At 42.9% G+C, this 288358-nt stretch overlaps 3 protein-coding genes and 1 pseudogene across 3 annotated transcripts in view; all 4 read left to right on the top strand.

Moving 5' to 3' along the window:
• LOC124778661 (uncharacterized transporter slc-17.2-like) overlaps positions 1–31156 on the top strand; it is a 45515-nt gene extending 14359 nt beyond the window's left edge. The window contains exon 3 of the mRNA XM_047253659.1: positions 31034–31156. Coding sequence (XP_047109615.1) covers positions 31034–31156 — 123 coding nt within the window. The remainder of the gene's footprint in view (positions 1–31033) is intronic.
• LOC124710740 (sialin-like) lies at positions 14829–81542 on the top strand. Its single transcript, XM_047240950.1, has 7 exons — positions 14829–14896; positions 35000–35214; positions 46682–46834; positions 56545–56677; positions 65272–65513; positions 76367–76487; positions 80952–81542. Exons 2-7 carry the CDS (start codon positions 35002–35004, stop codon positions 81047–81049), a joined length of 960 nt encoding a protein of 319 aa, XP_047096906.1. The 5' UTR covers positions 14829–14896; positions 35000–35001; the 3' UTR covers positions 81050–81542.
• Positions 81543–130700: 49158 nt separating this feature from the next.
• On the top strand, positions 130701–287834 carry LOC124801285 (sialin-like). Its single transcript, XM_047263061.1, has 10 exons — positions 130701–130784; positions 198053–198288; positions 203680–203913; positions 219410–219494; positions 244381–244595; positions 251205–251357; positions 261105–261237; positions 271155–271396; positions 282231–282351; positions 286816–287834. The coding sequence occupies exons 1-10, from the start codon at positions 130757–130759 to the stop codon at positions 286911–286913; spliced, it is 1545 nt and encodes a 514-aa protein (XP_047119017.1). The 5' UTR covers positions 130701–130756; the 3' UTR covers positions 286914–287834.
• On the top strand, positions 246980–247097 carry LOC124717341 (annotated as a pseudogene).
• Positions 287835–288358: the final 524 nt, after the last annotated feature.

The following is a 288358-nucleotide window of genomic DNA, read 5'->3' as shown; positions in this document are numbered from 1 at the left end:
TCCATTTCCCTTTTTAAATTTTCTAACCTACCTGCCCGATTAAGGGATCTGACATTCCACGCTCTGATCCGTAGAACGCCAGTTTTCTTTCTCCTGATAACGACGTCCTCTTGAGTAGTCCCCGCCCGGAGATCCGAATGGGGGACTATTTTACCTCCGGAATATTTTACCCAAGAGGACGCCATTATCATTTAATCATACAGTAAAGCTGCATTTCTTCGGGAAAAAATTACGGCTGTAGTTTCCCCTTGCTTTCAGCCGTTCGCAGTACCAGCACAGCAAGGCCGTTTTGGTTAATGTTACAAGGCCAGATCAGTCAATCATCCAGACTGTTGCCCCTGCAACTACTGAAAAGGCTGCTGCCCCTCTTCAGGAACCACATGTTTGTCTGGCCTCTCAACAGATACCCCTCCGTTGTGGTTGCACCTACGGTACGGCCATCTGTTTCGCTGAGGCACGCAAGCCTCCCCACCAACGGCAAGGTCCATGGTTCATGGGGGGGTTCTTTTAGTACTCACGTGAATAACTTCACACTTTTCTTTATTCAGGGTCAATTGCCACTTTTCGCTCCATACAGATATCTACATCATTTTGCAAGTCTTTTTGATCATCTGATGACCTTACAAGACGGTAAATGACAGCATCATCTGTAAACAATCTAAGAGGGCTACTCAGATTGTCTCCTATGTCGTTAATATATATCAGGAACAATAGAGGGCCTATACCATCTCCTTGGGGAACACCGGATTTTACTTCTGTTTAACTCGATGACTTTCCGTCTATTACGACGAATCTGTGACCTTTCTGACAAGAAATCACGAATTCAGTCGCACAACTGAGGCGATACTCCGTAGGCACGCAGTTTGGTTAGAAGACGCTTGTGAGGAACGGTGTCGAAAGCCTTCTAGATATCTAAAAATATGGAATCAATTTGACATCCCCTTTCGATAGGACTTATTACTTCATGAGTGTAAAGAGCTAGTTGTGTTTCACAAGGATTTTCTGAATCGCTGCTGACTATATGTCAATATCGTTTTCTTCGAGGTGCTTCATAATGTTCGAATACAGTATATGTTCTAAAACCCTACTGCAAATCGACGTTAGTGATATAGGCCTGTAATTCAGCGGATTACTCCTATTTCCCTTTTTGGGTATTGGTGTGACTTGAGCAATTTTCCAGTCTTTAGGTACGGATCTTTCTGCGATCGAATAGTTGTATATAATTGCTAAATATGGAGCTATTTTATCAGCGCACTCTGAGAGGAACCTGACTGGTATACAATCTGGACCGGAGGCCTTGTCTTTATTAAGTGATTTAAGCTGCTTTGTTACACAGAGGATATCTACTTCTATGTTTCTCATCTTGGCAGTTGTTCTTGACTGGAATTCAGGAATATTTACTTATTGAACCGTAACTGGTCATTTTAAAATATTAAAGTAATCAAGGAAGGCAATAATAAGTCTCTCTTACAACCGGTGATTGCGGATATTCTCCGACGTCATTTTTTGCGATGTTTTATCCAAATTAGTCTATGCTAACACCTCCTAAAATTATTATTGTTCTTCTTGGAACATGTCGATATATACACTAGCGGAAAAAAATCTTAACACCGAGAAACAATTAATGTAGGGTAATAAAATTTCCGGGAAGACATCTGTCTAGGTAACATACGTACTGAAGTGATTAACGTTACAAGGCGACGGCTTGATTAAGAGCGAAAAAAGCCATTGCAAATTTGAAATGCTGGTACATTAATAACCCGTGTAACCGACAGAATGTTGAATACAAGCATGCAAACGTTCATGCATTGTGTCGTATAGGTGCCGGATGCCAGTTTGTGGGATGGAGTTCCATGGCTGTTGCACTTGTGCAATGAATACAGGGATGGTTAACGCTGTTTGTGGATGATGCTGGAGTTGTAGCCCGATGACGTCACACAGGTGCTCAATTGGAGACAGATCTGTTGATCGAGCAGGCCAATGCAATACGTCGATAGTCCGCAGAGCGTGATGCGTTACAACAGCGGTGTGTGGACGAGCTTTATCCTGTTGGAAAACATCCCCTGGTTTGCTGTTTATGACTAGCAGCACAACATGTCGAGTCACCAGACTGATGCAAAAATCTGCAGTCGAGGTGCGTGGAAGAACAACGAGAGTGCTCCTACTGCCATACGAAATCGCATCCCAGATCATAACTTCAGCTGTAGGTGCAGTGTGTCTAAGCTGCAAACAAACGTATTGCAGGCACTCGCTTCCCCTCCTTCTAATCAGCACATGGCCATCACTGGCGCGGAGGCAGAACCGGCTTTGATCAGAAAACCAACGGACCTCCACTCTGCCCTCCAACTATCTCTCGCTTGACACCGCTCAAGTCGCAAACGAAAGTGGTTTGAGATCAGTTGAATGCACGTTACAGGGTGTCTGGCTCTGAGCTGTCGTTGAGGTAAGCGATTTGTAACAGTTCGTTGTGTCACTATGGTGCCAACTGCTGTTTTAATGGCTGCTGCGGATGCAGTGCGATGCGTCACAGCCATGCAACGAACAAGATGGGCTTCCCTTTCGGTAGTGCCACGTCGCCGTCCGGAGCCCGGTTTTCTTGCGACCGTACCTTCCCGTGACCACCGCTGCCAATCACTTACAGTGGCTACATTCCTGCCAAGTTTTTCTGCAGTATCCCAGAAGGAACATCCAGCTTCTTGTAGATTTATTACACGGCCTTGTTCTAATACAGTGAGCTGTTGATAATGATGTCTTGTCGTCTTAAAGGCATTATTGACTAACATCAACTCACCGCGTGCAACCTCAAAGATAACTAAGGCTCACGACTGCTACAGCGCTAATTAAAACAATCTTGATTGCGCCACGCTTACGCGACTGGCACGAAATTTGACTTCGTCTTTCAGGCATGGAAGCAGGACTACCATCTTTCGTTTATCACACACAACTCCTTCTTGGTGTTGGGAATTTTTTTCGCCATTGTGCATAAATATATTCGATGATCACCTGACGCCGTCCGGCTACTTATTTTCTTAGAAAATAAAAGATTGGAAAAGGATTTCTTACACATTTAGTTCTTCTAAAAGCTTCTACACAATTTTCATAGTTGCCAAAAATTTCGTACAATTCTATAGTGCTCTGTTAGTTTTACACGACGAATCTTGAAGTCAGGTGTCATTGGAACTGCCAGCAATCACCCTAGCAAATCCAAAAGTTATGGACTCAATTGATTTTAGAGGGACGTTTGAAAAATCCGTGCAAAGTCCGAGAGATGGCACCACCGGAGCGTACCGAGGTCATGTTTAGTTAGTAGCCTCTTTGGAATGAACGCACACCAAGTTTCAGCCATATTGGTCTATTTCTTTGTGTTTGGCATTCGTGTGAATCAAGAAAGTTGAGTGATTGTCAAGAACTGCGCGAAGAAAAATTTCATGTGGGGATTAAACATTACTTTGTGAAAGGCAAAACTCCTCAGTAGACTAAAGAGAAGCTTGATAAACGTTACAGTGACTCTGCACCTTTGATTAGAACAGTTTGTAAGTGGTTTCAAAATTTTCGGAGTGCCCATATGGGCACTAGTGATGCTGAACGTTCCGGACGCCATGTGGAGGTTACGACTCCAGAAATCATCGATAAAATCCATGATATGGTGATGGATGACAGAAGAGTTAAAGTGCGTGAGATTGCTAGTGCTCTGGGGATCTCGAATGAACGGGTACATAATATTTTGCATAAACATTTGGACATGAGAAAGCTATCCGCAAGATGGGTTCCACGATTGCTCACGCTTGAACAAAAACGGAATCGTGTGAAGTGTTGTAGGGATGGTTTGCAGCTGTTCAAGAAGAATCTGCAGGACTTTAAGTGTCGTTTCGTCATTGTGGATGAAACATGGATATTTTACTATACTCCTGAGACCAAACAACATCTAAACTATGGGTTACCAAGGGAGAATCTGCACAAAAAAAGGCGAAGACCAGTCCTTCGGCCAGAATGGTTATGGCGAATGTCTTTTGGGATTCGCAAGGGATAATCCTCATCGACTAACTGGAAAAGGGTAAAACTATTACAGGTGCATATTATTTATCGTTATTGGTCCGTTTGTAAACCGAGCTGCAAGAAAAAAGCAGGCGATTGAAACGCAAAAAAAGTCCTTTTCGATCACAATGCACCAGCACACACCTCAGCAGTTGTGGTCGCAAAATTACTGGAAATAGGATTCCAACTCGTTTCACATCCCCCCTATTCTCCAAACTTGGCTCTCTCGGATTACTATTTGTTCCCCAATTTGAAGAAATGGCTGGCAGGACAAAGATTTTATTCAAACGAGGAGGCAGTTGCAGCAACTAATACCTATTTTGCAGACTTGGACAATTCCTGTTATTCGGAAGGGATCAACAAATTAGAACAGCATTGGACGAAGTGTAAAAGGAGACTATGTCCAAAAATAAAAAAGGTTTACCCCAAACACGTAAGTAGTTTTTATTTTTGCTCAGACTTTTCAAACGCCCCTCGTATATGTCACCATATTACCGGTTACAGTACCCCTCCAGGGATGCTATGCGTATATTACTCACTCCCTATTTTTTCCCAGTTAATCTGTCAAATGTGTATTAAGTTTTGTTGTAATTGCTTCAGCTATTTTTGAAACCCCATACCCTTCTGCATTCCTAACGGCTGTTGGGGTATCGTACCCCCAAAGCATTTCTTTTCAGATATGTGTACTAAGTAGAAACTGCTTCTGGGGTTCGAGACCTCATATGTTGGATCAAATTCGCTTTTTTCCTGTAAAGATATCACATTATTATTTCTTTCGGTATCTTGAACAGTTTTGTCGGACGCTCTGCGTAGATGTCATGTAATTTGAGCACAATGTTAATTTAACTGTAAAATCAAGTCAGCTGTAGTAATATTCGTTACATCTGTAACGTAGAACTTGCAAATCAGCATACTAATACTGTCAATACACACACATCAAAAAAAAAGTTTTGCAACACCTGCATTTCTGCCCTTTTTATTGCTCATGAAAACCACGCATTGCTTGTTGTACCACCATACAGCGAGACCTTCAGAGGTGGTGGTCCAGATTGCTGTACCCACCGGTACCTCTAATTCCCAGTAGCACGTCCTCTTGAATTGATTCATGCCTGTATTCGTCGTGGCATAATATCCACAAGTTCGTCAAGGCACTACTGGTCCAGATTGTCCCACTCCTCAACGGCGATTCGACGTAGATGCCTCAGTGTGATTGGTGGGTCAAGTCGTCCATATACAGCCCTTTTCAATCTATCCCAGGCATGTTCGATAGGGTTCATATCTGAAGAACATGCTGGCCACTCTAGTCGAGCGTTGTCGTTATCTTGCAGGAAGTCATTCACAAGTTGTGCACTATGGGGGAGCGAATTGTTGTCCATGAAGACGAACGCCACGCCAATGTACTGCCGACATGGTTGCACTGTCGGTCTGAGGATGGCATTTACGTATCGTACAGCCGTTACCGTGCCTTCCATGACCATCAGCGCCGTACGTCGGCTCCACATAATGCCACTCCAAAACAGCTGGGAACCTTCAGCTTGCTGCACTCGCTGGACAGTGTGTCTAAGGCGTTCAGCCTGACCGGGTTGCCTCCAAACACGATTGTCTGGTTGAAGGCATATGCGACACTTATCGGTGAAGAGAACTTGATGCCAATCCTGAGCGGACCATTCGGCATGTTCTTGGGCCCATCTGTACCGCACTGGATGGTGTCGTGGTTGCAAAGATGTGCCTCGCCATGGACGTCGGGAGTGAAGTTGCGCATCATGCTGCCTATTGCGCACAGTTTGAGTCGTAACACGAGGTCCTGTGGCTGCACGAAATGCATTGCTGTCAGGGTTCCTCCGAGCAATAATCCGTAGGTAGCGGTCATCCATTGCAGTGGTAGCCCTTGGGCGGCCTGAGCGAGCCATATCGTCGACAGTTCCCGTATCTCCTCCATGTCCGAACAACATCACTTTGGTTCACTCCGAGATGCCTGGACACTGCCCTTGTTGAGAGCCCTTCCTGGCACAAAGTAACAATGCGGACGCGATCGAACCGCGGTATTTACCGTCTAGGCATGGTTGAACTACAGACATCACGAGCCGTGTAGCTCCTTCCTGGTGGAATGGCTGGAGCTGATCGGCTGACGGACCACCTCTGACTAATAGGCGTTGCTCATGCATGTTTGTTTACATCTTTGGGCGGGTTTAGTGTCATCTCTGAACAGTCAAAGAGACTGTGTCTGTGTTACAATATCCACAGTCACCGTCTATCTTCAGGAGTTCTCGGAACCGGGGTGATGCAAAACTTTTTTTGATGTGTGTATATAGTTTGTGTTTTTCTCATTTGGACAAACCTCGTAGCTTGTCCTTCTACCGTAATTACACTCTAAGGCGAAATAACGACTCACCACGTAGAAATTATCCGAATATGAGATGTGATAACGCATTGGTCCACCTCTGGCCCTTATGCAAGCAGTTATTCGGCTTGGTATTGACTGATAGATTTGTTGGACGCCCTCCTCAGAGATAACGTGCCAAATTCTGTCTGACAGCGCGTTAGATCGGCAAAATCGAGCTGGTTGGAGGGCCCTGTCCATAGTGTTCCAAACATTCTCAATTGGGGAGACGTTCTGCGACCTTGCTGACCAATTTAGGGTTTGGTATGCATGAAGGCAAGCAGTAGAAACTATTGCAGTGTGCGGGCGAGCATTATCTTGCTGAATCGTGAGCTCAGGGTGTCTTGCCATGAAGGGCAACAAAAAGAGGTGTATAACATCGTCGACGCATACCGCTGTGCTGTAAGGGAGCCACGGATGACAAGCAAAGGGGACCTGCTATTAAATGAAATGACGCCCCAGACTGTCGCTTCTGGTTGTCGGGGCCATATGATGGGCGACAGTCAGCTTGGTACCTCACTGCTGACCTGTGAGTCTCTGGACACGTCTCTGGCCTGGAATAGCATTGACTGGAGCAGAATAGTCTTCAGTGATGACCCTGCTTCGAACTTATCTCCAGTGACCATCAAAGACGTGTCTGGAGATGTTCCAGACAGTGGTTGGAGACGAACCTGGCTGTGTCCCGCCATACAGCCCGACAACCAGTAATGATGGTGTAGGGTTCAATTTTCTCTTCATAGCAGGACCTCTTCTATATCATCTGCGGAACACTTACAGTATAGTGGTATGATGACGATATTCCACACCGCGTTTCGTTGCTCATCATAAGCCATCCAGGGCTAACATTTCAGCAAGATATTGCCCGCCCGCACACGGCGAGAATTCCTAGTGCTTGTCTTCATCTTCGCCAAACCCTACCTTGGCCAGCATGGTTGCCGGTTCTCTCCCCAATGGAAAACGTTTCGAGCTTTATGCGCAGGGCCCTCCACCCAGCTCGGGATTTTGACGATCTAACGCGCAAATTGGACAGAATTTGGCACGACATCCTTCAAGACATCCAGCTAGACTATCGACCATGCCAATCTCTATAGCTGCTTGCATAAGGGCCAGAGGTCGACCAACGTGTTATCGACTTGTTGAATTTGTGAGGCTCTCTCTCTTTCATTAATCATCCAGTTTTTTTTCTAACTGTAATCATTTGTTTGTCTGTACATGTACATCACATCTACAGGTTTCCGTCCCATTCCGATAATTTCTTCGTGGTGCGTCCTTTATCTGTCGTAGATGTATTCTTTATATTGATTATATGTCAAAGTATATGATGGGGTGGGAACATTCATATAAACTGTCCACTAAGTACAATTCATAAGTCGTTAAAGAATATACTTTCGTGTATCTCTATAAAACGTAATAGATCATTGACAGTTATAGAAATTATTTCAGCACTTGTCCAGAACGACTAAATAACTAAAGCAGAAGTAACAATTTCAAGAGACTTGAAAATTTAAAAGTCGCCACCCATATTTGGTACGAGCAGAAGATTCACTGTAAAAGCCCCCCGATGACACACACAGGAAATCCCACTGGATCGGTTGTTTGTTTAGCACAGCTATTAGCGCCTGCTGCACCAGTATGCGGGGCTAACCTCGACTGACTTGAAAAGACCGGCAGCCACTTAAATGAATGCAAATGGCACCTCATCCTAAACGTGTCTCTCTGGCTGATGCAACTGTGTGTAATTACAATTCTCAAGGCTATGTGAACAATTCACTAGTTGTGTGCTGAGAGAGAGCTTTAGAAGTACCTTATTTTTACAATATAGCTAGAAAAATAATTGCAACACTATGCAGGAAATTTCTTTCCTGCACGATTAAGTGCGAATAAAAAAAAAAACCAAATGCGGAATTGTTGCCTGATAAAATTTCCGAACGAAAGACTTTCAAATAGTTTTTAATTTACAAAAATATACCATTGCGTTCTTGGCGAAATGTCAAATGTAATAGTCGTAGACTAGAACTGATGAGTTACAGCTAGAATCACTCACATCTGAAGAATATCTGAGAGTAACAGTTTACGTGATTATGAGGAGAAGCCATCGTATGGGCTCAGTTGTAGGTACACTGCCAGGCTGCCTTTGAGATTGTCTGCTTAAGGTATTACACACAGAGCATTTATACGATCTATGCTGGAACACTCTCATGCATGGTATTCATATCAGGTCGTAAAGGGGAAATGGCTCTGAGCACTATGGAACTTAACATCTGTGGTCATCAGTCCCCTAGAACTTAGAACTACTTAAACGTAACTAACCGAAGGACATCACACACATCCATGCCCGAGGCAGGATTCGAACCTTCGACCGTAGCAGTCGCGCGGTTCCGGACTGCGCGTCTAGAACCGCTGGACCACCGCGGCCGGATGTAAAGGGGAAATCGAGCTTATACAGATAATATCTGCAGTAATAGCAACTGCCTTCTGTGCCTCTTGGGAGATTACAATCAAAATGCTTAAAATCGCAGATGGCAAAAATTTGAAGAAAACTTAAATCCTGTTTAGAAACTTCCAAAAATTGGTTTTAAGGGCTGAGCTGGTAAATTTACTGCAACATCCTATGTGCCTGAAAACATGACGATTTTATTCAGGACTCTAATACATCATATTATTTTCCACTCTTTTGGCTACAAAGCGCTATTTTTCAACATAATCTCCGTTCAACGCGACGGCCACACGCCACGTTACTGGGAAGATATTATGCCTGCATAGTGCAACTCTGGTCGACGTCGAAGGCAACGTTTTGCTGCATGAATAGCCTCGCCGTCATCCACGCTCTGCTTCCCATGGGGTGCATCCTTCATTGGGCCACACAGATGGAAGCTGGAAGGTGCGAGATCCGGGCTAAAGAGTAGATAGGGAAGAACAGTCCAATGAAATTTTATGAGTTTCTCTCGAGTGCGTAGACTTGCGTGAGGTCTTATGTTGTCATGGAGAAGGAGAAGTTCGTTTGCACATTTGTGGCGACTGTAACGATACAAGTGTCATTACCACCGTGGATAAACTGTTTTATTTCAATAATACATTTTCTTTTTCGAAACTTGTTATTACAAGTATTAACTGTGCGTAGATGGATAAAAATATATATAAGGCAGTGAGGGACTAGAGCAAGCACGATATGGTTATGCCATCTAGTGGAAACGGTGATAAACTGAGCTCACCTGCCATTGCACAGAGCTGCAACCAGACAGAGAAACGAGCAATCGTAAATCGTAGAGATATTTTTGAACGTTACTGTTTAAATAACGACTTGTGTATTGTTATATGTATTTTGCAAAACTGCTTTTAGCATTATAATTGTCATGGGCTTATGTAACTACAACTACTTTAGTTTTAAGGCTTAATTAATAGGGACTTACCTACAGAAGGGTAGACGCCTTCTCCAATCCCATCTTGATCGGTTCACCGCTTGGTGCAACCAGTGGTTGCTCAAGGTCAATCCTTCCAAAACCCAGGCGATCATTGTAGGCAAAACCACCCCTTCCTTCCGCCTCCTTGATTTCTATCTCACCGTCTATGGCCGTCCCATCGCCCTCACTCCCACCCTTAAGTACCTTGGCGTCACCCTCGACCGTCGCCTCTCCTGGACTCCCCATCTCCAGACAATCCAAGCCAAGGCGCGTTCCCGCCTCCATCTCCTCAAGCTCCTTTCCGGCCGTACGTGGGGTCTGGACCCCTCCACCATCCTCCACACCTATAAATCCCTCATCCGCCCTATCCTTTGTTATGCCCATCCAGCATGGATCTCCGCTCCCCCTACCTTTTATAAATCCCTCCAAATCCTTGAACACCATGCTCTCCGCCTCGCCTATCGCATCCGTCTCCCCTCCCCCACGCGGATCCTGTATGATCTCATCCCCTTCCCCCACCTCCTCCTTTTCCTTGAAAGGATACGGATCCTGTACACCTCCCGTAAACTCGACCCTCCTCACCCGCTCGTCTCCCCGCTCCTCTCCCACCCCCGCCCGCTTCCGCGCCTTTATTCCCGTGTCCCACCCGGTCTCCATCTCTCCACCCTCCTTACCCTCTCCCAAGGTGGCTTCCGCCAGCTCCCTCTCCCTGATGATGTCCTCGTCCCCTCCGTCTACCCCTCCTATCAACTTTGACCCTGCCCCGCCCCCCTCTCCCGGTGTCCTTTCCTTTCGGCGCCCTCCCTCCCTTCTTTTCCCTTCCCTTCTCTTTCCTTTTCCCCTGTTCCCTCCCTCCACCCCTCTTCCCCCGGGCTTCCTTTCCCCCTTCCTCCCTCCCCCCTTTCTCCCCTGCCCGTGGCATCTCTGCTCTCCCATCTCGCTCTCCCACTCTCCTTCCTCCTCCTCCTCCTCCTCCTCCTGTATTGGCAGGTCCCCGGACTCGCACACGCTCAGTGGACATTCGCGCGCCGGAGATCACCGCCGTCAGTGTATCGTGTGTGCCGTCATGTTTAGTGTTCAGTGTTTCACCGTCACACTCCATCGTTCACCAGTGCCATCGTCTTCTTCGGTGTTTATGCATCGTGTCAACAGTTCGTCGTGTGGATTGTCATCGAGTGTGAACGGCTTCTTGTGTTTTTATGTTCATGTGTCTACTGTTTTTTCCTGTCGTTTTTCTACGTGATGTCTCTTCTCTGTTTATCTCATTGTACTCTCTTCGGCTGAAGAGCGGCGTATTGTGCTGCTGCCAGCCTACCTGATTGTTCAGGTGTCAAAATAACAATAAAGTAAAAAAAAAAAAAAAAAAAAACAGAAGGGTAGGTTGCCTTCGACGTCGACCAGAGCTGCACTATGCAGGCATTACCGTCTTTTTTTACTGGCTAGAACACTCTCTAAGGCCGGTATTACACTATTTCCGGTCAGGACTCTGTGCAGGCCAGTCCATTACAGGGATGTTATTGTGTAACCACTCCGCCACATGCCATGCATTATGAACAGGTGCTCGATTGTGTTGAAAGAAGCAATCGCCATCCCAAAATTGTTCTTCAACAGTGGGAAGCAAGAAGGTGCTTAAAACGTCAACGTAGGCCTGCACTGTGATAGTGCCACCCAAAACGACAACGGGTGCAAGCCCGCTCCAAGAAAAACACGACCACACCAGAACACCACCGCCTCCGAATTTTATTGTTGGCACTACAGACGCTGGCAGATGACGTTCTCCGGGCATTCGCCATACGCACACCCTGCCATCGGACTGCCACATTGTGTACCTTGATTCGTCACTCCACACAACGTTTTCCACTGTTCAATCGTCCTTTTTTTACGCTCCTTACCCCAAGCGAGGCGTCTTTTGGCATTTTCAGGCGAGATATGTGGCTTATGAAAAGCTGGTCGACCATGAAATCTAAGTTTTCTCACCTCCCGCCTAACTGTCACAGTACTTGCACTGGATACCGATGCAGTTTGGAATTCCTGAGTGATGGTGTGGATAGATATCTGCCTGTTACACATTGCGACCCTCTTCAACTGTCGGCGGTCTCTGTCAGTCAACAGACGAGGTCGGCCTGTACGCTACTGTGCTGTACGTGTCCCTTCACGTTTCCACTTCACTATCACATCGGAAACAGTGGACCTAGGAAATCTCGCGTACAGACGTATGATACAAGAGACACCCAATCACCTGACACGTTCGAGGTCCGTGATTTCAGCGTAGCGCCCCATTCTGTTCTCTCACGATGTCTAATGACTACTGAGGTCGCTGAGTACCTGGCAGTAGGCGGCAGCATAATGCACCTAATATGTAAAACGTATGTTTTTGGGGGTGCTCGTATACTTTTGAACACGTTTGGTGTATATCAGTAGTCTGACACCATATTAAATGTGTTTTGGGTAATGTTGGAAGGTGGTTCTGAATTTGATCTATGGTATGGCTCCGAATTTCCTGGCGGAAGCCCACAGGCTCGTTACGCAAAAGGGAGATCCTTCAATTTCGTCCTTACTTACCACTGATACTAAAGCGAGCCTGATTATACCGTATTACCTTATCAACTCGTCAGTCATGAGCGTTATTGTCGTGATAACTGGTGGGGGGAGGGGAATCTATTTATATTATTACGTTAGCACTCTGGGCCAAATCGGAGCTATTTACTTTCATTAAGCGTGCATTTTCTTTGACAAACTGTTGGTATCATACCAATACTCTCTGAAGGTGAAGGCAGTTGGAATAACCTTAAATGACAGTTAACTACGTCCAGATATATGTATGTTTCTTACAAATCTTGATACCAGATTGAACATAACTACACAAAACGTAGGTAATCTTATACTATTTTAGTCCCTTATGTACACGCAAACAAGACGTCGATTTCATTAGATGGGAATGAGTATGCGCATGTGTGGTTTGATTTAGCGACGAAGCCCACTTTAATTTGGAAGGGTTCGTACATATGCAAAATTGCCGCTTTTAGGGAACTGAGAATCGCACTTCGCGATCGAGAAGTCTCTTCACCCTCAACGGGTGACTGTGGTGTGCAGTGTCCAGTCATGGAATAATTGGTGCGATATTACTTGATTTCACGGTGTTGAAAGGTTTTGGAAGATTATTTCATCCCCATTATCCATAGTGACCCTGATTTCGACAAGATGTGGTTCGTGCAAGACGTAAATTGACCCCATCGAAGCAGGAGAGTGTTTGATGTCCTGGAGGAGCACTTTGGGGACCGCATCCTGGCTCTGGGGTACCCAGAGGCCATTGGCATGGGCCTCGAATGGTCAACATATTCTCCAGATCTGAACACATGCGACTCCTTTTTGTGGGGCTATATTAAACACAAAGTGTACAGCAATAACCCCAAGACCATTGCTGAGCTGAAAACAGCCATTCAGGTCATCGTCAGCATCGATGCTCCGACACTTCAGAGGGTCATGCAAAATTTCGCTATTCGTCTGCACCACATCATCGCCAATGATGGCAAGCATATCGAACATGTCATATCCTAAATCCGAATAGCTGTAGTGACGTTTACATGTTGAATAAAGTGTGTGCACGCCATAGTTTGTAACAAATTGTTTTTTTTTCATATAGTTCAATACTTTTCACCTTGTACAATGACTATTGGTACTCATGGGCCTGAGATCTTTTAGATATAGTGGTTAATGTCGAAGTTGAAATGACCGATGACCACGTGGCGTCCGACACCATAGTAAGAAAAATTATAAGACTCACTCAACACTGAGTTTAGAACAAATGGAATTAACACTCTGATCGCCTAATTACATGTGAGGATCTCGGGGTGGAAATTTGCAAATTTAATCACCGATTTCATAGTGCGATCGTGTTACTTAGTACGCCCTGCGCGCTAGCATAACTTCATGACTGTAAATCCCATGTGAAGTGACTAAACTTCAAACGCAAAAATCTAATCCTGGCTTACTATCAAACTCCACGTTCCGGCAGAACGAGTGTACTCACCGTCTAGTAGGGTCCGGGTGTCGAAAATTCACATATCTCTGTGGACGGTGTGTCCAGAGTTAGTTCTTTGTGGAGGGGGAGCAATTGACCAATCCTAGGCACCTGTAAAAAAAGCTTGGCTGCTAAGCTAATCAGAGAGGCTGCAAAAGTGTGGGCGGTCGTCGTTCCTAGGTTGTTTCTGAACAGAGAAAAGATGTAGAAGATTCTAGAAAGTTCTGCGCTGGATACTAATGCTCCAGTCAAGGGATTCGATTTTGTAAATGGCGAGAAGACTCGTTTGTGCCATTGGGACTTGTTCTCCTCAGGCAGGCGTAAAGACAACCAACAAACTCTTCCACAGCTCCCAGAGAAAGAAAGCGAGGGACTGCCTCTAACCTGAAGCTATGTCGCCATGTTCTCATCTCAGTCAGGTGACTATAGTGGGACTTGGCATATGGAAATGAATGACACTGCTGCTCTCAATAACTAAATATAAAATAAACCCAAATGTCAACCTGGGAAGGATAAAATTATGAATGGGGTACGAAAATAACGAACACCTGTCAATGTGACGTAGAGTAAAAGTAAGTTAAATCATTTTCTTTTAGACTACTCCACTGAAGAATTTCTTCAGAAAAATTCTCAAAACTAATTTTTAGGTTACTTTGTAATTACCATTAGCGTTGCAATACAACAATATTCCCTAACATTCAGTCATTTCATTGTATTTATAATTAAATAAAATGTACATCTTTGACTTCTTCAGGCATCCCAGAGACTCCTGTTCTTGAAATCCAAAGAGTACAACAGCTGTAACGCATTGTAGATGTACTATGGAGCACGTAGTAGCACAGTCGTGAATTTAACTCGTACAAATATTAAAACGTATTTGTTTTTCTCGAGACTCTTCCTGTACCGAAATTTTACTTTCAGAAAAACTCGAATATTTATGTAACCTGTTGACACCAACTTGTCGTCATTTCTAGGGCGGCATAGTACCGGCTATTCAAACGCTGACTTCCAGATGGGCGCCTGACCACGAAAGGAGCAAGTTCTCTGTCATTTTCCTGGGTGAGTTCACAACGTTCAAAGCTCCATTTTTCCCCCCAAGATCGTTTGTTTTATGAAAACACTTATGTAACTTTAACTTCGTTAGACTACCCCACAAGTGCTGTACTGAAACTATAACTTATTTGTAGTTGGGTAATGACAATGGAGACGCAAGTTTAATTATAGTTTCCAGTTTTGTTTAGTCTGTTATTATGTTCGGAGTATTCCAGAAGCTAATGAGGAAGTGTACACGTGATAGTGACACGAAGGGAAAGTAGATCTCAGATGTACTCTGCTTCCCATTTTGAGATATCGTCATCCTGAAGGACAGCATTTTTACAGTAATGGCGATCACAGTCTTCTTTTTCCTTAGCGCTGTCGCCGATTTGACAAGTTTCTAAAACTAAAGTCCAGTCACAGTCATCATGAATTTTCTGATAGGGAGAAAACTTTTATTTTCACTGTAGTCGCATTTGACCCTTTCCCAGCAGACTGCATTTTAGAGGTGTAACTGAGAGCACGAAGCACATTAGTCACTCAGAGATTGCTCTTCCACAACACTTACAGTGTAGCAAATCAGAGTAATGGATGTGTCAAGCAATTTGTTTTAACAAGCTTTATGTTGAAACGCCTAACATACGAACGAAAAATTCGAACCTAAAAACGCTGCATCTACATTTACACAGTTAATTGTTTGGCAAAGGGTAAAAGAACTATTTTCCACACATGGCTGGGATGGTACATGAACCAGTAATACACGATGAAGGAACAAACAGTTAGTCTTCGTTGCAGGAATGTATTTATTATCTATTTGCCAATGATGCGTTTCGTCTGATTCACGCAGCTTCAAATTGGCATACACAAAAAATTAGATTTTGACACAAGTGACATGACTGCATTTTGAAACACAGGAGTAACTAGCAAGCAACTGCAACATGACTTACTGAGTATTTGGTGGTGGTAGGTACATCTTGATACCGAGCACATTATTTGCTGGGACGTTCTGTGATCTCGGTATCTTATGTACCTAAAACCATTTAATATTGCAGTTGCTTGCTATTAACTCCAATAAAGCAAAATGGAGTCAAAACACTTATAACGGAAGTCTGAAGATATCTGAAGCAGGCGAAACGTGTCACTGGTAAATAAATAGTAAATACGTCCCTGCAACCAAGACTGGCTGTTTCTTCATAAATAAAACTACTATCAGAATATTTATGTACCATTCCACTCTCGCATGGCACATGGAAAAAATGAATGTTTAAATCTTTCTGTGCGAACCGTTGTTTCTCTTATTTTACACTCTAAGAAAAAAAAGGACGAACCACAAAGAATTATCCGTTAGACGTGGTGTACATGTATTTGTATAGACAAACAAATTATTACAATTTCAGAAAAAAATGGATGATTTAGTCAAGAGAAAGAGCTTCATAAATTGAACAAGTCAACAAAGCGTTGGTCCATCTTTGGCCCTTATGCAGTAATTTATCGCCTTGGTATTGGTTGATGGAGTTTTTAAGTTATTAGATGTCATCCTGAGGGATATCATACCAAATTCTGTCCGACTGGCGCGTTAGTTAATCAAAATCCCGAGATGGTTGGAGTGCCCTGCCCATAATGCTGTAAACGTTCTCAACTGGGGAAAGATCTCACGAACTTGCTGACCAAGGTAGGGTTTGGCAAACACGAGGACAAGCAGTAGAAAGACTCGTTGCGTGCGGGGTGGCATTATCTTGGTGAAATGGAACCCCAGGATGGCTTGCCGTGAATGGCAATAACATGGAGCGTAGAATATCGTCCAATTACCGCTGTACTGTAAGAGTTACGCGGATGAAATCCAAACGGGTCCTGCTATGAAAAGAAATGACACCCCAGACCATCACTCTTGGTTACAGGGCCAAATGCAGGCGACATTCGGGTTGGTATCCGACCGATGTCCAGAGCTTCCCCAAACGTATTCTTTCTTTCGCTTACGCCATAGTCCCTCAGCGATCGCAGGGTCGGCGTGGTTACAGCGGATTTGGCAGTGTTAGTGTTAGGGATGGCCGGATGCCCTTCCTGCCGCCACCCCGTACCCCCAACTGTCTGCGTCTAGTGTAAATCGTGAAATAGTGCGGACGTGTTTCAAATGTCTGCGACGCGTGTAACTGAGGCGGAACGTGTGATGAGTCTCGCTCTGAACTGAACCTGGATGACAAACGAAGACGTATCTGGCGTTGCCCCGGACAGCGATGGGATGTCAACCCGACAGTCGCCCTCCAACCAGCTCGGGAATTTGTTGATCTAACGCGCCAATTGGACAGAATTTGTCACGATATCCCTCAAAACGACATCGAAGAACTCTATCAGTCAATTCCAAGCTGAATAATTGATTGCGTAAGGGCCGCGGTGGACCAACGCGTTATTGACTTCCTCTTTTTTGTCTTAAAGTGTATTATGAAGCCTCACGGAGTGGCCGCGTAGTTTGAGGCGCCATGTCACAGACTGCGCGGCCTCTCCCGCCGGAGGTTCGAGTCCTCCCTCGGGCATGGGTGTGTGTGTTGTTCTTAGCATAAGTTAGCTTAAGTAGTGGCTAAGTTTAGTTGAAGCAGTGTGTAAGTCTAGGGACCGATGACCTCAGCAGTTTGGTCCCTTAGGAATTCACACACATTTGAACATTTGTATTATGAAGCCAATTTCTTCCTATGTAGGTGGGAGTCAACAAAATATTTTCGCATTGGCAGGAGACAGATGGTGATTCAAATTTTGTGAAACGATCTCACCGCATTTGAAAGCGCCTTTGTTTTAATTATTGCCACCACAACTCACATATCATAACTGTGGCTATTTACCCCCTGTTTCACTATAATACAAAACGAGATGCCCTTCTTTGAACTTTCTCGATGTTCACGGTCAATCCTATCTATTGAGGATTCCATATAACGCAGCAGTGCCGCATAAGAGGACCGGCAAGCGAAGTTTGGGCAGTCTCTAATAGATTTGTCGCATCTCCTTAGTCTTCTGCTAATAAAACGTAGTCTTTGGTTCGTTTTCCCATAGGAAATACGGGTATTACGAGATGGTTGCAATTTAAGTTGTTTGTTATTATAATCCTTATACTTAGCTGAATCTAATAAATTTAAATTTGTGTTATTTATCGCGTAAACGAAATTTAAAAGAACTTTTTTCAGTTCTTATGCGGAAGATGTCACACTTCCTGTTGTTTAGGGCCAACTGACACTTATCGCATCATGCAGATATCAATTCGTTTTGATCTTCCGATGAATTGACTAGACGGTGTACGACAGCGTCATCAACGATCTAAGACGGTTGCTCAGATTGTCCCTAAATCGTTTACATAGTGGTAGAGGGCCTATAAAACTTCCTCGTACAAGTCCAGACATCACTTATTTTTCGCTAGATGACTTCCGTCAACTACTATAAACTGTGGCCTTTCTTACAAGACATCACGAACCCAGCCGCACAACTGATACGATACTCCATAGGCACGCAGTGTGGTCGGAAGGCGCTTGTAAATAACGCTATCAAAAGCGTACTGGAAATTTAGAAATATGGAATCAACATGAGACTACCTGTCGATAGCCGTCATTTCTTCGTGTGAAGTAATAGACTTAAGAACAGTTGAATAACACGTGTAAGGACTTAACCGAGTAGTAGTCATCAGAGTTAATCAGCGCGCTTCCTCCTTATTTAGAATTGAGTAGGACAGGAAGAGACTTCTGAAAAAAGTACGATAAAAATGTGTATTTCACAAACACGGAAAATAAGAATAGTGAAAGACTGTCCTCCATTGACAGGAGCAGACCGTCATGGTAAGCAAGGCCTCTCATCGCAGGAAAGAGTTCAGACTCATAAAGTTACTAGATCTGATAGCATCATTACACTTCCAAAGAAACAGCAGTGTTAAAACTTCGACATGTCTAGGGATGGAGTCCAGCTCAGTTCCATGTGAGGCGAACCCTGGAATGGTTTCTTCAAGATATTTATTGTCCGTTCTTTTCCTACTCACATGTTCACCTGAGCTAAATAAGGATCGCGCTGATTAACTCAAATGACGTCTTCTCGGGAAAGTTCCTTTACACGATGATAGAGTGGTTCTCCGAATATGCTGAAGTCAGTTACTTTCTCATCGTCTGAAAACGAGTCGGTGCTCCCTCATTAAAGGTGTCCAGGGGATGTTGAATACTAACATGGCCATCTTCTTTCACCAACTCTAATATTTCCTTGCTTTCGGTTCTGCTTCGAGGGCTTGATGAAAAACACGACAATGCCGCTCTTTGAAGCCAATGCTGTTTCACAGTTATTTATTAATCCGCTGTTTATCCAAAACTCCAGAAAAAATTACTATTATTATGACCAAAGCTCTCTCTCCACCATCGCTACTATTTTATATGACAGTTTTAAACATGCCTGTTACTCAGCAACCGTATACTGGGTATAACATCAGTCTGATGTTGTTCCCAGTTGGGCACACGTGGCAAACGCTAGAACGTTGTATTTCACTTTTGACTTGAGAATAGCTGCTCTAAATTCTGACCATTTCTTTTTAGCAACGTAATTCTACGATTTATCAAAATTTCGGTGATTAAGACACCCCTAGTAGACGTCGAAACCTAGATCAATGTACCTACCAGTTATGTCACTCCTGGAAATTGAAATAAGAACACCGTGAATTCATTGTCCCAGGAAGGGGAAACTTTATTGACACATTCCTGGGGTCAGATACATCACATGATCACACTGACAGAACCACAGGCACATAGACACAGGCAACAGAGCATGCACAATGTCGGCACTAGTACAGTGTATATCCACCTTTCGCAGCAATGCAGGCTGCTATTCTCCCATGGATACGATCGTAGAGATGCTGGATGTAGTTCTGTGGAACGGCTTGCCATGCCATTTCCACCTGGCGCCTCAGTTGGACCAGCGTTCGTGCTGGACGTGCAGACCGCGTGAGACGACGCTTCATCCAGTCCCAAACATGCTCAATGGGGGACAGATCCGGAGATCTTGCTGGCCAGGGTAGTTGACTTACACCTTCTAGAGCACGTTGGGTGGCACGGGATACATGCGGACGTGCATTGTCCTGTTGGAACAGCAAGTTCCCTTGCCGGTCTAGGAATGGTAGAACGATGGGTTCGATGACGGTTTGGATGTACCGTGCACTATTCAGTGTCCCCTCGACGATCACCAGTGGTGTACGGCCAGTGTAGGAGATCGCTCCCCACACCATGATGCCGGGTGTTGGCCCTGTGTGCCTCGGTCGTATGCAGTCCTCATTGTGGCGCTCACCTGCACGGCGCCAAACACGCATACGACCATCATTGGCACCAAGGCAGAAGCGACTCTCATCGCTGAAGACGACACGTCTCCATTCGTCCCTCCATTCACGCCTGTCGCGACACCACTGGAGGCGGGCTGCACGATGTTGGGGCGTGAGCGGAAGACGGCCTAACGGTGTGCGGGACCGTAGCCCAGCTTCATGGAGACGGTTGCGAATGGTCCTCGCCGATACCCCAGGAGCAACAGTGTCCCTAATTTGCTGGGAAGTGGCGGTGCGGTGCCCTACGGCACTGCGTAGGATCCTACGGTCTTGGCGTGCATCCGTGCGTCGCTGCGGTCAGGTCCCAGGTCGACGGGCACGTGCACCTTCCGCCGACCACTGGCGACAACATCGATGTACTGTGGAGACCTCACGCCCCACGTGTTGAGCAATTCGGCGGTACGTCCACCCGGCCTCCCGCATGCCCACTATACGCCCTCGCTCAAAGTCCGTCAACTGCACATACGGTTCACGTCCACGCTGTCGCGGCATGCTACCAGTGTTAAAGACTGCGATGGAGCTCCGTATGCCACGGCAAACTGGCTGACACTGACGGCGGCGGTGCACAAATGCTGCGCAGCTAGCGCCATTCGACGGCCAACACCGCGGTTCCTGGTGTGTCCGCTGTGCCGTGCGTGTGATCATTGCTTGTACAGCCCTCTCGCAGTGTCCGGAGCAAGTATGGTGGGTCTGACACACCGGTGTCAATGTGTTCTTTTTTCCGTTTCCAGGAGTGTATTTTATATGAAATAAATACATCACGTTATATTTAGTTCTGCTTATTATTATCTGTCTAACATCTTGTTCATTTTAGAATCTATTGTGTTTCGGAGCAGAAGCTCCATGTTTAGTGTTCCACAGTTTTCATTTGTGGAATTGTAGAGTTGTATTGTGCGCTGATAAGTAACCCATATTTGAAAGAGGTCACACTTCTAAGCAGTTGAGAATTCGGTGCAAAAGCGTAACGCAACAATGATAACAGTTTTAAGTATCTTTCTGATTCGTGACAAGCCTGATTAATAGTTAGTTCACAATGGGATCCCTTCACAGGGCTATTTTGCACATTGATTATACATAAACTGGTGAACAAAGACAGCAGTCACATTGCTTATATGTTTTTGAGGGATATCTCACGCCGTTTAGGAAGTTTACAGATTGATCATGGTGTCGTTATCATACACTGAAACGCCAGAGCTACTGGTATAGGCATGCGTATTCAAATACAGAAATATGAAACACTCAGAATACAGCGCTGCTGACGGTATCGCCTATATAAGACAACTAGTGTCTGGCGCAGTTGTTACATCATTTACTGCTGCTACAATGGCAGGTTATCAAGATGTGAGTGAAACTGAACGTGGAGTTATAGTCCACACACGAGCGATGCCACACAGTATCTCCGAGGTAGCGATGAAGTGGGGATTTTCCCGTACGACCGTTTCACGAGTGTACTGTGAATATCAGGAATCCGGTAAAACATCAAATCTCCGACATCGCTGCAGCCGGAAAAAGATCCTGCAAGAATGGGACCAACGGCGACTAAAGAGAATCGTTCAGCGTGACACTAGCGCAACCCTTCCGTAAGTTGCGCCAGATTTCAATGCTGGGCCATCAACAAGTGTCCACATGCGAACCATTCAATGAATCACCATCGATATGGGATTTCCGAACCGAAGGCCCACTCGTGTACCCTTGATGAGTGCACTACACGAAGATTTACGCCTCTCCTGGGTCCGTCAACACCGACATTGAACTGTTGATCGCTGGAAACATGTTGCCTGGTCGGACGAGTCTCGTTTCAAATTGTATCGAGCGGAAGGACGTATATTGGTATGGAGACAACGTATGAGTCCATGGACCCTGCATGTCAACAGGGGACTGTTCAAGCTGGTGGGGGGGTCTGTAATGGTGTGGTGCGTGTGCAGCTTGATTGATATGGTACACCTAATACGTCTAGATACGACTCTGACAACGTCTAGATACGACTCTGACAGGTGACACATACGTAAGCATACTCTCTGATCACCGGAACCCATTCATGTCAATTTTGCATTCCGACGGACCAGGGCTATTTCATCAGGACAATGCGACACAGAACACTTCCAGAATTGCTATAGAGTGGCTCTAGGAATACCCTTCTGAGTTTAAACACTTGCGCTGGCCACCAAACTCCCCAGACATGAGCTTTATTAAGCAAATCTAGGATGCCTTGCAACGTGCTGTTCAGAAGAGATCTCCACCCCCCTCGTACTCTTACGGATTTATGTACAGCCCTGTAGGATTCATCGTGTCAGTTCTCTCCAGCACTACTTCAGACCCCCGTCGGAGGTTCGAATGCTCCCTCGGGCATGGGTGTGTGTGTCGTCCTTAGCGTAAATTAGATTAAGTAGTGTGTAAGCTTAGGGACCGATGAGCTCAGCTGTTTGGTCCCATAATACGGCAAATTTCCAGATTACTACTTCAGACATTAGTCGAGTCCATGGCACGTCGTGTTGCGGCACTTCGGCGTGTTTGCGGGGGCCCTACACGATATTAGGCAGATGTACCAGTTTCTCTGGCTCTTCAGTGTATCACAGATGCAGAATTTATTACGAAACAGCTAGAAGTAACGAGTGTAATGTTGACGAAACGTTAGTCTACATGACGTTTCTTCGTTTGTAATTTCGTACAGATCTGCGTAGATTACGCTCAGAGATAAATGAAAAAATTCGAGTGGTTAACAAACATAACCAATTCGGATACTCTTTCTTCGCCAGACACAGCAGATCTCTCAAAGTAAAATTTGTTGAATGTTGAGAATACAATGTGTATGGAATCCAAGGAAACGTTAGCTAAGAGCAATTGACGAATTTGTTGTAACTTTTCTGTTCATTTTTCACTGTCTCTATTTACTATCCAAAGCCGCCTATCGAAAGCCGCAATGTGGTGTTAGGCATTTAAATTTGTGTACCGCTCAGATGGCACTTCCTTCGTCTGAGGTCGCATTATTTCTAATACCATAATAATTGCATTGTGGAATCTCTTAATCCATATTAGAAGTCTCGTGCGTCCTTTCTCCATGCAACAGTTTCAAAAATACGTTTCCTTGAAAATTTTGTCCTATGTTATTTTAGATACTTGCAGTAAAATTCAGTGGGCCACATATCGAACAGCCACACGGAAAGTGGGCCGATTTCCATATTCGGCTTTAGCTCACACGCTTTCATGGATATTCCGGTTCGTCTGGAATACAGAGAAATCTGCGTCTTCATCATGCATATTCACTTAACTACTCCGAACTCATTTCCTTAACGACACAGAATCTTCAAATGTATGTGGTAAACCCCTTGACACCTACGTCGGGCATCTTCAGAAATGTTTTTTCTCGCGCACGTGCATCAGCCAACGGTCTCATAAGAAGCATTTCTGACACATGGCATTCAAATAACGTCTGTTACCAGAACATCATAGTAACATGCTTTTCCGTCTAACATGAAAGGATATTCAACTTCCTGGAAGATTAAAACTGTGTGCAACACCAAGACTCTTGCTCGGGATCTTTGCCTTTATGGGACAAGATCACAATCGACTTCAGTTACCCAAGAACGAACCAGGACCGGACCTCACAGTTTTACTTCCACCCTACCTCATCTCCTACGTTCCAAACTCCGCAGTTTTGCTGCGCAATTTGCATGACTAGCACCCACGGAAGAAAGGATTTTGTGGAGATGCAACATAGCCACAGCCTAGAGGAGGGGGGGGGGGGGGGGTTGGAGGATGTTCCAGAATGAAGTTATCACTCTGCAGCGGAGTTTGCGCTTCCTGGTAAATTAAATTGTATGCACCGGAGCGAGATTCGAATGCGGGACCTTTGCCTTTCGCGAGTAAGTGCTCTACTGACTGAGCTACACAAGCGCAACATAAGGATCCGACCTCACAGATTTGCCTCCGCCGCTACCTCATCTCCTGCTTTCCTTTCTTCCAGGAGTGCTAATCCTGTTAAGTTTCGTAGAACTTTTGTGCAGTTTGGATGATAGGAGACGAGGTATTGGCGGAAGTAAAGCTATAAGGAAGGGTCGTGATTCGTGCTTGGGTAGCTCAGTTGGTAGAGCACTTGCCCGCAAAAGGTAAAAGTCCAGAACTCCAGTCTCGGTCCGGCACGCAGCTTTAATCTCCCAGGAAGCTTCGTATCAGCTCACACTCGGCTGCAGAGATAATACTGATGAAAGTTTCCAAAAAATCGACAGCTGCAGCAAAGCAGATCCAAATAGAGAAAAACAAAATGGAAATAATTACAATTTATGTTACACAAATCCAACCAATTTAGTGTTTCCGACAATATGCACAAAAGCTTCAAAGATCCCCGCAAGGTTCAAGTGATCTTATTTCATACGCATATGTTTTTCCTTAAATGTCTTCCAGGCTGCGAAAAAGTTGTTTAATTGGTTCAGAAATACAATAACAGAATGCAGAAATCCAAAGACGAGTACTAGAAATCAAAACCGATAACATTAGTGCATACCTCAAGACGGGGTTGATACGAGTGTGGTAGAAGCTTCTGTTTACCATGTGTCCTCCAGATGCTTCTTCGTCCATCGGACAGCAGGATTCGCCAGCTGTAAATGACATGGAAATTATTTCTGACACCTCCACATGGCCTGGCAGGAACTATAATTTTGGTTGTGGTGCTTTTCCTACGAGCGATTTCCCTATATCGCCAGTGGCGAACGACGCTATGATTCCTTTGAGAAGAACACTTTCCTTATCATGAAATTTTCTCGGGTGATTAGCCGATTGGTGGCTTCGATGAGTTCCATACTCATCATCTTCAGGCGAACGTGATGGGCTGATCACCCGAGAAGATTTCATCATTGAAATACGCAAAGAAAGCCTGCAATCACATACACTTTCCCTATCCGTACCCAGTCCCCTCTTTCTTTAAAAAGTGGTCATCAACAGGAAATTAAATCCCAAATTTCCGCCCCGCGCTTTTTTTTCGGTTGTCAGTAAAAATAATCGCGCCACCGAGATCCTAGAAGATTGTTTCGATTAAATTAGATAGAAATTTCGATGTGAACAGGAGGCTCGTAATATTTTAGATGAGTATAATTTATACACTGAAGAGCCAAGGAAACTGGTACACCTGCCTAATATCGTGTAGGCTCCCCACGAACACGCAGGAGTGTCGCAACACGACGTGGTATGGACTCGACTAATGTCTGAAGTAGTGCTGGACGGAACTGACACCATGAATCCTACAGGACTATCCATAAATCCGTAAGAGTACGAGAGGGTGGAGATCTCTTCTGAACAGCACGTTGCAAGGCATCCCAGATGTACTCAATAATTTTCATATCTGGGGAGTATGGTGACCAGCGGAAGTGTTTAAACTCAGAATAGTGTCTCTGGAGTCACTCTGTAGCAATTTCGGACGTGTGGGGTTTCGCATTGTCCTGCTGGAATTGTCCAAGTCCGCCGGAATGCACACTGAACATGAATAGATGCAGGAGATCAGAAAGGATGCTTACGAACGTGTCACCCGTCGGAGTCGTATTTAGACGTATCAGGGATCCCATATCACTCCATCACCATTACAGAGCCTCCGCCACCTTGAAAAGTCCCCTGCTGACATGCGGGGTCCATTAACGCATAAGTTGTCTCCACACCCGTACACTTCCATCCGCTCGATACATTATGAAACGAGACTCGTCCGACCAGGCAATATGTTTCCAGTCATCAATAGTCCAATGTCGGTCTTGACGGGCTCAGGCGAAGTATTTAGGTTTGTGTCGCGCAGTCGTCAAAGGTACACGAGTGGGTCTTCGGCTCCGAAAGCCAATCTCGATGATGTTTTGTTGAATGGTTCGCACGCTGACACTTGTTGACGGTCGAGCATTGAAATCTGCAGCAATTTGCGGCAACGATTCTCTTTAGCCGTCGTTGGTCCCGTTCTTGCAGGCTCTTCTTCCTGCCGCAGCGATATCGGAGATTTATTTGACGTATTACAGGATTCCTGATATACACGGTACACTTGTGAAATGGTCGTACGGGATAATCCCCACTTCATCGCTACCTCGGAGATGCTGTATCCCATCGCTCGTGCGCCGACTGTAACACCAAGTTCAAACTCATTTAAATCTTGTTAACCTGCCACTGTAACAGCGGTAACCGGTGCGTCATACACTTGTTGTCTTATATAGGCGTAGCCGACCCCAGCGCCGAATTCTGCCTGTTTCCATACCTCTGTATTTGAATATGCATGCCTATACTTGTTTCTTCGGCTTTTCAGTGTAGCATCGTAAAATAGTTGTACCCGGGTAGCACCCTTTCTCAGTACGCTATAATGTTCTCTTTTGCCAGGGACATCAAATTGAAGTGACGAAATCCTTGTACACACTATGTCTGTTGCTACTCTGTAACCAAGATATAAGTGTTTGGTATATTTACACCTTAAGTTGATTGTGCAACGTGTATCTGAGGAGGAAATGACGTTCGAGACCTAAATGGGTTTCGTAAGCCCCTGAAAACACTTCGGGTGTATTTTGGACCACAAAATTGGTCATTAACCTGGCACACATATCAGATGTCTATCTCGCTCAGCTGCCTGACACAACAGCAGTCGCTGAAAGACGTGGCGCAATAAAAAAAAATGGTTCAAATGGCTCTGAGCACTATGGGACTCAACTTCTGAGGTCATTAGTCCCCTAGAACTTAGAACTACTTAAACCTAACTAACCTAAGGACATCACACACATCCATGCCCGAGGCAGGATTCGAACCTGCGACCGTAGCAGTCGCGCGGTTCCGGACTGAGCGCCTAGAACCGCTAGACCACCGTGGCCGAAGTGGCGCAATCGTTACGACACTTGTCTAGCAGTCGGAAGCAGACGCAATCCGTACATCTCGATTGAGTGGTCTGTTTTTTTTGCTAAAACGCTTAGAGTCAGCATCAAGACGAGTCCGCCGAGAAGACTGTAGCCCATTTGTGCCTCCTTCCTTTTTAGATTCTGACCTGATATCTTTGATCTAACACGTAACACTAAATAAAAAATGTCGTGTGACCAGGGCCTCCCGTCGGGTAGACCGTTGGCCTTGTGCAAGTCTTTCGATTCGACGCCACTTCGGCGATTTGCTCGTCGATGGGGATGAAATGATGATGATTAGGACAACACAACACCCAGCCCATGAGCGGAGAAAATCTCCGACCCAGCCGGGAATCGAACCCGGGCCCTTAGGTTTGACATTATGTCACGCTGACCACTTTTTTTTAAAACTCATTTTGTTCGTTTTCGTTCGTTATATCTGCTCGGGGCGGACGTCGAAAGACACCCGTTTCAGTTCGTTGTTGACCTATTAACTCAGTTTTTTTTATTACAGGGGCCAACCAGCCCTCTGACCGAACACGCTGAGCTACCGTGCCGGCACCGCTCAGCTACCGGGGACGGACACGTAACGCTTACCTGTCCGTTTAGATATGTAACGGAAGAAAAATTTTTTTTAATAGGTTAAGAATTATTAGGCGTCGTAATAGTCATGCGAAATATGTCATTAGCAAAACATTTATCTCGGTTGTGTCCTGGTGTATCGATGGGGCCGATTTAAAATCGATCTGTTACATCTTTTGTATACAATAAACCCCTTGGCCATAATGAAATCTGTCTACTGACATTAATAATAATTTCATAATTAAATATAAGAACTTAATGTAAAACAAACAGCAAAATCTTGTTTAATTGGAATAATGTACACTGAAGCGCCAAAGAAACTGGTATAAGCATCCGTATTCAAATACAGGGATATATAAATAGGCAGAATACGGCGCTGTGGTCGGCAACCCCTGCATAAGACAACAGCTATCTGGCGCAATTGTTAGATCGGATACTGCTGTTACAGTGGCAGGTTGCCAGGATTTAAGTGAGTTCGAGCATGGGGTTACAGTCGGCGCACGAGCGATGGCACTCCCATCTCCGAGGTAGCGATGAAGTGGGGATTTTCCCGTACGGACATTTCACGAGGGTACCGTGAATATCAGGAATCCAGTAAAACATCAAATCTTCGACATCGCTGTGGCCGGAAAAAGATCCTGCAAGAATGGGACCAACGACGACTGAAGAGAATCGTTCAGCGAGACAGAAGTGCAGCTCTTCCGCAAATTGCTCCAGATTTCAGTGCTGGGCTGTCAACAAGTGTCAGCGTGCGAACCATTCAACGAACATCATCGATATGGGATTTCCAAGCCAAAGGCCCATTCGTGTACCCTTGATAACTGCACTACATGAAGATTTACGCCTCGCCTGGGTCCGTCAACACCAACATTGGACTGTTGATCGCTAGAAACTTGTTACCTGGTCGGACGAGTCACGTCTCAAATTGTATCGAGCGGATGGACGTGTACTGGTAGACAACGTATGAGTCCGTGGACCCTGCATGTCATCAGGGGACTGTTCAAGCTGGTGGAGGCTCTGTAATGGTGTGGGGCGTGTCCAGCTTGAGTGATATGGAGCACCTGATACGTCTAGTTACGACTCCGACAACGTCTAGATACGACTCTGACAGGTGACATGTACGTAAGGATCCTCTCTGATCACCTGCATCAGTTCATGTCCATTGTGCATTCCGACGGACTTGGACAATTCGAACAGGACAATGCGGCACCCCACAGGTCCAAAATTGCTACAGAGGGGTTGCAGGAACACTCTTGTCAACTTAAAGACTTCCGCTGGTCACCAAACACCCCAGATATGAACATTATTGGGCATATATGAGATGTCTTGCAACGTGCTGTTCAAAAGAGACCTCCACCGCCTCATACTCTTACGAATTTTTTGGACAGCTCTGCAGGATTCACGGTGTCAATTCCCTCGAGCGCCACTCCAGACATTAGTCGAGTCCATGCCACGACGTATTCTGCCACTTCTGCGTGCTTACAGGGGTCCTACATGATATTATGCAGGTACACCAGTTTCTTTGGCTCTCCAGTGCCTTTACTACAATAATGTATTTAAGTTATAAACGATTCCGAACATTCCAGCACAAGCTGCATATATGCCACCTATACAGGAAACTAGCAATCTACTTCACAAGTTTCTTCGCCATTATGGTTGTTGTGGTAATAATATTACGGTATCAGAGCAAAACTGTTCCTATTAGCGGATTACTCTACAGCGCACTGCAACCAGAGTGTGCACAATATATGTAAAACACCTGAGAACAGGACGACATGCTCGAATTCGATCATGCTTTAAATAAAATAACTTCTTTCAGCAAATTTGGCCTGTTGACATCACCGTTATTCAACCTGTACATCATTACCAGAATGAGATTTTCACTCTGCAGCGGAGTGTGCGCTGATATGAAACTTCCTGGCAGATTAAAACTGTGTGCCGGACCGAGACTCGAACTCGGGACCTTTGCCTTTCACGGGCTAGTGCTCTACCAACCGAGCTCGAGTCTCGGTCCGGCACACAGTTTTAATCTACCAGGAAGTTTCATATCAGCGCACACTCCGCTGCAGAGTGAAAGTCTCATTCTGAAAACAGCCCCCAGGCTGTGGCTAAGCTATGACTCTGCAATATCCTTTCTTTGAGGAGTGCTAGATCTGCAAGGTTCGCAGGAGAGCTTCCGTAAAGTTTGGAAGGTAGGAGACGAGGTACTGGCAGAAGTAAAGCTGTGGGGACGGGGCATGAGTCATGCTTGGGTAGCTCAGATGGTAGAGCACTTGCCAGCGAAAGGCAAAGGTCCCGTGTACATCAATACAGTCGAGAAATCACCCGAGCACTACGGAGAAGACATTCTTAGGTACTAATGCAACAACATACTTCGCTCCCTATTCTCTGAAGGATTCCTGGTAAAAGTAAGCCATAAAACTCTTGCCACTTCTCTGTGAGATTGCGCAACCCGGTCACATATTACTATGTTACAAATGTTCTGCTATGCGAACTGCCTAATAAAATATCGTTATCTTCGGGATCATTGTTCCTTACCTACGAAGTGCAATTTTAAGCTTGCTTAAATTAGAACCGGCGCCACCCCATACCTACAGCTCAATACTGTTTGCAGTTTATCAATTTTAAATCCTAGCTTTCAACCAATGGAATACAGAGAAACATGAGGTCACAAGCGCACGACGAATTTTAGATACACTGGCTGACAAAAAGAAGTGAACTATTCCGAAGGGGAAGAGGAAACGAAATGAAATTTTAGTGGTTTAGGGTATGTTGTGTCATTTCAGTGACTATAAAATCGAATCAGATTTACAAAGGACTTGGCAGCGAGAGCCCACTTGTCAGTACGACATTGCATCCGCTGTTGGCATGGATCCATGCACTGATTCGGTTAGGAACGGCGTTATAAAGCCACTGTATCTTTCCTGAGGCCAGTCGGATCTGATGCCACAAGTGTTCTATCGGGGACAGACTTAGGACTTTTGCACACCACCGGAAAACCTCAACACATCGCATACTGTCCATAGAGAGACGCACCCCACGTGTGGACGAGCATTGGCCTGTTGACATTTGTCCTTGGTATAATACATAATGTAAACAGTAAGAAAGAAGTTTGATGAAAATACTCTATGCAAATGATTGAATCTCTTCTTAAATGTTTAGTTACGTAAGAACTAGTCTTCCTCTCAGACGCTAGTCAGTCGTTTCCTGATGAAGGCCTAATAAGCTGGAAGTAGTCTGAAAGAAACAATAATCAGTAGAACAAAAACATTGTACTTGTTATTCAACCTTAAATATGGAATTTTTCTACCAAGAAGTACTGGAAGAATCCATAAATAAGAAACAATTAAATTTATGAACTTTAAAAATCACTTTAGCTGTTGTTTAAAATGAAATACTCCATTGTAGCAGAGACATCGCCAGTGTAGTGCAGCCAAAATGAATGAGAAAGAAGGTCACACAATAAAAATTCAACTCTTCATCTGTTTCCTGTCGGTGCTCGAGGAAAAACGTGGCTCGCTGAAAGAATAAGTTACGTCTGGGTAGTACCATCCAGACACGAACACCGCCTGGTTAAAATACATTTATCTGCTGACTTACTGCTTTCACTTCATGTACAGTAACTGTTAATCTTTCCAGGTTGTCTTCAAACTCGGAACTTCTTTATAAATGGTCACAACGGTTCCACAAATCAAAAATTATACCTTCTCTTCAAAACAAGTTTATCCAAGTAAAACAATAACACAACGCGAAATTACACTCTCTATTTTCATCATGCAGAAGCATTTGAATTGGCTTCCAAGAATAAAAATCATAAAATCAGAATTGAAATACTTGGCAGTATACGGCAAAAATTACGTCTCACTCCTACCAGCAACGACTTCCAACTACTAACCAAGAGGATCAAAGATAGTTTATACATTTAAGAAAATATTTTGTATGAAAAATGGCTATCTTATTAACAATCTTTCGTTAAGTTATTCGGAAAGTTCATTATTAACAATGTTTAGTGTTGATAATTTCAAACATAAATAACGTTATATAAACAAATTTCGAAATAAATTCAATATATGAAAAACACTTAAGTTACTTGAAAAATTATAAAAGTCATATTACTCACGTTACTTAAAATATACGAAATGTGACATAATAACAATTTTGAATATGTTTGTATTGTATAGTATACAATGTAAGACATGACAAAAAGACGACACACCACGAAGAAATTATCCGAATTGGACGGAAATCGTTAGATGTGATGCACATGTGCAGAGAAAGAAATAATTATAATTTCAGGAAAACTGTATGATTTATTCAAGAGAAAAAAAGTTTCTCAAACTGAGCGAGTGAATAACGCGTTGATCCATCTCTGGCTCTTATACAACAGTTATTCAGCTTTCACTGATTGCATGAGTTGGTGGAAAAATCTGTACAATTGGCACGTTAGATCATCAAAATCTGGAGCTTGTTGGAAAGCCACGCCCATAATGCTCCACACGTTCTCAACTGGGGACAGATCCATCGGCCTTGCTCGCCAAGATAGGCTCTGGTAAAGACGAAGATAATCAGCAGAAACTCTCACCGTGTGCAGGGGTAATTATCTTGCTGAAATGTAAGCCCAAGATGGCTTGCCATGACGGACAACAAGGCGGGCGTAAGATATCGTCGAGGTACCCTGTGCTGTAAGGGCGTAGGATCACATCTAAAGTGGTCCTGCTACAAAAATAAATGGTGGGCGACAGTCACAGTAGTATCACACCGCTGTCCCGGGCGGCTCCAGAGAAGTCTTCGGTGTGTACTGTCATTGACTGGAGTAGAATTGTCTTCGGCCACTGAAGACCTGCCCGAAGACGCTCCGGACAGTGGTTGGATGTCAACATGACTGCCATCCACCATTCGGCTCAACAACCAGGAGTGGTGACCTGGACTGCAATGTCTATTCACAGCAGGACCCCTTCCGTTGTCATCCGCGACATCCTTACAGCACGGCTGTACCTCGACGATTTTCTACGCCCCGTTTTGTTGCCCTTCATTGCAAGCCATCCTGGGCCTACATTTCACTTGCCAAACCTTGCCTTCGTAAGCAACGTCGCCAAACGTCTCCCCAGTTGAGGATGTTATGAACATTATGCGCACGGCCTTCCAACCAACTCGATATTTTGACGATCTAACGCGCCAGTTGGACATAATTTGGCACGACATTCTTCAGGCCATCCAACAACTTTATCACTGCTTACCAACCCGAATGACCGGTTGTATAAGGGGCCAGAGGTGGGCCAACACGTTACTGACTTGCTCAATTTGTAAAGCTCTTTCTCTTGATTAAATCATCCAATTTTTCTGATATTGTAATCATTTGTTTGTCTGTAGATTTACATCACGTGTATTGATTTCCGCCCCCATTAGGATAATTCCTTCGTGGTGCATCGATTTTTTTCTTGTTCTTTTAGTATATTTATAAAGTGTATCGGGTAATCCTTTCTTAACTGTATCGACAAGTACTCTAAGTGGCGAAATATGATCTATTGTTCAGTTCCATTACACATAATAAATCTTTAAGTTCGGTTAATAATTGTATGAAATAGAGCAAGTCAGATGTTTGTTATTAGATAGGCAACCTACAACTGGACCATTAGCTCCTGTGCCCGTTTTAGCACTTGGTAATACACACTGAAGAGCCAAAGAAACTGGTACACCTGCCTAATATTGTGTAGGACCCCGCGAGCACGTACAAGTCCCGCAACACGACGTCGCATGAACTCGACTAATGTCTGAAGTAGTACTGGAGGGAACTGACACCATGAATCCTGCAGTGCTGTCCATAAATCAGTAAGAGTACCAGGCGGTCGAGAACTCTTTTGAACAGCACATTGCAAGACATCCCTGATATGCTCAATAACGTTCATATCTGGGGAGTTTGGCGGCTAGCGGAAGTGTTTAAACTCAGAAGAGTGTTCCTGGAGCCACTCTGTAGCAATTCTGGACGTGTGGGGTGTCGCATAGTCCTACTGGAATTCATCAAGTCCGCAGTGGACACGAATCGATGCAGGTGATCAGACAGGATGCTTGCGCGTGTTTGACCAGGCAGAGTCGTATCTAGACGTCTCATGGGGTCCCCTATTACTACAACTGCACACGCCCCACAGTTACAGATCCTCCACCAGTTTGAACTGAGTCCTGCTGACATGCATTCATGAGGATTCACGAGGTTGTCTCCATACCCTTACACGTTCATCCGCTTGATACAATTTGAAACGAGACTCTTCCGACCAGACAACATGTTTCCTGTCATCGACAGTCCAATGTCAGTGTTGATGGGCCCAGGTGAGGCATAAAGATTTGTGTCTTGCAGCCATCAAGAGTACGCGAGTTGACCTTCGGCTCCAAAACCTCATATCCATGATGTTTCGCTGAATGGTTCGCATGCTGACACTTGTTGACGGCCTAGCATTGAAATCTGGAGCAACTTGGGAAAGGGCTGCACTTCTGTCATGTTGAACAACTCTCTTCAGTTGTTGATCCCGTTCCTGCAGGGTCTTTTTCCGGCCGCAGCAATGTCGGAGATATGATGTTTTGCCGGAGTCGGAGTCGTATCAAGACGTATCAGGGATCCCATATCACTTAAGCTGTACACGCCCCACGCCATTACAGAGCCTCCACCTGCTGACATGCAGGGTCCATGGACTCATAAGTTGTCTCCACACCCGTACACTGCCATCCGATCGACACAATATGAAACGAGACTCGTTCGACCAGGCAACATGTTTCCAGTCGTCAACAGTCCAACGTCGGTCTTGACGGGCCCAGGCGAGGAATAAAGCTTTGTGTCGTGCAGTCATCAAAGGTACACAGGTGCGTCTTCGGCTCCGAAAGCCAATATCGATGATGTTTCGTTGAATGGTTCGTACGCTGACACTTGCTGACGGCCCTGCATTGGAATCTGCAGCAATTTGCGGGAACGATCCTCTTTAGTCGTCGTTGGTCCCGATCTTGCAGGATCTTTTTCCGGACGCAGCGATGTCAGAGATTTGACTTTTACAAGGTTCCTGATATTCAAGGTACCCTCGTGAAATGTACGTACGGTAAAATCTCCACTTCATCGCTTCCTCTGAGATACTGTGTCCTATCGCTCGTGCGCCGACTATAACACCACGTTCTAACTCACTTCAACCTTGAAAACCTGCCACTGTAGCAGCAGTAGCTAACAATTGTGCCAGACAGTTGTTGTGTTATATAGGCGTTGCCGACCGCAGCGCCGTGTTCTGCTTGTTTACATGCCTCTGTATTTGAATACGCTTGTCTATACCAGTAGCCTGTACTGTTACGTGTGGTCACCCTGTCAGAGTACCTCTTATTGGTTGCGTTCCCCGGCAGGGATGTACGTCGGCATCATCGCGTCCATGGCGCTGACGGGCGCCATGTGCGAGATGGCCGGCGGCTGGCCACTCGCCTTCTACTCCTTCGGCGCCGTCGGCCTGCTCTGGTGCGTCCCCTGGTTCCTGCTGGTCGCCGACTCGCCGGCCAAGCATCCAAGCATCGACCCTGCCGAGCGCTGCTACATAGAGGCCTACGTCCTGCCCATCAACAAGGTAACGCCGGCTGCAGCGACATTAATCGCAAAAGCTCGCTAGCTGCACACAGGATGGGTCACACATTTCTCTTCGCTTATTACATTACTGGCCATTAAAATTGCTACACCACGAAGATGACGTGCTACATACGCGAAATTTAACCGACAGGAAGAAGAGGCTGTGATATGCAAATGATTAGCTTTTCAGAGCATTCACACAACGTGTGGCGACACCTACAACGTGCTGACATGAGCAAAGTTTCCAACCGATTTCGCAAACACAAGCAGCAGTTGACCGGCGTTGCCTGGTGAAACGTTGTTGTCATGCCTAGTGTAAGGAGTACCATCACTTTTCCGACTTTGATCGAGGTCGGATTGTAGCCTATCGCGATTGCGGTTTGCCGTATCACGACATTGCTGCTCGCGTTGGACGAGATCCAATGACTGTTCACAGAATATGGAATCGGTGGGTTCAGGAGGGTAATACGGAACGCCGTGCTGGATCCCAACGGCCTCGTATCAGTAGCAGTCGAGATGACAGACATCTTATCCGCATGGCTGTAACGGATCGTGCAGCCACGTCTCGATCCCTGAGTCAACAGATGCGGACGTTTGCAAGACAACAACCATCTGCACGAACAGTTCGACGACGTTTGCAGCAGCATGGACTATCAGCTCGGAGACCGTGGTTGCGGTTACCCTTGAAGCTGCATCACAGACAGGAGCACCTCAACGACAAACCTGGGTGCACGAATGGAAAAATGTCTTTTTTTTTCTTTTTTTTTTTTTGATGAATCCAGGTTCTGTTTACAGCATCATGATGGTCGTATCCATGTTTGGCGACATCGCGGTGAACACACATTGGAAGCGTGTATGCATCATCGCCATAGTGGCGTATCACCCGGCGTGATGATTTGGGGTGTCATTGGTTACACGTCTCGGTCACCTCTTGTTCGCACTGACGGCACTTTGAACAGTGGACTTTTCATTTCAAATGTGTTACGACCCGTGGCTCTACCCTTCATTCGATCCCTGCGAAACTCTACATTTCAGCAGGATAATGCACCACCACATGTTGCAGGTCCTGTACGGGCCTTTCTGGATACAGAAAATGTTCGACTGCTGCCCTGGCCGGCACATTCTCCAGATCTCTCACCAACTGAAAAGTCTGGTGAATGGTGACTGAGCAACTGGCTCATCACAATACGCCAGTCACTACTCTTGATGAACTGTGGTATCGTGTTGAAGCTGCATAGGCAGCTGTACCTGCACACGCCATCCAAGATCTGTTTGACTCAATGCCCAGGCGTATCAAGGCCGTTATTATGGCCAGAGGTGGTTGTTCCGGGTACTGATTTCTCAGGATTTATGCACCCAAATTGCGTGAAAATGTGATCACATGTCAGTTCTAGTATAATATATTTGTCCAATGAATACCCGTTTATCATCTGCATTTTTTCTTGGTGTACCAATTTTAATTGCCAGTAGTGTAGTTAATGCTACCGGATGGTTACAACTGAAGTGCAGGTACTCACAGATGTCCAGTGTGGGCAGTAATTATCATTTGGCAGCGAAACATGCTAGATATACAAACGCGTTCACGCGGATCCGGTTTACACTGGAAAAAAAATAGTTCCAGTTTTGGCCACCAGGTGCCATGTTCCTAATGGATTAGGAACATGGCATGGGCAGAAAAGGTCAAATACATCTACATCTACATACGTATACCGCAAGCCACCATACGGTGCGCGGCGGAAGGTACCTTGTACCACTACTAGAGACTCCTTTTCCTTTTCCACTCGCAAACAGAGCGAGTGGAAAAACGAATATGTGTACGACTCTGCGCTACTATTACCTGATTTTCGTGACCCTTGGGCGAACTGTAAGTTCGCAGCAGTTTGATGGTACTGCAGCTAGCTTCAAATGCCGGTTCTTTAAATTTTCTCAATCGCCTTCCTAAAAAATGACGTCGCCTTACTTCCAGCGGTTCGTATTTGCGTTCCCGAAGCGTCTCCGTAATACTCGCGTGTCAATCAAACCTATTGGTAACAAATCAAGCAGTCCGCTGTGGAGTTTCTGCCGCACTTCTCGCCCACATTACATTTATATTTTACGTCTACTTGCTATCAGTCGGACACAAACACCAGAAGCAGGAAGGAAGGGAGAGAGTGCCGTGCATTAAGTTTTGCAGTAGACGGTTCCAGTGCGTGGAAACGCGGGTGGTAGATGTGACTGTACCATGCTGGAGTTCCGAATAGACAGCCGGGAATCACATACAACGTTGTTAATTAATATTTACTATTTTAACACCGCTATGCTTCTCCGGCCATATCGTAAACACTAATTGTACTGATAGGAGGTTAATAATAATTTCACAAATTCAAAAATAGGAGAAAAAATGGAAATGAGAATAACATATTAACTTAGTTGTACCGGCGAACGACGATGGACCCATCAGAAGTGTGCATGAATAAGCAGGCGCCAAACCATTATTGTAGCTCACTACGAGTACTTTACGAAGTACGGGCGAGTGATAAAAGCATAATGTTGATTTTGTTATTAACCACAGCTTACACAACTTGATCAAAATGAGCACTTGAGACGTCGAAAAGATACTGCACCTCTAAAACGACATGATCTACAGTTGCCTTCAGATCAGGTAGAGATCGAACACGTTCGTTTAGATATTCCCCAAGCCAAAAGTCACATACATTCATATCAGGAAACCCTGCAGGCTATGCACGTGGAAAAACCTCTAGAGGTTAAACGTTCTGGAACTTTGAATTAAGAAGATCTTGCATGAAAACTGTGGTTTCCACACGGTTTCAAGAAGGTGTCGATAACGTGCAGACCTATATCGATACTGGACTGGAAAGACATTGGTCCCAGCAATTCTCTGACCGTATGAAAATCTCTACAGTAAGTCCGTAGACTAGCGCTCACACATACAAAGGAAAGCGCAGAGAATTGCAGTTTATATACGTAGAGAGACAAGATTTAATAAAATCTGTCTTTTTTTGCTTACTGAAACATGACTCCAATTTATATTCGCATGCTGTAGTGTTCGTCTACAATGCCTTCGATGTATCATGAATGCGATGTATGTTCGAATGGCAAAAGGATATTTTCATGAGATATAATTACAGTTTTCAGATTTTTTCTTTACTTGTACTGTAAGAACCTTGCTTTCTGCCGAAGCCGACCGGAGTGGCCGAGCGGTTCTAAGCGCTACAGTCTGGAACCACGCGACCGCTACGGTCGCAGGTTCGAATCCTGCCTCGGGCATGGATGTGTGTGATGTCCTTTGGTTAGTTACGTTTAAGTAGTTCTAAGTTCTAGGGGACTGATGACCTCAGCAGTTAAGTCACATAGTGCTCAGAGCCATTTTTTTTTCCTGCCGAATTTCGTGAGTTTAGACCAACGAAAAGTATCCTATAGACTCCGATGAAGAGGTCGCAAGTATCAAAATCAGTAACATAAATGGCCGAATCTTCAGATCGCATTGACCTAGAAGCTTAAATGATTTACCCTGCCAAGGGATAATAAACCTCAGTAGCTGACATAAATTTGAATTTGATACAGCAGCCTGTTCAAGAGAAAAACGTGTATTAACAGACGGACAGACAAACAGAGGGAAGGATAAAAATGCTAAAAATATTTTTTCGCGTTGTTGTTGTTGTTGTTGTTGTTGTTGTGGTCTTCAGTCCTGAGACTGGTTTGATGCAGCTCTCCATGCTACTCTATCCTGTGCAAGCTTCTTCATCTCCCAATACTAACAGCAACCTACATCCTTCTGAATCTGCTTAGTGTATTCATCTCTTGGTCTCCCTCTACGATTTTTACCCTCCACGCTGCCCTCCAGTGCTAAATATGTGATCCCTTGATGCCTCAAAACATGTCCTTCCAACCGGTCCCTTCTTCTTGTCAAGTTGTGCCACAAACTCCTCTTCTCCCCAATTCTATTCACTACCTCCTTATTAGTTATGTGACCGACCCATCTAATCTTCAGCATTCTTTTGTAGCACCACATTTCGAAAGCTTCGATTCTCTTCTTGTCCAAACTACTTATCGTCCATGTTTCACTTCCATACATGGCTACACTCCATACAAATACTTTCAGAAACGACTTCCTGACACTTAAATCTATACTCGGTGTTAACAAATATCTCTTCTTCAGAAATGCTTTCCTTGCTATTGCCAGTCTACATTTTATATCCTCTCTACTGCGACCATTATCAGTTATTTTGTTCCCCAAATAGCAAAACTCCTTTACTACCTTAAGTGTCTCATTTCCTAATCTAATTCCCTTAGCATCGCCCGACTTAATTCGACTACATTCCATTATCCTCCTTTTGCTTTTATTGATGTTCATCTTATATCCTCCTTTCAAGACACTGTCCATTCCTTTCAACTGCTCTTCAAGTCCTTTGCTATCTCTGACAGAATTACAATGTCATCGGCGATCCTCAAAGTTTTTATTTCTTCTCCATGGATTTTAATACCTACTCCGAACTTTTCTTTCGTTTCCTTTACTGCTTGCTCAATATACAGACTGAATAGCAACGGGGAGAGGCTACAGCCCTGTCTCACTCCCTTCCCAACCACTGCTTCCCTTTCATGTCCCTCGACTCTTATAACTGCCATCTGGTTTCTGTACAAATTGTAAATAGCTTTACGCTCCCTGTATTTTACCCCTGCCACCTTTAGAATTTGAAAGAGAGTATTCCAGTCAACATTATCTAAAGCTTTCTCTAAGTCTACAAATGCTAGAAACGTAGGTTTACCTTTCCTTAATCTTTCTTCTAAGATAAGTCGTAAGGTCAGTATTGCCTCACGTGTTCCAAAATTTCTACGGAATCCAAACTGATCTTCCCCGAGGTTGGCTTCAACCAGTTTTTCCATTCGTCTGTAAAGAATTCGTGTTAGTATTTTGCAGCTGTGACTTATCAAACTGATAGTTCGGTATTTTTCACATCTGTCAACACCTGCTTTCTTTGGGATTGCAATTATTACATTCTTCTTGAAGTATTAGGGTATTTCGCCTGTCTCATACGTCTTGCTCACCAGATGGTAGAGTTTTGTCAGGACTGTCTCTCCCAAGGCCGTCAGTAGTTCTAATGGAATGTTGTCTACTCCCAGGGCCTTGTTTCGACTCAGGTCTTTTAGTGCTCTGTCAAACTCTTCACGCAGTATCACATCTCCCATTTCATCTTCATCTACATCCTCTTCCATTTCCATAATATTGTCCTCAAGTACATAGCCCTTGTATAGACCCTCTATATATTCCTTCCACCTTTCTGCTTTCCTTTCTTTGCTTAGAACTGGGTTTCCATCTGAGCTCTTGATATTCATACAAGTGGTTCTCTTTTCTCCAAAGGTCTCTTTAATTTTCCTGTAGGCAGTATCTATCTTACCCCTAGTGAGATAAGCCTCTACATCCTTACATTTGTTCTCTAGCCATCCCTGCTTAGATATTTTGACTTCCTGTATATCTCATTTTGAGACGTTTGTATTCCTTTTTTCCTGATTCATTTACTGATTTTTATATTTTCTCCTTTCATCAATTAAATTCAATATTTCTTCTGTTACCCAAGGATTTCTACTAGCCCTTGTCTTTTTACCTACTTGATCTTCTGTTGCCTTCACTACTTCATCCCTCAGAGCTACCCATTCTTGTTCTACTGTATTTCTTTCCCCTATTCCTGTCAATCGTTCCCTTACGCTCTCCCTGAAACTCTGTACAACCTCTGGTTCTTTCAGTTTATCCAGGTCCCATCTCCTTAAATTCCCACATTTTTACAGTTTCTTCAGTTTTAATCTACAGTCCATAACCAATAGATTGTGGTCAGAGTCCAAATCGGCCCCTGGAAATGTCTTACAGTTTTAAACCTGGTTCCTAAATCTCTGTCTTCCCATTATATATTCTATCTGATACCTTCTAGTATCTCCAGGATTCTTCCATGTATGCAACCTTCTTTTATGATTCTAGAAAAAACTTTTTCGTGTTATACATTTACAAATCAACTATTTTCGGACTTTCTTCCTTTAGTTTTAGTGTCAAACCTTGCTTCTTGCCAAATTTCATGATTCTAGATCAGCGGGAAGTAACCTACAGGTTCTGACAACTGAGTTTTCGAGTATCAAAATACACTGAAGCGCCAAAGAAACTGGTAGGGGCATGCGTATTCAAATACAGATATATGTAAACAGGCAGAGTACGGTGCTGCGGTCGGCAACGCCTATATTAGACAAGTGTCTGGCGCAGCTGTTACATCAGCTATTGCTGCTATAATGGCAAGTTATCAAGGATAAGGGAGTTAGCACATAGTGTTATAGTCACCGCACAAGCGGTAGGACACAGAGGTAGCAATGAAGTGGGGATTTTCCCGTACGGCTATTTCACGAATGTATCGTGAATATCAGGAATCCGGTAAAACATCAAATCTCCGACATCGCTGCGGCCGGAAAAAGATCCTACAAGAACGGGGCCAACGACGAATGAAGATAATCGATCAATGCGACAGAAGTGCAACCCTTCCCCAGATTATTGCAGATTTCATTGCTGGGCTACCAACAAGAGTCACCGTGCGAACCATTCAACGAAATATCATCGATATGTACGATATTGCAGGTCCTGTACGAGTATGGAGACAGCGTCATAAATCCATGGGCCCTGCATGTCAGCAGGTGACTGTTCAAGCTGGTAGAGGCTCTGTAATGGTGTGGGGCGAGTGCAGTTGCAATGATACGGGTACCCCGATACGTCTAGATACGTCTCTGACAGGTGACACGTACGTAAGCATCCTGTCTTATCACCTGGATCCATTCATGTCCATTGTCCATTCCGACGGACTTGGACAATTCCAGCAGAACAATGCAACACTCTACACGTCCAAAATTGCTACACAGTGGCTCCAGGAACACCCATCTGAGTATAACATTTCCGCTGCCCACCAAACTCCCTAGACATGAACACTGTTGAGCATATCTGGGATGGCTTGCAACGTGCTGTTCAGAAGAGACCTCCAGCTCCTCCTACTCTTACGGATTTATGGACAGTTCTGCGGGATTCATGGTGCCATTTCCGTCCAACACTACTTCAGACAGTTTTCGAGTCCATACCGGTCTTGTTGTGGCACTTCTGCGTGGTCCCGGGTACCCTACACGATACTAGGCAGGTATATCAGCTTCTTTGGCTCTCCAGTGTATGTGACATAAATGGCCGTATCTGTTGATTGAATTGACTTAGAAGCTTTTTGCGCTACCAAACGACCATTGATCTCAATATGTGACATGGGTCTGAGCACTATGGGACTTAACACCTGAGGTCATTAGTCCCCTAGAACTTAGAACTACTTAAACCTAACTAACCTAAGGACATCACATACATCCAAGCCCGAGGCAGGATTCGAACCTGCGACCGTAGCGGTCGCGCGGTTCTAGACTGAAGCACCTAGAACCGCTCGGCCACACAGGCCGGCAATATGTGACATGAATTTGAAACTTGTTACCTCTACCCATCCCTGAGAAGAAGAGTTCTTAACCGTCGGACAGACAGGCAGAGATAAACGCGGACGGACAAGAAAGCAATCCTACGAAGGTTCCGTATCTCAACCTGTAAAAACGTTCCGTTATTACAGGTTGAGATACGGAACCCTAAAAATGACGTCCGAGCTGAATGGACCACTGGAAAGAGGCAGATGGGGAAGCAGTACGGTGGTAAAATAACGTAGACTGTTGAATGCAGCGTGTTAAAAGATCTGTGATGATGTCAAGAGCCTATGGCCTGGACCAATTAGGGGTTGGGTCGCGAACTCTTCTAGGATGAGATCGGATTCAGTCTGCATAGTGATTCTGGACGTACCCGCTTATGACGAAAGCTTGGAAGTGAAGCTTTGAGGGCGGTTTGTGAGTCGTGCTTGGGTAGCTCTGTCGATATAGCACTTGCCCGCGAAAGGTGTAGGTCCCCGCATCACTGACGCCGTAGCTCAGCGTGTTCGGTCAGAGGGTTAGCTGCCATCTGTAATAAAAAAAACTGAGTGAATAGATCAACGATGAACTTTAACGGGTGTCAAAAAACAACGAACGAAATGAAATAAAGGAAAAGAAAAAAGGGACTGCGTTCCGGTCTCGCACATAGCTTTAATCTGCCAGGACTGCGTCATATCCTCTGCATTAAACTGTTTGGGAAAGCGCATATTTACAGTAACTGTGATTCCGTGAATGATGACTGATTTTTGCTCGGTCAGTGCCAGTATTGCGCTAAAATGAATTTAAAGTGTCCGTCTGATGATCAGGCTGATGAAACCAATAGCAAAAGTATTATTCAGTCAGTAGCTTCAGGAAGTTTGCTACAGCATTCTTCAAACATTTGCAAGCTGAGAGATACCGGCATCCAGCACTTCGATATACAGGGTGAGCACAAAGTCTTGCCCTGATTACAAAAATTTATAACAGCATAACCGTTTGACAAAATACGTTACATTTGATGCCGTTACTTAGGTTAGTGTTAGTAGTTGTTGTGACCAATAGATGGCGCTAGTGCTCCACAACACGGTCTGTTAGGTCACGTTAGTTGCTGGCGAAATGGCGTCGAAGCAGGAGAAAGCGCGATGTGTGCTTTGGTTTCACGAACCGAAATCGCCTATCAGTGTTCAGCGTAAATTTCGGGCTTCTTATGGACGCAGTCCTCCTGACGTTAAATCAGTAAAGCGATGGTATGCAAAGTTTAGCGAAACAGGCAGCGTTGAAGATCGTCCTTAAAGTGGCAGCCTCGTGTGACTCATGCAGCTGTTGATCGAGTTCGGCAATCCTTTCAACGGAGTCCGTCTAAATCAACTCGTCAAGCATCACGTGAACTTCAAATACCACAAGCAGTGTGGTGAAGATTCTCCATGAAAGGCTTAGATTGCATGCTTACAAAGTGCAAATCGTGCTGTCCTTTGCAACCGAATGATTTGCTGACACGTGCTGAATTGGCAACTGAGCTTCTCAATAGGATTGATGGCGCTAACGATTACTTAAATCGCATATGCTTTACCGATGAATCCACCTTTCATGTCAGTGGAATGGTAAATAGGCATAATGTTCGTATATGGGGTTCAGATTCTCCACATGCTACTGTACAGTTACAGCGAGACAGCGAAAAAGTGAATGTTTGGTGCGGCCTCATGCATAACAAATTTTTGGACCGGTTTTCTTCGCGGAAAAATCCGTTACCGCTAGCATTGCCCCACAGTTAGAAGAATATCAACCATGGATAATTTTCCAGCAAGATGGACCCCCCCCCCCCCCCCCCCACACACACACACACACACACACACACACACACACACACACACACACACACACACTGGGCTTTGATAGTGCATGATTTGATGGATGAAACATTTAAACATTTCCGGATCGGTGGATTGGAAGGAACGCACCAACACCCTGGCCACCCCGCTCTCCAGACATTACGCCCCTTGACTTTTTTTTCTGGGGCTATGTCAAGGGCAGAGTCTTCGTCACACCAGTTGCTGACGTCGACGAACTGGTGGCTAGGATACAAGCTGCTGTGGGTACTGTGACAAAACACATATTACGAAACACAAGGCGGGAACTTAAATACCGCCTCGACATTCTCCGAGCTACCAAGGGAGCACACGTTGAGGTTTACTAACGTAAGTGGTCTTAAAAATGTTCAAATGTGTGTGAAATCTTATGGGACTTAACTGCTAAGGTCATCAGTCCCTAAGCTTACACACTACTTAACCTAAATTATCCTAAGGGCAAACACATACACCCATGCCCGAGGGAGGACTCTAACCTCCGCCGGTATCAGCCGCACAGTCCATGACTGCAGCGCCTAAGACCGCTCGGCTAATCCCGCGCGGCCGTAAGTGGTCTTAAAAAAACTAGTAACACTAACCTATGTAACGGCATCAAATGTAAATTATTATGTCAAACCGTTATTCTGTAATAATTTTTATAATCATGGCAAGACTTTGTGCTCACCCTGGACAAACACTGATGGTCAGGCACTAACAGAGAGAGTATGAAGCACTATAAAACACTGAGCACAATGGACTTCTTCTCAAAGCATGAGCTACCGTTACTCCTCGAGAAAACTGATTGCCGTTTCTATCTCTTCTTATTGTGACGTCTTCTGTCGCTTCAGCTACAGCCGCGACGAATCTGTTATAATCCTTCTACACGATCGACTTTATCGTCTCAGTTAACTAGTCGAGACAAGTTCATCTCTTGCAGCGCCCCTGGCTTTGTCTTCCCGTACTGATTGTGAGTCTTGTCTGTTCCGAGTGGCCATTTCCGTTTTACGTCAGCGCCAAAATTGCGGGTGGTTGTGAGAGCTGTCTGTTGTGCAGTTTGACTTGTGATTGGTGAAAGCGAGGTTGTGAGAGACTGTCGTGCGCACGAAAAAATCGAAATACAGTAACCAGAAGTAGGAACAAGCAATGACAATAGAGTTTATTGATCACCAGCACAGAATTCATAGCGGAAGTTCTTGTCAACGGTCGTGTGGAAAATTCTCTACACTCCTGAGAACTGAAGGAATAGGAATAGTGTCATCCAAACATTTCAGAACATATGCATGTATTCGCTCGAGAAAACATGTACTTGCAAACACGTCAGACAGTACGTAGAAAGCAGTAAATAATGGCTTTTTGCTTTATCCTTTGTATGTTGCTTTCTTGTTGTGCGCCAAATAACAACCGAAAATTATTTTTCTTGTCCAGCACTCTGACTTCTTCCCCATTCAGATAATTTTCATTAAAACAGTGCTATCTGTTTACATTCTTATTTTTGCATTTTCTCTGTAAAACGTAAATACTTTCTGCTTTCAGATATTTCGTCTCTCTTGTAGGAGGACGTTGGTAGGAAAAAATGCCAGGACATCCTGTAACTTTTCAATGTGCTACGAGAACAAAACAAAAAACATAATAAAGATTAAGAAGACACGGAAGCACAAAATTAGTTGCTATAATGGGAGTAACTCGACCAGAATAGGTTATAATTTCAGACGTTAGCTGATGCTCCCACATGGGGTCTCTCTGCGCATGCGCAGCGTGCATCATACTCGGAAATTTAGAACTCCATACTCGGCACAATCCATAGATCATTGACGCTATATACGTACTCGACTCTTGGTAGGTTGCCGATGTACACTCGCGTCGTGGTTGGTTGCTGATTTACTCGCAGGCACGCAAGGCGCACGCACTTTGAGTAGTCGATTTTGACCAGAAATGTGTGAAACGGGTGGTTCTTTAGAACCGGTTCTATCTCCTGGACTTGTGTGCAGATGCACAGGATGTTACGTCCTCGTTCATCTTCGATTTCACACTGCAGTGCTTTTATACTACAATTTGCATGCCTGTATTTTATATGCAACTCTCCGCCCTTAGGAAAGCGACGAGCATGCTCCGCAGCTGTTTCTCATGTTCACGGAAGAGACATTCTCCACCGTGCGTGTCGTTACGTTGCAGAAGCGACTGCCCGTGCCGTGGAAGAGCGTGCTGACGACCCCGGCGCTGTGGGCCCTCATCGCCATCATGGTGACCTTCGACTGGACCTTCTATATCTACATCTCCTCACTGCCCCTCTACCTCGCCAGCGTCCTCCACTTCGATATGCAAAGTGTGAGTACAGTGACTCTTAGAAGCATTCTGACACTTACTTATATCTATTCTGGATTAATCATGCTGCAAACAAACCCATACCTTCAAGAAAATTTCACATAACGATATTTCTTTATTTTTATTTGTGTACTTAATTTTTATTTGTTCTTCCTTTGACAGTTCAACACAACAGTAGAAGGGGGTGTCAAAAATAACCGGAAATTTTTTTTTTTTTTTTTTGCATTTTAATGCGCCCGCGCTTGAGATTGGTGTTGGCAGTACCGAAAAGGTCTGACCTTGGCTGACGTAATACCACACGCGTCAGTCGGCTGGTGCTACACAGTTGGATGGAAGCAGGGAAAGCGTACGTGCGTGTTTACTGTACACAATATGGATCTCAAGTTGCAGCAGCGCGCGTCTATTAGATAGCCAAAAGGTCGCCGACAGCGCATTGTAGGCCTTGTTAGCGAGCAAGCTGCCAAAAGAAATGTAAACGCTCTGCAAATGTCCGTGGGACAGGAAAACTGGCGCCCAGACATGCAGACTCTGTTTCAAAACATGTTTTGTCATTGCTAGTTTATGGCTGTTCTTTGCAAACTTTGAAATGGACGCAACAGGGGAGAGAACAAGCTGTTTATGGAGGGCTGTGCTTCCACCCTGTGTTGTGTTAGCAAAAGACACGGCAAACATGTGGGAAAGAGGCCATAAAGCTGAATTTTTTTCCGTTTTCTGCCAATTAACTTTAAGTCTCTGATTGGTCAAATCGGTTTGCAGTGCAAAGACCATTCACTGAGCTTAGAATGCCGAGCTCCAGCTCGTAATTGGCTTATGTGAAATTGGGGGAAGTCAAAAAAAAAGAGATGTTCTTTCGGAACCGAGCTGAGAAGGCAACACACAGAAAGGGAGATCGACTCTTGTACAAGTCTCTTGTACTGGCACTTCGCTAGTAAAGAACTGCAGGTTTCTACCTAAACGGTGAGACTTGTGTCTTGTACTGGGGCGCGACTTAGAGCCTGTGCCAGTCACCTTCTGAACCGTCAGAGGTACTGCATATATCATCACGGTCACAACGAGTGACGCTTGGGTGTACTTATTTGTGCTTAGTCCGACACGCACAGTCGTGGCACGGAGTCAAATTGGTTTGGCAGACCAGCAAACGGGACCACCTGCACACTGGAATCCGTCGGGGTTTCAGAGGCTCTTAGGGAAGTACCTGCATTCTGAATTAACCGAACGCAAGACCGCGTACTTGCATTTTTCGGGAACACGCATTTAATAACAGGTTGCCGCCGTCCGTGACTTCAGTCGGCGAACGCATCGTAGTGTGGCGCCTTGAGCAGTAGTATGGTAAAGTATTCGCTGCTACGAAGTAGGGCTATAATATCTATTTCTCAGCACCCTGTCCTTTCGAACCATATTTTTCCTTTTTTTGTATGGTAGAATATAGATGGTCGGTGGTGGCGTAATTTGATGCCATAACCTGGATTCACGTGTATGAAGTGAGATAAGGCGAGTAGTGTTCTGGTTAGTGTCGTGTGTCGATCCCCAGCAGATCACTTTCGCCACCATAGATCCCATTTTAGTAAGGCTTTTGTTGAATAAATATTTTTTGTATGAAGTTTCTTTAATAATTTTGTTGTCTTGTCTTGTTTAAAAGCAATAAATCGATTGTGAATTAGACTACAACTTCTCCCTGAGTTCTGATTAACAATTTCTTCGCATTTTTATGGCAGTCTAGATCAGAAACATAAGGAGTAGCTTTTGCATTTGGTGTCCACTGCGTGAATTTTTACTTCATAAACAGCAATCGTCTTTCACGTTAATGGGTGGCATTATACTGCATGGCTTCCAATTTAGCATTAAGTTCTTTATTAAGCTCGATGTGTCTTTGTTGATAGTTTTATGCATACGGTTGATTAGCAAGGTCCGACATTTATGTCTGGCGCTGATGAGACCAAACCCTCCTCTTGAGGTTGGTGGAGTAAAGAACCACCAGCCTATGAAAGGAATGGCAGTGAGGATGAAAAAGCAGTGTAGCCCGCGACACGACAGTACCCATACTTTAGTTATCCACTATTTGAGAATGAGAGGACTTAGAGACTTACAAGAAGTTTTACACATAATTTCAAACACCTAAGAAATTTTTCTCGCTGTCGACCGCCACAAAATGCAGAAAGCAAAAAATGTTCGTGGCTTACTACATTTTCGCTGTTCATGTAGTAAAACTGCCACATGAAGCACGCCATTTAAATTATAATTTCTTTACTACAAACTGTATTCGTGACCCATTTTGCAGACACTATTCGCATATACCACTGAATGTACCAGAAACATTACATCATTGTACGACACTTATTATGGGAGATACGACTTCATAAAAACCGAATGCAAGACGTTTAAATTTATTACTTCTTTACTACTAACTTTATTCAGAACACATTTCGCAGACAGTAGGCGCGGATACGAGGGACACGGGGGATGGCTAGAGAGAGAGGGAGAGGAGGAGGTGGATAGAGAGAGCGAAGGCAGACCGGAGGGTCACCCATCCAAGTACTAGCCCAGTCTGATAGCGTTTAAGTTCGGTGATCTGACGGGAACCGGTGTTACCACTGCGGCAAGGCTGTTGGGCCATATATACAGGTAATAATAATAATTTCGTGTGGCTCAATAGCCTGGTACAAGTCTTTCTATTGGACGCCTCTTCAGCGACTTGCGAGTCCCTAACCCGAACCAGTTATCCAACTGGGGAAAGGGGACCTACAGTTTAACGTGGAATTAGAAACGCGTGTTGTTTCTGGTGACTTCCACATCGTCGAGTGGCCAACGGTAGCTTAAAACGAAGACTGACAGATCTTAAAGGTTTCAACCAGTGAGTTTGCTTCAAAATATGTGACAAAAATGGTCATAGCTTTTGATTTCATTGAATTACAAATTTAAATTTTTTACACCGCTTATAGAAAGTAGACTTCAGTATTTCACATAAATTTTAACTTAACATCTCTACCTGATTCCGAGAAAAAAGTGTCTTAACAGAGAGACAAATGGACAAAAAACGGTAAAAAAATATTTTATAAGTTACATAATTACAAATTAACGATTTTCGGATTTTGTATTGTGAAACCCTGCTTCTTTTCAAATTCCATGATTTTAGGCAAACGAGAAGTACATTATAGGTTTTGGTGAGCGATTTTGCCAGTATCAAAATGATTGTGACGTCTTAGAAGCTTAAGGAACCGAAAGACCTTATGTGATGCACATTTCAGCTTGGTACCTCTCTCTATCTGTTCCTGAGAAACTGATAGACAGACAGACAGAAGGAATAGAAAGTGATCCTATAAAAGTATAAGGGTTCCGTTTTTATCAGTTGAGGTCTGGAACGCTAAAAACACAAGTTATGTAACGCTTACTAAAGACACAGTGTCTCCCGTTTCATTCAGCAGTACTAAAAGATTTAGTATAATGACAGTCAATCATTTCTAGATATACTTGATAGTTCTGTAATGAATAAAGTCTGTAGCCCAGTTTCCAAGAGGGGAGCGAGCAGGATATAGAATCGACAGAGGTCGTGTCAAAGCACACACCTCAACCTCTTTAGGGAAACCCATTAAACGAGATGGCTAAACAAAAGCTCTGTGACCTACTTCTTTGCCCCTGACCGGACTCTCTTCTTCGCACACAGAATGAGATGCGACAGTTGTGGGGCAACAAGATTCGGCGTTACAACGTTTGTTGAGACCACAGTAAATGAGTGTCTGCGACTTAATGTGAAGACCGTCCAGAAAAGCTAAATCCTCTTGACTAAAGTTGCTTGGAAACACAATCAACAGTGTTCTCTTTTAGTAACCACCAGTAATCCCAAACCCGATCATTCATAGGATCAAACTCCCAAGTATAAGAAAGCTTTAAACGTCTGATTATTTTACAACTTAATTTATGTGTTAAACATGCGTTGGCGCTAAGATCGGAATGCAATATCTTCATGGTTGAAGACGCAAAACTTTAATTATGTTAACCAGGCTCCTTGGCTGTGCATTATATCTACACTAATATTATAAATCCGAAAGTAACTGTCTATTAGGTTTTCAGGACTAAACCGCTGAACCGATTTTGATGAAATCTAGTATGATGATAGCTCGAACACTGAGGAACAACATAGGCTACTGTAGAAAGCGTGAAGCACAACATATTTATTGATTTGAAGAATACAACGCGCAATATGGAATAATAAACTGAAGAGCCAAAGAAACTGGTACACTTGCCTAACATCATGTAGTGCCCCTGCGAGCAAGTAGAAGTGCCGCAACACGATGTGGCATTGACTCGATTAATGTCTGAAGTAGTGCTGGAGAGAACTGACACCATGAATCCTGCAGGGTTGTCCATAAATCCGTAAGAGTACTAGGGGGTGGAGATCTCTTCTGAACAACACGTTGCCAGGCATCCCAGATATGCTCAGTAATATTCATGTCTGGGGACTTTGTGGCTAGCGCAGGTGTTTAAACTCAGACGAATGTTTCTGGAGTCACTCTGTAGCAATTCTGGACATTTGGGGTGACGGATTGTACTGCTGGAATTGCCCAGCTCCAACGGAATGCACAACGAACATGAATGGATGCAGGTGATCAGACAGGATGCTTACGTACGTGTCACCTGTCAGAGTTGTATGTAGACATATCAGGGGTCCCATATCACTTCAACTGCACGCATTCCACACTATTACAGAGCCTCCACCAGCTTGAACAGTCCCCAGCTGACATGCAGGGTCCATGGATTCATGAGGTTGTCTCCCCTGCCCATCCACTCGATGCAATTTGAAACGAGACTCGTCCGACCAGGCAACATGTTTCCAGTCAACAACAGTCCATTGTCGGTGTTGACGGGCCCAAGCAAGGCGTAAAGCTTTGTGTCGTACAGTTATCAAGGGTACACGAGTGGACCTTCGACTACGAAAGCCCATATCGATGATGTTTCGTTGAATGGTTCGCACGCTGACATTTGTTGATGGCCTAGCAATGAAATCTGGAGCAATTTGCGGAAGCGTTGCACTTCTGTCACGTTGAACGATTCTCTTCAGTCATCGTTGGTCCCGTTCCTGCAGGATATTTTTCCGGGCGCAGTGATATTTGGTGTTTTACCGGTACGCTCGTAAAATGGACGTACGGGAAAATCCCTATTTCATCGCTACCGCGGAGATATTGTGTCCCATCGCTCGTGCGCCGACTGTAACACAACCTTCAGACTCACTTAAAGCTTGATAACCTGCCATTGTTGCAGCAGTAGCTAACAACTGCACCAGATACTTGTCTCGTATAGGCGTTATCGACCGCAGCGCCGTATTCTGCCCGTTTACACATCTCTGTATTTGAATAGGCATGCCTGTACTAGTTTTTTTGTAACTTCAGTGTATTATAAATGTGAAATTAACACGGTCCGTTACGTTTTGGTGACTAAACCGGTGAACCGATATCCTTGAAATTTGGCATGGGACAGCTTGAGTCTTAAGGATGAATATAGACTACTTCACAAAGTGTGTAGTACAAGATACTTATTGATTTGAGGAATATTTTCTCTTTCACTTCTGAACTTTGTCATATTTGAAAAAATGTTTTTATTGTTTGATATGTTCCACGTAATACGATTCAACGTAATCAATACCATGCTTATTCAATTGTCAACGTGTTTAATCCACAGGAATACCAGTATCATTAATTGCTAAAGTAACTCACTGTGTTTCGTTTTCACGACTCTACCGCTGCACCGATTCGGATGGTATTTGATATGGAGATAGCTTGAACCCTAAAAAAGATCATGGGCTACTTTAGAAAGTTGTACCTTTTTGAGGATTATTAAAATTTTTAAACCTCAAATACGTGAGCGGTACGCAGACGACGTTGGCGCTGTGTCTATAGATTATTACGTGAAAGTGCAAATACAGTGCTATTGTGGGCGCAGTTTATGATACTGAGTTGTTACACCATTTGGCATAACTGGAGAGTTTTTGTGGAGATACAGAAAGAAAATCCGACTGTAGGTCCGAGAACCATATTTAAGATTATTGCAATAAGCGTCGCAAATCTGAATTAGAAGAGATACAACGTTTTAAGAGAGTTCAGCTGTGAAAGTTACTCGAATCCAACTAACCTCGGAGTAACCTCACGTCCGCCGGAAGTTCGATGCAGAACGTCAGGCGACCTAAGAGCTACAGACACACAAATACACTCACCCTAGCCCGTCGAATTTTAGACGCCGAGCTTCACACGTCTCTTACAGCTGCCGAGACGCTTGAAGACCCACAACGACGGCGACATTTAAAGGCTGTACGACAAACAGGGAGACGTGGCATCTTTACACGTGCAACGTGAGACGGTTTTTATGAGGCTGAATTTCATTGCGATCTATTGATTGATTATGTTATTTATAAATTATTCATGTTGCGGTATGGATCAAAAATGTAGGCGCTACTATGCATTGAAATGGAAGGAAGAAGCGTTTGGCATATTTTTCTCTGGTGGAAAAACCTCACAGCCAGTCCTTGGTGAGCCGGACGGACCTCTAAGGACTCTGCTTCTCTACAAAAGTAATGAATCGAGGCGTTTTTTATTTACAGGGTGTATCAAAAACAATCACCCGATTTGGCACATTTATATTTCTGAAACTACTAAACAAATACAATGAATTTTGTTTTTTGATGAACGGGAAACTAAAAAAGTTTTTTTTAATACCTTTTCATAGGTGTTCATTATCCCCCCCTTGAGCTGCAGGGCATATGTCAATGCGGCATTCAAATTGTTCCCACACGGCAGCGAGCATGTCTTGAGTTACAACTTCCACAGCTGCTGTTATTGTTGTTGGTAACGGAGGCACATAAACAAAGTCTTTTATAAATCCCCACAAAAATTGATCACATACAGTCAGGTCCGCTGACCCTGGAGGTCAGCAATGTAAGGCTGAATATTTTGCTCCAGGGCTACCAATCCATCGTTCACTAATCCTTTGATTTGAAAATTCCCGCACTTCCAGATGCCATTGTGGCGGTGCCCCATTCTGTTGGTAAATGAAGTCATTCGAATCTGTCTCCAACTGTGGGGAAAGAAAGTTCTCAAGCATATCGAGATGTGTGCTTCCTGAGACAGTGTTCTCGGCAAAGGAAAATGCACCATACACCTCTTCCCGTGAAACTGCACAAAACACATTATATGTTGGAGAGTATCTCTCATTTTGTACAACTTCATGTGTTTGTTCCATACCCCATATTCTCCCAGTATGATGGTTCACCTTTCCATTTAAATGGAATGTTGCCTCATCGCTAAACACTAAGCATGGAAGGAAAGTGTTATCCTCCATCTTGCCAAGAACAAAATTATGGAACTCTACACGTTGTTGTTTCTCACCTTCGCCAAGAGCTTGCAGTAGCTGAATGTTGTATGGTTTCATATGTAGACATCGACGCAACACACGCCAGACGGACATGGGGGCATGTTGAGCTGTCGAGCTGCACGACGAACGGATTTCTACGGACACCTTGTGAAACTATAGCGGACACGTTCGATGTCTGTGTCAGACACTCGAGGACGGTCTACGCAAACGACCTGTTTCTCGGAATTGTTCATGCTATCGTCTAATAATCTGTGCTGTAGGAGGACCCACACCATACCTATTACGAAAGTCACGCTGAACGGTTATTATTGACCCGCGTTGTTCAAAACGTAGAAAACAAAACGCTTTCTGTTGTCCCGACATTATTTTTACTAGAAATGAAATGGGCGCACACTGCTGCTACCTAGCGGGATCCACGTAAAACTCGAGAGTTTGCTCTTTCCAACAGTACGTTTTCACGCACTTATATCGGATAACCTAGCAGTTTTTTTTTTTTAATCAGATGATTCTTTTTGATACACCTTGTATAATTAGAAAATATAATGCATGCTTTCAGATTCGACATGCAGCAAAATAACAAAAGCATATTTATTATGTGGCTGCACACCCGCACTGCATGCATTTTTTTTATTCATACTTCTCTACACCACTGTATACACATTTACAAATTGCTAGCTTGCCTACTCAGCATAGCACTCGTCATAACAGAACCACTGATAGGCTAGCGCAGTTGCGGGAATAGCTAGTTATTTTAATAAATACAGCGACCAGGCACTTTGTAATGATAAGACGCGTTTCGGACTTTCATCCACCTTCAATTAGAATGATACATATTTGAGTCTTTAGTCAGGACGTAGTTGCATCATCGACAGCAGATTAGATGCTACAGCTGGCCAGTGAAAAATAACAGTTTTCCTAGCTACTACATTTCGCGAGTTGCGTATTTATGAGATATTGCTTTTTAGCTATGCTTTCTTTCTACTCTGCTTGTAGTTGTTCCGATTATCGTCTTTATGGGGGCGTGGGGTTGTGCAAAATAGATCCATAAAGCACGAACAGCGAAAATGTAGTAAGCTACACATTTTTTTCGTTTCGTTATTTGGGGGGGGGGGGGATTTCAGCGAGAAAAAGTTTCTAAAAGTCTCAAAATTGTGTGTAAAATTTTTTGGTAGTCGCTAAGTGGTCGTATTCTCAAACACTGTATGAAAACAGTGTGGATAATTCGCGCGCCGTGACATAGACGATCTCAAGAAATAATATTATACACAGTTTCTAACTTCAATACTTACTGTGTTAAACGTATAAACGAATTAATGAAGATCGCGCCTTACATTCAAGACGAGTAAACTTATATTTAACTTAAGGCTTGCAGGAGTAACAAAAATTTTTGTTGTATAACTTTTATGAGTAAGATACGACAGCATTACAAATTTTTAAATTCAATAAATAATTATGTAAAATACTGAAAATCAAATATTTTTGCTTCTGGAAGCCGATTCGCCATAGTGAGTCCGGTATGTGACTACATGTGTAATGGGCCGTATGGTGTTAACCCGAAACTCTTGCTAAAGTAAATTCCACCGCTGCCGAACTCAAAAGGCATCTTGCGGCATTTCTAGATCGCAGATCCCGCCACCTCACATCAGTTACAAGCCTTCTCCATTTCATTTCAATATTTTCCTGGGGAAATTTAATTCCGACGATTAACATCGATTAGGGACTTTACGAGTAGCGGAAATTGGAAATTTGTGGTAAGGTGTTATGGGACCAAATTGCTGAGGTCATTGGTCCCTAAGCCTACACACTACTTAATCTAACTTAAACTAACTTACACTATGGACAACACACACACCCATTCCCGAGGGAGGACTCGAACTTCCAGGGGGGGAGGGGGGGTTGGGGGGGGGGGGGGGGGGGAAGGCCGCTCGGACCGTGACAGGGCGCCCTAGAGCGCGCGGCTACGAGTAACGGCTGCTCCCTATACGTAGTGAGCAGACAGTAAGACGGATATCACTGTTCACTCAATATTCAGTCGCAATGCACCCATCGTTCGCCTCAAATGTCTATAGGGGTCTACTCAAGCCTGATAAACAAAAGGAATTATCGTAGTCGCGTATCAACATGGCGAGTTTTTACGGACTGCCCTCAACAAAAACGAACACAGTTGCCAGCGAACATTAATCAGTTTGAAGAGTATAAACATCCACCGAAAACTTCTAATACCAGTTCTGTTCAATTGTTTTCATTTGGTGGGACAACTTGTGGCTCTCGATGTCATTTTATAGCTTACTATGTTTGTAATCTGAGAAGCGCTCACTCACGTATCTGTCTATGTATGTGTCTATTCGTTGCAGAACGGCTTCCTGTCGGCCGCGCCCCATGTTATAAGTGCGGGCGGCAGTCTGTTCTTCGGATGGCTCACCGATTTTGTGTTCCGGAAGGGCTACATATCCAAACTTCACGGATTTCGCATTATAAACGGAATGGGTAAGTTCAAGCCGATCGTTCATTGTTTTAGAAACCAAATATATCACAAGACAAACATAGTTTCGTATGTTGCATTTAAACTCTGCTAAGTTGCGCGTGGCAAAACAAAATTGCTCGTATACGAATGAACTGTTTGGCAGCGATATATACTGATAAAATTCTCTCGAGCTTCCAGCTGCGTCAAGTGGTTTGCGCACTCTGATGCCATCGTATTTTTTGTACGATGGAGAGAATATTTGAACCAGACGGACGGCTAATAGGTCCCCTTAGCGACGGCTAAGGGGAGCCCATTAGCTCCATTTGCAGCCAACCTGTTTACGGAACACTTTGACGACATCGTCCTGGACATGGCCCCTGCAGAGTCTAGTTGCTCTTAACGTTTCATCGACGACACGTTCATTATTTGGTGCCGTGGACTTGGAAAGATGGGAGAATTTTTGGATCACATCAAGGATATCCGTGGCAACATTAAATTCACCATGGGGGTAGAGACAGATGTACCTTGCTGTTCCTTGACGTCCTCATCCGCCATGAAACAAACCGATATCTCAACCACAGCGTTTGCCGTAAACCCACCCACAACAGACCGATAGCTGTACGCTATCAGCTATCACCATCCGTCACTGAATCGTTCTGTTCTGAGGACCTTGGTGCATCAAACGGAGGCCGTCTCAGAAGCTGAAAACCTGCCGAAGGTACCGAACTACTTGCGGAAAGTATTAAAGCAAAACAGCCACAACTATTGCCAGATTTCTCAAGCCATCTTTCCGAACACACCTGAGCAGGAGGACCCCGAGAAGGACTTGAAGAAGCTTCCATTTTTGCCACTCTGTAGCTCAGTAACAGGAAAAATATCTGGCTCCTAAAGAGGCATAAGTTCGATTCGGTCATCAGGGTTCCAGCAAAAATTCGACAAGTCATGAGGCCTGTGAAAGACGACGTAGACCTCGGAACGCCAGGTGCATATAAAATACCGTGTGGGTGTGGACAGTTTTATGTTAGACTGTGTGTACTACTGAACAGCGCTGTGTAGAACACGAGAGATGCTTTCGTCTTCGTCACCCTTACAAGAGTAGGCCGAAGTTGAAGAAATTAGTCGTGGAAAATCAGTACACAAAGAAGTTAGATACAGCAGTACTAAGATACAGCAATAACCATTAGCTCAGTAGGCAGTACAGTTGAAGAGGAGATCTCTGAAACGGCAATTACAGAAGTTAGAAAGAAAAACGTAGGTACAAAGAAGATAACAACGAAGAAACCATGGATAGCAGAAGAAATTCTTCAGTTGATCGATGAAAGAAGGAAGTACAAAAATGTTCAGGGAAATTCAGGGATTCAGAAATAGAAGTCGTTGAGGAATGAAATAAATAGGAAGTGCAGGGAAGCTAAGACGAAATGGCTGCATGAAAAATATAAAGAAATCGAAAAAGACATGATTTTCGGAAGGACAGACTCAGCATACAGGAAAGTCAAAACAACCTTCGGTGACATTAAAAGCAAGGGTGGTAACATTAAGAGTGCAACGGGAATTCCACTGCTAAATGCAGAGGAGAGTGTGAATAGGTGGAAAGAGTACACTGAAGGCCTCTGCAAGGGGGAAGATTTGTCGGATGTTATAGAAGAAAAAACAGGAGTCGATTTGGAAGAGACTGGTGATCCAGTATTAGAACCAGAATTTAAGAGAGCTTTGCAGGACTTAAGATCAAATGGCAGAAGGGATGGCTAACATTCCATCAGAATTCTAAAATCATTGGGGAAAGTGGCAACAAATGATTATTGGTTCAAATGGCTCTGAGCACTCTGGGACTTAAAATCTGTGGTCATCAGTCCCCTAGAACTTAGAACTACTTAAACCTAACTAACCTAAGGGCATCACACACATCCATGTCCGAGGCAGTATTCGAACCTGCGACCGCAGCGGTCACGCAGTTCCAGACTGAAGCGCCTAGAACTGCACGGCCACACCAGCCGGCAAATGATTATTCACATTGGTGTGTAGAACGTATGTGTCTGGCGACATAACATCTGACTTTCGAAAAAATATCATTCATACAATTCCGAATACTGCAAGTGATGACAAGTGCGACAATTATCGCACAATGAACTCAACAGCTCATGCATCCACGTTGCTGACAACGATAATATAAAGAAGAATAGAAAAGAGAATTTAGGATGTGTTAGATAAAGATCAGATTGGCTTTAGGAAAGGTAAAGGAACCAGCGAGGCAATTCTGACGTTGCGGTTGATAATGGAAGCATAACTAAAGAAGAATCAGGACACGTTCATAGAATTTGCCGACCTGGAAATGGCGTTCGACAAGTAAAATGGTGCAAAGTGTTCGAAATTCTGAGAAAAATAGGGGTAAACTATAGGGAGAGAGGGGTAATAAGAGTCAAGAGGGAATAAAAACGAAGTGCACGGATTAAAAGGGGTGTAAGACAGGGATGTAGTCTTTCGCCCCTACTGTTCAATGTGTACATAGAAGAAGCAATGATAGAAATAAAAACTGAGGAGTAGAATTAAAATTCAAGGTGAAAGGATATTACGAGGGCAGTTCAATAAGTAATGCAACACATTTTTTTTCTGAAACAGGGGTTGTTTTATTCAGCATTGAAATACACCAGGTTATTCCCCAATCTTTTAGCTACACAACACTATTTTTCAACGTAATCTCCATTCAATGCTACGGCCTTACGCCACCTTGAAATGAGGGCCTGTATGCCTGCACGGTACCATTCCACTGGTCGATGTCGGAGCCAACGTCGTACTGCATCAATAACTTCTTCATCATCCGCGTAGTGCCTCCCACGGATTGCGTCCTTCATTGGGCCAAACATATGGAAATCCGACGGTGCGAGATCGGGGCTGTAGGGTGCATGAGGAAGAACAGTCCACTGAAGTTTTGTGAGCTCCTCTCGGGTGCAAAGACTTGTGTGAGGTCTTGTGTTGTCATGAAGAAGGAGAAGTTCGTTCAGATTTTTGTGCCTACGAACACGCTGAAGTCGTTTCTTCAATTTCTGAAGAGTAGCACAATACACTTCAGAGTTGATCGTTTGACCATGGGAAAGGACATCGAATAGAATAACCCCTTCAGCGTCCCAGAAGACTGTAACCATGACTTTACCGGCTGAGGGTATGGATTTAAACTTTTTCTTGGTAGGGGAGTGGGTGTAGCGCCACTCCATTGATTGCCGTTTTGTTACAGGTTCGAAGTGATGAACCCATGTTTCATCGCCTGTAACAATCTTTGACAAGAAATTGTCACCCTCAGCCACATGACGAGCAAGCAATTCCGCACAGATGGTTCTCCTTTGCTCTTTATGGTGTTCGGTTAGACAACGAGGGACCCAGCGGGAACAAACCTTTGAATATCCCAACTGGTGAACAATTGTGACAGCACTACCAACAGAGATGTCAAGTTGAGCACTGAGTTGTTTGATGGTGATCCGCCATTGCAGGAGTCACAGCTGTGCACGGCTGGCCCGCACGCGGGAGATCAGACAGTCTTCCTTGACCTTGCGGCGATGATGACACACGCTTTGCCCGACGACTCACCGTGCTTTTGTCCACTGCCAGATCACCGTAGACATTCTGCAAGCGCCTATGAATAACTGAGATGCCCTGGTTTTCCGTGTTGACAGAAAGTCACTTTTGTCTCAAATCCTACCTCAACTATTCCTTGCACTCGTTGAAGGTGATAAATATTCTTAACATTTTGCTTTTATTGGAAAAAGTAGCGCAAATTGTGACTTGTTATTCTATTACTTTGTATGAGTTTCACTCGGCTGAAACTTTTTTGTACTAGTTCAAATGCACCATTATCCGCTTAAAAGGATTGAGTTTTCTTAACTTGCGTCACAAAGGAAACTGGACTATTACTCACTCATTCCAAAATACATTTTTAAATGTCGACTGTAGCGTGTCATTCAGTGGGGCTCCATAACTAAAAGTACGAAACATGTAATTCCGCAGGGTTGTGGAAGAGAGACATTTTTCTTATAAAACCTTCTTCTCTGTCAAGAACAGCGTTCCCGAAACAGTGTTGTGCACAGCGTTGGTGTTCCACGGAAAGTGAGCAAGTGCTCCGCGAAAAGCTTTATCGACTTTTTTTAAAAAATTTTGTTATGATTTCTTTGTTGTTAGTTATGATTTAAAATAGACGTAATCACTGAATAAACAAGTTTTTATCATTTTTTAAGTTAAGTTTCTTTAACCTTCACAACAAGCAAGGGATTCTGTCAAAGTACCAGGATTCTTAAAGTGTTTCCTCAGAGGAAAAGTTTGGGAATCGCTGCTCTAGAGTTTTAACGAATTCATTCGTCACTCCTAGAAATATCGATGTCACATCTACGATTAAAAATCGTTTACTGCGTATACCCTGTACGTTATATTTCTTATGTTTTTTCTGTTTCACATTTCTGTGGTCCATCTTTAATGCTACTGCAGGTCTAGGTGGCAACCAAAGCTACAGGTAAATAGTCCTTTAACACCTGCATGCATATAACTAATCATATCTCTGAAAGAGCACAAATATCATTATTTGATGAAAGAGAAGTCCTAACCGTAAAGTAATAATATGTTTCTTTTGGAGACTATCTTCCGCAGTAATGTTAATGAAAATTATTATTTTGCTTTACCAATCCTAAGTTTACCTCAAATTAAGAAAATATTTTAACAGACGGTTTTCGCTTTGTTGATAAAAAGTCAACAGAAGTGATTCTATAAACATTTTGAATAAATAATCCTTTTTGGTATTTCGGTTACAATTAAAAATAGCTTTATCTCAGAATACGCTGTTTTCTACTAGATAGTACATCGTTTGTTACTGTTTTCGACATGTCCTGATTTTTTAAACTCTGAACCGAATGAGATAGCATTTAAATACGCTGATGGTTGCTGTGAAATCAGATTTAATGCCTATCATTTAGTATAATTGTTCTACAATTCATATAGTAGGATTGCTGGTTGCAGTAGACCTCACAACAACTTTCTACATCACCGCATATTTAGACTGCCATGCACTTTCACATCTTTTTCCTCTTCAGCAGTACGCAATAAATCTTTTTGTGTCTTATTTTTCCCCTCAGTTGGAGATATGTGCATCGGGGATTATGTCCATGTTTCTACCTGAAGTCTTATAGGGGCAGCACTCGATGATGCACTCTGGCGAACACAGTACTCAGTTAGCTCTACTCTCTAGCAGTCGCTTTGCAACGCTGATCCTAGATTCGGTGCAGCATATGTTCTTCCTTCCCATTGACCTTTTAATACATAATGAAGAAGGTAAAAAACATATTTCTATACACCTTCCCTGTGTGCCGCATGACTGGACAGAGAACTGCCCTCTGGTCTTGGCGGACTATGCAACCCATATCCGTCTGCAGAACGAAACTTTCACTCTGCAACGGACTGTGCGCTGATACGAAACTTCCTGGCAGATTAACACTGTGTGCCTTCGCAGAATCTCTCCTGCAGACTTTGCAGAACTAGCACTCCTGGAAGAAAGGGTATAGCTCTCCTGCCGAGCTTGCAGAACTAGCACTCCTGGAAGAAAGGATATCCTTTCTCCCAGGAGTGCTAGTTCTGCAAGGTCTGCAGGAGAGCTTCTGTGAAGTTTGGAAGGTTGGAGACGAGGTACTTCCGGAATTAAAGCTGTGAGGAGGTGTCATGTGTCATGCTTGGGTAGCTCAGACGGTAGAGCACTTGCCCACGAAAAGCTAAGGTCCCGAGTTCGAGTCTCAGTCCAGTACACAGTTTTAATCTGCGAGGAAGTTTCATTTCCTTCTGATATTCAAGGGCACTTTGAACTTCAGAAACTACATCACTGAAAGGCAAACACTCATTTCATTACTATTGTTAAAAACAGTATTAACAAGCTTCTGTGAACCCTCCTCATTACTACCACGACCTATTCTCTTCGCCACCTTGATTGTTTGCTAAGATCACCTACCCCGTGGCACACTTGCCCTGCGTTTCAGTTTACAAAACATTTAAGAACCATCTATTACCTAGAAATTGAACTACAAGTATGATTTGATAAGTCTTGTTTTGTGAAGAACTCATCTTACTTCTCGACATCGTCTGTTTTGAGGAATATTCACTAGGTTCAGCGATCCTCCAGCTTTTTCGTCCCGTCGGAAAAATAGATTCTGTCAAACTGTGCGAAGTTCTCGATGACTGCAACTATCACTTCTTCTTTTTATGAAAATTTCTTCCCAGCAAGCCAAAGTTTCAAATCAGGCAACAGGAAGAAGTTACTTGGGGCTAAGTCTGTTGCGTAGGATGGATGACGAACCAATTCAAAGCCCAGTTCATGCACTTTCGCCATTGTAATCTTAAACAAAGAGTATTTCATCTCAGATTCAAGAGGAGCAAAAACCTAGCTGACAAACAAAAACTGAACGAAGCGAAAATGACCTGCAGAGCACTGATGACTGGTGCAGGCTCTGGCAGTTGACCTTGTAAGTAAATAATTGTAACATATTGCGCACACATAGGAAAAGAACTTCACTACTGTACAGCTACACTACTGATGACAGCGTCTACCGTAAAATATCTAGGCGTAATTATCCAGAGCGATCTTAAATGGAATGACCAGATAGAACACATAGTTGGAAAAGCAGTCACAAGACTCAGATCAATCGGAAGAATCTTATGGAAATGTAAGTCAGCCACGAAAGAAGTGGCTTATAAGGCGCTTGTTCGCCCGATCTTTGAGTATCGTTCATCTATCTGGATCCCTATCAGGTAGGACCGATAGATACAACGAAGAGCTGCGCGTTTCGTCACGGTATCGTTTAGCTGGCGAGAGAGCGTTACGGAGATGCTAAACAAACTCCACTGGCAGACGTTACAAGAGAGGCGTTGTGCATCACAGAGAGCTTTACTATTGGAATTTCAGGTCAGCACTTTTCAGGAGGACTCAGACAACATACATACATCTCGCTTCTTGACCACAAGGACAAAATTCGAGAAATTAGACCCAATACAGAGGCTTACCGACAATCATTTTCCCCACGCAGTATTCGCGAGTGGAACAGGGTTGGAGGGATCAGATAGTGGTACCGAAAGTACCCACCGCCACACACCATTAGGTGGCTTGCGGAGTATGATGTAGATGTAGATGTCATCGCTGATGTGTGGGATGGTGCATTATCCTTTGAAAGAGCACCTGTTTGCGTGCCAGCTGTTGTCTTTTATCAGCCAATGTTAAGTTTCAAACGATCCAACAATGAAACATAATAGGATCCACTTATGGTTCTCCCTTCTTCCAGATAGTCTATGAAGATTATTCCTTGAGACTCCCAAAAAACAGTGGCCATCACCTTACCAGCTGACAAGATGGTCTTTCCTTCTTTGGTGCACTTTGACCATTCTATGTCCATTGTTCTGACCCTGGTGAATAACGATGTATCCAGATTTCCTCAACAGTCACAAATCGGTGCAAAAAGCTTTGCGGATTGCGATCCATAACTCTACCCTATTATATTTCATTGTTGGATCGTTTGAAACTTGCATTGGCTGAAAAAATACAACAGCTGGCACGCAAAAAACTGTTCCTTCAAAAGATAATGCACTACTCCACACATCATTGTGTTGAAATGTTGTACCTGATGCGTTCTTGGTCGACTGTTGGCAATCGCGCCGCCTACCTTGCACACAGATTCTGCAGAACCAGTTCTGTGTGGGCGATATTAAGCGTTCGCTCACTTGAGGTGCCTACAGCCTCAGCAATCTTATGTATTTGTATTTATTGATCTTGCATTGCCATATAATGGATTTTGTATGTGGTTCAGCTTGCGGTGACCACGTTTAAATTCGTTAATCCAAAAGTTAATGGTCTTCAATGATGGTGCAGAGTCCGCGTGATCTTCATCCAATTATGTTTTGATTTGCTCAACCTTTCAATAGGAAATGCTTAATAACATCCCGAAACTCCGTATTCTCCATTTCCAAACGCAGTCGACGCACTGACCAATGTAGACGGCTGTCAAGAATGAACTGTACGGTATACATTGTTGAAGTTCGTTACATGACCCTCAGAATAGTCAAGTTTACCAACCGCGAAGGTACAACAAAATTGGTCCATTCTTTCATAGAAATTTACCAGACTTACCAAATCACACTTATAGTGACGCGCGATATTTGCGAGCTGAGCGCTTCATACGATTTTAAATGCTGTCGCAACTTCATGTGGCTGGCCGCTGTGACCGAGCGTTTCAATGCGCTTCAGTCCGGAACCGCACTGCTGCTACAGTCGCAGGTTCGAATCCTGCCTCGGGCATGGATGTATGTGATGTCTTTAGGTTAGTTAGGTTTAAGTAGTTCTAAGTCTAGGGGACCGATGACCTCAGATTTTAAGTCCCATAGTGCTTAGAGCCATTTGAACCATTTTGAACGGACTTTATGTGACTAGAGCTCGTCATTTGATGCGATTAAGTAGTCGAGACAAAGGTTAATTTCTCTGTCATCGATGTAGACATTTCATCATCTTCTGACTGATGAGAAACGGATCATACTGTTGTTAAGTGGCCCAAAGCAATCATCACTAAATACTGCAGGCGACGATAAGACTGAAATCGGCTTTTTGCAGGTACTCTGGTGCCAACAGCGACGCTGATCGTGGTCTCGCAGGTGGGCTGCAACGCGCCTGTGATCGTGGCTGTGCTGGCGATCAACGGCTTCCTCATGTCCACCAACTGCTCGGGGCCCTACATGAACATGCATGTCATTGCACCCAACTACTCCGGGACGGTTGTCGGCATTGTCAACACATTCGCCAACCTGACGGGGATCGTCGTCCCGTATATTGTCGGCGCCTTCACCAGCGCCAATGTACGTCATCATTTCTCTAGTTATGTAACTAACATGTAGTCTAAGTAAACACACACGCACATACACAGGTACAGGCTGACAATTATTGAACTATACAAAAAAAACTAAATTATTTACAAACTACGACGTGCACACACTTTATTCGACATGTAAATATCGCTAGAGATATTCGGATTTAGGTTATGACATATTCGATATGTCTGCCATCATTGGTTATGATGTGGCACAGGGAAATAGTGAAATACTGCATGACCCGCTGACGTGTCGGAACATCGATGCTGTCGATGACCTGATTAGGTGTTTTCAGATCAGCAGTGGTTTTAGGGTTATTGCTGTACACCTTGTCTTTAATACATCCCTACAGAAAGGAGTCGCATGTGTTCAGATGCGAAGAATGTGGCGACCAATCGAGGCCCGTGCCAGTTGCTTCTGGATACCATAGAGCCAGAATGAGGTTCCCAAAGTGCTCTTCTAGGACACCGAACGCTCTCCTGCTTTGATGGGGTCGAGCTCCGTCTTGCAAGAAACCACATCTTGTCGAAATCAGGGTAACTTTGGATAATGGGGATGAAATCATCTTCCAAAACCTTCACATACTGTTCAGTAGTCACTGTGCCATCAAGAAATATCGCACCGATTGTTCCGTGACTGGACATTGCACACCACACAGTCACCTGTTGAGGGTGAAGAGACTTCTTGATCGCGAAATGAGAATTCTGTCTCTCAAATGCGCCAATTTTGTTTATTTATGAATCTATCCAAAACGAAAGTGGTTTCGTCGCCAAACCAAACCATACTAATTCCCATCACGCCCCACGACCAACCGTGCAGTTTAAACGTTCTAATACAAACCGTTCCGAAATTATGACGATTTTATTTCATATAGTTCAATAACTGTCACCCAGTACATACGCACGCATGCATACGGAACACGTGCAGGCAAAGATATCTTTTTTTCAGGCGATTACCACTTGAGCTCGTTAACTGGCTCCTTAAATCGATGTAACGAACAGTTAAAAAGAAAGAAAGTAAACTCTTTGTTATTTCAAAAATAAACGCCACAACTGTTAATACATTTATCCCACTGTGATACAAGACGGTCAATCATGACAGAAAAATGTTTGCGGTTGCCTGCGGAACCATGATCGTACCCATGTGTGCACGTCTTCGCACGAAACAAATCGACAGCAACGAATATCTATCTTCAGGGCACCAAAAACGTGGAAATCGCATGGAGAGAGATCGTGACTGTGTGGAGGGCTTCCCAGCGAAACTTCTGCGGCGTCGTCGAAACAACCTTGGCAAGAGAGCATTACCCAGCAACAAAATGCCGTCCGTCAACATTTCTGGGCGTTTGGACTCGACAGCGCGCTTCAGTTTTTGCAAGGTGGCCATGTACCGCTGGGCACATCAACAGACAGCATCATTCTGTTGTAGGATAATTCCCGAACACATGGTGTCGTGGATGTTTCGACTTCGCTGTGGAAGTTTCTGTGGGAAGGCCTTACACATCCTCCATACAGTCCCGATCTTTCCCATGCGATTTCCATATTTTTGGAGCCCTGAAGAAAGACATTTGTGGCCGTCAATTTACTTTGGACGAAGGGCACCACGCCTGTGTAACAATCATGGTGTGGCAGGCTACGACAGACATTTTTACATGAAGCCATTTATCACCTTTTCTCACAATGGGATAAATGTACAGGGTGACAATTAATGAACTATATGAAATAAAATCGTCATAACTTCTGAACGGTTTGCGTTAGGACGTTCAAGCTGCACGGTTGGCCGCGGGGCGTGATGGGAATTAGTATGCGCTGTAAGGTTTGGTTAAGTGACGAAGACCTCTTTCTTTTGGATGGGTTCGTCAATAAGAAAACTAGCGCCTTTGGGGGACTGAGAATCAACATTTCGCGATCGAGAAGTCTTTACACTCTCAACAGGTGACTGTGTGGAGTGCAATGTCCAGTCACAGAACGATTGGTGCTATATTCTTTGATGGCACGGTGACTACCGAACGGTGCAGGAAGATGATTCCATCCCCATTACCCAAATTGACCCTAGTTTCGACAAGATGTGGTTCATGCAAGACGGAACTCAACCCCATCGAAGCAGGAGAGTGTTTGATGTCCTGGAGTAGCACTTTGGGGACCGCGTTCTGGCTCTAGGGTACCCAGAGGCCACTGGTATGGTCCTGGATTGGCCACCACTTTCTCCAGATCTGCGCACATACGACTCCTTTTGTGGGGCTGTATTAAAGACAAGGTGTACAACAATAACCCCAAATCCATTGCTGAGCTGAAATCAGCCATTCAGGACGTAAACGACAGCATCGATGTTCCGACACTTCAGCGGGTCATGCAGAACTCCACTACTCTTCTGCACCACATCAATGCTAATGATGGCAGGCATATCTAACATGTTATAATCTAAATCTGAATGTCGGCAGTGACTTTTACATGTTGAATAAGGTGTGTACACACCTTAGTTTGTAACTAATTTACATTTTTTTTCATGTACTTAAGTAATTGTCATCCTGTATTAGCAGTTACGGCGATTACTTCTGAAATAATGAACAGTTTACTTACATTTTTTTCTACCTGTCTCGTTTTCATTTGCCGCCCCTTATAATTCTGCTACCTGCCTTATAGTATACAGTATTTCTTGACAGCCCGCCAGTTGGCCGTGCGGCCTAACGCACGCCTTTCCGGGCGGGAAAGAGCGCGTGGTCCCCGGCACAAATCCGCCCGGCAGATTTGTGTCGAGATCCGGTGCACCGGCCAGTCTGGATGGTTTTTAGGCGGTTTTCCATCTGCCTCGGCGAATGCGGGCTGTTTCCCCTTATTCCACCTCAGTTACACTATGTCGGCGATTGCTGCGCAAACAAGTTCTCCACGTACGCGTACACCACCATTACTCTACCATGCAAACATAGGGGTTACGCTCATCTGATGTGAGACATTCCTTGGGGGATCTTGCGGGGGCCGAACCGCACAACCGCACAATAACTCTGGGTTCGGTGTGTGGCGGGAAAGGAGTGAAGTGGAACTCCGGTAGTCGTCGTGGGGTTGTGGACCACTGCGGCTGCGGCGGGAATGGAGCCTCTCCATCGTTTCTGGGTCCCTGGTTAACATACAATACAATACAAATGCTTGACAGCTGGAGGATGTCCGTACAAGCGCAGATACCAAACTCAAAGTAGCTCAGAAGAAAATTTACTCCAATCCATTAGGGAAGAAGAATTTATCTTTAGGGATACATTTAGATGCTGTAACCTAGAATGCATCTTCAATTTCAAGCTAATCCTAATGGTTAAGTAATACATGAGGGGTGTTAAATAAGTAATGCAACACTATTTTTTCTCAGCTACTTTCGGCTGAAAAAATGCGGAATTTGTTGTGGGACATCGTTCAGTATTCCCGCTGCAGCCCCCACGGTTTCATGAAGTTCCGATAGGTGACAGCGCTATACATAGCCTTCAAAACGGCGTCTGTAACGGAGGTGCGTTCCAAGCAGAGAGCTGTCATTGAGTTTCTTTTGGTGGAAATTCAGAGCACCGTAGATATTCATTGGCGCTTGCAGAATGTCTACGGAGACTTGGAAGTGAACAGGAGTACAGTGAGTCATTGGGCGAGGCTTCTGTCATCATCGCAACAAGGTAGCGCAGCTCCCGTCTGCCACACAGCTGTGACTCTTGCAATGTCGGAACGTGCGGACACCCTCATTCGAGGTGATCGACGAATCTCAGTCGAACACCTCGTAGCACAACTGTACATCTCTGTTGGCAGTGCTGACACACCCGTCCGCCAGTTGGGGTGCTCAAGTGTGTGCTAGCCGAGTTCCTCTTGCCTAAGAGAAGACCATGCAGACCAACAAAGGACCATTTGCGCGGGGTTGATTGAGCGTTATGGTGGAGGTTATTGATGCAGCAAAACATTGGCTCCGACATCGACTGGTAGAGTGGTACCATGCGGGCACACAAACCCACACAAGAAGGTGTATTGAATAGACATTATGTTGAAAAAATAGGGTTTTGTAACCAGAAGAGTGGAGAATAATATGGTATTTTGGAACCATGAATAATACCAACCTGCTATCAGGAAGAAGTGTGTTACTTTACTTACTGAACGCCCTTCGTACTTTGAAAACAATTTTCTGCATAAGCCTGATAAATCTTCAGCTCTCAAAAAAATAAAAAACGAAGAAAGAAAGCAATACATGACTATGATGTTACGAGTAAATAGAGCAGTTAACCCCATGTGAAGAACGAAATGAAGTAATCTTTTAAAAAAACTATTGGACCAATAAAAGTCGCAGTTCAATAGGGAGATTTTGCTAAACGGAGACAAACTGCAGGAAACTATCCCTGAGACGATAAGGAGCAAAAATGTTCATATGCACGTCTAGCCGGAAATTTGTTCCACTTTAAGGTGTAGACAAAACATCTTCGAAAGTGATCCCAGTATGAACACCAGGCAGGTGACCCACTGCATGGTGTGAGCCAGACGACCACGTGGAACGTTTTCCAAGACAACTGACACCATTCGTATCACTTGCAGCTCTTATTATCTAAGCAGTTGCCTCTAGGAGGATGGTTTTGTCACTGGTTCGTCCCACAGGCCACCTTGGTAGTGGGGTTCCTGTCACCCATGCTATTAACAGACGAGGCTACGAGAGACAGTTTCGGCTAACCTTCAAAGCTCCCACATGTAGGCTACGGAGAATCCCCGTGGTGTGGAGGTAGCGAACTACGAGGGTTATTCCAAAAGTAAGGTCCGATTGATTGCCAAATTGAAACCACAGTGAACATCAGAAATGTTTTACTTGTAACAATTAGCTACACCTTTCAGCTACTTCTCTACGTAGTCGCCGTTCTGACTTAGACTTTTGTCATAGCGTTGTACCAACTTTTCAATAGCCTCATCATAGAAGGCAGCCGCCAGTGCTTTCCGCCAATTCTCCACGCTGGCCTACACCTCGTTGTCTGTGTCAAAATGTTGTCTTCAAAGACAGCGGTTCATGTGACCAGAGATGAAACTCAGGGGGAGACAATTGCGGACTGTATTGTGGGTAATCTAACATTTCCATTTGAAAACGATGCAGGAGCATCTTCATTGCCCCTGCAGAATGCGGCTGAGAATTGTCGTGAAGACGAAACAGCACGACAGTTATGTAATGTTGGCTGCATAGCTTCAGGCGAAATTTCTCACCAGGCCCTCGTACTTGGCGGCAGACACTATTTTCTAGACATCTTTACGCACTCACTGCGAGCTCAGAAATGAGAAGAGCGACGTGATGCTAACTGGGGTTATACTAGAGACACTACCCAACACATCTGTGCAAAGCTTTATCGGATTTTCATAGTCGTTTCCATTTCGCGACCGATCGGACCTTACTTTTGGAATAACCCTCGTATCAGTATCATCTCATTCTCAGTATTTGAAGGGGACTGTCGGCAACCTACTTCTAGAGCAAGTCATCCTTCCACAACGCCTAACAGGCAAGGCATATCTGCGCTTCCTGTGGGTAGCCTTGCATGCCCTGCTGGAAGACCTGCCTTTAGTAATACGAACGGTAATGTGTCTATTGCCTGCCCGGTTAGCCGAGAGGTCTAACGCATGGCTTTCCGGAGTGGGAAGGAGCGCCTGATCCCCGGCACGAATCCGCCCGGCAGACTTGGGTCGAGCTCCGGTGAGCCGGCCAGTCTGTGGATGGTTTTTAGGCGGTTTTCCATCTGCCTTGGCGAATGCGAACTGGTTCCCCTTATTCCGCCTCAACTACACTATGTCCACGATTTCTGCGCAAACAAGTTCTCCACGTACACGTACACCACTATTGGTTCAAATAGTTCAAAATGGCTCTGAGCACTATGCGACTTAATTTCTGAGGTCATCAGTCGCCTAGAACTTGGGACTAATTAAACATGACCAACCCAAGGACATCACACACATCCATGCCCGAGGCAGGATTCGAACCTGCGACCGTAGCGGTCGCTCGGCTCCAGACTGCAGCGCCTAGAACCGAATGGCCACTCCGCCTGGCACACCACTATTACTCTACCACAGAAACATAGGTGTTACACTCGTCTGCGGTGGGGACAGAGCCTCTAAGTCGTTTCTAGGTCCCCGGTTACCATACAACAACATAGAATGTGTCTTTGGATGATGGTGCTCCAACTCACTGCCCAGGTCACTAATAATCCCATACCACATAAGATATTCTTTCTGTCAAATTTTACGTTAATTCTGTATTCACATTTTTAGTGTTGATCCAGTTTATTAATCGCACTTATAGTAAATTCACATCATTTTGTAAAATCTCCATATTTTCAGACCAGTGAGTCTACTTCTTTTCCACCAAGTTTCCAAATACTGTAACTTTCAGCGGCCACAGTTCGTGCATGGTAACAAACTGCAATAACCGCACTGATACGCCACATGAATATTAAACATTGATACAACGTTCATTTTAAGTGGCAAGTACAAAATTTAAATATAATCTACAATATTTCTCTGGTAGAATAACGCATTTGCAGCCATCTTGCTACACCATCAAGTGAGGGCATGGGACGCTGTTGTTGATGATCTGATCTACGGTTGGGACATTGGGGTAAGAGTTCCTGTGGTGCTGTCGGGGAGGAATCTGATTAGTAAACCTTCTCTCCTTTGTTACCAACTTTCCGGAGATCCATATATTTTCTGAAAGCTTATGTCAAAAATAGAAAAACTGTGAAATCATAGGGGCAGGGAGACAAACGTTTAGGAGCTGCAGGAACCACAAACTGTCAGTAAAGTGTTGCAAACATGGAGTCAAAAGCCGTTAAAATGCTCGTTTCACGTGTTTATATGAACTAATAATGTGGTAAGAAGTTGGAGATCTCAACATAAAAGAAGAAACAACTCGCGGAAAAGAAACGATGTACGTTGGGCTGTTGAAAATGTGATTTATTATTTGCTGACTCCAAACAAAATCTATTACAAGAGACAGTCAATGAGCAATTCATCAAATAAACATTGACGCGGGCAGAAAGACAAATCACAACGCGCAAGTTTTACAAAAACGATGGCCCTGCACTTGGCACACCCATCATTTGTCAATGAATGGAGGCAGTAATCCTTTGGCACAATCGCCATTCCAGGTTCGTCTTCCAAGTATCCGCTCTTATAAGAAGCGTACTTAATCAAGTTGTTGAAACGAGGGGCGCCGAAGCTGAACTGATGTAGAGAAAAAGACTGCAGGGCCAGAAAACCATCGCGATGCCAAATGTGTTCCTATGTCTCGATAATGATTGGGTCCTTTATGTAACGAACAAGGGATTTGTAGTGTCTGAAAAAATGAATTTGCTGGATCTTTCCCGTATATGCTTCAGGTACGAGTTCTTCGTATGACTTTGCCGTCAGTTACTTCGGAAGCAGACAATGCATGAGCTTTGTTAGAGCATGATGAATGCGCTAAACACAGAATTTTCTTCCTGTCATCGGGCATGTTTGGCCCAAGGTAGGCGCACTCGGCCATAATGCGTCACGTTAAGGCCGTTTCAGGTCTGCTTACGACATGTTCGCTGTTTTTCCAGCACACGATCTTATATTCGGAGGATCTGCCGGCTTTGACTGCGTGAATTTTCCCGCTGGCTCGGATACAAGCACACATGTCAGCAACAGTATCTAGTCTTCCGTTGGAATCACAGGCATAATCACTAAACTGTGTTGTGTTGCAGAGACTGACTCAACAACAGTGGAAACAGTTGTTGTTCCTCTGGTTCGCAGCATTCGATGACCATGTAACTCTTTGTCAAATCTGCTCTGGTCAGCACTGAAAACTCGTGTCGGTGGAAAGTTTTCTGTAACGATGAGGTTGCGAATCTTAGCAACAAAATCATCGCACGCTTGCGATAAATTTACCTCCTTATCCTGCCGACTGTGTGCGTTATTGCTTTGTCAACAAGGTTATTCCGGTTCTTGAAACGATATACCTAGAAATCAGAAGCTTTAAAATCGACTGTACTTTGTGAATCCATCGCTATCTTAAGTTGCGGGGCCCATAGTCGCAATGTCCGGTCGTGAATAATTGCTCCTTCTCTTTCCTCCTCTTTGAATTTCTGTAGGACAGCCTGGCAGATTTTTTGGATCTATAGAGTATTCATCTTTTCAACTAAACAGACACTGTTTTTGCCTTGTTTCACAAATTTTATTATTAATGTTACTGCACTACCTAGGTTTCGGGTTATAAGGCCATTTTCAAGTACATTACCGATTCCCAAAGATGATAATGCACAGATAAGCATGATGGTAAGGCAAAGATAGCGTCTCAGCTTCTCAATGTATCGATTCACGGTTTAATGTAAAATTACTTCAATGACCATTTTTCAATAATTACCTATGGAATTACACAGTTCAACAATTACTCTAACGTGATGGGACTAAAGTTATGCATGAGCGAAAAACTTTTTATCTAGTGATGAACTGAAACTCAAAGTTTTACTTCTATCCTGGAGATTTTATATCATCTAAAAGAGGTGAATAATTGAATTGGGTTTACTCGTTTAATAATAGGTGTGGGGATGTACGCATCTGTCTTTCAATTTGTAAAATTTCTAATTGGTTCAATTTAGCCCCCTTTTCCTTTGTCCCTAAGACTTGCACATCTATTATGTACTTGTATTTGTGGGAATTTTTCAGGCAATGATCCGCAAACGCTGAATGAGGCTTCTTCATTCTCCAGCTTCTATGGTGTTCTTTAAGCCTGGTGCAGACTGACTTCCCCGTCTGCCCAATGTAACAACACTTACGCTCATGGCATGTGATTTTATAAACCCAACTTTCTGTGATGGCTGGTTGTTTGTCTTTTGCATTGAACAAGCAACCTCATATTGTCTGAAGGACATAGAAAAACAGTTGATTCAACTAAAATTATTCATTTTTTTCTCCAAATTGTACAGAATGTTAATGTTTTTAATTTTCTTGAACTGACTCATTACTGACGCACGCGACAGACGTTTTGTCCGAGGTTCGCCTGTCGTAGTATCTGTAGCCCACTACACTAAGCTGCGCTGCTTGTAAGCAGTCCAGTCCTCTGCTGTCATTTCTGCTGGACCATCATGCTTTTGCCTTTTTGGCGAGGGTATATACTCGGATGCCGATGAACTCGAAGCAGAGGGAGGCAACTGTTACGACGAGGATTGCTATTCATTACCGACCATCATCTCCAAAGGCCATTTCCTCGTCCCATTTTTTTCCATCGCCTCCAGCAAGTCCTAATGTCCCGATCTCTTCCACAATCTCCATACCATTTTCCAGGAGAATAGTTTGTTTTATCATTTCCGATTCCTGGATGTTCAGAGACCAATTGCTTGTTCCGAATCGTGAGATAAGACAGCCACAACGACTTTCAAATCCATCTGAATATAAGAAGAAGTCATACAGTACGTTAGTACTTGACAGCAACATACGGGAACATACATGAACATACAAGCAATAGAGGCGCCATGATGGGAATACGTCAATCTATACACGCTTTATTAATACTTTGTGGGTCCTATAGCTCCTAAACGCTTGTCCCTTTGGCCCTAAGATCTCACAGTTTTTCTACTTCTAATATAAGCTTTCAGAAAATATATGGGTTTTCGGCTACTCGGTATCAAAGGAGGAAAGGTTTACTTGTGAGAAGTCTATGTATCAGCATTAGTTTCATCCTTTTATTCTCATAGTCACCAATAACAACGCAAACAGAACACTCCAGCATACAAGCAGTCGTCGCAATAATCCACACAGAGCAGGCACACACTTGAGCCACTACACCTGCATCTATATCCATACTCTGCAAACCACCACGAATTGCGTGGAAGGGGGTACGTCCCATTGTACAATTTATTAGGGTTTCTCCCCGTTCCATTCTCGTATGGAGCGCGGAAAGAATGATTGTTTGAATGCCTCTCTGCATGCTGTAATTATTCTAATCTCATATTCACAATCGCTATATGGGCGATACCTAGGGGGTTGTAGCGTATTCCTAGAGACACCATTTAAAAGCAGTTCCTGAAACTTTGTTAGCAGGCTTTCTCTGGGTGGTTTATGTCTGTCTTCAAGAGTCTTCCAGTTCAATTCCTTCAACATTTCTGTGACACTCTCCAAAGGATTAAACAAACCTGTGAGCATTCGTGCTACCCTTCTCTGTATACGTTCAGTATCACCTGTTACTTCTATTTGGTACGGATCCCACGCACTTGAGTAGTATTCTAGATGGGTCGCACTAGTGATTTGTAAGCAAACTCCTTTGTAGACTGATTGCACACACTCAGTATTCTACCAATAAACCGAAGTCTACCACGTTGCTTTACGCATTCCATTTCATATCTCTACAAAGTGTTACACCCAGGTATTTGTACGAGTTGGCCAGTTCCAGCTGTGACTCTTTGGTATTGTAGGCGCAGGATATTACTTTTTTCTCATTTTGTGAAGTGCACAGTTTTACGTTTTTGTACATTTAAAGCAAGTTGCCACCCTGAGGAATAGTCTCAGCCATAACATTTCAGTACATCGTGTAGAAGACTTCAAATTTTATAAACCATTCGAGTTTAAATCAATGAACAAGTAGTAAAATTCTGCTGACACTGAAGCTCATCCCAGTCTCGGAAATGCCACAGAAAATCAGATCGCCTATAACTCTTACCAGACCCTTGTTGTGGAACGCCCACAATGCACCATTAGAAAACACCTGGTATTTTAGTTACTAGATAGTGTGTGTGTGCGCGCGATATATATATATATATATATATATATATATATATATATATATATATATATATATATATATATATTATGTAGAGTGCTGATAGAGTATTGTTGTGCCCTCAGCAAACACGGGCAGGCTGGAACAACGTGTTCTACGTGACTGTGGCACTGTCAGTGGTGGCATACCTGGTGTATGCTATCTTCACATCAGCGGAGGCTCAACCTTGGAACGATCCTCCCTCAGGTGAGTCTGTTTGCGTTTGTTCCTGTCGCATTTAACTGCACTACAAACAAAAATGAGTATACGTCAATCCAAGGCATCAGCTTATGTCGTTGGAGGCGTTTTACCTTTAACTTTGTTTTCTTGGTACCAAATTGTTCATGCCTTATCGTGACTTAGTCTTTGATCTGAATAGTCAGAAGACATACAGTGTTAAATATCTTATTGCTCTGGAGAGTGGTTTTGGATAGTGTGGCTTACAACTCAGTCCCATCAGAGTACAGTCCTAATTAATACTGGACTTCCTTTGGAATCACTCTTTGAACAGTAAAGAACCAGATATATCAGTACATAGTTTAGCAGTGGCGGAGTACTGATAAAATTCACTCAAGGTTTCAGATGCGTCAAGTGGTGTAAAGATCATGAGCTTTCGACCAAGCTCTCCTTGGCCATTATCAAGTATTGACTACCGTCTGTGACGTCACTGGATCCCAGTTCATCCCATATAAGGAACTGTAACTTTTTGGTCACACCACCACCACACTTGCTTCAACCTTCCAGTAGACAGGTCCCAACCTGCATTTCACTACAAACCGTCATCTTTATTGAATGTGTTTTCAGAAATTTTCATCTCGACTGCTTCGTTTATGATGCTATTTCAGAAACTATTTGTTGTTTTAATAAGAGATATTTCATCAAATGCAGTTCGATATTCCAGAGTATGTTCTGATACTGCTAATTTCTCGGGATACTGTAGGCGTAAACGCCACTCATGTGTTATGTGGCTCTGATCAATACTGTGTATAATCTAACATAAAACTGTCCATACTGCCACAGGATTCTCTATGTTCCTAATATCATGAGGCCTACATCATCTTTCACAGCGCTAGTGAGTTGTCGAAATTTTGCTGAAGGCCTGAATCGATTTTCTGCCTTCTTAGTGAGCCACAGAACGCCAAAAACTTAATCTGCTTCAGGTTCTCCTTGTTGGGTCTTCTGCTTACAAGTCTTCAGTGGAATGATTCGCGAAATATGAACATGAGAGGTGTTTCTACCACTGGTATTCTGAGAAATTAGCATTAGCAGAACATGGTAAGGAAACCGAATTGCGTTCGATGAAACATGTGTTATTAAAAGGACAAGTCGTTTCTGGGACACTATCAAAATGCTGAGAACACTCTGCATTTAAACACAGCTTGGGACTTGACCATCGTAAGGTTAAGTGAGTGCATGGTTGCATGAAGAAACATTACTCATATGGCACTGGACTGTGCCACAGTGAAGTCACAGGAGGTAGTGCTCCTATAGAAGGATGGCAGCAGCAACCACACGTTAGTCACCAATTGACGATGGCCAAAGAGAACTCGGTCAAAAGCTTGTGGATTTTAAACCACTTGATGCAGCTGGGAGCCAGAGAGAATGTTATCAGTAAACACACAGTTTTGAAAAGATTGCCTTTTGTATAAAATAAGATAGCTGTATCCGTCCAGTGAAGTGGTTTCACACAGGCCGTCATGACCATTGCTTCTTGAGCTTTTGACTGGTTCACTCACCACCAACTAAGCCTTTTGTCCTTGATTCTTGAACTTTTGAATGGTTCACTTGCCACCAGCTAAGTATTGTTCCCCAGGTAGACACATTCATCATTTGTCATATCAGGAAAGAAATATAAATCACAGCTGAACCTGCTAAAGTTGTAAAATAATCAAACATTTTTTGTATGATGTATAGCAGAGTGAATATTCTACAAGTTTTATTTATTTGTACTCAGAGATTCAGAATCATTGAATATATTGCACAAATTCTAATGTAGCCAATTTGACAACTGCAGTTTATTGACAGTGCATACTTAGACAGAAATAGTACATTTGTAATAGTGCATATTCCTCCCTACCTCCAGCATCACACCACTGTATGCTGGCTAAATTTCTATTAACATAATGAGGAGAATAATGAGAGTCTGCTATTACAAATGTTGATTTAGTTTTGATGTATTTTGTGTGCAACACAGTGTCCATGTGTTGCCAGTCTGATCCAAAATATTGTTTAAATTTTTCTCTTTCATAATCGATGTCTTGTCATTAGTGTACTACAAAGTAATGTATAAATACTTATTGCAAATGACCTGTATTGAAAAAGTATTTCAATAGATTTAAATTGTAATTTAATTGTGGCGTTTTGTTTATGTATAGTTGTTACCAGCCAAACCCGATTTTGGTATGAACTAGTTTCAAACTCGTTCATCCTGTTACCAATAGGATAAAACAGTTTAGCTTAGGTCAAATCGGTTTATCCTAGTTTGTATCCAAAGTAAATTGAATAAATTGTCAATATGATTCATTAAATTAATTTATTAACTAATCAGTAATTTCATGTATATCACTAGATCAACTTATATACATCTATCTACAGAAATCACCTTATCTGCAATTTGCTTATTTATTTATTTTTGCAAGGTTTACTTTGGTGGCACTTAGAACTGCAGAGTACTTCGTTTTTCTTACAATTGCATTTGTTTGTTGTACAGTTTTTCATGCAACTGCATTTCACGAAGCCTTGCCCTGATTCGATAGTGGTTGCAGTCATTAAAGGTATTTCAATATCCTGGTTAATATCTACCACATCTAAAAACTTCTGAATGCAGGCCTCTAAATCACTTCTAAAAAATAAAAAGGAAGTAAAACAAATATTTTTAATATTTTATTGCAAACAATTATGGAAAATTTTAATAAAACTATGCCTGCAATAATGTTTTTGAAGTACGCCATGTTTGGTGCCAACTTTGTAGAGGCTCTCACCAGTTTTTGAAGTATTACTCCAATTATATTTTGAAGGTCACCTCTGCTTTTTCTGCATCTGGAATAGTTATGATTATGTTGCCTCCAATGTCTGTTGGTGGATGGGATTTGCCAGAGGAAGCTTTCATTCTTTTACCTTGTTTTTTTAAATTTTCTGTTGCAATTTTTCTAGCATTTTGAATGTTGTTTGTGTCAATTTTTACAATGTTATCATCATCACTATCTTTGTACTGCTCAGTATTGCTGTCATCTTTGATTGCCTTCATTATGTCATCTTCATCCTGAATATCATTTACGATTTCTTGAGGCAATGAGGAAGTGGAAAGTCCCACTCTAGGTTCGATTGTGAATAATGCTTTGTAAGGTGATTGTTTTATGCCACAGTGGTAAGCTCCATTTTTCATGAAATGGACATACCTTTATCCTTCCGACCACTTCGCCGAATTGTTGTCCTTTAACCAAGAACTTATATTTGCAGTCTCGCTTGGCATGTTCAACAGAACCCTGGCTTTGGCTGTGCCTTGGTTTTCCATGCACAGTTTTCAGTTCTGGCCAAAGCTTTGCAAGTTCACTTATAACATTATTGACAAATTCTCTGCCATTATCAGATTCAAGAATGCATGGTGCCCCTACAGTTACGAATATGTCGTTCAAATGATAAGCCACTTCTTTATCCTCTTTGATGTTAACACACAAAGGAGAACAAATTTTGTGAGATGGTCTTGGTAAACTAGAATGAATTTTAAAGTTCCATCTGGTTCTGTCTGGAAATCAATCAAATCGACTTGGCATCTGCTATTCATTTCTGAATGGAGAATTGGCTTTGAAACTAGCCTAGATATAAAGTTCATCAGTTGGAACGAAGTATTTTATATTCCCTTCACACCGTGCAACGAGTTTCTTCACATCGCCAATTTTCAAAACAGCAAATTGTTTCAGTATTCTTTTTTGTAATGATGTTCTTTTTTCCAACTTTTCCGCGTCTTCTACTTGTTTAACCAAATCCGCATATTCGTCTACTGATAACACTTTATAATGAGAAGACTTTTTGTTTTCACTCTGCAAAATTTCCTCCATAAGCTTTTCTCTGTACAGCTTTTGATTGGCTTGTCTACTACACGAAGGCTCATCCATAACGAAACACCTCATAATAATTACACTAGGATTACAATAAAATCTTTTAAACGCAACCAGCAACTTAACATGTGCACTCGTCGACGCAAAATACCATTCAAAACAAAGAACAGTATTAGCGAAGAGTGGTTGAGAGGCCTGAGAGGCGAGCCAGAGATGATTCAGTGATTCCCCGTTCATACAGGCAGCGACATGCTTTCCGACTAGGCAACATTAGTTCAGACTAGGACGTACCAGTTTATCCTAAAGCATGTAGGATAAACCAATTCGACCTAGGCTAACAGGATGAACGAGTTTGACCTAGGCAAAACTAGTTCATCCTAAAATCGAGTTTGGCCAGTAGCATAGTCACTTCATTGTCCAGCCTTCCTCTGATACGATTTGATACTTTTGGATGTTGCACTGTTTGTAGTAGTATAACTTGTGTGATAGTTTCCCGTGCATTTCGTTTTTGAAATTCAAAGTTGTCATCTGATAATTATTGTGTAAGAACAGTACAATTTAGAATACACAATAGATATCGTAGCATCCATTAACTACATTTTTCTTGTTTCAGAGAAAACAGCTGAAGTGAAACGCCAGGATGGTATTGATAATGTAACATTCAACAGCGAGGATGTGCGCCATGGAGGACTGCGATCTTTTGACACATAGCTTTTGTAATTTGTGCACCAACATTCCTGATTCATTTGATTACATCATGTGACAGACACAAAAAAGGAAACTCTGTAATGCAAATTGCTCACCTACATCGCACTACAGAGTCCTTCATTCATCAATTGAGGGGCTAGAATTCTAAAGGAACATGTCATCAATGTTTACAGACTTTAACAACTTTTAATGCATTGTAAATGTATTCTAAACTTAGTTCTTGTTGTGATAATTTGTGTTGAGGCAGTTGATGTATGCTAGACCCGAGTACCCATGGGCATCACCAACACTAAATGGCTGGAGGGAATGTCTCGTTAGATAGCGTATAGATCACAAGGGGGTCTAAGCAGGAGGAGAAATAATATGTATAGACCATATTAGGCTATATGCTATATTTAGATCAGTTTAAAACACTGTTGTTAAATTCCTATAAACTAGGCGTTCTACTACATTGTAGTTGAAAAACTGAGTAAACTGGAATACCTTTGTAATAAATATTTACTTAGCGTCATTCCTTTGATTTTATGGAATAACATTTTTCTGGATACATAAGCAGGAGACCCAGGTTCAAGTCCCAACCATGGCACAAATTTTAGTTCATTGCTTCAACTTCTATCCTTATAGAAGAATCATTCTCTGGCTTTTTTTTTTTTTAAAAAAAAGTCAACAATGAATAAATAGCAATTCCTCCTGACTATGACTTTGTCATTATACAACACTGGACTGTAAGTGATTGTTGTGTGGCATCTGACTGTTAGCCAGCTACCACCTGGCCACCCCTCATACATACTTACAGCACAACCAAACAGATTCATGTTTATCTAACCTGCTGCCTCATCACTTGTAGTCACGCCACCACAATTCATTGAAACTAGGAATATTGTCTTTTTAGTGAATAATACAAATGGATCTGATCTAGTAGAATGTTAGTAAATCCTGTAAACCATTAATTCTTACTGCACATGAGCTTTTAATATGTGTGATTAATTAAGCTTGGAAATATTCATTTAATGTTATCTTTTGTCAAATAAGTACAAAAAATTGGAACTGCTTTTAAAAAAATGTTGGAAGGGACACATCTCCTCTGTCCCCCCATGGCAGTGATGCCCATGTAAAGTACCTGTTATTTTATTGATGACAGAGCTCTGACACATTGCTTAGGCTTGTCTTAAGCAATCGGTTAGTGGAATAATTTTTTTTAATCCCATTGGAGATGACTATAAAAACTCCAGGTATATACAAGAGACAATTACTATCAGTCTCTGATGATTGCTTTTGTCTGTATTGTTGTGGAATCTTTGGATGATATATTTCAGCTATGCTTGATCAGTCTCTATTTCATAGCTGGAATTGTCTATTTATACTGTGCCATTAAAACCTGATTTTTCATGCTTATCTTGTGACAGGTGTAGCTAAGATGCATATTTTCATCCTCAAAAATTGCACCTTATTATTAATTTAAAAAATAGATTTTTTCTAACATGGCATATAGTGGAAAATTTTTTTCATGTTGTTACAGGTATTTCTTCTGACAAGTTCTCAATAATTTCTTGTTAACTCACTCCTGTAACTGATATTATTTAATACTACATGCGCCATTTATCAAGTATTATTAACCAAATAGCCACTCTTCCTGTTAGTCTGATAGGTACGTATCAATGATCTCCTTCAGAGTACTGAAAGAGGCAAACAATAAGATATTATTCTTTATTTATCTGATCAGTACAGGTGCCTATATTATCATTGTCCATAGTAGCTATGTTGTGTAGGTTATGTTGACTAATGTATGACTTAGACGCTGCTATGGTATATTAAACAGGCTTGATTCTGTTGTTACACAGTCATCCTTGGCAGAATCTAGGAAAACTGATACAGCTATTTATAACACAAATTCAACACACAGTTCCATTAGAGGTAGTAAAGATAAATCTCTTTAGAGCTGACAATAAGATAATCAGCCCACTGCAACATCCATAAAACTATAAGCAGCTATATTTTTGAACCACTGAGTAATCTTTCCTACCACATCTGATGTAATTCCACTAGCTCAGTGATATGTGAACACGTGTTTGAAATAAAATAAACTGCAGTGAGTAGCTGAACTGCAGTGATTCAATGTTCAACAATCTGTAGAATCTAAAATAGTTTTTGATCACAAAGTTCTTCATTTCGCTCAATCACCTAATTTGATCATTAAGACCTTCATCAGATTCATGAAAGAAGGAAATGGTGTGTATATGTTTCAGCAACATCATTATGATAAGTTACAACATGGCAAATAGTAGCGTTGGTTCACATGACCCAAAAATCATGTGATAAATAACAAACTTTAGTACAAGTAGCAAAGAAAATTATTTGCCACGATTGGCATTGTCAGGAGATACAAAAGTTCACTGTGTGTCGCTGACTGCAGGTACAGTTTACAATGTAGTAGGGGATCAGTACCATTTCTACCTCATTGGGGCTCATGTTCTCCTTATGAGAAAGGCCAAAGGTCAGTGTCCTCCAAGGTCAATGTCCTCCCATACTGAGGCAGCTGTGTGATTTATCTCTGCTCTCCCTCGTCTCCACCCCTCACCTCTATGCCGGCCTATTGTACATCCCTTGTGCTCTGTATACCACAATGAGAGTGTCATGAGGACCAACCAGTGGATGGACTCCTCCTCACTCGTGTTCTGTCTCTAATCCTATTAATCCTATCTGAACACCTGAGATGTCTTTTGCATAAATTCATTTCTGGAATTTGTAGCAGAGTATTGTGCCGAGTGGTATTTCTGCAAGCACTCCACCACCTTTCTTCTATCACCACTTACAGTTTTACGATTATCTGTCATTTTGCTGATTTTCCAAAAGAACCATTTTAAGATCGTAAATATGAGACTTTAAACGTGTAACAATTACCACAATGCATTATTTAAACAAATTAGAGAAGAATTGTGTATTTAAACAACTGACAGGCTACTGCAGTTTTGGAAAACACTATACGTTGGTTAGATGTATACTAGTCTTCTGCTTATATGTGTTAAAAACAGATGCTCACATACTATCAGGTTGTCTAAGAGCAGTCTGACACCGTGATACTACTGTGAACTTGTAAATAATCGTGGGAACTTTTGTACACATGTATCAAACACTGCAGGCCACAAATACAAACTTGCAAAATTGCACCAGAGCTACCAAAAGAATAGGATTGGAGGAGGAGGTGTGTACTTTATTTAAAACGAACAAAAAAATACATACAAGGTCTGTGCTTCCATCTGAATTACCACAAGAGCCCCCGCCAGTTTGACAGCTGGCAGCCATTGCACGCTGCCCCCCTCCACCTTGATCGGAGATGTAGTGTAAACAGTCGACTACATGGCAGATAACGCAGTGCGCCTCTGTAAAATACGTGATAAAAAGTGTTTGTGTTGGTGCAAAAAAGAAGAAAGGCAAAGAAAAGACAAGGAGAGGAGAACGCCTGCTGCAGCATCCAAACTGCTGTCGAGATTGTAATACTGTAGAAACTGAAGATCCATGTAATTTGCCAGCTGAAGATGGGTGCAAACCCGAAATGCATATTGGCATAAATAAAACGCATTAAAAAGGGCTGGTTGCTGTATGTTTACAGTGAAATATCAGTAGTGTAAACTGACTTACACACAGGCCAGAGATGCACCTCAGCTGCCACCACCATGTCTGGCCCCCAACTATACCTGAGCCGGTTAAACATGTCACATGACAGCTCGCGTGTGGTTGGCTACACTGCGATCGCAAGGTTGCAATAGCTGCCACCGCACACTCCCACGACTCCAAAGTACGTTTTGTAAATGTAAGCTACAATCAACGTTTATGCGTAAGTGCAACAAACTACGTTTTTCTAACAATGGAGAGAACGACGACAGAGACAAAGCATTTGATAGTATATGAAACCGGAAAATAAAAACACCTGAAGTTAGTGACAATATCTATGAAAAGTCATTCCAAATTGTAATAGCTGCATGTAAAACGTTGTATAATAATGTAAATCTAAGCATGCCAAATAACACGCTATTCACACAGCCTAGCCGATTGCAGAGAGCAAATATTAATTCTGTATACATTTACACTCACCAATTGATGATGCCAATGGCGCAGTTCCATCCAATTCTCCTTCACTATCATCGGAATCGGCGCCAAAAGCGTTGTCTTCATCCTCATCATCATCATTAAGAGAAATCAGTAATTGTTCGTTATCATTTATAATGAGATCTGTAGTCTGTGCTTCTCTTATCAGTTTAGCAGCATGGTCTACTTTTTTCCCCAAGAGGTAGCGCCTACAGTAGCAAGACATTCATATAGCAGTCTTTCCACTTCTGTTATAGTAAAAGTCTTCTTGTTACTTCTCATGTACGCCTTGACTTCACTCCAAACCAATTCAATTGGATTAAAATGGCAGTGATAAGACGGTAGCCTAATTACCAAGTGACCCTGTTCGCTTGCAAGTTCGTCTACAACATATTTAGGCGTCACAGGCTTATTTTCTTTTACGAGCGAGTATAACAGCAGCTTTGACATGCTCATGTCCGCAGCAATGTCTCTCGCCTGCAACCATTGCACCATGGTTTCCTTACGGTCACTAAAGTGCGCGTCATTTATGACGGCGGCCGAGTTTAGTTTCGTTCTGCGCATCTGACGTCACAAAACACAGTGAGCCAATGAACAGAGAACGACGTTACCAGAGCTCGACTGCAGTGCAGTGTATCTCCTTTCCTACAATTTTGTGTAAGAATATGGTACGAGTTGCAATGACATGATCCTTTTCTAGTAACAGTTTTCGTCCATCTAACTTTTTAAAACGGAAACCCATACTTTTTAATACCATCTTAAGTGACGCTTCCCCCCCACCCCCCTGAGGAAAGTTCACTTTCTTTTAAAGAAATTAGCAACTTTGCAGTTGTGGGGTATTCTTTCCTTTTATAGTATCCGTGTATGTGCCGACGAATTGTATCGGATTGGAAAGAATCAATATCTGTAACAGGACGAGGCTGCTTTTTTTTTTCTTTCCCGGATTACTTAAAAACACTCTCTTTCTCCCACAGGCGCTGTAATCCACACTGTTAACTTCACTATCTTGTAAGTCTTGAAGTAGCATCCCTTTCCTTATAACTGTTCTTTCACTGAGTCCTAGAGTTTTTGAGGTATGCTATAGCTTTATCGGCAGGAATCGATGCATGCCCAAGAACAGAAACAAATTTTTTTTTTTGCTCATAAAACTCATGCGTCCTCCATAGCAATTCCAAAGCCTGACTATTTAATGGCACTCCACGGCGCAATGGATTGTCACTTGGTGAACATCGTTTTGATGACATTGTTTAACAAACAAAAACTGTAGTCGAGGAGGTAACACAACACAACAGCAGGTGTTCGCGCACTAGCAGACAATGTTTACACGGAAGCCGGCAACATGGTAGCGTCGACACTGGAACCGGCTTTTATTGGGTGCTGTTATTGGTTCAGAAGACGCGGCGGCTCCTGTTCTTCACTCGTTTGTTAGTTATACTACCAACTCTACGGCGCTTGGGGAGTGACATGTTTCAGTGGCCCTGCGACATGCCGCTATTGTAAGAAATCACGCCATCCACTAAGCTGCCCGGCCATATAAGGCCTGAGGCCAGCTGCAGCAGTGGAGCAGCTGATACATCCGTCCTACCAGTGCTGACCATCACCAGTCTAATTGCGAAACTTAATCTAGTGAATCCACCATACTCTCGGCACTGTGCTTAATCTCGCTGATCAAAAGTATCTGGACACCACTACTGTAGTGATCAGAGACACAGGCTCTCGCTTGTAAGAGTCATCAGGTGCATTTTCTCAGGTGTTTTGGCAGATATCTGCAATCTGTAGTGGCAGTCATCAAAAGGAAATACTGCTCAGCATGTCTTTAATGTGTTGGGAAGTGTTGGTTTGTCTCCCACTATGAACAAAATATTTTTCTGTTGTTATTGGATAGGGTGATCACAAACTAGTCTGGCTCAATATCCATTTAATCAGTGAGTATTAACAGGGACATTAAAACCGGAAGAATATCTAATACTCCAGCCCTGCAAAGCACAGCACACCATTTAGGTATCCATAACAGCTTCCCATTTCGATCATCATTATACATCATCTCGCTACAATCTTTAAATGTGCTTGGTTATGTAGTTACTCAGATGTTTATGGCTGTCAACGTGCTGTCTGTATTTTTGAGGTATCAAGCACTATCTGCCAAGTACAGAATGGGTACAATGTTGGATGATGACCAAATGGTGATGCAACAATTAAAAAGAAAATAGAAGTGCTGATGAGAATAAGCAAAGAGGCACTACAATAAACTCTCAAAGGTATTGCCAAACTCTGAACAACCTCAGAAGAGCAATACAAAACAAGCGCACGGGAAAGTTGGCCTCAAAGATCTTGCTGATTCACGACAACGCCCGGGTCCACATGGCAAATGCCACTCGTGAAGTTCTCGAATCTTTTAAGTGGGAGTTGTTTCCTCATCCGCCGCACAGTCCCGACCTGGCACCGAGCGACTTCCACGTATTCCCAGCAATGAATAAGTGGTTGGCTATGCAGCGTTTTGATGACGACGCACAGCTTCAAGAAGAGGTAACCACGTGGTTGAAGGCGCAGGCGGCCGAATTTTACGACGAAGGAATTTCCAAGCTCGTCCATCGCTACGGTAAGTGCCTTAATTTAAATGGCAACTATGTAGAAAAGTAGTATTTAAGTGTGGCTTTCATCTGTATATAATAAAAAAAATTGCAATACTTTATTTATTTTTAATTCCAAAACGTAATGTATTTTGTGGATAGCCCTCGTATTAGGTTAAATGAATTTTCATATTTGAGTCTATAATTGCTTTATTTGATAACTGAAATTTCAGTACTTAAAGGTTGAGTCACGTGTTTCATTGGCATTATTTGTCAAGATTAAGAACCCACTTTCCCTCGACCAACCGTAGATAGTTTTTAGAAGTATTGTTTTAGCTGCTGCAGAGTCTTGTGTTGCTGTTTCTGTTACTACTTCATTTTGCAGGTGAGGTTCATAATACGTGATTGCTTCGTTTCCTTTGCGCAATGTAGGTTGTGTCAGTTTCTCTATTTTACCAGGGCTACATGTCAGTGCAGAAATTTTCGTGTGTTTCAGATTACATTCTTATAGAGGTCGACATTACAGTTTTTTTATACAGTTGCGTTTTTTCAAACAGTTCACACTGACCAAGTCTACTGAGCAAGGAATTATTAGTTTGCTTATTTATTTGCTTGTAAATGAGCTCGGTTTTCACACGCAGAATTCTTATCAGTTTTTTGTAGGTAATGTGGCTTTGAGCTCAGTAGCGCATTTAGGTTGTCAGTTCACGTTCCCAGATTTGTACGGCCATCCTGATTTAGGTTTTCCGTGATTTCCCTAAATCGCTTCAGACAAATGCTGGCATGGTTCCTTTGAAAGGGCATGGCCGACTTCCTTCCCCGTCCTCCCTAATTCTATGAGACCGATGACCTCGCTGTTTGGTCTCTTCCCTCAAACAATCCAATCCAAATCCAGATTTGTATTTAAGATAACAACAAACACAAGTAAAAACTACTCACTGACAACCGTAACACCATCTCCTTCGTACTTCACTTTTGGCAGTACACATGATCACAGGTAAAGCTGTCAAGGCATTCGCCAAACACAGACACAGGAAGTGTGTTAAGTGTAGTCATAACATTAATAAAGCTATTTTGAAGTTTCTTCTCTTCATTATTCACTGGGAGGCTTTCAAAATAGCAATGACAGAGCAGGTAGGTAGCAAGCAACTTTTTTTTTATTTGATAGGACCTGATCCAGCACATTTTCTTGTTAACGCTGAGGTGGTAGGAATTGCCTCTGTACCTCATTTTTGCAATGTAGCGTTTAAAAAGTCTGCATTCACTTGACCTTGATTGACATTGTTACCTGGCTCCTACTTTTCTTTCAGTAGGTCTAGATTGTGCTCCGTCCTAAAAGCAAATATACACAAGTGTCTGAGGAATAAAACACGGTAAAACCTGAGCTAACCCACTATGTCTAACGTTAGTGGCAAAGTAATGCTAACCCTCAAACAAGTACATTATAGGTTTCTCTATGCGACAAGGTAAGACAAAGCAATGACTGTAGCCATCTTATAGGCGTTCACTGACTCACATTACATTAAATTTAAATGCTGCTAACATTAAAGAATTTCGCAAAATTTAGTAGATGCTATGTATAAAACTTTATGAGATAAGTACAGTGTAATGCTAAGACACAATTGCGGTATTTTCAAAGTGTGAGGAATTCCTGGTGCCTAATCAGGATATTCATCTCTGTCATCAAAGAATAGAGCTCTGTTGTCATTATCACTCTCTGCAAAGAACCATCTCTTTACTCGATTGCAAGATTTCGGCGTTACTGCCATATTGTCATTGTGGAATGGCACTGTTTTCATTCAAAGACAAGAAGATAAACATGGTAAGGTGAAACATTGTATGCAGCCGACAATGCTTTCTAGCAGTTCAAATGGAACTTATTGTTGCCAGCTTGTCCTGTAGCTGAAACCACGACAGATAGCGCAATGACATTAATTCTCACTAAACTAAGGTGTAGCACTTCCTTCCACTAAACCATTCGATTATTTTCACGTAAAGACACAAATTATATATTATTTTCACATTAATTTTGATCACATATTAAAAAGAACAATGAATTTTATACACTAATCAGTAGGTTTATTTTGAGCCAGATTCATAAGTTCTTTGTGTGCAGCATAGTCGCGTAGGAGTTACACCAGTATTAATTCAGCCACTGCTGTTTGCTCCTGGCGTTCCAAATTAGCCATTATTTTGTCTAGCTGCATTGCATTTCTGTACGTGTCATAATGTCTTCAGGTTGAACGACAGTTTCGTTAGCTAACCTTCACCTTATCTTCATCGTCTGCAGGCGCAAAACGGCGGTAATATCGTCGTCAGTAAACGTACCGTATCCTATGTCTTTCTCGTTTCACAGTCTTTTACGTCAGCGAAACCTATGCCGGAATCATTGTAAGCACGTTATACATCAAATTCAACAGCAATGTTTTTTAGCAATTCTCCTAACCTAAGGACATCACACACATCCATGCTCGAGGCAGGATTCGAACCTGCGACCGCAATGGTCGCGCGGTTCCAGGCTGTAGCGCCTAGAACCGCTCGGCCACCACGTCCGGCACTTACAAGTTCGTGGCGCCCTCCATAGGTAATGCTGCAATTCACCCTTAGCCTTGATGACAGCTTCCACTCTTGCAGGCATACGTTCACTCAGGTTCTGGAAGGTTTCTTCGGGAATAGGAGCCCATTCTTCATGGAGTGCTGCACTAAGAAGAGGTATCGGTGTCGGTTCCAAACCATCCCAAAGGTGTGCTATAGTCAAGACTCTGTTCAGTCCAGTCCATTACAGGTATGTTATTGTCGTGTAACCACTCCACCACAGGCCGTGTATCATGAAGAGGTGCTCAATCATTTTGAAAGATGCAATCGCCATCCCGGAATTGCTCTTCAACAGTAGGAAGCAAGAAGGTGCTTAAAACATCAATGTAGGCCTGTGCTGTGATAATGCCAAGAAAAACAGCAAAGGGTGGAACTCCCCTCCATGAAAAACACGACAACACCATAACACACTACCTCCGAATTTTACTGTTGGTACTACACATGCTGGCAGATGACATTCACCGGGCATTCTCCATACCTAGAGTCTGCCATCGGATCGCCACATTGTGTACCGTGATTCGTCACTCCACACAACATTTTTCAACTGTTCAATTGTCCAATGTATATGCTCCTTACACCAAGCGAGGCGTGATGTGTTGTTCATGAGAAGCCGCTCGACCATGAAATCCAAGTTTTCAGACCTACCACCTAACTGTCATAGCACTTGCAGTGGATCCTGACGCAGTTTGGAATTTCTGTGTGACGGTCTGGATAGATGTCTGTCTATTACACATTACGGTGTCTGCCTATTACACCTTACGACCCTCTTCAACTGTCGGTGGTCTCCGTCAGTCAACAGATGAGGTCGGCCTGTACAATTTTGTGCTGTACGTGTCCCTTTACGTTTCCACCTCACTATCACATCGAAAACAGTGGACCTAGGGATGTTTAGGAGTGTGGAAATCGCGTATACAGACATATGACACAAGTGACACCCTATCACCTGACCACGTTCGACGTCGGTGAGTTCCACGGAGCGCCCCATTCTGTTCTCTCACGATGTCCAATGACTACTGAGGTCGCTGATGTGGAGTACCTGGCAGTAGGTGGCAGCACAATGCACCTAATACGAAAAACGTATGCTTTTGGGGGTGTCCGGATACTTTCGATCACATAGTGTATTTTGACAGTTTATTAGTTTGATCCACGCTTTCTTTCGTTGTTATTACGAATTTGTATACTGTATTTGTACATGGCTGTTGTTTTCTTGCTTTCTTATATTGAGAACAATTACGTAATTTTCGTATGATCTGAGAGTTGGTTCTATACTGACAGGTTTATAGCTTGATCAAGAGATGCTGTACATTTACATTTGTTTGTGGTGGATACTGTGGTTGGAGAATGGAGGTAATGCTCGTAAAAGAAGATAGACGGTGCTATAGACTTACACTGTACCAAAGCCTAATACATACAGTCACGACACTCTCTGGTGCGAAGTTGTTATCGTTTGATAGATGGAACGATACTCGTGCTCCAAGCTGTGAGAAAGCAGTCACACGATTCGGAAGGATAATGTTGCCCGCCCGGTTAGCCGTGCGGTCTAAGGCACTGCTTTTCGGGCAGAAGGCGTGCCGGTCCCCGACACGAATCCGCCACCACAATTACTCTACACTCGTCTGATGTGAGACGTTCCTGGGGATGTTCACGGGGTGCCAAACCACTGAATAACCCTGAGTTCGATGTGGGGCGGCGGAGGGGTGAGTGGACTGTTGTAGCCTGTTGTGGGGTTGTGTACCACTGCGAGCTACGACGTGGACGAAGCCTCTCCATCGTTTCTAGATCTCCAGTTCCATACAGTGCAATACAAGGATAATGTTTGCTTTTAATTATTTTTCTCTTAACTGACGGAATAGTAGTTATATTTTTGAGTTTCCTGCGTTTGTAAGTTTCCAAGACACATGAATTATCGTGAAATACGTGCAAAAACAGTCGAATCACACTGATCATTGATGTAAGCTAAAACTCATTCATGAGAAATACTTTCGAATATGTCTATATTTGCCGCTTATGCTGCTCAAAGTAAGAGAATATAAACGCATTTCATACATTTATTTCTGTTGTCTGTTGTTATTATCATAGGCACTTTAGTTGACAATTTATTTTGTAGAGTCCAATGATTCTCCCTGTCTTTCACTTTACTCGACTTTCTAACGGATATTTTTGAAAATGTAATTACTTTTGCTTCAAAATTTGGAATGTGCTGAAGATTCTCACGGTTTCTGGCTCATATTTCGTAACAATTATGGAATTGGCTTCTCCTCTGTTAGGAAACAGTTTTACTGCTTTTGACTATTTATTATCACATCTGTGTGGTTTCCCTTAAGCTATAGTTGTGGTGGATTATTTGGAACATTAAATGGTGTAGGTGTTACATTCAATATATACTGTGTGATCAAAAGTATTCGTACATGTGGCTGAAAAAGACTCACAAGTTCGTGTTCGTGGCGCCCTCCACCGGTAATGCTGCTATTCAGTATGGTGTTGGCCCACCTTTAGCCTTGATGACAGCTTCCACTCTTGCAGGCATACACTCAGTCAGGTGCTGGAATGTTTCTTGGGGAATGGCAGCTCATTCTTCATGGCGTGCTGCACTGAGGAGAGGTATCGATGTCGGTTGGTGAAGCCTGACAGGAACTCGGAATTCCAAAACATCTCATCGGTGTTATATAGGATTCGGGTCAGGACTCTGTGTAGGCCAGTCTATTACAGTGATGTTATTATCGTGCAAACACTCTGCCACAGGCCGTGCATCATGAACAGGTGTTCGATCGTGCTGAAAGATGCAATCGCCACCCCCGAATTGCTCTACAACAATGGGAAGCAATGAAACGTCCCCTTAGAAAAATTATACATGACTGTGTTTAAACTGACACACAATATATATTTTTTTTTCTTTTTTTTTTAGCGCAACGCAATCTGACTTTCAGTAATCCCTACAAGAGAATGGCCCTGACTAAATTAATCTATACGTTTCACAAATCACTTACCTCACAAAAATCTTCGTTACTCGAACTACTGCAATACAGCGAGCGCCACTACTGCCAGCTAAATAAAAGATTCAAACTACAGAAGGCACTAACTACTGATAGGCATAGTTAGCAAATGAAAGATTTTAATAGAGAACAAACAATGTATTTACCTTAATAGTCATGATATATATAGCAGTTCATGCCATCCAGTCTTACAAATTTCAAAACTCCGCCATTTCTCTCCCCACATCCACCACTGCTGGCGGCTCACCTCCAACTGCGCAACGCTATGCGCTGTTCACATCCAGCTGCCGCTGCCCAACACTACAATGGCAGACAACAATGCAAACTAGCCACAGACTGCACACAGCACAGCCAGTGATTTTCATACAGAGCGCTACGTGGCGTTACCAATAAGAAAACCTAAACAGCCAATTTACGTAGCCCCCATGCTTCCCACAAAAAAATTTTACAATTTTCTTTTGGGCACTGGCCAATACATATTTGTTAAAATTTTTTTCACAATTACAATAACAAAGAAATCAAATGTATACACTTAATGATACAATGTTGGTCAAAAGCTAAAATCTTCTCACAGTCCATAAAGGCAGTCCTGATCGTTCATCACAGTAAAATTGCAGTGTTTTTCTCAAAGTCTGCGCAGTAAAAGAAAATGCACACGGAAGTAGTGGATTTCCATGCCGTCTTGAAGAAGTAGTGTTGTCTTTCCAACAGAAAGACAGTGCTACTCTTGACATGCAGACAAGTAATGGGCCACAACAGAGCAAACCCACAGCAGAGTCAGTCGAAGTTTTGAAGAATATTGGTAGGTAGGTCATCACAGAGCAGACCCACTGTAGTCCTGGTAGAGATTACGGTATTGGTGGGCCACCAGAGGTGCAGACCCACTGCAGTCCTTGTAGAAATATTGGTATTGGTGGGTCATCATAGATGCAGACCCACTGTAGTCCTTGTAGAGATGGCCAGCAGCCATCTGTTGTGACTGTGCAGGTGCACAATCACCATTGAAGAGTCTTGCGGATAATATAGCAAGTCCATGAACCACCACTTGTGCACTCACAAAATTTTTTTTGAAATGTCCTTAGAACCACCAATGCTGTTATCCAGTCCCTTGCAGAATTATTAACACACATTCAAACACTATCAGTCCCTACATCTCACATATTGTCCATATACTATGACCAACAGAAACGTGTGCAGTGAAATGTAACTTACAAGTTAATAATATGATGAACTGGTATCAATTACAATTTTATAACATAAGAATACAATAATAACGGTACAAAATACATCATTAAAAACATAATAATACAGATAACATTTGTAGTAATAGGGGCTTTACAAAAGAATAGAAATAAACATATAAATCAGTGTTACAGGAATTATGACATAAGTAAATACATAAAAGATCAGAATAATTATTGAAACATCAACTTCACACATGAGCATTAAAACAGAACAGAATTAATAATGTCTAACATCTTTACAAAGTAAATAACATATTATTAATGCAAATTATATCTGAGGATAACAGTATTCCTCATCATAGTTCATGTAGCTGAGTATTAGAAAAATTCTACAACATAAGTCTTATCAGATAAACATATAAAGACAGGAAGAACATAAATACCCAAGGGTACACAAACACATAGTGGGATAACACAAGGAAAGGACAGGGTTTGTTTTACTGCAGTATTTTGCAAACAAAACTTTCTTTACTTCTCGGAGATCTCCCTTCGTTCTTCATTATTTCCAAAAACTCCTATCTATACCTGCTTTCTGTACTTTTCTCGTATAGCCTCTCAGTGCATTTCTTCAAATTCATCGCAACTCATTCTCTTATAGGCTACCCCCTCTTAAGCTAACTTAAATCTACTGAGCTCAGATGCTAAACTAAGGGACGAGGCAATGCAGCAGCACAAAACAATTAACACAAACAGCAATGACAAAAAAATGGAAAATTGCAAAGCAAGCTACAGTAAATCTAAATTACCAACCAATGCAACGTTACAACTAATGTGAGCCAATGTGCAGCAACAAGAAAAATAAATCAGTAATAAAACTAGCTTAACAGAGTAATACAAAGTGAAATTTAGCAGCACTATGCCTGGCAAACAGCCGCAGCAAATGCAATAACTTATATCTAAACATGAGAAAGCTCAAGCAAAAAAAATATTACAGTAAAAATGGCCATGTTTAATACCTATGTCACAACTTAACACTAGAGTGATGCATCATTGTAACTTGCTCTAGCAGACAAGTTACCAAGTCACTGACAAAAATTATGTATGCAATTCCTGTGAAGTGGAAATGTCTTTTTGTGCTCCCTCATTTTTTTTGGAGTACATCCATCATAAAGTTATTTTTTACTTGATCTGTAGGCATAAAATATTTATATTAGTACATCTATAAAATTTTATTTTAACCAATGCTGCAGTGCAGCTAGGAACTAGATCTTAAACAAAATAGGCAAAGCAAGGTGTGAAACGTCTTTCACTAGCCATATGGCATTTCATAATGCAGTAAACAATCTTTCAACTAGCAAGACAATAGACATGAAATGTTTCTCATCTTTTCATTTCAGGGCCGGCCGAAGTGGCCGTGCGGTTAAAGGCGCTGCAGTCTGGAACCACAAGACCGCTATGGTCGCAGGTTCGAATTCTGCCTCGGGCATGGATGTTTGTGATGTCCTTAGGTTAGTTAGGTTTAACTAGTTCTAAGTTCTAGGGGACTAAAGACCTCAGCAGTTGAGTCCCATAGTGCTCAGAGCCATTTGAACCATTTCATTTCAGTAAATATCACAAATTAAGAACTCTACAGTGTAATCATGTTTTCAAGTTTGAGGGTGTCGTATTTACGATGTTTTCTACAAAGGAATGTCAATAGCAAGGATAATGGCCTCTTTTTATTTCTTTTTTCTCCACCTGTGCCTCTGAAAGGCACACACTAATGGCTTCTTTCCAGGCGTCTGTTGCGCAGCTGGGTGCCCACGACGCATTACATGAAGGTGGTCACTTAACTTTCTTACCGAAATATTTACAACAGCAGTTTCCGCTACAGTGACAGTCTCATATAAAAATATTTCACAGGTCAAGAATTTGCGTTACAAATCTGTAGAAACAAAATCCTATTGATACAACAGAGTCCAAAAAATTTTCGTCGGCATTGTAATACATTCACACATTTACATACATTTCATAACTCTTAAAGTACGATTCTTGGTTTCCAACAACCTTTTTCACAAACCAGAGTCCCTAACCACTACTCATTATTCCTTACCTTATTTGTCGACACTTCTTCAATATTTCATCATAACAGATACGTAGCATACTCAAATAACTCATATAGCATCAGCTTATTGATCATAAACATACCGCAACAGCATAATACACATAGTCATCGTAATAATAAAATCATAACACCTGTCAACTCTCAAAATCGTCGTAGCTTGCTCCAATAATTTCAAAATTAATCACTCAAATACGTGTACTGTAGCACTAAACTGTGCATCATGTTGTAAGATAATCTCTGTGGAAGTCTCGTAGTTATCGTCCTCCGAAAGCTAAGTTCTGCAGAAGTCAATGTACTTACCTCATGATAAACAAAAGTGAAATGCTTTGCGTATAGATATCTTAGTTATTATGCTTATTGTTGTGATGAAGCAAGTACTGTGCTGTAACATATTGTTGTGCTACGAAAAAGGCTGTCTCCTTGTAGCTATACCACAAAAGTTACTACTAAAACATGTTTTACTTTCCAGAATAATACATAAAACTGTGCAGACATAAAACAGAAACACCGCAAAAGCAACATTGTAAATTGTCACTCACTAGTAGCGTCGTGATAAAATCGTGTAGCTGTCACATAAACTAACCTCTGTGTCATCTGGTATCTCTCAGAAAGTACTTTAAATCCAGAATGTATTTTCAAGTAAACCAAAATATTGCATTAAAATCTCATTGGCAGTACCAGTATATGTCCTAAGTATGTAAGCCTGATAGTCGTTACGTAATCGTGCAACTAACAAGCAAGAATGTACAAATACAATAACACCTTGTCGTCTGTTCACCATAACAATGCATTCGTAATTTCTGTTTAAATATGTTCTCTTGGTTCTTGACTGGATATTTAACTTCAAACATTGTTGCATGTTAACAGTTTCTTAAGTCTGACAAAGCATACTAGAAATGTGAAGTGAAAAATTTTATGGCAAAGACTAAGTTAAAAAGCAGATTATCTTTCAATAAACGGTTTTACATGTGAAATGTGGTGCAATCCTTTACTCTTCCTAGTACGCAGAGTTTCAACTTCAACGCAATTATCATGTGGTATACGTCGGATTCTGTAAGGTCCATTGTAAACTAGAAAGAATTTGTGACGCAAGTGTTTCTTCTTATGTGACAATGAATGAGCTTTAATGACAACTTTCTGATCAATGTATAATTTCTTTGCATTTGCTTTACCGTGTAGTTTCCTCCTTTTGTCTGCTGCAGATTTTATATTTTTAATAGCCAAATCAATTACTTCCTTGTGTTGAAGTTTACATGTATTCGGGAAAGGTACGAGCTCTCTGATTCTGTTCGGTGGTTCTTCATTCTTCAGTACAAGAGTAGGTGGTAAACCAGTGGAGTCATGAGGCATTTCATTAAGCACATTTTGAAATAAGTGTAAATATCTGTCCCAATGCTGATGCTTTCTGTGACAATAAAGTCTGCAAAGCTTATTGATTTCTTTCATAATCCGTTCAGACGGGTTACAATGTGGTGAGTACAATGAAATAAAAACAGGTTTGATTTTATGATTCCGAAGCACGCGTGACCAAACAGCAGATCTGAATTGCGGTCCGTTATCTGAAATGACTTTACTAACGTGTCCAACTACACGTAAGAAATTTTTAACAAAGGCGTTGGATACAGACCGTCCAGTGGCTTTACGTAACGGTGTGAAAGAAACAAATTTTGAAGTAAGTTCAACAGCAACAGTACGAAAATCCATTAGATGTTCTGACAAGCGGTCCCAAGAGATCAACAGCAGCAAATTCTTTTAATTTAGAAGGAATAATAGGAAACAACGGAGCACGATGTGAGATAGTAGATGGTTTCGCCTTTTGACAAAGTTTACAAATAGACAAGACTCTTCGAATTCTCTTTTCTATATTGTTAAAATAACAAGTCGTTCGAAGAATATGATAACATGTTCGTGGACCAAAATGTGCGTAGCTGAAATGAATGTACCAAATGAGCTTATTAACAAAATCGTCTGGAATGCAAAGTACCCATAGCTTGTCATCAACAGTGCAGCGTTTGAAGAGTATGTTGTTTCTAACCAGATAATAATGCCGAATCTGAGTGTGCAGCTTTTCATGCCATTTACTTTTGATGTCTTTCCAAATCGGATCTTTATCTTGTTCATGAGCAATGTTCTTTAAAGATGTGGTGATGAAGTTTTCAAAGGCAACTTTCTGAATGTAAAGAATACTGAAATTTTTCTCGAGGTTGCCTTCTGTGTTACTTTTCTCAAGCCCAGCCGGTGCGCGTGACAGTGCGTCCGCAACAATGTTCTCCTTGCCGGGAACGTAGACTATTGTGAAGTGGAATTCTTGCAGAAACAATGCACAGCGTTTTAACCTGCCATGATTTAATTTTGAAGACATAAGAAATTGTAATGCACGATGATCACTGTATACTTTTACGTGCTTACCAGAAAGAAAGAAACGGAATTTGTTAAATGCCCAAACGATAGCTAAAGCTTCTAATTCAGTAACGGAATAATTTTTTTCAGATTTTGTTAGCACTCGGCTAGCAAAAGCAATGGTTTTCTGAACAGTAGTGTCATTTTCTATGGCTTCTTGAAATAAGTGGGCACCAAGACCGACTTTAGAAGAATCCGTGCTAAGGCAAAAATCTCGTGAGAAATCTGGATGAGCTAGTATTGGCGCGTTAAGTAGCGATTCTTTCAAAGAATTGAATTCCAACTGTGCTTGTTCGTCCCAGTTCCAAATAGCATTTTTTCCAGTGAGAGAACAAAGTTTTGGTGTAACTAGAATTTGCATATTCAGAAAACGACGGTAAAAATTTACGAGACCTAGAAAACTGCGGACTTGTCTTTTTGTGGATGGAACTGGAATGGCTCTGATTGCTTCTAACTTTTCAGGATCCGGCTGAATGCCTCCAGAAGAAATAATATGTCCCAAAAACCTCACCTTTGACCTACCGAATTCAGACTTTTCCAAGTTAACTGTAATTCCAGATTCTGCAAAAATTCGTAACAAACTGTTGAGGATGCGATTATGTTGTTCCCATGAGGCTTCTGCTATTAGAATATCATCCACATATAAGGTGATGTGACGGTGGAAGAACTCAGGTAATACGGAATTTAGCCCGCAGATGAATGCTGCCGAAGAAATGTTCAAACCAAAAGGAAGTTTCCGAAATTGATAACAAACGCCGAAACAAAGAAAAGCTATGTATTTTCTACGTTCTGTATGAAGTTCGATCTGATAAAAGCTGGATCTGAGATCAATAGAAGACAACACTTTTACACCATTAAAATTTTGAAGAAGTTCTTCCATCGTCTGCGGCCTGTCTGTTTCAGGAATGATGATAGTATTGATTTGTCTCGAATCTAAGACAAACCTGATCGATCCATTTTTCTTCTCAACAACATGTAATGGACTGTTGTATGAGCTTACTGCAGGCTCAATAATGCCCTCATTAAGCATAGATTGTATTAATGTTCTAATACGGTCCCTATAATGCGCCGGAATTACGTATGGTCTAACACAAAATTTAGTATGCTCACGAACACGAAATTGGTATTGAAATCCCTTGATTGTTCCTGTTTTGTGAGTAAAAACTGTGGAATGTGCTTGTAAAATCTCAAAAAGGTCTTGCCTATCAGCGTCGTTACAATTCTCAATTGTTTGAATTTTATTCTGAATTAACTCATTAGTATCAAATATGTCGTCGATATCATCCCTGTCAGTACTTGCAGAGTGATTGTTAGTGTCTAGTTCCATAGAAAATTCCGAACTGTTGTCTAACAGAAGGTAAAGCCGATTAATTTCCTCGTCATGGTTTGAGAGCCAATCTTCAAATTTCAAAGCTATTGACTTACCTTCTTTCTCTAAACTTATTTCAGCATCGTGAAAGTTTAAGATTGCTTTGTATTCATTCAAAAAGTCTACTCCCAATATAATTTCCGTCAACAATAATGGAACAATAAGAAAGTTCATAGAGAAGCTGTGGCTTTGACAAAAGAATTCTAAGTTGGTTTGTTGGCGTACATCTACACTTTTTCCAACGATTGCACCTTGTAATTTAATCTTACTTAACGAAAGTGTGGGGCAATCGTTCGATTTGTTACATTTGCTAAAGGCTGTTTCACTAATTACTGAAATGGGACTGCCAGAGTCAAGTACTGCAGTAAATTTTACGTCATTTACTGTAATGTGAATCACAGGATATGCAATATTTTTATGTTTTACGTCGTGTTCCTGGAGTAAGATATCCCTAATGTCTTCCATTTTTACGTAATTACTAGCTACGGCAGCTGCGTCGTCAGTTTCATACATACGTTTTGTGGCTGCCAGCGGTATGAGTCATTGCCTATTGTCTCTTTGTTGGCGCACGTCGTTATTGGGATTTGGAGACCTAACTTCTACAAATTCTCCTTGTCGAGAGTGCCCTGCTCTGTTTGAATCTCGCCAGTTCTGATGCAATTCAGGCCTGTCGTTACGATTATATCGTCTGTCGTCATGTCGGTAGATTCCATAGTTTCTTTCTTGCCGGTCACGTGGTGGGGAATTTCTTCCTGAATCGTTACTGCGCGCTGAACTGTTGCGTCTGAAGTTATTCTGTCTCCCTTGATAATAATTGTTTTTTTTTCCATATTGTCTGTTTCTATGATTATCTCTGTCATTTTCATTACTACGGAAATGCGATCTTTCTCTGTAACTATTATTACTCTGCCAACGGTTGTCATATGGGTGGTGTCTGTTTTGGTGACGATTTGTGTTGTGAGAATAGCCTTGTCGTGTCCAGTTGTTATTTCTTTCATCGCGGAATTGCGACGGATGTGACCTGTAATTGTTGTGTTCCTGTTTTCGCGTTCCGCGATTGTCAGTCTCAATTTCTAATTCTTGTAACAGTCCCTGAAAAGCTTCAATGTTGTCTTTGCAACGCCCCGCCAAAATAATATTTCTTAAATGTTCAGGCAATTTCATTAAGCAAATGCGGATGAGTTCTGAAGGGCTGTATGGGTTTGAAAGATATTGATTCTTATGCAACATGTCTTCAAAATATTTCACAAGACTGGAAAATTCAGATTGTTCAAAGTGTTTCATCATCATTATGCTATGTTTTACTCGGTCTTGTGTAGCTTGAGACCAATACGCTGAGAGGAAGGCATGGTAAAATTCTCCTTCACTGTGACAATCGTGAATGACCGATCGCATTCTTACAGCTGGTTCATTCTCTAAATAGCCACACATAAATTCTAATCTGTGCTCTAATGACCAGTTGGGAGGAAAACAATGAGAGAATTGATGGAGCCACGCTTGTGGATGGATGTCGTTGCCAGAATTCTTAAATGTTTTAAATTTACGTGTAGTAATGAACAGCTTATAGTCAAAATCATCATGTCGGCGAGTCGCATATCGGTCATTGTTACGCCGTTTCGGCGGTTCCATTTCAAAATTCGGTGCACCTTGCCAATTTCTTTCATAATTTCCGAAATGTCCTGTGTTATTATTTTGTGGTTGTTCCGTATTTCTATGGCCCTCTTCCCATACTGGAGCGCGAGTGTCCTCTGAAATATGAAATTTTTGTATTACTTGTGCCAACTGATCTTGTACTTTCCGGATTTCTCTTTTGTGTTGAGTATTAATTTGATTCTCATTTTGTTTGAATTTCTTAATTTGTTCATACTCTTCTGTGTCAGTGATGGCTACAGGTCTTGTGTCATTCAGATCATCATCTACCTTTGTAGATAAGTTAGTGAACTGATCCGAAAGTTCGGCTACTTTCTCCGATAGTGTACTTATTTCCTCAGTGTGTTTTTCTGAACCAAGTTTCAGAGTGTCTACTGTGTCCTTTAAGTTTTCCTGAGTTTTTGCAAGTTGCGTAACCGAATCGGTAGATGCAACTGAATCAATTTTAGCTTGTAAGGTGTCGTGATTTTCATGAACAATGGTTTGCAGTTCTTTTATGGCTGCTTCGTGATTCTGTAATGCATTTTCACGCCGCGAAAAAATAGGTTGAAAATGCTCACAAATTTGTGTTTTTACGTCATTACAGACTTTTTGACATTTCGATTCAATGTTATGTAACTCAGTAGTTAAATCTTCACGTGTTTGTTCAAGTGTGGTGTCTAACTTTTGAAGCTTTTGCTGTGTTTGTCTCTGATTTTGTTCCATTGTGTCTAACTGTTGCTGTGTTTGTCTCTGGTATTGTTCCATTGTGTCTAACTTTCGAAGATTTTGTTCCATTGTGTGTAACTTTTGAAGATTTTGTCCCATTTGTTTCTGATTTTGTTCGAGCGTTGTGTCTAACTTTTGTAGCCTTTGTCCCATTTGTTGCATTAACTGTAATAACAATGCATTAGTGTCTGGAATCTGTTCCTCTACGCTTTTCGGCAGTGCATTTGCACCGGCAACATTCACATTTTGACAAGCAGAAAATGTGTCTTGACTTATATGAGAAAACGGTGAGGACGCAAAACCTGAATCTACATTATTTGCAAAATTGTGTCCTGTCATTTCCGATTCCTGAGGCGAGCTGTTGCCGAGCGATCGATCGATAATGCTTCCCTGTTCACTAATTATTTCACTGCGTACACCACTGTTTGCCGCCCGCTCCATTTCCCTATGCACAATTACCAAATTACTATGTTGAACATTAGTTAATTCATTACACGGCGCTAACACACTGCTTTCGTCTTCACTGTCATTTCTCAGTTTACTTTGGAGCCTAGTATTACGTTTTTCTTTCTCTGCCTCGTGATGACTGGGTGTTGTGTGATGTCTTTAGGTTAGTTAGGTTTAAGTAGTTCTAAGTTCTAGGGGGCTGATGACCATAGATGTTAAGTCCCATAGTGCTCAGAACCAACCATATTACGTTTTTCACACGCCATTATTGACACAATATTTCACACGACAACACAGAAAACTACAATTTGAAAAGAAAAATAAGAAAACACATTAACATAGCATTGAAAAAATATCTGGTTAATTGCAAGCGCAGCTGCGAAATACTTGGTGCAAATCTACATACATGCCACAACTGTTTTACTGTACAACTGCAACTACAAAGGAGATTCTCTCTACAATTACGCGCTAGCAATAAACAAAATCTACACTAATTACACAAACTACAAGAAAAAATCAGAAGATTCCAGTGAGGTATCCTCGGCTAAGGGTCGACATATGAAACGTCCCCTTAGAACGATTATAGATGACTGTGCTTAAACTGACACACAATTTTTTTTTTTTTTTTTTTTTTTTTTTAGCGCAACACAATCTGACTTTCAGTAATCCCTACAAGAGAATGGCCCTGACTAAATTAATCTATACGTTTCACAAATCACTTACCTCACAAAAATCTTCGTTACTCGAACTACTGCAATACAGCGAGCACCACTACTGCCAGCTAAATAAAAGATTCAAACTACAGAAGGCACTAACTACTGATAGGCATAGTTAGCAAATGAAAGATTTTAATAGAGAACAAACAATGTATTTACCTTAATAGTCATGATATATATAGCAGTTCATGCCATCCAGTCTTACAAATTTCAAAACTCCGCCATTTCTCTCCCCACATCCACCACTGCTGGCGGCTCACCTCCAACGCGCTACCTAAACAGCCTACTTACAGCAAGAAGGTGCTTAAAACATCAGTTTAGGCCTGTGCTGTGATAGTGCCACGCAAAACAACAAGGGATGCAAGCCCCCTCCATGAAAAACACGACCACACCATAAAACCACCGCCTCCGAATTTTACTGTTGATACTACACAAGCTGGCAGATGACCTTCACCGGGCATTCGCCACACCCACACCCTGCCATCGGATCGCCACGTTGTGTACCGTGATTAGTCACTCAACACAACGTTTTTCCACTGTTCAACAGTCCAATGTCTACGCTCATTACACCAAGCGCGGCGTCGTTGGTATTTATCGGTGTGATGTGTCTTTCTTGAACAGCCGCTCGGCCATGAAATCCAAGTTTTCTCACCACCCGTCTAACTGTAATTGTACTTGCAGTGGAATCTTATGCAGTTTGGAATTCCTGTGTGATGGTCTGGATGTTACACATTATGACGCTCTTCAACTGTCGGCGGTCTCTGTCAGTCAACAGACGCGGTCGGCCTGTACGCTTTTGTGTTGTACGTGCCCCTTCACGTTTCCACATCACTATCACATCAGAAACAGTGGACCTAGGGATGTTTAGGAAAGTGGAAATCTCGCGTACAGACGTATGACATAAGTGACACCCAATCACTTGACCACGTTCGAAGTCCGTGAGTTCCGCGGAGCGCCCAATTCTGCTCTCTCATGATGTGTAATGACTGCTGGTGTCGCTGTTATGGAGTACCTGGCAGTAGGTGGCAGAACAATGCACCTAATATGAAAAATCTATGTTTTTGGGGGTGCCCGGATAGTTTTGATCACGTAATGTAGGTCTCCTACGTTTCACATTCACTGATTGGCTGAAAGTGTGGCGAACAAAACTCTGCGTTTTTGGATAGATATAGGACAGGGCTTGCCAATGTGTGGTCCGCGGACCAATAATGTCCGCCGGCTCTTTCTAGGGGGTCCGCGGCCACCTTGAACCAAATCGTGTAAAATAATGAGTAAAATTATTGAATAAAAATGTGAAAATCAAATTCATCACTATTTTTTTTTTTTTTTTTTTTTCGTGTGAGAAACATGTGTACTTTTACTTCAGGTCGTATTCCGAAGCAGCTTTTTTCAGTTCCTAAGTGAGAAAGCATACACAGTTTAGGGCCGGAGAATGCCGCTTCTCTGATCGACTGTTTCGCAACAATACAGGGGTAGTTTGTGCGCCGGCTCACGGCGCCAGATGCGCTGAAACCTTTTACACATGAGCGGAGCCAGCTTTGTCGACCAATCACAGCGCTCGCTGGCACGTATGCGGCCCCAGGTATCATTAAATGTTAAACTTGCTCTGTCAGTGCACTACCTATTTGATAAGTCGATTTTTGACCAGTTTATTACTTCTAACAGGGATCGGTGGCTGAAGTCAGGATCATTCTAGAAAGGTGCAGTTTCTCCATCGCCTTCACAATAAGGGAAGTTTCCAGTTGAAATGAATGAGGAGGGAGGACGACCAAAGGAAGAACAATCACAAGAAGCTCCACAGCCGGATTTATTACGTGAAAACGCTGCAAGTACTCCATTGGTTGCAATATCCTGTGGAAGTGGAATAACCAAGAAGCGCAAGTACAACAAAAGCAATTTAGAAATGGGCTTTATGGAGACAAAGGAGGGTAAAGCTCAATGTGTAATTTTTGCGCGAGTCCTTCCGAACAGTTCAGTGGTTCCAGTTAAATTGGGCCGTCATTTTGAAGGTACTCACCCGGATTTCCAGGCTAAAGACATCGATTTTTTCAAAAGGCAGAGTGCTGAACTAGCTGCTTCTCAGCGTTGCATGAAAATTCATGCAAAAACAATTAATGAAAATTTATTAAAAGCTTCTTTCTTGGTTAGTTAGCGAGTGGCAAAAACAGGCAAAGCTCATACCACTGCAGAAAATCTCATAAAGCCGTGTGTTAATGATATTGTTTCTTGCATTCTAGACGAAAAGGCAGTAAAGCTTGTATCTTCGGTGCCATTATCAAACAATAGTGTCAAGAGACACATTGTTGACATGTCAAATGATGTGAAAGACACTCTTGTTTCTCGCATCCAACACAATTAATTTTCTCTGCAGATAGATGAATCCACTGATGTTGCAGGATTAGCGATTTTATTGGCTTTTGTCCGTTATGAATATTCTGGATGTTTTGAGGAGGACCTCTTATTGTGCAGACCACTACCTGCCAACACAACAGATGCTGAAATATTCCGTCTATTGGATGATTTTTTAAAAACTAACGAAATTTCATGGCCTAATTACACAGATGGTGCAAAAGCTATGACGAGTCCTACAGTCGGAGCAATAAGGACAATAAAAGAAAACGTCAAGAATTGCAGCAGTAGTCATTGTGCTCTCCACAGATATGCTTTAGCTACCGAAACAAATGCCTGTTTCGTTCAAGAAAGTTTTAGACGAATCCATTCAAATCATTAACTACATAAAATCAAGGCCGTTGAAGTCAAGACTTGTCACAATACTGTGTGAAGATATGGGAAGCCTTCATCGTTCCCTGCTTCTCCACACAGAAGTGAGGTGGCTTTCACGTGGGAATGCACTCTCTTGGTTGTACGAACTAAGACTGAAGTCTTAGTTTTCCTTTTGGAGCATAACACCAAATTAGCAGACCTTATTGACGACGAAAATTGGCAGTGCATACTTGCCTATTCGTCAGATATTTTCTCCAAAATGAACGAAATGAATATTTCACTCCAAGGGCAAAGTTAAACAAAGGGCACTACTATCGACAAAGTTCGAGGATTCATGGGGAAAATCAATTTTTAGACAGAGAGTGTCGAGGAGGGGGAGGTCGAGTGTTTTCCTCTTCTCAAGGAGTTTTTGAAAAACAAAACATTAGCGCTTGGGAAGAATTTGTTTCATCAAATCCTGGAACATCCCCGAAGCATGATGTCATTGTTGGAGCATTATTTCCCAACAGCTGAAGATGAGAAGCTACAGAAATACGAATGGGTGGTCAACCCATTCACTGTATCCAAAAAGCCGAGCATTCTATCATCAAATGAATGTGAGTTGTTGATAGAAATTGCCACAGACCCTACCTTGAAATCAAGTTTTGACATTGACGGTTACTCACACTTTTGGATCCGTTTGGATAACAAGAAATACTACCACCTTGTTGAAAAGGCAAAACGTGTACTTCTTCCGTTTGCCACAACATACATGTGTGAATCTGGATTCTCGATCTATGCTGTCCACAAAACTAAGTACCGAAGCTGTCTAGATGCGGAACCAGACATCCATCTCCAGTTGTCAAGAACTGAACCCAACTTTTCAAAATTGTGTTAGCAGAAGCACCCTCAACCATCACACTAGGATTCTATTGTTATTCCTACAGATGCATCTATAGTAAAGAAGAAAGCATTTTTCTTCGTAGATGCTCAGTGAACGTACCTGAACTATAACTCTGTAGGAATTTTGTTTCTGTCTTCTATCATTTACAAAATAATTATTAATTGAATTCTGTTGGCACTGATATTTTTGTTAGGAAAATTAAATTGATCTCTAAAGCTAATTTCTTTTCTTTATAATATATTCCGCCCTCTCAGTTAAAAATATGGCCTGCCTATACTTCAATTACAATTACTTGCTATTACTCTGACACTATATTGTGGCAACTGGCTGCGAGCGTAAACACGTGCCACCTTGTAAAAGGTAAACCTCCTCTGCCAGAATTGTTTCCTTTAAGGAAAAAAGTCTTACGTTCTGTGAAATGCTTTGACTTCTTATATAGAGGTAAGACAGTCTGTTTGTTTTCCTAATTTGTTTACAGTCGAGGTTGACTGCGACGATATAGTGTCCGAGTAGTAGTTTAAGTTGTCAGCTGTGGGTAAACTGTTGCCACGCCGCCTGCCAGTTGCCAGCTACCAACTGACAGTACACTGTTGCAACGCCCCCTGCTAGCTGCCGTCTATGGGCTGACAGCTGCCGCACAGTAGATACGCAAAGACGTAAAAATAACCAGACTTTCCGAGCTGTTTACATGGGCACGAAAATCGATTGTGGAACTGGAAAACGGCTTTATAAAAACAGGTTTCCAGAATCGATTTTGAAGTGTTTACCTGACCAACCAAAAGCAAAACTGGGACATCGGCTTACGAAATCCGGTTTTGGAAACGCATATGTACTGGGTGAATGTATTCCCACACATTGCAGAACAGATGTCACAATAGTCCTTTAAAGGCAATTCCTTGGCCTCATTTCTTTCGTGATGTGTTAGTATCCCGAATCACGGGTCTGCCTCTTTTCTTCACAGCTGCGCGGAATGGCCGCGCAGTCAAAGGCTAGGCGCAAATTGAGACGCGTATAGCGCGTGTGGCGCGACGCAACGCAGCGCGTGTTTTTGTAACATCGCAGGTTCAAATGGGACCGCGCAAATTGCGACGCGACGCGACTGGGACGCGACACGCGCCTGCGCCAGGTCGCGCGGCGTTGTGGTTGAGGCACAGTTTCTCGCGCCGCGCGTCGCGCTTGCCTCGCTAGCACCGTGGGAAATTTGAGGAGGGGAGCGGAAAAGTAGCCCAGCCATATGCTCACATCGGAACGGCGCATATCAGCAGTGGTAGTATTGCCAATACGATAAATTTTGCCTTACTGTGTACTGAATTTTATTGCCTTTGGGTAGTGTTTCGTTTTTCGCCATTTAAACGCTCCAACTTTCTTCGTTAGCACGTTATACTTTCCTGTTATTTATATCTGCATAGTTTTGTTTTGTTTTTCTTGTGTCAAGAAAAATGTATACTTCAGTAACTGATGAGCCATTGGCCGCTGGAATTTGCACCATATGCCTCCGTGATGTTTTCAGATCGCAAGAAGAGACAGAGGGTAGTGAATAAGGAAGCCAGGAATATTATAAAATCACGTGATTAAGAATCAAGGCAGGAAAGTAAAGCAAGGTTATATTCTCGCTGCCTAGTAAGCTAGCGTATCTGTACGATCTGCTACAAAAATTTAGAAAGGGATAATCTCCACAGGTGTGATCCCTTTGTTCTTGTGGCAAAAAGCGTCCAAGATCTGAAGTATGGAAGTTTCACTGTGATTACTCTGTTATGTATGTAATAATGTAATACGACACACTGTACTACATGCAAGGGAAACAATATATTTCCACTGCAAGCTAGAAACAGTCGAAAATCAGTCACAAATGACAATGTTTTAATTGGTTCGTCGTGATGAGAAAAAGCATTTCAATTGTTGCACGGACATCAGCATTAATAAACTAATTATACAACAACAGGCTACACAAATGAAGAAAATGGTCGGTATTATTACGAAAGTAGGAATATCCTAAAAGAGTGTTATGATTAGATATATTTAATTTGTTGAAATGTGCTGCTGAGAAAGGCAGATCTACTTTCATGACAATGTTTTTCGAACTCCATCTCACAAGGCACACTTGGCTAACTTGTGCATTCCTGCGCGCGCATTATCCATCGCTGCTGACAATACACTAACCATTGTGTTGTGCGACAGGTCAATTGTTTATTTTTCCCAATAACAACTATTTTATTCGCGATCACGCATTGTCAGTTTGGCATGCCCTAGGTGAGCAAACAGTATCTGGCATGTGCCTATCATTCCGCCTGAAGGAACGCTCGTCATTATTTTAATATTGCTCAGATCAAGAGAAGAAATAAAATCCTTTGGTAAGTTTCCATTCCCGTCGCTCAGTGTTAAAAATACGATGGGTTACGGGGATTCCACCAAAATTCCAACAGAATTGCCAATCTGTTTTTGTGCGAGTTGTTAACCTTTTCTCATTCGAAGAAGCATCACCATTTATGAGTAAAGGCCACATTTCTCTTGGTGACTGGTTTAATTGTACTTTCTTTGTCACAATGTAATTTGCCAAACTCATCTCACAGCAGCTATTGAGACAGAATTCCGAAACGTAGGGCCTCATTAAACAAGTAATTGACAATTACAGAGCTCAATAGCTTAGGAAAAACCTCATAGTATCGGTTTGCAGTAACATAAAAGAAGAAATTTCATGTTTATTTTCATACTAGGAAGCTCTTGTTTCGCTAGCTGTCGATAACTCTTAAAAAATTACAGTCACTGGAGTGAAATAAATAAAAAAAGAAGTATATGTAGTGATATATCGCCATAGATAAGAAAGTTCCGTGTGTTTAATAATTGGCAAAAGTCTCTCCTCCTTGTGTGCTATCATTCGCCAAACGTTCGCTTCGATGTCTCGAGCGGTTTAGGAGATACGAGAGATGTTGCGAGTATTTCATTCTCGCGGGCGTGAGATCGGAAGTGAGCGCGCTACATGGGATCCATTTTCTCGAGATCGGAGGCAGACAGAGATCTCCTCCCAAGTCTAAACAAATATTCAGCATGTTAGCTAAATTTCATATGCAACAACATATGGTGTAATACGCACCAAACGCAAAATCATAGCGACCCCTAATTTTCGTTGCAAACTTTTTGAATTTTGCGTAGTGTCTTACTAAAATGTGTACATCACAATAAGAATGGTCGTTAGCGAGGTGATGGACACGAAGCTGACATATAACGCTACAAGTAAGGCAAAAATCATATATTTTCAGAGAATGGTTTCTGTAAAATCGTTTGAGAAAGATAACAGGTTGCGCGCGCTTCGGTTCAGTCAGCGCAGAGCGTCGCCAGTCGGCGCGTGCGAAGTATGGTGTACGCGTCGCAATATGCGCTGCACCCGCGCGACCCGTGCGGCACGTGCGTGTCGCGCTGTAGTCTAGTGTCACGTCACACGTGCTATACGCTTCTCAATTTGCGCCTAGCCTTAAGGCGCCCTGTCGTCGTGGATTGCGCGGCCGCTCCCACCGGAGGTTCGAGTCCTCCCTCGGGCATGTGTGTGTATGTGTGTGTGTGTGTGTGTGTGTGTGTGTATGTTTTGTGCTTAGCGGAAGTTTAACTTAGGTTAATAGCGTGTAAGACTAGGGACTGATGACCTCAGCAGTTAAGTCCCATAGACTTTACGTACATTTGAACATTTTTCTTCAGATTTCACGAAAAACCACACACACACACACACACACACACACACAAACGACTATTACGAAATATGCATGCTCCTTACACAACACCAGCCAAACAGTGGAAGTGAACAGATCAAAGGCGGCTGCTTGTCAACAGCGAATAGTTTGGACATGACGTTGATTGCTCTTGGAGGAAGGCAGCTCCAACGTGTAAAATGTCAATTACCAAGTAATTTTAATCAGGCTATAGAGTGTTGAACAAAGGGAGTAAATCCACTAGTAAGTGTCTGGATACAGTGAGAATTCAAATTGGATCGTTAATTTCAAGTTGTTTTAATTCATCTCTAAACCAAAGATTACTGATACTTCGGGGGGAGGGGGGGTCATTGGGAACATGGCACTTGCATTAAGAAGCTTTCAGTTCCCATGGGTTTCGCTCTGAAATTTAAAGTTACTGTGCTCTTGACTGACTAAGGGTCCGCCATGGATTTTCGACTGAAGAAGGGGTCCGCCAGCTGAAAAGGTTGGGAAGCCCTGATATAGGACTTCTTTCTGTAAAAGGTCAGGTCTTCTGGTGCTTACTAGCAGTCTTTTGTTGTTTAAGGAAAACGACATTATTCAGTAAATGTCTGTAGGTTACAAGAGAATCGTAAATAAACTGTCCTGTAATACACCGTTTCGTACGTCCCAGGGCCTTAAGAAACTATATAATCACAAATGTGGTGTAATTTTTTAGTTATTGTCGATTTTTATGGCACTACATACACTCCCTACTGTAAAAGCTATGTTACAAATGAACACGAACGTTAGTGTTCACACTCGTGCGGTATCGGATTCAGAAGTGTCGCTTCCTGGCTACTTGGTGCGCTGCTATCGTTGTGGCTAACAAAATGCAGACGGAGTGTCCCGGGTGCCTTACGATGTTTTGAAGGCAGCCTGCCACTGTTTTAAATAGCCCAAAAACATTAGCAGATTAGTGTTTACGATTGGTTCTTGTTCATTATTTCTGTCGTGTGTATGCAACAACTGTTTTAAATACCAAAAATTACAGAGCTTACATGAATAAAATAACGTAAGGAAGGCAATTTCGAACGTTTTTCTGTTCTTGAACGCGTATTTGGTCCAGTATTAGGACACATTAGGCTTCGTTAATGTAACTTTTTTTCTGCTGATATATTTCGAATAACCAAGAAGAGAAGAAATTGAAGTGAAAAGCATGCTTTCGTAATCCATTTAATTCCACTTTTACTGTATTTGTGTCGACAGCAAAGGAAGATGGAACTCCGAAACCAATGCTTGTTTGCTTACTGGTATTGCTTCTTGTTCGTTTTCAACTCGTATGCACAACATTTTTTAATGTTCACGTTTGAAAACACCTACAAATAAATAAAAAGAAAATAGTTTCTGGGCCAATCACTTTTTTATTTTGCCACTAAGCGTTTCGATGGTTTACACCATTATCTTCAGGTGAAGAATTGTTTATTTACATTGCTGGTGTTTGTGAAGAGTACAGACGTCTTTTCACCGCCGGAGATCAAGGGCAGTGTAGGTTATTTCACGTCTTTTGCTAACGATGAAAATTGTTTATTTAGAAAAGGCACTTTAAAAAGTTAAGAACTATGAATTTCTGACATTGAGTTACGTTTATAGGGACGGTAAAGTTGTAAAAGGTCAGCGTACTGTTGCCTGATATATGTCCTCTCCACTGCACATTACATTTACACTGTCCTTTCAAAGGTGTTGTACATGTTGCAGGTATGATTGTTTATATTGGATACATAGATAAAAAATTAAAAGGTTTCTACATTTATTTATTTAGCGTATGGCATTTAGACACAATTGTTATTACAATCAATATGCAAAATTGTAATAATTTGGCATTAGATATTCTTACAGTTATTACAATAGTTATACAGAATTATACAAAATTACACATAATACACATGTTACAGTAGTTATACAAAGTTATAGTTGTTTGGAAGTAATTACAAACAAACGTCTAATGAGTTAATATATGCAATTGATTCTGGAGTCGCCATCAGGAAATCTTCTGGAGTCCCATCATAGGCTGTCCTGGGGCAGTCTTCTATTATGTGCTGGATTGTTTGATTTTCTCCACATTGACATAGCGGCGATTCTGTCATCCCCCACTGGTAGAGGGAATAGGCGCATCTGCCATGTTTAGTTCTAATTCTGTTTAAAGTTGCCCAGGTTTTGCGTGATAAGTCAAAACCTGGAGGCTTCTGGGAGATACATGGAAGTTTGCTGATGTTCTTTAAGGACCATTCTTGGTGCCAGGCGCTGGTTATGTTGAATTCTTCCTCTGTTGCAGATGTGGCTATTGCGGTTCTGATGGGTGACCTTCTGGAGCGGAGGCGGCTTTGGGTGGCATCTTCAAAATTCTCATGGATGGGTAGATTCCGATTGCTCATTATCTTTTTGTACTTTCTTATAAGAGCGTTTGTGCGGCGTAGGTTAGGGGGTGGTATGTGGCTTAGTACTGGGAGCCATTCCACGGGTGTAGTCTTTATTACACCAGCGATCATTCTCATTGTGTTATTGAGCTGTGCATCGATTCTATGGGTGTGGGGGCTGTTTAGCCATACCGGCGCACAATATTCGGCAGCTGAGAAGACGTAGTAGCTGCCGCTCCCCATGTCGTTCCACAGAGCTTCTGTATAATGTTATTCCTTGTTTTTAGTTTCTCTGCTGTTTTCATTAGGTGACCTTTGAAAGAGAGTGTTCTATCGAGGGTCACACCTAGGTACTCTGGGGTTTTATTGTGGGTAAGCCATGTGGTCTCGAATTTTATTCTGAGCTCCCTCTTAGCCGCTTTATTGTTTAGGTGAAAACATGATACTTCTGTTTTGTTGGCGTTAGGTTGCAGGTGCCATTTTCGGAAATATTCTCCCATCTTCTCCAAGTCAGCTGTTAGGGTCTCCTCTGCCCCTTCAAATGACTGACTTCTCGTTGCAAGGACCCAGTCATCGGCGTAGCCAAACTTCTTTGATCTTGTTTCCGGTATGTCTGCAATGTAGAGATTGAAGAGGAGTGGTGCAAGCACCGATCCTTGAGGTAGGCGATTTTTTAATTTCCTCGGTGAACTAATATCTGAACCCATGGTGACTTGGATCGTTCTGTCATTCAGCATGTTGTTTAGTAGGCGAGCTGTTAGTTTACATGGGATTATGCGGAGGAACTTATAAATCATGCCTTCTCTCCAGACTGTGTCGTAGGCAGCTGACAGGTCTATGAATGCTGCAGAGGTTTTAAGCTTTCTTTGGAACCCAGCTTCAATGTACGTCGTGAGTGAGAGAACTTGATCGACACAGCTGCGGTTTGGTCTGAAACCTGCTTGTTCGATTGGTATAGCATTGAGTATTTTCTGGCAGATTCTATTGTAGATGAGCCTTTCTAACAATTTATATATTACTGACAGTAGTGCTATGGGCCTGTAGCTCTTCGGTGAGTTTGTTGGTTTCCCTGGTTTTAAGATGACTATTATTTTCGATCTTTTGAGGTCACTAGGCACATTACCGGTTTGGATGATGTCGGTGAAGAATCTCGCCAGCCAGAGTTTTGTGTATTTACCGCAGTGTATCAGGAGTTCTGGGTTAATGCTGTCGAGTGCTGGTGCTTTCCCTGGCTTGACCTCTTTGAGTGCTGTTTCTATTTCTTCGAGTGAGAAAGGGAGAGCGTATTCAGTTTCTGTCGCCTTATTCCTCAGATTCCTGAGTTCTCGTTTTATCTTGATCGTGTGTGCTCTGTCACTAGGGGCTCTGGACGTGGCCACTATATGAGATGCCATGGTGTTTGGGGAGACGTTTGCTGTCTGTCTTTGAATAGGTGCTCCACTTCCTAATTTCCTTAACAGGGTCCATGCTTGTCGGCTTGAAGTCTGGAAATTCAGGCTCTCCATTGCTTCTGTCCATTTACGTTGTCTTGCAGTATCAAGACTGTGGAGAAGGTCATCGGCCAGTTCTTTGTCGCCCGTCTTGAGGAAGCGCTGGTAGAGCTCGTCACTGTTTTTGGACCACCCTGGGACATACTCTCGTCGGTATCCCCTAGGGATGTGCTTCTTGGCAGTGCTTATTACTGCTCCGATGAATCTTCTATAGTTTTTATGGGTAGGTGGTATCCATCCTAGACATTTATCAAGGTCTCGAGAGTACTTTTCCCAATTTGCGTTCTTGAAATTCCATCTGGGGCAAGGCATGGAAGTCACCAGTGGGATTTGGCTGCCAATTTCAATAATGACTGGTCGGTGCTGGCTATGAGGAAAGTGGCACAGGACTTTACGGGTAGCTGGTAGTGGTTGGTTATTTCCGTCAGTTGAGGTGAAGCATAGATCCGGGTTGTATTCCTGCTCCCAGGCAGCTGATCTGAATGTGTAACGGTCTTTCGCATCAAAGATAAGGTTAAGATTTTCATTTTCAGCCCATTTCACCAAGGTTTCACCATTAGCATCACACTCCTTATATTTCCACTGTTCGTGGTGGCTATTGAAGTCTCCCAGATAGATTGCTGGGTGAGGTTGAGCCTGAATTACTGATCTTGGCCATGGAGTGGTTGGAGGTTTATAAATATTTGTAACGGTTACGCTCCCAATTTTTACTGTGACATTATGGATTCCATCACCTGACGACGTGGAGATTAGGGAGGCATTTTCTATATCATGTCTGATGTAGGTTGCAACACCACGGGTATGGTGGTAAGTGGCACCAAGTAATTCAAATCCGGGTATTTTGCCCCTTTTCCGCAGTTGTACTTCAGTACTACAATGTGTTTCCTGAATGGCGATCAGATCAATGTTGTCTTTCTTCAGTAGTTTTGATAAGTATTGGCACTTAGAATACCTTATGCTCTCTATGTTGAGATGGCAGATTCGGACCGTAGGTCCAAGTTTCCTTGTTGGCATATCCTTAGGAGGACGTTTTTTGTGTCTACTTGCATAGTCAGGAGAACCTTTCACGGTTTGTCTGACTGCCATTATGTGCTAGCTCATTTAGCGTTACCCGGGGTGCACCACGTGGAGGCGAGCTAGCTTTACACCCCGGTTTCTACAAAATTTAAAAAAGAACAACGAATTTTTGGTTTCTACAAAAATTCGTTGTTCTTTTTTAAATTTAGGAATGGGCTGGATCAGGATGCTGACGTATGCACAACCCAGTTATTGTATTAGGTGGTTCATACAAATAATCTTCTTTTTCTAATGTGAATATGCTGCAGGACTTGATACAAAAATGATGATTAAATTGTCATGTACAAAAACATGTTTTCCTTTTGTATTAAAAAACGTTCATGGGCTACTATTGAATGTAGATTGAGCATACTTCAATCCCATTTAAACAAACATATCTGTAATATATACATCTTTGAAGCGACAGTGTTAACGTAATGTGCAGTGCAGCAACAGTATGAAGACCTTTTACAACTCTACGTCCCAATAAGTACATTCCACTGTCAGAAATTCTTGTTTTTTAACATATAAAGTGCTTTTTCTAAATAAACAATTTTTATTATTAATAAAAGACACGAAACAACCTGCACTGCCCTTCGTCTGCGGCTGTGAAAAAGCGTCTGTACTCTTCACCAATACCAGGCACGTAAATAAACAATTCACCACCAGAAGATTGTGTAACCATCGAAAAGCGTAGTGGCAAAATAAACAAGTGACTGACGCATAATCTGTTTCATTTGTATTGATCAACAGCCGCAGCCATCATAACGCCGTCGCCTATGGACGAAATATTCATGCAAGACACTTACCTACGTGTTCTTTGCTAGCCCATAAACGTGTGCAATGGGGAAAGAAGCAAGGGATGCTATCGTATCTTTTGCATGCCAACAAAGTGAACTGTTATTGAAATGTCAAGAACTGCGTAGAGGCATACCTTCATACAGAATAAAGTTCTCGTTTTATTAGACGTTAGTTGTATTAATTTCACTGTAGTTTACACATCTTCTCACTCTGAAATCTTTCCTATGATGCGTCATTCTGTGTGTGACCAATAGTAGCAATTTACAAGGTTAAAAAAAACGATGTGTTGTTGTTGTGGTCTTCAGTCCAGAGACTGGTTTGATGCAGCTCTCCATGCTACTCTATCCTGTGCTAGCCTCTTCATCTCCAAGTAACAACTGCAACCTACGTCATTCTGAATCTCCTTACTGTATTCATCTCTTGGACTTCCTCTTCGACTTTTACCCCCCCCCCCCCCCCCCCCACCAACGCTTCTCTCCAGTACTAGACTGGTTATCCCTTGATGTCTCAGAATGTGTTTCATTAATGTCAATGAAACACATGACTCAACCTTTAAGTACTGAAATTTCAGTTATCAAAGAAAGCGATTATAAACTCTAATACGAAAATTCGTTTAACCTAATAACTTCCATGGTACAGTAAATTAACTCAAAAGATCAGTCAATAGAATGTTGTTGTTGTTGTTGTGCTCTTCAGTCCTGAGACTGGTTTGATGCAGCTCTCCACGCTAATCTATCCTGTGCAAGCTTCTTCATCTCCCAGTACCTACTGCAACCTACATCCTTTTGAATCTGCTTAGTGTATTCATCTCTTGGTCTACCTCTACAATTTTTACCCTCCACGCTGCCCTCCAATACTAAATAGGTGATCCCTCGATACCTCAGAACATGTCCTACCAACCGATCCCTTCTTCTGGTCAAGTTGTGCCACAAATGTCTCTTCTCCCCAATTCTATTCAATACCTCCTCATTAGTTATGTGGTCTACCCACCTGATCTTCAGCATTCTTCTGTAGCACCACATTTCGATAGTTTCTATTCTCTTCCTGTCCAAACTATTTATCGTCCATGTTTCACTTCCATACATGGCTACACTCCATACAAATACTTACAGAAACGACTTCCTCATACTTAAATCTATACTCGATGTTAACACATTTCTCTTCTTCAGAAATGCTTTCCTTGCCATCGCCAGTCTGCAATTTATATCTTCTCTAGTTCGACCATCATCAGTTATTTTGCTCCTGAAATAGGAAAATTCATCTACTACTTTAAGTGTCTCATTTCCTAATCTAATTCCCTCAGCATCACCCGATTTAATTCGACTACATTGCATTATCCTCGTTTTGCTTTTGTTGATGTTCATTTTATATCCTTCTTTCAAGACTCTGTCCATTCCGTTCAACTGCTCTTCCAGGTCCTGTGCTGTCTCTGACAGAATTACAATGTCATTGACGAACCTCAAAGTTTTTATTTCTTCTCCATGGATTTTAATTCCTACTCCGAGTTTTCTTTTGTTTCCTTTACTGCTTGCTCAATATACATATTGAATAATAACTGTCTCACTCCGTTCCCAACCACTGCTTCCCTTTCATACCCCTCAACTCTTATAACTGCCATTTGGTTTCTATACGTATTGTAAATAGCCTTTCGCTTCCCGTATTTTACCCCTGCCACCTTCAGAATTTGAAAGAGAGTATTCCAGTCAACATTGTCAAAAGCTTTCTCTAAGTCTACAAATGCTAGAAACGTAGATTTGCCTTTCCTTAATCGGTCTTCTAAGATAAGTCGTAGGTTCAGTATTGCCTCACGTGTTCCAACATTTCCACGGAATCCAAACTTATCTTCCCTGAGGTCGTATTCCAGCAGTTTTTCCATTAGTCTGTAAAGAATTCGTGTTATTATTTTCCAGCTGTAAGTTATTAAACTGATAGTTCGGTAATTTTCACATCTGTCAACATCTGCTTTCTTTGGGATTGGAATTATTATATTCTTCTTGAAGTCTGAGGTTATTTCGCCTGTCTTATAAATGAAGGGCTTATTTCAATAGTGGTACAAGTACATTTTTGTCCATTCTGAAATACAGAGTCCTAAAGTTAAAAGAGCGTTGAAAAATCTGCAGTTGAGATACCAGAAATATTCGAGTGTATATACTATATATACTCAAGTATATTCAAGTATATATACTTGAATGTTTCTGGTATCTCAACTGCAGTTTTTTCAGCGCTGTTTTAACTTTAGGACTCTGTATCCCAGAATGAACAAAAATCGACTTGTACCACTATTGAAATAAGCCCTTCATATCCTGCTCACCAGATGGTAGTGTTTTGTCAGGGCTGGCTCTCCCAAGGCTACCAGTAGTTCTAATGGAATCTTGTCTACTCCCGGGGCCTATAATTTTTTTAATGTGTCCCAACATTGTTCAATACTATAAATGTGATTAAGAGTGTGGTCTCAAACGCATAGATCCCGTAAAATGGATATTTCACTTTAACAGGTATGCAAATCGTTTTTTGGTGATGATAGCCTAACGTGTGTAACATAAAGGCCTACCTTTCCAACAGTAGCCTATTTGTTTCTTTTCCCGAATATTTCTCGCCAGTGACTCTGTCAGTTTTTCAGGAATGACCAAGCATATCACAGTAGGAATGTACGTCCGCCTTGATCTTCTGCTTCATTTTACTTTTGAATTTCATTTTGAAGTCTTCAAAATATATAAGGTGCTACCACGATTTTTTACATGCCAGTAGACAGTAGAGAGTTTATACGCCATTATTTTTATGCTAGTATATTTTTTGTATGTCAATAGTTAGTAGCCAGTTTACATGCCAATAGTCAGTAGAAGTATATACAACTAGGGTAAGGTACAGGAAAATTAAAGAGACAGGAAAATTAAAGAGACCTTTGGAGAAAAGAGAACCACCTGTATCAATATCAAGAGCTCAGCCCCAAGCAAAGAAGGGAAAGCAGAAAGGTGGAAGGAGTATATGGAGGGTCTCTACAAGGGCGGTGTGCTAGGGGGGGGGGGTATTATGGAAATGGGAGAGGAAGTAATTGAAGATAATATGGGAGGTATGATACTGCGCGAAGAATTTGACAGAGCACTGGAAGACCTAAGTCGAAACAAGGTCCCGAGTGCAGACAACATTCTATTACAACTATTGATATCCTTGGGTGAGCCAGTCATGACAAAACTCTTTCCATTTGGTGAGCAATATGTATGAGACGAGCGAAATAGCCTGTGACTTCAAGAACAATATAATAATTCCAATCCCAAAGAAAACAAGAGTTCACAGGTGTGAAACTCATCGGACTATCAGTTTAAGAAGTCACGGTTGCAAAGTACTAACACGCATTCTTTACAGATGAATGGAAAAACTGATAGAATTCGACCTCTGGGGAAGATCGGTTTGGATTTCTTAGAAATGTTGGAACACGTGAGGCAATGCTGACCCTACGACTTATCTTAGAAGATAGATTAAGAAAAGGCAAACCTACATTTCTAGCAGTTGTAGACTTGAAGAAAGCTTTTGACAATGTTGACTGGAATGCTCTCTTTCAAATTATGAAGGTGGCAGGGGTAATATACAGGGAGCGATAGGCTATTTACAATTTGTACAGAAACCAGATGGCAGTTATAAGAGTCGAGGGGCATGAAAGGGAAGCAGTGGTTGGGAGGGGAGTGAGACGAGCCACCCCCCCCCCCCCCAATAATATCGATGTATCGCTGCCCTACCGCAGCAAGAAAACTGTACCTTTGCCAGGTCAGTTCTCTGTAGTGAGCGCTCTATGCTACACGCATTGTGTACACGCTACAATACTCAAAAGTATTCACAGTAAGTGACGGAAGTATGAGTGATTATTTATCGTCGTAATCACCACGCCCGCTCCCCACTACCAATAAAACAAACCAAACAAATAAAACAAAACAAACACATCCATACAATCATGCACAGAAACCTCACACACACGACAGCCCTCTCTCGCTGTTCTAGCTAGACTCTTTTTCAAAGATGTAAGAAATGTGAGCAATTATTAAGTACCGGTGGGGGAATTTAGGGCATGAGATGCCGCACCAACAATCAGCGTGGTCAGAAAGCCGTGTGTTGAGCAGGGACGAGACTGTTGGTACAGTGTGGCTCGGTTGTCGGAGCTTTGCGGTTTAGAAGAAAATGAAAAACACAGGAAAGAATAAAAGTAAGCAGCACAACCATAATTCATGTATACAAAGGACAATGTTGTTTGAACGGTTCCACTTACGAATGATTTGTGATTTCTTTAAACTTTAGATTACGATCGCATCGATTATTATAGCTGTAAACATATATCTCCAACGGTTGAAACTGCACGCGGGCGCGTCAGAGTGGTGTCAAGCGGAAGTATCATCGCGGTTCAAATGGCTCTGAGCACTATGGGACTCAACTGCTGAGGTCATTAGTCCCCTAGAACTTAGAACTAGTTAAACCTAACTAACCTAACGACATCGCAAACATCCATGCCCGAGGCAGGATTCGAACCTGCGACCGTAGCGGTCTTGCGGATCCAGACTGCAGCGCCTTTAACCGCACGGCCACTTCGGCCGGCATCATCGCGGTGAACCGTCGAGTTATAAATGCGCTGAACCTAACGTTTTGGGCTATATGTATGGCGGACGTCGGCTTCAGGTTTGTGACGCAATGACAATTCCGCTTTTTTTTTCTTCATGGATATGAGTCATAGACCACATATAAGATAGACCGCGCAAGTCCCTGTCTCTGCCGTGGTAAGGCTTGAAGCCAGCATCTAAGTCACGTGACTCGGGGCAGAAAGCCGAGTTCCTGTCATTACGCGCTGTGTGGAGTGGAGCTGACATTTACAATTTTTCTCATTTACAGCTGAAATCAAGCACCGATTTTGACAGTTCAACGGACCGTAATATTACTGTTACATATGTAGCAGTGCAGTTAATCTGGTTTCTCCAAAATTCCTAATAATAAAGCAATGGTTTTAATTTTTCATGTGGTCAAGTCGAAACGTATTGACAGTTCCTGTTAACAAGCGACGGGATCGCTGTTCCTTAGTGAAAACTTTTTTTTTTCTTGTGAATTCTTGCAGTTCACAAAATAACAATTTCGCACGCAGCATTACTTCTCTAACGATTCGACAAGGATATGTGTGAAACGCTTTTGAAAGAAAGGAAATTCATTTCTGTGCATAATGTCAGGTATTTACGCACAATAAGCGCATACATTTTCTGACTTTTGCTTAATTCGGTATGGATACGGAAACGATATCAAGATAGGAAGCGAAACATATTACAAAACGTTGATTATAGTTGTGTAGTGAGTTAGATGTCTCAAAATCTTAGTCACTCTACGAGTTTTAAATGCAGAGACCAACGTCCATCCTAGCTTTCAACTCATAGAAATAGCTCTGCAAGAATTTTGAAATAGTTCCGTTTCACAATTGAGATTTTCATCCCTTTGTGAACTGTGTAGGGTTAAAAGATTACTTATCTGGGCATGTATGGAGGTCATTAATTATGCTGCTAATACAAAGCACAAAATTTGATCTGTAATAAAATTACAGTGAAGATGGAGAACCCTCAGGGATGTGGAATGAGTCAAGATATACAGTAACAACACTCTGTATTAACGTTAGTATACATATCTCTATACAGCTTAGTTAAATTCATACCTACAGCACCTAGTTAATTAAAGTAAAAAAAAAAAAGGCTGCTACTCTGAAAAATAGCTTCTGCATCCACAGCTACACTAAATACTTACTGTTTGCTTCTCACTGGTAGCTTAATAATAAACTCAATTACACTTGAATATTTCAAGCAAAATAGTTACTTATATCTGCAAAAACTAAGTCTTGCTTGCAATGGATAACTATTTAACATATAGCTTTACAACACGCATTCGCACCTACGATGTAACCGACAGAACTTCTTAATTACTGAATGTAGATCTTCAGGTAATGAAAAGAGTGGCTAATTTAAGCATGGCTTTCTTATGAATTAGTAAAAATTCCTAATTTCTTGCTTCAAGTCGGATGGGAGCTTGTTGAATACCATACCTTTGCAGCAGATACATTAATTCTGTCAGAACACTGGGCAAGAATGCAAAGTGCACATGAAAATGATTTTGATTACTTTGTATTGTATTAAGTATGTCACAATTCAGCTGGCACTTGTTTCTATCATCGGTAAGAAAAACCATTAAGGAGTACGGGTATAGGGGCGTAAGCATTCCAAGCACTCTGCACAATGTGTGGTTATCTGCTTTACACAATAACTTTGCTTCTCACTTCTGGTGAACAGACACTATTTACTACACATGCCCAAACACTTTATTTACTTAAAGTTTCGTTCCCCAGACGATTCATTTAGTAACAGAGTGAAAATATGCCAATGTCTTAACATTATTGCATATTTCTTATAGATGAACTACTCTCTCGGAAGAATAAGGTAAACTGCCTTTTCTGGACAGGACCATTATCAGTTTCATAACTTCTTTAGGATCTGCAATAGGCTACATTATCTGTGTTAAGGTTGCAGCCTTTTCTGGTAAAGTGTCAGGGGAAAGTATATTTCTGATGACAACATTTTCACTTTCTGACTGGGTGCCAAAAAGTTGAACAAATTATAAAATCAGCGATTAACACAAAAGAAAAATGAAAGTACTGATGGTAATAATACAATTTATTACAGAAAAACAACACTTAAGCAAAATTTATATCATCGTATTGTGGAAATTTATTACTGCGTCACTTAACACAGCTCTTTCAAAATCAACTTTATTTGACCCAGTTTTAGCTGAATTGAAAACTCTCATGTGAGGGAAGAAGAAAAAAATTGTTAAGTCATCTTAGAACGTAAGATGATAACACAGTTTTAAGGCATAGACATTTGGAAACTGAGTTACACAGTGAAACAAATATAAGGCGTTAGTTTCTCACTTGTCAGCAACAGAGTTAAGGAAAATACAGAGCACGTCTACAGAATGGGACACAAATTCATTAATTTATTTCACACAAATAAACTAAAAAACTACAGCTCAGCTGTTGGTGATTTAACTTCTGAAGCTGTAGTTGCCACCATATGTGTATGTAATTCTGTTTTCAAAACAGTCACAAAATCACTGATTATTAAACAAAACTATTTTTGCGTGGACACTTCTAATCAGAGCACGGTGTAGCTTGTTCCTGTGAAGTCCTGCTTCATCATATAGCCTTGTTTTACATTCTCAATGAGTACAGCTTTTTTTCGGGTGATGAATGGGATTACCAAGGCAAGGACTATTTGGACCATGATTATTCAGCTGAAGGGAAACATCATTCCTTATTTCCTGCACAGCTAAGGTAACAAATTCCTTAAATGATTTTTCCCATTAAAAGTTGACATCTAACACTTTCTGGCCCATCTTACACAAATAATTGCGAAATCATTGGATATGATAGTTAAGCCACCACTGTTTTTTCTGTTTAGGATACCGATACTAGAAACTTTATAACACAGTCATATTTGTCACATGTGGCATTCCAGTTTTTTTTTTCTTCAGTGTCCTAGCCAAGTACAAAGTGTAATGAAACTGAATGAGGTATGTAATCATAGTCGTTATTTATTCCAATGGCAAAGCAATTGGCACTAGCAGATGTACCAGTCTGAATGTGTACCAAAAATCCAATGGAAGTAGCTTCAGAATATTGGGTTGACATTCTTCTCCTCCACGATTTATCACAGCATCAAAAAACACTTCCAACCGTAGGAAAGTCCTTCGTGGTGCAGATCTGCTTGTGACAGCGTCATTCACAACTAGATATGAATGTAAACTGTCGTTTGTATGTTCTTGTTGAGTGAACCACTTAAGTTCCCTTAGGAGACTCTTTTAACGTAAACTGTTAATCTTTTACTTGCTTTACACACCTGCATCACTAAGTGACGAGAGTCATGAAATATGAAAGCTTAAGTTGCGTAAAAACCGGATCTTATGGTTATAAATGGATTTCATTTCTTATAAAAGCATAACAAAACATTTCACACATTTGTTGAGGAATCGTCAGAAAAGCAACGTTGCCTGCCAGATTGATATTTTGTGTTTCACTCTTGTGGAATCGGTGCACTAAAAGACTCAGAATGCAACAAAACATATTCACTGAAGAACTGTAATTTTGTTGCTTGTAAACAGTACTGACAGTACATTTCACCTTCCTACATGTAAAAACGTTGGTCGTCGCATTAGTATCAGGAATTTCGGATAAATCAGATTAACTGCACTACTACAGGTTGGTTGGCTGATTTTTTTTTTTTTTTTTTTTTTTTTTTTTTTTTTTTTTTTTTTTTTTTTTTGGGGGGGGGGGGACCAAACAGGGAGGTTATCAGTCCCATCGGATTAGGGAAGGAAGTCGGCCGTGCCCTTTCAAAGGAACCATCCCGGCATTGGCCTGAAGCGATTTAGGGAAATCACGGAAAATCTAAATCAGGATGGCCGGACGCGGGTTTGAACCGTCGTCCTCCCGAATACGAGTCCAGAGTGCTAACCACTGGGCCACCTCGCTCGGTCTACTACACGTTTAACAGCAATAATGCAATTTTTTTTTGTTAAAATCAGTGCTTAATTTCAACTATAAATGAGAAAAACTGTAACTATCAACTCCACTCCACACATTGCGTAATAAGAGCAACTCGGCGTCCTGTCCCGGGTCACGTGACATAGATGACGGTTTCAGTGGAGGCCCACTGGTCACTATCTCGTCTGCCTCGGCTTCAGTGTAATGATGCCACTTGCAGTCTATCTTATCTATGGCCTATGGTCTGAGTTTCTGTTCGCGTAACCTTTGGCTTAAGGTGCAATTTGGTTTATCGTTTCAAAATGCTAATGCGCTAATGATGTTTTCTAAGAACTGTGTCTTTTAGGTCTGTTTGTTCGTTTAGAATATCTTTAGGGTTGTTTTTTATGTGTAGGTAAATATTCATTTCTTCTAGCATATTTATGTTGATTCTTTTTGAAATTTTTTGTGTTTTCTGTGTTTTAGAAGTAAAAAGGAGGCTAGTTTCGGAAACAGTTGTGTGTTCGCTATATCTGATGTAGAAGTTGCGTCTCGTTTCTTCTATGTAAAATTTTTCGCAGTTTCCGCAATTTTATATATTCCAGTATATACCGGGTGATCAAAAAGTCAGTATAAATTTGAAAACTTAATAAACCACGGAATAATGTAGATAGATAGGAAAAAATTGACATACATGCTTGGAATGACAGGGGGCTTCATTAGAATAATAAAAAAAAAAATGTTCACAAAATGTCCGACAGATGGCGCTAGACAGCAAAACGCCCACAACTTCAGAATTTGGGCTACCGAAAATCCTAGAACTGTCGTGGAAACTCCATTGCGCGACGAGAAAGTCTCGGTATGGGTTGGATTTACCACATCTACCGTTATCGGGCCTATTTTCTTCGAGGAAATGCGTGATTCTGTTTTTGTAACCGTTACCGTGACGGGTGAGAGGTACACCGATATGTTACAGAATCGCATCATCCCCAGCCCGGCTGATAAACACCTGCTGGAACGTACGATGTTTGTGCAGGATGGCGCTCCACCCCACATTGCTAGACTCGTGAAAGATCTTTTGCGCGCGTCGTTTGGTGATGATCGTGTGCTCAACCGCCACTTTCGTCAAGCTTGGCCTCCCAGGTCCCCAGACCTCAGTCCATGCGATTATTGGCCTTGGGGTTACCTGAAGTCGCAAGTGCATCGTGATCGACCGACATCTCTAGGGATGCTGAAAGACAACATCCGACGCCAATGCCTCACCATAACTCTGGAGATACTTTACAGTGCTGTTCACAACATTATTCCTCGACTACAGCTATTGTTGAGGAATGATGGTGGACATATTGAGCAATTGCTGTAAAGAACATCATCTTTGCTTTGTCTTACTTTGTTATGCTAATTATTGCTATTCTGATCAGATGAAGCGCCATCTGTCGGACATTTTTTGAACTTCTGTATTTTTTTGGTTCTAATAAAAGCCCGTGTCATTCTAAGCATGTGTGTCAATTTATACCTCTCTATCTACATTATTTCGTGATTTATTCAGTTTTCAGATTTATACTGACTTTTTGATCACCTGGTAAGTATCCTAGTATTCTGGCTTTTGCAGAATGGATTTTTGTGCTTGTTAGATGTTTTGAAAGTTGATTTTATAGCTGTTTTTTTAAGGTGGCATTGTTTATCTGAGAGTTTACGAATCTAAGTGGCAGGTATGTATGTGTTTTCCTTTTTTGGCTGTATTTCTCATAAGAATGGCATTTCTTGGTTGATAGGTTGGTGTTAGTTTAGGTTTTATCGCTGAATGATCATTGTACTACGCCTGGATCGAAGGCATTTTTATCTGCTATTCTAGTATTTTTATTTCGTTGTGTGCGGCATGTAGTTCTAGTGGTAGGTGTATCACTCTTTTTATGATAGGAGTGAAGAATTATACCCTTTCCACTCGAACTACAAGCCATGCCCAGTGGAATAAGAACATTAGAATACATATCTTATAAAAATGCCTTCGATCCAGGATAGTACGACGATTCTAGAACGAAAAAAAAAAAACAATTTCAGACAATCCTAAAACAAACAGTTTTTTGAAGCTTTATTAGCATTTTGAAACGATACACCAAATTACAGCATACACCAAAGATTACAAATCCAGTATATAAATACGTTATTACAACTTTACGTAAGTAAACCTGGATCAAGTTGATAAGCTGTCAAAATAGAACCAACTTTCAAATCTTATGAAAAATACATGCTTGTAGACTAGTGACCTGACGCTAATTCGTACGTTATGAACAACGTAAGTACGCTCCTGTGTATATTCTGTGTGAAATACTGTCTGATTGACGATACCTATATGTGTATAATGGTTGCAAGGTGTACTATAAAATGGCAATAACGCCGAAGTACATGTGCATTACGAAAGAGTATAAAACTTTAAGCAGTTAACACGAATTAACTATTCATTAAAATGTCATACTGTGACCTATATTACACTGCAGGGCCTACTAAGCGGGAACATAATCGTAACTCATATGCTCACAAAATACGTGATAGCCGCACAGGGTGCCAAATATTATATCGTCATTTAGTCTGTCGAAGAATGCTACATCATTGATGGTTACAATATCTGTCTTCGTACAATATGTGATCAAAAGTATCCGGACGCCCCAAAAAACATACGGTTTTCGTATTAAATGCATTATGCTGCCACGTACTGCCAAGTACTCCACATCAGCGACCTTAGTGGTCATTAGACATCGTGAGAGAGCAGAATGGGGCGCTCCGCGGAACTCACGGACTTCGAACGTTCTCAGGTGATTGGGTGTCACTTGGGTCATACGTCTGTACGCGACGTTTCCACACTCCTAAACATCCCTAGGTCCACTGTTTTCTATGTGATTGTGAAGTGGAAACGTGAAGGGACACGTACAGCACAAAAGCGGACAACCGGACGGAGTGGCCGAGCGGTTCTAGGCACTACAGTCTGGAACCGCGCGACCGCTACGGTCGCAGGTTCGAATCCTGCCTCGGGCATGGATGTGTGTGATGTCCTTAGGTTAGTTAAGTTTAAGTAGCTCTAAGTTCTAGGGGACTGATGACCTAAGAAGTTAAGTCCTATAGTGCTCAGAGCCATTTGAACCATTTTTTGAACAAAAGCGTACAGGCCTACCTCGTCTGTTGACTGACAGAGACCGCCGACTGTTGAAGAGGGTCGTAATGTGTAACAAGCACACATCTATCCAGACGATACACAGGAATTCCAAACTGCATCAGGATCGACTGCAAGTACTATGACAGTTAGGCAGGAGGTGAGAAAACATTGATTTCATGGTCGAGCGGCTACTCATAAGCCACACATCACGCCGGTAAATGCCAAACGACACCTCGCTCGGTGTAAGGAGCGTAAACATTGGACGATTGAACAGTGAAAAAATGTAGGGTGGAGTGAAGAATCACCGGACACAATGTGGCAATCCGATGGCAGGGTGTGGCTATGGATAATGCCCGGTAAACGTCATCTACCAGCTTCTGTAGTGCCAATAGTAAAATTCGGAGGCGGTGGTGTTATGGTGTTGTTGTGTTTTTCATGGAGGGGGGTTGCAGCCCTTGTTGTTTTGCGTAGCACTATTACAGCAAAGGCTTAAATTGATGTTTTAAGCACCTTCTTACTTCCCACTGTTGAAGAGCAATTCGGGGATGGCGACTGCATCTTTCAACACGATCGATCACCTGTTCAAAATGCACCGCCTGTGGCGGAGTGGTTACACGACAATAACATCACTGTAATGGGCTGGCCTCCACAGAGTCCTGACCTGAATCCTATAGAACCCCTTTCGGATGTTTTGGAATGCTGGCTTCGTGTCAGGCCTCACCGACCGACATCGATACCTCTCCTCAGCGAAGCACTCCGTGAAGAGTAGGCTGCCGTTCCCAAAGAAACCTTCCAGCACCTGATTGAACGTATGCCTGCGAGAGTGGAAGCTGTCATCAAGGCTAAGAGTGGGCAACACCATATTGATTGAATTCCAGCTTTACCGATAGATGTCGGCACGAACTTGTAACTCATTTTCAGCCAGGTGTCCGGATACTTTTGATCATATAGTGTACGTTGGCCGCGCGGGGTAGCCGCGCGGTCAGAGGCGCCTTGTACGGTCCGCGCGGCTACCCCCGTCGGAGGTGCGAGTCCTCTGTCGGGCATGGGTGTGTGTGTTGTCTGTAGCTTAAGTTAGCTTAAGTTAGATTAAGTAGTGTGTAAACTTAGGGACCGATGACCTAAGCAGTTTGGTCCCAGGAGATATTACTACGAATTCACAATTTACAATTCGTACGCTGTCTGTATGTACACTACACAATGTCCTTCAGACAAGCATGCACATCTGAAGGAACAGACACTGTTCTGTCGACTACGACTATGGTAAATTACATGAAATGCATTCAAATTTGGGATTCCTAATGGACGTCACCTGTTGGCGACACATGAAAGTTTCTGCTAATATACTTCTGGTAATATACTTCCTAGGTAGAGAAAGTGATCCACTTGTTCCACAGGTATATTGAAAATAAAAATACTGAAATCCGGAAACGCGATTCCAGGAGCTGGATGTATGAGTACCTTTGTGTCAGGGATGTTGTTGTTCAAGCAAACCATTCATATGAGTACCGAAACAGTTTACATACAATTACAGCTCTGTGGGCGGATGATATGAAGAAGCATTGTCGTCTGCATATTGCAGTTCACTTATTTCTATGAGACTTATGAACCTTATAGAACAGAGTCTGTCCTCCGTCAAATCTGTATTTAAGTACAAAACCTGCTCTTTTTACTGATGTTGTCTTAAGCATGACTGGGAGGTGCAGGACAAACAATGTTGGTGCGAGGGAACATCCTTGATTAAGCCTATTAGTAATAGGGAATTTGTCAGATATTTGGTCCTGATAAACAACACATGTCATCGTGGAGAGCTTGAACGAAGTGTACAGGACAACGGAAATATTTAGAGACTTTCCACGAAGCTTTTCTGGACACTATCAATGGTATTTCCTACCTCACACGTCACTAACAGAGAAAGGCTGACGTACAGTATATTTTACGGACAAATAACCCTCTTTCAAGTATGTGACAAGAGTCGTTTCCGGATTATCTGGGGTAAAATATGCACAAAGTAGTTTGGCGCGATACGTGTGTTACCTGGCCAGACGTCATATTATCTAGTGGGAGGGCGGTGGGATATAATGTGCCTGTTCGTTCCCTCTCCACCACACTAATAGCTCTCGTGCTGTCTCCGTAGCAACACGCGCCGTCAGCTTCCTCGCACAGAAGACAGCATGAGTCCGAGGATGCAGGACAGCACAGGTAGGCAGGCATTACCGGCGACATCAAATGGCTCTGAGCACTATGGGACTTAACATCTATGGTCATCAGTCCCCTAGAACTTTGAACTACTTAAACCTAACTAACCTAAGGACATCACACAACACCCAGCCATCACGAGGCAGAGAAAATCCCTGACCCCGCCGGGAATCGAACCCGGGAACCCGGGCGTGGGAAGCGAGAACGCTACCGCACGACCACGAGATGCGGGCAATTTTCCGGCGACTGTAGCTTGTACATCTGCATGCATGCTCTCTAAATCGCTCCAAACTGCTTCATGGACGTGGTCCTCCCATTGTACTAGTCTTCCCGATCACGTGAAAGAAGACAGCTTCTACACATGTCTAAAAGTCGTCGCTAGTAGTAACTTACCTTCATTATAAGTTCGGAAGCTGTGCATAGGAAATAGCGGAGTATTCGTGTTCTCCTACCTCGAAGAAAACCATTATTGACACAAAGTCAGCACGGTTTCAGGAAATATCGCTCGTGTGCAAACAGAGTTAGCTTTTTATTCTCATGAAATAATGACTGCTATCGACAGGGGATCTCGAATTTATTCCATGTTTATAGATTTCCAGAACCACCTCACACCGTTCCTTAAAAAAGGCTTCTAGTCAAATTGCGTGCCTATCGAGTATCGTTTCAGTTGTGCGACTGGATTCGTGATTTCCTGTCGAAAAGGTCACATTTCGTAGCAACAATAGATTTACTATTGAAATTTGGGGGCAGCACTTTTCAGGAGCAGTCGGACAACATATTGCTTCCCCCCACAAATAACCCGCGTATTGTCCGCAGCTCGTGGTCGTGCGGTAGCGTTCTCGCTTCCCGCGCCCGGGTTCCCGGGTTCGATTCCCGGCGGGGTCAGGGATTTTCTCTGCCTCGTGACGACTGGGTGTTGTGTGATGTCCTTAGGTTAGTTAGGTTTAAGTAGTTCTAACTTCTAGGGGACTGATGACCATAGATGTTAAGTCCCATAGTGCTCAGAGCCATTTGAACCAACTCGCGTGTTGACCACGAGGAGAAAATTCGAGAAATTAGAGTCAGTACAGAGGCCTACCGACAATTATTCTTCCCAGGCACTATTCACTAGTGGAACGGGGTTGGAGGGATCAGTTAGTTGTACCGAAAGTACCCTCGGCGAAACGCCATTAGGTGGCTTGCGGAATATGATGTAGATGTAGATGAACTGACGAAAAGTCATCGAGTAAAAGAGAAGTGATACCTGCCGTTCGCCAAGGAAGTGTTATAGGCCTTCTGCTGTTCCTACCTAATCTATATAAACGATTTCGGTGATAATCTGAGCAACCATCTTAGGTTGTTTGCAGATGATGATGTCGTTTATCGTCTAGTACAGCCATGGAAAGATCAGACCCGATTCCGAAATAATGGAGCGAAGACAGCTGTATGGTGCCGAAAGTGGCAATTGATCGTAAATACTGAAAACTGTGAGTTCATCCATGAGAGTACTAAAATAAATCCGATAAAACTTCCGTTACACGATAAATCGCAGAAGACTAAAGACTATGAATTCAACTAAATATCTAGGAATTACAATTGTAAACAACGTTTGGAACGATCACATAGATAATGTTGTGGATAAGCAAACGAAAGACGGCGATTTATTGGCACAACATTTAAAAGATGCAAACAAATTTACTAGACTGCCTACACGTCGCCTTCCAGAATACTGATACGCGGTGTAGGATCCTTACCAGACGGAGGAGATCGAAAGAGTTCAAAGAAGGTGAGCACGTTTTGTACTGTCGCGAAATAGAGGAGAGAGTGTCACCGACATGATACCCGATTTGGCACGGTAGTCATTAAAATAAAGGCGTTGTTCGTTGCGGCGAGATCTTTTCAAGTAATTTCAATCGCCGACTTTCTCCTCCGAATGCGAAAATATTCTGTTGACCCCCACCTACGTTGAGAGAAATGATCATCGTAATAAACAGAATCAGAGCTCTCACGAAAGCCTCAAGTGTTCATTTTTCCTGCGCGCTGCGGAGAGTGGAACGGTACAGAAGTAGTGTGAAGGTGGCCCGATTAACCTTTTGCCAGGCACTTCATAGAGTAGTCATGTAGATGTGGATGTAAATGATTCGTTGATGGGAATCGTCCGAAATAAATCTATAAAAAGTCTCTCTTCAAATGTGATTAAGTTCACTTTTGTGACACTCTCTTTTAAGTTTAATCGTCCGTTCTATAGTTATTATTCTGTGTTTAATTTCCATTGTAAAGTTTCGTGGAATTTTCTTTTCGTTGTGGGAACTCGCCTACAAACTCTTTGACAGTTTTACTGGCTTAAGGATGGTCGAATTCGGCCTAAAAAGGTTCCAGTTAAAAAATAATAATATTTTATAATATTTATAATATTTTTATCCCAACACTGTCAAAATATTAAAGATTTTTTATTTTATATTTTTTCTTTATCAGTGGCTAACACACATCACTGAACGGCAACTGTTTGAGGATGTGCTGTCGTTAAACAGGTAGTAATGCGTGTCAGAAGAAAAGCATTTCTCGTACTTTTCTACTTACCATTCTCTAACCGACGTGATAGGAGGGGCTGTTTCTGATCTAGTTCCTTTACAGAGATCGAATCTTTCCCGGAAAATCACAACGAGCTGAAAGTGGAACGAGAGGGTTCCCAGGTGGGAAAATTTGTGAGGCGGTAGGGTAGATTTGTCCTTCGTCTTACTTCCAGTTGGAACCTCCCGAAACACTTGCCTAGAGTGTTTCAAATTAGAACTGTGGAAGTTTTAACCTGATTAAGTATATGTAAGCCAGATGTGCATGAGTGCATGGAGGTCTTTTTATGTGTGTGAAAGAGGTAGGTGGATGACTTACTTGAGCTGAAATGACGCGCACCTTAGACAAGGTGTTTCGTATCCACAAAGGGGCATTGTAGCGCTGAAGCGCCCATGTAGTATCGCATTGGTTCCAGCGGGGAAAGCAATCTGCCATTTAGTGTTCGCTGTGACGAATTCCGTCTTATTCAGTTCTCTCATAAATATGGTTTGCGAGTAACGAAGTTGATACAAGCAGAGATAAATGTCCGGACCTTCGTCCTGAACTATCTCTATCAGTAGTTGCTGATTCAAACAGGGACTGCAAAAGACATCTTGGTCAACTGACAATCAAGACAGAAGCAAACCACCATTACCCGTAAGTGTATCATCCACCGCACTGGACAGCGTAAGAGACCAACTGCACAACTAGAAAATGAATATTCCAAATGTAATAGTTTACGTTTATGACTTATTTTTGTGTTTTATCTATTCTGTTGTGAGCGTTGGACAGACGGAATGTCTGTACGGCAAATTTTCAAACGAACCATTGCTGGCACCGATGGCCAGTGCTGCGAAGCCGCAGTGAAGTGTGAAAAGTATTATTATATCATTTCTTAACACACATCATAACAACAAACAAACAAAAATTATCAACACAAAGGGAAAACAGCCAAAGTTGCAAATTTGCTTGATGACTAGTTCCGGGTCGGGATCCATTTTCAAATCATCCAGATAGTCAAAATGGTATTTCCCAAAGTATGAGAACCATGTCAAGATAACAAACATATACATATAGCAGAGCTGTTCGTTATCTTGACATGATTCTTTTATTTTGGGAAATACCATTTTGACTATGTGGATGATTTGAAAATGGGTCCCGACCCGAAACTAGCCATCAAGTAACTAAAAGTGAAATCTGCAACTTTGGCTGTTTTTCCGTTGTATTGATTAACACAAGTTGCTGCCCTGCAATTGCTCCAGCATACTGGGAAGTTAGAAAATAATTTGTAACTACAGCAGCAATTCTAGCGTCATTGTTGTGTCAGAACCAGTAGCTTCGTATGTAGCCCACACTGCAGAACAGTATTTCACCAGTGGGTTTTTAAGAAAGATAAGAAGAAAGAAAGGTTAACGTTTAGGGTCTTGTCAATATCGAGGTTATTAGAGACATATTCCTAGTCCGGTCAGACAAGGATGCAAACAAATCAGTCTTGATCGCTTATCACGATGTAGAGAAACCATGGCAAACGTAAATCAGGTAACCTACTACTTGTCATCTTCCTTTTGCTGCTACCGTACTATCTCTTTTATAGGCATATTCTAATTTTGCTTCACGTACGACAGAGCATATGTGATGATGTAAATACAGGGGTTTCAAAAATGACCGGTATATTTGAAACGGCAATAAAAACTAAACGAGCAGCGATAGAAATACACCGTTTGTTGCAATATGCTTGGGACAACAGTACATTTTCAGGCAGACAAACTTTCGAAATTACAGTGGTTACAATTTTGAACAACAGATGGCGCTGCGGTCTGGGAAACTCTATAGTACGATATTTTCCACATATCCACTATGCGTAGCAATAATATGGCGTAGTCTCAGAATGAAATTACCCGAAACCTTTGACTACGTGTCTGGCGGAATGGCTTCACATGCAGATGAGATGTACTGCTTCAGCTGTTCAATTGTTTCTGGATCCTGGCGGTACACCTGGTCTTTCAAGTGTCCCCACAGATAGAAGTCACAGGGGTTCATGTCTGGCGAATAGGGAGGCCAATCCACGCCGCCTCCTGTATGTTTCGGATAGCCCAAAGCAATCACACGATCATCGAAATATTCATTCAGGAAATTAAAGACGTCGGCCGTGCGATGTGGCCAGGCACCATCTTGCATCAACCACGAGGTGTTCGCAGTGTCGTCTAAGGCAGTTTGTACCGCCACAAATTCACGAAGAATGTCCAGATAGCGTGATGCAGTAATCGTTTCGGATCTGAAAAATGGGCCAATGATTCCTTTGGAAGAAATGGCGGCCCAGACCAGTACTTTTCGAGGATGCTGGGACGATGGGACTGCAACATGGGGCTTTTCGGTTCCCCATATGCGCCAGTTCTGTTTATTGACGAAGCCGTCCAGGTAAAAATAAGCTTCGCCAGTAAACCAAATGCTGCCCACATGCATATTGCCGTCATCAATCCTGTGCACTATATCGTTAGCGAATGTCTCTCGTGCAGCAATGGTAGCGGCGCTGAGGGGTTGCTGCGTTTGAATTTTGTATGGATAGAGGTGTAAACTCTGGCGCATGAGACGATACGTGGACGTTGGCGTCATTTGGACCGCAGCTGCAACACGGCGAATGGAAACCCGAGGCCGCTGTTGGATCACCTGCTGCACTAGCTGCGTGTTGCCCTCTGTGGTTGCCGCACGCGGTCGCCCTACCTTTCCAGCACGTTCATCCGTCACTTTCCCAGTCCATTGAAATTTTTCAAACAGATCCTTTATTGTATCGCTTTTCGGTCCTTTGGTTACATTAAACCTCCGTTGAAAACTTCGTCTTGTTGCAACAACACTGTGTTCTAGGCGGTGGAATTCCAACATCAGAAAAATCCTCTGTTCTAAGGAATAAACCATGTTGCCTACAGCACACTTGCACGTTGTGAACAGCACACGCTTACAGCAGAAAGACGACGTACAGAATGGCGCACCCACAGACTGCGTTGTCTTCTATATCTTTCACATCACTTGCAGCGCCATCTGTTGTTGAAAATTGTAACTACTGTAATTTCGAAAGTTTGTCCGCCTGAAAATGTACTGTTGTCCCAAGCATGTTGCAACAAACGGTGTATTTCTATCGCTGCTCGTTTAGTTTTTATTGCCGTTTCAAATATACCGGTTATTTTTGAAACACCCTATACTATATTACCTTACTCATCTACATAAACATCTGAATCCCGCTCATCACTATGAAGCCCAGACGGAGGCTAATTTCATTTTATCCTACTGTTACGCTTTCTTTTTCCATTCCGCTCACGAATGAGGCGTGGAAATGTGTCTGCTTACTTCTCAAAGGGCAGTGCGTAGCAGTACACACAGAACTGTTATATACTTTAGAGAAATTCACTATTCCAAAAAACAGAATTTTTAATCTTCTCTTTCGTACACTAAGTGTAGACTACAGTCAATCAAGTCTAGGTGAAGATACCGTTTCATACCCAACGAATTTTTAATGCCATGCTTTTTCTTTGAAGTTCTCGGTCCTGCACTTTTACTTTTCATGTCGTACGATGCTTTTTTTCCTTCATTTACCGACAATGAACGGTTTCTGTGTTGGGAAAATTATTGTAGAGAAAATTATTGTAGAGACTGGAATTACTTCTATATTTCTGTTCCAACTAAGCTTTGGCATGTGTTACAGTGTTACCTACGAAACATTTGAAGATACACCCAGTATTATGTAATTGTTCTTACTGTTGACAAATGACAGCAGAGTTGAACACAAATGGACTTATTTTCGTGTGTTTTGGGCGTCAGAGACCAAGGTGTTAACTATTACACGTCTGCCTACCGAGGTCTAAACAGCTACAGTCACTTCTAGATAGACAAAACACGGGGTGCCACAATAAGTGTCCGCTACTCTTAAATGGTCCCTGTCTATAAGTGATAGTTAATGACACTGAATTGCCTGAAGTATCATACATCTTATGAAAGAAGAGCTCCAGTCATTTTTTATTCAATGACAAAGAGAGAGGATGGTTTAAATATCTGTTGTTGTATAATCTCCTCCTCCTAACGAGTTCACTGACATCCATTAGGAAAGCGTACTCTCTCATCATTAACAGTATTACGACAGCACTGATAACCTCACTTCGTCGTGCAGACGAAACCCGACAGCCGATTTACATACCCTAGCAAAATCGATTCAGGCTTAACATTTATTGTCATTATAGGAGTTGGTAGCTCTGATAGAAATGTAATGTAATTTAGCTAATTACGTGAGTTACGAGGGCTATCGAAAAAGTACATTACGTTTTGGAATTAAAAATAAATGAAGTATTGGAAAAAATTTTATTATATACAGATGAAAGCCACACTTAAATACTACTTTTCTACATAGTTGCCATTTAAATTAAGGCACTTATCGTAGCGATGGGCGAGCTTGGAAATTCCTTCGTCTTAAAATTCGGCCGCCTGCGCCTTCAACCGCGTGGTTACCTCTTCTTTTGGGACAGAAACGGTGTGATTTTTGTGGATTTCCTGGAAAGAGGCACTACAATAAACTCTCAAAGGTATTGCCAAACTCTGCACAACCTCAGAAGAGCAATACAAAACAAGCGCAGGGGAAAGTTGGGCTCAAAGATCTTGCTGATTCACGACAACGCCCAGGCCCACACGGCAAATGCCACTCGTGAAGTTCTCGAATCATTTAAGTGGGAGTTGTTTCCTCATCCGCCGTACAGTCCCGACCTGGCACCGAGCGACTTCCACTTATTCCCAGCAATGAAGAAGTGGTTGGCTATGCAGCGTTTTGATGACGACGCACAGCTTCAAGAAGAGGTAACCACGTGGTTGAAGGCGCAGGCGGCCGAATTTTACGACGAAGGAATTTCCAAGCTCATCCATCGCTACGATAAGTGTCTTAATTTAAATGGCAACTATGTAGAAAAGTAGTATTTAAGTGTGGCTTTCATCTGTATATAATAAAAAAAAATTCCAACTCTTTATTTATTTTTAATTCCAAAACGTAATGTACTTTGTGGATAGCCCTCGTACAAACGTCATCCGGCATCCGCAGTTGTCGATATGCGAAACCACTATTTGTTTGGCGGTAAACCGTTGACAAAGCACATCATGATGTGTATCGAAATCAAAACACCGCTTTTCAAATTGATGTTTTCATAGATAACACACGACTGCACTATTAGACTTTTTCCTTTTGTCGTGTGGCTAGCGCCTTCCGCCAGGTAGACCGTTCGCCTGGCGCAAGTCTGTCGAGTTGGCGCAACGTCGGTGACTTGTGTGTCGATGGGGATGAACTGATGATGAGTAGAATAGCACAACACCCAGTCCCTGAGCGGAGAAAATCTCCGACCCAGCCGGGAATCGAACCCGAGCCGTTAGGTATGACATTCCGTCACGCTGACCACTCAGCTACCAGGGGCGGTCGTTAGCACAGTCATCTATTGTAAATTACGATATGCAGGTATTTTTCGTGTATAAAACATATTACTTGCGTAAAAGATACTGTGTATTTAGATAAATATACAGGGTACTCAAAAAGTGTCACCGAGCGAGATGGCGCAGTGATTAGCACACTGGACTCGCATTCGGGTGGAAGACGGTTCAAATCCGCGTCTGGCTATCCTGATTTAGGTTTCCCGTGATTTCGTTAAATCGCTTCAGGCAAATGCTGGGATGGTTCCTATGAAAGAGCGCGGCCGAGTTCTTTCTCTAATCCGATGGGACCGATGACCTCGTTGTTTCGTCCCCTCCCCCAAAACCAGCCAACCGAAAAGTGCCGAATATTTCGACAGGTGGTAGTACCACCAAAGCAAGAAAAATGCCCAATGAAAATGGGCTCTAAAATGCATACCTCATGAGCTAAGAGCACTTGCTCATCTTCTGTACAGTGAAACACATCTCCTCTGTTGGAAGCTCTTTGTTTTCCATATTTTGGGAGGACGTAGTATGGACCAAAACAAGGCAAATGTCCAGTAAACATAGGCACCAAAATGCATACCTCAAGAGCTATGACCACTTGTTCATCTTCGCTAATGTGAAACGCATCTCTTCTATTGAAAAAGTGCTCATAACTCAGATTTTCTAGCTTCCCTACCACATTCAAACTTCCGGTATTCCACTCCCAAACTTGTAGGACGCTGTCCTTTCTTCCAATCTTTTCCTGATGGTCACCTCCCCCTTGGCAGTCTCCTCCCGAGTGGGGACGGACTAGTTAATGATGACACTTTTTCAGTTACAGGCCACATGTTCTGTAGCTACGCATCATGTGTCTTTAATGCAGCGGTTTTCATTGCCTTCAGCATCCTCATGCCGTTGATCATTGCTGATTCGGAATAATGAGGGATAGTTTCCCACCCACAGGGCAAGAGTGTGCCCCGAAACTCAGTGGGCTCCTCCACTCTCTTTGATAAGGTCGTTGGCATAACGAGGGTGACTTCTAATGCAGGAAGTGTTCGGCCGCCATTAATGATTATTTTTATTCAAAATATAAGTAGTTTCGAGGCTCGAACCAGGGACCGAGGACGTTTTGATTACTAATCAATAACGCTACCCTAGACTACGCGTATACCAAACGGGAAAGCGACAAGGCACAGCCGCCACCCTAATGGTCCCCCGAGTCACCCTATTGCGCATTTCCCTTTGTAGGGAAAGTGTTCACGAAATAGAACGACAAGAGGAAAAGCTTGGTCGTCCTAAATGGCTGTTACAGTTCTTTAGCGGAATATTATGCGCTACGTAATAATAATTTATAACACCCTTAGGATGAGCTCACACTACTTACATTTCGTGTTCATTTACGTACTTAAGGCTAGAGCAAGAGATAAATACACAATTTTATAGTTTCACTAGGTATTAATTGCATCTCTCTCTACTTCAGCTTCATTAAATATTCCATATTAAGAGCCTCTTGTAATCTCCAGAAGACCACTATAAACCACAGTAGCTTCAGTGCAATTATCTTTTAATAAAAGTGTCATTTCTGTTCGTCTCGCTGTGTATTTCTTTGCCACCTTCCGTGACATTCTGTAGTAGTTCTAACGAGTGTATCTGCGTAGCCATCCTCAGCAGCAAGCACAGAAATACTTGTTTTGTGAATAAAACCGCATTTTCTTGCTGTAACTTAATTTATTTTTCCCAGACGCGTTTCGGCTTTTTCTTGCTCTAAGGCATATTCAGTGGGATAGTTTGTTGGCATCGGTGTTTCCTCTCATCTGGTGTGGAGGGCGCATTACCACTTCGTTTCCGGAACATAAGCACAATTTTGTATTCCGAACTCTTTCTATAGCACTGTTCACCATGTTTCTCCTTCTTTGTGGTGCACTAGAACTCTTTTGCCTCTAGTTATAGGTATTTGTTCGAACGCTGTGCTTTAACGACGTCGATATTGTGAGTTCATTATGTGTTACCTCCTCCAAACAGGAAGTGGTAGTGCGACCTCCAGACAAGATGAGAGGAAACGCCGATGCCAAAAAACTCTCCCACTGAAAACGCCTTATAGTAAGAAAAAGATGAAACGCATCTGGGAAAAATAAATTACGTTGCAGCTAGAAAAGGTGGTTGATTTTATTCAAAAAACAAGTACTGTATATTGTAATAGTTCTTTCTGTGTGTGCTATGGGTTTCATCGAGCTATGTTGTCTGGTGGTCACACATCGTGCAAAACTTTCACACCAGTGTATTTAAATTGTTGCATAAGAGGACTGTACCGTTTCACAGTGAAGAATTTTTCATTGACCGACTTCGAGCGAAAAGACAGTGCTTTCGGTCACCAAGCTATGCTACTGACTTTGGTGTACGACGACCTTTCCGACGGATCTTACAGAGCAAAGGTATACTAAACAGAGCAGAGAGACACTGTCGACAGTGTTACCTTATGTTCCGTCAGAATAGAGCTAGTGTCACTGTTTTGCATAATAATATATTCAATTCGAGTGGTCAGTAACATGCACTCCTTAGACCCATATGTGCAGGTGCAGATTGACACTGGTCAGTACTGACAAGGTGTGGAGATATTTCGTGAGCCTTCAGTCAGAAGATTTCGTGTTTAATACGGAAGTTTGTTCATTACACAGGTTACATCTCGGAGTGCCACAAATGATTTAGGAAGGAAGCACGTTCTGGACAATGAGAGCTTGCGGTTTTGGTTACTGCTGTTCGATGGAGGACAACTGTCAACACGTGATCCGTACCTACCTGCTCTATTGGCTACAAACATCGAGTGCATAACGGACAGATGCGACATTAGCATTTCATGGCGACAGACAACTTCCGATGAGGCAACGATCGTACTTGATGCGTAGGCCACAATCTGTATCGCTGAGTGGCCAAAATGGTCGCTAGGTTCCAGTTTCGGATTGTCTATCTAACCGCTTTTAGGGGGGAAAAAATCTGAGTTTCAACTTTTCATTTAATTACGGACCGAAATGAAAAATTTAAGATGCCCTCATAACCCACTCATTAAGACGTATAACCTTCCGTTAAAAGTTTAAAAAGCCAGTCCAGTACTAAAGTTAGAAACTGTGCATACGTCGTGAGGCAGCATAACTCATATTACGCAGACTATATCCACACATTGAAAATTTGAAAACGAGAGCTCTCAGAGACAACCAACAAACCTTACGCGTAATTTGAAAACTTTTCGAAACTTTTTATCGCTGACATCTCCCTCGCCCCCTCCCCAGCAAAATAATGAAACGGAAAAAGTTTGTCGCTTTCTATATTTTCACTGTTCACGCAGTGAAACTTCAGCATTAAGAACGACATTTAATTTTTTAACTTCTTCACTACTAACTTTATTCGTAACACAGTTTTCAGACTGTTTCCAAATGTACAATCTCAGGAGATATGGGTTTATAAAGATTTGAGACGCCTGAAAAACTAGATTTTCTTAAAACGGCGCGGAAATTACGCTATACGCGTCCAGCGTTTGACAATGGGAGCATTCAGCGATTCTCAATAACTTTTGAACATAATTTCAGACCTTTACTAAACTTTTTCTCGCTCACAGCCCCACAAAAAAAGGAAAGAAAAACAGTTTGTTTGTTTAACTGTTTATATTAAATGTACAATTAAATGCGTCTTTATATTGTAATATATCTTCACGTAAAGTAAAAAAAAAAATATTATAACGTCATAATAGCACGAAAGTATGTTGTTAAACTACATTTAATGACTTTACTTTTATATCTTACTTTTGCTGTGACCAAGTCTAAAATTAACAGTTTGACACTACGCACTATTTTCCAAAAACGTCTTACAGGAACATATAAAGGGGTTATCAGTTTCCTGATTTACCAGCTTTGGTTTTGACTTTTTCTTTAGTGTGCGAGTGAGTAATCCGAAAGTAATGAAACAATATAATTAGTGTTTTGTATCTTTAACGTCAAACATTTAACTCTAGTTCTTTTGTGAAGTATCGGTTTCATGTATGAGAGTTCGAAAGAATCGGGTGTGGGAGAGGCTTACTGGTGAACTGTAATTGAACAATGCACGAAAATATATTAAAGGAAAATTGTGGATAATAGTTAGACTGGCCGGAAGACCTGTAAATACCATTCATACCTCGCGGAGAACAAGTTTCAATGGCGCCAGTGACATATCAGCTCTGTAATTCTGCTTTTTTATTAAGCGCAAGGGGCTCCCAAATCCGACGATTCAAAACGTCGTATCCTCTGAGTTTTATCGAGCGAGGGGGCGCAGAGGTGAAGACATCGGGCTCGTATTGTGAAAGAGAAGGATTCAGAATTTCATAAGACCTTTTCTTTACGTTTCCCTTGGATTTTTTAAATAACTTCATGAAATCGACGATTTGGCTGTTTTCGTAGGGACACAATCAATCCGAGAGTTTGTTGTGTCTGCAGTGTCCCACATCTTGACGGGGGGTTAAACTCTTCCTTTTCACTTTCTTACGGTCTTTTATACCTGATGGCCCGCGGAATAAAAATCTCGATTTGGGGCTTTGTATGAGATTAGCGAACTATTACAGTAGGCGTTTAACCCTTTGAGTCCCAACAACATGAGAAAATATAATTTTAAAATTTTCCAGATAATTGATCTTCATTATCATGGTAAGCAAAGAATACCTGAATAAACTGTCAAAAAGTAAAGAATCAATTGTTTTAATGAGGTGCTTTCTCTTTGGATCCACTGGGACATACAGTATTCAACCACATCTCATTTCATGTAATATGCGTTTTTGAAAGCAAATTCGCATTTTTCCTAAAAAAAAATCCGACCTCTTCGAAACACCCATAAACTCATAACGTCTAAAACAAATTATAGTCCTAAACAACAAGCAAAATGGGCCTAAAATTTAATAAATTTTGTGTTACATCATGCGCCAGTAATTCCTTTCTGCCATACATTTAGATTAAGAAAAGTAAAATTAAAAGCTCAAATTTATGTTACAATAGCCTAGATACCCTGTACTTACTTTTACTGTTAGTGGTCTCCTCAATAGGACCATTATAAAAAAGACCGCATATCACAATTTCCTACGCGCACATAGCACAACCTCGGCCCCGAGTGATGCTTTGAACGCTCTAAGGAACGGCTACAGTGCATTAAACTCGTAGAATGATAAACGTATGACACAGAGTCTCGCAGGAAGCTAGCGACCATTTTACTAAATACTCCTATGCATAGCTAAACTAGCTAGGTCACATAAAAAGTCATACAGTAGGCGAAGAATGACTTAATTGATCACAAGGTAGATATGACGTGTTTCGAAATTATGTCTATCTAAAACATAAATACAAGAAACGAATTGGTATACAAAAATACAACACGAATCTTTGTTTTTAGATAGTATCAAGCTGGTGCATAAGTTCGAAGCGTTTTTCTTTTTCATGTTGTTACTCTGTCTGCTATGGCTTTATTTGTTGTTGTTGTTGTTGTTGTTGTGGTCTTCAGTCCAGAGACTGGTTTGATGCAGCTCTCCATGCTACTCTATCCTGTGCAAGCTTCTTCATCTCCCAGTACCTACTGCAACCTACATCCGTCTGAATCTGTTTAGTGTATTCATCTCTTGGTCTCCCTCTACGATTTTTACCCTCCACGCTGCCCTCCAATACTAAATTGGTGATCCCTTGATGCCCCAGAACATGTCCTACCAACCGATCCCTTCTTCTAGTAAAGTTGTGCCAGAAACTTCTCTTCTCCCCAATCCTACTCAATACCTCCTCATTAGTTATGTGATCTACCCATCTAATCTTCAGCATTCTTCTGTAGCACCACATTTCAAAGGCTTCTATTCTCTTCTTGTCCAAACTAGTCATTGTCCATGTTTCACTTCCATACATGGCTACACTCCATATAAATACTTTCAGAAACGACTTCCTGACACTTAAATCTATACTCGATGTTAACAAATTTCTCTTCTTCAGAAACGCTTTCCTTGCCATTGCCAGTCTACATTTTATATCCTCTCTACTTCGAACATCATCAGTTATTTTGCTCCCCAAATAGCAAAACTCATGGCTTTATTTATAGATTGTCATTTTTTATTTGTAGTTGTCTGTTGCTATTTGAGTTTACAACTGTCATTTTGTCATTTGGAGATAGTGAGTGGAGCTGTGGGCGCCAGAAAATGGAGTGCGAAGTGGAGAAATCGGAACATCGCCGACATGTTCTTCTGTGTGAGGTCAGTAGAGGAGTGACAGAAGCGGAGGCAGCCAAAAACATTTGCGCTATTTGTGGGGATACAGAGCACGGCAAGGAAATGGGTTTCTCGTTTTACGGAGAATCGTTTTGACATTAGTGACTCACCGCATTCAGGAAGAGTTTCGGGGTTGGATGAAGATCGTTGAAACGCATTAATCCATAATTATCCACGTCGATGTGCTCGAGAACTGGCAGATGCGATGAATTTTGAGCATTCCACATTCGTGCGATTTTTTCATGCAGGAGGTAAGGTTCAAAAATTGGGTGTATGGGTACCGCATGTTCTAAGCCAAAACCACAAAAATATGTGCATCTCTGCATGCATCAACTGGCTTGTGAACATTCCTATCCAGTATCGTCACTAGTGACAAGAAATGGTGTCTTTATGCTAACATAAGGGAAAGAAAGGAATGGCTGATCCCAAACAAAGCAACAACTCCCCGTACAAAGATCTGTACACGTCCACAAAATATAATGTTATACGTCTGGCGAAACAGCGACGGTGTGGCGTACTACGAATTTTTTCCCGGGATGTAACCATCACTGCTGACAATTCCTGTCATCAACTGAGAAGTCTTGCAGACGCAAACCAAGAACAACGATGAGGAAGACCGTGTAAAGTTATACTACTCCTACATAAGGTCCGCCCGCATTCTGCTAGACTGACAAAAAAACACTATACAAAGAGTTGGGCAGGGAAGTCATTATGCATCCACCTCATTCACCTGATCTTGCGCCCTCAGATTTGCACCTTTTCCGCTCTCTATCGAACAACCTTCAAGGAGTTTCTTTTCTTGGTGAAAATGCGCTCCAAATATGGCTCGTCGAGTTCTTCGCCTCAGAACTACGTGATTTCTACAGTCGCGTAATCGAAAAGTTACCTCAGCGTTGGCAGACTGTTGTAAATAGTGAAGTAGAATATACAGATGACTAAAGTCTCTGTTATGTGTGTCTGTTCTGTTCAGTAACTCATCGAAAAACGCTACGAACTCACGCATCAACCCAATAATAACCAGCTAACACTGAACAAAAGTGCAAGCAAAAGCCATTCCTACCTGCCCACGCGCAAAAGCGGTATAAGGATAAGACAGCTACTAGTTATGTGAGAAACATGAAATGACAGACTAATAAGCAAGTTTCCATAAAAACGGGATAGGAAGACAAAATTGCCACTACATGAATGCAGGGTAAATGCGGAGGCGCCGTGTCATATCTACTATCATATTCATCATCAGTGTTCTGCCTAAAGGCAGGTTTTCACATGGTAGTTTTCCAGGCTGTCCAGTCTTCTGCCATTCTCTTCAGATCTGCATAATTTCCTCTTCCCTTTATGTCGTCTATCATCTTGTATCTCCTTCTTCCTCTCAGTCTTCTCCCACAAACCAATCCTTCCAAAGCATCTACTAGCAAGCACTCCCTTCTCAATGAATGTCCCAACCAGTTCTTTTTCCATTCTCTTACAACCTTCAGCAGACATCTTCTCTCACCAACCCTTTCCGATACTCTTTCATTACTCACTCTCTCCATCCAGCTTATTCTCTCCATTCTCCTCCATCTCAAATGCTTCTAACCTTTTTTCATCCTCTCGTCTCAGCGTCCATGTTTCCGCCCCATATAGTGCCACACTCCAGACAAAACATTTGCCAAGCCTTTTCCTTAGTTCTTTATCTAATTTGCCACATAAGAGTCTTCTCTTTCTGTTGAATGCCTCCTTCGCTATGGCAATTCGAGTTTCCACCTCCTGGTGACATCTCAAGTCTTCAGTTATTGTGCTTCCGAGATATTTAAATTCTCTTACTTGGCTAATGATAGATTGTCCTATTTTAATATTGGACAGTCTGCGTCTTGTACTGATGACCATACTCTTTGTTTGTGCTGTGTTTATTTGCATCCCATATTCCACACAAACTTCATTCAAATCTTTGAGCATGTTATTCACTGTCCGCTCACTTTCTGCCACTAATACCATGTCATCAGCAAATCTTATACATTCTATTCTCTTTCCACCAATACATATTCCTCTTTTCTCATCTAAGCTTTTCGCAATAATCTCTTCAAGATATACTTTAAACAACAGTGGGGAAAGGCAACAACCTTGTCTAACACCTCGTCCAATGCTGCTTCCTCCTGACATTTCATTTCCAATCCTTATCCTTGCTTTCTGGTGTAAATATAGATTCTGTATCAGTCGTCTCTCTTTCCAATCTACTCCTTTCCTCTTCAAAACATTCATCAGCTTGTTGCACTGAACTCTGTCAAAAGCCTTTTCTAAATCTATAAAGACAGCAAAGATTTCTCTACCCTTTTCCACATACAGGGTGTTTCAAAAATAACCGGTATATTTGAAACAGATATAAAAACTCAACGAGCAGCCATAGAAATACACCGTTTGTTGCAACATGCTTGGGACAACAGTACATTTTCAGGCAGACAAACTTTCGAAATTACAGTAGTTACAATTTTCAACAACAGATGGCGCTGCAAGTGATGTGAAAGATATAGAAGACAACGCAGTCTGTGGGTGCGCCATTCTGTACGTCGTCTTTCTGCTGTAAGCGTGTGCTGTTCACAACGTGCAAGTGTGCTGTAGACAACATGGTTTATTCCTTAGAACAGAGGATTTTTCTGGTGTTGGAATTCCACCGTCTAGAACACAGCATTGTTGCAACAAGACGAAGTTTTCAACGGAGGTTTAATGTAACCAAAGGACCGAAAAGCGATACAATAAAGGATTTGTTTGAAAAATTTCAACGGACTGGGAACGTGACAGATGAACGTGCTGGAAAGGTAGGGCGACCGCGTATGGCAACCACAGAGGGCAACGCGCAGCTAGTGCAGCAGGTGATCCAACAGCGGCCTCGGGTTTCCATTCGCCGTGTTGCAGCTGCGGTCCAAATGACGCCAACGTCCACGTATCGTCTCATGCGCCAGAGTTTACACCTCTATCCATACAAAATTCAAACGCGGCAACCCCTCAGCGCCGCTACCATTGCTGCACGAGAGACATTCGCTAACGATATAGTGCACAGGATTGATGACGGCGATATGCATGTGGGCAGCATTTGGTTTACTGGCGAAGCTTATTTTTACCTGGACGGCTTCGTCAATAAACAGAACTGGCGCATATGGGGAACCGAAAAGCCCCATGTTGCAGTCCCATCGTCCCAGCATCCTCAAAAAGTACTGGTCTGGGCCGCCATTTCTTCCAAAGGAATCATTGGCCCATTTTTCAGATCCGAAACGATTACTGCATCACGCTATCTGGACATTCTTCGTGAATTTGTGGCGGTACAAACTGCCTTAGACGACACTGCGAACACCTCGTGGTTGATGCAAGATGGTGCCTGGCCACATCGCACGGCCGACGTCTTTAATTTCCTGAATGAATATTTCTATGATCGTGTGATTGCTTTGGGCTATCCGAAACACACAGGAGGCGGCGTGGATTGGCCTCCCTATTCGCCAGACATGAACCCCTGTGACTTCTTTCTGTGGGGACACTTGAAAGACCAGGTGTACAGCCAGAATCCAGAAACAATTGAACAGCTGAAGCAGTACATCTCATCTGCATGTGAAGCCATTCCGCCAGACACGTAGTCAAAGGTTTCGGGTAATTTCATTCTGAGACTACGCCATATTATTGCTACGCATGGTGGATATGTGGAAAATATCGTACTATAGAGTTTCCCAGACCGCAGCGCCATCTGTTGTTGAAAATTGTAACTACTGTAATTTCGAAAGTTTGTCTGCCTGAAAATGTACTGTTGTCCCAAGCATATTGCAACAAACGGTGTATTTCTATCGCTGCTCGTTTAGTTTTTATTGCCGTTTCAAATATACCGGCAATTTTTGAAACACCCTGTATCTTTCCCCTATAGTTCTTGGCAGGCCAACAGCATCTCTTGTTCCTTTTCCTACTATGATATTAAGTTACATAAAATGACAAAATGAAAAGTGGTACATCAGTGAACATGGAAATAATACAGTGTAATGAGCTGTTTTAACAACGTAGTAAAAGAAAGTTAAAAACGTTACACATACTTCATATGATCCAAGTCCGTGACGCTGTGTGTCCAAAGACATAGCTAGGTCATTGACCACTACTCGTAAGAATGGTGGAAGTACCTCAGTGTACCACTAGAAGTCTCTGTCTTGCAATAGAATCGATGTCACCGGTAATTCATTATTCAGAAAGTACGGGGGTCTCAAAGTGTTAAACAGCTGTGGTCATCACGCAAGCTACACTCGTAACCTTTAATGTGCTCAGACCGCAAATGCTCCGTTATTTTCTGGGGCGCGCACAGCTTTCTGTACTTCTCCGTTCCTAAACACGCGTAATGAGATGTCAGATTTGCGAAACGAGTGTCATCACGGCTATAGCTTCATGGTGGAAAATATTAGCCCTTAACCTTGAGGCTTCGTACCACGTTTTCCTGCTGCTGTTTGAAAAGGAAGAAAGCTTTGGCTTGAACGTACTGTCGATTACGAAGGATTTAGGGGCGGATCATGTGGTCGGATTGGGGAAGGACGGGTAAGGAAACAGGCTATGCCATTTCAGGGGAAACATTCCGCCCTTGGCGTTAGGTGATTTAGGAAAATCAAGGGGAAACTAAGTCTGTGCGTTCGAACGGGTAGTTGAATCCCTGTCTTCTCGAGCCTAGTATGCTAACCACTAGACAACCTTGGTCGGAATTCTCGACGGCGCAGCAGCTAACATGTCAGAGTTATATACTAGTCTTTTCTCATCTATGCAGCCAGGTTACTAGTATGGACTAACTTCGGGTCCGGCGTTTATAATGTGTGCAAGATGCCGAAAAATTACTGCTTCCCCTGTTTTACGACGAATATTACCCCAGCATGTACACTCCTGGAAATTGAAATAAGAACACCGTGAATTCATTGTCCCAGGAAGGGGAAACTTTATTGACACATTCCTGGGGTCAGATTCATCACATGATCACACTGACAGAACCACAGGCACATAGACACAGGCAACAGAGCATGCACAATGTCGGCACTAGTACAGTGTATATCCACCTTTCGCAGCAATGCAGGCTGCTATTCTCCCATGGAGACGATCGTAGAGATGCTGGATGTAGTCCTGTGGAACGGCTTGCCATGCCATTTCCACCTGGCGCCTCAGTTGGACCAGCGTTCGTGCTGGACGTGCAGACCGCGTGAGACGACGCTTCATCCAGTCCCAAACATGCTCAATGGGGGACAGATCCGGAGATCTTGCTGGCCAGGGTAGTTGACTTACACCTTCTAGAGCACGTTGGGTGGCACGGGATACATGCGGACGTGCATTGTCCTGTTGGAACAGCAAGTTCCCTTGCCGGTCTAGGAATGGTAGAACGATGGGTCCGATGACGGTTTGGATGTACCGTGCACTATTCAGTGTCACCTCGACGATCACCAGTGGTGTACGGCCAGTGTAGGAGATCGCTCCCCACACCATGATGCCGGGTGTTGGCCCTGTGTGCCTCGGTCGTATGCAGTCCTGATTGTGGCGCTCACCTGCACGGCGCCAAACACGCATACGACCATCATTGGCACCAAGGCAGAAGCGACTCTCATCGCTGTAGACGACACGTCTCCATTCGTCCCTCCATTCACGCCTGTCGCGACACCACTGGAGGCGGGCTGCACGATGTTGGGGCGTGAGCGGAAGACGGCCTAACGGTGTGCGGGACCGTAGCCCAGCTTCATGGAGACGGTTGCGAATGGTCCTCGCCGATACCCCAGGAGCAACAGTGTCCCTAATTTGCTGGGAAGTGGCGGTGCGGTCCCCTACGGCACTGCGTAGGATCCTACGGTCTTGGCGTGCATCCGTGCGTCGCTGCGGTCCGGTCCCAGGTCGACGGGCACGTGCACCTTCCGCCGACCACTGGCGACAACATCGATGTACTGTGGAGACCTCACGCCCCACGTGTTGAGCAATTCGGCGGTACGTCCACCCGGCCTCCCGCATGCCAACTATACGCCCTCGCTCAAAGTCCGTCAACTGCACATACGGTTCACGTCCACGCTGTCGCGGCTTGCTACCAGTGTTAAAGACTGCGATGGAGCTCCGTATGCCACGGTAAACTGGCTGACACTGACGGCGGCGGTGCACAAATGCTGCGCAGCTAGCGCCATTCGACGGCCAACACCGCGGTTCCTGGTGTGTCCGCTGTGCCGTGCGTGTGATCATTGCTTGTACAGCCCTCTCGCAGTGTCCGGAGAAAGTATGGTGGGTCTGACACACCGGTGTCAATGTGTTCTTTTTTCCATTTCCAGGAGTGTATAAATTATCGAAGTAGCTAATTTTACATACGAAGTTTTCCTTATGAACGCCTACAATCCCTTACTGCAAATTTATTTGCAACCCCAAATTTTCATTCACTTTTCCTTTTATGAAAACATTAGTAAATACAATATACTGAGCGTTATTTCTGTTTATTTGCATTGCAAGTAACGTAAAACTTCCTGGCAGATTAAAACTGTGTGCCGGACCGAGATTCGAACTAGCAGAATTAAAGTTGTGAGAACAGCTCGTGAGTCGTGCTTGGGTAGCTCAGTTGGTAGAGCCCGCTCCGACCCACTGCTTTAATCTTCCAGGAAGTTACATATCGCCGCACACTCCGCTGCAGAGTGAAAATTTCGCTCTGGAAGTAAAGTAAAAATTGAAAATAAAGAAGTTTCCTCATACAGACTTGACCCCACTACCGTGGTGTTACCATTCTGTACACTTTCCGCTGCGCCAACTGCCGTTTGTAAGATACGCTATTAGGGCTGAAGCCGCGCCAGGACTGCTATTCTTTCTAAACAGCTGACCATTTGGAGCTCCCCTTCTGTCACTTTAATTTCCGGCAAAGCTCTGCGTATTGTATAAATCTTGTGCATGTGTGGTCTTGTGAGATCCAAACGTTATGTGCCACAACCGGCATCTGTATCCTGCCAGAGAGCTATCCGTTTCTTCTCTATTGTCTTCTTCTACATCTACCTGGATACTCAGCAAATCCCATTTAAGTGCCTGGCAGAGGGTTCATCGCACCACTTTTACAATAATTCTCTATTAGTCCAAATTCGTACAGCGCGCGGAAGAAACGAATACTTATATCTTTCAGTGCGGGCTCTGAATTCACTTATTTGATCATGGTGATGGTGCCTCCCTATGTAGGTCAGCGTCAACAAACTATTTGCGCATTCGTAGGAGAAAGTTGGTGATTGAAATTTTTTGAGAAAATTCCGACGCAACAAAAATCGCCTTTGTTTAAATGATGTCTACAACATTGTCGCACCACGGAAACACCACCATGTAGAAGCTTTCTCTCGGAGCGAGTACCTTTACGGCCAACGTTCTAGTAATAAGAAAGGCAATCAGAAACGTACTGCATAATACCATCGGCATTCTGATCACAACACATTCGCAGAACGCCCTGGAAAAACTAGATCATAAGTTCTGGAAATTGAAGATGAACTATTACCTCTTTCGGGTAAAGGAACTGATTAATCTGTCCTTCAGGAGAAAAGAGTTCTACTTGTTTAGGTCAAAGGACATTCCGAAATCATACAGTCGACAAATGAGCAAAGAGCTCAATTACCGAAGACATATTTTTCTTAATATGTCTCCCTTTTTCACACTTTGGAACTAGAATAAATAAGTTTTCCATGAATGGCGCCGATTTTGGGAAACCTCACAGATGACGAGAGGGCGCTATTCAAGAATTCAACCGTTGATTACTTTTAAAAAATCAGATCAGTGTTCAAATTTGCTTGACGTCACATAACATCAACAATAATAATGTGAACTGAACACTGGTAATTGCCCTGAACATCGCCATAGAATGAGAATTTTAACCTCTCCGTATTACGAAGATCATCGTATACACGCAATATATACTGGTACGTCATCTACTGCTCGACTGTTCCCGTTACGCGAAAGAGACAGCAGGCCAAACTCCATCGGGCAAATCATATCAAATGGTAATTCCTCTGCGGAGAAGTATCATTGATCTTGCAGAACAGCCGAAAACCTTATGTTCATGTCGCAAGACATTTTGAAGAAAACTTGCATTCGTCTGCAATTACCAAAATATTTTCAAGAAACGGGCATCCGCCTGTAAATACCAAGATGTGAAGACACTGAACCACAGTAACCACTGATTTGATAGACTTCAAGAAAGGTGCGTGTTGGTCAGCACATTCCAGAGGAAGGAATCGTCAGCAGCTATTTACTCGTTAACTGGTTATCTGTATTTACACCGTTAATCTCTAGTCTTTAATGGCTATTTATCTCTAATGGTAGTCCTCATAAAACATACTACGAATGCCATACGGTTGTCAGTTGCGATACATTCTCAGCACAAAATTGACGATTTGCAAACGTATGGCATAATTATGTAGTTTATAAACATAGAAAATAAACATGTACACTGCTGTGCAAAAGTTAAAGTGATCGCCTTCTTTTAAAGTACGAAAAATACGCTATTTCTGTGATTATTTAAGTAAAACAAAAAGTAGTCCTAAATCTGATGATATAGTTTTATTCCTTACACATTTGTCTTTAAGCAATGCTGTCTGTGTCCACACGGGATGCTCCCAGTAACCACTGCACCAGGTGGAAGGACTCAATTCAACCGGAACACTGGTCATCGGCGCAAATTCTCGAAGCACTCCTTTTGAACCCGTAACAAAGTAGTTTTGCACAAGTCATTTTCGATACATTTTCTATTAGCGTACCTAGGACAATGGAAAATATTGATTTCTAAGAAAATGATGACATGTTGAAACAAATGTCATTTTCTTCGCACACGAAATGTAGAGGAAACCATGCACGCTGATGGAGAATTCAATTTAGAACGCCAGCAACAAATTCCAGTCAAAATCGTTTGTACTGTTCTCTAGTCGTGTTTCCAGTCAGTTTGATAAATACAGTTTCGTGTAAAAAGGTTGCATTTTTTATACACTGAAGAGCCAAAGAAACTGTTACAGGCATGGGTGTTCAAATACAGTGATATGTAAACAATCAGAGTACAGCGCTGCTGCCGGAAACGCCCACATAAGACAACAAGTGTCTGGAGCACTTGTTAGATCGTTTACTGCTACTGCAATTGCAGATTATAAAGGTTTAAGGGAGTTGGAATGTGATGTTACAGTCGGTGGACGACTGATCAGACACAGCATCTCCGAGGTAGCGATGAAGAGGGGTTTTTCCCGTACGACCACTTCACGAGTGTACCGTGAATATCAGGAATCCGATAAAACATCAAATCTCCGACATCGCTACGGCCGGAAGAAGATCCTGCAAGAACGGGACCAACGACGACTGAAGATATTCGATCAACGTGACAGGAGTCCAACCCTTCCGCAAATTGCTGCAAATTTCAGTGCTGGGCCATCAACAAGTGTCACCCTACGAACCATTCAACGAAGCACCGTCGATATGGGCTTTCAGAGCCTGATTCACATTCGTGTACCCTTGATGACTGCACGACACAAAACTTTACGCCTTGCCTGGGCCCGTCAACACCGACATTGGACAATTGATGACTGGAAACACGTTGCCTCGTCGGACGAGCCTCGTTTCAAATTGTATCGAACTGATGGACGTGTAAGGGTGGGGAGACAACTTATGAATTCATTTACCCTGCGTATCAGCAGGGGACTGTTCAAGCTGGTGGAAGCTCTATAATGGTGTGAGGCGTGAGCAGTTGGAATGATATGGCACCCTAATACATGTAGACACTACTCTGACAGCTGATGCGCGCGTAAGCATCCTGTCTGATCACCTGCATCCATTCATGTCTATTGTGCAATCTGACGGACTTGGGAAATTCCAGCAGGACAATGCGACACTACACACATCGAGAATTGCTACAGAGCCGCTCCAGGAACACTCTCCTGAGTTTAAACACATGCGCTGGTCACCAAACTCCCCAGACATGAACATTATTGATCATATCTGGGATGTCTTGCAACGTGCTGTTCAGAAGAGATCTCCACCCCCTCGTACTCTTAAGGATTTGTGGACAGCCCTGAAGGATTGTTGGTGTCAGTTCCTTCCAGCACTATTTGAGACATTAATCGAGTCCATGCCACGTTCGTGTTGCGGCGCTTCTGCGTGTTCGCTGAGGCCCTACACGATATGGGCAAGTGTGCCAGTTTCTTTGGGTCTTCAGTGTCGTTTCGTTAAATTTACCTCTAGTCACCGATCCTTTGACCATACAGCAGTCCTTCCAGATCCAACAGGAAGTCCTGCTCCTCCTCTTTCGTGGCCATAGCGGTCCCGCGGGCCTCTTTGGCAGCTTCTATCACACGCTGATCTGCTTGCTCCATACGCTTTTCGTCCGCTTTTGCGCAGAAGTTGTAACAAGCTGGATCGATCTCACGTTATAGCACGTTCGGAACTTCCATAGTGTCTGCTAGGCCGCCGTTGAAATCACGTTCCAACTATTTTTTCCCACTGTTCATGGTTTTCAGAGACATTTTTTCACGAATCGACTTGTATTTCGACAAAGCAGTTACTGGCGAATCTGGGATGAACACCATAGTCAAGTAGACATCCCGGAGAACATTTGTAGCAAAATAAAAAGAAAACTCGATTTCTTCAAATATTCAAACTGGACTGTCTCCTTAAGGACGAAAGTAAGTTACACGTTATGTGTCACTGTCACTGTCAAAGTAGTGTCTACATGTATTAGGGTGCCATATCACTCCAACTGCTCACGCCTCACACCATTATAGAGCCTCCACCAGCTTGAACAGTCCCCTGCTGATATGCAGGGTAAATGGATTCATAAGTTGTCTCCACGCCCTTACACGTCCATCAGTTCGATACAATTTGCTCGATGAAAATTAGGCTATAAATAAAAATGACTGCCACAATTTAGTAGGAAAGGAGACGGAAAGAAATACGTAGTGAGATGAACAGAAACGACCATTTCATTCAAAGACAATAATTGCTCTGAAGTCTCTGCGACTTATGATAGTACCCTGTACATAACATAAGACGGGACATGGTTCTTATTACGGTGCGCGATCGCCAACGACGGAGATACAAGCTCTTCGACGTGCTCCCATAATAGCCACAAGGTTGGTTAAGAGTTCTTGTGGTAGGACGTTCCATTCCTCCAGTAGCGCGGTCGAAAACTGCTGGATGGTTATTGGTGCATGCGGATCTGCTGCCGTGCGTCTCTCCTCAAGGTACCCCACATGTGCTCGATGGGACGTAAGTCGTGGGAATGGGTAGACCAGACCATTCGCCAAAAATTTTCTCGTTCTTGTTCTTGCGGATGTTTTATACTACCCGTCTTTCCCTACAGCTTGTACCTATCTTTCACAGAATTTCGAATGCCTTGCACCATTTTGTTGAAGGAGATTTGTATGCCGGGAGTGCCAAAGATAGCGGACTTTGTGAAACCATAATGGCAGAAATTTCACAGTTCATGTAGAAATTAATAATAGCCAGCGGAATCATGATAACTTAAAAAGAAACATGTACATTACCATTATTTGCACGACGATTCTGATGGTGTACTCAGATATTCAATATCTTTATTAGTTTAAAGTTTAGTATCTGACTGTAAATTATACAAGTAACACCTAGCAACGAATTTACAAATTATAAAAGTTTCATCCGATTTTGTCTATCGACATGTGTTTAGAAAGCTACTAGTGTAAACCGAAATTGGTATGAATTACAGGCATGTAACTTGAATAGTACCTGAGTTGTTGGAGGTCATAGTGGCCGATTACTATTGATCGCGTCAGGCAATAAGTATTCCACAGTTACACGAAAAAACGGTAGCAGCGTGCTTATAAATATATTTATTCGTCTATGTCTTTGTTTATATCCTATATATACCGTTCATGAAGAAATTGGTCAAATATTTACTGTGTTTTAGAAAGCACAAGGACATTAGGTTACTGGCCTACTTTTGTTTCTGTTCCTTTGATATATGTTTATTTGATTTGTTTATGTATTTAATAATTGTGTAAGAGCGTGTTTATGGTCCAGCCGTAGGGATATTTATTTAATTTCAGGTCATGTAAATGTAAATCCAGTATTTCGTATGTGTTTCAATATGTTTGTGAGTGTGTATGGGCTTGGAGACATGGCGGGACGCTCTAGCCACTCACAGCTCTCGTTACTACGGTAGGCGACTACCGAAGTGAATGAAGGAACAGGATGGAAATGGAGGAGGGTTGCACGGGACAGGAGAGTGCTGGACGGGAAGGCGCAATGGTCGGTCGCAGGAAATACTTGGAGAGTGTTGAGCAGTTTGCGCGTGGTCGCGGGAGATAGAAATATTTCGTTGTGCCAACTTGCGGCCAGCCATTGTGGTCGAGCGGTTCTAGGCGCTTCAGTCTGGAACCGCGCTACCGCTACGGTGGCAGGTTCGAATCCTGCCTTGGGCATGGATGTGTGGGATGTCCTTAGGTTAGTTAGGTATAAGTAGTTCTAAGTTCTAGAGGACTGATGACCTCAGATGTTAAGTCCCATAGTGCTCGGATCCATTTCAACGTTATTATTTTTTTTTTAATTTTTTTTTTTTTTTTTGCCAACTTGTGCACTTGTGAGATTTCCGTGGCTTCTGCAGTGAACACGAGGTATGCGTCTAGAAGTGAATATCTTGCTAGCTATGTTGTTGCTCATAACTAATTATGTGAAGTTGGAATCTATTGTTTCTCTGTTATTCAACTTATATTTTATATAATTGCTGGACCATCGACACCAATAAGTGGTTTGCAGTAATAAATGGCATTCTTAAAAGTACTTCTGCTATCATACTCTTCATTCAAAGTCGTTAAAATAGTACCTTCCGATTTTATTTAATTGCAATTTTTCATTTATAAATTCCTATGTTACATTCAAAATTCGCAATTGCCGAGTGATAGGAACCTTCAACCATTCGATTCATTTGTATATTCATATTGTATACTGTAGACTCAGCAGTATTTGTCATGTAATGCGACAACTACGTATCCCAGCTCCCAGACAACGAAACCAGCCAAAACTATTAATATTTTAACTCTGAGACTGAGGGTAAGTAGTTGAGAGCCGGTTTTTTTTTTACTTTTTTTTAAGCCCTCAATCCTGAGCCAACGTTTGTACCCATACACTCAACCTCAAATTTCCACAGAAAAAGCAGGTTTTGTTGAAGGAAAAGGGACTTGTGAACAGATACCCAACAGACGACAAATAATCGAGAATTGGAGAGATCTGTGCTCCTGACTTCATCTGCTTCCTTGACTATATGAAAGCCTTTGACTGGCTTGTCTGGAAAAAGTTATCTGCCAGTGCAACATCTGTGCTGTACTTGTCATTAAGAGTGCTGTTGGTGTTTGGACTAAAGGCATCTTACACTGAAGAGACAAATAAACTGGTACACCTGCCTAATAGCTTTTAGGACCGCCACGAGCACGCAAATGTGCTGCAACATGACATGACATGGCATGGTCTCGGCTGATGTCTGGAGTAGTGTTAGAGGGAACAGACGCCATGGATCCTGCTGGGCTGTCCATAAATCCATAAAAGTACGAGGGGGTGAAGATCTCTTCTAAACAGTATGTTGCAAGGCATCACAGATATGCTCAGTAATGTTCACGTCTGGGGAAGTGTTTCACTCAGAAGAGTGTTCCTGGGGCCAATCTGCAGTAGTTCTGGACATGAATGGATGCAGGTGATCAGAAAAGATTCTTACGTACGTGTCACCTGTCAGAGTCGTATCTAGACATATCAGGGGTCCCATATCATTCCAACTGCACACGCCCTACACCATTACAGAGCCTGCACCAGCTTGAACAGTCCCCTGCTGACATCCAGGGTCCATGGATTCATGAGGTTGTCTCCATACCCGTAAGCGTCCGTCCGCTCAATACAATATGAAACGAGACTCGTCCGACCAGTCATCGACAGTCCAATGTCGGTGTTGACTGGCGCAGGCAAGGCGTAAAGCTTTGTGTCGTGCAGTCATCAAGGGTACACGAGTGGGCCTCCGATTCCGGAAGCCCATATCGATGATGTTTTGTTAAATGGTTCGCACGCTGACACTTGTTGATGGTCCAACATTAAAATCTGCAGCAATTTGTGGGAGGGCTGCACTTCTGTCACGTTGAACGATTCTGTTCAGAGGTCGTTGGTCCCGTTCTTGCAGGATCTTTTTCCAAGCACAGCGGTGTCCCCAGTTCATCGCTATCTCGGAGATGCTGTGTCCCATCGCTCGTGCGCCGACTGTAACACCACGTTCAAACTCACTTAAGCAGCAGTAACCGATCTAACAACTGCGCTATACACTTGTCTTATATAGGCATTGTCGACCGCAGCGCCATATTCTGCCTGTTTACGTAACTCTGTATTTGAATACGCATGCCTATACTAGTTTCTTTGGCGCTTCAGTGTAATTGGTGTTAGAGCTATTAACAATACCTATTTTCTGATGACACCGTCCTCTTATCCAGCAGCTGTTAACAAAAGTAAAGGACATAAGTCTGTTTTATGTATTGGGCATCAATCTCAGCAAGTCCAAAGTCATGATAACTGATCGAGGCGTGCTGGTTCAACTTACATGTCTTTCATCTAACTTGGGTCACTTATCTGTTACACGGAAAGTTGGGAAGATAAGGTAAGAAGACGAGTCACGCTACGGCCAGTGGCTATGAAGCAGCTCACCAAGATCTGGCAGGTCAGAGCGATAACAAGCACCACAAAGGTCCGGCTTGTTGAAAAACTGGTGTTTTCTCTCTTATTTTATGGTTGCGAGACATGGACTCATAAAGCCAGAGACAAACAGAGCATCGACGTATTTGAGCTTAGGTGTTGGCGCAGTATGCTGGGCGTAAATGGACTGAAAGAACAACAAATATGTCCTTTACTGAGCAACTCAGTATCTTGACGCGCCTTCCTTCTCGTGTCAGCCAAAAAATCTCCAGTTCTTTGGTCATGTTGTGAGAAGAGATGGAGAAAACTGGAAGGAAAGATCGTGGGCAAGGGACCGAGAGGAAGAGCAGCGAACAGGTGGACTCATCAAATCAAAAATATATTTGGTCATCTTTGGTCTACCTCTTCAGCAGGTCCTAAGAGAAGCTGATAACCGTACGGGATGGAGACGCTTGGTTCATGGGGTCACGAGGCTCAGCAATCAGCATAACGACTCGTGATGATGCAGGATTTTACATTATCTAACGCTTTTTCTCAGTCAACAAATCCTATGAACGTGTCTTGATTTTCCTTGTCTTACTTCCATCATAAAGCCTATGGTCAGAACTGCCTCTCTGGTGTCTTCACCTTTCCGAAAGTCAGACTGATTATCATTTAACAAATCCACAATTTTCTTTTCGATTCTTCTGTGTGTTATCCTTGTGGGCAGCTTCGATACGTGAGCTGTTAAGCTGATTGTCTGATAGTTCTCGCATTTATCTCCTCTTCCTGTCTTCAGAGTTGTGTGTGTGGTGTCACCGCCAGACACCACACTTGCTAGGTGGTAGTTTAAATCGGCCGCGGTCCATGTAGTACATGTCGGACCCGCGTGTCGCCACTGTGATCGCAGACCTAGCGCCACCACCAAGGCAGGTCTCGTGATACGAGAGTGGACTCGACCCCAGTTGTACGAGAACCAAGCTACCGCCCAGTTGTACGCGAGCCTAGCTATCGCCCAGTTGTATGAAGCCTTTCTCTCTCATTAGCCGAGAGACAGAATAGCCATCAGAAGTTAATGGCTACTAACTAGCAAGGAGCCATTTGTATCAGTGCCTATAGCTTACGAGTATTCAAGAGAAATAAAAGATAAGTACAAAGCATCTACATACTTTTCTTCTTATTCATTAATAAGTTCTCATGTTCCAGACTTCACGCCCGTATGCTGTATGCGTGCACTATCGGCTACCGCGTTAGTCAAGCTTTCTTTTTCAGCTAAACTTCAATGTGTCGGTCTCGCTACCGATACAACATATGGCGACGAGTTAAAGAGTTTGTATTCCTTTGTTTGTACCATTGATGACGTTTCAAGTGTTCTGATTGTTTCTATTTAATTGTGTCATGGCTTCGCCACATTCTCCAGATGTACTGTCCGAATTTTATCGCTTGCAGACTCAGCAGACGCAGGCGTTACTGGATGCCCTTGGACAGCTCGTCCAGGGTCAACGTACCATTCAAACCGATGCGGCCGCCACCGCTTCTTCGCTACCGCTGCCACTGAACGCTGTTGCACCTCCCTTTCGACCATACGTGGCAGCCGACGAGACCTGGCAAGAGTGGTCTCGTCAGTTTGACTTTCACCTGGCTGCCTACAGAATTCAAGGTAAAGAGCGGCAGCCGTTTTTGCTTTCTTGTGTCGGTGTGTCCACATACCGTGTGATAGTGAAATTGTTTCCCCGGCGAGACGTAGCAACTCTGTCCTACGAGGAAATTTTGTCTGCATTAGATGCCTATTTCAAAGAAACAGTTAATGTGGTTGCAAAACGGTATACGTTTTTTCGTACAAAACGTACGGCCGGTCAAACTAATAGGGAGTGGGTAGCAACATTGCAAGGACTTACTAGGGACTGTGCCTTTGAATGTGACTGTGGTCTTTCTTATTCAGATACAATGGTGCGTGATGCAATTGCACAGAACGTTTCTGATGTTCGCATACGGGAGCAAATTTTGAAACTAGTTAATCCCTCCCTTCATCAAGTGATAGACATATTGGATAGACAGGACACACTGGACTGTGCTCAGGAATCTTTTGAAACTTCGCCAGCCGTGTGTAACATTAACCGGCCCGCTGGACGCGCTGTGCGACCCGGTAACCGGGCCTCGCGCACGGACGCACAGCGACCGCCGCGTGCTAAGCCAGGTGTGCCGCGCCAGCCCACAAATGCAGTGAAATCATGCCCGCGGTGTGCTACTAGACATTCGCGTGAACATTGCCCGTCACGCCAAGCTATTTGCTTTTTCTGCAATAAGAAAGGACATGTTCAAAGTGTTTGCCAGAAAAAGCTCAGATCAGACAATCACAATCATTCCAGGCCCTTTGCTTCGCGCCGGAATCGCACCAAAGACACTCAGGCTCGTGGACCTTCGCCTATGGACATTCATGTCGTTAATTCCGCTTCGTCCAGTGACACTTTCTCTAACAGTGACTGTGATCGTCCCACAAAAACTGTGCGTCGACGTCGCCGGAAATCACGTCAATTAGCAAGTGATTCTGTACCAGTGTCTGTTCCAATTGCACAAAACAGTCGCTCTTGTCGTCAGCAGGACAATAAACTTTTTGTGGACTTAGACTTTGACGGCCAAGTGATACCATTCCAGCTCGATACCGGAGCTGCAGTTTCATTGCTCAATCACGACACATACAAACAACTGGGCGCACCTCCGTTGCGTGCCGCAAATGTTAAGCTAACTACATATTCCGGACAGAAAATTCCTGTGTTAGGACAGTGCAGCCTTCTTGCAACATTCAAGGGACAAACAAAACTTGTGTCATTTTACGTTCTTCGTTCTTCTTCTGCTGTGAATTTGTTTGGTCTAGATTTATTTAAGTTGTTTAACATGTCTATTGTAAATCAAGGCCACAGTGAATCCACAGCTAGTGACTGCTACTTTTCCTTTGCCCCGCCCGGAAGATCTTTTTGCTAAACTGTGCCCGGGAAAATATTTTTCAAAGTTGGACCTAGCCGATGCGTACTTGCAAATACCGGTGGACGACGCATCCCAGCGCGTATTGGTGGTTAACACGCATCTTGGATTGTACCGCTTCAAAAGACTGCCATTTGGGTGTGCATCCGCCCCTGCCTTGTTTCAGCAATATTTACAAACTATTTGTGCGTCGGTCCCTACTGCAGCAAACTATCTGGACGATATAGTGATCTCCGGACAGACAGAAGAAGATCATCTTGCGAACTTACGAACATTATTTCAGGTCTTGCGGCAAAATGGTCTTCGCTTGAGGAAGGACAAATGTGTGTTTTTTGCTCGTGACTTACCATACCTGGGACATGTCATTAATGCCCAAGGCATACATCCGAGTCCAGAGCACCTCCGTGCCATACACGACTTGCCGTCCCCTCAAAATATCAAACAGCTACAGAGTGTGTTGGGTAAAATTAATTATTACCATAAATATGTGCGCAATGCCTCTTCCATTTCAGCTCCGCTTCATCGCTTACGCCGTAAAGGTGTTCCGTTCGTCTGGACGACGGAATGTGAACGCGCCTTTCGCCAGTTGAAATCGGCGTTGCTTTCTAATACTTGCCTTACGCCTTTCGATCCCCAGAAACCCCTTTTGTTGATGGTCGATGCATCGGATTTCGGGATCGGTGCTGTGCTTGCGCACAAAGTTGGCTCACATGATCGCCCTATTGCCTTTGCGTCCAAACTGCTCTCGTCTGCGCAAAGAAATTATTCACAGATAGAGAAAGAAGCTTTAGCTCTCGTGTTTGGTGTTACTAAGTTCCATGATTTCTTGTATGGTCGTCACTTTACCATCATCACAGACCACAAACCTTTGACGTCGCTTTTTCATCCGAACAAGCCTGTACCTCCACGTACAGCGCAGAAATTCATTCGCTGGTCTATTTTCCTCTCGCAGTACCGCTACGATATCTTGTATCGGTCCACTGCTAAGCACGGAAACGCCGATGCGTTGTCCCGTTTGCCTGTTGCTGAGGATAAAGCATTCGATTCTTCCGAACTTGCTTGCATGTTCATTGATTCGGAAACCGATGAAGTGGTCGAATCGTTTCCGATTGATTTTCGTCGTGTAGCTACAGCCACAGCTGCTGACCCTGTCCTTGCTACTGTTTTACGTTTTGTTGCTACGCAATGGCCTTTGTCAAAGTCTCGGATCGAGGATCCGTTGGTTCGCCGATTTTTTGCTCACAAGGAGAGACTTTTTGTTCGACGTGGTGTTTTGTTGTTGCGTTCTGATAATGATCAGTCCAGAGTCGTGGTCCCACGTTCGTTACAGTCCTCTGTTTTACGGCTTCTTCATCAAGGACATTGGGGTATAGTACGAACGAAACAACTTGCTCGTCAGCACTGTACTTGGTTCGGAATCGATGCTGCGATTACGAATATGTGTTCTTCGTGCCCGGCGTGTGCCGAACAACAGTCCGCACCGCCGCGGAAAGTCTTTGCGTGGCCAAAAGCCACTTCCCCTTGGCAACGCTTGCACATTGATTTTGCTGGTCCATTCTGGAATGCTCGATGGTTGGTTCTGGTCGACGCCTTCAGCAATTTTCCTTTTGTTGTCCGGATGTCTTCCACGACGTCCTCCGCCACCATCCAAGCGTTGTCTGCTATCTTTTGCATTGAAGGTATTCCGCAGACTATTGTTTCCGACAATGGCCCACAATTCATGTCCGCAGAATTCCAGTCTTTCTGCCAGGCCAATGGTATTCAACATCTGACATCCGCGCCGTTTTCGCCTCAGTCCAACGGTGCCGCTGAACGATTGGTCCGGACTTTCAAGTCACAGATGTTGAAATTGAAAGAGTCGCATTCTCGGGAGGACGCATTGTTGCTCTTTTTGTCTTCGTATCGCTCTCAGCCCCGAGATGGTCGCTCGCCGGCTGAGTTGCTCCACGGTCGTCCTCATCGCACATTGATGTCTTTGCTGCATCCGCCGCATCAGGTTCCTGCGCAGCGGCAGACTCCTGCTTTTGCTCCAGGCGACGTTGTATTTTATCGCAACTATCGAGGTTCACGGCGTTGGCTCGCAGGGCGCATTCTTCGCTGCCTCGGCCGCGCGATGTATTTGGTTTTGGGGGCCTCTGGTGAGGTGCGTCGGCATCTCAATCAGCTGCGCCTCTGTCGTCGCTCGGGTTCTGCCGCTCCCCGTCTGCTTTCAGCGTCGGTGCCGTCCGGTCAGCGCCCTGGGGACCCATCTACTGGCTCGCCTCATCCCCAGGTGTTACCGACGATGCCTTCCATTTTGCCCCATGGCGACGCGCCGCCGCCGCCGCAGCAGCAGCAGCAGCAGCAGCCGCCGCCGCCGCCGACCGCATTCGACGCTTCGTTGCAGCCGCCAAGCGCCTCCCAGGGTCACGCGCCGCCGATCGCTTCCCGTGACCGGCTGTCCTCCGCCATGGACCTCCCGACCGCTCCGGACCACATGACGTCATCGCGCGTCGGCTACCCCGACGCAATGGAGGTCGACACTTTGGCCCCTCCTGTTTCTTTACGGGCGCATACACCGCATGTTGACGTGCACCCTGGACTAGTTTTGCAGGCGTTTCCTAGCTCCCCTCGGACCGGATGGCCGGGTGCGGGTGGCACAGCCTCGCCTGTTGTTAGGCTCCCCACCTCATCGCATACGTCAACATGTGGTCCTCCCCACGGCGGGCGGAAGCCTTATTACACGACCGTTCGCCGATTTGCGGGGGAGGAATGTGGTGTCACCGCCAGACACCACACTTGCTAGGTGGTAGTTTAAATCGGCCGCGGTCCATGTAGTACATGTCGGACCCGCGTGTCGCCACTGTGATCGCAGACCTAGCGCCACCACCAAGGCAGGTCTCGTGATACGAGAGTGGACTCGACCCCAGTTGTACGAGAACCAAGCTACCGCCCAGTTGTACGCGAGCCTAGCTATCGCCCAGTTGTATGAAGCCTTTCTCTCTCATTAGCCGAGAGACAGAATAGCCATCAGAAGTTAATGGCTACTAACTAGCAAGGAGCCATTTGTATCAGTGCCTATAGCTTACGAGTATTCAAGAGAAATAAAAGATAAGTACAAAGCATCTACATACTTTTCTTCTTATTCATTAATAAGTTCTCATGTTCCAGACTTCACGCCCGTATGCTGTATGCGTGCACTATCGGCTACCGCGTTAGTCAAGCTTTCTTTTTCAGCTAAACTTCAATGTGTCGGTCTCGCTACCGATACAACAGTGTGGATGACATTATTCCGAACTAGACAAACTTTAAGCAGTCATGGTTCTTAATGAAGCATCCACTGGCTGATTGGGCCTTAATTTCGAAGGGAAGCTGAAAAAGTGGCAAAGAAAACAAGAGGCGATTCGCAATCACCACTTCTGCTACCAAGGCTACTACCATAGAATTCTCGTTATGCCACCAGCACGCTTCGACTATACATACAGTCTTAGACAATAAAACTGACCGCCGGCCGGCCGCCTCAGGGACTAAGTCCGAGTCATTCACTTAAGGTGGCCAATAAAACTGACCGCCCCTGACAACTCTAAGTCTGGCCATCTGCACAATCTGGCAACACTGTAAGATGCGGAAGTGTCAGGAGGAAGTGTTATCTACTTCCGAGACGTTGTCGGACTACGTGAGCCCGTGGTCTAGTGGCAAGCGTCGTGCGTTCTAAACTTATAGTCGCCTGTTCGCGTCCAACTGGTTTTTTTTTTTTTTTTTTTTTTTTTACGGCAGTCGGTCAAACGTTATGAGTCTGACTGAACATCGAAGATAATTTGCTTAACATTCTACCCACCAGCAATAACAAGTATTCCAGAAACAATCCCGCAGGATAGCTCGTGGCTGCGCCGCGATCATACCAGCTTTCTCTCGAGCGTTTCCTCGCGCTGCAGCGGCTACCGGCCACCGGCCAGACGCCACCCGCCGCCTGATATCTGGCGCCGCCCAGGTGAACGCGTCGCGACGCTGTCAGTGTGTGTCTCAACTGTCATTTTCGAATTTGAAGTTCTAGTTATCATCTGGCAGCTAAGCAATGGATTTCACAAACTTGAAAATCATGAACTACAGTGAAGCATTGTAAAACTGAGTCGCAAGTGGAAATAGGTGTAACATCTGCAACACAACGTTTACTTTTGGTATAACAGAGGGGTGAATGCAGAGGAGGCAGCTAGAAAGATTTGAATTGTGTGTGGAGCGACTGCTTTTGGGAAAAATACGCCAGGAAAAGATATTCTTGTTTCAACAAAGATCGTTCTGGCATGAATGATTTTCCACATTAAGGAAGTCTCGAATACTGATATATGTGATAGATTACCATTTTACCATCACGCGACATTTGCATTCAACAGGCAAAGTTCAGAAGCCTGGTGTCGGAGTTCTGCATGCTCTAATTCCAAACAACAAAAATTAACGGAGTGACTATTATCGAACGTCTTCAGGTCGCTCATTGAGCATTCGTATGCAGTACTGTTACTGGTGACGTGTTATGATGCCTTTATCGTTAACTTCCTAAGAAGAAATGAAAGGCTGAGCCCCTCCAAAAGATACAAACTCGAGCAAAGAGTAGTATGAACATAATATTTTACATCTGATAGCTCCAAAAGTGTGTTTTGAGCTACGAATTCTGCCCCAAGGTCTGTGTGCAACACAGCTGGAATTTGTTGCCAACAACTGAGACACCTATCGGTCTTAGCGTAAGAAAACCGAGTAATACAACTACATCACATGTGTTACTGTATGATAACGCACTTCTTGATTTGAGAAACAAAACTATCCAGGAAATTGAAATTAAAGTCATCTCTCAAGCACTTGTATTGATAGAGAAGTCCTCTCTCAAGCACTTGTCCGTCTCGTCATATATTCGTAAAAATTTACCTTTCCCGCTCTTGATCGATCAACCGTCAACGCAATTCATTTCTAGACGAAAATACTCTTAAAACTACTCTGGTATAATGATATCGTTAAAACCAGTAGGTTTCTACTGACGTAGAATTTGTAAACAACTTTAGCATTGTCAGATCGTTTTAGATATCGTGAAAGAAAATTCTTTTGCTGATTAATTTCTCTTTGATGATTACTGTTGCGTTTAGTAAACTAATGGAAAATCCAATTAAAATATTCACTGTACTAATACAAATTAAATTCAGCTTACTACAGAAACATCACGACGGCAGACTATCTTAATAAAGCATTAAGTATCTGTAAGACGATTGAGCCTATTTTAACACGAATTCGTAGGACATTATCGACTTTTGACTTCGAAAAGATCTGCATTTACCTCATTTCCTGTATCATTCGCAATTATTATGAAAATGTGGCATTTCATAGATAAAATTAAGTATTCACAACAACAAAAAATATGTCGTCATTATGAATTTGGCAGTACCGTATGGTTTTCGCTCTGACACTAAGGGTTACTGAAAGTAGCAAGGCGCATTTTGCTCGAGCGTTGTCTTACGATTCCCTTATTGCGTTTGTATCTGCCTGCTTGTAGCTCTGCTACAAAAGAATTAAAAATCTGGCTCTCAGCGAGTCTCGAAAGGCGAACGAAAGCAGCTTGCACCTGGTAGCCAAACATGTTTCTTGGGAACAGGCTACTTCCTAAAGCGGGAAGACATTCTTTTGTGGTTGAATTGTTGGCAAATGTCAGTCAGACGTGTGACGTTCGTCTAAGCGTTTCGGTGTGTTGAATTTGTACCAATTATTTTTCTACAGGTTTTTCTGTCCCAAATAGAGAGTTGAAGTCTCCCATTAGTATTTTCACGTCATCTTGGTGAATTTTGCTCATAGTATTTTCGAGTGTATATCTTTTATAGGGGCTCTGAATGAGCATAGTCATAAGTCGATTGTTGATGGATGCGATATCTTTGACAGAGTTGATGACAGATCTGTGTTCGAGAAATGCAGTGCCGAAGATTGGTACGCCTTTCGCTACCTTTTGTTGTATTTTGCTCTTGAAGATGCCATAGTTTCCGTAATGCAAGTGTTAATTGTCAATTAATCGTGGTTCTTGAAGAGCAATGATGAGAATTTTTTGGCGGACGATTTCTTTTGTGAGATAATTGAGGTTTCTTGTTTGGGTCAATGTATCGATGTTTAGTTTTCAAATGAATGTTTTCTGCTTGTAGGGAAATTTACCAGAGATCTTCGATATTCTCTGCCGTGCTAACCTGGACTCCCCAGAGTGCGAAAATCCAACTGCCGCCTATCGGTGGCCAGGTTGTGTACCACCTGGGATAAAGTTACCTTTGCTTGCATAGTTCATGTTTTCTTGTGTTTCATTGGTTTGGCCTGGGTGATACCGGGACCAGACAGGACCAGAGGGTGTTGAAGCCTTTGGAAGCAAATATTTTCAGCCAAGCTCATTGAGATAATAGACGGTGACCGGAGTAGCGGTGATTTTCACTCAGATGTGTCTGGATTTAGGGTTCAACGGATTGAGTAGCCGTTCAGGATTGTGTTAGTATTTGGTTCACCCCAAGTATTTGATTTCCTCGGTACCACCCCTATGGAGGACGGTTTCCCCTATCGGCCACAGGGGATTATTATTATTATTATTATTATTATTAGTAATATGTCATCAGCAAATCTGATATGGAGTATCTTCCCACCACATAAATAGATGTGTATTGTTCGAGTCAGTATTTCCATCAGATAAATATGGATTATAATTACGTTACATTGCTGCTAGTCGACATATTTCTCACTTTTTCTTAGACAGTTGCTAGCTGTTACTCCATCAAAGGAATTTATGGGCGCAGCATTGTTGCAATACAGACGTTCAAATTATCCGATTTCTATAATTTCGTTTCGATACAAAATCGTCCTAATCGGATTCAGCCAGTCAGTCTTAATTTGGATATCCGACTACGACCCTCATCATATGATAGACTGGGTGAACCACATTCTTAATCGGACTCTTGAATCCAGATCACTTATCTATGACAGGGCCTGAATTCTTAAACACTGTGGAAAATAATAATCCAATGTGATTATTACAAATACGTTTCTGAAATATAAATATATGAAGCAATGAGATAACAGTTTATTTACAGGGGCAGAGACCCGTCCATCATAGCAGGGCAGTGTGAGATTGGTTTCAGGGCTAGATAAACAGCTGAGGAACTGACTGGTGCATGTGTTGTTCAACACACAGTAGTTGTCATCCTCACTGGAATCAATGATTGTTTGCGTGTGTGTGTGTGCGCGTGTCTGTGTGCGTGTGTGTGTGTGTGTGTGTGTGTGTGTGTGTGTGTGTGTTTTCGTGTTAACGCACAATCTGAATCAATACTATTAACATTAGAGAGACAACCAACAATAAATATTGCATCAAATATGACTGTAAAGTATTTTAATGCGATGGGAAGTTACAAACTGAATTTTTACCCATCCCACGTCCTGCGTATTACGTTAAGTAAGATGTATTAACTCCATAGTATCGTTAGCAGAGACAGTGCGCTCTTGTTGTCGAGGCTCGCGACAAGTGCAGCGATTAGCAGTGCCCAATGCCGCCGCGATTTGTTTGTGTTAGCTGAGCGTGGACACTGCAGCAGACGCTTCGCCCAAAAACAGAAAGAAATCACCTTTGCTCTGACTGCAGTGAGCGGATATCACTGCCTGCGTGTTCTTATAGTAACCAACGTGAGACTCTACTCACAGGTGCCATGGAGCAATTGCAACGGGTATCATGTCATTAGTCATCAGAATATTAACCAGTGATGAAATGTCCACTCTATTTGAATCCCAAGAAAATAGGAACCTTCTCACAAAGGAATGTGAGGTGATATCAAAATATATCCAACATACCAAAATTAATTGGAGGGCTTTCATGTATGCAGTAATAGCACACAAAGAAATATTATGTCTTGGAAGCGTATATTTCATTTCCTCTTCTCATATTAACGCCCTTGTTTTAATATGAAGTGAGAAAATAAACACGAAAAACTAAAGTTCCTGAGAAGCATATAAGTCATTTCCTCTTCTCATATCACAACTTTTGTTTTAGTATGAAGTAAAAAAATCAACAGGTTAGAGTTCTGAAGCATAATATGACACCAGATTCTTATCGTAGGCGCTACCGGAAACGCCAAAAGCAGGGAGCTGTCCATTCTTTTGTCCAACAGTCTGTTTCCTTTCATGTATTACTCCCGCTAGGAGATTCTTATTTAAGGACTTGTGGGCATCAAGTTCTTCAGCAGAACAAGCCTTATGTTATAGTGCTAAATACGGTATGGAAAAAATGCAACAAAGACGAGTTCCGCTAGAGCAGTGAGGATATTTGCACATGTGTGTATTAAGCAATGACTGCCAGCTGCCGCAACACTTCACAGAATCCTTGCGGAGGCAACACAACTGTGTGTGCACTTCAGACTTCATTCGGTGAGACGTCAGGAGATGGATGAAAACGTCAAATTAACGTCGCTTTCCGAGTCGTATTCAATCCAGATTGAGGTGTTATTATGGTAGTTGAGCGTTCTAGCAATTACACTTTTATGATTCCCATATGAGTATTTCGAAAGCCAAAAGAACCCGTTAGTGTGAAACTATCGGGAATTGCATTATATCAAACTGCAAGAACTTGAGACAATACGTGGACTCTTCTCTTCGCTGGATGACCTATTACTGTTATTTAGCATTTTCTCCGTCCTAGTCGTAATGCAAATGTAACTTCAGAGGCGCTTTCCGCTATTCTTGACAAACATCAGCAACCTGTAATCACTGAGAGTCACAAATGCGTGATGATAATGGTTCAGGTTGTCAGTAGTTGTGGTGGTGTTATGCTGTCAAACTGCTTACAGTAGGCCGGCCGCGATGGTCTCGCGGTTCTAGGCGCGCAGTCCGGAACCGCGCGACTGCTACGGTCTCAGGTTCGAATCCTGCCTCGGGCATGGATGTGTGTGATGTCCTTAGGTTAGTTAGGTTTAAGTAGTTCTAAGTTGGCCGAAGTGGCCGTGCGGTTAAAGGCGCTGCAGTCTGGAACCGCAAGACCGCTAAGGTCGCAGGTTCGAATCCTGCCTCGGGCATGGATGTTTGTGATGTCCTTAGGTTAGTTAGGTTTAACTAGTTCTAAGTTCTAGGGGACTAATGACCTCAGCAGTTGAGTCCCATAGTGCTCAGAGCCAGTTCTAAGTTCTAGGGGACTGATGACCACAGCTGTTAAGTCCCATAGTGCTCAGAGCCAGCCAGCTTACAGTAACATTAATGGTGGCGCATATAATTTAGCGCTGACTACCTACTTAAGTAAAGATAGTGTTGTGGTGTCGTCGCTTGTCTTTATTTGGCCTCAGCTTGAGTAATCCGATTTAACGAACATAGTACTCCAATCGCGGGCTCCTAATACAGTATGACTGCAGAGATTATCGTGCGGATATTACATTAATTCTGCAATGAAATGCTTAACAAATCTTACCCTCAGCTATGCAGCTAGAATGGCTCACTACACAGGTACTCCATGTTGCACTTGGTTAAGTGATCCGTTCGCTGAAATCCTGCTTGTACTGTTCGTAAATACTCGTATACCTCAGAAATGGTTCAAATGGCTCTGAGCACTATGTGACTTAACTTCTGAGGTTATCAGTCCGCTAGAATTTAGAACTACTTAAACTTAACTAACCTAAGGACATCAGACACATCCAGGTCCGAGACAGGATTCGAACCTGCGACCGTAGCGGTCGCGCGGTTCCCGACTATAGCGCCTGGAACCGCTCGGCCACCCCGGCCTGCATACTTGTATACTGACCATTTGTTACTTGACTAATTATGAACTACAATCTGATTCGCATGTATATGACATGGGTTAGCGCCGGCACAAAGGTAAGACTAAGGGTTGGATGCCGTTGAAGTCCTGTTACATTGATGGCAAGACAAATGTTCGCAAATCACCTCTATTGCCTCAAAAAACAATTGCATCTTAAATATCGAAGGACCGACGTCCTCACTGTCACAGCGCGTTGAAATACAGCAACGACGGCAGATGAAAATTTGTGATCGACTGGGCTTCGAACCCAGACCTCCTGCTTCCTAGACAGACGTTCTGATGACGGGACTAATATTTTTTTTAATGTTTGAGAAGACTTTCAGCACCAGGTAGGCGGAGGCAAAGAGGGCAGGTGTCGAAGATCCGGTCCTGTCATGGTCCTTCAACAAGGTTCGGATGACATTCCGCTTCAAGTTGTTAGTGCCCATGCGCTTGTTATTCGCCCTTAACCACAGTCGGAGTTGGAGACTCACTTCAGTTACATCTAACCAGTGCGTATCTATTGCACTATTGTTAGAAACGAGGTGCAGTATTTTGGTATTAAAATTTTGTAAATTTGTGGTAAGAACTTATGAGACCAAGCTGCTTAGGTCATCGGTCCCTAAGCTTACACATTACTTAATCTAACTTAATCTAACTTACGCTATGGACAACACATACACCCATGCCGGAGGGAGGATTCGAACCTCCGACGGTGGATACTATGATGACACAGCAGTCAACCTCTCTGCAGCACCTATCTCCACACGCTCCTCGTCAGACGCGAATTCCCATTTTTGCCGCACACCACATGCGCGGTACCCCCCGGCCATTGTTCCACTAGCTTGCGTCCACACTGTATTCCCGCGAGGGTCGGACGATGTCATGCGTCTAGCACTGAAAACTTTCGATGACCCGTGGAGACCCAAATAATTATACAGGATGTTTCAGGAGGAATAGTAAATATTCTAGGAGATGGTAGTATAGACAAATTGTTGAAATAATGACATATAACATGCGTCTAATTTTTATTGAACATACAGATAGCTGGGTTCAATGTATTTTCGTTTCGTATGTTGGTCCTTACAGGACCCAGTTGTCTACACGTCCTTGAAAATGAGCTTCCAGCGTCATTGGAAGAGGTTCATTTGGCTACAAGAATGCGTATGTTCCTCCAGCATGACGGGGCTCCTGCACATTCTAGTCGTCAGGTGACACATTATCCAAACCTAACATTTCCTGGAAGATGGATCATTGGATATGGGCACTTTTCTTGGCCTTCAAGGTCCCCGGACCTTATCTCTTTCGATTTTTGCCTGCGGGGATGGTTAAAGGCGAAGTCTACAAAGAAAAAGTAAACCCAAGAGCCGATTTGATCTTTCGGATTATGAATAGTGCAGCCCTCATAAAAGAACGCAAAGACGACCTACACGTGGTGTTATCAAGAGAAGTCAAATGTGCATTGAAGTTGGTGGGGGAATTTTTGAAAATCAACTTTGAATGTCCTCGTTGCCTTTGCTTTGAGTTTGTTGGGGTTACGTACTAACAGCTGTATCTCTGTACAAAATAAAAAGTGGACGCATATGTATGGAATTTTTTATGCAATTCTTCTGTACTACCACCTACTAAAATATCTAATATTCCTCCTGAAACACTCTGTATATGGATATATGTGTGGTGTCTGTTCTTTCGGACATGTCCGAAAGAAAATGCTTCATGGCATTCTGCAACGACCTTCGGTCCCAGGGGCTGATAGAGATTTCAGAGCTGCTTGGCTGTCTGAATAAAAGTAGATGCTACGATTTTTGTAGGGTCTACTCTAATTCTCCTCCGCGCACATGCTGATAGAAGATACTATGTAATACTGTGGCCATCTTCCCTAAAGAGATTCTAGGCAGTACACCAGACCCGTTGGTTTCATCTGTTTTCGACCTGTCAGTATACCACTATATTATGTCTCCTGAACGGTGTAGTGGTTCGTTCTTCCACTGCTCCCTGCTTCCAACTGTTACATGGCAAGGTTTATTGAAAGCTAGAAGTTATTGTATAGTTAGTCGGCATTTCCCCAGCCATCGCCATACTGATTTGGGATTCCGTATATTCTAACTATATCCAGTTATTTACAATTTTTAGCCTTTATGTCCCTGTTGCGGCCTCCATTTTAAGCCACAGGTGTAAGGCGGGCATGTCTAGCCTAATATCCATCCCAAGAGTGGATGTCCTGCTAATTCCGTCTGTTTGTGAAAGCAGGCCAGTCTCTGCACTTTGCGAGACTCCCTAGCAGCCACCTTCTGTTCGACTTTGTTCATATTATATGACAATAAATTATCATTGGTATTTTTGCAGAGGTGTATATCCAGTACGTACTGGGTTTAGACCCCAGTTTACCATACAGCAGCTTCTAGTGCTTATAAGATTATCTTTCACAGTGGAATATATTCTTTATGTGAGGTGTTTATAATAGTTTTCCATCCATGGCTACCTCCAGGGACACTACAACCCTCTCTAAAGTTTCATCGAGAAATATAATTTTTCAGTGTATATGCTGGACATGCTTCCCCATAAATAATACTACACCAATTTTCGTGCAGCTAGTCTTTAAATACTTTTTCACAATGTTCAGTGCACATAGGTTTAACAATACTATCAAATTTTCTAAGTCTTACTGTGAATAAATCGTCTACTTATTCTTTTCAAGAGTAGTCTCTCGCATTCAGCTCATCTATGAGTTCATTCACCACTAGGTTCTTCATCTCTAACCATTTACTCGAAGGTCGTATTACTAGAACCCCCTCGACATCCAGGAAGATACAGAGAGCATCCAGAAAGGGTAGTGCTTTTTCCACCTTCCCGGCAAGTTGGTGAAGTGTTACCTCACATGATTTGCTTCGTAAGTATTATGAAAATGTGGCAGTTCATAGATAAAATTACGTATTCACAACAACAAAAAAGTATGTCGGCAGAAAATAAAAGTGGCATTATGAATTTGGCAGTACCGTAAGGTTTTTCGCTTTGACACTATGGGTTACTAAAAGTAGCAAGACGAATTTTGCTAGAGCGTTGTCTTACCATTCCCTCATTGAATTTGTATCTGGCTGCTTGTAGTTCTGCTACAAAAGAATTAAAAATCTTGCATTCAGCGAGTGTCGAAAGGCGAACAAAGGCAGCGTGCACCTGACAGGCAAGCACGTTACCTAGGAGCTAGCGAACAGGTGCTGGTCTTTGACGTACTTACTGGCTCAGTAGCCGCTATGGCAAATAAATCGCAACATAAGAGACGAGAGTAGTTGTATTTCCCGTGTGAAACCACTTTCGTTGACTCAAAAGCATTAACTGATATCCTTATGTCACGTCTCAAGAGAAAATCACTTACAGTATTCAATTGAAATGACACGATAATATCAAGTGAATTTAGCAGGATAGTTCTGTGCCATCAAGGAAGTAGCTCGTCGGTCACAGAGTTGCCAAACATATTCTGCGCTGTTGCCAAGTTTCAGTTATAGTGTCAGGAAGGATACCAGCTGATGTGTTCTGTGAGTGACCTCGGAAGTGGCTATAGCTTCGTTTCGAAGTTACGGGTGGCAAGGACCGCTAGATCCTCATTATATGCCCATGAGTCTTATTCGCATTTCTGTAACTAGGTTTAGAGGCTAGAGTGCAATTACTTGTAATACATCGATGCACTGAATGCAATCTAAATGTCATATAATAATAACTGCGACAATTATTTGTGTTTTACTGTCTTAATCGGATCGAAACCTTAAAAGCGTATTCGCCAGACGCGATTCACAATTTTGGAGCTTCTCCAGTGGTTGAGTTGGCAATGCCTCTTTGCTGTACAATCACTGTCATTGGCACATCCACCAGAAGACAGGCATGGCCTGGCTTATTGTTGTCAGCTTTCCTGACGGATATTCTGCCTTTGCTCGAAACGTGAAGACTTAAGGTGAATTCGAACATTCCATAAGGCGAAAATTTGATGCTTCTATTCTTCCAGCTCCTACATACAAATAACACTTACAATAAGCGGCAGAAAAGCGCCTGTGAACCAACAGTTAATGATGCAGTCATAATTAGTGGAATCTGACAAGTTCCATCTGTCATCTGATAATTGTGAAAACTACTTTTTCATCTTCACAGCACCGCAGTATGAACTCAAGGGTTTCATAGAATACCTATACTTAATTTCGTTGTGATCGTTTTCAATGGCAGTAGGGGAGGAGCAAAACCATCTGACTTGAAACATACTTTTCCAGTGGGATTTGAATCTTTGACTACAGTTGCAGTAGCACGTCCAGCGAGGTATCAAGAATGTGAGCAAGCACTCATTGCTATAGTATAGCCTAGGGCAGAAAGAAGCAGGTTTCCGACAAATTAAACGATGAGAGACACTGTCGCTGTCACTTATTAAACAGTAATTGTTCAGAAAATTACAACAATATCTAGTGAAATGAGTAGGTTGATGCAGCTCCAGTCCAGCACTATCACTGAGTTGCCAAACGTTTTCCGAATAGCACTTATGATATAAATGTGTGTGTGTGTGTGTGTGTGTGTGTGTGTGTGTGTGTGTGTGTGTGTGTGTGTGTGTGCGTGTATGTCTGTTCTTAGGACATTTCCAAAAGAACAGACACTGCGAATCGAAATAGACAGACTTTTTAATCAATTAAAGATTGAAGGACAGATGTCCAGGCTGTCTTTGGCATTAAAATAGAACAACAGCGTCAGATGAAAATTTGTGCCTGACCAGATTCGAACCCGGATTTGCAAAATTTTAATACCAAAATACTGCATCTCGGTTCTTACAATAGTGCAATAGGTGCACACTGGTTAGATGTAACTGAAGAGAGACTCCAACTCGGATTGTAGTTAAGGGCGAATCCCAAGCGCATGGCCACGAACAATTGGGAGCGGAAACTTAATGTCATCAGAACCTTCTTCAAGGACCATGACAAGCGATCGTTAGATCGACTGCACAAAGTTCAGATTATAAATACATACATACATAGAAAAATATATTACGTCGGAGCAGTCGTACCAATAGTGCAGGTCACTGCACATAAAAATACAAGCTGTAGCCTATTGGTATCTGTGGAAACAAAATATCATCAAAGTATCCTTCGACACGGTGACTTTGCAGAGGCAAAACGGAGGACTTGGAATTAAAGACGTGCTTTTAAACTAATACACGCCACTAAGACAGGCATCACGAAACTTCTGTTCCTCTCGTTAGATCCTGGGGATAGGAACGCTCCTGTTAATGTAGCACGCCAGCCTAGATTACGTCCGAAAGTACTATGGCGTTTGGAGCTGTATAAGACTTCCACGAGCACAAACCAACACTAGAACCGTTTATGATTATATTACCAGACATCGTCTTCACAAACCAATTCCGGTAACTTAACCTACAAAAAACTGGAGGAACGTCTGGAAAAAAATCAACAATAAAATTATACCAACTAGAGTAAGTGCCGTATGGTGCGACTTTGTAAACGAAACCATACCCACAGCGGAACGATTATGTAAAATTAAATTGAGACCATCTCCATACGGCGACAAATGACGGCTTGTAGAAACTGTAGCGCACATCTTCTCATGTGAAAATAGAATCAGAATTTGGAACTGGACTACGAAGAAGTTAGCACTGTCAATAGAACCGCAGAAAGTCAAATACCGATAACTGAAGCTTTACAATCCGACTGGAAATGTTACCCGTCCGCAAAGAATAACAGTTATTCGTGGCTTCTGGGACAGTTTGTGTTTTACGTCATAACAAACAAAACTTAGTAGAGTACATGTTCTATATTGCAGTAGAAAATTTCAAGCTGAAGAAGAATAACAAATATAAGGAATGGTTTTAAATTTTTATCTACAAAGAGGTGGGCACTTTTATTCACTAGAAGAGGAATACTATTCTTTCACTTTTTTTATTCGTGGAATATTCTTTTACGTTGGATCTAAAATCAGAACTGTTCTAATTTGGCAAACCACACCGGCACCGAAATTTCTTTTATTTGTTGAAATATATATGGCTTCCTTACAGACCTCATATGCATCCAGTGCATGATAAATTAAAATGTGAATATATTTCTGAATGAATGTTTGTTAGGGATTTTTCCGTCACCCTTTCCATTGTTATAAGTTATGTTCTACAAGGAACGCACTCCACTGGAGGCGGCAATCTGTAATTTATTTTACCTAAATTACTACTTCAGTTTTGTTCTACAATTTAAAAGAATATACGGGTGCAAACATGGAATACATGGGAATAATGCAGCTGCTCAGTGCAGGTATGGGAGAGGCATTGTGGCCAGGCCTCGGATCTCCGACCCCTGCCCTCTTTGCCTCCGCCTACCTGGTGCTGAAAGTCTTCTCAAACATTAAAAAAAATATTAGTCCCGTCATCAGAACGTCTGTCTAGGAAGCAGGAGGTCTGGGTTCGAAGCCCAGTCGATCACAAATTTTCATCTGCCGTCGTTGCTGTATTTCAACGCGCTGTGACAGTGAGGACGTCGGTCCTTCGATATTTAAGATGCAATTGTTTTTTGAGGCAATAGAGGTGATTTGCGAACATTTGTCTTGCCATCAATGTAACAGGACTTCAACGGCATCCAACCCTTAGTCTTACCTTTGTGCCGGCGCTAACCCATGTCATATACATGCGAATCAGATTGTAGTTCATAATTAGTCAAGTAACAAATGGTCAGTATACAAGTATGCAGGCCGGGGTGGCCGAGCGGTTCCAGGCGCTATAGTCGGGAACCGCGCGACCGCTACGGTCGCAGGTTCGAATCCTGTCTCGGACCTGGATGTGTCTGATGTCCTTAGGTTAGTTAAGTTTAAGTAGTTCTAAATTCTAGCGGACTGATAACCTCAGAAGTTAAGTCACATAGTGCTCAGAGCCATTTGAACCATTTCTGAGGTATACGAGTATTTACGAACAGTACAAGCAGGATTTCAGCGAACGGATCACTTAACCAAGTGCAACATGGAGTACCTGTGTAATGAGCCATTCCAGCTGCATAGCTGAGGGTAAGATTTGTTAAGCATTTCATTGCAGAATTAATGTAATACCCGTACGATAATCTCTGCTGCCATACTGTATTAGGAGCCCGCGATTGGAGTACTATGTTAGTTGAATCGGATTACTCAAGCTGAGGCCAAATAAAGACAAACGATGACGCCACAACACTATCTTTACTTAAGTAGGTAGTCAGCGCTAAATTATGTGCGCCACCATTAACGTTACTGTAAGCGGTTTGACAGCATAACACCACCACAACTACTGACAACCTGAACCATTATCATCACGCATTTGTGACTCTCAGCGATTACAGGTTGCTGATGTTTGTCAAGAATAGCGGAAAGCGCCTCTGAAGTTACATTTGCATTACGACTAGGACGGAGAGAATGCTAAATAACAGTAATAGGTCACCCAGCGAAGAGAAGAGTCCACGTAATGCCTCAAGTTCTGGCAGTTTGATATAATGCAGTTCCCGATAGTTTCACACTAACGGGTTCTTTTGGCTTTCGAAATACTCATATGGGAATCATAAAAGTGTAATTGCTAGAACGCTCAACTACCATAATAACACCTCAATCTGGATTGAATACGACTCGGAAAGCGACGTTAATTTGACGTTTTCATCCATCTCCTGACGTCTCACCGAATGAAGTCTGAAGTGCACACACAGTTGTGTTGCCTCCGCAAGGATTCTGTGAAGTGTTGCGGCAGCTGGCAGTCATTGCTTAATACACACATGTGCAAATATCCTCACTGCTCTAGCGGAACTCGTCTTTGTTGCATTTTTTCCATACCGTATTTAGCACTATAACATAAGGCTTGTTCTGCTGAAGAACTTGATGCCCACAAGTCCTTAAATAAGAATCTCCTAGCGGGAGTAATACATGAAAGGAAACAGACTGTTGGACAAAAGAATGGACAGCTCCCTGCTTTTGGCGTTTCCGGTAGCGCCTACGATAAGAATCTGGTGTCATATTATGCTTCAGAACTCTAACCTGTTGATTTTTTTACTTCATACTAAAACAAAAGTTGTGATATGAGAAGAGGAAATGACTTATATGCTTCTCAGGAACTTTAGTTTTTCGTGTTTATTTTCTCACTTCATATTAAAACAAGGGCGTTAATATGAGAAGAGGAAATGAAATATACGCTTCCAAGACATAATATTTCTTTGTGTGCTATTACTGCATACATGAAAGCCCTCCAATTAATTTTGGTATGTTGGATATATTTTGATATCACCTCACATTCCTTTGTGAGAAGGTTCCTATTTTCTTGGGATTCAAATAGAGTGGACATTTCATCACTGGTTAATATTCTGATGACTAATGACATGATACCCGTTGCAATTGCTCCATGGCACCTGTGAGTAGAGTCTCACGTTGGTTACTATAAGAACACGCAGGCAGTGATACCCGCTCACTGCAGTCAGAGCAAAGGTGATTTCTTTCTGTTTTTGGGCGAAGCGTCTGCTGCAGTGTCCACGCTCAGCTAACACAAACAAATCGCGGCGGCATTGGGCACTGCTAATCGCTGCACTTGTCGCGAGCCTCGACAACAAGAGCGCACTGTCTCTGCTAACGATACTATGGAGTTAATACATCTTACTTAACGTAATACGCAGGACGTGGGATGGGTAAAAATTCAGTTTGTAACTTCCCATCGCATTAAAATACTTTACAGTCATATTTGATGCAATATTTATTGTTGGTTGTCTCTCTAATGTTAATAGTATTGATTCAGATTGTGCGTTAACACGAAAACACACACACACACACACACACACACACACACACACACACACACACACACACACACGCACACACAGTCATTGATTCCAGTGAGGAGTACAACTACTGTGTGTTGAACAACACATGCACCAGTCAGTTCCTCAGTTGGCGTCGAGTGGATGAGATTTTTCAATTACCTTGCATTGCAAGGATTGTAAGAAGGGGACTGATAGTAAATGGACTTGCTGTATGCTGAAGAGCTGCGACAAAGCAACGCTTGACCGATTATAAGATAAATGTCCACATGGCTTTTGTGGACGAGTATACTTTTAGTATCCAACCCACCCACGATCATTACGTAAGATTTCTCGAGGGCGTGGGGGAATTGATTTCATTAAGTCGTCGACAGTGTAGCATGAGGGTTTACTTCCCACCATACATTTTCTATATTCGTCCAAAGGTGGCTTGCATTTGTAGGGACACATGGCAATGACCTTGTTACCTCTGCGTTAACACGAAAACACACACACACACACGTGCACACACGCACACACACGCACACAGACACGCGCACACACACACACGCAAACAATCATTGATTCCAGTGAGGATGACAACTACTGTGTGTTGAACAACACATGCACCAGTCAGTTCCTCAGCTGTTTATCTAGCCCTGAAACCAATCTCACACTGCCCTGCTATGATGGACGGGTCTCTGCCCCTGTAAATAAACTGTTATCTCATTGGTTCATATATTTATATTTCAAAAACGTATTTGTAATAATCACATTGGATTATTATTTTCCACAGTGTTTAAGAATTCAGGCCCTGTCATAGATAAGTGATCTGGATTCAACAGTCCGATTAAGAATGTGGTTCACCCAGTCTATCATATGATGAGGGTCGTAGTCGGATATCCAAATTAAGACTGACTGGCTGAATCCGATTAGGACGATTTTGTATCGAAACGAAATTATAGAAATCGGATAATTTGAACGTCTGTATTGCAACAATGCTGCGCCCATAAATTCCTTTGATGGAGTAACAGCTATCAACTGTCTAAGAAAAAGTGAGAAATATGTCGACTAGCAGCAATGTAACGTAATTATAATCCATATTTATCTGATGGAAATATTGACTCGAACAATACACATCTATTTCAGTGGTGGGAAGATACTCCATATCAGATTTGCTGATGACATATTACTAATAATAATAATAATAATAATAATAATCCCCTGTGGCCGATAGGGGAAACCGTCCTCCATAGGGGTGGTACCGAGGAAATCAAATACTTGGGGTGAACCAAATACTAACACAATCCTGAACGGCTACTCAATCCGTTGAACCCTAAATCCAGACACATCTGAGTGAAAATCACCGCTACTCCGGTCACCGTCTATTATCTCAATGAGCTTGGCTGAAAATATTTGCTTCCAAAGGCTTCAACACCCTCTGGTCCTGTCTGGTCCCGGTATCACCCAGGCCAAACCAATGAAACACAAGAAAACATGAACTATGCAAGCAAAGGTAACTTTACCCCAGGTGGTACACAACCTGGCCACCGATAGGCGGCAGTTGGATTTTCACACTCTGGGGAGTCCAGGTTAGCACGGCAGAGAATATCGAAGATCTCTGGTAAATTTCCCTACAAGCAGAAAACATTCATTTGAAAACTAAACATCGATACATTGACCCAAACAAGAAACCTCAATAATCTCACAAAAGAAATCGTCCGCCAAAAAATTCTCATCATTGCTCTTCAAGAACCACGATTAATTGACAATTAACACTTGCATTACGGAAACTATGGCATCTTCAAGAGCAAAATACAACAAAAGGTAGCGAAAGGCGTACCAATCTTCGGCACTGCATTTCTCGAACACAGATCTGTCATCAACTCTGTCAAAGATATCGCATCCATCAACAATCGACTTATGACTATGCTCGTTCAGAGCCCCTATAAAAGATATACACTCGAAAATACTATGAGCAAAATTCACCAAGATGACGTGAAAATACTAATGGGAGACTTCAACTCTCTATTTGGTACAGAAAAACCTGTAGAAAAATAATTGGTACAAATTCAACACACCGAAACGCTTAGACGAACGGCACACGTCTGACTGACATTTGCCAACAATTCAACCACAAAAGAATGTCTTCCCGCTTTAGGAAGTAGCCTGTTCCCAAGAAACATGTTTGGCTACCAGGTGCAAGCTGCTTTCGTTCGCCTTTCGAGACTCGCTGAGAGCCAGATTTTTAATTCTTTTGTAGCAGAGCTACAAGCAGGCAGATACAAACGCAATAAGGGAATCGTAAGACAACGCTCGAGCAAAATGCGCCTTGCTACTTTCAGTAACCCTTAGTGTCAGAGCGAAAACCATACGGTACTGCCAAATTCATAATGACGACATATTTTTTGTTGTTGTGAATACTTAATTTTATCTATGAAATGCCACATTTTCATAATAATTGCGAATGATACAGGAAATGAGGTAAATGCAGATCTTTTCGAAGTCAAAAGTCGATAATGTCCTACGAATTCGTGTTAAAATAGGCTCAATCGTCTTACAGATACTTAATGCTTTATTAAGATAGTCTGCCGTCGTGATGTTTCTGTAGTAAGCTGAATTTAATTTGTATTAGTACAGTGAATATTTTAATTGGATTTTCCATTAGTTTACTAAACGCAACAGTAATCATCAAAGAGAAATTAATCAGCAAAAGAATTTTCTTTCACGATATCTAAAACGATCTGACAATGCTAAAGTTGTTTACAAATTCTACGTCAGTAGAAACCTACTGGTTTTAACGATATCATTATACCAGAGTAGTTTTAAGAGTATTTTCGTCTAGAAATGAATTGCGTTGACGGTTGATCGATCAAGAGCGGGAAAGGTAAATTTTTACGAATATATGACGAGACGGACAAGTGCTTGAGAGAGGACTTCTCTATCAATACAAGTGCTTGAGAGATGACTTTAATTTCAATTTCCTGGATAGTTTTGTTTCTCAAATCAAGAAGTGCGTTATCATACAGTAACACATGTGATGTAGTTGTATTACTCGGTTTTCTTACGCTAAGACCGATAGGTGTCTCAGTTGTTGGCAACAAATTCCAGCTGTGTTGCACACAGACCTTGGGGCAGAATTCGTAGCTCAAAACACACTTTTGGAGCTATCAGATGTAAAATATTATGTTCATACTACTCTTTGCTCGAGTTTGTATCTTTTGGAGGGGCTCAGCCTTTCATTTCTTCTTAGGAAGTTAACGATAAAGGCATCATAACACGTCACCAGTAACAGTACTGCATACGAATGCTCAATGAGCGACCTGATGACGTTCGATAATAGTCACTCCGTTAATTTTTGTTGTTTGGAATTAGAGCATGCAGAACTCCGACACCAGGCTTCTGAACTTTGCCTGTTGAATGCAAATGTCGCGTGATGGTAAAATGGTAATCTATCACATATATCAGTATTCGAGACTTCCTTAATGTGGAAAATCATTCATGCCAGAACGATCTTTGTTGAAACAAGAATATCTTTTCCTGGCGTATTTTTCCCAAAAGCAGTCGCTCCACACACAATTCAAATCTTTCTAGCTGCCTCCTCTGCATTCACCCCTCTGTTATACCAAAAGTAAACGTTGTGTTGCAGATGTTACACCTATTTCCACTTGCGACTCAGTTTTACAATGCTTCACTGTAGTTCATGATTTTCAAGTTTGCGAAATCCATTGCTTAGCTGCCAGATGATAACTAGAACTTCAAATTCGAAAATGACAGTTGAGACACACACTGACAGCGTCGCGACGCGTTCACCTGGGCGGCGCCAGATATCAGGCGGCGGGTGGCGTCTGGCCGGTGGCCGGTAGCCGCTGCAGCGCGAGGAAACGCTCGAGAGAAAGCTGGTATGATCGCGGCGCAGCCACGAGCTATCCTGCGGGATTGTTTCTGGAATACTTGTTATTGCTGGTGGGTAGAATGTTAAGCGAATTATCTTCGATGTTCAGTCAGACTCATAACGTTTGACCGACTGCCGTAAAAAAAAAAAAAAAAAAAAAAAAAAAAAAAAACCAGTTGGACGCGAACAGGCGACTATAAGTTTAGAACGCACGACGCTTGCCACTAGACCACGGGCTCACGTAGTCCGACAACGTCTCGGAAGTAGGTAACACTTCCTCCTGACACTTCCGCATCTTACAGTGTTGCCAGATTGTGCAGATGGCCAGACTTAGAGTTGTCAGGGGCGGTCAGTTTTATTGGCCACCTTAAGTGAATGACTCGGACTTAGTCCCTGTGGCGGCCGGCCGGCGGTCAGTTTTATTGTCTAAGACTGTATGTATAGTCGAAGCGTGCTGGTGGCATAACGCGAATTCTATGGTAGTAGCCTTGGTAGCAGAAGTGGTGATTGCGAATCGCCTCGTTTTCTTTGCCACTTTTTCAGCTTCCCTTCGAAATTAAGGCCCAATCAGCCAGTGGATGCTTCATTAAGAACCATGACTGCTTAAAGTTTGTCTAGTTCGGAATAATGTCATCCACACAACTCTGAAGACAGGAAGAGGAGATAAATGCGAGAACTATCAGACAATCAGCTTAACAGCTCACGTATCGAAGCTGCCCACAAGGATAACACACAGAAGAATCGAAAAGAAAATTGTGGATTTGTTAAATGATAATCAGTCTGACTTTCGGAAAGGTGAAGACACCAGAGAGGCAGTTCTGACCATAGGCTTTATGATGGAAGTAAGACAAGGAAAATCAAGACACGTTCATAGGATTTGTTGACTGAGAAAAAGCGTTAGATAATGTAAAATCCTGCATCATCACGAGTCGTTATGCTGATTGCTGAGCCTCGTGACCCCATGAACCAAGCGTCTCCATCCCGTACGGTTATCAGCTTCTCTTAGGACCTGCTGAAGAGGTAGACCAAAGATGACCAAATATATTTTTGATTTGATGAGTCCACCTGTTCGCTGCTCTTCCTCTCGGTCCCTTGCCCACGATCTTTCCTTCCAGTTTCCTCCATCTCTTCTCACAACATGACCAAAGAACTGGAGATTTTTTGGCTGACACGAGAAGGAAGGCGCGTCAAGATACTGAGTTGCTCAGTAAAGGACATATTTGTTGTTCTTTCAGTCCATTTAATGCCCAGCATACTGCGCCAACACCTAAGCTCAAATACGTCGATGCTCTGTTTGTCTCTGGCTTTATGAGTCCATGTCTCGCAACCATAAAATAAGAGAGAAAACACCAGTTTTTCAACAAGCCGGACCTTTGTGGTGCTTGTTATCGCTCTGTCCTGCCAGATCTTGGTGAGCTGCTTCATAGCCACTGGCCGTAGCGTGACTCGTCTTCTTACCTTATCTTCCCAACTTTCCGTGTAACAGATAAGTGACCCAAGTTAGATGAAAGACATGTAAGTTGAACCAGCACGCCTCGATCAGTTATCATGACTTTGGACTTGCTGAGATTGATGCCCAATACATAAAACAGACTTATGTCCTTTACTTTTGTTAACAGCTGCTGGATAAGAGGACGGTGTCATCAGAAAATAGGTATTGTTAATAGCTCTAACACCAATTACACTGAAGCGCCAAAGAAACTAGTATAGGCATGCGTATTCAAATACAGAGTTACGTAAACAGGCAGAATATGGCGCTGCGGTCGACAATGCCTATATAAGACAAGTGTATAGCGCAGTTGTTAGATCGGTTACTGCTGCTTAAGTGAGTTTGAACGTGGTGTTACAGTCGGCGCACGAGCGATGGGACACAGCATCTCCGAGATAGCGATGAACTGGGGACACCGCTGTGCTTGGAAAAAGATCCTGCAAGAACGGGACCAACGACCTCTGAACAGAATCGTTCAACGTGACAGAAGTGCAGCCCTCCCACAAATTGCTGCAGATTTTAATGTTGGACCATCAACAAGTGTCAGCGTGCGAACCATTTAACAAAACATCATCGATATGGGCTTCCGGAATCGGAGGCCCACTCGTGTACCCTTGATGACTGCACGACACAAAGCTTTACGCCTTGCCTGCGCCAGTCAACACCGACATTGGACTGTCGATGACTGGTCGGACGAGTCTCGTTTCATATTGTATTGAGCGGACGGACGCTTACGGGTATGGAGACAACCTCATGAATCCATGGACCCTGGATGTCAGCAGGGGACTGTTCAAGCTGGTGCAGGCTCTGTAATGGTGTAGGGCGTGTGCAGTTGGAATGATATGGGACCCCTGATATGTCTAGATACGACTCTGACAGGTGACACGTACGTAAGAATCTTTTCTGATCACCTGCATCCATTCATGTCCAGAACTACTGCAGATTGGCCCCAGGAACACTCTTCTGAGTGAAACACTTCCCCAGACGTGAACATTACTGAGCATATCTGTGATGCCTTGCAACATACTGTTTAGAAGAGATCTTCACCCCCTCGTACTTTTATGGATTTATGGACAGCCCAGCAGGATCCATGGCGTCTGTTCCCTCTAACACTACTCCAGACATCAGCCGAGACCATGCCATGTCATGTCATGTTGCAGCACATTTGCGTGCTCGTGGCGGTCCTAAAAGCTATTAGGCAGGTGTACCAGTTTATTTGTCTCTTCAGTGTAAGATGCCTTTAGTCCAAACACCAACAGCACTCTTAATGACAAGTACAGCACAGATGTTGCACTGGCAGATAACTTTTTCCAGACAAGCCAGTCAAAGGCTTTCATATAGTCAAGGAAGCAGATGAAGTCAGGAGCACAGATCTCTCCAATTCTCGATTATTTGTCGTCTGTTGGGTATCTGTTCACAAGTCCCTTTTCCTTCAACAAAACCTGCTTTTTCTGTGGAAATTTGAGGTTGAGTGTATGGGTACAAACGTTGGCTCAGGATTGAGGGCTTAAAAAAAAGTAAAAAAAAAACCGGCTCTCAACTACTTACCCTCAGTCTCAGAGTTAAAATATTAATAGTTTTGGCTGGTTTCGTTGTCTGGGAGCTGGGATACGTAGTTGTCGCATTACATGACAAATACTGCTGAGTCTACAGTATACAATATGAATATACAAATGAATCGAATGGTTGAAGGTTCCTATCACTCGGCAATTGCGAATTTTGAATGTAACATAGGAATTTATAAATGAAAAATTGCAATTAAATAAAATCGGAAGGTACTATTTTAACGACTTTGAATGAAGAGTATGATAGCAGAAGTACTTTTAAGAATGCCATTTATTACTGCAAACCACTTATTGGTGTCGATGGTCCAGCAATTATATAAAATATAAGTTGAATAACAGAGAAACAATAGATTCCAACTTCACATAATTAGTTATGAGCAACAACATAGCTAGCAAGATATTCACTTCTAGACGCATACCTCGTGTTCACTGCAGAAGCCACGGAAATCTCACAAGTGCACAAGTTGGCAAAAAAAAAAAAAAAAAATTAAAAAAAAAATAATAACGTTGAAATGGATCCGAGCACTATGGGACTTAACATCTGAGGTCATCAGTCCTCTAGAACTTAGAACTACTTATACCTAACTAACCTAAGGACATCCCACACATCCATGCCCAAGGCAGGATTCGAACCTGCCACCGTAGCGGTAGCGCGGTTCCAGACTGAAGCGCCTAGAACCGCTCGACCACAATGGCTGGCCGCAAGTTGGCACAACGAAATATTTCTATCTCCCGCGACCACGCGCAAACTGCTCAACACTCTCCAAGTATTTCCTGCGACCGACCATTGCGCCTTCCCGTCCAGCACTCTCCTGTCCCGTGCAACCCTCCTCCATTTCCATCCTGTTCCTTCATTCACTTCGGTAGTCGCCTACCGTAGTAACGAGAGCTGTGAGTGGCTAGAGCGTCCCGCCATGTCTCCAAGCCCATACACACTCACAAACATATTGAAACACATACGAAATACTGGATTTACATTTACATGACCTGAAATTAAATAAATATCCCTACGGCTGGACCATAAACACGCTCTTACACAATTATTAAATACATAAACAAATCAAATAAACATATATCAAAGGAACAGAAACAAAAGTAGGCCAGTAACCTAATGTCCTTGTGCTTTCTAAAACACAGTAAATATTTGACCAATTTCTTCATGAACGGTATATATAGGATATAAACAAAGACATAGACGAATAAATATATTTATAAGCACGCTGCTACCGTTTTTTCGTGTAACTGTGGAATACTTATTGCCTGACGCGATCAATAGTAATCGGCCACTATGACCTCCAACAACTCAGGTACTATTCAAGTTACATGCCTGTAATTCATACCAATTTCGGTTTACACTAGTAGCTTTCTAAACACATGTCGATAGACAAAATCGGATGAAACTTTTATAATTTGTAAATTCGTTGCTAGGTGTTACTTGTATAATTTAGTCAGATACTAAACTTTAAACTAATAAAGATATTGAATATCTGAGTACACCATCAGAATCGTCGTGCAAATAATGGTAATGTACATGTTTCTTTTTAAGTTATCATGATTCCGCTGGCTATTATTAATTTCTACATGAACTGTGAAATTTCTGCCATTATGGTTTCACAAAGTCCGCTATCTTTGGCACTCCCGGCATACAAATCTCCTTCAACAAAATGGTGCAAGGCATTCGAAATTCTGTGAAAGATAGGTACAAGCTGTAGGGAAAGACGGGTAGTATAAAACATCCGCAAGAACAAGAACGAGAAAATTTTTGGCGAATGGTCTGGTCTACCCATTCCCACGACTTACGTCCCATCGAGCACATGTGGGGTACCTTGAGGAGAGACGCACGGCAGCAGATCCGCATGCACCAATAACCATCCAGCAGTTTTCGACCGCGCTACTGGAGGAATGGAACGTCCTACCACAAGAACTCTTAACCAACCTTGTGGCTATTATGGGAGCACGTCGAAGAGCTTGTATCTCCGTCGTTGGCGATCGCGCACCGTAATAAGAACCATGTCCCGTCTTATGTTATGTACAGGGTACTATCATAAGTCGCAGAGACTTCAGAGCAATTATTGTCTTTGAATGAAATGGTCGTTTCTGTTCATCTCACTATGTGTTTCTTTCCGTCACCTTTTCTACTAAATTGTGGCAGTCATTTCTATTTATGGCCCAATTTTCATCGAGCAAATTGTATCGAACTGATGGACGTGTAAGGGCGTGGAGACAACTTATGAATCCATTTACCCTGCATATCAGCAGGGGACTGTTCAAGCTGGTGGAAGCTCTATAATGGTGTGAGGCGTGAGCAGTTGGAGTGATATGGCACCCTAATACATGTAGACACTACTTTGACAGTGACAGTGACACATAACGTGTAACTTACTTTCGTCCTTAAGGAGACAGTCCAGTTTGGATATTTGAAGAAATCGAGTTTTCTTTTTATTTTGCTACAAATGTTCTCCGGGATGTCTACTTGACTATGGTGTTCATCCCAGATTCGCCAGTAACAGCTATGTCAAAGTACAAGTCGATTTGTGAAAAAATGTCCCTGAAAACCATGAACAGTGGGAAAAAATAGTCGGCACGTGACTTCAACGGTGGCCTAACAGACACTATGGAAGTTCCGAACGTGCTTTAATGTGAGATTGAACCAGCCTGTTACAAATTCTGCGCAAACGCGGACGAAAAGCGTATGGAGCAAGTAGAGCAGCGCGTGATAGAAGCTGCCAAAGAGGCCCGCGGGACCGCTATGGCCACGAAAGAGGAGGAGCAGGACTTCCTGTTGGATCTGGAAGGACTGCTGTATGGTCAAAGGATCGGTGACTAGAGGTAAATTTAACGAAACTACACTGAAGACCCAAAGAAACTGGCACACTTGCCCATATCGTGTAGGGCCTCAGCGAACACGCAGAAGCGCCGCAACACGAACGTGGCATGGACTCGACTAATGTCTCAAATAGTGCTGGAAGGAACTGACACCAACAATCCTTCAGGGCTGTCCACAAATCATTAAAAGTACGAGGGGGTGGAGATCTCTTCTGAACAGCACGTTGCAAGACATCCCAGATATGCTCAATAATGTTCATGTCTGGGGAGTTTGGTGACCAGCGCATGTGTTTAAACTCAGGAGAGTGTTCCTGGAGCGGCTCTGTAGCAATTCTCGATGTGTGTAGTGTCGCATTGTCCTGCTGGAATTTCCCAAGTCCGTCAGATTGCACAATAGACATGAATGGATGCAGGTGATCAGACAGGATGCTTACGTACGCGTCACCTGTCAGAGTAGTGTCTACATGTATTAGGGTGCCATATCATTCCAACTGCTCACACCTCACACCATTATAGAGCTTCCACCAGCTTGAACAGTCCCCTGCTGATACGCAGGGTAAATGAATTCATAAGTTGTCTCCCCACCCTTACACGTCCATCAGTTCGATACAATTTGAAACGAGGCTCGTCCGACGAGGCAACGTGTTTCCAGTCATCAATTGTCCAATGTCGGTGTTGACGGGCCCAGGCAAGGCGTAAAGTTTTGTGTCGTGCAGTCATCAAGGGTACACGAATGTGAATCAGGCTCTGAAAGCCCATATCGACGGTGCTTCGTTGAATGGTTCGTACGGTGACACTTGTTGATGGTCCAGCATTGAAATTTGCAGCAATTTGCGGAAGGGTTGCACTCCTGTCACGTTGATCGATTATCTTCAGTCGTCGCTGGTCCCGTTCTTGCAGGATCTTCTTCCGGCCGTAGCGATGTCAGAGATTTGATGTTTTATCGGATTCCTGATATTCACGGTACACTCGTGAAATGGTCGTACGGGAAAAACCCCTCTTCATCGCTACCTCGGAGATGCTGTGTCTGATCAGTCGTCCACCGACTGTAACACCACATTCCAACTCCCTTAAACCTTTATAATCTGCAATTGTAGTAGCAGTAAACGATGTAACAAGTGCTCCAGACACTTGTTGTCTTATGTGGGCGTTTCTGACAGCAGCGCTGTACTCTGATTGTTTACATATCACTGTATTTGAACACCCATGCCTGCGACAGTGTCTTTGGCTCTTCAGTGTATAAAAAATGCAACCTTTTTACACGAAACTGTATTTATCAAACTGACTGGAAACACGACTAGAGAACAGTACAAACGATTTTGACTGGAATTTGTTGCTGGCGTTCTAAATTGAATTCTCCGTCAGCGTGCATGGTTTCCTCTACATTTCGTGTGCGAAGAAAATGACATTTGTTTCAACATGTCATCATTTTCTTAGAAATCAATATTTTTCTACTGTCCTAGGTACGCTAATAGAAAATGTATCGAAAATGACTTGTGCAAAACTACTTTGTTACGGGTTCAAAAGGAGTGCTTCGAGAATTTGCGCCAATGACCAGTGTTCCGGTTGAGTTGAGCCCTTCCACCTGGTGCAGTGGTTACTGGGAGCATCCCGTGTGGACACAGACAGCATTGCTTAAAGACAAATGTGTAAGGAATAAAACTATATCATCAGATTTAGGACTACTTTTTGTTTTACTTAAATAATCACAGAAATAGCGTATTTTTCATGCTTTAAAAGAAGGCGATCACTTTAATTTTTGCACAGCAGTGTACATGTTTATTTTCTATGTTTATAAACTACATAATTATGCCATACGTTTGCAATGCGTCAAATTTGTGCTGAGAATATATCGTAACTGACAACCGTATGGCATTCGTAGTATGTTTTATGACGACTACCATTAGAGATAAATAGCCATTAAAGACTAGAGATTAACGGTGTAAATACAGATAACCAGTTAACGAGTAAATAGCTGCTGACGATTCCTTCCTCTGGAATGTGCTGACCAACACGCACCTTTCTTGAAGTCTATCAAATAAGTGGTTACTGTGGTTCAGTGTCTTCACATCTTGGTATTTACAGGCGGATGCCCGTTTCTTGAAAATATTTTGGTAATTGCAGACGAATGCAAGTTTTCTTGAAAATGTCTTGCGACATGAACATAAGGTTTTCGGCTGTTCTGCAAGATCAATGATACTTCTCCGCAGAGGAATTACCATTTGATATGATTTGCCCGATGGAGTTTGGCCTGCTGTCTCTTTCGCGTAACGGGAACAGTCGAGCAGTAGATGACGTACCAGTATATATTGCGTGTATACGATGATCTTCGTAATACGGAGAGGTTAAAATTTTCATTCTATGGCGATGTTCAGGGCAATTACCAGTGTTCAGTTCACATTATTATTGTTGATGTTATGTGACGTCAAGCAAATTTGAACACTAATCTGATTTTTTAAAAGTAATCAACGGTTGAATTCTTGAATAGCGCCCTCTCGTCATCTGTGAGGTTTCCCAAAATCGGCGCCATTCATGTAAAACTTATTTATTCTAGTTCCAAAGTGTGAAAAAGGGAGACATATTAAGAAAGGTATGTCTTCGGTAATTGAGCTCTTTGCTCATTTGTCGACTGTATGATTTCGGAATGTCCTTTGACCTAAACAAGTAGAACTCTTTTCTCCTGAAGGACAGATTAATCAGTTCCTTTACCCGAAACAGGTAATAGTTCATCTTCAATGATCTAGTTTTTCCAGGGCGTTCCGCGAATGTGTTGTGATCAGAATGCCGATGGTATTATGCAGTACGTTTCTGATTGCCTTTCTTATTACTAGAACGTTGGCCGTAAAGGTACTCGCTCCGAGAGAAAGCTTCTACATGGTGTTGTTTCCGTGGTGCGACAATGTTGTAGACATCATTTAAACAAAGGCGATTTTTGTTGCGTCGGAATTTTCTCAAAAAATCTCCTACGAATGCGCAAATAGTTTGTTGACGCCGACCTACATAGGGAGGCACCATCACCATGATCAAATAAGTGAATTCAGAGCCCGCACTGAAAGATATAAGTATTCGTTTCTTCCGCGCGCTGTACGAATTTGGACTAATAGAGAATTATTGTAAAAGTGGTGCGATGAACCCTCTGCCAGGCACTTAAATGGGATTTGCTGAGTATCCAGGTAGATGTAGAAGAAGACAATAGAGAAGAAACGGATAGCTCTCTGGCAGGATACAGATGCCGGTTGTGGCACATAACGTTTGGATCTCACAAGACCACACATGCACAAGATTTATACAATACGCAGAGCTTTGCCGGAAATTAAAGTGACAGAAGGGGAGCTCCAAATGGTCAGGCATTTAGAAAAAATAGCAGTCTTGGCGCGGCTTCAGTCCTAATAGCGTATCTTACAAACGGCAGTTGGCGCAGCGGAAAGTGTACAGAATGGTAACACCACGGTAGTGGGGTCAAGTCTGTATGAGGGAACTTCTTTATTTTCAATTTTTACTTTACTTCCAGAGCGAAATTTTCATTCTGCAGCGGAGTGTGCGGCGATATGTAACTTCCTGGAAGATTAAAGCAGTGGGTCGGAGCGGGCTCTACCAACTGAGCTACCCAAGCACGACTCACGAGCTGTTCTCACAACTTTAATTCTGCTAGTTCGAATCTCGGTCCGGCACACAGTTTTAATCTGCCAGGAAGTTTTACGTTACTTGCAATGCAAATAAACAGAAATAACGCTCAGTATATTGTACACTCCTGGAAATGGAAAAAAGAACACATTGACACCGGTGTGTCAGACCCACCATACTTGCTCCGGACACTGCGAGAGGGCTGTACAAGCAATGATCACACGCACGGCACAGCGGACACACCAGGAACCGCGGTGTTGGCCGTCGAATGGCGCTAGCTGCGCAGCATTTGTGCACCGCCGCCGTCAGTGTCAGCCAGTTTGCCGTGGCATACGGAGCTCCATCGCAGTCTTTAACACTGGTAGCATGCCGCGACAGCGTGGACGTGAACCGTATGTGCAGTTGACGGACTTTGAGCGAGGGCGTATAGTGGGCATGCGGGAGGCCGGGTGGACGTACCGCCGAATTGCTCAACACGTGGGGCGTGAGGTCTCCACAGTACATCGATGTTGTCGCCAGTGGTCGGCGGAAGGTGCACGTGCCCGTCGACCTGGGACCGGACCGCAGCGACGCACGAATGCACGCCAAGACCGTAGGATCCTACGCAGTGCCGTAGGGGACCGCACCGCCACTTCCCAGCAAATTAGGGACACTGTTGCTCCTGGGGTATCGGCGAGGACCATTCGCAACCGTCTCCATGAAGCTGGGCTACGGTCCCGCACACCGTTAGGCCGTCTTCCGCTCACGCCCCAACATCGTACAGCCTGCCTCCAGTGGTGTCGCGACAGGCGTGAATGGAGGGACGAATGGAGACGTGTCGTCTTCAGCGATGAGAGTCGCTTCTGCCTTGGTGCCAATGATGGTCGTATGCGTGTTTGGCGCAGTGCAGGTGAGCGCCACAATCAGGACTGCATACGACCGAGGCACACAGGGCCAACACCCGGCATCATGGTGTGGGGAGCGATCTCCTACACTGGCCGTACACCACTGGTGATCGTCGAGGGGACACTGAATGGTGCACGGTACATCCAAACCGTCATCGAACCCATCGTTCTACCATTCCTAGACCGGCAAGGGAACTTGCTGTTCCAACAGGACAATGCACGTCCGCATGTATCCCGTGCCACCCAACGTGCTCTAGAAGGTGTAAGTCAACTACCCTGGCCAGCAAGATCTCCGGATCTGTCCCCCATTGAGCATGTTTGGGACTGGATGAAGCGTCGTCTCACGCGGTCTGCACGTCCAGCACGAACGCTGGTCCAACTGAGGCGTCAGGTGGAAATGGCATGGCAAGCCGTTCCACAGGACTACATCCAGCATCTCTACGATCGTCTCCATGGGAGAATAGCAGCCTGCATTGCTGCGAAAGGTGGATATACACTGTACTAGTGCCGACATTGTGCATGCTCTGTTGCCTGTGTCTATGTGCCTGTTGTTCTGTCAGTGTGATCATGTGATGTATCTGACCCCAGGAATGTGTCAATAAAGTTTCCCCTTCCTGGGACAATGAATTCACGGTGTTCTTATTTCAATTTCCAGGAGTGTATTTACTAATGTTTTCATAAAAGGAAAAGTGAATGAAAATTTGGGGTTGCAAATAAATTTGCAGTAAGGGATTGTAGGCGTTCATAAGGAAAACTTCGTATGTAAAATTAGCTACTTTGATAATTTATACATGCTGGGGTAATATTCGTCGTAAAACAGGGGAAGCAGTAATTTTTCGGCATCTTGCACACATTATAAACGCCGGACCCGAAGTTAGTCCATACTAGTAACCTGGCTGCATAGATGAGAAAAGACTAGTATATAACTCTGACATGTTAGCTGCTGCGCCGTCGAGAATTCCGACCAAGGTTGTCTAGTGGTTAGCATACTAGGCTCGAGAAGACGGGGATTCAACTACCCGTTCGAACGCACAGACTTAGTTTCCCCTTGATTTTCCTAAATCACCTAACGCCAAGGGCGGAATGTTTCCCCTGAAAGGGCATAGCCTGTTTCCTTACCCGTCCTTCCCCAATCCGAGCACATGATCCACCCCTAAATCCTTCGTAATCGACAGCACGTTCAAGCCAAAGCTTTCTTCCTTTTCAAACAGCAGCAGGAAAACGTGGTACGAAGCCTCAAGGTTAAGGGCTAATATTTTCCACCATGAAGCTATAGCCCCGATGACACTCGTTTCACAAATGTGACATCTCATTACGCGTGTTTAGGAACGGAGAAGTACAGAAAGCCGTGCGCGCCCCAGAAAATAACAGAGCATTTGCGGTCTGAGCACATTAAAGGTTACGAGTGTAGCTTGCGTGATGACCACAGCTGTTTAACACTTTGAGACCCCCGTACTTTCTGAATAATGAATTACCGGTGACATCGATTCTATTGCAAGACAGGGACTTCTAGTGGTACACTGAGGTACTTCCACCATTCTTACGAGTAGTGGCCAATGACCTAGCTATGTCTTTGGACACACAGCGTCACGGACTTGGATCATATGAAGTATGTGTAACGTTTTTAACTTTCTTTTACTACGTTGTTAAAACAGCTCATTACACTGTATTATTTCCATGTTCACTGATGTACCACTTTTCATTTTGTCATTGTTATTGCTACGCATGGTGAATATGCGGCAAATATCGTACTTTAGAGTTTCCCAGACCGCAGCGCCATCTGTTGTTGAAAATTGTAACTACTGTAATTTCGAAAGTTTGTCTGCCTGAAAATGTACTGTTGTCCCAAGCATATTGCAACAAACGGTGTATTTCTATCGCTGCTCGTTTAGTTTTTATTGCCGTTTCAAATATACCGGTTATTTTTGAAACACCCTGTATATGGAAAAGGGTAGAGAAATCTTTGCTGTCTTTATAGATTTAGAAAAGGCTTTTGACAGAGTTCAGTGCAACAAGCTGATGAATGTTTTGAAGAGGAAAGGAGTAGATTGGAAAGAGAGACACATTCTGAGGCACCGAGGGATCACCAATTTAGTACTGGAGGGAAGCGTGGGGGCGGGGGGGGGGGGGGGGGCAAAAATCGTAGAAGGAGGCCAATAGATGAATACACTAAGCAGATTCAGAAGGATGTAGGTTGCAGTAGTTACTCCTAGACGAAGAGGCTTGCTCAGGAGAGCTCACATGGAGAGCTGCATCAAACCAGTCTTTGAACTGAAGACCGCAACAACAACAGCGTGGGTTATTTCATCCAACTCCCGTCTAATACAAGTAATTAAATTTATACTGACATCTAAATAGCTGTAGTGGTACAATGTTTTCTGTTTTATGTCTGAGTACGGTCATTTTGGCAAAATTTAATTCTTCTGTAATTTAGAAGTATCTCTGACAGGGAGCTCGTCAGACATGTTGCCTGTCGCTACAGCAGCCGCCATCTGGTAGACTTTTCCCATTCAAGTTACAGATTCGGAATCGTGAACCAAATTTTAAGATGTCTAACAATTGGGATGTCTCTCAAGTGTCTGTCTTCTCCTTGGAGTGAAGAATGTAAGCTGTAGAGAAAATGCTGTGATCCGTGACGTCTGTGTCGCAGGTTGCTGGAAGACCCGGTACACCGTGGCTCTGCTGAGCCTCATGGGTCTGGCCATCAGCTTCATGACGCGCGTCAACATCTCTGTGGCCATCGTCGACATGGTCAACGAGACGGCGCTCGAAGAACGCGCTCTCAGATCCAGCGACGCCTTTCACTTCGGTGCGGCGGTCAGCAGTAGAGACGACCCAGATGTGTGTCCAGGAAGGCTGGTGCTGAAGAATCAAGCTGGTGGCAGGGTGAGTCATTCCAACCAGAGGGAACACACCTCTGGGTTTTACATTGTCGCTCCGCAACTCCACGTAACGTTCCTTAGGCTAACCTAGTCACTCAGACGTCGCAGTTTGGTGACTGATATTCTGATTGGTTCATTTGATACTGTGAAGTAAAGGGAGAGGAGAAGAATATGGAAACACCACAAACGCGACATAGACGAGTAACAACAATATAACTTAACAGTCTGGAGCTGCCGAGCAACCATATAACTACTATGTTGGTTAAAGCGAAAGTCTGCGACTGGCAAGCAATGTCGTAGCTTCTTTTCGTCGATTTTAGTCAAAAATCTGCAGTTGCTTAATGTCTTGGCAGCGTAAAATTTCGTGTAGAATAGTAAAGACGTAACCTCAAAGTGATCATGTTCCACGAACACTATTTGTTGGACAGCGTAATTTTAGCGATTTTAATGCAAGTTATATCGTGTGCACTGTGATTTCACATTTCTGATTATGCCACTGTGAAATTCAAATAAACATTGTGTTGCTAATTAATGCCCGGATTATTTATCTTCCGAACATTTCTGTAGGAAGAGATGTGCATCTCTTTAGCTGTCTGACTATGATCTGTCAAACTGGAAGTGGCCATCGACAGCGTTGTAATGCAAATAAAGTAGGGAAATCTATTGTAAAATTTATTTGTTGTGTGATCCACATCAGTTGGTAATATTCTTTACAGAATCAGTTTGCAGCATATTATTTCAGAACATCAAGATACAAGACTTCGAGATATGTGAAACCGAGTGCACCGACGGATGAGGGAAACTTCGAAAGTGCTGCATCGGTTCTGTATTTGCGTCCATTACTCGCACGAAGAGGAAATTGTATTCGTAAAACCTTCTATATCAGTAACAGCATTCTGACGAACTGATTGAGTGAATAAGGTGACGATATGAACAGCATGTACAAAGTACGTTCAAGTGGCAAAAGTCACGGGATATTTCCTAATATCATGTCGGGCCTCCTTTTGCCCGACGGAGTTCAGCAACTTGACATGGCATGGACTCAACAAATCGCTGGAAGTCCCTTGCAGAAATATTGAGCCTTGCTGCCTCTATAGGCGTCCATAACGGCGAAAGCGTTGCCGGTGCAGGATTTTGTACACGAAATGGCCTCTCGATTGTGTCACAAGAATGTCCGATGGGATTCATGTCGGGCGATCTGGATAGCCAAATCATTCGCTCGAACTGTCCAGTGTTCCGGTGACATGGTGCATTGTCATACATAAAAATTCCACCATTGTTTGGGAACATGAAATCCTTCAATGGCTGCAGATGGTCTCCAAGCAGCCGAACATAACTACACTCATGCTAATAAATTAAGGATAATGCTGGTACATGGTGAAACAACGCTCTGGTGGGCGGTTTACGGGTTTAAATCACCTCGGGGTATGACAATGCGGTGCATTTGACCTGCGGTGGTTGCACGGTGGCGCTGGCAGCAGTCCACATACGCAGAGGTGTGTTGGTGCATGTCAGAGTACGGCGCAGCCAATAACTGTGCAGACGTTTTCAGACGTGCTAATGGTGACTGTGTGTTGAAAATGGCTCAAAGAACACACATCGATGAGGTTATGACGGGTAGAATACTAGGGCGACTGGAGACTGGTCTAACACAGCAGGTCGTAGCACAGGCCCTACGTGTGCCGCAAAGTGTGACCTCACGATTGTGGCAACGATTCCAGCAGACAGAAAACGTGTCCAGGAGCTACAGTATACAACGCCCACAGTATACAACACCACAAGAAGACCGATATCTCACTATCAGTGCTCGGAGACGGCCACGGAGTACTGCAGGTAGCCTTGCTCAGGACCTTACCGCAGCCACTGAAACAGTTGTCACCAGACACACACTCTACAGACGACTGAAGAGACATAGTTTATTCGCCCGGAGGCCTGCAAGGTGCATTGCACTGACCCCTGGTCACAGGAGAGCGCGTAAAGCCTGGTGCCAAGAACACAGTACATTGTCATTGGAACAGTGGTCCCAGGTTATGTTCACGGACGAGTCCATGTGTAGTCTGAACAGTGATTCTCGCCGGGTTTTCATCTGGCGTGAACCAGGAACCAGATACCAACCCCTTATTATCCTTGAAAGGGACCTGTATGGAGTTCGTGGTTTGATGGTGTGGGGTGGGATTATGATTGGTGCACGTACACCCCTGCATGTCTTTGACAGAGGAACTGTAACAGGTCAGGCGTATCGGGACGTCATTTTGCACCAGTATGTCCGCCTTTTCAGGGGTGCAGTGGGTCCCACCTTCCTCTTGATGGATGATAACGCACGGCCCCACCGAGCTGCCATCGTGGAGGAGTACCTTGAAACAGAAGATATCAGGCGAATGGAGTGGCTTGCCTGTTTTCCATTGAGCACTTGTGGGATGCTCTCGGTCGACGTATCGCTGCCTGTCTACAAACCCTTAGGACAGTTCAGGAGCTCCGACAGTTACTGGTGCAAGAATGGGAGGCTACACCCCAGCAGCTGCTCGACCACCTGATCCAGAGCATGCCAACCCCTTGTGCGGCCTGTGCACGTGTGCATGGTGATCATATCCCATATTTATGTCGGGGTACATGGGCAAGAAACAGTGGCGCTTTGTAGCACATGTATTTCGTGACGGTTTTCTCAACTTATCACCAATACCGTGGACTTACAGATCTGTGTCGTGTGTGTTCCCCATGTCCCTGTGCTATTAGTGCCAGTTTTGTGTAGTGCCACGTTGTGTGGCACCACATTCTGCAATTATCCTTAATTTATGAGTATGAGTGTATTTTCAGTGAATGATCGGTTCAGTTGGGCCACAGGACCCAGTCCATTCCATGTAAACACAGCCCACACCATTACGGAGCCACGATCAACTTAACAGTGCCTTGTTGACGACTTGGGTTTATGTCTTCGTAGGGTCTGCGCCATACTCGAACCCTACCATGAGCTCTTACCAACGGAAATCGGGACTCATCTGAGCAGGACATGGTTTCCCAGTCGTCTAGGTCCAATCAATAATGTCACGAGCTCAGGAGAGACGGACATCTCCTGCCAGAGTACATTAACACCGAAGTTCGCCGCATTCTCCAAACGGATACATTCGCGGTACGTCTCACACTGATTTCTGCATTTCTTTAAGGGGAGTTGCTTGTCTGTTAGCACTGACAACTCTACGCAAATGGTGTTATTCTCGGTCACTAAGTGAAGGCCGTCGGGCACTACGATGTCAGTAATGAGAGGTAATGCCTTTAACTTAGTACCCTCGGCACACTCTTGACACTGTGGATTTTGTAATATTGAATCCCCCAACGATTTCCGAAATCGAATGTCCCATGCGTCTGCCTCCAACTACCATTCCTGGTTCAGAGTCTTTTCATTCCCGTCATGCGGACATAAACACGTCGGAAACTTTCTCACATGAATCATGTGTTACTGAAATAGAGGATGACAGACTAAAGGCCGAAATACTAAATGTCTTTTTCCAAAGCTGTTTCACAGAGGAAGACTGCACTGTAGTTCCTTCTCTAGATTGTCGCACAGATGACAAAATGGTAGATATCAAAATAGACGACAGAGGGATAGAGAAACAATTAAAATTGCTCAAAAGAGGAAAGGCCGCTGGACCTGATGGGATACCAGTTCGATTTTACACAGTGTACGCGAAGGAACTTGCCCCCCCTTCTTGCAGCGGTGTACCGTAGGTCTCTAGAAGAGCGTAGCATTCCAAAGGATTGGAAAAGGGCACAGGTCATCCCCGTTTTCAAGAAGGGACGTTGAACAGATGTGCAGAGCTATAGAGCTATATCTCTAACGTCTATCAGTTGTAGAATTTTGGAATACGTATTGCGTTCGAGTATAATGACTTTTCTGGAGACTAGAAATCTACTCTGTAGGAATCAGCATGGGTTTCGAAAAAGACGGTCGTGTGAAACCCAGCTCGCGCTATTCGTCCACGAGACTCAGAGGGCCATAGACACGGGTTCCCATGTAGGTGCCGTGTTTCTTGACTTCCGAAAGGCGTTCGATAGTTCCCCCCAGTCGTTTAATGAACAAAGTAAGAGCATATTGACTATTAGACCAATTGTGTGATTGGATTGAAGAGTTCCTAGATAACAGAACGCAGCATGTCATTCTCAGTGGAGAGAAGTCTTCTGAAGTAAGAGTGATTTCAGGTGTGCCGCAGGGGCGTGTCGTAGGACCGTTGCTATTCACAATATACATAAATGACCTTGTGGATGACATCGGAAGTTCACTGAGGCTTTTTGCGGATGATGCTGCGGTATATCGAGAGGTTGTAACAATGGAAAATTGTACTGAAATGCAGGTGGATCTGCAACGAATTGACGCATGGTGCAGGGAATGGCAATTGAATATCAATGTAGACAAGTGTAATGTGCTGCGAATACATAGAAAGGAAGATCCCTTATCATTTAGCTACAATATAGCACGTCAGCAACTGGAAGCAGTTAATTCCATAAATTATCTGGGAGTACGCATTAGGAGTGATTTAAAATGGAATGATCATGTAAAGTTGATCGTCGGTAAAGCAGATGTCAGACTGAGATTCATTGGAAGAATCCTAAGGAAATGCAATCCGAAAACAAAGGAAGTAGGTTACAGTACGCTTGTTCGCCCACTGCTTGAATACTGCTCAGCAGTGTGAGATCCGTACCAGATAGGGTTGATAGAAGAGATAGACAAGATCGAACGGAGAGCAGCGCGCTTCGTTACAGTATCATTTAGTAATCGCGAAAGCGTTATGGAGATGATAGATAAACACCAGTGTAAGACTCTGCAGGAGAGACGCTCAGTAGCTCGGTACGGGCTTTTGTTGAAGTTTCGAGAACATACCTTCACCGAAGAGTCCAGCAGTATATTGCTCCCTCCTACGTATATCTCGCGAAGAGACCATGAGGATAAAATCAGAGAGATTAGAGCCCACACAGAGGCATAGCGACAATCCTTCTTTCCACGAACAATACGAGACTGGAATAGAAGGGAGAACCGTTAGAGGTACTCAAGGTAAACTCCGCCACACACCGTCAGGTGGCTTGCGGAGTATGGATGTAGATGTAGATGAAGATCTGAGAACAAACGACAGCTCCGCCAATGCACTGCCCTCTTGTACTTTCTGTAAGAGTTACCACCGCCATCTGTATATGTGCCTGTAACTATTCCTGACTTGTGAGCTGTCAGTGTATAGAATGGGGCTATGTGGGTCTACCACAGGTGCTGCACGATAGAATTCTTGAAACAGATCAATGAAAACTCCTGCAAACTAATTCGAGAGAGTTGTAAAGCCGATAAGAAGGAAACAGAGCATCAGCTACGGAAAAGGTCTCGCAGCTAAGGCTCGAGGTTGCACTGTTGCAGAACGGGGAGTTCGCGTGGGACAAGCAGAAGCAGGGGGAGATCCTGGCGGCGTTCTACTACGGCTACGCGGCGGGTCACATACCTGGTGGGCTTCTGGCTGACCGTTTCGGCGGCAGGATCGTCTTCGGGATCGGCATATTCCTCTCGTCCCTCCTCACCGTCCTCACACCGATTTCGGCGTGGACCGACGCCTATCTTCTGTTCGCCAACAGGGTTGGACAAGGATTTACGCAGGCATGTATTACCCCTATTGACTTACGTGATCTATCTACATATACGAGGGTTGGAACTTTAATAGTGGCGCCGGCCGAAGTGGCCGAGCGGTTCTAGGCGCTACAATCTGGAACCGCGCGACCGCTACAGTCGCAGGTTCGAATCCTACCTCGAGCATGGATGTGTGTGATGTCCTTAGGTTAGTTAGGTTTAAGTAGTTCTAAGTTCTAGGGGACTGATGACCTCAGAAGTTAAGTCCCATAGTGCTCAGAGCCATTTTTTTTAAAATTGTGGCAACTATTTATTTACAGCTCGTACAAAATAGATACGTGTTCCAAAGTTTTACTGACCTTCACAGAAGTCACCAGCATTGTGTATAACCCGCTGCCAGCGACGTGAAAGTCGTAGGATACACTTAGCAGTGCCAGTTGTGTTGACAGTTCGAGGTGCGCGGTCTATTGCCCTATGAATCTGTAGCAGTTCTGAATTGAATGCCGTGAAGGGTTTCCTTCAGTTTAGAAATCGAGTTTTTAACTCACGAGGGCTTAAGTCAGGGGAGTGCAGTAGGTGGTATAGAACTTAGCAGCCCATCAGTCAAACAAATCAGTAACAGCTTGCACTGTACGTCCTTGAGAATTGTCCCGCATAATGATGGTCAGGTCCTGCAGAAAGTGTCATCCCTTCTGTCTCTATGCTGTTCATATTTGGAACACAACCTACGACCAGCTTAGAGACAGAAGTGATGACACTTTCTGCAGGACCTGACCATCATTTTGCAGGACAATGCTCAAGCACGTACAGTGCAAGCTGTTACTGATTTGTCTGACTGATGGGGCTGCTAAGTGGTATACCCCCAACTGCACTCCCCTGACTTAAGCCCTCGTGAGTTCAACTCGATTTCTAAACTGAAGGAAACACCCACGGCGTTCGCTTCAGAACTGCTACAAATTCGTCGAGCAATAGACCACGCCGCTCGAACTGTCAACACAACTGGCACTGCTAAGAGCATCCTTCGACTTCCACATAGCTGGCAACGGGTTACACACAATGCTGGTGACTACTTTGAAGGTCAGCAAAACTTTGAAACACGTATCTATTCTGTACGAGCTGTAAATGAATAGTTGCCTCTATTAAAGTTCCAACACTCGTGTAAAGAAAAGTGTGTGTTTATTTGTTTCGATGTTTGTAAATGTACAGTTTTAAATCCAGTACTGTTGAAATTTTGCACACTTCACCTCAAAGACAAGAGGATGATCACTGTCTACGTAAGATTTCATAATCTGATTTGAAACATATATGTATGTAATATATAAAGGTGAAAAGTTGTTACCAGAAATCTCCAATGGTTCTTGGTCGATTTAATTCAGATGTATACACGATCCACTAATGAACATTTGGGAGGACATAGACCAATTATTATTTAATACTCACAATAAATAAATAAATATAATATAATATAAAAGAGAACCGTTGTTACCAAACATTTCTAAATGTGGTTGATCGAGTAATTCGTGCCCGTTTTAGTTCAAATTTCTATATTCACATGAAACAATGAAGAAAATTAGTGAAACCTTAATTGCTTACTAAAAGAACTACATCACTGTAAACTGTAACTCCCATCACGAGAGTAAATTTCAGTGACAGTACCCGTCTTGGAGATAGTACCACCAGGAGTCACTAGACCGCGTGACGAGCGAAAGATCGAACAGAACCCGAACTGTGATTTAAACTGTTCGAACAGTTCGAGTCGTGCTCAAACATAGCCATATTTGAAACAATGAAAACTGAGCTGAAACAAATGCACAATGAGATACCTAATGCAAAATGTAACAACAGATGGCGCAACTGATCGTCTTTTCACGCAGGTGAAGATGTACTCACTGGCCGCAATCCGTTTACACCCAGTGATTCAAATATACCCATCGATTTAATGCGATTGCAGTTTACCCTTGCGGCTTGCATTCGGTGTGAGTATGAACAAATTACAGGACCGATCACTTTGTGTGGCAGGTATTAAACATCCCGGGCAAAGCTGCGCACTGCTGGCGGTGATTAATATGAGACCTCTTCACACTGCCACTACCAGCATTGTGGGCGAAATGTTTTAATTCACATTCCGTAAATCAATATGAAGTTCAGTGGTGCAGAAGGTACCTACTTTACTTGTACTCACGATCCAAAAAGCATCTGACTCAGTGCAACAAAGTTTACTACCGTGTCTCCTACAGTTTGTCAAATGAAATTTATTACTGTATTGGATTCTTTGGTAGGGAAGTCGTAATGAGAAACCTTTGAAAGCCAAGAAATATGACCGTTTCTGCCGATCCTTCTGGAGAATGTTAGATTTAGATGTGTCGCCTGTCGACTAGAATCTGCAGGGGCGCCGTGATACTGGCAGAACATACACATCCTTGCAGCCAAAGAAAGCTCTTCCAATAATACTGGAAGCTCGTTTTCACGAAAGTAGAAATGACTTCAAGAAAATCACTTCAACTTTCTTGAAAACGAGCTTCCAGGTTCGAATAGTCCCATAGTGCTCAGAGCCATTTGAACCATTTTTGAACGTGACTATTTCTGCCGATCTTTCTTCCAGGAACTGTTAGGTTTAGATGATGTGTTAGCATGTCGACTAGAATATGCAAGGGCCCCGTCATGTTGGAATAACGTATACGTTCTTGAAGCCAAACTAACTTCTTCCAACAATACTGGAAACTCGTTTTGAAGAATGTCTAGAAAACGGGACCCTGAAGACATTGCGATAGTACAACAGGCCCAAACAGCTGATTGTCTGTCATAATGCATCATACGCTTCTAGAGGGATATTCTTGAGAATGTGTCCACAGAAACATTTACAGTTTCGTCGGACGACCACTGTGAATTAACAACTACTACTGGTAGCGTCACAATTGAAAGTGGCTGCGTCAGTAAACAGTATTAGCGGGATTACTCGGAGATTAGCAATTGGGCAATGACAACATTCCATTCGTCTACTTTCATCCCATTTTGGAAGGTACTGAATCCGCTGTAAGTGATAAGGATAGACGCCGCACGTACGTAATGTCCGTCATACGCTTGGATGTGGAACACCGTTAACTGTAGAAGTTACAGTGGTGGAAATATTTATTACATCACCTCTTACAATTAACTATTTTTGTTACAATCATCCAACAACTGAGCTAAATTTGCCTGATTTCTCTTGATTTCTATCAGAAATGAATATACACAATAATTTTTGTCAATTTGATTTTATTCTTAATTTTTGTTTCTATAAAAATGTTTGCTTGTTATAATTTAACACTTTCTTGAAAAATGAGTAAGTGGGTATGTCAGCTATTCTGTTTGCTATTCTGAAATATGAATACTAATCTTGAAAGCAACACTGCATATTAATGTTGTCACAACACTGATGGATTTTAGTGTTTTATTGCCTCATATGAATACACTGTTGGATTTAATACTTTGTTGCTCCACTGCGCGCCTTAATCATCGTGAAGGCATTGAAAGAATGAACTTTTTAATGTACTCCTCGCTCAGTTCATGAAACCACACATGCTCAAGGGTCTCATACAGCTCCCGTTTATTCCGTGGCTTCTTTTTGGTGATAGCATTTCCCATGACCTTCCAACAGTTTTCAATAGGATTGAGATCAGGGTTGTTCCCAGGCCACTCCATTACTCGAATCCCATTTTGTCAAAGGAAAGATTTTACCTGAAATGTAGAAGTGCGTGATAAGAAAGTAATCTGCTTATGGTCTGAAGATAATAAACCTTTTTTAAACCATACATGTGGCTGGTAGCTGTTTTTTATATAAATTATAAACCTGAAGTACAACAGCCACGTTTTCTCAACATGTCAACTTTCGACAAAATAGCGAATCTGCTTCGTGTTTGGTACAAATATTTGTCATAGGATTCACCTTCAAAGTTCTATGGCAAGGAACGGAGTCATCCTGAAAAATGCAATTGGAAACATCTCCAAACTGATCTCTAATGGTTGGCATATGCTTCCTTTCAAGGATGCATATGTAGGCATCAGTGTTGACAGTGCTATTGATGAAGTCCAGACGACCTACTCCGTGACTGAAAATGTACCCCCAGACCATCTGTCCTTGTGGGTGTTTGACTGTATGTGTTATGCATGATGGCAAAAATTCTTCACCTTTTCTTCGACGCACGAACACTTTTCCATCTGAGGCATGCAGATTAAATTTGGACTCGTCTGAAAAGATTACTTTGTTCCACATCTCTGGGGTCCATGTCGCATGTGCCTTTGCCCATTGTAGTCGCTGTTGTATTATCTTTGTCAATAAAGGCTTCCTTCTAGGACGATGGGCTAAGAGTCCAGCCTCCAGTGTCTATTTCCTACAGTTCTACTGGTTACTGAGATGTCACAGATTTCTTCCCAGTCTCGCCTTAGTTCAGTTGATGACAGGTGAATATCGTTGAGCGAAAGCCTTTTCAATACCCTGTCCTGTTTGGCAGTAGACGCCCGTTTTCGATCTCTTCCTTTCTCACGATCAACATTTCCTTTTTCCCTATATTTTTTCATTTACCTCGAAATCGTAGACTGATTAAATCCTGTCTTAGAGGCTGCCTCTCTGGTGCTGATACCAACAGACGAATAAGCAAGTATAGCAGCTTTCTTTTCTGGTGTTTATTCAACTGACCTGCACCTCTCCTCACTGCAAAGTCTCAACTCAAAATGGCAGCATAAACAATGGTTTCATTGTAAAGCCAAAAGACAACAAAGAGTTTTGTATTCTTGGAAAACATGCGTGAAGTCAAATTATTAAGGCAAGAATATGTCAACAAAGTTCATCAACAATGGGACTGGTATAAGCCGAAGCAAACTGCAGCAAAAGTAAAAAATACGAATTAATTCATGGTGATGCAATAAATATTTCCACCACTGTATGTGTGTGCTTGTCGAAGTAACGCGTTCTGCCAAGTGAACAATCTTTCCTATTTCAACCACACTCCGCTCATTTGGACGTCCAGACGATATATGACTGTTGTACGCTGCACCAGTTTCACTGGTACTCTGCAGTAGGAAATCATCTGCCGTAATCTTTACGGCAGTGACTACCAGCAGCACCCTTTCCATTCCAAAACCCTCACACAAATACCATATGGGCATATTCGGCATTTATAAATACGTGCGGCATGCTTAAGCGATGTAGTTGAGCTGACTAACAAATAACGATTATAGTTGGAAAATTCAATAATGTAATCCCAAGTACAACTTCAGGACTTGACGTTTATTGCAAAAATGACAATCCCCAAATAAAGCCATAAAAATTGCAGTACTAACAAGTGAAATGAAAACTTGTCTCTGTAGCCAGATGTATCTCTGCAACTAATAAAACTTGAGCACTATTACTTGGAATGTTGTAAAAACAGATTTGTTATTGTCCATCCTTGGATGGCGCATCTACATCTACATCTACGTGATTACTCTGCTATTCACAATAAAGTGCCTGGCAGAGGGTTCACTGAACCACCTTCATGCTGTCTCTCTACTGTTCCACTCTCGAACGGCACGCGGGAAAAACGAGCACTTAAATTTTTCTGTGCGAGCCCTGATTTCTCTTGTTTTATCTTGATGATCATTTCTCCCTATGTAGGTGGGTGCTAACAGAACGCTTTCGCAATCGGAGGAGAAAACAAGTGATTGAAATTTCGTGAGAAGATCCCGTCGCAACGAAAAAGTCTATGTTTTAATGATTGCCACCCAATTCACGTATCATGTCTGTGACACTATCTCCCCTATTTGGTGGTAATACAAAACGAGTTGCCCTTCTTTGTACTTTTTCGATGTCATCCGTCAGTCCCATCTGATGCGGATCCCACACCGCACAGCAATACTCCAGAATAGGGCGGACAAGCTTGGTGTAAGCAGTCTCTTTGGTAGACCAGTTGCACCTTCGAAGTGTTCTGCCAATGAATCGCTGTCTTTGGTTTGCTCTACCCACAACATTATCTATGTGATAGTTCCAATTTAGGTTATTTGTAATTCTAATCCCTAAGTATTTAGTTGTATTTACAGCCCTCAGATTTGTGTGACTTATCGCGTAGTGGAAATTTAGCTGATTTCTTTTAGTACTCATGTGAATAACTTCACACTTTTCTTTATTCAGTGTCAACTACCACCTTTCGCGTCATACAGATATCTTATCTAAATAATTTTGCGATTCGTTTTCGTCATCGGATGACTTTACAAGACGGTAAATGGCAGCATTATCTGCAAACAATCTAAGACGTCTACTCAGATTGTCTCCTACGTCGTTAATATGGATCAGGAACAATAGAGGGCCTATAACGTTTCGCTCGGGAACGCCGGATATTACATCTGTTTTACTCGATGACTTTCCGTCTATTACTACGAACTGTGACCTTTGTGACAGGATATCAAGAATCCAGTCGCACAACTCAGGCGATATTCCATAGGCACGCAGTTTGGTTAGAAGACGCTTGTGACGCTTCTGGAAATCTAAAAATGTGGAACCAATTTGACACCCCCTGTCGATAGGACTCATTACTTCATGAGTGAAAAGAGTTAGTTGTATTTCACAAGAAAGAACGATCCATTTTACGTACTTGTTCCCACCTTGTTAAATAAATAGTAGACTGAGTAATCTATATACATAATCGAAAAGTCACTAGCAAATTTACGAGAGGAAGCAATTGTTTGTAAGCTTTTGTACGAGCCGTAATATCTATTATATAGTCATAAAATCGCAGAAAAATAAGTCTACAGAATCAAGCCTTAATTATAATGCGTCTCAAAATTTTTAACATACGCAGTGTCTCTTACTAATATGATAACTATAATTAGAACTACATGGTATATACCCATGAAAAGTTACTATCCCTCCTTTCACATATTTTTCTTTGCATCCGTAGCAACAACAGTAATTCACCATCGCTATTACACTATCAACAAACGGTGAAACACAACAAAAACTCCTGATATTACAAACTTCAAATGCTGCGGAAAGCACAAACGCACAGCGAAGTCCCGAAAACACGTGACAATCCTGGTTTAATGTTGGCAACATGCGCAGAACGCAGTGCTCACGCCAGAGATATTTACTCTATGGTCTGGCTCTGAGATGTTATTGAGGTAAGCGATTTATAATAGTTGTGTCACTGTCGTGCCAACTGCTGCTCCAATGGCTGTTACGGATGCAATACGATGCGTCACAGCCATGCACCGAACACGATGGGCTTCCCTTTCGGTACGGCCACGTGGCCGTATGGAGCCCGGTTTTCTTGCGACCAAACCTTCCCGTGACCACCGCTGCCAGGAATCATTTACAGTAGCTACATTCCTGCCAAGTACGGCTTTGTTTATATACAGTGAGCTGTTGATAATGATGTCTGCGTCGTCTTAAAGGCATTATTGACTAACATCATCTCACCACGTCCAGTAACTAAAGCTCACCACTGCTACAGCGCTAATTAATACAATCTTGATTGCGCCAAGCATACGCGACTGGCGCGAAATTTGAAAAGACGTCGTCTTTCCGATATGGAAACACGGCTCGCAGAACTCCACCTTGGGAATTTTTTTCGTCACTGTGCATAAATATATCTGATGATTATCTGACGTCGTCCGGCTACTTATTTTCTCAGAAAAGCCGGCCGTTGTGGCCGAGAAATTCTAGGCGCTTCAGTCCGGAACCGCGCTGCTGCGGTCACAGGTCGAATCCTGCCTCAGGCATGGATGTGTGTGATGTCCTTAGGTTAGTTACGTTTAAGTTGTTCTAAGTCTAGGGGGACTGATGACCTCAGATGTTAAGTCCCATAGTGCTTAGAGCCATTTTAACCATTTTTTCCTCAGGAAATAAAAGATTGGGAAAAGGATTTCTTACAAATTTAGTTCTTCTAGAAGGTTCTACACAATTTTCATAGTCTCCAAAAATTTTGTACAATTCTATAGTGCTCTGTTAGTTTTACACGACGAGTCTTGAACTCGGGTGTCATTGGAACTGCCAGCAATCACCCTAGCAAATCCAAAAGTTATGAACTCATTTGATTTTATATGTCACCATATTTCCGGTTGCAGCACCCCTCCAGGGACGCTATGCCTATATTACTCACTCCGTATTCTTTCCCAGTTAATGTGTCAAATGTGTATTAAGTTTTGTTGTAATTGCTTCAGCTATTTTCGAAATCCCATACCCTTCTGCATTCCTAATGGCTGTTAGGGGTATCGTACCCCTAAAGCATTTCTTTCCTGATATGTGTACTAAGTAGAAACTGCTTCTGGGGTTGAGACCTCAAATGTTGGAACCAATTCGCTTTTGCTTGTAAAGATATCACAATATTATTTCTTTCGGTATCTTGAACAGTTTTGTCGGACGCTCTGCGTAGATGTCATGTAATTTGAGCACAATGTTAATTTAACTGTAAAATCATGTCAACTGTAGTAATATTCGGCACATCTGTAACATAGAACTTGCAAATTAGCATATTAGTACTGTCAATACACACACATCAAAAAAAGTTTTCCATCACCTGCATTTCTGCCCTTTTTATTGCTCATGAAAACCACACATTGCTTGTTGTACCACCATACAGCGAGACCTTCAGAGGTGGTGGTCCAGATTGCTGTACCCACCGGTACCTCTAATTCCCAGTAGCACGTCCTTTTGCATTGGTTCATGCCTGTATTCGTCGTGGCATACTATCCACAAGTTCATCAAGGCACTGTTGGTCCAGATTGTCCCACTCCTCAACGGCGATTCGGCGTAGATGCCTCAGTGTGATTGGTGGGTCAAGTCGTCCATATACAGCCCTTTTCAATCTATCCCAGGCATGTTCGATAGGGTTCATATCTGAAGTACATGCTGGCCACTCTAGTCGAGCGTTGTCGTTATCTTGCAGGAAGTCATTCACAAGTTGTGCACTATGGGGGAGCGAATTGTTGTCCATGAAGACGAACGCCACGCCAATGTACTGCCGACATGGTTGCACTGTCGGTCTGAGGATGGCATTTACGTATCGTACAGCCGTTACCGTGCCTTCCATGACCATCAGCGCCGTACGTCGGCTCCACATAATGCCACCCCAAAACAGCTGGGAACCTTCAGCTTGCAGCACTCGCTGGACAGTGTGTCTAAGGCGTTCAGCCTGACCGGGTTGCCTCCAAACACGTCTTCCACGATTGTCTGGTTGAAGGCATATGCGACACTTATCGGTGAAGAGAACTTGATGCCAATCCTGAGCGGACCATTCGGCATGTTGTTGGGCCCATCTGTACTGGATGGTGTCGTGGTTGCAAAGATGGGCCTCACCATAGACGTCGGGAGTGAAGTTGCGCATCATGCAGCCTACTGCGCACAGTTTGAGTCATAACACGAGGTCCTGTGGCTGCACGAAAAGCATTATTCAACATGGTAGCGTTGCTGTCAGGGTTCCTCCGAGCAATAATCCGTAGGTAGCCGTCATCCATTGCAGTGGTAGCCCTTGGGCGGCCTGAGCGAGCCATGTCGTCGACAGTTCCTGTAGCTCTGTATCTCCTCTATGTCCGAACAACACGATTTGGTTCACTCCGAGACGCCTGGACACTTCCCTTGTTGAGAGCCCTTCCTGGCACAAAGTAACAATGCGGACGCGGTCGAACCGCGGTATTGACCGTCTAGACATGGTTGAACTACAGACATCACGAGCCGTGTAGCTCCTTCCTGGTGGAATGGCTGGAGCTGATCGGCTGACGGACCCCCTCTCACTAATAGGCGTTGCTCATGCATGTTTGTTTACATCTTTGGGCGGGTTTAGTGTCATCTCTGAATAGTCAAAGAGACTGTGCCTGTGATACAATATCCACAATCACCGTCTATCTTCAGGAGTTCTCGGAACCGGGGTGACGCAAAACTTTTTTTGGTGTGTGTATATAGTTTGTGATTTTCTCATTTGGACAAACCTCGTAGCTTGTCCTTCTACCGTAATTACACTCTAAGGCAAAAGAACGACTGACCACATAGAAATTATCCGAATACAAGATGTGATAACGCATTGGTCCTCCTCTGGCCTTTATGCAAGCAGTATTTCTGCTTGGTGTTGACTGATAGAGTTCTTTGACGTCCTCCTCGGAGATAACGTGCCAAATTCTGTTTGATAGTGCGTTAGATCGTCAAAATCGAGCTGGTTGGAGGACCCTGCCCATAATGTTGCAAACGTTCTCAATTTGGGAGACGTTCTGCGACCTTGCTGGTCAATTTAGGGTTTGGTATGCATGAAGATAAACAGTAGAAACTATTGCAGTGTGCGGGCGGGCTTTATCTTGCTGAAATGTAGCCTCAGGATGGCTTTCCATGAAGGGCAACAAGAAAACGGGGTGTAGAACATCGTCGACACATACCGCTGTGCTCCAAGTGAGTAACAGATGACAAGCAAAAGGGACCTGCTATTAAATGAAATGAAACCCCAGACTTTCGCTTCTGGTTGTCGGGGCATATGATGGGCGACAGTCAGCTTGGTATCTCACTGCTGACGTGTGAGTCCCTGGACACGTCTCTGGCCTGTAATGGCAGTGACTGGAGCAAAATAGTCTTCAGTAACGACCCTGCTTCGAACTTATCTCCAATGACCAGATGTGTCTGGAGATGTTCCAGGCATTGGTTGGTGACGAACCTGACTGTGTCCCGCCATACGGCCCGACAACCAGTAATGATGGTGCAGGGGTCAATTTTCTTTTCATAGCAGGACCTCTTCTATATCATCCGCGGAACACTTACAGTACAGCGTTATGATGACGATATTCCACATCCCGTTTTGTTGCCCATCATAAACCATCCAGGGCTAACATTTCAGCAAGATATTGCCCGCCCGCAATACGGCGAGAATTCCTAGTGCTTGTCTTCATCTTTGCCAAATCCTACCTTGGCCAGCAAGGTTGTCGGTTCTCTCCCCAATGGAAAACGTTTCGAGCATTATGCGCAGGGCCCTCCACCTAGCTCGGGATTTTGACGATCTAACGCGCCAATTTGGACAGAATTTGGCACGACATCCATCAAGACATCCAGCAAGACTATCGATCATGCCAAGCCGTATATCTGCTTGCATAAGGGCCAGAGGTCGACGAACGTGTTATCCACTTGTTGAATTTGTGAGGCTCTCTCTCTTTCATTAATCTTCCAGTTTTTTTTAACTGTAATCATTTGTTTGTCTGTACATGTACATCACATCTACAGGTTTCCGTCCCATTCCGATAATTTCTTCGAGTGCGTCCTTTTTTTGTCGTATATGTATTCTTTATATTTGATTATATGTCAAAGTATATGATGGGGTTAAAGAACATATTTTCATGTATCTTTATAAAACGTAATAGATCACTGACAGTTATACAAATTATTTCAGCATTTGTCCAGAACCACTAAATAACTAAAGCAGAAGTAACATTTTGAAGAGATACGAAAATTTAAACGTACAGAGCGAGCTGTGTCGCCACCCATATTTGGTATGAGCAGAAGATTCACTGTAAAAGCCCCCTCGATGACACACACAGAAAATCCCACTGGGTCGGTTGTTTGTTTAGCACAGCTATTAGCGCCTCCTGCACCAGTATGCAGGGCTAACCTGGACTGACTTGAAAAGACCGGCAGCCACTTAAATGAATGCAAATGACAGTCGTCTACCTCATCCTAAACGTGTCTTCTGGCTGATGCAACTTTGTGTAATTTCAATTGTCAAGGCTATGTGAACAATTAACTAGCTGTGTGCTGAGAGAGAGCTTTAAAAGTACCTTATTTTTACAATATTGCTAGAAAAATACTTGCGTCACTATGAAGGAAATTTCTTTCCTGCACGAATAAGTGTTGAGATAAAAAAAAATGCGAAACTGTTATCTCATAAAATTTCCGGACGAAAGACTTTCAAATTGTTTTTAATTTACAAAAATATACCATTGTGAACTTGGCGAAATGTCAAACGTAATAGTCGTTGACTAGAACTGATGAGTTACAGCTAGAATCACTCAAAATGGTTCAAATGGCTCTGAGCACTATGGGACTTAACTTCTGAGGTCACCAGTCCCCTAGAACTTAGAACTACTTAAACCTAACTAACCTAAGGACATCACACACATCCATGCCCGAGGCAGGATTCGAACCTGGGACCATAGCGGTCGCGCGGTTCCAGACTGTAGCGCCTAGAACCGCTCGGCTACCCCGGCCGGCAGAATCACTCACATCTGTAAAACATCTGAGAGTAACAGTTTACGTGATTATGAGGAGGAGCCATCATATGTGGCTCAGTTGTAGGTACAGCAACTGCCAGTCTGCCTTCAGATTGTCTGCTTAGGGTTTTACACTCAGAGTATTTATACGATCTATGCTGGAACTCTACTCCCATGCATGGTATTCATATCAGGTCGTAAAGGGGAAATCGAGCCTATACAAATAACATCTGCAGTAATAGTAACTACCTTCTGTGCCCCTTGGGAGAGTGCAACAAAAATGCTTAAAATCGCAGCTTGCAAACTTTTGAATAAAGATCATAATGTCTCACAAAACCCTATTTAGAAACTTCCATAAATTGGTTTTAAGGGCTGAGCTGGTGAATTTACTGAAGCTTCCTATGTGCCTCGAAACATGTTGATTTTATTCAGGATTCTAACACACCGTATTATTTTCCACCCCATCGAAGCAGGAGAGTGTTTGATGTCCTGGAGGAGCACTTTGGGGACCACATTCTGGTTCTGGGGTACCCAGAGGCCATTGGCATGGGCCTCGATTGGCCACCATATTCTCCAGGTCTGAACACATGCGACTCCTTTTTGTGGGGCTATATTAAACACAAAGTGTACAGCAATAACCCCAAGACCATTGCTGAGCTGAAAACAGCCATTCAGGTCATCGTCAGCATCGATGCTTCGACACTTCAGAGGGTCATGCAAAATTTCGCTATTCGTCTGCACCACATCATCGCCAATGATGGCAAGCATATCGAACATGTCATATCCTAAATCCGAATAGCTGTAGTGACGTTTGCATGTTGAATAAAGTGTGTGCACGCCATAGTTTGTAACTAATTGATTTTTTTCATATAGTTCAATACTTTTCACCTTGTACAATGACTATTGGTACTCATGGGCCTCAGTTCTTTCAGATACAGTGTATAATGTCAAAGTTGAAATGGCCGATGACCACGTGGCGTCCGACACCATAGTAATAAAAATTATAAGACTCACTCAACACTGAGTTTAGAACAAATGGAATTAACACTTTGACCGCATAATTACATGTGAGGATCTCGGGGTGGAAATTTGCAAATTTAATCACCGATTTCATAGTGCGACCGTGCTACTTACAAGGAAACCTCCCCATCGCACCCCCCTCAGATTTAGTTATAAGTTGGCACAGTGGACAGGCCTTGAAACACTGAACACAGATCAATCGAGAAAACAGGAAGAAGTTGTGTGGAACTATGAAAAAAATAAGCAAAATATACAAACTGAGTAATCCATGCATAGGATATGCAACATCAAGGAGAACGTGAGCTCAGGACCGCAGTGGTCCCGAGGTTAGCGTAAGCAGCTGTGGAACGAAAGGTCCTTGGTTCAAGTCTTCCCTCAGGTGAAAAGTTTAATTTTTTATTTTCGCAAAGTTATGATCTGTCCGTTCGTACATTGACGTCTCTGTTCACTGAAATAAGTTTAGTGTCTGTGTTTTGCGACCGCACCGCAAAACCGTGCGATTAGTAGACGAAAGGACGTGCCTCTCCAATGGGAACCGAAAACATTTAATCGCAAGGTCTTACGATTCCTCCACAGGAAAACTCGTCTGATATATTCTATAAGACACTGGTGACGGCATGCGCGTCACATGACGGGAATATGTTGTCGACCCACCTAACTTGTACACTTGGTGAATGGGTAAAAAGATTCTTCTACCTTGCCCGATTTAGGTTTTCTTGTGGATGTGATAATCACTCCAATAAAGCGATGAAAACATAAGAGTTTGTCACATAAACTGCAACAAATGAATGCAACAGTTTCACAATCACACAGTTTTCACTGTGCTCTGTCAAAAAATATGTTTTTAACGTTTTCAAATTTTTCCGTGTGTAGACCGCCAAATCCTGCATATGTCCAAGCAAATCTGAACATGTCCTGGAATTTTGGAGAGCGAAGTTGATTATCTGTAAGTGCCTGAACTTTCATAATTGTCTGAAAATAAAAAATTAAAACTTTCACTCGAGGGAAGACTAGGACCAAGGACCTTTCGTTCCGCAGCTGCTCACGCTAACCACGGGACCACTGCGCTTCTGTGCTCACGTTGTCCTTGATGTTGCATATCCTACGCATGGATTACTCAGTTTGTATATTTTGCTTATTTTTTTCATAGTTCCACACAACTTCTTCCTGTTTTCTCGATTGATCTGTGTTCAGCGTTTCAAGGCCTGTTCACTGTGCCAACTTATAACTAAATCTGAGGGGGGTGCGATGGGGAGGTTCCCTTGTTAGTACACCCTGTGCGCTAGCATAACTTCATGATTGTAAATCCCATGTGAAGTGACTAAACTTCAAACGCAAAAATCTAATCCTGACTTACGATCAAATTCCACGTTCCATCAGAACGAGCGTACCTACCGTCTACTCGGGTCGGGGATCGAAAATTCACAAATTTCTGTGGACGGTGTGTCCAGAGTTAGTTCTTTGTGGAGGGGGAGCAACTGACCAATCCTAGGCACCTGTGAAAAAAGCGTGGCTGCTAAGCCAATCAGAGAGGCTGGAAAAGTGTGGGCGGTCGTCGCTCCTAGGTTGTTTCTGAACAGAGAAAAGATATAGAAGATTCTAGAAAGTTCTGCGCTGGATACTACGGGTCCAGTCAAGGGATTCGATTATGTAAATGGCGAGAAGACTCGTTTGTGCTGTTGAAACTCGTTCCCCTCAGGCAGGCGTAAAGACAACCAACGAATTCCTCCACAGCTCCCAGAGAAAGAAAGCGAGGGACTTCCTCTAACCTGAAGCTATGTCGCCATGTTCCCATCGCAGTCAGGTGACTATGGTGAGATTTGCATATGGAAAGGAATGAGACTGCTGCTCCCAATAACTAAATATAAAATAAACCCAAATGTGCACCTGGGAAAGATAAAATTATGAATGAGGTACGAAAATAATGAACCCCTGTCAATGTGACGTAGCGTAAAAATAAGTTAAATCATTTTCTTCAGAAAAATTCTTAAAACTGATTTTTTGGTTACTTTATAATTAACATTAGCGTTGCAATACAACAATATTCTTTAACATTCAGTCATTTCATTGTATTTATATTGAAATAAAATGTACATCTTTGACTCCTTCAGGCATCCCAGAGACTAATGTTCTTGAAATCCACTGGATTGCAATGAAGATGTACTATGGAGCACGTAGTAGCACCGTCGTGAATTTAGCTCTTACAAATATTAAAAAGTATTTATTTTTCTCGAGACTCTTCCTGTATCGAAATTTTACTTTCAGAAAAATTAGAATTTTATGTAATCTGTTGACACCAGCTTGACGTCATTTCTAGGGCGGCATAGTACCGGCTATTCAAACGCTGACTTCCAGATGGGCGCCTGACCACGAAAGGAGCAAGTTCTCTGTCATTTTCCTGGGTGAGTTCACAACGTTCAAAGCCCCATTTTCCCCCCAAGATCTTTTCTTTTATGTAAACACTTATGTAACTCCAATTGCTATACTTTTAACTTCTTTAGACTACCCCACAAGGGCTGTACTGAAACTATAACTTATTTGTAGGTGGGTAATGACAATGGAGACGTAAGTTTGATTATAATTTCCAGCTTAGTCTATTATTATGTTTGGAGTATTTCAGAAGTTAATGAGGAAGTGTACACGTGATGGTGACACGAAGGGAAAGAAGATCTCAGATGTACTCTGCTTCCCATTTTGAGATATCGTCATCGTTAACTACAGCATTTTTATAGTAATGGCAATCACAGTCTCCTTTTCCCTTAGCGCTGTCGTCGATTTGACAAGTTTCTAAAACTAAAGGCCTCCAGTCACAGTCATCATGAATTTTCTGACAGGGAGAAAACTTTTACTTGCACTGTAGTCTCATTTTACCCTTACCCAGCAGACTGCATTTTAGTGGTGTAACTGAAAGCACGAAGCACAGTAGTCGCTCAGAGATTGCTCTTCCAGAACACTTCGAGTGTAGCAAGACAGAGTAATGGATGTGTCAAGCAATTTGTTTTAACAAGATTTATGTTGAAATGCCTAACATACGAACGAAAATTCGAACCTAAAAACGTTGCATCTACATTTACACAGTTAATTGTTTGGAAAAGGGTAAACAAACTATTTTCCACACATGGCTTGGATGGTACAGCAACCAGTAATATACGATGAAGGAACAAACAGACAGTCTTGGTTGCGGGGATGTATTTATTATCTATTTGCCAATGACGCGTTTCGTCTGATTCAGGCAGCTTCAAATTGGCATACACAAAAAATTAGATTTTGTCACAAGTGACATGACTGCATTTTGAAACACAGGAGTAACTAGCAAGCAACTGCCACATGACTTACTGAATATTTGGTGGTGTTAGGTACATGTTGATACCGAGCACATTATTTGCTGGGACGTTCTGTGATCTCGGTATCTTATGTACCTAAAACCATTTAATATTGCAGTTGCTTGCTATTAACTCCAATAAAGCAAAATGGGGTCAAAACACTTATAACGGAAGTCTGAAGATATCTGAAGCAGGCGAAACGTGTCATTGGTAAATAAATAGTAAATACGTCTCTGCAACCAAGAGTGACTGTTTCTTCATAAATAAAACTACTATCAGAACATTTATGTACCATTCCACTCTCGCATGGCACATGGAAAAAATGAATGTTTAAATCTTTATGTGGGAGCCGTGGTTTCTCTTATTTTACACTCCAAGAAAAAAAAGGACGAACCACATAGAATTATCCGTTAGACGTGGTGTACATGTACATGTATAGACAAACAAATTATTACAATTTCAGAAAAAAATGGATGATTTAGTCAAGAGAAAGAGCTTCATAAATTGAACAAGTCAACAAAGCGTTGGTCCACCTTTGGCCCTTATGCAGTAATTTATCGCCTTGGTATTGGTTGATGGAGTTTTTAAGTTATTAGATACCCTGAGGGATATCATACCAAATTTTGTCCGACTTCCGCGCTAGTTAGTCAAAATCCTGAAATGTTTGGAGTGCTCTGCCCATAATGCTGCAAACGTTCGCAACTGGGGAAAGATCTGGAGAACTTGGTGACCAAGGTAGGGTATGGCGAACACGAAGACAAGCAGAAGAAAGCCTCGCTGTGTGCGGGGTGGCATTATCTTGCTGAAATGGAAGCCCAGGATGGCTTGCCGTGAATGGCAATAACGTGGAGCCTAGAATATCGTCTAAGTACCGCTGTGCTGTAAGGGTGACGCAGATGAAATCCAATGGGGGTCCTGCTATGAAAAGAAATGACACCCCAGACCATCACTCTGGGTTGTTGGGCCGTATGCAGGCGACATTCAGGTTGGTATCCGACCGCTGTCCAGAGCTTCCCCAAACATATCTTCGGCCATAAATCTCATTGACTTCAGTAGAATTGACTTCAGCGATGAGTCTCGCTTTGAACTGAACCTGGATGACAAACGAAGACGTATCTGACGTTGCCCAGGACAACGATGGGACGTCAACCTGACAATCACCCTCCAACCAGTTCGGGAATTTGGCGATCTAACGCGCCAATTGGACAGAATTTGTCGCGATATCCCTCAAGACGACATCGAAGAACTCTATCAGTCAATTCCAAGCTGAATAATTGATTGCGTAAGGGCCGAGGTGGACCAACGCGTTATTGACTTCCTCTTTTTTGTCTTAATGTGTGTTATGAAGCTGCGCGGAGTGGCCGCGCGGTTTGAGGTGCCATGTCACGGATTGCGCGGCCCCTCCCTCCGGAGGTTCGAGTCCTCCCTCGGGCATGGGTGTGTGTCTTGTTCTTAGCATAAGTTAGTTTAAGTAGTGTCTAAGTTTAGTTGAAGAAGTGTGTGAGTCTAGGGACCGATGACCTCAGCAGTTTGGTCTCTTAGGAATTCACACACATCTGAACATTTGTATTATGAAGCCAATTTCTTCCCATATAGGTGGGAGTCAACAAAATATTTTCGCATTGGCAGGAGACAGTTGGTGATTCAAATTTTGTGAAACGATCTCGCCGCATTTGAAAGCGCCTTTGTTTTAATTATTGCCACCCCAACTCACTTATCATACCTGTGACTCCTTACCCCCTGTTTCACTATAATACAAAACGAGCTGCCCTTCTTTGAACTTTGTCGATGTTCACGATCAATCCTATCTAGTGAGGATTCCATGCAACGCAGCAGTGCCGCATAAGAGGACGGACAAGCTAAGTTTGGGCAGTCTCTAATAGATTTGTCGCATCTCCTTAGTCTTCTGCTAATAAAACGTAGTCATTGGTTCGTCTTTCCCATAACAAATACGGGTATTACGAGATGGTTTCATTTAAGTTGTTTGTTATTGTGATCCATATACTTAGCTGAATCTAAAAAATTTAAATTTGTGTTATTTATCGCGTAAACAGAATTTAAACGAAATTTTTTTCAGTTCTTATGCGGAAGATGTCACACTTTCTGTTGTTTAGGGCCAACTGACACTTATCGCATCATACAGATATCAATTCGTTTTGATCTTCCGATGAATTGACTAGGCGGTATACGACAGCATCGTCAACAATCTAAGAGGGTTGCTCAGATTGTCCCTAAATCGTTTACATAATAGTAGCGGGCCTATAAAACTTCCTCGGACAAGTCCAGACATAAAATATGTTTCGTTAGATGACTTCCGTCAATTACTATAAACTGTGGGCTCTCTTACAAGACATCACGAACCCAGCCGCACAACTGATACGATACTCCATAGGCACGCAGCGTGGTCGGAAGGCGCTTGTAAATAACGCTATCAAAAGCCTACTGGAAATTTAGAAACATGGAATCAACATGAGACTACCTGTCGATAGCCGTCATTTCTTCGTGTGAAGTAATAGACTTAAGCACAGTTGGATAACCACGTGTAGGGACTTTCCCGAGTAGAGTTAATCAGCGCGCTTCCTCCTTATTTAGCTCATGTGAAGAATTGAGCAGGACAGGAAGAGACTTCAGAAAAAAGTACGATAAAAATGTGTATGTTCACAAACACGGAAAATAAGAATAGTGAAATACTGTACTTCATTGAAAGAAGCAGACCGCCACAGTAAACAAGGTCTCTCATCGCAGGAAAGAGTTCTAGACTAACAAAGTTACTAGAGCTGATAGCATCATTACACTTCCAGTGAAACAGCAGTGTTAAAACTTCGACATGTCTACGGATGGAGTCCAGCTCAGTTCCCAGCCATATGTGAGGCGAACCCTGGAATGGTTTCTTCGCGAAATTTATTGTCCGTTCTTTTCCTACTCACTTGTTCACCTGAGCTAAATAAGAATCGCGCTGATTAACTCAAATGACGTCTTCTCGGGGAAGTCCCTTTACACGATGATGGAGTGGTTCTCCGAATATGCTGAAGCCACCTACTTTCTTATAGTTTAAAACGAGTCAGTGCTCCCTCATTAGAGGCATCCAGGGGATGCTGAATACTAACATGGCCTTCTTCTTCCACCAACTCTAATATTTCCTTGCTTTCGATTCTGCTTCAAGTGCTTGATGAAAAACACGAAAATGCCACTATTTATTAATGCGCTATTTACCCAAAACTCCAGAAAAAATTACATTATTAAGACCAAAGCTCTCTCTCCACCATCGCTACTATTTTATATGACAGTTTTAAACATGGCTATTACTCAGCAACCGTATACTAGTTTCAGCATAGGAATATACAGCCAGCCGGTTGCACATAACCGGTAGGTACATTGACTTAGGTTTCGACAACTATAGGGGTGTCTTTATCAGAACGAAATTTTGATAAATCGTAAAATTACATTGCTAAAAAGCAATGGTCAGAATTTAGGGCAGCTATGCTCAAGTCAAACATGGACAAAATATTCCAGCTTTGCCATTTCTGACTTGAGCATAGCTGCTCTAAATTCTGACCATTGCTTTTTAGCAATGTAATTTTACGATTTATCAAAATTTCATTCTGATGAAGACACCCCTAGTAGATGTCGAAACATAGTTCAATGTACCTACCAGTTATGTGCAACTGGTTGGCTGTATAATCCTATGTATTTTACATGAAATAAATGCCTCACGACATATTTAGTTCTCTTTATTATTATATGTCTAACATCTGATACATTTTAGAATCTGTGTGCGTTTCGGAGCAGAAGGGCCATGTTTAGTGTTTCACAGTTTTCATTTGTGGAATTGTAGAGTTGTATTGTGCACTGATAAGGAACCTATATTTGAAAGAGGTCACACTTCTAAGCAGTTGAAAATTCTGCGCAAAATCGTAACGCAACAATGACAACAGTTTTAAATATCTTTCCGAATCGTGACACGTCTGATTAATAGTTAGTTCACAATGGGACCCCTTCACAGGGCTATTTTGCACATTGATTATACACAAACTGGTGAACAAAGACAGCGGTCACATTGGTTATATGTTTTTCAGGGATATCTCACGGCCGGCCGCTGTGGTCGAGCGGTTCTAAGCGCTTCAGTCCGGAACCGCGCTGCTGCTACGGTCGCAGGTTCGAATCCTGCCTCGGGCATGGATGTGTGTGGTGTCAAATGGTTCAAATGGCTCTGAGCACTATGGGACGTAACTTCTCAGGTCATCAGGCCCCTAGAACTTAGAACTACTTAAACCTAACTAACCTAAGGACATCACACACATCCATGCCCGAGGCAGGATTCGAATCTGCGACCGTCGCGGTCGCGCGGTTCCAGACTGTAGCGCCTAGAGCCGCTCGGCTACTTCGGCCGGCTGTGTGGTGTCCTTAGGTTAGTTAGATTTATGTACAGCCGTGCAGGATTCATGGTGTCAGTTCCCTCCAGCACTACTTCAGACATTAGTCGAGCCCATGCCACGTCGTGCTGCGGAACTTCGGCGTGCTCGTGTTGAGCCTACACGATATTAAGCAGATGTTCCAGTTTCTTTGGCTCTTCAGTGTGTCACACATGCAGAATTTATTACGAAACAGCTATAAGTAACGAGTGAAATGTTGACGAATGGTTATACCACATGGCGTTTCTTCCATGTGTAATTTCGTACACATTTGCGTAGGTGGCTAGATTACGCTCAGAGATAAACGAAAAAATTCGAATGGTTAACAAACATAACCAATTCGAATACTCTTTCTTCGCCAGGACACAGCAGAACTCTCAAAGTCAAATTTCTTGAATGTTGAAAATACAACGTGTATGGAATCCAATGAAACGTTAGCTAAGAGCAATCGGCAAATTTGTTGTAACCTTTCTGTTCATTTTTCAGTGACTCTGTTTACTATCGAACGCCGCCCATCGAAAGCCGCCATTTACTGTTAGGCATTTAAATCTGTGTACCGTTCAGATGGCACTTCCTTCATCTGAGGTCGCATTATTTCCAGTACTATAGTAATTGCATTGTGGAATCTCTTAATCCATATTATAAATCTTATACGTCCTTTCTCCATGCAACAATTTTTTCCTATTTCATTTTAGATACTTGCAGTAAAATTCAGTGGACCACATTTCGAACAGTCACACGGTAAGTGGACTACATTCCATATTCGGCTTTAGCGAACACACTTTCGAGGATATTCCGGTTCGTCTGGACTGCAGAGAAATCTGCATCTTCATCATGCATATTCACTTAACTACTCCGAACTCATTTCCTTAACGACACAGAATCTTCAAACGTATGTGGTAAACCCCTTGACACTTACGTCGGGCATCTTCAGAAATATGTTTTCTCTCGCACGTGCATCAGCCATCGAACTCATAAGAAGCACCGCATTTTCGACACATGGCATTCAAGTAACGTCTGTTACCAGATCATCATACTAACATGTTTTTCCGTCCAACATCAAAGGATATTCAACTTCCTGGAAGATTAAATCTGTTTGCAACACCAAGACTCTAACTCGGGATCTTTGCTTTTATGGGACAAGATCACAATCGACTTGAGTTACCCAAGAAGGACCCAGCACCAGACCTCACAGTTTTACTTCCGACACTATTTCATCTCCTACCATACAAACTCCACAGTTTTGCTGCGAAATTTGCATGATTGACACTCATTGAAGAAACGATTTTGCGGAGACGCAACTTAGCCACTGCCTGGGGGAGGGGGGGGGGGGAGGGGTGAAGGATGTTGCAGAATGAAGTTTTCACTCTGCAACGGAGATTGCGCTGATATGAAACTTCCTGGTATATTAAATTGTGTGCACCTGAGCGAGACTCGAATGAGGGACCTTTGCCGTTCGCGAGCAAGTGCTCTTCTGACTGAGCTATACAAGCACAACATAGAGGCCCGACCGCACAGATTTACTTCCGCCGCTACCTCATCTCCTGCTTTCCTTTCTTCCTTGAGTGCTAGTCCTGCTAAGTTTCGCAGGAGAACTTCTGTGCAGTTTGGATGGTAGTAGACGAGGTACTGGCGGAAATAAAGCTATGAGGAAGGGTCGTGAGTCGTTCTTCGGTAGCTTAGTCGGTAGAACACTTGCCCGCAAAATGTAAATCCAGAACTCCAGTCTCGGTCCGGCACGAAGCTTTAATCTCCCAGGAAGTTTCGTATCAGCTCACACTCGACTGCAGAGTGAAAATTTCATCCGAAAGATAATACTGATCAAAATTTCCAAAATATCGACAGCTGCAGCAACGCAGATCCAAATACAGCAAAACTAAATGGAAATAAATTACAGTTTATGTTACACAAATCCAACCAATTTAGTGCTTCCGACATAGCTGGAGGTAATGTAGGCTCAACACTATGCACCAAAGCTTCAAAGATCCCAGAAAAGCTCAAGTGATCTTATTTCATACGCGTATGTTTTTCCTTAAATGTCTCCCAGGCTGCAAAAAAGTTGTTTAATTAGTTCATAAATACAATAATAGAATACAGAAATCCAAAGACAAGTGCTAGATACCAAAACTGATAACATTAGTGAATAGCACAAGAGTGTAGTAGAAGCTTCTGTTAACCAAGTGTCCTCCAGATGCTACTTCGTCCATCGGACAGCAGAATTCGCCAGCTGTAAATGACATGGAAGTGATTTCTGACACCTACACATGGCCTGGCAGGAAATATAATTTTGGCTGTGGTGCTTTTCCCACGAGCGATTTCCCTATATCGCCAATGGCGAACGACGCTATGATTCCTTTGAGAAGAACACTTTCCTTATCATGAAATTTTCTCGGGTAATCCACCGTTTGGTGGCTTCGATGAGTTCCATACTCATCATCTTCAGGCGAAGATGATGGGCTGATCACCCGAGAAGATTTCATCATTGGAATACGCAAAGAAAGCCTGCACTGACATACACTTCCCCTATCCCTACCCAATCCCGTCTTTCTTTAAAAAGTGGTCATCAACACGAGGTTAAATCCCAAATTTCCGCCCCGTGGTATTTTTTTTTGTTGTTGTCGTTTCTGTCCGGTTGTTAGTAAAAATAATCGCACCACCAATATCCTAGAAGATTGTTTCGACTGCATTAGACAGGAATTTCGATGTGAACAGGAGGCTCGTAATATTTTAGATGAGTGTAATTTATACACTGAAGAGCCAAGGAAACTGGTACACCTGCCCAATATGTGGTGTCACCGCCAGACACCACACTTGCTAGGTGGTAGCTTTAAATCGGCCGCGGTCCATTAGTACATGTCGGACCCGCGTGTCGCCACTTTCAGTGATAGCAGACCGAGCGCCACCACACGGCAGGTCTAGAGAGACGTACTAGCACTCGCCCCAGTTGTACGGACGACTTTGCTAGCGACTACACTGACGAAGCCTTTCTCTCATTTGCCGAGAGATAGTTAGAATAGCCTTCAGCTAAGTCCATGGCTACGACCTAGCGAGGCGCCATTAGCATTATATTGCATTTATCTAGAGAGAGTCTCACTTGTACCATCAAGAACGCTGTATACAAATGATGGATTAAAGTTAAGTATTCCAGCAGCTACGTACTTTTCTTTATAGCATTCATTACGATCCTGTTTCAGACCGTCACGCCATCCTTCGTGTGCTTATAGCGTGCATTGCGGTCCCCTCAAATCACACTGTGTCGGCACTTCTGTCGACACATCACAATATCGTGTAGGCTCCCCACGAGCACGCAGGAGTGCCGCAACACGACGTGGCATGAACTCGACTAATGTCTGAAGTAGTGCTGGGCGGAACTGGCACCAAGAATCCTACAGGGCTGTCCATAAATCCGTAAGAGTACGAGGGGGTGGAGATCTCTTCTGAACAGCACGTTGCAAGGCATCCCAGATGTACTCATTATTTTTCATGTCTGGGGAGTATGGTGACCAGCGGAAGTGTTTAAACTCAGAATAGTGTCTCTGGAGTCACTCTGCAGCAATTTCCGACGTGTGGGGTATCGCATTGTCCTGCTGGAATTGTCCAAGTCCGCCGGAATGCACACTGAACACGAATAGGTGCAGGAGATCAGAAAGGATGCTTACGTTCGTGTCACCCGTCGGAGTCGTATTTAGACGTATCAGGGATCCTATATCACTCCATCACCACTACAGAGCCTCCACCCCCTTGAAAAGTCCCCTGCTGACATGCAGGGTCCATGGACGCATAAGTTGTCTCCACACCCGTACACTTCCATCCGGTCCCTACAATATGAACGAAACTCGTCCGACCAGGCAATATGTTCCCAGTCATCAATAGTCCAATGTCGGTCTTGACGGGCTCAGGCGAGGCATAAAGCTTTGTGTCGCGCAGTCGTCAAAGATATACGAGTGGGTCTTCAGCTCCGAAAGCCAATATCGATGATGTTTCGTTGAATGGTTCGCACGCTGACACTTGTTGAGGGCCCAGCGTTGAAATCTGCAGCAATTTGCGGCAACGATTCTCTTTAGTCGTCGTTCTCCCGTTCTTGCAGGCTCTTCTTCCTGCCGCAGCGATATCGGAGATTTATTTGACGTTTTACAGGATTCCTGAGATACACGGTACACTCGTGAAATGGTCGTACGGGAAAATCCCCACTTCATCGCTACCTCGGAGATGCTGTATCCCATCGCTCGTACGCCGACTGTAACACCATGTTCAAACTCATTTAAATCTTGTGATTCTTGAGTTTCTCCCGGCGTATTTGATAATCAAAATATCCACGGGTATGCTGCCGGTCTATAGTGTCCAACGGGCACAATATTTCGGCGATCAAACATGTCGCCATCATCAGGTGAACTGACGGACTGAGCTCCTGTGAACGTGCCGGCACGGAGATCCGTACGCTATGGCTGCTCAGAGGGAACTGGGTTCGGTCGCGGCGGCGGCCGATTTAAATACCCTCTGCCCGCGGCGCGCTCCCTCCGCCGTCCGCGCCCAGCGCCACGGTCGCGCGGTGGAACAGATTGCGACGGCGTCTGAGATGACGTCGGTGTGATGGCTCTGTCCGCCGTGGTCGTCACAACTATACGTCTGCTCGATTTACTCTTAATTAACCCGATCGCTGGTTCTCAAGCCTTGCTAAGATTATAGCCACAGTCACGGTTTATGAGGTCGTCATTGGTGCGAATTTCGATGGCCTCTCTAACAACGCTGTCCCAGTATCTCGACGTCTGTACCAGAATCCTCGTGCGGTCATATTCCATGGCGTGATTTTCCGACAAACAATGTTCAGCGACCGCCGACTTGCTCGGATACATCAGGCGAGTGTGCCTCTGGTGTTCACGGCATCGATCCTCGACGGTACGCATCGTCTGACCAATATACGACTTGCCACATTGACACGGAATCTGGTACACGCCGGCCTTCCTCAAACCGAGGTCATCTTTGGCGCTCCCCACCAGTGCACGAGTTTTATTTGGAGGACAAAACACAGTTCCGACACGGTGTTTCTTCAGAATGCGGGCGATTTTCCCCGAGAGTGCGCCTGTGTATGGAATAAATGCAGTGCCTACCTCCTCCCTCGTGACTTCATCCATTTCAACAGGTTGTGCTGCAGTGGTTGGGCGGAGAGCACGTTGAATCTGCCACTCTGAGTACCCATTTTTTCGAAATACAGTTCTCAGATGTTCCAATTCCTGGGGTAGACTCTCTGTGTCAGAGATAGTGCGCGCCCTATGTACTAGAGTTTTAAGTACCCTATTCCTCTGTGAAGGGTGGTGGCAGCTGTCTGCGTGCAAATACAGATCAGTGTGCGTAGCCTTCCGATACACCCCATGACCTAGGGTGCCGTCAGCCCTTCTCTTGACCAAGACGTCAAGGAAAGGTAATTTACCCTCCGTTTCAGTCTCCATAGTGAATTTGATGTTGGGGTGTATGGAGTTTAGATGTGTAAGGAAGTCAAGGAGTTTATCCATACCATGTGGCCAGATGACGAACGTGTCGTCCACGTAACGGAAAAAGCAAGTAGGTTTCCATACGGATGACGACAGGGCTTCCTCCTCGAAGTTCTCCATGTACAAATTCGCTACCACCGGTGAGAGTGGGCTATCCATGGCGACTCCCTCCGTTTGTTCGTAGTATTCTCCATTAAAAAGAAAATACGTGGAAGTCAAGACATGCCTACAGGTTGCAGCTCGACTTCCGCCAGAATCAGCCGAGGAAATACGTCGTGAAACTTGTCGTGCGTTGACGAAATCCAAGCCGATGAAGTCAAATATCAGCAGTAAAGAGAGGGCGGCCATTCGTGATCTGAGGGAGCGCTCTGAAATTGTTGTCTTACCGGCTGACAAAGGCAATGCCACAGTTGTTGTCTCCCATAAGGACTACACTGATAAGATGCAGAGCCTGCTAAATGACGATTCCTACCGGAAGATCAGCGTTGACCCTACAAAGAAGGTGGAGATCAAGACGAAGGCGCTTCTCAAGGACGCTGATTTACCGGAGGGTGACGCTAAGAAATTGTTACCCCAAGGTCCGGTACCGCCTAGACTATATGGACTCCCGAAGGTTCACAAAGAGGGGGTACCATTACGCCCCATTGTCAGCAACATCAGGGCACCTACATATTTGTTGGCCAAATACCTGACGGGAATATTAAGTCCTTATGTGGGTAAATGCCCTCATCACATCCGTAATTCCGTGGATTTTGTTAAACGCCTTGATAGCTTCAGGTTGAATGAGTCAGATATCATGGTGAGTTTTGACGTCGTTTCCTTGTTTACGGGGGTATCCCTGCGAGAGTCACTAGAACTGATTAGTCAGAAGTTTGACGAGAAGACCACTGAACTTTTTAGGCATGTCTTGACTTCCACGTATTTTCTTTTTAATGGAGAATACTACGAACAAACGGAGGGAGTCGCCATGGGTAGCCCACTCTCACCGGTGGTAGCGAATTTGTACATGGAGAACTTCGAGGAGGAAGCCCTGTCGTCATCCGTATGGAAACCTACTTGCTTTTTCCGTTACGTGGACGACACGTTCGTCATCTGGCCACATGGTATGGATAAACTCCTTGACTCCCTTACACATCTAAACTCCATACACCCCAACATCAAATTCACTATGGAGACTGAAACGGAGGGTAAATTACCTTTCCTTGACGTCTTGGTCAAGTGAAGGGCTGACGGCACCCTAGGTCATGGGGTGTATCGGAAGGCTACGCACACTGATCTGTATCTGCATGCAGACAGCTGCCACCACCCTTCACAGAGGAATGGGGTACTTAAAACTCTAGTACATAGAGCGCGCACTATCTCTGACACAGAGAGTCTACCCCAGGAATTGGAACATCTGAGAACTGTATTTCGAAAAAATGGGTACTCAGAGTGGCAGATTCAACGTGCTCTCCGCCCAACCACTGCATCACAACCTGTTGAGATGGATGAAGTCACGAGGGAGGAGGTAGGCACTGCATTTATTCCATACACAGGCGCACTCTCGGGGAAAATCGCCCGCATTCTGAAGAAACACCGGGTCGGAACTGTGTTTTGTCCTCCAAATAAAACTCGTGCACTGGTGGGGAGCGCCAAAGATGACCTCGGTTTGAGGAAGGCCGGCGTGTACCAGATTCCGTGTCAATGTGGCAAGTCGTATATTGGTCAGACGATGCGTACCGTCGAGGATCGATGCCGTGAACACCAGAGGCACACTCGACTGATGTATCCGAGCAAGTCGGCGGTCGCTGAACATTGTTTATCGGAAAATCACGCCATGGAGTATGACCGCACGAGGATTCTGGTACAGACGTCGAGATACTGGGACAGCGTTGTTAGAGAGGCCATCGAAATTCGCACCAATGACGACCTCATAAACCGTGACTGTGGCTATAATCTTAGCAAGGCTTGGGAACCAGCGATCGGGTTAATTAAGAGTAAATCGAGCAGACGTATAGTTGTGACGACCACGGCGGACAGAGCCATCACACCGACGTCATCTCAGACGCCGTCGCAATCTGTTCCACCGCGCGACCGTGGCGCTGGGCGCGGACGGCGGAGGGAGCGCGCCGCGGGCGGAGGGTATTTAAATCGGCCGCCGCCGCGACCGAACCCAGTTCCCTCTGAGCAGCCATAGCGTACGGATCTCCGTGCCGGCACGTTCACAGGAGCTCAGTCCGTCAGTTCACCTGATGATGGCGACATGTTTGATCGCCGAAATATTGTGCCCGTTGGACACTATAGACCGGCAGCATACCCGTGGATATTTTGATTATCATTTAAATCTTATTAACCCACCACTGTAACAGTAGTAACCGATACGTCATACACTTGTTGTCTTATATAGGCGTAGCCGACCCCAGCGCCGAATTCTGCCTGTTTCCATACCTCTATATTTAAATACGCATGCCTAAACCAGTTTCTTCGGCTTTTTAGTGTAGCATCGTAAAATAGTTGTACCCAGGTAGTACCCTCTCTCAGTACACTGTAATATTCTCTTTTGCCAGGAACATCAAATTGAAGTGACGAAATCCTTCTACACACTATGTCTGTTGCTACTCAACAACCAAGAAATCAATGTTTGGTATATTTACGCCTTCAGTTGATTGTGCAACGTGTATCTGAGGAGGAAATGACGTTCGAGACCTAAATGGGTTTCGTAAGCGCCTGAAAAAATGGTTCAAATGGCTCTGAGCACTATGCGACTTAGCTTCTCAGGTCATCAGTCGCCTAGAACTTAGAACTAATTAAACCTAACTAACCTAAGGACATCACACACATCCATGCCCGAGGCAGGATTCGAACCTGTGGCCAAGCGCCTGAAAACACTTCGGCTGGATGCTGGACCACGTAACTGGTCATTAACCTGGCACGCATATCAGATGTCTATCTCGCTCAGCTGCCTGACACAACAGCAGTCGCTGAACGACGTGGCGCAATCGTTACGACACTTGTCTAGCAGTCGGAAGCAGACGCAATCCATACATCTCGACTGTTCTTTCGCTAAAACGCTTAGAGTCAGCATAAAGACGATTCCGCCGAGAGGACTGTAGCCCATTTGTGCCTCCTTTCTTTGTAGATTCTAACTGACCTGATATCAATAGGACTTTGATCTAACACGTAACACTTACCTGTCCGATTAGATATGTAACGGAAGAAAAACTTTTTTCAGTAGATTAAGAATAATTAGGCGTCGTAATAGTCATGCGAAATATGTCATTAGCAAAACATTTATCTGGGTTGTGTCCTGATGTATCCATGTGGTCGATTTAAAAATGATCTGTTACATCTTATACTGAAATATGTCTACTGACATTAATAATTATACATTATTAAATATAAGAACTTAATGTAAAACAAACAGCAAAATCTTGTTTAATTAGAATAATGTACACTGAAGCGCCAAAGAAACTGGTATAAGCATGCGTATTCAAATACAGAGATATACTGGGTGATCAAAAATTCAGTATAAATTTGAAAACTGAATAAATCACCCAATAATGTAGATAGAGAGGTACAAATTGACACACATGCTTGGAATGACATGGGGTTTTATTAGATCCAAAAAAATACAAAAGTTCAAAAAATGTCCAAAAGATGGCGCTTCATCTGATCAGAATAGCAATAATTAGCCTAACATTGTCAGACAAAGCAAAGATGATGTTCTTTACAGGAAATGCTCAATAAGTCCACAATCATTCCTCAACAATAGCTGTAGTCGAGGAATAATGTTGTGAACAGCACTGTAAAGCATGTCCGGAGTTATGGTGAGGCATTGGCGTCGGATGTTGTCTTTCAGCATCCCTAGAGATGTCGGTCGATCACGATGCACTTGCGACTTCAGGTAACCCCAAAGCCAATAATCGCACGGACTGAGGTCTGGGGACCTGGGAGGCCAAGCTTGACGAAAGTGGCGGTTGAGCACACGATCATCACCAAACGACGCGCGCAAAAGATCTTTCACGAGTCTAGCAATACTTTTTTTTTTTTTGTTCTATTAAAACCCCATGTCATTCCAAGCATGTGTGTCAATTTTTACCTCTCTATCTACATTATTCCGTGGTGTATTAAGTTTTCAAATTTATACTTACTTTTTGATCACCCGGTATAAATAGGCAGAATATGGCGCTGTGGTCGGCAACCCCTGCATAAGACAACAGGTATCTGGCGCAATTGTTAGATCGGATACTGCTGTTACAGTGGCAGGTTGTCAGGATTTAAGGGAGTTCGAGCATGGGGCTCTAGTCGGCGCACGAGCGATGGCACTCCCATCTCCGAGGTAGCGATGAAGTGGGGATTTTCCCGTACAGTCATTTCACGAGTGTATCGTGAGTATCAGGAATCCGGTAAAGCATCAAATCTCCGACATCGCTGTGGCCGGAAAAAGATCCTGCAAGAATGGGACCAACGACTAAAGAGAATCGTCCAGCGAGACAGAAGTGCAGCCCTTCCGCAAATTGCTTCAGATTTCAGTGCTGGGCTGTCATCAAGTGTCAGCGTGGGAACCATTCAACGAAACATCATCGATATGGGATTTCCAAGCCAAAGGCCCATTCGTGTACCCTTGATAACTGCACTACACGAAGATTTACGCCTCGCCCGGGTCCGTCAACACCAACATTGGATTGTTGATCGCTAGAAACTTGTTGCCTGTCGGACGAGTCTCGTTTCAAATTGTATCGAGCGGATGGACGTGTACTGGTAGACAACGTATGAGTCCGTGGACCCTGCATGTCAGCAAGGGACTTTTCAAGCTGGTGGAGGGTCTGTAATGGTGTGGGGCGTGTCCAGCTTCAGTGATATGGGGCACCTGATACGTCTAGATACGACTCTGACAATGTCTAGATACGACTCTGACAGGTGACACGTACGTAAGTATCCTCTCTGATCACCTGCGTCCGTTCATGTCCATTGTACATTCCGACGGACTTTGACAATTCCAGCAGGACAATGCGGCACCCCACAGGTCCACAATTGCTACAGAGTGGCTGCAGGAACACTCTTGTCAGCTTAAAGACTTCCGCTGGTCACCAAACTCCCCAGATACGAACATTATTGGCCTTATATGAGATGTCTTGCAACGTGCTGTTCAAAAGAGATCTCCAGCGCCTCGTACTCTTACGGATTGTTTGGACAGCTCTGCAGGATTCACGGTGTCAATTCCCTCCAGCGCTACTCCAGACATTAGTCTAGTCCATGCCACGACGTATTCTGGCATATCCGCGTGCTTGCAGGGGTCCTACATGATATTAGGCAGGTGTACCAGTTTCTTTGGCTCTTCAGTGTCTTTACTAGAATAATGTATTTAAGTTATAAACGATTCCGGACATACCAGCACATGCCGTATATATGCCACCTATACGGGAAACCAGCAGTCTACCTGACAAGTTTTTTCGCTATTATGGTTGTTGTAGTAATAATATTACTGTATCACATCAAAACCGTTCCTATTAGCGGATTACTCTACAGCGCACTGCAACCAGTGTGTGCACAATGTATGTGAAACACCTGAGAATAGGAAGATATGCTCAAATTCGATCATGATTTAAATAAAATAACTTCTTTCAGCAAATTTGGTCTGTTGACGTCACCGTTATTCAATCTGTACATCAGTACAGTCGCGAAATCACCCGAGCACTTTGGTACTAAAGCAACAAGATACTTCGCTCCCTCTTCTCTAAAGGATTCCTGATAAAAGTATTTCATAAAACTCTTGCCACTTCTCTGTGAGATTGCGCAACTCCGTCACATATTACTATGTTACAAATATTCTGCTATGCGAACCGCCTAATAAAATATCGTTATCTTCGGGATCATTTTTCCTTACCTAGGTAGTGCAATTGTAAGCTTGCTTAACTTAGAACTGGCGCCACCCCATACCTATAGCTCAATACTATTTGCAATTTATCAATTTCAAATCCTAGCTTTCCTAGCTTTCAACCAATGGAACGCAGACAAACATGAGGGCACAATCGCACGACGAATTTTAGATACACTGGCTGAGAAAAAGAAGTGAACTATTCCGAACAGGAAGAGGAAACGAAATGACATTTCACTGGTTTAACGTATGTGGTGTCATTTGAGTGATTACAAAATCGAATCAAAATTACAAAGGACTTGGCAGTGAGAGTCCACTTATCAGTACGACATTGCACCCGCTGTTGGCATGGATCCATGCACTGATTCGGTTAGGAACGGCGTTATAAAGCCACTGTATCTTTCCTGAGGCCAGCTGGCCCACAGCTGTTGTAATTCGTCCTTGACATTCTGTATATTGGCGCTGGGACGACGTTAACGTTGGAACTGATGCCACAAGTGTTCTATCGGGGACAGACTTAGGACTTTTGCACACCACCGGAAAACCTCAACACATCGCATACTGTCCATAGAGAGACGCACCCCACGTGTGGACGAGCATTGGCCTGTTGACATTTGACCTTGGTATAATGCATAATGTAAACAGTAAGAAAGAAGTTTGATGAAAACACTCTATGCAAATGATTGAATCTCTTCTTAAATGTTTAGTTACGTAAGAACTAGTCTTCCTCTCAGACGCTAGTCAGTCGTTTCCTGATGACGGCCTAATAAGCTGGAAGTAGTCTGAAAGAAACAATAATCAGTAGAACAAAAACATTGTAGTTGTTATTCAACCTTGAATATGGAATTTTTCTACCAAGAAGTACTGGAAGAATCCATAAATAAGAAACAATTAAATTTATGAACTTTAAAAATCACTTTAGCTGTTGTTTAAAATGAAATACTCCATTGTAGCAGAGACAACGCCAGTGTAGTGCAGCCAAAATGAATGAGAAAGAAGGTCACACAATAAAAATTCAACTCTTCATCTGTTTCCTGTCGGCCCTCGAGGAAAAACGTGGCTCGCTGAAAGAATAAGTTACGTCTGGGTAGTACCATCCAGTCACGAACATCGCCTGGTTAAAATACATTTATGTGCTGATTTACTGCCTTCACTTCACGTACAGTAACTCTTAATCTTTCCAGGTTGTCTTCAAACTCGGAACTTCTTCATTATAAATAGTCACAACGGTTTCACAAATCAAAAATTATGCCTTCTCTTTAAATTAAGTTTATCCAAGTAAAAGAATACCACAGCGCGAAATTACACTCGCAGTTTTGATCATACAGAATCATTTGAATTAGCTTCCAAGAACAAAAATCATAAAATCAGAACTGAAATACTTGGCAGTGTACGGCAAAAATTACGTCTCACTCCTACCAGCAACGACTTACAACCAAGAAGATCAAAGAGAGTTTAGGTATTTAAGAAAATATTTTATATGACAAATGGCTATCTTATTAACAATCTTTCGGTAAGTTACTGTGAAAGTTCATAATTAACAATTTTTAGTGTTGATAATTTCAAACAGAAATAACGTTATACAAAAAAATTTCGAAATAAATTCAGTATATGAAAAGTACTTAATTTATTTGAAAAATTATAAAAGCCATATTACTCATGTTACTTAAAATATACGAAATGTAACATAATAAAAATTTTGAATATGTTTGTATTGTATAGTATACAATGTAAGACATGACAAAAAGACGACACACCACGAAGGAATTATCCGAATTGGACGGAAATCGTTAGATGTGACGCACATGTACAGAGAAAGAAATAATTATAATTTCAGGAAAACTGTATGATTTATTCAAGAGAAAAAAAGTTTCTCAAACTGAGCAGATGAATAACGCTTTGATCCATCTCTGGCTCTTATACAATAGTTATTCAGCTTTCACTGACTGCCTGAGTTGGTGGAAAAATCTGTACCATTGTCACGTTAGATCATCAAAATCCGGAGCTTGTTGGAAAGCCACGCCCATAATGCTCCACACGTTTTCAACTGGGGACAGATCCATCGGCCTTGCTTGCCAAGATAGGCTCTGGTAAAGACGAAGATAATCAGCAGAAACTCTCACCGTGTGCAGGGGTAATTATCTTGCTGAAATGTAAGCCCAAGATGGTTTGCCATGAGGGACAACAAGCCAGAGCGTAGGAAATCGCCGAGGTACCGCTGTGCTGTAAGGTTGCCGCGGATGACATCCAAAGCGGTCCTGCTACGAAAAGAAATGGTGGGCGACAGTCACATTAGTATCATACCGCTGACCTGGGCGTCTCCAGAGAAGTCTTCGGTGTGTACTGTCATTGACTGGAGTAGAATTGTCTTCGACCAAAGAAGACCTGTCGGAAGACGCTCCGGACAGTGGTTGGATGCCAACATGACTGCCACCCACCATACGGCTCAACAACCAGGAGTGATGGTATGGACTGCAATTTCTATTCGCAGCAGGCCCCCTTCCGTTGTCATTCGCGACATCCTTACAGCATGGCGGTACCTCGACGATTTTCTACGCCCCATTTTGTTGCCCTTCATGGCAACCCATCCTAGGCTTACATTCCGCTTGCCAAACCTTGCCTTGGCAAGCAACGTCGCCAAATGTCTCCCCAGTTGAGGATGTTTTGAGCATTATGGGCAGGGCCTTCCAACCAGCTCGGTATTTTGACGATCTAATGCACCAGTTTGACAGAATTTGGCACTACATTTCTCAGGCCATCCAACAACTTTACATCACTGCGTACCAACCTGAATGACCGGTTGTATAAGGGGCCAGTGGTAGGTCAACACGTTACTGACTTCCTCAGTTTTTCTGATATTGTAATCATGTGTTTGTCTGTAGATTTACATTAATTTCTTCGTGGTGCGTCGATTGTTTTTTCGTTTTTCTTGTTTTTTAGAATATTTATAAAGTGTTTTGGGTAATCCTTTTCTTAACTATATCGACAAGTACTGTAAGTGGCAAAAGATGAGCTATTGTTCAGTTCCATTACACATTTTAAATCTTTGAGTTCGGTTAATAATTGTATAAAATATAGAAAATCAAATTTTTCTTGTTAGATAGGCAACCTACAACGTGACCATTAGCTCCTGTGCCCGTGAGCTCGTTCTAGCACTTTCGTAATATACACCGAAGAGCCAAAGAAACTGGTACACCTGGTATTGTGTAGCATCCCGCGAGGACGTACAAGTGCCGCAACACGACGTCGCATGGACTCGACTAATGTCTGAAGTAGTACTGGAGGGAACTGACACCATGAATCCTGCAGTGCTGTCCATAAATCGGTGATCTCTTTTGAACAGCACTTTGCAAGGCATCCCAGATACGCTCAATAATATTCATATCTGAGGAGTTTGGTGGGCATCGGAAGTGTTTAAACTCATAAGAGTGTTCCTGGAGTCACTCTGTAACAATTCTGGACGTGTGGGGTGTCGCATTGTCCTGCTGGAATTGCTCTAGTCCGTCGGAATGCGCAGTGCACACGAATGGATGCAGGTGATCAGACAGGATGCTAGCGCGTGTTTGACCAGTCAGAGTCGTATCTAGACGTCTCATGGGGGTCCCGTATTACTCCAACTGCTCACGCCCCACAGTTACAGAACCTCTACCAGTTTGAACTGAGTCCTGCTCACATGTATTCATGAGGATTCATGAGGTTGTCTCCATACCCTTAAACGTTCATCCGCTTGATACAATTTGAAACGAGACTCTTCCGACCAGGCAAGATGTTTCCTGTCATCGACAGTCCAATTTCAGTGTTGATGGGCCCAGTTGAGGCATAAAGCTTTGTGTCTTGCAGTCATCAAGAGTACACGAGTTGACCTTCGGCTCCAAAACCTCATATCCGTGATGTTTCGCTGAATGGTTTGCACGCTGACACTTGTTGACGGCCTAGCATTGAAATCTGCAGCAACTTGCGAAAGGGTTGCACTTCTGTCATGTTGAACAACTCTCTTCAGTTGTTGATCCCGTTCCTGGAGGGTCTTTTTCCGGCCGCAGCAATGTCGGAGATTTGATGTTTTGCCGGAGTCGGGGTCGTATCTAGACGTATCAGCTATCCCATATCACTCCAGCTGTACACGCCCCACACCATTACAGAGTCTCCACCAGCTTGAAAAGTCCTCTGCTGACGTGCAGGGTCCTTGGACTCATAAGTTGTCTCCACACCCGTACACTGCCATCCGATCGATACAATATAAAACGAGACTCGTTCGACCAGGCAACATGTTTCCAGTCGAAAACAGTCCAACGTCGGTCTTGACGGGCCCAGGCGAGGAATAAAGCTTTGTGTCGTGCAGTCATCAAAGGTACACGAGTGCGTCTTCGGCTCCGAAAGCCAATATCGATGATGTTTCGTTGAATGGTTCGTACGCTGACACTTGCTGACGGCCCTGCATTGGAATCTGCAGCAATTTGCGGGAACGATCCTCTTTAGTCGTCGTTGGTCCCATTCTTGCAGGATCTTTTTCCGGCCGCAGCGATGTCGGAGATTTGAAGTTTTACAGGATTCCTGATATTCACGGTACCCTCGTGAAATGTCCGAACGGAAAAATTCCCACTTCATCGCTACCTCGGAGCTGCTGTGTCCCATCGCCCGTGCGCCGACTATAGCACCACGTCCAAACTCACTTAAACCTTGAAAACCTGCCATTGTAACAGCAGTATCGATTTAACAATTGTGCCAGACAGTTTTTAATGTTGATGCATTAATTTGTTCTGAAAGCGGTGCTGATATTCAAGACAATAAAAGCGTGTTACAAGCTATGAGCTATCTAGGGAAGTTAAGCTTGCATTAATGAGCAACTGTTTCACCAGGTATCCAGTCTAGCTTACCAAATTCCCAACCAGACTAACATTAATTATAATCTTTTAATAGTCATCTTACGACAACCGTTTATATATATATATATATATATATATATATATATATATATATATATATCTATATATATATATATATATATATATCTATATATATATAAAGAGAATTTAAATAAAAAGAAATAAATCAGTTTATATTTGGATTTTATTTTAACATTGATCATTGTTCCGTTAAAATTTCAGCATATTAAACTTGATTCATAACTAAACTGGTGCCTTATTTAGGATTGTGAAAATGTGAGTTTGTAATCTTACGGAACACATCAAATTTGGACCAAGATTGGAAGACTGCATACAACACTGCATTCATAAAATAACACACGAAGAACGTTGAAACATATGCAAGAGGAAATTAACCACAACTAACCGATTCAATTTTCACCCAGAGAAGTTACGTACGTAGCGCAATCCTGTCCGTCATGAAATTACCACACACTGGTATACTAAATTCATACTAACTCTCTGTGAAATCTTCGCAAAAAGAATAGCTGAGGGCTACTTTGATGACTACACCACATGCTACACGTGGTCAACTTGGTTTACACAAAGAGCGTAACTCCACAATAATTTTGATAATTAAAATAAATTACATCGAAACGCAATTTACAAAAGAAAAACTTCGAACTGGTTACTATTGTCTTACTATTAACCTGATGGGTCAAACAATTGTATAAGCACGTGGTACTGGTCTCACAAAGTACACCCCACGTGTGTTGAACATAAAGAAAAGTTGCTATATTGGAAAATATTGTCAAGACGAGACGTTATAATCTCACACACACTCGCATTTAAGATTGATGATCTTAGAGTTACGGATCCTCAACACGTTGTTCCACTTTACTCACAAAGTAGTGACAAAGCAACTACTGGAAGATATTCTGAACTTCACACTCGAACTACACTGCGTTGCAATTTAAGATAACATAAGATATTTTAGATCTAAACCTGAAATAAAGGTGATTATATGTTCAGTTAGGCTGAACTTAAGAAATCCATTGTCCTCTGGACGTAGCAGACACGCGCTTACCCGGAGATCTTACCACTTCAGACGCTCGCCGCCGACCGACTGCCGTGGGCCCCTACCAAGGGTGCTTCCAGATACAAAACGGAAGTGACCAGAGAGGCAGCTTCCTATACCAACATGACAAGAGACGGACAGGACCATACTAAGAACAGAAACCTCTTTGCTTTTAGAAAGCGTAGCTACCTGTTCCGACATTGGTCCTACTGTTCTCTAGCAGACAGGCTTGTCTGCTACCATCAAGCATGCAACTAGAAATACATTTGCTCATTCATCAGCAACTGGAATCACTCAACAGAGGAAAGTCCACTGGACCTGACGGAATATCAATTCGATTCTACACAGAGTATGCGAAAGAACTTGCCCCCCTTCTAACAGCCGTGTACTCCAAGTCTCTAGAGGAGCGGAAGGTACCAAATGATTGGAAAAGAGCACAGGTAGGCCCAGTCTTCAGGAAGGGTCGTCGAGCAAATGCGCAAAACTAGACCTATATCTCTGACATCGATCTGTTGTAGAATTTTAGAACATGTTTTTTGCTCGAGTATCATGTAGTTTTTGGAAACCCAGAATCTACTCTGTAGGAATCAACATGGATTCCGGAAACAGCGATCGTGTGAGACCCAACTCGCTTTATTTGATCATGAGACCCAGAAAATATTAGATACAGGCTCCCAGGTAGATGCTATTTTCCTTGACTTCTGGAAGGCGTTCGATACAGTTCCGCACTATCGCCTGATAAACAAAGTAAGAGCCTACGGAATATCAGACCAGCTGTGTGGCTGGATTGAAGAATTTTTAGCAAACAGAACACAGCATGTTGTTATCAATGGAGAGACGTCTACAGACGTTAAAGTAACCCCTGGCGTGCCACAGAGGAGTGTTATGGGACCATTACTTTTCACAATATATATAAATGACCTGGTAGATAGTGTCGGAAGTTCCATGCGGCTTTTCGCGGATGATGCTGTAGTATACAGAGAAGTTGCAGCATTAGAAAATTGTAGCGAAATGCAGGAAGATCTGCAGCGGATTGGCACTTGGTGCAGGGAGTGGCAACTGACCCTTAACATAGACAAATGTAATGTATTGCGAATATATAGAAAGAAGAATCCTTTATTGTATGATTACATGATAGCGGAACAAACACTGGTAGCAGTTACTTCTGTAAAATATCTGGAAGTATGCGTGCAGAACGATTTGAAGTGGAATGATCATATAAAATTAATTGCTGGTAAGGCGGGTACCAGGTTGAGATTCATTGGGAGAGTACTTAGAAAATGTAGTCCATCAACAAAGGAGGTGGCTTACAAAACACTCGTTCGACCTATACTTGAGTATTGCTCATCAGTGTGGGATCCGTACCACATCGGGTTGACAGAAGAGATAGAGGAGATCCAAAGAAGAGCGGCGCGTTTCGTCACAGGGTTATTTGGTAACCGTGATAGCGTTACGGAGATGTTTAGCAAACTCAAGTGGCAGACTCTGCAAGAGAGGCGCTCTGCATCGCGGTGTAGCTTGCTCGCCAGGTTTCGAGAGGGTTCGTTTCTGGATGAGGTATCGAATATATTGCTTCCCCCTACTTATACCTCCCGAGGAGATCACGAATGTAAAATTAGAGAGATTAGAGCGCGCACGGAGGCTTTCAGACAGTCGTTCTTCCCGCGAACCATACGCGACTGGAAGAGAAAAGGGAGGTAATGACAGTGGCACGTAAAGTGCCCTCCGCCACACACCGTTGGGTGGCTTGCGGAGTATAAATGTAGATATAGATGTAAATGTAGATGTAGACATCCTATCAGACAGAAGGGAAGGGGGATGACAGTATCTTATCTTATACGGTATATAAAAGAAAGCGGATGTAGGTTCCGTATGAGACTGTGTGACATGAATGACATATAAACTGTGTTTTAAAGTGTAGTAGTGTGACAGATCGTTCTTGATTATGTGTAAAAGTAACACGTTCCACTGCTCAGTCTCCTCCCAGATAGTCAGAAACACCACAGTAAATTTAGAAGTGGAATGTATGCCGTAAATGACAACAGTTTTAAAAAATTAACATGAAAGGAATCCAACAGAGACCTTTCAAGTTGTTGTGTTGTATAGGCGTTCCCGACCGCAGCGCCGTGTTCTGCCTGTTTACATATCTCTGTATTTGGATATGCATGTCTATACCAGTTTCTTTGGCGTTTCAGTGTAGAGTAGCCTGTACTGTTACGTGTGGGCGCCCTGTCAGAGTACCTCTTACTGGTTGCGTTCGCCGGCAGGGATGTACGTCGGCGTCATCGCGTCGATGGCGCTGACGGGTGCCATGTGCGAGATGGCCGGCGGCTGGCCGCTCGCCTTCTATTCCTTTGGCGCCGTCGGCCTGCTCTGGTGCATCCCCTGGTTCCTGCTGGTCGCCGACTCGCCGGCCAAGCATCCAAGCATCGACCCTGCCGAGCGCTGCTACATCGAGGCCTACATCCTGCCCATCAACAAGGTAACGCCGGCTGCAGCGACATTAATCGCAAAAGCACGCTAGCTGCATCTACTTCTCTTCGCTTATTAGTTAATGCTACCGCGTGGTTACAAAATGTTTCAAATGGCGTTAAGCACTATGGGACTTAACATCTGAGGTCATCATATAACACCCCCCCCCCCCCCGCTTCCCGGGATTTGCGAAATTACTAGTTGACAATGACCGTGAGTTATGAATTTTGACCCGCGTCGGGATAAGGCATCCGAATCCGAAGTAAATAATGGTTATTCCGCGGGAAACAGGAGACGTTATAACTTGATCGTCATTGAATGAGTAATTTCATTCAATAACGATCGGTAAATGAAATAATGGAAATAATTTGGAAATAAATTTTGCCAGTGGAAATTTTGCCGAAAGAAATGATTAAGCTGTAAAAGCAATTAAAAAATCGGTCGCCAGCTCAACTGATGAGCGACAGTACTGTTAAGTACGTGAATAATTGAGTCAAAAGTAAAGTTTACCTGTTTGTAGCGTAGCAGGTGGAACGGGAACTATTACGTAAGTGCTGTGTCAGGCTCAGTAGTCATATAAAACAATGTCATAACAATCTAACTACACTTAAACATTAATGGTTAACTTTCAATAAGTATTTTGATAATTATTTTGTTCATAATTTGTCAGCTAAGTGCAAGGCTGACAACACAGATTTTGAATAATAGACTGTCATTCTGTCTTTAAAATTAGGTACTTTGCACAGTTTAATCTACTGATAATGAAATATATTGACAATAATTGATTAACTATGTTTTGAATGATAATAATTCATTAACTGGGGGACTGTCATGTGGAATAAGCTTTATAGTTTCCTTGAACTAACTTCAGCTGAATATGCATTGAAGTAAATCTTAATAATCAAATTTATTACTTCAGTCTATTATTAAGTTACTACGGTTGGCGTAAGCTTATGAAGTGCAACAATTAACTACGATAACCAGTCTGAAATTTACTCTTCATCGTCTATGCAAATAATTTAATAATTAACATATTTTCTCTTGATAACGGCGTTACACACTCGGTTCAATTAGGTAAGGATCGGAAGGAACCTACTCGGCGTTATTGTCGTGCGGAATGTAACTGCAACACTTCGATTATAAAGTGCTTGTTATTAATTGTTCAACTTCAGAGAAAAGCACAGCCACTGGCAAGCCTTCTACAATTTTATCGTACGAAAATTACGTAGATCTTACTTCCCTCGTTGTCGGTGTATCGACGGAAGACCACGGCGGCGACACAATGTGGCAGCGGGCTTTTACTGTTGCGACTCGGGCCCACAGTGCGCTTCACATTTAAGTCCTCGTTTCTTCAGCACTATGCCCATTAATTCATAATAACTTGCCCGGCCATGCTTCCAGATTTGCCGACCGTTACTTTCCCGTCGTACTTATATCCACAAACTATCCGTTAGATGTAACACAGCTATGAATAGCAGCACTCGACTCCGAGCACAGCGTCACTGCTACTACTACCCGCTGGCGTGCTCCCGCGCCCAGAGGCGCGACAAAACAATCTCTCTGACTTCAATTTTAACTAAATATGCCCTGACTTGCCAGTGTTCAATATTACATAATTTAAACATAGTATTTACAATACATATCTACACTAGACAATACATCGTATACAAACAGTTTCATGTGTTAAGTAAGCGAAAAAAATCATAGTAAGGACTGCGTTGTAGCGTCACAATCAGTCCCCTAGTCTTAGAACTACTTAAACCTAACTAACCTAAGGACATCACACACATGCATGCCCGAGGCAGGAATCGAACCTGGGACCGTAGCAGCAGTGCGGTTCCGGACTGTAGCTCGGTCACTGCAGCCGGCTACAACTGAAGTGCAAGTACTCACAGAGGCCCTGTGTGGGCAGTAATTATCGTTTATCAGCGAAACATGCTAGATATACAAACGCGTTAATGCGGAACCGGTTTACACTGGAAAATGATTAGTTCCAGTTTTGGCCACCAGGTGCAAATCTGGCGTTGTGAACGCAAGAAAGTCGTATAGAAATGTTTTCATCTCTAATGGATTAGGAACATGGCATGGGCAGAAAAGGGCAAATACATCTACATCTACGTACCTACTCTGCAAGCTATCATACCGCGAGCGGCGGAGGGTACGTTGTACCACTATTAGAGATTCCCTTTCCTGTTCTACTCGCAAACAGAGCGAGTGGAAAAACGGATATCTATGCGACTCCGTACTGATCGTAATTTCTGTTACCTGATTTTCGTGGTCGTTAGGCGAACCGCGAGTCGCAGCAGATTGATGGGACTGCAGTTAGCTTCAAATGACGGTTCTTTAAATTTTCTCAGTAGCGTTCCCCAAAAAGAACGTCGTCTTACTTCCAGCGGCAACGGCCTTGCCGCAGTAGATCCACCGGTTCCCGTCAGATCACCGAAGTTACGCGCTGTTGGGCGTGGCCGGCACTTGGATGGGTGACCATCCGGACCGCCACGTGCTGTTGCCGTTTTTCAGGGTGCACTCAGCGCCGTGATGCCAATTGAGGAGCTACTCGACCGAATAGTAGCGGCTCCGGTCAAAGAAAACCATCGTAACGACCGGGAGAGCGGTGTGCTGACCACACGCCCCTCCTATCCGCATCCTCATCTGAGGATGACACGGCGGTCGGATGGTCCCGATGGGCCACTTGTGGCCTGATGACGGAGTGCTTTTTTACTTCCAGCGGTTGGCATTTGAGTTCCCAAAGCATATCCGTAATTCTTTCGTGTCAATCAAACCTACTGGTAATAAATCTAGCAGCCCGCTGTAGCGTTTCTGCCACACTTCTCGCCCACAAAAAATGAAGTCAGAGCTGAATGCACAACTGGAAAGAGGCACTTGAGGAAGCAGTACAGTGGCATAGTAATGTTGACTGGTGAATGTAGCGTGTTCAAAGATCTGTGATGATGTCAAGAACTTATGGCCTGGACCAATTAGGAGTTGGGTCGCGTTCTAGGATGAGATCGGATTCAGTCTGCATAGTGATTCTGGACGTACTCGCTTATGACGAAAGCTGGGAAGTGAAGCTTTGAGTGCGGTTTATGAGTCGTGCTTGGGTAGCTCTGTCGATATAGCACTTGCCGGCGAAAGGTGTAGGTCCCCGGATCACTGACGCCTTAGCTCAGCGTGTTCAGTCAGAGGGTTAGCTGCCATCTGTAATAAAAAAAACTGAGTGAATAGATCAATGATGAACTTTAACGGGTGTCAAAAAACAACGAACGAAATGAAATAAAGGAAAAGAAAAAAGGGACTGCGTTCCGGTCTCGCACATAGCTTTAATCTGCCAGGACTGTTTCATATCCTCTGCATTAATTTTTCAGAAAATGTTTGGGAAAGCGCTTATTTACAGTAACTGTGATTCCGTGAATGATGACTGATTTTTGCTCGGTCAGTGCCAGTATTGCGCTAAAATGAATTTAAAGTGTCCGTCTGATGATCAGGCTGATGAAACCAATAGCAAAAGTATTATTCAGTCAGTAGCTTCAGCAAGTTTGCTACAACATTCTTCAAACATTTGCAAGCTGAGAGATACCGGCATCCAGCACTTCGATATACAGGGTGAGCACAAAGTCTTGCCCTGATTACAAAAATTTATAACAGCATAACCGTTTGACAAAATACGTTACATTTGATGCCGTTACTTAGGTTAGTGTTAGTAGTTGTTGTGACCAATAGATGGCGCTAGTGCTCCACAACACGGTCTGTTAGGTCACGTTAGTTGCTGGCGAAATGGCGTCGAAGCAGGAGAAAGCGCGATGTGTGCTTTGGTATCACGAAACGAAATCGCCTATCAGTGTTCAGCGTAAACTTCGGGCTTCTTATGGACGCAGCCCTCCTGACTTTAAATCAGTTAAGCGATGGTATGCAAAGTTTAGCGAAACAGGCAGCGTTGAAGATCGTCCTTAAAGTGGCAGCCTCGTGTGACTCATGCAACTGTTGATCGAGTTCGGCAATCCTTTCAACGGAGTCCGTCTAAATCAACTTGTCAAGCATCACGTGAACTTCAAATACCACAAGCAGTGTGATGAAGATTCTTCATGAAAGGCTTAGATTGCATGCTTACAAAGTGCAAATCGTGCTGTCCTTGCAACCGAATGATTTGCTGACACGTGCTGAATTTGCAACTGAGATTCTCAATAGGATTGATGGCGCTAACGATTACTTAAATCGCATATGCTTTACCGATGAATCCACCTTTCATGTCAGTGGAATGGTAAATAGGCATAATGTTCGTATATGGGGTTCAGATTCTCCACATGCTACTTTACAGTTACAGCGAGACAGCGAAAAAGTGAATGTTCGGTGCGGCCTCATACATAACAAATTTTTGGACCGTTTTTCTTCGCGGAAAAATCCATTACCGCTAACATTGCCCCACAGTTAGAAGAATATCAACCATGGATAATTTCCCAGCAAGATGGAGCCCCCCCCCCCCACACACACACACACACTGGGCTTTGATACTGCATGATTTGATGGATGAAACATTTAAACATTTCCGGATCGGTGGATTGGAACGAACGGTCCAACACCCTGGCCACCCCGCTCTCCAGACATTACGCCCCTTGACTTTTTTTTCTGGGGCTATATCAAGGGCAGAGTCTTCGTCACACCAGTTGCTGACGTCGACGAACTGGTGGCTAGGATACAAGCTGCTGTGGGTACTGTGACAGAACACATATTACAAAACACCTGGCGGGAACTGAAATACCGCCTCGACATTCTCCGAGCTACCAGGGGAGCACACGTTGAGGTTTATTAACGTAAGTGGTCTTAAAAATGTTCAAATGTGTGTGAAATGTTATGGGACTTAACTGCTAAGGTCATCAGTCCCCACGCTTACACACTACTTAACCTAAATTATCCTAAGGGCAAACACACACACCCATGCCCGAGGGAGGACTCTAACCTCCGCCGGGATCAGCCGCACAGTCCATGACTGCAGCGCCTAAGACCGCTCGGCTAATCACGCACGGCCGTAAGTGGTCTTAAAAAAACTAGTAACACTAACCTATGTAACGGCATCAAATGTAAATTATTATGTCAAACCGTTATTCTGTAATAATTTTTATAATCATGGCAAGACTTTGTGCTCACCCTGGACAAACACTGATGGTCGGGCACTAACAGAGAGAGTATGAAGCACTATAAAACACTGAGCACGAGGGACTTCTTCTCAAAACTTGAGCTACCGTTACTCCTCGAGAAAACTGATTGCCGTTTCTATCTCTTCTTATTGTGACGTCTTCTGTCGCTTCAGCTACAGCCGCGACGAATCTGTTATAATCCTTCTACACGAACGACTTCCTCGTCTCAGTTAACTAGTCGAGACAAGTGCATCTCCTGCTGCGCCCCTGGCGTTGTCTTCCCGTACTGATTGTGAGTCTTGTCTGTTCCGAGTGGCCATTTCCGTTTTACGTCAGCGCCAAAATTGCGGGTGGTTGTGAGAGCTGTCTGTTGTGCAGTTTGACTTGTGATTGGTGAAAGCGAGGTTGTGAGAGACTGTCGTGCGCACGAAAAAATCGAAATACAGTAACAAGAAGTAGGAACAAGCAATGACAATAGAGTTTATTGATCACCAGCACAGAATTCATAGCGGAAGTTCTTGTCAACGGTCGTGTGGAAAATTCTCTACACTCCTGAGAACTGAAGGAATAGGAATAGTGTCATCCAAACATTTCAGAACATATGCATGTATTCGCTCGAGAAAACATGTACTTGCAAACACGTCAGACAGTACGTAGAAAGCAGTAAATAATGGCTTTTTGCTTTATCCTTTGTATGTTGCTTTCTTGTTGTGCGCCAAATAACAACCGAAAATTATTTTTCTTGTCCAGAACTCTGACTTCTTCCCCATTCAATTAATTTTCGTTAAAACAGTGCTATCTGTTTACATTCTTATTTTTGCATTTTCTCTGTAAAACGTAAATACTTTCTGCTTTCAGATAGTTCGTCTCTCTTGTAGGAGGACGTTGGTAGGAAAAAATGCCAGGACATCAGTGTGCTACGATAACAAAGCAAAAAACATAATAAAGATTAAGAAGACACGGAAGCACAAAATTAGTTGCTATAATGGGAGTAAGCTCGACCAGAACAGGTTATAATTTCAGACGTTAGCTGATGCTCCCACATGGGGTCTCTCTGCGCATGCGCAGCGTGGCATCATACTCGGAAATTTAGAACTCCATACTCGGCACAATCCATAGATCATTGACGCTATATACGTACTCGCCTCTTGGTAGGGTGCCGATTTACACTCGCGTCGTGGTTGGTTGCTGATTTACTCGCAGGCACGCAAGGCGCACGCACTTTGAGTAGTCGATTTTGACCAGAAATGTCTAAAACGGGCGTTTCTTTAGAACCGGTTCTATCTCCTGGACTTGTGTGCAGATGCACAGGAGGTTACGTCCTCGTTCATCTTCGATTCCACACTGCAGTGCTTTTATACTACAATTTGCATGCCTGTATTTTATGTGCAACTCTCCGCCCTTAGGAAAGCGACGAGCATGCTCCGCAGCTGTTTCTCATGTTCACGGAAGAGACATTCTCCACCGTGCGTGTCGTTACGTTGCAGAAGCGACTGCCCGTGCCGTGGAAGAGCGTGCTGACGACCCCGGCGCTGTGGGCCCTCATCGCCATCATGGTGACCTTCGACTGGACCTTCTATATCTACATCTCCTCACTGCCCCTCTACCTCGCCAGCGTCCTCCACTTCGATATGCAAAGTGTGAGTACAGTGACTCTTAGAACCATTCTGACACTTATATCTATTCTGGATTAATCATGCTGCAAACAAACCCATACCTTCAAGAAAATTTCACATAACGATATTTCTTTATTTTTATTTGTGTACTTAATTTTTATTTGTTCTTCCTTTGACAGTTCAACACAACAGTAGAAGGGGGTGTCAAAAATAACCGGAATTTTTTTTTTTTTTTTTTTTTTTTTTTTTTTAATGCGCCCGCGCTTGAGATTGGTGTTGGCAGTACAGAAAAGGTCTGACCTTGGCTGACGTAATACCACACGCGTCAGTCGGCTGGTGCTACACAGTTGGATGGAAGCAGGGAAAGCGTACGTGCGTGTTTACTGTACACAATATGGATCTCAAGTTGCAGCAGTGCGCGTCTATTAGACAGCCAAAAGGTCGCCGACAGCGCATTGTAGGCCTTGTTAGCGAGCAAGCCGCCAAAAGAAATGTAAACGCTCTGCAAATGTCCGTGGGACAGGAAAACTGGCGCCCAGACATGCAGACTCTGTTTCAAAACATGTTTTGTCATTGCTAGTTTATGGCTATTCTTTGCAAACTTTGAAATGGACGCAACAGGGGAGATAACAAGCTGTTTATGGAGGGCTGTGCTTCCACCCTGTATTGTGTTAGCAAAAGACACGGCAAACATGTGGGAAAGAGGCCATAAAGCTGAATTTTTTTCCGTTTTCTGCCAATTAACTTTAAGTCTCTGATTGGTCAAATCGGTTTGAAGTGCAAAGACCATTCACTGAGCTTAGAATGCCGAGCTCCAACTCGTGATTGGCTTATGTGAAATTGAGGGAAGTCAAAAAAAAGAAATGTGCTTTCGGAACCGAGCTGAGAAGGCAACACACAGAAAGGGAGATCGACTCTTGTACAAGTCTCTTGTACTGGCACTTCGCTAGTAAAGAACTGCAGGTCTCTACCTAAACGGTGAGACTTGTGTCCTTTACTAGGGCGCGACTTAGAGCCTGTGCCAGTCACCTTCTGAACCGTCAGAGGTACTGCATATATCATCACGGTCACAACGAGTGACGCTTGGGTGTACTTATTTGTCCTTAGTCGGCCGTCTAAACATTTGACGTATTCCGACACGCACAGTCGTGGCACGGAGTCAAATTGGTTTGGCAGACCAGCAAACTGGACCACCTGCACACTGGAATCCGTCGGGGTTTCAGAGGCTCTTAGGGAAGTACCTGCATTCTGAATTAACCGAACGCAAGACCGCGTACTTGCATTTTTCGGGAACACGCATTTAACAACAGACTGCCGCCGTCCGTGACTTCAGTCGGCGAACGCATCGTAGTGTGGCGCCTTGACCAGTAGGATGGTAAAGTATTCGCTGCTACGAAGTAGCGCTATAATATCTATTTCTCAGCACCCTGTCCTTTCGAACCATATTTTTCCTTTTTTTGTATGGTAGAATATAGATGCTCGGTGGTGGCGTAATTTTATGCCATAACCTGGATTCACGTGTATGAAGTGAGATAAGGCGAGTAGTGTACTGGTTAGTGTCGTGTGTCGATCCCCAGCAGATCACTTTCGCCACCATAGATCCCATTTTAGTAAGGCTTTTGTTGAATAAATATTTTTTGTGTGAAGTTTCTTTAATAATTTTGTTGTCTTGTCTTGTTTAAAAGCAATAAATCGATTGTGAATTAGACTACAACTTCTCCCTGAGTTCTGATTAACAATTCCTTCGCATTTTTATGGCAGTCTAGATCAGAAACATAAGGAGTAGCTTTTTCATTTGGTGTCCACTGCGTGAATTTTTACTTCATAAACAGTAATCGTCTTTCACGTTAATGGGTGGCATTATACTGCATGGCTTCCAATTTAGCATTAAGTTCTTTATTAAGCTCGGTGTGTCTTTGTTGATAGTTTTATGCATACGGTTGATTAGTAAGGTCCGACATTTATGTCTGGCGCTGATGAGACCAAACCCTCCTCTTGAGGTTGGTGGAGTAAAGAACCACCAGCCTATGAAAGGAATGGCAGTGAGGGTGAAAAAGCAGTGTAGCCCGCGACGCGACAGTACCCATACTTTAGTTATCCACTATTTGAGAATGAGAGGACTTAGAGACTTACAAGAAATTTTACACATAATTTCAAACACCTAAGAAACTTTTTCTCGCTGTCGACCGCCACAAAATGCAGAAAGCAAAAAATGTTCGTGGCTTACTACATTTTCGCTGTTCATGTAGTAAAACTGCCACATGAAGCACGCCATTTAAATTATCATTTCTTTACTACAAACTGTATTCGTGACACATTTTGCAGACACTATTCGCATATACCACTGAATGTACCAGAAACATTACATCATTGTACGACACTTATTATGGGAGATACGACTTCATAAAAACCGAATGCAAGACGTTTAAATTTATTACTTCTTTACTACTAACTTTATTCAGAACACATTTCGCAGACAGTAGGCGCGGATACGAGGGACACGGGGGATGGCTAGAGAGAAAGGGAGAGGAGGAGGTGGATAGAGAGAGGGCGAAGGCAGGCCGGAGGGTCACCCATCCAAGTACTAGCCCAGTCTGATAGCGTTTAAGTTCAGTGAGCTGACGGGAACCGGTGTTACCACTGCGGCAAGGCTGTTGGGCCATATATACAGGCAATAATAATAATTTCGTGTGGCTCAATAGCCTGGTACAAGTCTTTCTATTGGACGCCTCTTCATCGACTTGCGAGTCCCTAACCCGAACTAGTTATCCAACTGGGGAAAGGGGACCTACAGTTTAACGTGGAATTAGAAACACGTGTTGTTTCTGGTGACTTCCACATCGTCGAGTGGCCAACGGTAGCTTAAAACGAAGACTGACAGATCTTAAAGGTTTCAGCCAGTGAGTTTGCTTCAAAATATGTGACAAAAATGGTCATAGCTTTTGATTTCATTGAATTACAAATTTAAATTTTTTACACCGCTTATAGAAAGTAGACTTCAGTATTTCACATAAATTTTAACTTAACATCTCTACCTGATTCCGAGAAAAAAGTGTCTTAACAGACAGACAAATGGACAAAAAACGGTAAAAAAATATTTTATAAGTTATATAATTACAAATTAACGATTTTCGGATTTTGTATTGTGAAACCCTGCTTCTTTTCAAATTCCATGATTTTAGGCAAACGAGAAGTACATTATAGGTTTTGGTCAGCGATTTTGCCAGTATCAAAACGATTGTGACGTCTTAGAAAGGAACCGAAAGACCTTATGTGATGCACATTTCAGCTTGGTACCTCTCTCTATCTGTTCCTGAGAAACTGATAGACAGACAGACAGACAGACAGACAGACGGAATAGAAAGTGATCCTATATAAGTATAAGGGTTCCGTTTTTATCAGTTGAGGTCTGGAACGCTAAAAACACAAGTCATGTAACGCTTACTAAAGACACAGTGTCTCCCGTTTCATTCGGCAATACTAAAAGATTTAGTATAATGACAGTCAATCATTTCTAGATATACTTGATAGTTCTGTGATGAATAAAGTCTGTACCCCAGTTTCCAAGAGGGGAGCGAGCAGGATATAGAATCGACAGAGGTCGTGTCAAAGCACACACCTCAAGCTCTTTAGGGAAACCCCTTAAAACGAGATGGTTAAACAAAAGCTCTGTGACCTACTTCTTTGCCCCTGACCGGACTCTCTTCTTCGCACACAGAATGAGATGCGACAGTTGTGGGGCAACAAGATTCGGCGTTACAACGTTTGTTGAGACCACAGTAAATGAGTGTCTGCGACTTAATGTGAAGACCGTCCAGAAAAGCTAAATCCTCTTGCCTAAAGTTGCTTGGAAACACAATCAACAGTGTTCTCTTTTAGTAACCACCAGTAATCCCAAACCCGATCATTCATAGGATCGAACTCCCAAGTATAAGAAAGCTTTAAACGTCTGATTATTTTACAACTTAATTTATGTGTTAAACATGAGATGGCGCCGAGATCGGAATGCAATATCTTCATGGTTGAAGACGCAAAAATTTAATTATGTTAACCAGGCTCCTTGGCTGTGCATTATATCTACACTAATATTATAAATCCGAAAGTAACTGTCTATTAGGTTTTCAGGACTAAACCGGTGAACCGATTTTGATGAAATCTAGTATGATGATAGCTCGAACACTGAGGAACAACATAGGCTACTGTAGAAAGCGTGAAGCACAACGTATTTATTGATTTGAAGAATACAACGCGCAGTATGGAATAATACACTGAAGAGCCAAAGAAACTGGTACACTTGCCTAACATCATGTAGTGCCCCTGCGAGCAAGCAGAAGTGCCGCAACACGATGTGGCATTGACTCGACTAATGTCTAAAGTAGTGCTGGAGAGAACTGACACCATGAATCCTGCAGGGTTGTCCATAAATCCGTAAGAGTACGAGGGGGTGGAGATCTCTTCTGAACAGCACGTTGCCAGGCATCCCAGATATGCTCAGTAATATTCATGTCTGGGGAGTTTGTGGCCAGCGCGGGTGTTTAAACTCAGACGAATGTTCCTGGAGTCACTCTGTAGCAATTCTGGACATTTGGGGTGACGGATTGTCCTGCTGGAATTGTCCAGCTCCATCGGAATGCACAACGAACATGAATGGATGCAGGTGATCAGACAGGATGCTTACGTACGTGTCACCTGTCAGAGTTGTATGTAGACATATCAGGGGTCCCATATCACTTCAACTGCACGCATTCCACACTATTACAGAGACTCCACCAGCTTGAACAGTCCCCAGCTGACATGCAGGGTCCATGGATTCATGAGGTTGTCTCCCCTGCCCATCCATTCGATGCAATTTGAAACGAGACTCGTCCGACCAGGCAACATGTTTCCAGTCAACAACAGTCCATTGTCGGTGTTGACGGGCCCAAGCAAGGCGTAAAGCTTTGTGTCGTACAGTCATCAAGGGTACACGAGTGGACCTTCGACTACGAAAGCCCATATCGATGATGTTTCGTTGAATGGTTCGCACGCTGACATTTGTTGATGGCCTAGCAATGAAATCTGGAGCAATTTGTGGAAGCGTTGCACTTCTGTCACGTTGAACGATTGTCTTCAGTCGTCGTTGGTCCCGTTCCTGCAGGATATTTTTCCGATCGCAGTGGTATTTGGTGTTTTACCGGTACGCTCGTAAAATGGTCGTACAGGAAAATCCCTACTTCATCGCTACCGCGGAGATATTGTGTCCCATCGCTCGTGCGCCGACTGTAACACAACGTTCAGACTCACTTAAAGCTTGATAACCTGCCATTGTTGCAGCAGTAGCTAACAACTGCACCAGATACTTGTCTCGTATAGGCGTTATCGACCGCAGCGCCGTATTCTGCCCGTTTACACATCTCTGTATTTGAATAGGCATGCCTGTACTAGTTTTTTTGTAACTTCAGTGTATTATAAATGTGAAATTAACACGGTCCGTTACGTTTTGGTGACTAAACCGGTGAACCGATATCCTTGAAATTTGGCATGGGACAGCTTGAGTCTTAAGGATGAATATAGACTACTTCACAAAGTGTGTAGTACAAGATACTTATTGATTTGAGGAATATTTGCTCTTTCACTTCTGAACTTTGTCATATTTGAAAAAAATGTTTTTATTGTTTGATATGTTCCACGTAATACGATTCAACGTAATCAATACCATGCTTATTCAATTGTCAACGTGTTTAATCCACAGGAATACCAGTATCATTAATTGCTAAAGTAACTCACTGTGTTACGTTTTCACGACTCTAACGCTGCACCGATTCCGATGCTATTTGATATGGAGATAGCTTGAACCCTAAGAAAGATCATGGGCTACTTTAGAAAGTTGTACCTTTTTGAGGGTTATTAAAATATTTAAATCTCAAATACGTGAACTGTACGCAGACGACGTTGGCGCTGTGTCTATAGATTATTACGTGAAAGTGCAAATACAGTGCTATTGTGGGCGCAGTTTATGATGCTGAGTTGTTACACCATTTGGCATAACTGGAGAGTTTTTGTGGAGATACAGAAAGAAAATCCGACTGTAGGTCCGAGAACCATATTTAAGATTATTGCAATAAGCGTCGCAAATCTGATTTAGAAGAGATACAACGTTCTAAGAGAGTTCAGCTGTGAAAGTTACTCGAATCCAACTAACCTCGGAGTAACCTCACGTCCGCCGGAAGTTCGATGCAGAACGCCAGGCGACCTAAGAGCTACAGACACACAAATACACTCACCCTAGCCCGTCGAATTTTAGACGCCGAGCTTCACGCGTCTCTTACAGCTGCCGAGACGCTTGAAGACCCACAACGACGGCGACATTTAAAGGCTGTACGACAAACAGGGAGACGTGGCATCTTTACACGTGCAACGTGAGACGGTTTTTATGAGGCTGAATTTCATTGCGATCTATTGATTGATTATGTTATTTATAGATTATTCATGTTGCGGGATGGATCAAAAATGTAGGCGCTACAATGCATTGAAATGGAAGGAAGAAACGTTTGGCATATTTTGCTCTGGTGGAAAAACCTCACAGCCAGTGCTTGGTGAGCCGAACGGACCTCTAAGGACTCTGCTTCTCTGCAAATGTAATGAATCGAGGCGTTTTTTATTTACAGGGTGTATCAAAAACAATCACCCGATTTGGCACATTTGTATTTCTGAAACTACTAAACAAATACAATGAATTTTGTTTTTTGATGAACGGGAAACTAAAAAAGATTTTTTTTAATACCTTTTCATAGGTGTTCAATATCCCCCCCCCCTCGAGCTGCAGGGCATATGTCAATGCGGCATTCAAATTGTTCCCACACGGCAGCGAGCATGTCTTGAGTTACAACTTCCACAGCTGCTGTTATTGTTGTTGGTAACGGAGGCACATAAACAAAGTCTTTTATAAATCCCCACAAAAATTGATCACATACAGTCAGGTCCGCTGACCCTGGAGGTCAGCAATGTAAGGCTGAATATTTTGCTCCAGGGCTACCAATCCATCGTTCACTAATCCTTTGATTTGAAAATTCCCGCACTTCCAGATGCCATTGTGGCGGTGCCCCATTCTGTTGGTAAATGAAGTCATTCGAATCTGTCTCCAACTGTGGGGAACTCAAGCATATCGAGATGTGTGCTTCCTGAGACAGTGTTCTCGGCAAAGGAAAATGCACCATACACCTCTTCCCGTGAAACTGCACAAAACACATTATATGTTGGAGAGTATCTCTCATTTTGTACAACTTCATGTGTTTGTTCCATACCCCATATTCTCCCAGTATGATGGTTCACCTTTCCATTTAAATGGAATGTTGCCTCATCGCTAAACACTAAGCATGGAAGGAAAGTGTTATCCTCCATCTTGCCAAGAACAAAATTATGGAACTCTACACGTTGTTGTTTCTCACCTTCGCCAAGAGCTTGCAGTAGCTGAATGTTGTATGGTTTCATATGTAGACATCGACGCAACACACGCCAGACGGACATGGGGGCATGTTGAGCTGTCGAGCTGCACGACGAACGGATTTCTACGGACACCTTGTGAAACGATAGCGGACACGTTCGATGTCTGTGTCAGACACTCGAGGACGGTCTACGCAAACGACCTGTTTCTCGGAATTGTTCATGCCATCGTCTAATAATCTGTGCTGTAGGAGGACCCACACCATACCTATTACGAAAGTCACGCTGAACGGTTATTATTGACCCGCGTTGTTCAAAACGTAGAAAACAAAACGCTTTCTGTTGTCCCGACATTATTTTTACTAGAAATGAAATGGGCGCACACTGCTGCTACCTAGCGAGTACCACGTAAAACTCGAGAGTTTGCTCTTTCCAACAGTACGTTTTCACGCACTTATATCGGATAACCTAGCAGTTTGTTTTTTTTTAATCAGATGATTCTTTTTGATACACCTTGTATAATTAGAAAATATAATGCATGCTTTCAGATTCGACATGCAGCAAAATAACAAAAGCATATTTATTATGTGGCTGCATACCCGCACTGCATGCATTTTTTTTATTCATACTTCTCTACACCACTGTATACACATTTACAAATTGCTAGCTTGCCTACTCAGCATAGCACTCGTCATAACAGAACCACTGATAGGCTAGCGCAGTTGCGGGAATAGCTAGTTATTTTAATAAATACAGCGACCAGGCACTTTGTAATGATAAGACGCGTTTCGGACTTTCATCCACCTTCAATTAGAATGATACATATTTGAGTCTTTAGTCAGGACGTAGTTGCATCATCGACAGCAGATTAGATGCTACAGCTGGCCAGTGAAAAATAACAGTTTTCCTAGCTACTACATTTCGCGAGTTGCGTATTTATGAGATATTGCTTTTTAGCTATGCTTTCTTTCTACTCTGCTTGTAGTTGTTCCGATTATCGTCTTTATGGGGGCGTGGGGTTGTGCAAAATAGATCCATAAAGCACGAACAGCGAAAATGTAGTAAGCTACACATTTTTTTCGTTTCGTTATTTTGGGGGGGGGGGGGAGGGATTTCAGCGAGAAAAAGTTTCTAAAAGTCTCAAAATTGTGTGTAAAATTTTTTGGTAGTCGCTAAGTGGTCGTATTCTCAAACACTGTATGAAAACAGTGTGGATAATTCGCGCGCCGTGACATAGACGATCTCAAGAAATAATATTATACACAGTTTCTAACTTCAATACTTACTGTGTTAAACGTTTAAACGAATTAATGAAGATCGCGCCTTACATTCAAGACGAGTAAACTTATGTTTAACTTAAGGCTTGCAGGAGTAACAAAAATTTTTGTTGTATAACTTTTATGAGTAAGATACGACAGCATTACAAATTTTTAAATTCAATAAATAATTATGTAAAATACTGAAAATCAAAATTTTTTTGCTTCTGGAAGCCGATTCGCCATAGTGAGTCCGGTATGTGACTACATGTGTAATGGGCCGTATGGTGTTAACCCGAAACTCTTGCTAAAGTAAATTCCACCGCTGCCGAACTCAAAAGGCATCTTGCGGCATTTCTAGATCGCAGATCCCGCCACCTCACATCAGTTACAAGCCTTCTCCATTTCATTTCAATATTTTCCTTGGGAAATTTAATTCCGACGATTAACATCGATTAGGGACTTTACGAGTAGCGGAAATTGGAAATTTGTGGTAAGGTGTTATGGGACCAAATTGCTGAGGTCATTGGTCCCTAAGCCTACACACTACTTAATCTAACTTAAACTAACTTACACTATGGACAACACACACACCCATTCCCGAGGGAGGACTCGAACTTCCAGGGGGTGAGGGGGGGTTGGGGGGGGGGGGGGGGGAGGCCGCTCGGACCGTGACAGGGCGCCCTAGAGCGCGCGGCTACGAGTAACGGCTGCTCCCTATACGTAGTGAGCAGACAGTAAGACGGATATCACTGTTCACTCAATATTCAGTCGCAATGCACCCATCGTTCGCCTCAAATGTCTATAGGGGTCTACTCAAGCCTGATAAACAAAAGGAATTATCGTAGTCGCGTATCAACATGGCGAGTTTTTACGGACTGCCCTCAACAAAAACGAACACAGTTGCCAGCGAACATTAATCAGTTTGAAGAGTATAAACATCCACCGAAAACTTCTAATACCAGTTCTGTTCAATTGTTTTCATTTGGTGGGACAACTTGTGGCTCTCGATGTCATTTTATAGCTTACTATGTTTGTAATCTGAGAAGCGCTCACTCACGTATCTGTCTATGTATGTGTCTATTCGTTGCAGAACGGCTTCCTGTCGGCCGCGCCCCATGTTATAAGTGCGGGCGGCAGTCTGTTCTTCGGATGGCTCACCGATTTTGTGTTCCGGAAGGGCTACATATCCAAACTTCACGGATTTCGCATTATAAACGGAATGGGTAAGTTCAAGCCGATCGTTCATTGTTTTAGAAACCAAATATATCACAAGTCGCGCGTGGCAAAACAAAATTGCTCGTATACGAATGAACTGTTTGGCAGCGATATATACTGATAAAATTCTCTCGAGCTTCCAGCTGCGTCAAGTGGTTTGCGCACTCTGATGCCATCGTATTTTTTGTACGATGGAGAGAATATTTGAACCAGACGGACGGCTAATAGGTCCCCTTAGCGACGGCTAAGGGGAGCCCATTAGCTCCATTTGCAGCCAACCTGTTTACGGAACACTTTGACGACATCGTCCTGGACATGGCCCCTGCAGAGTCTAGTTGCTCTTAACGTTTCATCGACGACACGTTCATTATTTGGTGCCGTGGACTTGGAAAGATGGGAGAATTTTTGGATCACATCAAGGATATCCGTGGCAACATTAAATTCACCATGGGGGTAGAGACAGATGTACCTTGCTGTTCCTTGACGTCCTCATCCGCCATGAAACAAACCGATATCTCAACCACAGCGTCTGCCGTAAACCCACCCACAACAGACCGATAGCTGTACGCTATCAGCTATCACCATCCGTCACTGAATCGTTCTGTTCTGAGGACCTTGGTGCATCAAACGGAGGCCGTCTCAGAAGCTGAAAACCTGCCGAAGGTACCGAACTACTTGCGGAAAGTATTAAAGCAAAACAGCCACAACTATTGCCAGATTTCTCAAGCCATCTTTCCGAACACACGTGAGCAGGAGGACCCCGAGAAGGACTCGAAGAAGCTTCCATTTTTGCCACTCTGTAGCTCAGTAACAGGAAAAATATCTGGCTCCTAAAGAGGCATAAGTTCGATTCGGTCATCAGGGTTCCAGCAAAAATTCGACAAGTCATGAGGCCTGTGAAAGACGACGTAGACCTCGGAACGCCAGGTGCATATAAAATACCGTGTGGGTGTGGACAGTTTTATGTTAGACTGTGTGTACTACTGAACAGCGCTGTGTAGAACACGAGAGATGCTTTCGTCTTCGTCACCCTTACAAGAGTAGGCCGAAGTTGAAGAAATTAGTCGTGGAAAATCAGTACACAAAGAAGTTAGATACAGCAGTACTAAGATACAGCAATAACCATTAGCTCAGTAGGCAGTACAGTTGAAGAGGAGATCTCTGAAACGGCAATTACAGAAGTTAGAAAGAAAAACGTAGGTACAAAGAAGATAACAACGAAGAAACCATGGATAGCAGAAGAAATTCTTCAGTTGATCGATGAAAGAAGGAAGTACAAAAATGTTCAGGGAAATTCAGGGATTCAGAAATAGAAGTCGTTGAGGAATGAAATAAATAGGAAGTGCAGGGAAGCTAAGACGAAATGGCTGCATGAAAAATATAAAGAAATCGAAAAAGACATGATTTTCGGAAGGACAGACTCAGCATACAGGAAAGTCAAAACAACCTTCGGTGACATTAAAAGCAAGGGTGGTAACATTAAGAGTGCAACGGGAATTCCACTGCTAAATGCAGAGGAGAGTGTGAATAGGTGGAAAGAGTACACTGAAGGCCTCTGCAAGGGGGAAGATTTGTCGGATGTGATAGAAGAAAAAACAGGAGTCGATTTGGAAGAGACTGGTGATCCAGTATTAGAACCAGAATTTAAGAGAGCTTTGCAGGACTTAAGATCAAATGGCAGAAGGGATGGCTAACATTCCATCAGAATTCTAAAATCATTGGGGAAAGTGGCAACAAATGATTATTGGTTCAAATGGCTCTGAGCACTCTGGGACTTAAAATCTGTGGTCATCAGTCCCCTAGAACTTAGAACTACTTAAACCTAACTAACCTAAGGGCATCACACACATCCATGTCCGAGGCAGTATTCGAACCTGCGACCGCAGCGGTCACGCAGTTCCAGACTGAAGCGCCTAGAACTGCACGGCCACACCAGCCGGCAAATGATTATTCACATTGGTGTGTAGAACGTATGTGTCTGGCGACATAACATCTGACTTTCGAAAAAATATCATTCATACAATTCCGAATACTGCAAGTGATGACAAGTGCGACAATTATCGCACAATGAACTCAACAGCTCATGCATCCACGTTGCTGACAACGATAATATAAAGAAGAATAGAAAAGAGAATTTAGGATGTGTTAGATAAAGATCAGATTGGCTTTAGGAAAGGTAAAGGAACCAGCGAGGCAATTCTGACGTTGCGGTTGATAATGGAAGCATAACTAAAGAAGAATCAGGACACGTTCATAGAATTTGCCGACCTGGAAATGGCGTTCGACAAGTAAAATGGTGCAAAGTGTTCGAAATTCTGAGAAAAATAGGGGTAAACTATAGGGAGAGAGGGGTAATAAGAGTCAAGAGGGAATAAAAACGAAGTGCACGGATTAAAAGGGGTGTAAGACAGGGATGTAGTCTTTCGCCCCTACTGTTCAATGTGTACATAGAAGAAGCAATGATAGAAATAAAAACTGAGGAGTAGAATTAAAATTCAAGGTGAAAGGATATTACGAGGGCAGTTCAATAAGTAATGCAACACTTTTTTTTCTGAAACAGGGGTTGTTTTATTCAGCATTGAAATACACCAGGTTATTCCCCAATCTTTTAGCTACACAACACTATTTTTCAACGTAATCTCCATTCAATGCTACGGCCTTACGCCACCTTGAAATGAGGGCCTGTATGCCTGCACGGTACCATTCCACTGGTCGATGTCGGAGCCAACGTCGTACTGCATCAATAACTTCTTCATCATCCGCGTAGTGCCTCCCACGGATTGCGTCCTTCATTGGGCCAAACATATGGAAATCCGACGGTGCGAGATCGGGGCTGTAGGGTGCATGAGGAAGAACAGTCCACTGAAGTTTTGTGAGCTCCTCTCGGGTGCGAAGACTTGTGTGAGGTCTTGTGTTGTCATGAAGAAGGAGAAGTTCGTTCAGATTTTTGTGCCTACGAACACGCTGAAGTCGTTTCTTCAATTTCTGAAGAGTAGCACAATACACTTCAGAGTTGATCGTTTGACCATGGGAAAGGACATCGAATAGAATAACCCCTTCAGCGTCCCAGAAGACTGTAACCATGACTTTACCGGCTGAGGGTATGGATTTAAACTTTTTCTTGGTAGGGGAGTGGGTGTAGCGCCACTCCATTGATTGCCGTTTTGTTACAGGTTCGAAGTGATGAACCCATGTTTCATCGCCTGTAACAATCTTTGACAAGAAATTGTCACCCTCAGCCACATGACGAGCAAGCAATTCCGCACAGATGGTTCTCCTTTGCTCTTTATGGTGTTCGGTTAGACAACGAGGGACCCAGCGGGAACAAACCTTTGAATATCCCAACTGGTGAACAATTGTGACAGCACTACCAACAGAGATGTCAAGTTGAGCACTGAGTTGTTTGATGGTGATCCGCCATTGCAAGAGTCACAGCTGTGCACGGCTGGCCCGCACGCGGGAGATCAGACAGTCTTCCTTGACCTTGCGGCGATGATGACACACGCTTTGCCCGACGACTCACCGTGCTTTTGTCCACTGCCAGATCACCGTAGACATTCTGCACGCGCCTATGAATAACTGAGATGCCCTGGTTTTCCGCCAAAAGAAACTCGATCACTGCTCGTTTTTTGCAACGCACATCCGTTACAGACGCCATTTTAACAGCTCCGTACAGCGCTGCCACCTGTCGGAAGTCAATGAAACTATACGAGACGAAGTGGGAATGTTTGAAAATATTCCACAAGAAATTTCCGGTTTTTTCAACCAAAATTGGCTGAGAAAAAAAATGTGTTGTATTACTTATTGAATTGCCCTCGTATTGATTCGATTCGTTGCTGACATTGCTATCCTGAGTGAAAGTGAAGAAGAATTACATGCTCTTCTGAATGGAATGAACAGCCTGAGTACAGAATATAGATTGATAGTAAATGGGAGAAAGAGGATTTTAAACCACTTGAGGTGGCCTGAAGGTCGAGCGAATTTTATCAAAAATTCTTCACTCCCTTTAGTGGCGACCTCCAGTGCTCATGACTCTTTTAATTTCTTATCCCACAATAGCGTGCAATTTTGTTCTTTAATTTATCTCTTGCCCTGTATATTCATTTTATCTCACTATGTTTTGCCGTTGGTTGACGTACTGACACACAGATTGTATATAAACATGTATCAGAAACTTTAGAGATTTATACTTTCCATCAAAACATTGCAAAAAGGTCATATGAACTTGCGTCTGAAAATTCTTCTTTAGATAGGTACGGCATGATTTATTATGCATGGCACAAAAATGATACGTTCACCTGACACATTTACATTTACAGAGCGTGGTCGAAGTGACCCCGTGATTCCATGTATCACCTGAGCCTGCGTTCTATACTTTGCCACACGTTGAAGAAAACTCCTGATGTGTTGGGTATTTGGTCAGATCCCTTTTGGATACGCTTCCTCAGAACACCGACATTGGGTACAGCAATCGAATACGCCAATAAATTTATATGTCCCAGACTGTGTGCTGTCCCCCCTCCCCCACCAAAAAGAGATCTATTGGATTCAAATGTGGCGATCGGATAGCAGAACCCATTCTACCAATCCTTCGGAAACTGGTTATCGAGATACAAACAAATTGTCTGCGGAGTACCATCGTGCATAAACGACATTCGGTCGATGACTCTAGGTTCGTTATCGAGTAAATGAAGCACCTCATTTCTGAGAAACTGCAGTTACGTTTGTCCACAAAACGTTGCGAAAAGAAGAAGGGGCTAATGAGATGGTCACGAATAATTCCACCCCAAACGTTGAGGCTGAACCTCTGTTGGGTTCTGTCTTGTCGCTCGTAATGAATGTTTTCATAAGCCCTGACGTGATTGTTATGATAAGTGCAGATCCCACCCCGTGAAAAGCCAGCCTCACCAGTGAATAGGGTACGTGCTTAGTACTGCACAAAAACAGCACACTGGAATAACGCGTGTTGACAGAAAGTCACTTTTGTCTCAAATCCTACCTCAACTATTCCTTGCACTCGTTGAAGGTGATAAATATTCTTAACATTTTGCTTTTATTGGAAAAAGTAGCGCAAATTGTGACTTGTTATTCTATTACTTTGTATGAGTTTCACTCGGTTGAAACTTTTTTGTACTAGTTCAAATGCACCATTATCCGCTTAAAAGGATTGAGTTTTCTTAACTTGCGTCACAAAGGAAACTGGACTATTACTCACTCATTCCAAAATACATTTTTAAATGTCGACTGTAGCGTGCCATTCAGTGGGGCTCCATAACTAAAAGTACGAAACGTGTAATTCCGCAGGGTTGTGGAAGAGAGACATTTTTCTTATAAAACCTTCTTCTCTGTCAAGAACAGCGTTCCCGAAACAGTGTTGTGCACAGCGTTGGTGTTCCACGGAAAGTGAGCAAGTGCTCCGCGAAAAGCTTTATCGACTTTTTTTAAAAAATTTTGTTATGATTTCTTTGTTGTTAGTTATGATTTAAAATAGACGTAATCACTGAATAAACAAGTTTTTATCATTTTTTAAGTTAAGTTTCTTTAACCTTCACAACAAACAAGGGATTCTGTCAAAGTACCAGGATTCTTAAAGTGTTTCCTCAGAGGAAAAGTTTGGGAATCGCTGCTCTAGAGTTTTAACGAATTCATTCGTCACTCCTAGAAATATCGATGTCACATCTACGATTAAAAATCGTTTACTGCGTATACCCTGTACGTTATATTTCTTATGTTTTTTCTGTTTCACATTTCTGTGGTCCATCTTTAATGCTGCTGCAGGTCTAGGTGGCAACCAAAGCTACAGGTAAATAGTCCTTTAACACCTGCATGCATATAACTAATCATATCTCTGAAAGAGCACAAATATCATTATTTGATGAAAGAGAAGTCCTAACCGTAAAGTAATAATATGTTTCTTTTGGAGACTATCTTCCGCAGTAATGTTAATGAAAATTATTATTTTGCTTTACCAATCCTAAGTTTACCTCAAATTAAGAAAATATTTTAACAGACGGTTTTCGCTTTGTTGATAAAAAGTCAACAGAAGTGATTCTATAAACATTTTGAATAAATAATCCTTTTTGGTATTTCGGTTACAATTAAAAATAGCTTTATCTCAGAATACGCTGTTTTCTACTAGATAGTACATCGTTTGTTACTGTTTTCGACATGTCCTGATTTTTTAAACTCTGAACCGAATGAGATAGCATTTAAATACGCTGATGGTTGCTGTGAAATCAGATTTAATGCCTATCATTTAGTATAATTGTTCTACAATTCATATAGTAGGATTGCTGGTTGCAGTAGACCTCACAACAATTTTCTACATCACCGCATATTTAGACTGCCATGCACTTTCACATCTTTTTCCTCTTCAGCAGTACGCAATAAATCTTTTTGTGTCTTATTTTTCCCCTCAGTTGGAGATATGTGCATCGGGGATTATGTCCATGTTTCTACCTGAAGTCTTATAGGGGCAGCACTCGATGATGCACTCTGGCGAACACAGTACTCAGTTAGCTCTACTCTCTAGCAGTCGCTTTGCAACGCTGATCCTAGATTCGGTGTAGCATATGTTCTTCCTTCCCATTGACCTTTTAATACATAATGAAGAAGGTAAAAAACATATTTCTATACACCTTCCCTGTGTGCCGCATGACTGGACAGAGAACTGCCCTCTGGTCTTGGCGGACTATGCAACCCATATCCGTCTGCAGAACGAAACTTTCACTCTGCAACGGACTGTGCGCTGATACGAAACTTCCTGGCAGATTAACACTGTGTGCCTTCGCAGAATCTCTCCTGCAGACTTTGCAGAACTAGCACTCCTGGAAGAAAGGGTATAGCTCTCCTGCCGAGCTTGCAGAACTAGCACTCCTGGAAGAAAGGATATCCTTTCTCCCAGGAGTGCTAGTTCTGCAAGGTCTGCAGGAGAGCTTCTGTGAAGTTTGGAAGGTTGGAGACGAGGTACTTCCGGAATTAAAGCTGTGAGGAGGTGTCATGTGTCATGCTTGGGTAGCTCAGACGGTAGAGCACTTGCCCACGAAAAGCTAAGGTCCCGAGTTCGAGTCTCAGTCCAGTACACAGTTTTAATCTGCGAGGAAGTTTCATTTCCTTCTGATATTCAAGGGCACTTTGAACTTCAGAAACTACATCACTGAAAGGCAAACACTCATTTCATTACTATTGTTAAAAACAGTACTAACAAGCTTCTGTGAACCCTCCTCATTACTACCACGACCTATTCTCTTCGCCACCTTGATTGTTTGCTAAGATCACCTACCACGTGACACACTTGCCCTGCGTTTCAGTTTACAAAACATTTAAGAACCATCTATTACCTAGAAATTGAACTACAAGTATGATTTGATAAGTCTTGTTTTGTGAAGAACTCATCTTACTTCTCGACATCGTCTGTTTTGAGGAATATTCACTAGGTTCAGCGATCCTCCAGCTTTTTCGTCCCGTCGGAAAAATAGATTCTGTCAAACTGTGCGAAGTTCTCGATGACTGCAACTATCACTTCTTCTTTTTATGAAAATTTCTTCCCAGCAAGCCAAAGTTTCAAATCAGGCAACAGGAAGAAGTTACTTGGGGCTAAGTCTGTTGCGTAGGATGGATGACGAACCAATTCAAAGCCCAGTTCATGCACTTTCGCCATTGTAATCTTAAACAAAGAGTATTTCATCTCAGATTCAAGAGGAGCAAAAACCTAGCTGACAAACAAAAACTGAACGAAGCGAAAATGACCTGCAGAGCACTGATGACTGGTGCAGGCTCTGGCAGTTGACCTTGAAAGTAAATAATTGTAACATATTGCGCACACATAGGAAAAGAAATTCACTACTGTACAGCTACACTACTGATGACAGCGTCTACCGTAAAATATCTAGGCGTAATTATCCAGAGCGATCTTAAATGGAATGACCAGATAGAACACATAGTTGGAAAAGCAGTCACAAGACTCAGATCAATCGGAAGAATCTTATGGAAATGTAAGTCAGCCACGAAAGAAGTGGCTTATAAGGCGCTTGTTCGCCCGATCTTTGAGTATCGTTCATCTATCTGGATCCCTATCAGGTAGGACCGATAGATACAACGAAGAGCTGCGCGTTTCGTCACGGTATCGTTTAGCTGGCGAGAGAGCGTTACGGAGATGCTAAACAAACTCCACTGGCAGACGTTACAAGAGAGGCGTTGTGCATCACAGAGAGCTTTACTATTGGAATTTCGGGTCAGCACTTTTCAGGAGGACTCAGACAACATACATACATCTCGCTTCTTGACCACAAGGACAAAATTCGAGAAATTAGACCCAATACAGAGGCTTACCGACAATCATTTTCCCCACGCAGTATTCGCGAGTGGAACAGGGTTGGAGGGATCAGATAGTGGTACCGAAAGTACCCACGGCCACACACCATTAGGTGGCTTGCGGAGTATGATGCAGATGTAGATGTCATCGCTGATGTGTGGGATGGTGCATTATCCTTTGAAAGAGCACCTGTTTGCGTGCCAGCTGTTGTCTTTTATCAGCCAATGTTAAGTTTCAAACGATCCAACAATGAAACATAATAGGATCCACTTATGGTTCTCCCTTCTTCCAGATAGTCTATGAAGATTATTCCTTGAGACTCCCAAAAAACAGTGGCCATCACCTTACCAGCTGACAAGATGGTCTTTCCTTCTTTGGTGCACTTTGACCATTCTATGTCCATTGTTCTGACCCTGGTGAATAACGATGTATCCAGATTTCCTCAACAGTCACAAATCGGTGCAAAAAGCTTTGCGGATTGCGATCCATAACTCTACCCTATTATATTTCATTGTTGGATCGTTTGAAACTTGCATTGGCTGAAAAAATACAACAGCTGGCACGCAAAAAACTGTTCCTTCAAAAGATAATGCACTACTCCACACATCATTGTGTTGAAATGTTGTACCTGATGCGTTCTTGGTCGACTGTTGGCAATCGCGCCGCCTACCTTGCACACAGATTCTGCAGAACCAGTTCTGTGTGGGCGATATTAAGCGTTCGCTCACTTGAGGTGCCTACAGCCTCAGCAATCTTATGTATTTGTATTTATTGATCTTGCATTACCATATAATGGATTTTGTACGTGGTTCAGCTTGCGGTGACCACGTTTAAATTCGTTAATCCAAAAGTTAATGGTCTTCAATGATGGTGCAGAGTCCGCGTGATCTTCATCCAATTATGTTTTGATTTGCTCACCCTTTCAATAGGAAATGCTTAATAACATCCCGAAACTCCGTATTCTCCATTTCCAAACGCAGTCGACACACTGACCAATGTAGACGGCTGTCAAGAATGAACTGTACGGTATACATTGTTGAAATTCGTTACATGACCCTCAGAGTAGTCAAGTTTACCAACCGCGAAGGTACAACAAAATTGGTCCATTCTTTCATAGAAATTTACCAGACTTACCAAATCACACTTATAGTGACGCGCGATATTTGCGAGCTGAGCGCTTCATACGATTTTAAATGCTGTCGCAACTTCATGTGGCTGGCCGCTGTGACCGAGCGTTTCAATGCGCTTCAGTCCGGGACCGCACTGCTGCTACAGTCGCAGGTTCGAATCCTGCCTCGGGCATGGATGTATGTGATGTCTTTAGGTTAGTTAGGTTTAAGTAGTTCTAAGTCTAGGGGACTGATGACCTCAGATTTTAAGTCCCATAGTGCTTAGAGCCATTTGAACCATTTTGAACGGACTTTATGTGACTACAGCTCGTCATTTGATGCGATTAAGTAGTCGAGACAAAGGTTAATTTCTCTGTCATCGATGTAGACATTTCATCATCTTCTGACTGATGAGAAACGGATCATACTGTTGTTAAGTGGCCCAAAGCAATCATCACTAAATACTGCAGGCGACGATAAGACTGAAATCGGCTTTTTGCAGGTACTCTGGTGCCAACAGCGACGCTGATCGTGGTCTCGCAGGTGGGCTGCAACGCGCCTGTGATCGTGGCTGTGCTGGCGATCAACGGCTTCCTCATGTCCACCAACTGCTCGGGGCCCTACATGAACATGCATGTCATTGCACCCAACTACTCCGGGACGGTTGTCGGCATTGTCAACACATTCGCCAACCTGACGGGGATCGTCGTCCCGTATATTGTCGGCGCCTTCACCAGCGCCAATGTACGTCATCATTTCTCTAGTTATGTAACTAACATGTAGCCTAAGTAAACACACACGCACATACACAGGTACAGGCTGACAATTATTGAACTATACAAAAAAAACTAAATTATTTACAAACTACGACGTGCACACACTTTATTCGACATGTAAATATCGCTAGAGATATTCGGATTTAGGTTATGACATATTCGATATGTCTGCCATCATTGGTTATGATGTGGCACAGGCAAATAGTGAAATACTGCATGACCCGCTGACGTGTCGGAACATCGATGCTGTCGATGACCTGATTAGGTGTTTTCAGATCAGCAGTGGTTTTAGGGTTATTGCTGTACACCTTGTCTTTAATACATCCCTACAGAAAGGAGTCGCATGTGTTCAGATGCGAAGAATGTGGCGACCAATCGAGGCCCGTGCCAGTTGCTTCTGGATACCATAGAGCCAGAATGAGGTTCCCAAAGTGCTCTTCTAGGACACCAAACGCTCTCCTGCTTTGATGGGGTCGAGCTCCGTCTTGCAAGAAACCACATCTTGTCGAAATCAGGGTAACTTTGGATAATGGGGATGAAATCATCTTCCAAAACCTTCACATACTGTTCAGTAGTCACTGTGCCATCAAGAAATATCGCACCGATTGTTCCGTGACTGGACATTGCACACCACACAGTCACCTGTTGAGGGTGAAGAGACTTCTTGATCGCGAAATGAGAATTCTGTCTCTCAAATGCGCCAATTTTGTTTATTTATGAATCTATCCAAAACGAAAGTGGCTTCGTCGCCAAACCAAACCATACTAATTCCCATCACGCCCCACGACCAACCGTGCAGTTTAAACGTTCTAATACAAACCGTTCCGAAATTATGACGATTTTATTTCATATAGTTCAATAACTGTCACCCAGTACATACGCACGCATGCATACGGAACACGTGCAGGCAAAGATATCTTTTTTTCAGGCGATTACCACTTGAGCTCGTTAACTGGCTCCTTAAATCGATGTAACGAACAGTTAAAAAGAAAGAAAGTAAACTCTTTGTTATTTCAAAAATAAACGCCACAACTGTTAATACATTTATCCCACTGTGATACAAGACGGTCAATCATGACAGAAAAATGTTTGCGGTTGCCTGCGGAACCATGATCGTACCCATGTGTGCACGTCTTCGCACGAAACAAATCGACAGCAACGAATATCTATCTTCAGGGCACCAAAAACGTGGAAATCGCATGGAGAGAGATCGTGACTGTGTGGAGGGCTTCCCAGCGAAACTTCTGCGGCGTCGTCGAAACAACCTTGGCAAGAGAGCATTACCCAGCAACAAAATGCCGTCCGTCAACATTTCTGGGCGCTTGGACTCGACAGCGCGCTTCAGTTTTTGCAAGGTGGCCATGTACCGCTGGGCACATCAACAGACAGCATCATTCTGTTGTAGGATAATGCCCGAACACATGGTGTCGTGGATGTTTCGACTTCGCTGTGGAAGTTTCTGTGGGAAGGCCTTACACATCCTCCATACAGTCCCGATCTTTCCCATGCGATTTCCATATTTTTGGAGCCCTGAAGAAAGACATTTGTGGCCGTCAATTTACTTTGGACGAAGGGCACCACGCCTGTGTAACAATCATGGTGTGGCAGGCTACGACAGACATTTTTACATGAAGCCATTTATCACCTTTTCTCACAATGGGATAAATGTACAGGGTGACAATTAATGAACTATATGAAATAAAATCGTCATAACTTCTGAACGGTTTGCGTTAGGACGTTCAAGCTGCACGGTTGGCCGCGGGGCGTGATGGGAATTAGTATGCGCTGTAAGGTTTGGTTAAGTGACGAAGACCTCTTTCTTTTGGATGGGTTCGTCAATAAGAAAACTAGCGCCTTTGGGGGACTGAGAATCAACATTTCGCGATCGAGAAGTCTTTACACTCTCAACAGGTGACTGTGTGGAGTGCAATGTCCAGTCACAGAACGATTGGTGCTATATTCTTTGATGGCACGGTGACTACCGAACGGTGCAGGAAGATGATTCCATCCCCATTACCCAAATTGACCCTATTTTCGACAAGATGTGGTTCATGCAAGACGGAACTCAACCCCATCGAAGCAGGAGAGTGTTTGATGTCCTGGAGTAGCACTTTGGGGACCGCGTTCTGGCTCTAGGGTACCCAGAGGCCACTGGTATGGTCCTGGATTGGCCACCACTTTCTCCAGATCTGCGCACATACGACTCCTTTTGTGGGGCTGTATTAAAGACAAGGTGTACAACAATAACCCCAAATCCATTGCTGAGCTGAAATCAGCCATTCAGGACGTAAACGACAGCATCGATGTTCCGACACTTCAGCGGGTCATGCAGAACTCCACTACTCTTCTGCACCACATCAATGCTAATGATGGCAGGCATATCTAACATGTTATAATCTAAATCTGAATGTCGGCAGTGACTTTTACATGTTGAATAAGGTGTGTACACACCTTAGTTTGTAACTAATTTACATTTTTTTTCATGTACTTCAGTAATTGTCATCCTGTATTAGCAGTTACGGCGATTACTTCTGAAATAATGAACAGTTTACTTACATTTTTTTCTACCTGTCTCGTTTTCATTTGCCGCCCCTTATAATTCTGCTACCTGCCTTATAGTATACAGTATTTCTTGACAGCCCGCCAGTTGGCCGTGCGGCCTAACGCACGCCTTTCCGGGCGGGAAAGAGCGCGTGGTCCCCGGCACAAATCCGCCCGGCAGATTTGTGTCGAGATCAGGTGCACCGGCCAGTCTGGATGGTTTTTAGGCGGTTTTCCATCTGCCTCGGCGAATGCGGGCTGTTTCCCCTTATTCCACCTCAGTTACACTATGTCGGCGATTGCTGCGCAAACAAGTTCTCCACATACGCGTACACCACCATTACTCTACCATGCAAACATAGGGGTTACGCTCATCTGATGTGAGACATTCCTTGGGGGATCTTGCGGGGGCCGAACCGCACAACCGCACAATAACTCTGGGTTCGGTGTGTGGCGGGAAAGGAGTGAAGTGGAACTCCGGTAGTCGTCGTGGGGTTGTGGACCACTGCGGCTGCGGTGGGAATGGAGCCTCTCCATCGTTTCTGGGTCCCTGGTTAACATACAATACAATACAAATGCTTGACAGCTGGAGGATGTCCGTACAAGCGCAGATACCAAACTCAAAGTAGCTCAGAAGAAAATTTACTCCAATCCATTAGGGAAGAAGAATTTATCTTTAGGGATACATTTAGATGCTGTAACCTAGAATGCATCTTCAATTTCAAGCTAATCCTAATGGTTAAGTAATACATGAGGGGTGTTAAATAAGTAATGCAACACTATTTTTTCTCAGCTACTTTCGGCTGAAAAAATGCGGAATTTGTTGTGGGACATCGTTCAGTATTCCCGCTGCAGCCCCCACGGTTTCATGAAGTTCCGATAGGTGACAGCGCTATACATAGCCTTCAAAACGGCGTCTGTAACAGAGGTGCGTTCCAAGCAGAGAGCTGTCATTGAGTTTCTTTTGGTGGAAATTCAGAGCACCATAGATATTCATTGGCGCTTGCAGAATGTCTACGGAGACTTGGAAGTGAACAGGAGTACAGTGAGTCATTGGGCGAGGCTTCTGTCATCATCGCAACAAGGTAGCGCAGCTCCCGTCTGCCACACAGCTGTGACTCCTGCAATGTCGGAACGTGCGGACACCCTCATTCGAGGTGATCGACGAATCTCAGTCGAACACCTCGTAGTACAACTGTACATCTCTGTTGGCAGTGCTGACACACCCGTCCGCCAGTTGGGGTGCTCAAGTGTGTGCTAGCCGAGTTCCTCTTGCCTAAGAGAAGACCATGCAGACCAACAAAGGACCATTTGCGCGGGGTTGATTGAGCGTTATGGTGGAGGTTATTGATGCAGCAAAACATTGGCTCCGACATCGACTGGTAGAGTGGTACCATGCGGGCACACAAACCCACACAAGAAGGTGTATTGAATAGACATTATGTTGAAAAAATAGGGTTTTGTAACCAGAAGAGTGGAGAATAATATGGTATTTTGGAACCATGAATAATACCAACCTGCTATCAGGAAGAAGTGTGTTACTTTACTTACTGAACGCCCTTCGTACTTTGAAAACAATTTTCTGCATAAGCCTGATAAATCTTCAGCTCTCAAAAAAATAAAAAACGAAGAAAGAAAGCAATACATGACTATGATGTTACGAGTAAATAGAGCAGTTAACCCCATGTGAAGAACGAAATGAAGTAATCTTTTAAAAAAACTATTGGACCAATAAAAGTCGCAGTTCAATAGGGAGATTTTGCTAAACGGAGACAAACTGCAGGAAACTATCCCTGAGACGATAAGGAGCAAAAATGTTCATATGCACGTCTAGCCGGAAATTTGTTCCACTTTAAGGTGTAGACAAAACATCTTCGAAAGTGATCCCAGTATGAACACCAGGCAGGTGACCCACTGCATGGTGTGAGCCAGACGACCACGTGGAACGTTTTCCAAGACAACTGACACCATTCGTATCACTTGCAGCTCTTATTATCTAAGCAGTTGCCTCTAGGAGGATGGTTTTGTCACTGGTTCGTCCCACAGGCCACCTTGGTAGTGGGGTTCCTGTCACCCATGCTATTAACAGACGAGGCTACGAGAGACAGTTTCGGCTAACCTTCAAAGCTCCCACATGTAGGCTACGGAGAATCCCCGTGGTGTGGAGGTAGCGAACTACGAGGGTTATTCCAAAAGTAAGGTCCGATTGATTGCCAAATTGAAACCACAGTGAACATCAGAAATGTTTTACTTGTAACAATTAGCTACACCTTTCAGCTACTTCTCTACGTAGTCGCCGTTCTGATTTAGACTTTTGTCATAGCGTTGTACCAACTTTTCAATAGCCTCATCATAGAAGGCAGCCGCCAGTGCTTTCCGCCAATTCTCCACGCTGGCCTACACCTCGTTGTCTGTGTCAAAATGTTGTCTTCAAAGACAGCGGTTCATGTGACCAGAGATGAAACTCAGGGGGAGACAATTGCGGACTGTATTGTGGGTAATCTAACATTTCCATTTGAAAACGATGCAGGAGCATCTTCATTGCCCCTGCAGAATGCGGCTGAGAATTGTCGTGAAGACGAAACAGCACGACAGTTATGTAATGTTGGCTGCATAGCTTCAGGCGAAATTTCTCACCAGGCCCTCGTACTTGGCGGCAGACACTATTTTCTAGACATCTTTATGCACTCACTGCGAGCTCAGAAATGAGAAGAGCGACGTGATGCTAACTGGGGTTATACTAGAGACACTACCCAACACATCTGTGCAAAGCTTTATCGGATTTTCATAGTCGTTTCCATTTCGCGACCGATCGGACCTTACTTTTGGAATAACCCTCGTATCAGTATCATCTCATTCTCAGTATTTGAAGGGGACTGTCGGCAACCTACTTCTAGAGCAAGTCATCCTTCCACAACGCCTAACAGGCAAGGCATATCTGCGCTTCCTGTAGGTAGCCTTGCATGCCCTGCTGGAAGACCTGCGTTTAGTAATACGAACGGTAATGTGTCTATTGCCTGCCCGGTTAGCCGAGAGGTCTAACGCATGGCTTTCCGGAGTGGGAAGGAGCGCCTGATCCCCGGCACGAATCCGCCCGGCAGACTTGTGTCGAGCTCTGGTGAGCCGGCCAGTCTGTGGATGGTTTTTAGGCGGTTTTCCATCTGCCTTGGCGAATGCGAACTGGTTCCCCTTATTCCGCCTCAACTACACTATGTCCACGATTTCTGCGCAAACAAGTTCTCCACGTACACGTACACCACTATTGGTTCAAATAGTTCAAAATGGCTCTGAGCACTATGCGACTTAATTTCTGAGGTCATCAGTCGCCTAGAACTTGGGACTAATTAAACATGACCAACCCAAGGACATCACACACATCCATGCCCGAGGCAGGATTCGAACCTGCGACCGTAGCGGTCGCTCGGCTCCAGACTGCAGCGCCTAGAACCGAATGGCCACTCCGCCTGGCACACCACTATTACTCTACCACAGAAACATAGGTGTTACACTCGTCTGCAGTGGGGACAGAGCCTCTAAGTCGTTTCTAGGTCCCCGGTTACCATACAACAACATAGAATGTGTCTTTGGATGATGGTGCTCCAACTCACTGCCCAGGTCACTAATAATCCCATACCACATAAGATATTCTTTCTGTCAAATTTTACGTTAATTCTGTATTCACATTTTTAGTGTTGATCCAGTTTATTAATCGCATTTATAGTAAATTCACATCATTTTGTAAAATCTCCATATTTTCAGACCAGTGAGTCTACTTCTTTTCCACCAAGTTTCCAAATACTGTAACTTTCAGCGGCCACAGTTCGTGCATGGTAACAAACTGCAATAACCGCACTGATACGCCACATGAATATTAAACATTGATACAACGTTCATTTTAAGTGGCAAGTACAAAATTTAAATATAATCTACAATATTTCTCTGGTAGAATAACGCATTTGCAGCCATCTTGCTACACCATCAAGTGAGGGCATGGGACGCTGTTGTTGATGATCTGATCTACGGTTGGGACATTGGGGTAAGAGTTCCTGTGGTGCTGTCGGGGAGGAAGCTGATTAGTAAACCTTCTCTCCTTTGTTACCAACTTTCCGGAGATCCATATATTTTCTGAAAGCTTATGTCAAAAATAGAAAAACTGTGAAATCATAGGGGCAGGGAGACAAACGTTTAGGAGCTGCAGGAACCACAAACTGTCAGTAAAGTGTTGCAAACATGGAGTCAAAAGCCGTTAAAATGCTCGTTTCACGTGTTTATACGAACTAATAATGTGGTAAGAAGTTGGAGATCTCAACATAAAAGAAGAAACAACTCGCGGAAAAGAAACGATGTACGTTGGGCTGTTGAAAATGTGATTTATTATTTGCTGACTCCAAACAAAATCTATTACAAGAGACAGTCAATGAGCAATTCGTCAAATAAACATTGACGCGGGCAGAAAGACAAATCACAACGCGCAAGTTTTACAAAAACGATGGCCCTGCACTTGGCACACCCATCATTTGTCAATGAATGGAGGCAGTAATCCTTTGGCACAATCGCCATTCCAGGTTCGTCTTCCAAGTATCCGCTCTTATAAGAAGCGTACTTAATCAAGTTGTTGAAACGAGGGGCGCCGAAGCTGAACTGATGTAGAGAAAAAGACTGCAGGGCCAGAAAACCATCGCGATGCCAAATGTGTTCCTATGTCTCGATAATGATTGGGTCCTTTATGTAACGAACAAGGGATTTGTAGTGTCTGAAAAAATGAATTTGCTGGATCTTTCCCGTATATGCTTCAGGTACGAGTTCTTCGTATGACTTTGCCGTCAGTTACTTCGGAAGCAGACAATGCATGAGCTTTGTTAGAGCATGATGAATGCGCTAAACACAGAATTTTCTTCCTGTCATCGGGCATGTTTGGCCCAAGGTAGGCGCACTCGGCCATAATGCGTCACGTTAAGGCCGTTTCAGGTCTGCTTACGACATGTTCGCTGTTTTTCCAGCACACGATCTTATATTCGGAGGATCTGCCGGCTTTGACTGCGTGAATTTTCCCGCTGGCTCGGATACAAGCACACATGTCAGCAACAGTATCTAGTCTTCCGTTGGAATCACAGGCATAATCACTAAACTGTGTTGTGTCGCAGAGAGTGACCCAACAACAGTGGAAGCAGTTGTTGTTACTGTGGTTTGCAGCATTCGATGACCATGTAACTCTTTGTCAAATCTGCTCTGGTCAGCACTGAAAACTCGTGTCGGTGGAAAGTTTTCTGTAACGATGAGGTTGCGAATCTTAGCAACAAAATCATCGCACGCTTGCGATAAATTTACCTCCTTATCCTGCCGACTGTGTGCGTTATTGCTTTGTCAACAAGGTTATTCCGGTTCTTGAAACGATATACCTAGAAATCAGAAGCTTTAAAATCGACTGTACTTTGTGAATCCATCGCTATCTTAAGTTGCGGGGCCCATAGTCGCAATGTCCGGTCGTGAATAATTGCTCCTTCTCTTTCCTCCTCTTTGAATTTCTGTAGGACAGCCCGGCAGATTTTTTGGATCTATAGAGTATTCATCTTTTCAACTAAACAGACACTGTTTTTGCCTTGTTTCACAAATTTTATTATTAATGTTACTGCACTACCTAGGTTTCGGGTTATAAGGCCATTTTCAAGTACATTACCGATTCCCAGAGATGATAATGCACAGATAAGCATGATGGTAAGGCAAAGATAGCGTCTCAGCTTCTCAATGTATCGATTCACGGCTTAATGTAAAATTACTTCAATGACCATTTTTCAATAATTACCTATGGAATTACACAGTTCAACAATTACTCTAACGTGATGGGACTAAAGTTATGCATGAGCGAAAAACTTTTTATCTAGTGATGAACTGAAACCCAAAGTTTTACTTCTATCCTGGAGATTTTATATCATCTAAAAGAGGTGAATAATTGAATTGGGTTTACTCGTTTAATAATAGGTGTGGGGATGTACGCATCTGTCTTTCAATTTGTAAAATTTCTAATTGGTTCAATTTAGCCCCCTTTTCCTTTGTCCCTAAGACTTGCACATCTATTATGTACTTGTATTTGTGGGAATTTTTCAGGCAATGATCCGCAAACGCTGAATGAGGCTTCTTCATTCTCCAGCTTCTATGGTGTTCTTTAAGCCTGGTGCAGACTGACTTCCCCGTCTGCCCAATGTAACAACACTTACGCTCATGGCATGTGATTTTATAAACCCAACTTTCTGTGATGGCTGGTTGTTTGTCTTTTGCATTGAACAAGCAACCTCATATTGTCTGAAGGACATAGAAAAACAGTTGATTCAACTAAAATTATTCATTTTTTCTCCAAATTGTACAGAATGTTAATGTTTTTAATTTTCTTGAACTGACTCATTACTGACGCAAGCGACAGACGTTTTGTCCGAGGTTCGCCTGTCGTAGTATCTGTAGCCCACTACACTAAGCTGCGCTGCTTGTAAGCAGTCCAGTCCTCTGCTGTCATTTCTGCTGGACCATCATGCTTTTGCCTTTTTGGCGAGGGTATATACTCGGATGCCGATGAACTCGAAGCAGAGGGAGGCAACTGTTACGACGAGGATTGCTGTTCATTACCGACCATCATCTCCAAAGGCCATTTCCTCGTCCCATTTTTCTCCATCGCCTCCAGCAAGTCCTAATGTCCCGATCTCTTCCACAATCTCCATACCATTTTCCAGGAGAGTAGTTTGTTTTATCATTTCCGATTCCTGGATGTTCAGAGACCAATTGCTTGTTCCGAATCGTGAGATAAGACAGCCACAACGACTTTCAAATCCATCTGAATATAAGAAGAAGTCATACAGTACGTTAGTACTTGACAGCAACATACGGGAACATACATGAACATACAAGCAATAGAGGCGCCATGATGGGAATACGTCAATCTATACACGCTTTATTAATACTTTGTGGGTCCTATAGCTCCTAAACGCTTGTCCCTTTGGCCCTAAGATCTCACAGTTTTTCTACTTCTAATATAAGCTTTCAGAAAATATATGGGTTTTCGGCTACTCGGTATCAAAGGAGAAAAGGTTTACTTGTGAGAAGTCTATGTATCAGCATTAGTTTCATCCTTTTATTCTCATAGTCACCAATAACAACGCAAACAGAACACTCCAGCATACAAGCAGTCGTCGCAATAATCCACACAGAGCAGGCACACACTTGAGCCACTACACCTGCATCTATATCCATACTCTGCAAACCACCACGAATTGCGTGGAAGGGGGTACGTCCCATTGTACAAGTTATTAGGGTTTCTCCCCGTTCCATTCTCGTATGGAGCGCGGAAAGAATGATTGTTTGAATGCCTCTCTGCATGCTGTAATTATTCTAATCTCATATTCACAATCGCTATATGGGCGATACCTAGGGGGTTGTAGCGTATTCCTAGAGACACCATTTAAAAGCAGTTCCTGAAACTTTGTTAGCAGGCTTTCTCTGGGTGGTTTATGTCTGTCTTCAAGAGTCTTCCAGTTCAATTCCTTCAACATTTCTGTGACACTCTCCAAAGGATTAAACAAACCTGTGAGCATTCGTGCTACCCTTCTCTGTATACGTTCAGTATCACCTGTTACTTCAATTTGGTACGGATCCCACGCACTTGAGTAGTATTCTAGATGGGTCGCACTAGTGATTTGTAAGCAAACTCCTTTGTAGACTGATTGCACACACTCAGTATTCTACCAATAAACCGAAGTCTACCACGTTGCTTTACGCATTCCATTTCATATGTCTACAAAGTGTTACACCCAGGTATTTGTACGAGTTGGCCAGTTCCAGCTGTGACTCTTTGGTATTGTAGGCGCAGGATATTACTTTTTTCTCATTTTGTGAAGTGCACAGTTTTACGTTTTTGTACATTTAAAGCAAGTTGCCACCCTGAGGAATAGAGTCTCAGCCATAACATTTCAGTACATCGTGTAGAAGACTTCAAATTTTATAAACCATTCGAGTTTAAATCAATGAACAAGTAGTAAAATTCTGCTGACACTGAAGCTCATCCCAGTCTCGGAAATGCCACAGAAAATCAGATCGCCTATAACTCTTACCAGACCCTTGTTGTGGAACGCCCACAATCCACCATTAGAAAACACCTGGTATTTTAGTTACTAGATAGTGTGTGTGTGCGCGCGATATATATATATATATATATATATATATATATATATATATATATTATGTAGAGTGCTGATAGAGTTTTGTTGTGCCCTCAGCAAACACGGGCAGGCTGGAACAACGTGTTCTACGTGACTGTGGCACTGTCAGTGGTGGCATACCTGGTGTATGCTATCTTCACATCAGCGGAGGCTCAACCTTGGAACGATCCTCCCTCAGGTGAGTCTGTTTGCGTTTGTTCCTGTCGCATTTAACTGCACTACAAACAAAAATGAGTATACGTCAATCCAAGGCATCAGCTTATGTCGTTGGAGGCGTTTTACCTTTAACTTTGTTTTCTTGGTACCAAATTGTTCATGCCTTATCGTGACTTAGTCTTTGATCTGAATAGTCAGAAGACATACAGTGTTAAATATCTTATTGCTCTGGAGAGTGGTTTTGGATAGTGTGGCTTACAACTCAGTCCCATCAGAGTACAGTCCTAATTAATACTGGACTTCCTTTGGAATCACTCTTTGAACAGTAAAGAACCAGATATATCAGTACATAGTTTAGCAGTGGTGGAGTACTGATAAAATTCACTCAAGGTTTCAGATGCGTCAAGTGGTGTAAAGATCATCAGCTTTCGACCAAGCTCTCCTTGGCCATTATCAAGTATTGACTACCGTCTGTGACGTCACTGGATCCCAGTTCATCCCATATAAGGAACTGTAACTTTCTGGTCACACCACCACCACACTTGCTTCAACCTTCCAGTAGACAGGTCCCAACCTGCATTTCACTACAAACCGTCATCTTTATTGAATGTGTTTTCAGAAATTTTCATCTCGACTGCTTCGTTTATGATGCTATTTCAGAAACTATTTGTTGTTTTAATAAGAGATATTTCATCAAATGCAGTTCGATATTCCAGAGTATGTTCTGATACTGCTAATTTCTCGGGATACTGTAGGCGTAAACGCCACTCATGTGTTATGTGGCTCTGATCAATACTGTGTATAATCTAACATAAAACTGTCCATACTGCCACAGGATTCTCTATGTTCCTAATATCATGAGGCCTACATCATCTTTCACAGCGCTAGTGAGTTGTCGAAATTTTGCTGAAGGCCTGAATCGATTTTCTGCCTTCTTAGTGAGCCACAGAACGCCAAAAACTTAATCTGCTTCAGGTTCTCCTTGTTGGGTCTTCTGCTTACAAGTCTTCAGTGGAATGATTCGCGAAATATGAACATGAGAGGTGTTTCTACCACTGGTATTCTGAGAAATTAGCATTAGCAGAACATGGTAAGGAAACCGAATTGCGTTCGATGAAACATGTGTTATTAAAAGGACAAGTCGTTTCTGGGACACTATCAAAATGCTGAGAACACTCTGCATTTAAACACAGCTTGGGACTTGACCATCGTAAGGTTAAAGTGAGTGCATGGTTGCATGAAGAAACATTACTCATATGGCACTGGACTGTGCCACAGTGAAGTCACAGGAGGTAGTGCTCCTATAGAAGGATGGCAGCAGCAACCACACGTTAGTCACCAATTGACGATGGCCAAAGAGAACTCGGTCAAAAGCTTGTGGATTTTAAACCACTTGATGCAGCTGGGAGCCAGAGAGAATGTTATCAGTAAACACACAGTTTTGAAAAGATTGCCTTTTGTATAAAATAAGATAGCTGTATCCGTCCAGTGAAGTGGTTTCACACGGGCCGTCATGACCATTGCTTCTTGAGCTTTTGACTGGTTCACTCACCACCAACTAAGCCTTTTGTCCTTGATTCTTGAACTTTTGAATGGTTCACTTGCCACCAGCTAAGTATTGTTCCCCAGGTAGACACATTCATCATTTGTTATATCAGGAAAGAAATATAAATCACAGCTGAACCTGCTAAAGTCGTAAAATAATCAAACATTTTTTGTATGATGTATAGCAGAGTGAATATTCTACAAGTTTTATTTATTTGTACTCAGAGATTCAGAATCATTGAATATATTGCACAAATTCTAATGTAGCCAATTTGACAACTGCAGTTTATTGACAGGGCATACTTAGACAGAAATAGTACATTTGTAATAGTGCATATTCCTCCCTACCTCCAGCACCACACCACTGTATGCTGGCTAAATTTCTATTAACATAATGAGGAGAGTAATGAGAGTCTGCTATTACAAATGTTGATTTAGTTTTGATGTATTTTGTGTGCAACACAGTATCCATGTGTTGCCAGTCTGATCCAAAATATTGTTTAAATTTTTCTCTTTCATAATCGATGTCTTGTCATTAGTGTACTACAAAGTAATGTATAAATACTTATTGCAAATGACCTGTATTGAAAAAGTATTTCAATAGATTTAAATTGTAATTTAATTGTGGCGTTTTGTTTATGTATAGTTGTTACCAGCCAAACCCGATTTTGGTATGAACTAGTTTCAAACTCGTTCATCCTGTTACCAATAGGATAAAACAGTTTAGCTTAGGTCAAATCGGTTTATCCTAGTTTGTATCCAAAGTAAATTGAATAAATTGTCAATATGATTCATTAAATTAATTTATTAACTAATCAGTAATTTCATGTATATCACTAGATCAACTTATATACATCTATCTACAGAAATCACCTTATCTGCAATTTGCTTATTTATTTATTTTTGCAAGGTTTACTTTGGTGGCACTTAGAACTGCAGAGTACTTCGTTTTTCTTACAATTGCATTTGTTTGTTGTACAGTTTTTCATGCAACTGCATTTCACGAAGCCTTGCCCTGATTCGATAGTGGTTGCAGTCATTAAAGGTATTTCAATATCCTGGTTAATATCTACCACATCTAAAAACTTCTGAATGCAGGCCTCTAAATCACTTCTAAAAATAAAAAGGAAGTAAAACAAATATTTTTAATATTTTATTGCAAACAATTATGGAAAATTTTAATAAAACTATGCCTGCAATAATGTTTTTGAAGTACGCCATGTTTGGTGCCAACTTTGTAGAGGCTCTCACCAGTTTTTGAAGTATTACTCCAATTATATTTTGAAGGTCACCTCTGCTTTTTCTGCATCTGGAATAGTTATGATTATGTTGCCTCCAATGTCTGTTGGTGGATGGGATTTGCCAGAGGAAGCTTTCATTCTTTTACCTTGTTTTTTTAAATTTTCTGTCGCAATTTTTCTAGCATTTTGAATGTTGTTTGTGTCAATTTTTACAATGTTATCATCATCACTATCTTTGTACTGCTCAGTATTGCTGTCATCTTTGATTGCCTTCATTATGTCATCTTCATCCTGAATATCATTTACGATTTCTTGAGGCAATGAGGAAGTGGAAAGTCCCACTCTAGGTTCGATTGTGAATAATGCTTTTTAAGGTGATTGTTTTATGCCACAGTGGTAAGCTCCATTTTTCATGAAATGGACATACCTTTATCCTTCCGACCACTTCGCCGAATTGTTGTCCTTTAACCAAGAACTTATATTTGCAGTCTCGCTTGGCATGTTCAACAGAACCCTGGCTTTGGCTGTGCCTTGGTTTTCCATGCACAGTTTTCAGTTCTGGCCAAAGCTTTGCAAGTTCACTTATAACATTATTGACAAATTCTCTGCCATTATCAGATTCAAGAATGCATGGTGCCCCTACAGTTACGAATATGTCGTTCAAATGATAAGCCACTTCTTTATCCTCTTTGATGTTAACACACAAAGGAGAACAAATTTTTTTAGATGGTCTTGGTAAACTAGAATGAATTTTAAAGTTCCATCTGGTTGTGTCTGGAAATCAATCAAATCGACTTGGCATCTGCTATTCATTTCTGAATGGAGAATTGGCTTTGAAACTAGCCTAGATATAAAGTTCATCAGTTGGAACGAAGTATTTTATATTCCCTTCACACCGTGCAACGAGTTTCTTCACATCGCCAATTTTCAAAACAGCAAATTGTTTCAGTATTCTTTTTTGTAATGATGTTCTTTTTTCCAACTTTTCCGCGTCTTCTACTTGTTTAACCAAATCCGCATATTCGTCTACTGATAACACTTTATAATGAGAAGACTTTTTGTTTTCACTCTGCAAAATTTCCTCCATAAGCTTTTCTCTGTACAGCTTTTGATTGGCTTGTCTACTACACGAAGGCTCATCCATAACGAAACACCTCATAATAATTACACTAGGATTACAATAAAATCTTTTAAACGCAACCAGCAACTTAACATGTGCACTCGTCGACGCAAAATACCATTCAAAACAAAGAACAGTATCAGCGAAGAGTGGTTGAGAGGCCTGAGAGGCGAGCCAGAGATGATTCAGTGATTCCCCGTTCATACAGGCAGCGACATGCTTTCCGACTAGGCAACATTAGTTCAGACTAGGACGTACCAGTTTATCCTAAAGCATGTAGGATAAACCAATTCGACCTAGGCTAACAGGATGAACGAGTTTGACCTAGGCAAAACTAGTTCATCCTAAAATCGAGTTTGGCCAGTAACATAGTCACTTCATTGTCCAGCCTTCCTCTGATACGATTTGATACTTTTGGATGTTGCACTGTTTGTAGTAGTATAACTTGTGTGATAGTTTCCCGTGCATTTCGTTTTTGAAATTCAAAGTTGTCATCTGATAATTATTGTGTAAGAACAGTACAATTTAGAATACACAATAGATATCGTAGCATCCATTAACTACATTTTTCTTGTTTCAGAGAAAACAGCTGAAGTGAAACGCCAGGATGGTATTGATAATGTAACATTCAACAGCGAGGATGTGCGCCATGGAGGACTGCGATCTTTTGACACATAGCTTTTGTAATTTGTGCACCAACATTCCTGATTCATTTGATTACATCATGTGACAGACACAAAAAAGGAAACTCTGTAATGCAAATTGCTCACCTACATCGCACTACAGAGTCCTTCATTCATCAATTGAGGGGCTAGAATTCTAAAGGAACATGTCATCAATATTTACAGACTTTAACAACTTTTAATGCATTGTAAATGTATTCTAAACTTAGTTCTTGTTGTGATAATTTGTGTTGAGGCAGTTGATGTATGCTAGACCCGAGTACCCATGGGCATCACCAACACTAAATGGCTGGAGGGAATGTCTCGTTAGATAGCGTATAGATCACAAGGGGGTCTAAGCAGGAGGAGAAATAATATGTATAGACCATATTAGGCTATATGCTATATTTAGATCAGTTTAAAACACTGTTGTTAAATTCCTATAAACTAGGCGTTCTACTACATTGTAGTTGAAAAACTGAGTAAACTGGAATACCTTTGTAATAAATATTTACTTAGCGTCATTCCTTTGATTTGATGGAATAACATTTTTCTGGATACATAAGCAGGAGACCCAGGTTCAAGTCCCAACCATGGCACAAATTTTAGTTCATTGCTTCAACTTCTATCCTTATAGAAGAATCATTCTCTGGGTTTTTTTAAAAAAAAAGTCAACAATGAATAAATAGCAATTCCTCCTGACTATGACTTTGTCATTATACAACACTGGACTGTAAGTGATTGTTGTGTGGCATCTGACTGTTAGCCAGCTACCACCTGGCCACCCCTCATACATACTTACAGCACAACCAAACAGATTCATGTTTATCTAACCTGCTGCCTCATCACTTGTAGTCACGCCACCACAATTCATTGAAACTAGGAATATTGTCTTTTTAGTGAATAATACAAATGGATCTGATCTAGTAGAATGTTAGTAAATCCTGTAAACCATTAATTCTTACTGCACATGAGCTTTTAATATGTGTGATTAATTAAGCTTGTAAATATTCATTTAATGTTATCTTTTGTCAAATAAGTACAAAAAATTGGAACTGCTTTTCAAAAAATATTGGAAGGGACACATCTCCTCTGTCCCCCCATGGCAGTGATGCCCACGTAAAGTACCTGTTATTTTATTGATGACAGAGCTCTGACACATTGCTTAGGCTTGTCTTAAGCAATCGGTTAGTGGAATAATTTTTTTTAATCCCATTGGAGATGACTATAAAAACTCCAGGTATATACAAGAGACAATTACTATCAGTCTCTGATGATTGCTTTTGTCTGTATTGTTGTGGAATCTTTGGATGATATATTTCAGCTATGCTTGATCAGTCTCTATTTCATAGCTGGAATTGTCTATTTATACTGTGCCATTAAAACCTGATTTTTCATGCTTATCTTGTGACAGGTGTAGCTAAGATGCATATTTTCATCCTCAAAAATTGCACCTTATTA

The sequence above is a fragment of the Schistocerca piceifrons genome, chromosome 1, assembly GCF_021461385.2.
Source record: "Schistocerca piceifrons isolate TAMUIC-IGC-003096 chromosome 1, iqSchPice1.1, whole genome shotgun sequence".
NCBI lineage: Eukaryota > Metazoa > Arthropoda > Insecta > Orthoptera > Acrididae > Schistocerca > Schistocerca piceifrons.
The sequence above is the reverse complement of the archived record's forward strand: the minus strand, read 5'-3'. Positions and strand labels throughout refer to the sequence as shown.

Excerpts from the sequence above, each read along its gene's own strand:
- LOC124710740 (XM_047240950.1), top strand. The coding sequence starts at position 35,002 with ATGTACGTCGGCATCATCGCGTCCATGGCGCTGACGGGCGCCATGTGC. Across the intron at positions 35,215-46,681 it reads ACGTCCTGCCCATCAACAAG|AAGCGACTGCCCGTGCCGTG; the intron begins GTAACGCCGGCT and ends GTTACGTTGCAG. Across the intron at positions 65,514-76,366 it reads GCGCCTTCACCAGCGCCAAT|CAAACACGGGCAGGCTGGAA; the intron begins GTACGTCATCAT and ends TTGTGCCCTCAG.
- LOC124801285 (XM_047263061.1), top strand. The coding sequence starts at position 130,757 with ATGAGTCCGAGGATGCAGGACAGCACAG. Across the intron at positions 130,785-198,052 it reads GAGGATGCAGGACAGCACAG|GTTGCTGGAAGACCCGGTAC; the intron begins GTAGGCAGGCAT and ends TCTGTGTCGCAG. Across the intron at positions 282,352-286,815 it reads TTGGAACGATCCTCCCTCAG|AGAAAACAGCTGAAGTGAAA; the intron begins GTGAGTCTGTTT and ends TTCTTGTTTCAG.